Source organism: Hemiscyllium ocellatum, chromosome 2 (genome assembly GCF_020745735.1).
Source record: "Hemiscyllium ocellatum isolate sHemOce1 chromosome 2, sHemOce1.pat.X.cur, whole genome shotgun sequence".
In the NCBI taxonomy this organism is placed as follows: Eukaryota; Metazoa; Chordata; class Chondrichthyes; order Orectolobiformes; family Hemiscylliidae; genus Hemiscyllium; species Hemiscyllium ocellatum.
Window position 1 is genome coordinate 131,798,311 of NC_083402.1, and position 288,358 is coordinate 132,086,668.

Genomic DNA, 288,358 nt, shown 5'->3' on the forward strand with positions numbered 1-288,358 from the left:
GTCCATGTTGATGCCAAGTGGTTGGAGGGTCCCAAGGTGGAAGATGAGGCATTCCTCCTCCAGGCATCAGGTGGCTAGAGTTTGTCGGTGGAGGAGGACCAAGACTTGCATGTCCTTGCCAGAGTGGGAGGGGGAGTTAAAGTGTTCGACTCTGACCTCCAGCATCTGCAGTCCTCATTTTCTCCTCTAGATAGATTGGGCCAGAAGACCTCTTTCCATGTGAAAAACTCTGTGACAATAAATTGTAGTCTAATTGATAATGTGATTCTGATTTCAATAAGAGAAAAGACATCGCTTTAGCAACAGCATGTGAAGAAAATATTTGAGCTATATTAAATAACCTATTGGAGTATTGCAGTTCATGAGGAGTTGAAGAGCCTTAGACAGTGATAAGAAGCAAGTAACATCAGCAACAATGTATGTGCAGAAACTAACAGCTCAAAAGTTCTTCAGGCTAGACTCTCAGTTGACTGAAACCCAAATAAAATATAAGCTTTGTTGCTTGATTCAGGAGAAATCATAATTATAGTTGGATTCTCCCAGTGCTAGCCTTCATATCTGTCTATATGAGATCAGAGGTGTCCCTCAATTCGAAATCTCTTTGCTTCAGACAATATCCAACAAGTGGTTGAACTGATGGTATTGCTTAGGAGACAGGGAAGTCTGCAGATGCTGGAGATCAAAGTTGAGATTGTGTTGCTGGAAAAGCACGGCAGATCAGGTAGCATCTGAGGAGCTAGAAAATCAATGTTTTGGGTCAGAGCCCTTTATCAGGAATTCCTGCTGAAGGGGTCTGGCCTGAAACATCAATTTTCCTGCTCCTTGGATGCTGCCTGACCTGCTGTGCTTTTCCAGCAACACAATCTCAACTCTGATCGTATTGCTTCCTTACTGGTATCGATGTAAGACCCAATTCCAATAGTTCTCACAGTTGTTGGGCTAATTTGAACAAGCTGAAATATCCAATATGCGCCTAGATCTGAACAGAGCTTGATTGCAAGGTCTTCAAACTTCTGTGTTTTTGTGAATGTATCTTTGAAAATCGTTCGGAATTAGTTTACTTACTTACAGTGGGGAAACAGGCCCTTCAGCCCAACAGGTCCACATCGACCCGCTGAAGCCCACCCACCCAGACCCATTTCCCTACATTCTCCCCTTCACCTCATACTACGGGCAATTTAGCATGGCCGATTCACCTAACCTGCACATTTTTGGACTGTGGGAGGAAACCGGAGCACCCGGAGGAAACCCACGCAGACATGGGAAGAATGTGAAAACTCTACACAGTCAGTCGCCTGAGGCAGGAATTGAACCCGAGTCTCTGGCACTGTGAGGCAGCAGTGCTAACCAATGTGCCACCTTGCCGCCCACAGATTGTGAAACTTTTCTCAGGTCCAACTTTATCCCAACAAATAAATCAACAGCTGGCTGATATTTAGAGTTGTTTTCTTGACTTTTAAATAATTAACTGCTGGAATCGGAATATAGATTTTTACAATTATTTTATTCAAATGATGCAAGGAGAAATCTGTTTTAGTTACTAGACCAAAGTCAAAAGCTAAGGCATACAGCGAAGTTAACGGTCTTTATACTGTTCACATTCCATTACCCACATTCCAATCTTCCTTCTTACACAGTACATAAAACATGTCCCTTCTATGTCATAGGTTAATGTTTAAGAGCTCCTTAACTCAGCCATGGAGTAAACAATCAATTTAACCTTAGCTTGTAGTCTCTATCTTTATCAATGTTTATTCTAACTTTTTCTCCTCCTCAAGCCATGTTTGAAATGTTTTCATAAGCATTGTCTCCTGTTTGCACAGGTGCTTACAGATATTCTGGTGTTACTAGCCTTGAAGTTGCTTTTATTATGGGAACCTAAATTTCCTCTTTAAAGTCAGTTCCTAAGAGTCTGAGACAGGATTCTCTAAGAATTCACATGAAAAAGGGAAAGTAAACAATAACATAGGAGGGGCTAGAATTCAGAAAGGTTACTCATCAACAGATTGTAAAATAAAAATGCTTATTTTAATAATTCATTCTTGACAAATGGGTGAGCTGAGGAAGATATTGCTCAACCATTGTTGTTCTAACAACCAGGTGCTTTAACCACGAAGTTCATGTGGTAACAATATTCTCATAACAGCTTAATTCAGTTTTTGACCCATTGGTGACAAAGGAACAGTAACACAAGTCCAGATCAAGACAGTAGAGTGGAATTTCAATTTGTAGTGGAATTCAAAACTGATGGCTATGTGCCTGTTACCCTTTTTTTTAGATTAGACTTACAGTGTGGAAACAGGCCCTTCGGCCCAACAAGTCCACACTGACCCACTGAAGCGCAACCCACCCATACCCCTACATTTACCCCTTACCTAACACTACGGGCAATTTAGCTTGGCCAATTCACCTGACCCGCACATCTTTGGACTGTGGGAGGAAACCAGAGCACCCAGAGGAAACCCACGCAGACACAGGGAGAACGTGCAAACTCCACACAGTCAGTCGCCTGAGTCGGGAATTGAACCCAGGTCTACAGGCGCTGTGAGGCAGCAGTGCTAACCACTGTGCCACCGTGCCGCCCTTTCCATTTAGTTGGTTAAGGTTATGTGGTTTGGGACATATTGATGAATAAGCTTTAATAAATTGTTGCAATTTATCCTACAGATAGTATAAAGGGCATCTTTAAGAATGCGGATTATGCAATGTATTATCAGTAAGGATATTTTTGACAACATCCGTTGGACAAATAGATTTAACCACAGCATTTTCTGCCTTTTAATATCTTAAATCTGCTAATGGTCTGACCAAACATCCTCATTTGAGTTTTGTTCAGTGCTTTCACAAAGACAAATATGGTTCTCATCATTTAATTTGACACAAAAGGGAAAAAAAAATAATTTGTTATTAAAATGCTGTGACTTGACATCATCACTTTATCACATGCTGTGTTGTCCTAACAGTTATAGCTTTGTGATATGGAAATTAGTCATTGCTGCCAATAATGTTTTATCTCCTGCTGGGGACTGTCAGTAGCAACTGTGACAAACTTTACTGTGCAATATTGTGTTCACAACAAAAAATTCAAAACTTTTGTCTGTTCATTAACTGTGCAGCTCCTGAATTATTTGATGGACAAAATTAGCATATTATATTCCTCTGTAAGCATTTAAAAGTGAAATTTAACAATATAAAATTTATAAAAATATGAAATAGATTAAGGACATGCAAAGGTATTTGGAATAATCAGGCATTTTAAGTGCTAGTGTTTTAGTTCTAAGATGATGTGTGGACAATCCTTCAATAAGACTACATTAGGATTTTATCATGAAGTTATTCCTTGAGGATTATCAATTAACTGACTCTACCTGGGGGTTGCACAATTTAAAATATCATGAGTTTATGATTTTTAGGGACTTTGATTCTTAAACCCATTAGATCAGTTGAAAGGAAACAAAGGTAATTGCCATTATTCTGTACAAATGAGTAACACTATGCACAAGTACATCATATTCAAATGAAATACTATTGCACATCTTCTTAAGAATAAAAAAAATCCAGCTAGTCTACAGTACACAGCACATCACCTTGTAATTTCCTGTAAATCTGACTGCCTTAAAATTAGTCACTGATACTTAAAAATGTGCAATCTCATTTGTTGGTAAATTCTACACGCAACACTTCTCCTACTGTACTGTCTCTACTTACACAACATCAAATGATATAATAGTCACAACATTTTAATTGTCAAAAATTATGTATTCTGTATGGAGGGTAAGTGAAGGAGGAATTTAAGAATTAAAAGTAGAAACCTTATGTGGGACAGATTTAAGTGAAGTTCAGATTATATCTTTGCATTACTAGCCCTAACCATTATACTGCCCCCACCTGAAGAAATACACACACATACATGGGTGCGCACACACAGTAAATGAGCTGGGACTATTTCTTGGGACAGAAAAGAAGAGCTACATGGATGATTTTGTTACATCCCCTTTTTTGTTCAAATCCAAGTCTTTCTTGACAAATAGTGTTTCTCACTGCTGAAACTTGTATGAACTGTCAAAACCAAATTGTCAGTTCTTGTAGCTTTTTTTTATTCCACTTTTAATATTGGCTATTTTGTAAAACTTGAGAAATCAAACCTGCTGCTAGGATTTAGATCCAGCTGTTTTAGAAATGAAAATGTACTGCCTAATGCTTCTCTTATATTTAGCTGCTGAGTCCATCTGTTGGTTTGACTCTCCGTTGGAGGACTGGCAGAATATCTTCAATTTTAAGCTTTCACAGGGAAGAAGGGCTTATTGTAGGATGAGTCAATCTGCCTGTTCTTGCCTACACTTGGCAACCAATTGTTAACATAATTAGCAAATATGTGTGATATGGATCTCACCACAAGTGGAATCATAAGCCCTACTTGATATTCAACTATTTGACATGTGCAGTTTGTATACCATTTAAAAGTAGGGAAATCAGTTTTTTTTTCCTGAAATTAAGTATTCAAATTAATGTTGTTTTGTCATTCAATATGATAGATTTCACAAAAAAAAAGTTGTTTGAAACTAAAGGGAGCCACATAGGTATCAGTGGTGATGATTTTATGGAGGTATCATGGGTCTCACTTGCAGGTTGGAAAACCAGCAAGAGACCTGGGTTGCATCCTCTAGGAGAGTCTGCCAGTCTTAAATGCTAAAAATCACACAACACCAGTTTAAAGTCCAACAGGTTTAATTGGAAGCATTAGCTTTCAGAGCGCTGTTCCCATCCGCAACCACCTGATGAAGGAGCAGCATTATGAAAGCTAGTGCTTCCAATTAAAACTGTTGGACTATAAACTGGTGTTGTGTGATTTTTAATTTTGTACACCGCAGTCCAACACCGACGGTCTTAAATGTCTCTGCTATGTGCCTACCATTTGACCTTTCCTGGGTCAAGGAGCAGAGGTGCTGTCCACAGAGACAGGAAGCCACACAGCTGTTTTGCCCATCAGCAACTCCAGAGAGGCACTGGTTTTTACAAGTACCACAGACATCATAGATTTGGGAACACAGAACAAGTCGGGCCAGAGGGAAACCAGTGCAGGATGGGTTTTGCATTTTGGGAATTGCAGAGAAAGGAGAAAAGGCATGATTCTTAGGTGCTAACCTCACCCCACTCCCCCCACCCCACTTCATTGTGCCAGGTCCATCAATCATGCACTGAGTGCCTTTGAATAAGTACCTCCACAGATTTGAACCCAAAGGTTTTGAAAGAGCTGGGTACAGAGATGGTGATGGTGATGGGCCTGACTTAGTTTTGTTTGTCTCCTTATTCTCCAGGCACTAGCTTGAGCACATCACCTTGTACCACCCTTTCATGTCTTATTTAAAATCTCTCCCATCAGTTCAAGTGCAATTAAAATTTTTGCACAAAGATTTATTTACAGCTTTCCCTCTCCTTAATACTTGCTGAGTCTTCATTCTAACTGATTTTCACCTCTCAGTTCATTACACAAAGTCTCCTCTGAATACATTACCCTTCTACCCTCTGTAAATCGCTTGCTGCCTGTAAACGAACATAGAGGGCTGAATTTTATGTTTTTTTTGGCTAAATCTGAATTTTGTTCAGTTTTTTTATAGACAGCATTATTTTGCCGCAAGGCCTAGTGAGTTTTCTCACAATATCTTATTAAATATGTTGCTTTCTTACTGACTGTGTTTCTATGGTGTTTTTCACACATCCAATTTCTACCCACCATGTAGTGTTCCCACATTACCTACCATTTAGAGGACATCAACTGGCATTCCTTGCATCTGTGCTTGGGGACAAGTATTGGCAATTAGGTCTTGACCTCAACAGGAACACCATGGTCTGGTAGCCACAAAAAACATGCTGCTCATGCTGACATTCTGTTACACATATAACCCATTCTTTTCCCTCATTGCCATTTAAATGACATGAAATATCCTTTACCTGTCCCAAGCTACATGCTGTCGGAACACCCTCTTAGTCAGTGCACCAATGATCACTGTATACCAGTATCTAATAATCCATTAGGAGAATATCACACACAGGCATGCAATCAGACAAATATAAACTTGATTTCTACATCATGACCAAAGAGCCATTTACAGTCCATGATTGTCTGCTGCATCCAGCTCTCATCTTCTGGAAGCGTGCATCAATAATGTTTGGTCTGGCCTATCGTACCTGTTGTAGCTGAGGTCTGTCAAAGACAATGCCAGTTTCCTCCTCTGCACTGTCCTATCTTCCTTATGTTCAGAAGACTGCTCCTGTTCCCCTTGTCACAGTGCTTTGTTGCCTGCTCCAGTTGTATAGAGTGATGCAGGGTGATGCAGCACACTCTGTCCAGACTATATTGGAGGACCACCTCAGGCCTGTTCAAATAGTGCAACCTATCTCCATCATGACCCTGCAGGAGGCATGGGCAGCAGTGCTTTGTGTTCCACTAGAGTCAGGGAAGTGCACAATGATGTCACCAGCCATCGTCGCAATGGGTAACCTTTGGCACCCCAGTAACCAGCCAAGTAAGGCACTTGGGTGTGAGGCACCTGGATCCTCAAGAGCACTAGGTACACAATAGTGCTCCAGGATGTAGGAATCATGCCAGCTGCAAATGCAGAAGGCAAACACCTTCAGGAAGTATTAATGGTCATGACAGGTCATTTAATCATTAATGAAGTAGAACCCCTTTCTGTTGATAAATTCTGCAGCACTGAGGTACAGCCCTCTCAGTAGCGAATTTCCCTTGTCTCATGGGTCACTTTAGCATGCAAAACAGAGTGAGGGATGTCAGTGATTTTGTTGCACCATGACCTGCTATGTGTGCCAGAGCTGAACAGCATGAGGTATGCAGATATAACATGTGGTTGATGTGTAACAGTTATCAGTGAAAGATACACGAGGTTGTGAAAAAGTATCCAAGTGTTTAAACTGAGTCCTGAAGGTCAGAGACTGCTTCTGGAGAAGTGATGAAGTCTGAGGTACATTAAACAGGATGACAGGACGTGGTTGAGCTGTAATGTCACATGTAAATGCCTTCACAGACCTTGAACAATAAAATCAGTAAACTTCTTGTGAAACTATCACCAATTCCTCAGGACCACATTGAGGAATTTAGCTCATTTGTGATCTCTACCAATTTGATTTGGAAGGTCTGCCCTAAGAGATTTTTGACCTACTGGTACAAGTTTACATTAAATACTAAGCAAGCTTTAAGAAGTTATATAATCTGATGTATTCAGAGGAGTTTGACAATGTAATTTATACTAAAATTCAACGTGAAGCATACATAACAACAAAACTATTAAGATTTCATGCTGACATTTTATTAATTCTGAAAGATATTTCAAATGCAGATCCATACAAATGCACAAACTATCAAGCAATCAAGTCACAACAATATTAACTAACCTGCACTTTCGAAGAGAGAAGTTTTTCTAAATCTTTTTGTCACTAGGTAAAGAAAATTGCATTTATAAGCGAAAAGAACTTGCCTGATAAGATGCACAAAAGAGTCTGGTGATATATAAATGGCCCCTTTCAAAGGCAACACAAATACATGGAGATTCCCTGGGGTTAATCCATTAATTATGTCATTTATCCTACAAGTAATCAGAACCAAATAGCTCATCAACATTGTTGGCCCAAGTGAGTTGAGTCAACTACACCATCGAGTCTTGCAAGTTCACTGTTCAAAGCTTGATGGCTGATTATTCTGTTTGATACCAAAAGCTTAGCATAAGACATTAAATTGAAAGCAAAAGGTTAATGTTATTTTGGTCCTGGTGCTGTAATATTCTTTTTATCTTCATGTGAAGCAGTTTTCACAGATTTAATACAGAAGATTGGAGCTTTGCTTTTGCTCACTTTCAACTCTAATCTTATTTTCTTGTTATTTTCTCTATCCTTTCATATTCTACTTTTTCAACTACATGTCAAAGTCTATATTTTAAGTGATACGGCATTCTCCGTCTCAACTGCACTTATAGCAAAATGCTTCACATTTTATTAATCTTCTGTTGACAGAAAATACTTTTCTATTAAAAATCCTAAAATGGTGCCCACATATGTGAATGGGGAATGGCACAATATCCTAGCCTCCAGTGTGAGAGGCAGGAAATGTGCACACATTGCCTCCTGGCAATGCAGCATAGACAACTCAATATTGAACCACTCTAAAAACAGAATACTGTGGATACTGAAAACCTGAAACGCATCAGAAAATGCTGGAAACTCTGCTTCTCTCTCCATGGATGCTGTCTGATCTGCTGAATGTTTCCCGCATTTTCTATATTTATTTCATTATATTCACTGTAGCGACAGTCAGTTAATTTGGGTCTGGATCCCTTCATGCTCTGTGACAAGGTTAAAATCTAATTCCCCTCCACCCCATAGCCGGTGCATTTAGAGATGGTGGGGGGCTATTTAATTGGGTGGGACCAGAATAGGAGCCCTGGGCCTTCTCAGGTTCTACCTGATTAAATTTGGAGTGGGAATGCTTATGGATAGTCTTCCAACCTAAATGATATTATGGACATTAACACTTCACTATTGCATTCAATAAGCATTGAGTGAAGTTATTACAAACTGGAGTTAATGAAATAAGTTAAATATTGCATTAGGCCATTTGAAGTGGTTGTTAAGGATGGCAGAAAAAGTGATAAACTGAGGGTTGGGAACAATTTTGAGCCAAACTGAGGTATTGGCTGGGAACATAAGGACAGACTATACCTATATTTGAAAATGAATAAGTTATCTGGGAAATTCGAGCTACACAAAGCTACTTCACTGAAGATGACATATAAACTCCTTGGAATATTGGGCGAACAAGAGACTTGTGAAACTGAGGAATGAAAAGATATCAGTTGAATAAAGAGTCCTACTTGAAAATAAATTTAATTGAAATTCAATAAATCCCCTGTATCGGCTGAGTTTCATTTGAGTGCTAAAGGGGTTTAATACAGATCTAATGGATGTTCTAGTGGTATCTGACAAACTTCTATAGATTCCAGAAAGTAACAAATGTAACCTCATTATTGAAGATGAGAGGAAGAAGGGAGAGAATGAAGAGCTACAGACTTGTTCAGTTTGATGTCAGTGCTGGGAAAGTATGACAGCCTGTTTTAATGAATATGGTAACTGTACATTTAGGAAAGAATGATAAAATTGGCAGAGTCAACATGGATTTATGAAACAGCAATAATAATTGATAAACATGTTGGAGCTTTTAAGGATATTACTTACTGTATTGATAAAGGATAAACAAGATGGTTTATCTAATTTTTCAGTGTCTGAGCCTTAGAGGGATTCATATCTATTGAAGGTGCCCTTTAAAATACAAGCTATTAACCAAATCTTTTAGTATATTTTCCACCATAGCCATCTTGATCCTCATGCCTTCATAATTTTCTTTCTTCGGATTCAAGGTCCTAGATTTAAAATAAACTATACTACATTGAAATTTCATGTAAACTCTATCACTGACAATAGTAAAACATGTGGACATGGTATACTTGGAATTTCAGAAGGTTTTTAGGATGGTGCGATTGTCGTAGGAGAAAAGTTTGAGTAGACTGGCTCTGAATTCCCTGGAGTTTCCCTAGAGGTAATATTGTTGAAATGTAAAACTTGTTACAGGGCTCTACAGGATAATAGAATCCAGGAAGAGGTCATTCAATCCATCAAGTCTGCACCAACACTCTAATGAGCACCCCACCCAGATCCAGTTGCCCACCCTATCTCTGTAACCCCAGACTTACCAATGGCTAGCCCACTGAGCCTGCACATCCCTGGATAGTCCAGACAATTTATCATTGCCATCCCATCTAACCTGCACAACTTTGGACTAAGGGATGAAACAGAGCACCCAGAGGAAAACCATGCAGACACTGGGAAAATGTGGAAACTCCATGCAGATAGCCACTCAAGGATTGAATTGAACCTGGGTCTGTGGTGTAGTAATGCTGACCACTCTGCTATCATTCTGTCTGGGATTGATGTGATAAAATGTTTCCCCTTGTTAATGAGCCTAAATTCAAGGGTATAACGTTATAATGGATAGGCTTTTTAGGCTGAAATAGGGAGGAACCTTTTCACTCAGTTTGATGAATCTTTGGAATTCATTTTACAACAGAGAGCTGTTGAAGCTTAATCACAATATGTTCAAGACATGTTGGATTTCTGGAAATTAATATCATCAAAGGATATAGAGATAGAATGACAGAATGTGGTCGAGAGATAGATGATCAGCCATGATTTAATTGAATAGCAGAGAAGGCTCAAAGGACTGATTGGTCTACTCCTGTTCCAATGTGCCTCAGAGTCGCCATTACTTCATGCTACCCTTTGATGAAATTTTGCACACAGTCGTCAAGGTGGAGTTCTTTACTAACTTCAGTGTGAAGGATGGTTATTCGCAAGTAAAGCTGGATTAAAGCAAAAGATTTATAGCTACATTTGGGAGCCTTTTAGGAAATACGGATGGTTATGCAGGTTTTGACATTTCCACCACTCCAGAAGTGTGTCAATGTACACAGCACAAAGTAGCCAGGGATCATCCTGGATTGGAAGTTGTTGTTGATAATCTGTCAGTAAATGGATTTGAAGATGCAATAGAAGCAGCATTGTACACCAGAAACAGAATCCAGACCAAATATTGGAGGATTTAGGGCAGCACAGTGGCTCAGTGCTTAGCACTGCTGCCTCACAGCACCAGGGACCTGGGTTCAATTTCACACTCAGATAACTGTCATGTGAAGTCTGCATATTTTTCCTGTGTCTGAGTGGATTTCCCCAGGTGCTCTGGTTTCCTACCACAGTCCAAAAATGTAGAGGTTAGGTGGCTTGGCTAAGCTAGACTGCCCATAATGTCCAGGGATGTGCAGGCTAGATGTATTAGCCATGGAGAATGTAGGGCTACAGGTGGGGGTGTTTCTATGTAGGATGCTTTTCAGAAAGTCACTGTTGACTTGATGGGCCCAATGGCCTGCTCCCACACTGCAGGAATTCTGTGAAGCTGAATGAGTAAAAAGACAGCCATTGAATATGCTGGAGTTCATGTCCTGGTAGTTAAGGGACTTTGCCCAGCCCTGACAAGTTAACAGCTGTATCAAAGATGCAGTCATCAACAAATGCAAAATCAGTGTAATGAATTACTGAATTTGTGACCTATTTAAAAATGTTCTTGACTAATTTGTTATCAGAATATGAGCTGCATTCAAGCTCACTGCTAAGGATGTGCAATGCTTTTGAGACACAGAAAAAGAAGCAGCTTTCAGTCACATCCAAAATACAGCAACAACAGCTTGATATGCTCTGGAAGTCATGAACCAAGCAGAGACAGTAAATCTGAAAGTCAAGAGTCTTGTTCTGCTCAACCATGGGAAGACCTTCTCTGGGGGAGAGAACATAACACAGGGATATCAGAGGTAAACTAACAAACTCTCTCACATGACAGTGAAAGACCTAAATACTTTAGAGTTGATGGATGAAATATATGCGTGGAGATGGATGAAGTTGAGATGAAATAGAATTAGCATGCTGTTTTGCAATACATTATAATTTTCTTTACATAGCATAGATATTGAATAACTTGGGTAATTTGCAACTGCTAATGTTAATGTGTACATCATTTTGTTTTTTTTACCCCTGTGAAGAAGAATATTTGGTGAAATGCATTTGCCCCTTCGACTCCAATTGGCTTGCTGTAGTCATGTAATCTCCACCTCTGAACTTGCTTTCACTTTAGTTTGTGGCAGCTATTAAACATGTCCTATGAAACAGTTATGATGTTATAACTCTATAACTCATAAAACTGCAGATTCTGAAGAGTTAAATACATCACATCTGGGGGAAAAAATGGTGAGCTGTAATTTCTGTTCAGACACTGACATAAATCACAAAACACTACCGTGCCAATAAAGTGAAACTATGTAATGATAGTTAAAAATAGGACTGAGATTACATGGAGACTGTGAATCTGTTGTTGCAATGACCTTACTGCCCTATAAGCTATGATTGAAGCAAGGCTAGTGTCCTAAGTGTGCAGTTAGATCTAGGATTCCGAAAATAACATTCCACTGTGACTGAAATGATAAATCATTATTGTACTTGTGACCAATCAGGAATGTTATTTCAGGTCTCAGAAGGCACTCCTCTAAGCAGAGAGGTGGCTGCAACATATGCTTTTAACAATGTTACCATGGAGTCTGTATATTAACTTCACTGGCTGGCTTTACAAAAAAAATGCCATGTTGAAGTGTCCAAATACACTTTGAGAATCTGCATTTCTTTTCCTTTTTTTCCCTAGAAATGAAAACTACTCAGCAGAAGTATAATTATGAAGCATGAGTGGAATTCTCAAAGACACTATCACAGAGATTAAACCACTCTGAGAACCATTATTTTATTGCAACATTCATTCAAAGTAGGAATTGTTCTGGAGTTTAATGGAGGATTTTAATAATAAATTAAAGTTTAGTGTCTTAACAATATTTCCATGTCAGCAGTGAATGCTGAGTTAGTGATCAAAATCACAATCAACCCAATAGACAATATTTCCTTTGCTCATGATTGTTCCATTATATTGTTTTTGCTTTTTTACTATGTAATATTTTGAGCTGCTGCCACTTCTTAATCCAGCAATTATGTCACATAGCTGCTCTTTAAAATCATTTGCATTCCCTCCAATCACAAATCTCTCCAAAACAGTGACAAAGATTGATAGTGAAGGAGCACGCGGTCTCCACCAACACTTTGGAGTTGTTCAGGGAGAGGTGGGCGCCACAGAGAGTGGAGTGCATTATTTCCCCCTCCAATTCTATTTTGATTTAATCCCTGCCCTTCCCTTCACTCTCTGATCACGCAGCATTGCTCTTTGTTGTGAAGGGCACTGCTTCTCACTGGTCACTCAGACGTTTCCTTTCTTCCTGGTGGTGGAAACTGAATAAAGATTTGTGCACCTTGTGTCTTTCGCTGTGTCCCACACCTCACACACACAACATGGATGCTGGGGAAAAAATAAGCACTACCGCAGTTAGGCGGTAGTGTGGGGGAATGAGAAAAAAAAGAAAGAAAGAATAAAAGAAAAAAAAACAAAGATTGATAGTTCACCAGCTATCCCACAGTATACAACTAAAGAGAGAACCGTTGCTTAAAAAGGACTATCAGTTTACAAGTGAAGTTTGTGTTAATTTAGGTCCAGCCATTCTCCTGCCTACTACAAGCAGTTCAAGTTGTTAGTACATGTAAAGGCCTACTAACATCATAAGAGGAGCTTCACCCATCGGATTTAAAGGACTGCTCTAGGGAGCAGCTTACCCATGTGTGTGTTCTAAGATAAGTGATATAGCACCAATTATTCTCGTGCTAAGTCAATTTAGCTAAGGGTTACGTGCACTCACTCCGAAATTGAGTCTCTTGTCTCAGGAAAGGCTATTGTTTTCCAGATGTAATGTAACTAGCTATGAAGTATTATGTGATAACCCTTAACTGATTATCAAGAATAAACCTATCTTCCCCTGAAGGTTTTTAGTGGGTATCCTTTCCTACATGGTAGCAGTTAAGTTAAAACTAATATTAATATGAATGATTTGCTAGCATTGAATCTGCTCAAGGCTTCTCAGCCACATCATTATCGCATTGCTAGCATTCAATGTCATAGCAGTAGGCACCCCTGCTGCAGATAATACGCTAACAGTGGTGATCATCCAAAAAAAATCTTTACTTTTGCAAAAGCCATAGCCATCCAAGGAGAATAAAAAATGTCAGAAGATCTTTAAGTATTCAGCAGCTCAAAGGTTCCTTTTGGTGAATGCAGCAGCCAGCATTTTAAAAAAAACAGCAACGATTAAAACAGTACTAAGTTTGCCTTTAGAAGTGAAAGCAGTTAGTTTTCTTTATAGCAAAGAGAAATGGTTGTGAAACTGAACAAGCTACAAGGTGAAAAATCTGAATCATAAGTGGAACAGGTACCCAAAGTAACTTAAGCCCTTTAGAGGAGTAGTGAAAATTCTTATGATATGCTGAAAGATCTAAATCACTAAATTTAGTAAACAAACATCATTATGATCATCTAAAATTACCAGGATAAACTACAGAAAAAAATTGAGAACAAGATCATTGGTAAGGAACTCATTCAAATGGCGGTATAATTTACCTAATGAGTGATTTTATTAAAGATCAGCATTTTGAGAAAAAGTCTATTTTTTATTATCAAATCAAAGATTTTCTCAAACACGCAGCAACAGCATGGCTCCAATTTTATCACCTAAAATAGTATTAAGATCTTGAAGAGGCAGGAAGGACACAAATTATTCATGCTCATAAAATGGGCATAAACCATTTAAGAAGGGAAATATGGTGCAAATATCATTTTGAGGGGAAAGTGAATGGGTCTTGCATTTCAACAATCTTTAGATAACTAAAAATAACTTTTCAGCACAAACAGTGGTATAATTCTGAGATAGTTAGTTTTCCAATTAAATTTAACAGAAATTCAAGAAATTTTCTCAAAAGGGAAATAAAAGAGAAGTTAAAAGCATTCATCAAAACAGTGATGCTTCTTAATGATAAAACAATTAACAATTTCTCATCGTTGTTGAAGAAAAATAATATTTTTAAAGTTGCTAAATAAGGCAACATTTAATATAATCAAAGTGATTTTATGATTTGAAACTCTGATCAGTAAAATCAGATAAGTCAGTGAAAGTGTTAAAATTTCTGCAAGTGCTTTCAATGATTAAAATAAGAGCAGTTAAATCCACTAACAATGGGGAAAGGTATTAAATTTCCAAACAAGTTCAAAATCACAACTCTTTCAGCCAGAGAATCAAACTGGACTACAGGGAAGAGAAAAATCATGTTGTAAAGAAGTGCTTCAGAATTATGCAGGAAGCCCAGAGAGCAAGCGGATATACTTTGTTGTCCCATAAGTCATGTAGCAAATAATATTTTAAAATGACAGAACCAAATAGAAAAGGCTGTGGTAATGCTGTTAGAGCATTGAGAATTACTTTTCATCCAGGGCCAATTGTGTAACAGAAAGACCAAAATTTAGTAGAATTATACAGCTTCTCGGCAAACCTGCTGACAACATTGTCAGTATTTGGCATTTTACAATCAAAATTAATTCAACAATTAGTAGTTGCCAGAATTCCTGATACATCTTTTTCAGATACATTACAATCAAAGGAGGATCTCATATTGGAAACAAAGCAAGCTAGAACATTTAACAATAGATCGTTTTTACAAACATTTAAAGAAGGAAAAGAGTAACTAAAATGAGCTTTAGTCCCTTAGCAAGCGAGTCTAGGGAATCAGTAAGGCAACATTTAAAATGTTGAACAGGTAAATTGTCTCCGTTTTAATCGAAGAAGACTTTAAAAAAAAATTGAAGAAAAACTTGAAAATCAAGAGGTAAATGTGGGGGAGGAATATTTAAAAAAGCATAATGACTGTGAAAATGCAAAACTGTTAGAATTAAGAGTGAACAAATTCTGTGGACTTGGCGCTCTGGAGCTTGAAAGAGTGGCTAAAGAGATAATAGATGCATTGGTTGTCATCTTCCAAAATTCTGTAGCTTCTGGAAATGTCCTAGCAATTGATAAGTTGCTAAAATAATGGCTACTTAAGAAAGGAAATTACAGAAAGTAGGAAACATAAGCAAGTTAACCTAATGTCTGCTAAAAGGAATATAGAATCCATGAATGAGGAGGTAAAAACAATTCATTTGGAAAATCATAATGCAATCAGGCAAAATTAATATTGTTTTGTCAAAGCTAAATCATATTTGACGAATTAAGTCGAGCTTATTGAAAAAGTCAAAAGGTAGGTAATAATAAACTTGCAATGATGTAGTCATACTTTCAAAACCCTTCAACAAGGTGCCAAATAGAAACATAAGAAAGAACAGCCAGAGTAGACATACAGCCTGTTAAGGCCACAAAGCCTTTCAATTAGACCATTGTTGATCCTCTCTGTCTGTGCCACATTTCCACTCCCCATGCCCATTAATGGCTTTAGCATCTATAAATTTATCTATTTCTTCCGTAAATATATTCAGTGACTTGGTCTCCGCTGTCTTATGTAATAGGGAATTTCACAGGATCCCTCCCTTTATTTCAGACCAAAATGGTCAATGCCATTTCCTGAGTCAGTAACTATTTGCTCTAGATGCTGAGGCAGTAGTAATATTATTCCTGGATCCAAATTGTATGGCAATGTCAGAACATTATGTTTCGATCATTATACCAAAGAATACTACACAAAGAATTAGTATCATTAGTCGGGATAATGATGACGCATTAGAATGGATGAAGGATTGGTCAGCTAATAGGAAATAGAATGTACAGATAAATTGATTATTTTAAGATTGTCAATCTGTTACAAATGGATACCATATGGATAAGTACTGGAGCCTCAATTATTTCTAATTTATATCAATGACTTGATGAAAAGACAATGTGTAGCAGCAAAATTTGCTGGTTGCACAAAGGTAGGTAGCAAAGTAAATTGTGCAGAGGATATATGGAGTTCACAAGGGAATTTAGGTGGGGAACGAGTGTTCAAAAATTGGCAATGTGTATAATGTAGGAAAATGTGAACTTGCTGAATCTAGCAAGAACAGAAAAGCAGTACATCATTTAAAAGGAGATTATTGCAGAGATTGATGGATTGAAGACAGGTAGTGGGCTGCCTTATGTGGAGACTCTGACCACCCAAGTTGCTAACAGACTGATTTCAAGCTTCTGGACTAGTGTTGGAGGCTGCCCTTGACTTAACTGTGTCAAAAGCCTCTGAGCAAAAAACTATCTTACTTGATTTGACTGAGACCGGCTGACAATTATGATAAACTTCCTTCTTTTTTTGTCATGATTTGGAGATGCCGGTGTTGGACTGGGGTGTACAAAGTTAAAAGTCACACAACACCAAGTTATAGTCCAACAGGGTTAATTGGAAGCACACTAGCTTTCGGAGCACTGCTCCTTCATCAGGTGATTGGGGAGGACACAATTTTAAGGCACAGAATTTATAGCAAAAATTGACAGTGTGATGCAACTGAAATTATACATTGAAAAATACCTTGATTGTCTGTTGAGTCTTTCATCTGTTCGAATACCATGATAGTTTCACTTCTTTCATGTGTAAATCACAAAACATTTTTGTAAAAGTTGCATTCTCAGGTTAGCTGTAACAATGGGTGATAGCGAGACAATATGTTGAAGGTGTTAGCCCCCTGTGTTCTCTGTCTATGCCATGATGTTTAGATTGATTCTAATCTAAAAAGTGAGATAGCAGTTTTACATGAATTCATGCAGTTTTTGAGCAAAGTACAATGTAACTCTGCAAGTACAAATTCACCCTACAAAATATATGTGTGCATGTGGGTCTTTGTGTCTGTCCTTATGTGTGTGTCTGACTGGGTTGGGGGTTTTGAGTATGTGAGAGAGAGCATATATGTGTGTGTAGTGAGTGTAGAGTATCTTAAGTCTGTGAGGGGGTGCATGTGTGAGTTTGGGAGTGTGTATGCGTGTGTGGGGTGGGAGGGGTTGTGAGTGTCTGTGAGAGAGTGTGTATATGTGTGTGCATGAGTGTAGAGTGGTCTAAGAATCTGAGAGGATGCCTGTGTGGTTGTGGGAGTGTGTGTGTCTGTAAGGTTGTGTATGAGTGTGTACATGTGTGTCCGTGTGTATAGGAGTGTGTGTGTGTGTGTGTGTGTGCGCGTGTGTATGTAGGGGTGTCTGTGTGTGTATATAATGCAATGGTGGTCGCCTGTAATGTGACATGAACCCAAGATCCTGGTTGAGGCCCTCCCTATGGGTATGGAACTTGGCTATCAGCCTCTGCTCAGCCACTTTTCGCTGCTGCCTGTCCCAAAGTCTGCTTTGGAGGATGGTCACCTGAAAGTCTGAGGTTGAATGTCCTGGACTGCTGAAGTGTTCCCCCAACTGGGAGGGAACACTCCTGTCTGTTGATTGTTGTGCGGTGCCCATTCATCCGTTGTCGTAGCCTTTGCTCGGTTTCCACAATGTACCATGCCTCAGGGCATCCTTGCCTGCAACGTATAAGATAGAAAACATTGGCTGAGTCACATGAGTACCTGCCACGTACGGGGTGAGAGGTATCCCCATGTGTATCCATGTGAAAGGTATCCATGTCCACATTCTGATACGTCTTGCAGCGCCTACTGTGACAGGGTTGTATGGAGTTGTCCTGAGAGCCGGGCAGCTTGCTGCGAACAATGATCTGTTTGAGGTTTGGCGGTTGTTTAAAGGCAAGTAGTGGAGGTGTGGGGAAGGTCTTGGTGAGGTGCTTATCCTCATTGATAATGTATTGCAGGTCACGAAAAACATGGCGTAGTTTTTCAGCTCCTGGGAAGTACTGAAAATGAAGGGTATCCTGTTGGTTGCAGCACGTGTCTGTCTCTTGAGGAGGTCATTACAGTTCCTTGCTGTGGCACTTCGGAACTGGCGTTCAAAGAGTTGAGCATCGCATCCCGTTCTTGTGAGGGCATCCTTGAGTACTTCCAGGTTGCCCATCGCATTCCTCTTCATCTGAGCAGATCCGGTGTATATGTAGGGCTTGTCCATAGGGGATGGCTGTTTTAATATGTTTTGGGTGGAAGCTGGAGAAGTGTAGCATTGTGAGGTTGTCTGTGGGTTTGAGGTAGAGTGTGGTGCTGAGGTGTCCATCCTTGAAGGAGATGAACGTGTCCAAGAATGAGACAGATATCTAATGCTTCCAAGTAAACGTGTGGACTGTAATCTGATGTTGTGTGATTTTTAACTTTGTACACCCCAGTCCAAAACTGGCACCTCCAAATCATAACCTTATAGAGGTTTATAAAATCATGAGGCATGTGTATAGGATAAATAGACATGGTCTTTTCGATGGGATGGGGAAGTCCAGAACTAGAGGGCATAGGTTTATGTTGAGAAGGGTAAGATATAAAAGAGATCGAAAAGGTAACTTTTTCACACAGGGGGTGGTGCATGTGTGGGATGAGCTGTCAGAGGAAGTAGTGGTGGCTGGTACAATTCAAACATTTAAAAGGCATCTGAATGGGTATATGAACAGAAAGGGTTTAGAGCAATATGGGCCAAGGGCTGGAAAATGGGAATAGATTAGGTTGGGATATCTGGTCGGCAAGGACAAGTTGGACCCAAAGGTCTGTTTTCACGCTGTACATCTCTATGACTGTATTACCAGGATGTTGCCAGGGTTGGAGGGTTTGAGTTACAAGGAGTCACTAAATAAGCTGTGGCTGTTTTTCCTGGATTGTCGGAGGAGAGGTGTGACCTTATAGAGGTTTATAAAATCATGAGGAGCATGGATAGGGTAAATATACATGGTATTTTCCCTGGGTCACGGATTCCAGAACCAGAAGGCATAGGTTTAGGAAGAGAGGGGAAAGATTTAAAAGGAATCCAAAGGGCAACTTTTTCACGCAGAGCATAGTGCATGTATGGAATGAGCTGCCAGAGGAAGCGGTGGAGGTTAGTACAAATTCAACATTTAAAAGGCACATGGATGGGTATAAGAATGGGAAGGATTTAGAGGGATATGAGCCAAGTGCTGGCAAATGGGACTAAATTAAATTAGGATATCTGGTCGGCATTGATAATTTGGACCAAAGGGTCTGTTTCCATGCTGTACATCTCTGACTCTATGGCTGAGATAGGAGATTTTTTTTTCCAGAGGGTTAATCAGTAGAATTCCATTCCCCCAAGAACAGTGGACCCAGGGTCTTGGATATGGTCATTTTTCAGTTAAATAGCTTTATTTGATCGATAAAGGAGCAAAGGATAAAAGGAGGGTGATAAGAAAGTGAACTCAAAGTCGTATTACATGATTTTATTGAAAGGCAGAGTGGGCTCAGAAAGCCGAATAATTTTCTACTGCTTCTAATTCTTGTTGTTCTTATGACCTCAGATGGGTTGAGTCCATATAATTTTAATATTTCTCATGCACCATATGTGCAAGGTTAGCATCAAATAAAACAATTTTTCTTTTCACTCCTTATAACAGTATACATGAAACTTGGTGGGACAGCAAGACTTTTATATCAATTTGAAATGAATTCAGTTTTTATTACAATATTTTTTAAAAGGTGACAATCTTCCATTGCATGAAACAATAAATCAAACTAAAGAGGTAAAATACTCATTTTTTTTGTGTTAGTTACATGGATGAATTTTGAGATCTGCTAGCTTTGCCAAGCTTCTCACTTCCCACTATCAATGTCCTTTCCAGACATAACTGTGACTAAATCAACTGATGATATAATTTAAACAGCTGATTACTGTATTTTCTAAGCATTGATAGAATAATAGAAATTATAAAGGTTTTCAAAATCATTGGCATCAACTATAGCCAAGTCATTCTGCCTATTGTGGATCTTAAATATGTCCTTGACAGAATGAAGATATGCCTGATGTCAATGAAAAAAATCTGAACAATGAAGCACATTTTCATCTCAATAAAAAGTACCTCAATTAACAAGCTGTGATTAACAAAGGGATGTGAAAAGTAAGTAGTAATTATTTCAATAGTAAGAGTAATTTACAATACTGCTTTTTGTCTTTTGAATACAGAAGACAAATACCATCTTTAGGCTATGATTGCAGATTTCAGAAATCACAGCTCACTTGCTGTACACTTTGTTTATTTGATGAGCATGTGGTTTCTCATCAAATCATGCTTTTTTTTTATCTGATCTGGATCAGTGCCTAGAATAGCAATTCAGTTGTCATTGTTTGTGGGTGAGCTGTCAGTTTCGATTTTTGCACCTGTAAGATTCTCATAAATTTAATGAGTACTTTGCGAATTTCACATTGCAATTGATAACCATGTACATTCACTTTATTGAGAATTCATTTATTATAGAACCATGGCAAGTCTGTAAACTTTAGCTGTGTAACATGTAAATGCATGTTTTGTTTCATTGGGGGGAAGGGGGGAGGGATGGGGTGTGTGGAGAGTGCTAGTAACTCAGTTGGTTAAACAGTTTGTGTGCATTAACAGACCAATATTGCTCACATAGGATTCAACCCTATTTCAGCTAGGTAGGTTCAGGGACTGCTCATTCAATCTGTCTGCTAGAGACACTTGTGGCACACTCTTAGCGTCTCTGTCTCTGAGCTATGAGGCCAAGGTTCAAATTCTACTTGGTGCAGAGATGTGTAATAACATCTTCGAACAGGTCATCAGAAACTATCTTCACCCCACCTGTAACTAAAAAAAAATCAATAAAAATGTGTTCATTAAGGGAATAGTTGCCAAAGGTCTGCCTTCAGCCAGAGAACCAGAGAAGTATTTAATAATTGGCAGGTATGTATCACATGTACAGTATCCACAGGGTGAGTTTTAGTAAAAAAAAACATACTTGTTTTATAAATATAATATATTGATCTTTCCTGGCTTCAATACTGTCAATTTCAATATTATTCCACAGGAGCAAAAATCAAAATTAATGAGTCACTCAAAAAAATTATATTAATGTTGCCTTTTTTCGGACAAAATTAGAAAAGCTTGATCCATTTAGCTCAAATCAAGTTTATAGCAAGTGAAGTACTTTTGAAATGTGGAAAATTGCAGCCAATTTGAACATTGCAATCTTTCATAATAAGGCAGGAGGATGACCAATAACCTGTTCCTTTATTAATGCTAACTGAGAGACATATACTGACCAGGACACTTTGGCTAAATCACCCGTCTTTCTTTGAAATATTGATGTGGAATATTTTATGTCTACCTCAGATGACAACCAAGACCCAGGTTAAACATCTTATAAGAAAGATTACTCAGTATTTTACTGGATGTCTTTGAAAGTGTTCTCTCCTCAAGATGTCCTCTCCAGGAAATTCTAATTGAGATCTTTACTCTTTTGTACAAATAACCTTCCCAACATGTAAAAAGACAGCATTTGACTATTTTCAAATTATAGCAGAGTATAAAAGAAAGGTCATATCAATTTAATGCTCAATGAACTTCTGGAACTGCAAACTGGCAGGAACAATGTAGGATGGAACTAAATACGAAAAATGTTTATACAATGTGTGTTAACCCAAACAAAAATTACCACTTACAGATAGCTTTCAGTTTTGTCATCAAATTCTGCAACAGATACATGCATAACCATATCTAAGAGTTCATCATGAAATTAATCGTCAATGGAAATTCCACATTCAGCAGCTAATATTCAAGAGATTTCTTAGATTTCTGGTGTACGCTGTTTAGCATTGCAACAAAAATGTCAAAATTATAGTTTAGTAGCATTTGTTACTGGACTATGAAAGTTCTTTGTGAGATCAGTGATTAAAAAAAAAATGTTGAGTCTATTTGTGGTATGTACAACAGCAATTTGTATATTGAAATGCAGGATGATCTGGAACTTGTTTGATCCTGTTACCCAGAACAGTTAACTGTGTATGAACAGCATTTCAAAGATCAGCTGTACCCAAGCAAAGAAGGTGTCTGCCACACCTAAATGCTTCTTAATTCTGAAAAGCTAGGACTCATTGAATACCCAGCACCTATTTGGTGCGATTGAGAACTGGTGTTCAAGAAACCGCTAATGGAGTTAGGATTTACCGCTAATGGAGTTAGGTGTTACTAGGGGACATAGCTTTAAATTAAGGGGTGGTAGGTATAGGACAGATGTTAGGGGTAGATTCTTCACATAGCGGGTTGTGAGTTCATGGAATGCTCTGCCCGTATCAGTGGTGAACTCTCCTTCTTTATGGTCATTTAAGCGGGCATTGGATAGGCATTTGGAAGTTATTGGGCTAGTATAGGTTAGGTAGGATTCGGTCGGCGCAACATCGAGGGCCGAAGGGCCTGTACTGCGCTGTATCCTTCTATGTAAAGCCTACAAGCAGCATTTATAACTCAGTGCAGCTTGGAGACTGAAGCTCAGAGAAAGAGAGGGGCAGTACCAGTTTAGTGAAGTTAGCTGTCTACAAAAAAGAAATATTGAAATTATGCCATGAGTAAGTGCTGAGTTGGAGATTTGAGAATCCAGCGGAACATACCCCAAGGAAAAAAATGAATGAGCCACCAAGAGATGTTCAATCTTTGATATAGTCGAAATGAGAGTAACCTTTGAGGAAATTCAGGGCTAAATCATCAAAAGCAAAGCTTTGATATCCTTTGAGAAGGAGGCAAAGTTTTAGTGAGATTTGTTGACTCAGAGCCACTAACATTTGGATCATTTGCTGAGAAATTTATAGGATCTGTTTTGACCGCACTTAGATTTCATGTGGTCTCTGGTGTGTTTTGACCCACAGTTTGTCTGTGTATCTGTATTTATTTCATGTTAATTCTGAATGTTAGAGTGTTAACCATGTGAAGGAAAGTTGATTTTGTTCATTCAAAACCATGCGATCTTGTGGCTTGATTCGCTTAGTATGCCTGGGATCTCAAATATCACTTACTTTTTTTAAAAAATGTTCTCGGTCTAAACCAGATCTTAATACAAATTTAGTAGGCTCTTCTGGTAATATAACACGAATTTGGCAATCTCTTTTGAGATTGGAGCTCCATTCAAGGGATTATTCAGGATGACAAATCCACTGACAAAATGAATGTGAGGACGAGCTGAAGTTATTGCTAATAGGAGTTTCCTGATGAAATTAAGATGCTTACTGAAAAGCAGATGGCTTCGTTAATTGCTCAAACTATTCTGGAGAGGAAAGATTTATCCATGAGTAATTTTCAAAGAATAGAAGCGAGGAGAAGTTAATAGCATTAGCAGAAAATTTGGAGTTAAACAAAAGCATGGAAAAGAAATCTGATGTAATTGAGGTGCTGTCAGCATTTGAAATTGGAAGGAAGAAATTTTAAAGCAAAAAACAATTATTTTAAGTTTGTTGTTATTCTGTTTCAAATGAAACAGCTGGAAATGGGGGAAAAGGCAGTCAAATGCAAAAAGGAAATGATAAATACTTTAATAAGAAGGAGAAATGTGGAATTTTGAAGATGAACTTCAGAGAGAGAGTTTAGCAAGGGAAGAAAGAGATAATGATAGAGAACATCCAAAGAACAGAGCAGTATGAACTGGATAAAGGACTTCAGGTACGTGATGAGAAAAGGATATATCAGTTTAGACTATGTGTTTAGTCTTACTCTATGTTTTGATTTACTGAAGAATCTTTGCTTATTGCATAAATTTATTGAGGATGGAGATTTTTAAAAAAAAATCTTGTTTGAAATGTTGGCTCAAGTACTAAAGTGTCGAAATGACAATGAATGAATTTCACTTTGCAGAGCATTGATTGGGAACACTATGCATGTATATGTGAATCTTATAGCAGAATAATCTTCAGATTACAGAACAGGTAACCTTGCAAAATTTAATATTTATCAGCATGATTCTGAAGCATAACAGATAAAACTTGGATCTCAAAGAAAAATCCCAATGGAATATTTGCAGAATTTATTTGGGAGAAATAAATACTGTGAGTTTGGTGATATGAAATATTCAAACTTGAACAGAATTTTAACAATGTGAGAGAGCACTGGGAAATACGTCAGAGATGTATCAGTGATGAAAGATTTCAAATGGATATCACTACAGCAAAGGATGGAGAAAAATATACTGACCACGTTTGATAAAATATAGAATGAACTGGTGAGAATTATGATAAAATCTCTTCAGTGTGGAAGCAGGCCATTCAGCTGAGTTCGCACTGACCCTCTGAAGAACATCCCTGGTCTGTCACCTTACTTTTCCCATGGTTATTTCACCGAGGCAGCATGTCCCTGGGCACTACTGGACAATTTAGCACAGACAATCCAATTAACCTGCACATCTTTGGATTGTGGGAGTAAATCAGAGCACCCTGAGGAAACCCACACAGACACAGTGAGAATGCTCCAACTCCACGCAGACAGTTGCTTAAGAGTGAAATTGAACTTGGGTCCCTGGTGTTGTGAGACAGCCGTGCTAACCACTAAGCTACTGTGCTGCCCATTAACAAATACCTGTTGCCCTTCATTAATGACATAACACAAGACAGACAAATATTTTGAAAAAAAAATTCTTTTCAAGATAGTGTGTCAATGAAACTGATTCCCAAAGGCAATCTACAAGCTGCCAAAAAAAAATATTCACAGCCCCATGCCTTGAAATCTTTTGATTATTTCCATTTATAAGCTTTTATTTTGAGAGCTGCCCATTTCAGCAGCTCATGCCTGGTTCAGCTTGCCACCCTTGCACATGTTGCTAGAATACCCAACAGGTTTTGTAGCTGACACAAGTAAAATTGATGCAGATGAAGCAAAAATAGGATCTAGTGTCATCTCGATGTCGCTATGAAATATTTAAAACATACAACATTATTGAGTCTCCAGCCTATCTGTTACTTCCATGTAAATACCTTCAATAGCTCGCCATGTACATCAACATCCCAGTTAGAGGAAACCAAACAAACAGATTGTGGCTGGAAACTGTGGAATCATGTTGCTGTGTAATATACTGAAAAGAAAATTTTATCCAATATAAAAATCTATTACGCACCTCTCTACCTGAAAAGCATGTTCAGTATTTCAATGTCTTCAAGTCATTTTACTGCTGAAAGTACCAGTTCAGAAAATGTGACCTTTGTGAAATTCTTGCATTTATCTGGGAAAGAATGACATTAGTGACCAAATCTTTGCATACATGTGATCCAGACTTTCCAGTCAGCAATCAATGCAACGTGTGTTATATCATCAACAATTTCTATGGCCTGACCCTTTGTGATTTTTGCCAGATGTGACTTCTAATCCCGATCAATGAAGCCATCCCCGCGGAAGACAAATGGCCATAGGAAATGGCAAATGAAGATAGAACACAAAGAATGAGTGACTGGGTAAGTGAGCCAATGCTTGAGCTGGTAGATGAGTGAATGGATGACTGAGTGGGAGTCACTCAGTAGTTGGGTCAGGCCTATGATGAGGTAGTGGAAAATGGTTAGGTCAGTAGTAACATAGAGAAGTGGGTCAGGTTGGCAGAAAGGTGTGAATAGAATAGACCCCTACAGTTCAGCCCAACAAGTCCACACTGACTCTCCAAAGAGCATCCCACCCAAACCCACTCCCCTATACAATGGCTTTTTCCTGCCCTATTTCTCTGTGGCAATCCACATAACCTACATATCCCTGGACATAATTGGCAATTTAGCATGGCCAATCCATCTACTCTGCACAGGACTGTGGGAGGAAACCTGAAGCACCCAGACAAAATCCGCACAGACACGGGGAGAATGTGCAAACTCCATACAGACAGTTGCCCAGGGCTGGAATTGTACAAGGTCCCTAGTACTGTGAGGTAGCAGCGCTAACTACAGGGCCACCTGGTTTGGTTTTGAACGTTTGGGTTAGGGGTAGATAATTTTGTGCATTAAGAAAGAGGTGCTTATCATTAACTAGAATATTATTTTCTGGATTGACAAACAGCTAATTCCTACAGCTCTGACCAAAGGCACAGCGGTCTCAATTGGAAACTTCCTCAAAGACTCCCTCGTAGTGAAAAAGCCAACGAAAACTTTAAACTTTGCAGACAATGCCTGTGCACTTATGTGCCTCAGGACTTTCAGTGGCTGCTCTCTGAAGTTAAATTTCAATTTTGGAAGATTTGATCTAATATCTGCAAAGGTTATGAAATCAGAAGGAATCTGAATTCTCCAAAGCATATCGCAGGAAGTATGGGAGGAATTTTCCCAGTCTCTGAGCAACATGATCAATGGCAGGTCAGGTTTAAAAATATGGCTGGTTTGAAAAAATTAAAACTTGAATGGAGAGATGAGGATCTTGTTAGCGATCAATAGAAGGCTTATTTGCAAGGAATTGTATCTCATTAGTACCTAATCATGTCTAGTGCATAATCATTAGTACTTAATCTTTGTTTGCAGATTCCTATTCTTCTATGGGCTGGAGAGAAGCAAAATGGCACCAATTTGCAACATAAATGTCAGAATAGTACCTGGAGGCCCCAACTCATTACTTGCTCTGCTAGTCCTCCATCTTGGACAGCAGTAAACCTCAATGTAAACCTCAATGTCTTAGGTTTACATGCCAAGGGCAACAACCAACTTTACATGCCCATCCATGGCACTGGACAAGCACTAGCCTCACAAATGGTACACCTCTAATTTAGGTATACTGCACTTTGGTACACACAGCATCTTTCAATTTAATGCTGCTGCCAAGTCAGGCGTAAGGACAGACACTCATCTCAAGGATTCGACAGAGTTGAATCTCAGTTCTCTTTGCTTGACCTTTTAGTGCTCACTCACTTTGCACATATTTGGATGCTCACAATATCTCTGACACACTTTACCTTACCTTGACACCTTAAAGGCTTTCAGCCCTTCTTGCCCTTTAATGCAAACACAAAGCCAGGCAGCTTGTCATGAATGTCAGCAGCATTTAGTCAAGGAGGTAGACATGCTGCTGTACTGCACTGTGCTCCATCAATATCATGCCTGCAGCATTTTCCAGCAGCTTATGTGGCATGTGCTTCAACCAAACAGCCATATCTAAAAGGCTAAAGGGACTAGTCCTCAGTCAAATCTATGGGGACTGCCTTCAGTCAGGCAGCACCAACACAGTGTATCAAGAACATCATCCAACCTCAGTCCAGGGTCTTGGACAATGTCACTTGGCCACTTTGGGCTTCAGGGAAAAAATGTCTGTTTCTCTAAGGTGAGAAGTAAGTTACAGATTATGAAGTGCATTTCAACCAGATTGAGAATTCGCAGTAAATCAATCAGGGATAAGTCCATCAGGGGCCTGGTCCCTCATGAGTTTTTCTGAGGGGTGAGCTGCAGTCAGTCCAGGGTTACCATTCTCTGAAAATCAAGGGGTAGCTAACAAGGGTCAGTTTTTGTTTGGAATACTGTGAATGCTGGGGAAATTAATTGTATGGATTGGAGGCAGCAAGCTGGGATGCAAAGCAAATAATTGTGAAAGGGGGCAACTCGTAATATAAGGCTGGGAGACAACAGAACATACAAGGACAAGGGACGCTGCAGGGGGTTCATTAATAATCTTGGCTTCAGAGGGGGACAGTTCACAAATGTGTAAGGCATGACTGAGGTGTATGCTGGGGCCCCATGGGTAAAGTGGGGAGATAAGCCAGTTAAATGGACAGGTCAGGTAAGAACTTGGAGATGATCAAAGCGAATGGGAATTCACCTTCCTCGCCTTGAGCTCCAGTAGGCTCCAGCAGGCTAGGAGGAGGTGAAGAATCCTAGATTTAAATGGCATGAAGGCAGTCAGTTCTCGCATGCCGGAGACAGCATAATACAAATAACACTGATGCCGTCTTGCAACTTTTGTGTCAATTTGTTCAGTACTTCTGACAAACCTTTTGGCAAGTCTCGTGTCTATTTCTGTATTTCAATTAAATTCTTTCATCATTAATATCATAGAGTCCTCTCCTACTCATCACTCTCAGCAGGTGCCTAGTCTCTGGCAGTCTTCTGATTGCCACTGACCTGGGGTATTTCTTCCTCAGATAACCACAGAGACGAGGCAGTGATTACACATTAAACTGTGATCCTTACTCTAACCTGAGTAATGAAGGGCATTAGGTTTACACTCTATGGGCAACAACCAATTTCACATGCCCATCCATGGAGATAGGTACTAGACAAGCATTAGCCTCACCAAATGGTACATCTATGATTTACCTAAAATATACTTTGGCACACCCAACCCCTTTCAATATAATGCTGCTGCCAGCTCAGGCATAAGGACAGACACGCATCTTATGGATTTGGCAGAGCTGAATCTCAGAGCTCCTGGCTTGACCCCAAGTGCACGACACCAATTGACTGTGAATCTCATTTGTTTTTTGAAACAAGAAGGTCTCAGTGTGACTGTATGACCAGTCATGGCCCTCTCCTGCTAAGACAAGGATTGTCTTTCTGGAACAAATGGGGATACAGATGTTAAGCATCTTGCCATCTGGCTTGGCTTTCTTCTCCTAGTTGTAGGAAGTTTTTCAGAATTATGCCAGACTTACATTGCTCATATGCAAATAAGTTCCTTGATGACAATATTAGGATGGAGACTATTGGTGATGATGCATGTTGACCAAAATCTTTTGGGGTGGTTCAATGGTTAGTACTGCTATCGCACAATGCCAAGGACTAGGGTTCAATTCCACCCTTGAACAACTGTGCGTGTGGAGTTTGTACATTCTTTCAGTGTCTACACAGGTTTCCTCCAGATGCTTCGGCTTCCTCCCAAAATGTTCAAAAATGTGCAGGTTAGATGGATTGGCCATGCTAAGTTGGCCACAGTGTCCAGAGATGTGTAGGCTAGATGAGTTAGTCATTGGAAATGCAGAGTTACAAGAGTAGGGTAGGAGGGGAGTGTCTGGGTGGGATTCTCTTTGGAGGGTCAGTGTGAACTCAATGAGCTGAATGGCCTGCTTCCACACTATAAGGGTTCAATGATACTATAAAGTCAAAATTTGAACTCCCCCATGAGACTCACCAAAATTGACACTCAGCCAATTCTTGGAAAAATTCAGTCTCATATTTTCTGTGCAAATGGAAAATATTGGTCATGACCTGTAAGTATTTTCACATAAACTGCCATTTTCAAAAGGTTTATGACACTGCAAAATATATGTAAGGTTTTGTATCAGTGACTAATTGAAGGAATACATCCAGTGAGTCAATGGAACTTGACTGGTTTAACTTGATACAAGATCTATGATTGGGATCAAACTTCTTATTATACTGAATGCCCTTAATGTTAACAAGGGGTAGGTCTGACTTTTCACAATGATGGAAAGCTGCAGTTAAGAAATTAACAGTCTCTAACTTGTCCAATTGACTTTGATAGAGACTAACATCAATTTTCTTTTTAAAAGACATCTAGTCACATAATGATACATAATTTGAGTATTTTCTTAAAACTTCATACCTTTCACTCACCTGAATTCACAAGCATACCAATGTAAAAGAACTTGTTCATGTTGTATGTGAAAACAGGGATAGTTGTTTGACCATTAGCATAGTGAACCTCATTTTGATGTACATAGCACAAGCGATGTTGCACATCATTAGTAGATGATGAGGCCAGACATCTGAAACCTTGCCCATCCATCCCCAGCAGGTAGCATTGCATATAAGAACAGTGTAGTAAATATAGTGCTACCTGTGAGAAGATCAGTGTGTTCATACCTTGAATTAACTTCATGAATTGTGTCCTTTAGTTGTCAGTTTTAAAGTCATCCGTGATGACTTCTGCTTCACAGAGATCACTGTGCTCAATGACAATGACAAGGTGAAGATTGCTTTTCACCAAGATTTTTATCATACTTGATTGAGCACTGCACTTATTTCACTTGCAGGGTACTTTGATTACAGATGTATTAAACCTCTATTGTGAAAGTGCCTGATTAAAGTAACAGTCCCTTAATTGTATTGCTCATATGTATGCTCAGGCAGATTAAAACAAAAACTCACCCCACTCTTGCAGGTCACAGTCAATTTTCATTTCCATTGTATGTTTGCAATTCAGACAGGGACGAAAAACAACACAGGTCATGCCTCATAGACTGAGTGGTCTGGTATTCCAGGTAACCCCCAAATCTTCATGTGTATTTCCTCTTTGCAATCCCACCAGTACTGAGCTTCCAAATGTTCCCGCCAACTTCTTTCATGCCTTTCTTCATCTGGCAACATTACCACTCGAGCTCCTGGCCTGTAAATTAGACATGCTTGCACTACAATGCTTTATCATTCGAAGTCCCACGGCAAGAAATTAACCTTTCAACTGACATCCTCCTTTCTACTATTCTGCCAATCCTCTTATTTATTTAAAGTAAATGAGTTCCAATCTCCATAAGTGGTTGTAAATGAACATCTCTTTGAGGATTTTATAGATGTGGAAGTTGCAGGTCAACCATTTGGGGTCACTTGACTCTGATTCATGCTTTGTATCATGAAGATGTGCATGGGACATCATGTTATGTTGTAAAATATTAAGCATAAATAGAACAAAAAACTAAATTGAACGTATATTTCTGATTTATTTGGCAACAAAATAAAGCAAACAAAAATTCCTCCAAACTGATTCATTGTAATGACACCAAAAACTGCTTTGCTGTTTCAAATTAGGGAAAATGCAATCATTATTAAACACCGAATAGAACTATCAATCAATAACTTCCAAACCGGGACATAATTGGATTCTCTACAGCTGTAAAAGCTATAATGCCACATTTATGCTTTTAAATTATTCTGCACGTGGGAACTGCTGCAGCAACCCTCTCATGCTTGAAGTCTTGACGAGCTCCCTGCTGATGATTCTCACAGCATCCTGCCAAGGCAGATGATGGGTTAGTCCATGGGAGGCACTGCTATCTTGCTACAAAAGGATATGAGTGAGTAGACTCCCAGCCAGTGTTGTCAACTTAACACTGAAGAGATTTAAGCATCAAGAGCTACTTTAACAGGTAACAAACTCACCACATGCATGACTGCCAAGAAATTTGTTCTTTCATTGGGATTTCGACAGTTACAGAGATATGAGCTGAGATGATTGCAAAATGCAGTTTAGAAATGATTCTATTACACTTTCTACTAATTAGTCTTTTGAGTCAATCACTAGGGTTCAAGAAAAGTTTGTCAGGCTAGTGCTGGGATCGGAAGGTTTGAGTTAGAAAAGTAGACTCGATAGGTTGAGGCTTTTTTCACTGGTGTGTAGGAAGTTGAGGGATGACCTTACTGGGGTTCATAAAATCAGGAGGGGCATAAATAAGGTGAAAGGGAAAAGATTTAGAAAAGGACATGAAGGGGATTTTTTTTTAGATAGAGATGAGTTAGTGTGTGGAATGAACTGCCAGAGGAAGTGATGGATGCAGATACAGTTAGAATGTTTCAAAGACAGTTGGATACTATCATGAATATGGCAGGCAGATGGAACTAGTTTAGTTTGGAAACATGGTTGGCATGGACTGGTTCGATCGAGGGGTCTGTTTGCATGCTTTCTGACTCTATTACTCTGTGACTCTGTGATTGAAACAGAAAATAGTCAGGGCTGCAGTGTACAATTCATAGACATCATACTGCATTGGATGCATACTGGTGTTTCTCCCAGAAATCCTAGGAAAATACATCCTATATATTTTTTTAAAATTTAATCATGGGATGTGGGCTGGGCTAGCTTTATTGCTCATTCCTCATTGCCCCAAAGGGCAGTTTTGAGTCAACATATTGCTGTGGGGCTGGGGTCACATGTAGGACAGACTAAGTAAGGATAGCAAAAATGCAAAAGAATTGTGGGTGCTGGGTACCAAACCAAAAGCAAAAACAGAAATTGCTGGAAACAGTTTGCATGTCTGGCAGCACCTGTGGAGAGAGATTAGAGTTAACATTTCAGGTCCAGTGACCCTTATTCAGAACACGCCTTTAAAGGATATTAATGAACCAAGATGGGGAGGGTGTTGATATTTGATACCAAATAACGTTTGCCTAATCTAATTATAGTTCTTCTTCAGAACTGATGTGTAATAAACCAAATTCGATATGCAGAATTCTTAACCCTGACATGTGAATTGTACACTTTAAATATAAACAACTGGACATTCTACAGGTTTGATTCTTTCATGTGAAAAGATTCATTGTATTTTTAGTTGCAAGCTATTATCCTTCTGCTATGTGTCTACGTGTATGTGGATAGGATTGAAATGGAATTTATCAGCTCCCACTGTGAAAGTTGGGCAGCAAGTTAGGATTCCAGTTGTAATAGAAGTTTTATATGTCACAGCTTGACTCAGACATGGGATTAGTATCGGCTTCCAGTTTTCCTGATCAATCAAAATCTGCAGTCATGATGACAATTGTATCCATCAAATGATGGAAGAATTATCACTTAAATTCTTCCTGGATAGGGTTACAATGACTACATTGCAGATAGATTCACAAGGTCACAACAACTAGAAGAATGGATGCCCCTACTCTGAAACCCTTCCCACCCACTCCAGTTCTTTGCTATTTCACTGGAAGTCATTATGTAGAATGTGAAAGTTTGCAGAGAAACATTTTTTTTTCTCACCAGTGGGAGAAAATAACCATCCTTTTAAGCCAAGCCAGGTGACTGATGAAGTGAGGAACAGTGTGGACCCTTGAACCTGGACACAAAATCCCAAAGGTTTCAATGAGCACATGAGTAGAGGAAAGGTTATTGACATCCCAGTTTCAGGTGCCAGACCTACACACAGACTATTCTAGCATTCCCCCCCACAATATTCCCCAGATCTACACCTCTTGCAATTCTGTGTTTTTCAAAACACCATCTGAAATCTGCTTTCAAGCAGCCAACACTGTCAGTCATCCCCATCATTTCATACCTTTCCATTTTAGTCATATTTCACAAATGTTGTCAATCCATCCGTGATGCCTTGGGAGTGTGGAACTCCAGAGCAACAGAAAGCCAGAGGTATCTCTCTGTGACAGTCGTAACAACATCTGTCAAAGTGAAAGTCTCATTCATTCAGAAGTCGAGTAACAGCGGCGATGAAGCTGTTCTTGAACATGTTGGTACGTATGTTTAAGCTTTTGTATCTTATGCCTGAGGGAAGAAGTTGGAAGAGATTCTGACCATGCTGGGAGGGGTTCCCAAAGAGATTGGCTGCCTTTCCACAACAATGAGAAGTGTAGATGGACTCAAAGGATGGAAGGTTGGCTTTCGTGATAGTCTGGGCTGTGTTCACAACCCCTATGTCAGTTCCAATTCAAGTCTTTCACTCTCACAGCCTTTTAACTGCAGTGCAGGAATAATGCAAGTAAAGGCTCAGGAATCATTTGTGGCATACAAACTATGATTGCCTTATGTGCTGTCTCTAACTTCCTGTACTTGTGGGAATCCAATTACTACAGAAAAGGTAAGAGCCTCTTCGCTCTGTCTTCATCAGCAGCAAAGTGGATATAAACAACAGCTGGAGCAAAAGTGGCCGCCGTTAACTGGGAGATGCACCAGCATTTCTGCAGAAGGAATTAGAGGTGAAGACATCAAGATATGGTGATGTTCATATCATGCCTACCTGGTCCACAGGAAGAAAAGATCATGTTCCAGAAGACTGTGAAGTTTAGAAATGGCACACAATGAAAGTTTGGGGTCCCTGGTATCCAGATGCTCCATTATATTGAGAAAGTTGATCTTCTGCCTGTCTATCCCACTTCTTCGCATCCACCTTATCTGATCAAAATCATGTAACTCTGAAGATGGTGGCTGAGGCTCCTCTTGGTATTGCTCCTGCTTTTGCTGGTGCCCCTGGTATTGTTTGTACTCCTACTCATTTTCTCATCAGAAATCCAAGATAGAGCAGCATAAACTGTCCCCATGCTGCTAAGAAGGATGGCAGCTCTGAAAAGCTGTAAAATATGAAGAAAAGACTCTCAGAAAACTGCTGGAAAACATGTGTAAAGCAGTGAAAGCTCACTCACAGAACAAACCAGGACAGCAATAGCCTTTAATCTGGTTAGGGAGACAGTTGTTTCTTTTCAGCCTGTCAATTTTACAGAGCCATCTATCCCTGCTGTGGTCTTGCTTATCGATTCTGATGAATTTCACACAGCTCAGGAAACATTAACATCTGGCTGATAAAGCCAGAATTCTGGTTAAGTTTACAATTAATTGCCTCTCAACATATCGAAATGACAGGCGCATTCATCAGGCTTAGGGTGGTGGCTCTTGTACACCTCTAGCCACACACCAGTTAAATGACAGAGGCAAATAGTTTCATGTCAATTTTCCTACATTCCATTTCCTCTCATGCATCAGATCTTTTCCCCCTGGATGTTAAAATTCTGTCAAATGTCGTGTGTACATCCACGTGTTTCCACTTGCGTAGGTGTATGTCTGTATTTATATGGGTGTGTATATTCATATATGTGTATTTGCCTATATGTAGGTTTGTATTTCATGGTGCATAATTGTGCATGTGTTTGCTTAATTGTGTATTTGTCTGTCCAAATTTAATTGCTAAATCAATGGCTGCAGTTGAAATTTTTATAAGCCTACATTTTAACTGCTGATCACAGCTCTTGGCAAAGCATAAATCATTTGTCAAAGTGTATATTTAACAGCATTCGGCAGTTGATGCTTTTTGGTTAAATACAGTACTAATGTTGTGACAACTAATTATTTTACTCATTAATTAAAACAAAATCTCTCGAGGTTATTTGATTACAGAGCACAAGTCCTTTACTGATTTAACTCTCCACACTCATGTACTGGCGTTGCACTCAAACCAGATGTATTTCTACTAAAAGCTATAGGATATTTTTTTTTTACTTTTCTTACACTTGTTGCATTGGATTTCCAATAAATCAATGCCGTTATCCTATGTTTTGATCTAAAGTGTGAATATAAGGAATAGTTTTCATGTTATAGTCCATCGCTTCATTAAGTGGCATTTCTTATCTATGCTGCATTTATGGTAGGAGTTTAGTCTCCCAGCTGTCAAGCATATCAGAAAGAAAAACACATGAATATCAATCATATGCGGAATATGATGATGCAAGTAAGCAGATGGGATAGAGACAAGATCAAAAGAGACGCAGGAAATGTTTGAATCTTCAGAAGCTTTTATTTTCACATAAATAAATCAACAAAGTAATTTCCCCTGAGTTCTTCTGATCATTTGTCAGAACAGAGGTCAGAGATTATGTGATATCCCAGAGAAATGGCATCATTGATCATCATGTCTCTTTACTTTGCCACCAAAGTTGCACCTGATGGTTGGCAAATTCTGTGAAAATGCTGCTAAAAAGTATATAGCTGTCAAACAGGACTTAATTTCTTCCTTGCCCAGCATGTACAAATGTTGGTCAATGAATAAGAGTCAGATGTTTGTAGGATATTCTTCTCAGGCACTTTACTTAGGACTATTATCTGGGCCTGCTCTATCAGATGATAGGCATTGAAATCATTGATAAGTGTTCCAGGTTCCTGCAATTAGGTAAAAATGCCTCATCTTGAATACCTCAATTTGATCTCTCTCATTCTTCTAAATTCTTCATACGACAAACCTCTCAACTCTGGGATCAATTCATGAACCTCCTCTGAACTGCCTGCAATGCCAGTACATCTTTCCTCAAATAAGGGGATCAAAACTCTGCACAATGCTCCAGGTGCAGTCTCAACAATACCTTGTATAGTTGAAACAATACTTCCTAATCTTTATATTTTATTCCTTTAGCTATAAAAGTCAACATTTCATTTGTTCTTTTTATTATCTGCTGTACCTGCATGCTAGTTTTCTGTGACTCATGAATGAGTACACCTAGATCCCTCTGGACCAGAGCACCATGCAGTCTCTCCCCATTAAAATCATAGGTCACCTTCCTTTTTTTGAACCAAATGCATGACCTCTCACATTAAACTCCATCTGCCACATTTTGGCCCATTCTCCTAACTTACCTATATCTATTTGTAAGATTCTTATTTCCTCATTACAATTTACCATCCCGCCTGTTTCTGTGTCATCTACAAATTTGGGTATAAATTTTTCTATCCCTGTTTTCAAGTCTTTAATGTAGATTGTAAAAAGCTGGGGCCCAAGGGTCGAACGCTGTGACACCCCAATAGTTACATCTTGCCATCCAGAAAAAAAAATTATCCTGATTCTCTGCCTTCTGTCCTTCATTTATCCAGGCTAATAAATTATCCTTAAATCCATATGATCCATGCTTGTCAATTACCCTTTGGTGTGGCATCTTATCCAAATGCATTCCGGAAATCCAGATAAATTACATCTATAGCATCCCCATTATCCACTTTGCTTGTTATATCTTTGAAGAACTCTAGCAAATTATTCAAACATAATTCAGCCTTCACAAAACCATGCTGACTCTGATGGATAGTGTTTTGACTTTCCAAATGTCCTGATATTGCTTCCTTCATAATTGATTCTAAAACTTTCCCAACAATAGATGTTAAACTAACTGGTTTGTAAGTTCTCACATTTTGCCTCCCTCCCTTTTTGAGTAAGGGAATTATATTAGCTATTTTCCAATCCACTGGGACCTTTTCCATATCCAGAGAATTTTAGAATATTGTAACAAATGGATCTACTATCTCCACTGCCACTTCTTTTAATACCTTAGGATGTAGGATATAAGACCTAGGTGACTTGTCTGTTCTCAATCCTAATAGTTTGCTTAGTATTTTTTTCCCTATCGATGTTGATTGCTCTAAATTCTAACTTATCTACTGCCTCTGGTTTGCCTTTTTCAACAGGAGTGGTACTATTTGTCGCCCACTGTGAAAACTGAGGCAAAGTAATGTCTGTACTTCTGTACTACTGAGTGGAAGGCATCCCATCACAATTCCTGTGTATGTGAAAAACTGCCTATATCCACCTTGATCAAACCCCGGATAGTATTCAGGTATAAGCTGAAAAGTGGCAGCACACATATGCCAGACTGTGAAACCAGCCTTGAGAGAATCTAATAGCTTGTCTTGCCATTCAGTACCATTGCCCTCACTCAAACACAATTGTTATTTGTGGCATTTTAGTGTGGGGATAGGTGTCTCACCATTTACCAGAAAATTAACCTGTGTGCAACTTATTGCTGATGCAATGTCCAAGACTCAGAATTCTGTAACAAGAAACTTATCTCCTGACTTCTCAGTGCTGTCTCTCATCTACTAGTCACAAGCCACATTGTGAGGGAAAAGTCCCCTCTCACACGGACGAGTGCAGCTTCAAACCAATTGGGAAGCTTACGACCAAACAGGACAAAGCAGCCATTTGGCACACCATCTAAAATCTTCATTCTTCACTTTCTCTGTCATTGGCACATTATAAGAGTGTATTACCCACAAATAAGATTGAAGAAATTTGTCAAATGCCCCTCTGCAGTGCTTTCCAAAACCACAACCGCAACCACCCAGAAGAATAAGGGCAGCAGTGGCATGGGAATACCACCATCCACAAGTTTATCTTCAAGTCATGCATCATCCTAAGTTGGAACTCTTCCATTGTCACTGAGTCAAAGCGGTGCAACTACCTCCCTAAAACAACTGTAGATATACTGTAGTGATTGTAACAAAGTCAGCCAGGTGGATATCATAGATTATGAGTTCCCTGATTAGGGTTGTTAAGCAGGTTCAATCAAGGAGCCCTGGGTGACAGATATAAACAGGAGTGTCATAGGTTCTGTTCACTCTGATAGCTGGCTCTGGTGAAACAGGATCACTGTCAAGTGCTGTGCTCATGTAAATGAAAGATGATTTGGTGATGGAACATTGGCCTCAGTGGAGCTCTTTCAACACATGCACAAAATGGACTACAAAGATTCAAGTTCGGTTCATTATGAATGCATCCTGTTCCTGACATACACTGGTGTTAAACAAAACAGTGTGCCAGGAATGCTTAATCATAAATTCAAACTGCATAAATAGAGTGAAAAGTATGCATCAATGCTTTATAGAAAAAAAACATTATTTTTATCATGAGCAGAATACTTGATTTATACCTATGTCTCTAGTGCATAAATTAATCAGTGTCACTTGGTGACTCGTTTTCCATAAATCAGCAATCCTAAAGTGTACAAAATGTCTTTTTATTTAGATTGATGACTTTTAACTCTTAACTATTAGTGGAATATATCTCGATGCAGTATGAAATTTTCAACCAAAACAAAATAATGAGGATGCTGGGAATCTGAACTAAAAACAGAGGATGCAGGAAGTGCTCAGCAGATCAGGCTGAGAGAGAGAGAAACAGAATTAAAATTCCAAATTGTGACCTTTTATTCAAACTCCTCTGTGTATACATGTTGAGTATTTGCAGCAACCTTTTCTTTTTAAATTTTGATTTTGTTTTAGAATATTATTTGCCAAGTAATGTATTATGAACAAACAGTTAACAAGTGAAATATCAAGCTTCAAGCTACCCTCAAAAGGTCTAAATTGTTCATTCCAGTGGGAAGGTCATTATGGAGAGTTTAATTGTGGTTTACACTGATGATTTGCTGTGCTGCATGTATAACAACAAGGGTTAATTTTCTAACTTCACACATCCAATTGTGAGCCTTAATCAGAAGAATTACACATCTTGTGCACCGTAAATGATTTTCCATTCATTAATTCAAGGATGGTTTCGAGGTATATGCACACCCAGTAATGTGACTCTGCTGGATGAGGCCCAATAACTCCACCAAAGTTTATGGTAACTGAAGGAATCAAGCACAGTTTTTATTGTCAGAGATTCTGAGATATTTTATAGTGTTTACTTGTGTTTTGGAGGTTATAGTCTAAAATTTTAACCCTATTTTTCTGAAAACTGCAGTCAGGTGGCTATGATAACAAATAGTTCTTAATAGTTTGTCCTGGGATTGGGGACATGCTGAAAAGAAATCTTGTTCCCAAGTTGCAAGCTCTATAGATAAAGAGTAAAAAGCTATTCATGTGACATTTATATCCATATTTCTAAAATTAAAATTAGTACATGAAATCAAATTGAAAAATAAGCAATCCAAAACTAGTTGTGAACCAAATGCAACATTTTGATATAATTCAAACTAGGAATATCCTCCTGAACATTTTCTTATATTCATTTTGTTAACATTTCAGTGAAAAACAAATTCATTGAACATGCAAGGCAACTTTAATGAAATCATGCCATTTTAAATGATACATCATAAAAATTCCAAACCTAATTTAAAATTTGGCACTGAAGATTCAGATTAATGAAGGAAATCAGTTTTTTTCGAACAAATTATAGTTTTGCATTTCAATAGATTTGATGAATTAACACTCCTAATACTGGTAGACTACAGTAAGGAAAGCACTATTGGCAATTTGGATTTGGAGAATAGCATGCTAAGGTAATTTTACATCTGCTAATTATAATAGGCAGAAAATCACGTGATTGGTCAATAACGTCTGTACATAGGTTTCCCAATATTTTATTCCAAATGCAGGATTATGAGCTCAGCATGCTAACTTGGAAAATCCATCCTATAATTTTAAAATACAAGTATATTGTGAACTTTTGAACACATTATCAACAATAAGTTCTATGCACATATACAGTGTTCATAAATCAAAGACTGCAGCTTTTAATTGTAGATACTTTAGCAAAGGCTTTAAATCAATCAAACCCAGTTCTTTTTAAAAAGCTTGTTGATCAAGGTGGATTAAAAAGGACAAATAGGTCTAGGAATATGTTACTTACACACAGAAATTGGTTTCATTCTGGAAGGTGTTTGGTTTCACATAGAATTGTTAGCACCTGAAATGTATTGAAGTCATGGCCAGTGAGTAAAGATTCATTCAAGCATTCTCAAGACATTTGGTAGTGTTCCTGAGAGTGACAAACTTATCTATATTTAGAAACTGTGCAGATGGATGTACCACTATGTATCATGGTTAGCTAGAATTAGTTATATCATGATTACAAGTTGAAAAGGTACTTAGAATTGAAAATCATTTACTCAGCTAATTATTACAGTTTGGAAGGCCATTCTCTGAAGGAGCAGTACCTCCAGGTGCAATTTTCCCACCTTATCCCTATTGCCCTGCACATTCTTCCTTTTCAGACAGTAATCCATTTTACTCTGGATAACCTCAATTGAACCTCGTCCTAAGCAACTTTGTTAACTGATATCGCCATTGTTTCCTTTGCCAATTATGTTATATTTGTCTTCTCTTGTTCTCATTTGTTGTAACAATCAGAATCATTTCTACTTTACCTTGTCTACTCATGATTTTGAATGCATTCATTAATTCTGCTCACAGACTTTTCCTCTCCAAGGAGAACAATTTAAACTACTCCAAACTATCTAAATAAATAAAGCTCCTCAACCCTCGAAACCGTTCTAATGAATCTTTTCCACACACTCTCAAATACCTTCACAACTTCCAGATATGAGGAATCCAGAACCAGCTACAATACTCTAGCTTAGGTTGAATCAATATTTAATATTGAGTTAACATAACATCCTTGATTCCATACTCCATGCACCTATAAGTAAAATTTAGAGTACTGTAGAATATTGCATGCGTTCTTAACAGATCTTTCAACTTTGTCTTGCCATTGTCAGTTTGTCTTTACACTTAAATCCTTGGATCCCTCTGCTTTTGAAGCCTCTTTAGAATTGTAACATGTATATTTTGTTGTCTCCATGTTATTCCGAATAAAATGGATCACTTGACACTTTTCTGCAGTAAATTTCAGCATGTACTTGCATTTTTCTTCATCCTTTTAATATTCTATATTATGATCCGTGGAGTTCACTATATATTTAACTGTCTGCAGATTTTGAAATTTAACTCTACTCAATGAGAATTAAAGCAGAAGTAAGCTATTCAGCCCATCAAGTAATTTCCACCATTCAATGAGATTATGCCTGATCTGATAATCCTCATCTCGACTTTCTTGCCATAACTGATGCTTCCCAACCTTATTAAAGCTCTGTCTATCTCTGCCTTGAATATAATTAATGACTGGGTCACTACAACCTTCTCGAGTAAAGAATTCCAAAGATTCACTCAATTCTGAGAGAAGAAATGTTTCCTCATGCCACAAGGTGAAACAATATTTTCACCTATCAAGCTTCCTAAGAATCTGATATGTTTAAATAAGATCACCTCTTATTTTTATAAAATCCAATGAGTACAGACCCAACCTACTCAATGTCTCCTTACAACTGAGTCCCTTCATACATAGGATTAAATAAGTAAAAATTCTCTGAGCTGCGCCTAATACTAGTACTGTATATACTTCTTTAGATAAGGGGACAGAAACTGTTACTACAAGACATAAGGGCGGACCGAAGCCATTCAGCTTGTTGAATCTGCCATGCCATTCACTGATAACATGGGTAATTGGATAATCTTCAGTTGCAGTCTCCTACCTTTTCACCATAACTCTTGATTTCCCTTACTGATAAAAAGTCAGTCTGTCTCAGCCTTGAATAGACTTAACAGTTCAGCCTCAACAGTCCTTTGCAGTAAGAATTCCACAGATCAGTTACTCTCTGAGAGAAGAAATTCCTTTTCATCCCTGTTATAAACATGCAACCTCTTATTCTATGATCATGCCCTCTGTTCCTACACAAGGGGAAATAAACTTTTTGTATCTAATCTGCCAAGTCCCTCAGATTCCCATATGTTTCATGTAGAAAACATCGTGGTCTCTTTCACCCTTCTATATTCCACCAAGTCCAGACAAAGCTACTGAACCCTCCTGATAACACAGTCCTTCCTTACCTAATATCAGCCGAATGAACCTTTTCTGGACTTCCTCCAATACCAGTACATCCTTCCCTCAATGAAGGGTGAACATCTATTCACAGTGTTCCAACCGTGATCTGACTAGTGCCTCATACAGTTTTAGGAAAACTTCCCTATTTTTATCCTCTATTCTCTTTGAAATAATGGCCAACAAGTTGCCTTCCCTATTACTAGCTGAACTTGTATGCTAGTTTTCTGTGATTCATGGAAGAGGACTCCCAAATATCTCTGTTCCATACCTTTCTGCAGCCTTCCTTCATATAAATAATATCCAGCTCATCAATTCTCCTGCCAAAGTGCACAACCTCACATTTTCCCACATTAGATTCCATCTGCCAAATTTTGCCCACTCACTTAATCTGCCTGTATCCCTCTGCAGACGCTTTATGTCATCCCCACCACTTGCCTTCCCATCTATTTTTGTGTCATCGGAAAACTTGACTACTGTATATTCACTTTTATCATCCAGTTTGTTAATATATATTGTAAACAATTGTGGTGACAGCATTGATCCCTAAGTACAAACTATTCGCAGGTTGCAATCCTGAAATTGCCCACCTTTTCCCAACTTTCTGTCATCTGGTAATTAGCCAATCATCTATCCATGCTAATATACTACCTCCAACACCATAGGTTATTATCTCACTAAGTATCCTAACGTGTGATAAAGCATCAAACACCTTCAGAAAATCCAAATATATGAGATCTACTGTTTCCTCTTTATCTACTACCCCTAAAAGAATTCTAGCGAATTTTTCAGGCATGATTAATTTTCATGAATCCATGCTAACTCTACATGATCATATTACATAGCTTCAAATGCTCCACTATTGCATCCTTTGTAATAGATTCTATTTTCCCAGCAATAGATATTAAGCTAACTAGCCTATAGTTACTATTTTTCGACTTCTTGCCTTTTTTAAAATAAATGTTACTCTGAAGTAAATGGTATTAATGAATACATACATTAATCATACAACTTGCATCTCAACCTGTATTTTAGCTAATCATATTATTGCTGCTTAATTACACAGCTGTTAACAATAGTTGTGCCATGAATGAACCTTTTATCTGATTGAAAACATAAAGTTATGCTTCTGGTATTTGAGATCAGTATTAAGAGAATTTACATTCAAAATTGTATGAGTTTATAGTTGTGGACCACACTAAGGATATTCTCTGCATTTGGTCATCTCAGTGTGATAGAATATTGTTCATTTGAATGACTAAATAAGTCCAATTTTAACAATTATCATGAAGCTCAGCATCAGCCAGGATGAACAGCTGCTTGTAGGCACTTCATCTGCCATTTTAGACATCCAACCCTCCGTCATAGCAGGACTGTGCGAGTCATTGATCAGATGCACTGTTGTATCAATACATCAAGGTTTCTTAAACCTCCCCAATCCAGGATTTCTACAGCTTAGCAGCAAAAGAAAAAAATGGAAACATTACTACCTGCAATCTCCCTCCAATTCACATATCATTTAGTCTTGACAATATACCAATTTTGTCTCATCATTGTTGGGTCAAAATCCTGGAGCTTCTTCTCCAACGGCATACTGGCAGTATCTACACTATACAACTAACAGCAAATGAGAAAAGTGAGTCTCTATCGTCTTATCAAAGGCAATTCAGAATGGTCAATAATTGTTGGCTCTTACAGAATTGTCTGTATGTCACGAACACGTTTTAAAAAAATAAAATTTGATGAAGGAACTCATGTGATCATTGCCACAATCCCCATTAATATGGAAGAGGAAAAAACTGATGCTCAAAAACAATTCCAGATGGCATAGGACTTTGGATGGAATTCAACTTCTGTGCTGTCTTTTGAAGAGTGTTCCTTTTTGGATGAAGACAGTAAAATTAGACCTTGAATCCCGCAGAACTTAAGAATTGTTTTGAAAATCAAATCATAGAGCATTTGCTGCAAAATCCTGAACAGATTTCAGAGACTTAATTATATTAGCATATAGTATATAGTGATAAATGAAGTCAGTGCAATTAATTTAATTGTGTTTTCTGTCATAGGAATGGCTCATTAACTGACATTGTCATTGACAGTGCTTTTGTCTAGTGGGAGTTGACAATTTATCTCCAGCAAACTTCAGGTTCCTGACAAGAGACACTTCTATATTTCTATAAACTCTAATGAGGATGCTTGCCTAAACTTCCACAGGCAAATAAATGCATAACTTTAAAAAGTATATATGTACACATGCCATTCCCACTTTTTTGAGTTATCCCAACCCCATCTTTAATGAAGCTAAGAGTGAATATCTCCACATTTCTCCATGTCTCATATTGTCCTGACTTGGATATAATTTGCTATTTCCCTGTCTTCACAAGGCTAAAATCCAAGATCTCTCAGGTCATTTCAATATTGTAATTGCATCGCTTGGACAGCAGCATTTCAGAAGATAACTTGATTTACTATTTTTTTTCAGTTTTCACTTAGAAATTGTCTGAGAAGTAATTTTGATTTTGTGTGATCATGACAATAGAGCAACATTGGGTCCGCTACCTGTTATAACGCTCTACAGGAGCCCCTGCAAGTTGGAAGTTATGTATAACAGATGGATGATCACTCACATTATCATCCAAAATCAAAATTGACCCATCTACAGGAGCTGAAATCTAGGTGAATAAGGTTATAGATTTGATTAGATAGCGTGTCACACTGGGCACACATTGCAATAACAACTTTGCTAATTGCATGAGTACAGCTTTGTCATTAGTTATATGAGCCGCAGTTGTACAGTACACCATGCCAATGTTAATGCATGCAGAGGACACACACATGCACACACAGATACACAGTCCTCTTCTGAGTCTATTGTCCACCTATTAACCACGTGACTCAACTGCCATCCAAGCCTGACCTAAAAGCAACTAAGGATGGACGATAAATGCTGGCCCAACTAGTAATGCCTGCGTTCAATGTATGAATAAAAAAACAACCTGACTGACTTCCTGACTTAATGACTGCTTTACTATAACAATTTGAGTATTACCCCTTTAAGATCCTCAATATATAAGTGATCAGGCACCAGGATGTTGTCACATGAGCACAGTCTCTCTGTTCTTTAGCACTCTAAACATAGTTTGCATCTTGATATTACTTTGCACTTTATATATTAGTTTAGCTGCAAATAAACCTGCTAGAGATTTTTAAAGTAAATCGAATCCATGTACCTTTATTGTGTTACTTTTAGACTACACAAAGATAAAATTGCAATCCCAATACCTATGCAACTACCCATCCAGTCCAATCAAATCCCTGACATAAAGTCTCTCCCAATCCGAGAGGCAGTGCTGAGAATTTGCAAAGGTAGGGAAATGTATCCTAAAATGAATTGTGATGTAACAAGAAAGAAGGTAAACAGTTGATTGTTAGTGATTTGTCTTATTCTTTTATCCAATAGGGAATTTTAATTACAGTGTGTATAACTTTAATTGAAATAAATGCATACAAATATAATGAGCTGGAATGAGGCATTAATTAAAATTTAAATTACAAATTAAATTGGCTAATTAAAATACAATACAGATGGCAGTGCAGGTGAACATGTTGCAGTTTTATAATGTTGGAGCTAATGGATGCCAATGGCGTCACATTGGCAATCAGTCTCATCGACTTGAGGAACTCAAGCTCTGATTTTATAAGCTGGAAGCAAAGCTTCAAATATTGGAATGTGTCAGGGAGTTTACCTGGACATTTTTGTCTTGAGGCAAGATTAGAATAGTGTTGGAAAAATGCAGCAGGTCAGGCAGCATCCGAGGAGCAGAAAAATTGACGTTTTGGGCAGGAGCTCTTCATCAGAATTCCTGATGAAGGATTTATGATCAAAATGTAAATTTTCCTGCCCCTCATATGTTGCCTGAGCTGCCGTGCTTTTCCAGCACCACTCTAATTTTGACTCTAATTTCCAGCATCTGCAGTCCTCACTTCCGTTATTTTCATCTGGAAGCCAGTCATACACTTAGGCTTGGATCTTCTGTTTGGATCCATGCTGAGAGATAGGAAGATGTAATTCTGAGTGAGCCAGGTATGGGGATTGAGAAGGTAGAAGTGAAGGGGCCTCAGTCCTTGCAATCATCCAATAGGTTTAAGGTTATCTGTTTGGAACATCGATCATTGACGTCAATAATAATGTCAATAGGTAGGCTAATCATACCATCACTTACAAGGATTTGGACAGAAGTAGAAAAACTGATTTATTGTTCATTTTTAATCACTTTACAGTGTGTATACGTGGTGGCATATGGTATTAATGTGAATCTCAGGATACAGTGATTAAAAACTATCTTTTTATTCACTCATGGGCTATAGGTGTCACCAGCTGGGCCAGAATTTATTGCCTATCTCAAGTTGCTCTTGAGAAGGTGATGGTGAACTGCCTTCTTAACCGATGCAGTCTGTTTTGTGTAGGTAGACCAACAATGCCATTATGATAGAAGTTCCAGGATTCTGACCTGGTGACACTGAAGTAGCAGTGATGGTAGGTGACTTGGCAGGGAATTTGCAGGTGGTGAGGTTCTCAACTATCTTTGACCTTGTCCTTTGTAAATGCACGAGGTTGCAGATTTGCAAGGTATTGTCAAAAGAGCCTCATTGAATTTCTACAGTGTGCCTTTTAGATGGTACACATTTTTGCTGCTGAACATCAATGATGGAAACATTAAATATTTGAGAAAGTGGCGCCAGTCAAGTGGGCTGCTTTGTCTTGGATGGTTTCAAGTTTCTTGAGTGTTATTGGAGTTGCGCTCATTCAGGCAAGTGGGGAGTATTCCATCAAACATCTGCCTTGTGCTTTGTAGATGGTGGGCAGGCTCTGGAGAGTCAGGAGATGAGTTATGCACTGCAAGATTCCTAAGCTGATCTGCTCTTGTAGCTATTGTGTAGGCTGAGAGTGGGGTGCTGGCAAAGCACAGCAGGTCAGGCAGAATCTGAGAAGCAGAAGATTTAAGGTTCAGGCAAGAGCCCTTCATCAGGAATGAGGCTTGTCAGCCAAGGGGATGGAGAGTCAAATGGGAGGGGGGGTGGGGCTGGCGGAAAGGTAGCTGAGAGTGCGATAGCTTTGATGGTTTTATTTTTCATTATCAGAGTTTGCTTCAGTTTCTGAGGAGTCAGCAATGAAGCTGTGTATTGTGAAATCATCAGCAAGCATCCCTATTTCTGATCTAATTATGAAGAGAAGGTCATTGATGAAGCAGCTGAAGATGGTTAAGCTTAAGACTTTGGTTTGAGGGCGGCTGTCTGTTTGTCTTGAGGATACATGTAATCCTGGGTGGAGTTGAAACATGAGGGATGAAACGTCAATTGGAATCCATTGGGTAAGTCTAAGCCACTGAGGAATGAGTTGTGACTTTATTGAATACTGTTGAGTGAAATAGAAAACAATGGAAGTGAACAAGCTATAAGATTCAAGCAGTAATCCCATTGGAGAGAAAAACAGAATTTCTTAAAGGCATATTGGGAAGAGAAGAGACAATGAAGTAAAATGAAAGAAAGATATTGCAGAAACTGGACATCTGAAATAAAAGAGAACCTGAAGATAGCATGACGTGGGACATTTCAATTTCTGTCTCCAGATGCTGCCAGACCAGTTGAGTTCCTGCAGCTCTTTGTGGAATGTCTTTCTGGTGTTTAAATTCAAATCCATTAGGTATTGAACCAATCAAAGTGCACCCTTGGAAATGAGAACATGAAGTTTAAAGTTTTCCATTTATTTTACTCATCAACAACTGGAGTCATTAAATTCCATATGTGCATTTTTGAAGGTGGTTGAATTTAAAAGATTACATTGTAGGTCCCAATATACCTAACAGTGTTTGAAAAAGTTTGTCGTCAGTGCAAATTACAGCATCGTAACTAGGTGTCATTCAGTAAAATTAGATTGAAGTACTATTAATAGTATTTCATTGAATCAGGTTCAATGGACAAAGCTTATTAAGATAAGAAATTTAATTTATTTAAAATAAAACAGTCCAGTGAGACTCGGCAATATTCTCTGTGTGATCATTTAAGTGTCTCTAGTAACATAAATGAAATGGTAGTTTACACTGCTTTCAAATGTTCCAAACCACTTTGCCTGGAATTTAACTCCTTTAGCGCATGTTTGAAGTGTCTGGGCAATTGGAGCTGCCATCTGGAGATTGGCAAGAGCCCCAAATCTCCTTCCTTGCAGAAAGCCCACTGTTCTAAGTGCCAGAAACTTAACCGGTCACTGTGGGTCCTTCCTTGGGATTATGACCACAGAGGTTGAAATCCACCTGCGCACTCAGCCCCCAACCATTGAGCTGCTGGGTAATCACAAACCAGCACTCTCTGTCGTATGCAGAATTATTGGCAGTTGCCAGTAATTTACCCACCAGGGTTCAAAAGATCTGAGGCCAAATGATGACTGACCATAGTATGAGCATGAATGCTTGTATGGAAAGAAGGGCTAAGAGGGAAAAGCAGGATGACGCTGGTGGAAGGTTGATGGGGGTAGTTTTCAGCAACTGCACTGCTTCCCTTGATCAAAGACCAATGGCCCTCGAACAAAGACCTCCCCACCCTGGTTGGTTCGCAAGCCAATCCCATGGTCAAGCATCAGTGAAGATAGGATGATACGCTCAAAGACAATTTGATATCATTTGAGAACTTCAGTTAGCAACTGAGTGGGAATGCTGTACTGAGCCTTACAGCCCTGGGTTTAATAAGGTAAATGTGACACTTTAGCAAGGTCCCTACTTTGCATTCTCTCCTTGATATAATGCTGTCTGAATCCAAACTCACTCTGGACCAGAGTTAACTGAGGATTAGTGGATAACATTAAATTTCACTTTGCAATAAAGTCCACTTGGGCAGTGTTTATTAATAAGACAATAACAGATAATTAATTCTCCATCTAACTAAAATTAAAAAGTTGTTCCTACACTGTTACACCAACATATTTCAACCTAAAACCTATCATATTTTGATACCTCGTCAGTTTTGAATATCTCAAAGCTGATTCCATTTTTCTCTCCAACAATGCTGTCAGAACAGTTGAGGTTTGTTTTCCCAGTGCTTTCTGCTTTTTGGAGGACCAAAAAAAATCCACAGGTAACTATAGCCCAGTTAGTTTAACATATATTACTGTCAAACATTCAAGTCCATTATGACGGCTGTAATAGCTGAACATCTAGAATTGCATTATATAATTCAGCAGAAGCAGCATGGCTTCACAAAAGAGCAACCATGCTTGACAAATTTGTTAGAATTCTTTCAGGAGTTTGAATATTCGAAGTGGAAGCAGAAGCTATGATACCTTTGGATTTCTGGAAGGTGTTTCAGAAGGTACAGCACAGTAGGCTACAAAATAAAATGAAAACCCATGGTGTTGCATGTACTGTATTAGCTGAGTAGAAGATTAGCTAGCCAATAGATGACAAAAGTATAGGATAAGAAGGACATTTTCAGAATGCATCCTGCAGGTAGTCAAATGCTATAGGGTTAGTTGATGGAGCCACTGTTATTTATAATATATATTAATGTCTTGGATGAGGAATGTGAAGGTAGTGTAGCCAAGTTTGTGAATGAAAGTAAGTGGTGAGGATGCCACAGAGAGTATGCAGAAATATAGACTGGTTAAGTGAGTGGACAAAGATTTGGCAGATGGAATATATTGGCTGAAAACGTAAGGTATTTCTTCTCTGAGAGTAATGAATCTGTGGAATTATTTGCCACAATGGGCAGTCATAGCTGGGTTGTTAATTAGCTTCAAAACAGAGACTTACTGATTAAAAGTATTGAGGGTTCTAGGGGGAGAAAGCAAGAAAGTGAAGGTGAACATTATTAGGTCAACCATGGTTTCATTGAATGTCGGAGCAGACTTGGTGGGCTGAAAGATCTATCTGTGCTCCTGCATTGTATTTGGTTCACCATTATAAATCAGTTCCCTCCAGGTATTGACCTCATCTACAGTTTACAGTTACAGGAAACACTTTCTTCTTATTTTCTTCAGGATAATCAATTAACATGGACTCTGATTCACTAGATTCTCCAAATAACTGAAGTCCAATATTCTCTGTGCCACAACAATAAACATCTTCGACATTACTCTAAGATGTTGGTATTCTTTCAAAAGTGTGGTGTCCAGAATTGAAACAATTCCCTAACTAGAACTTAACATGTGATTTCTAAAGTTTGAAACATAATCTTAAGGGACTTGATGGGATAAAAGCTGAAATGGTCGTGAGTCGAAGAGCCGAAGGCATATTCCCAGAATAAAGGGGCAAAAATGTAAGACTGGAGAAATTTGTTCTTTCAGCGAGATGAGTCTTTGGAATGTCTTGCCACAGAGATCTGTAGGGCAAATTTCTTGTGTATATTTAAGGCTGAGACAGATAGATTCGTGATCAGTAGAAGAATCAAGGGTTTGATGTGAAATGCAGGAAAGTGGTCAAGAGGAGCGTCAGATCAACCGTGATCCAATTGAATGGTGGAGCAGGATCAAGGGCCAAACAATCTACATCTGTGTTTATTTCTTATGCTTCATCATAACTTCTGTGTTTTTTTCTCTAACCTTTAATTGAACTATATATGTCAAGAGTGACTAGCATTGAGATTCAATGTGGCATTTGTCAAAAGTTGTCCTTATGAAGCCCCAGAAAAATAAAGTCAATGGGAATAAAGGATAAAGGCATACCTTGCACAAAGGGTTGTAATTGTTGGGGTTCAGTCATTTCAGTCCCAGGACACCATTGCAGGAGTTTGTCAGGATAATTCCCGATGCCCAACCATCTTCACCTGCTTCATTAATGATCTTCCCTTCTTTCCCAAGTTCAGAAGTATTTATGACTCCCCAAATACTGAATCAATTGTAGGATTCTGGTCTGTGATTAGAAATTTGCTGATTTCAACTCACCCTCAGATCCTGGCTCTGACACTGGGCTTATTTAGGAATGTGAAATGAAGAAGGCAGTAATCAGGTGTTTCAGGGCATTTATTAAATATGAAAGGTAAGCATAGTTCAAGAAATAAAGACAAATATAGTAAACTGTAAAATTGACAGAACCAACTACACAGAGGCCAGTAATTAAATACACTATAAAATTGAAACCTTCTAATAGGTTAAACAGTGATAGAAGCTAAATACAGTTTTAATGTTGTGGTTCTGTTCGCCGAGCTGGAAGTTTTTGTTGCAAACGTTTCATCCTCTGGCTAGGCGACATCATCAGTGCTTCGTATGTGGCGCTTAGGCAGTTAGCGCAGGATTCCCATTTCCTGGCTTGTCTCAGCATCTCTCGCCCGTAAGGGTTCAAGGTTTGTGCGAAGATTTGTAGCTCGGGTGCTCGTTGTTGTGGTTCTGTTCGCCGAGCTGGAAGTTTTTGTTGCAAACGTTTCGTCCCCTGGCTAGGCGACATCATCGCCTGATGATGTCGCCTAGCCAGGGGACGAAACGTTTGCAACAAAAACTTCCAGCTCCGCGAACAGAACCACAACAACGAGCACCCGAGCTACAAATCTTCGCACAAACCTTGAATACAGTTTTAATCACGGAAACTTTCATCAGACTTCCTACTCTTGGGGTTCCTGCACTGTCACCAGCCGCCTTCCTGTCCCTGCTAGCTAGGTCAGATCTTTGGGGTCTCGGGAATTTTAGCTCACCACTGAGGAAAATACAGCTTAAAAGTGTGTCTGGTTGGTGAGGGTGTCTTGGTGCGGAACAGGTCAGTGTCTGGAAGCTCTTGTTTGGATAGCATTTGTCTGGCTTCCCCCCTCCCAGATGTCCCTTGTTGCAATAATGCCCTTGGTTTGATTTCCCAATGCAGCTTCTCAGTTCGGCCTCTGTGGTACTTGAAAACAAAGTTGTTTGTTGGGGCTGAAGTCTGTGGGGAAGCTTTTTGGGAAGAAGCTTGTTGTTGAAAACATTCTCTCTGGTGAGATGGGGTCTGGTGGTTATACTGACTGAGTGTTCCATTATCTCGTCTCAAATCCGTGAATGAATATTGATTGAAGTGGAAGGTCTGGTGGCTGAGTAACCAAGGTGTAAAAAAGGGTAGTTTCAGTCTAGAGTGGTTGGTGTGGTTGATTGTTCTTTTAGAGTCGAGGTGTGATTTGGATTTTTGGGCTGAACAATGATTCCAAGCAGCCATCTCTGTGTCTGTGTATTTTTCCCAGAGCCCAGTCCAGCTGCCTTTTCACTTTAAAAAGATCTTGAAAAGTCAAAAGTTTGGTTCACTATTTTAGATGATGGGGATTTTTGCTCCAATCTACACAGTCCATGTCCAAATTCAGCACACCAGGACAATATCCAGACTTGGACTGACAAGTGGCAACTAACATTCACACCATAAATGTCAGGCCATGATTATATCCAGCAAGAGGGAATCTATGATTCATTGATATTCAATGCAATCACCATTGCTGAATCCTCCATTATCAACATCCTGGTAGTTATCACTAACAAGAAACTGAACTAGGCTAGCCATGTAAATTGTTTGGCTCCAAGAGTAGATCAGGAACTTGGAATCCTACTGAGAATAGCTCATCTCCTAACTCACCAGTGGCTGTCTTTTTTGAAAAAAATGTTTCATGGGATATGGGTGTTGCTGGCAAGGCTACCATTTTGTTGTCTATCCCTAATTGTTCTTGAACTGACTTGACTGACTTGCTCAGCCATTTCACAGACAATTGAGAATCAAATACTTTGTTTTGAGTCTGGAGTCACATATAAGCCAGAATACATTAGAGAAGCAGATCTGCCATCCTTAAGATCAGTTGCGAAACAATTGTATTTGAACAACAATCAACGAAAGTGTCGTGATCACTAACAGAAAGATGTTGTGAAACTTGAAAGGGTTCAGAAAAGATTTACAAGGATGTTGCCAGGTTTGGAGGATTTGAGTTATAGAGAGAGGCTGACCAGGGTTTTTTTTTCCCCTGGAGCATCGGAGGCTGAGGAGTGACCTTACAGAGGTTTACAAAATTAAGAGGGACATGGATAGGATTATCCTGAAGTGACCACAACATGCTCATTTAGAGAGCTGGTGCAGACATAATGGTTGAATAACTTCAAGATCATTCTGAGATTCTGGGCAATGCATCCATTATATGTTTACATCTATCATAAATTATATTGTGATTTTAGCTTATTATCAAAATAAATTATTTATTTGGTAAGAAAACATTTTTTTTTACAGTCATATATATGGAAGCAGCACTTGGGGCATTTCACCACATTGTCCATGTGGGTGAGGTGTTCCAGCTTTTACCAAGCTGGATGGTATGTGAATTCCACAGTGCAGACACCATCTCTTTAACTTCGAAATATATATGCCTAAAAAAAAGGTAAATCACTAATCATGCTGCAACATGTTTCTTTTTGTTAATAGTTTGAGATTAATTTGAAAAGTTTTCTTTTCATTCTTTTGAGAGTGTGGGCATTGTTGGTTATCCCAAAATTTGTTTCCTATCCCCATTTTCTCTTGAGATGATGGTGGTGAGGCACCTTATTGAATTGGTATCGTCCTGGAGGTGCAGGAACACCTACAGTGTTATTCAGAAGGGAGTTCCAAGATTTTTACATAATACCAGTGAAGAATGTAAATATTATTTTAATCAAGATATTGTGTAACATGTAGGAGAACTTGTAGATTTTGTTTGTTAATGGCATTTTAATTGTACTGTTATTTGATTTTGATTTGATTTATTGTAGTCACACGTACCTAAGTACTGTGAAAAGCTTTGTTTTGTGAGCAGTACAGGCAGATCATAGCAAACAAGGACATACCGTTCAGAGGGCATTTCAGAGTCATACAAGGTTATGGCTGCACACAAGGTGCACAAAGCAAAATCAGAAATGAGCAAGGTCAACATTATTTGAAGTAACAGAAGTCCATTCAACAGTTTAATCACAGCAGGGAAGATACATAGGTGAATGGCACTGGTTAATTAAGTAACTTGACCACTTGAGGCTTTCGTGGTGCAATGGTAGTGGCCCTAGAAAACTGGGGTTCATGTCCCCCTTATAAATGTGTATCATTATATGTCTGAACAAGTTAAATAAAAAATTATACAAGAACACTTATAAAGAAACTTTGTGGGAACATTTGGTTGTTGCTGTGTAGGAAATAGACACATAATGCTGCAATGTCTGAATAAAATGATTATCAAAGAAAATATTAATGTCTGGTTTCATTTTTCACCAATTGTTTTGAAAATGGATTAACAGTAGTGATGCCAAGCATCAATTGCTCTTTTTCTAGGTATTAGAGGACAAGGGTTTGGAAGCTTCTGTTGAATGGGACTGGATCAGTTGCTGCTACAGCATATCTTGTAAATAGTATGCACTGCTGCACTGTGTGCAGTGTTGAAGAGAGTGAATGTGATGCCAATCAGTTGGGCTGTCTGACCTTAGATACTGTTGAGTTTCTTGAGTGTTGTTAGAGCTGCATTCATCCAAGCATGTGGATAGTACTCCATCACACATCTGACTTATGAATTATAGATACAGACACACATTGGGAGACAGGAGATGACTTTGTTACAGAATCACCAGGCTTTGATTTGATTTCATACCCACAATATTTATATGAATGATCCAATTTAATTTGGTCCTTCATCACATTAGGAGAAAGTGAGGACTGCAGATGCTGGAGATCAAAGTTGAAAAATGTGGTGCTGGAAAATCACAGCTGGTCAGGCAGCAGCCAAGAAGCAGGAGAATCGATGTTTTAGGTATAAGCCCTTCATCAGGAATGAGGCTTGTGAGTCAAGGATTCTGAGAGATAAATGGGAGATGAGTGAGCTGGGGGCAACATAGCAGGGAATGCGAAAATTAGATGAAGGGTGGGGGTGAAAGTGTAGTCCTACCTGTCCATCTTCCTTCCCACCTATCTGCTCCACCCTCATCTCCGACCTACCACTTTCATCCCCAACTTCATCTACCAATCACATTCCCAGCTACCTTCTGCCCCAGTCCCAACCCCGTCCCATTTAACTCTTAGCCCCCTTGGCCCACAAGCCTCATTCCTGATGAAGAGCTTATGCCTGAAATGTCGGTTCTCCTGCTTCCCGGATGCTGCCTGACTGGCTGTGCTTTTCCAGCGACACTCTTCAACTCCTGTATCACATTGAATGGCATGAACATTTGTTATGATGTCAGATTTGAGAGTCATAGAGATGTACAGCACAGAAACAGACCCTTTGGTCCAACCTATCCATGCCAACCAGATATCCCAACATAATCTAGTCCCACCTGCCAGCACGAGGCCCATATCTCTCCAAACCCTTCCTATTCATATACCCATCCAGTTGCCTTTTAAATGTTGCAATTGTACCAGCCTCCACCACTTCCTCTGGCAGCCCATTCCACACACGTACCACCCTCTGCATGAAAAGGTTGTCCCTTACGTCTCTTACATCTTACTATGGTCATGATATCCAATAAATACTTAAGGTTGTACTGGTGGTTATGAGAGTGGTACGCTCCCTGTGTGAGATGTGGGAGATCAGGGAGAAATCAAAGGTCAGTGACAACTCTGTCTACAGGAAGTGTGTCCACCTGTAGCTCCTCTCAGACCACATGGATCAGTTGGAACAGCAGTTGCACTCACTGAGGAGTGTACAGAACACAGACAGTTTCCTAGATGGGGGTTTCAGGGATGTGGTCATACCAAAGGTTGAGCCAAGTAGTTGGGTGACCATCAAGAGGGGCAGCAGCTAGAGCAGAAGTACCCTGTGGTTATTCCTTTCTCAAATAAGTATACCTTTTTGGATACTGCTGGATAGATGGCTTCTCATGGAAAGCAACAGGAGATTTGAGGAGAAGGTAAACATTTGGTAAATTAAGTCTAGCAGGAAAAACAAGCAGGGCAGATTATTGACCATAGCAGCACTGGTAATCTGAGTGTACTTATTTCAATGCAAGGTGTATAACAGGTAAGGCAGATGAGCTCAACGCCTGGATTAGGACATGGAACTATGATGTCGTAACCAGAAGCTTGACAGAGAGAAGGACTGGACTCGTGGCTCAATGTTCCATGATTTAGATGTTTGGAGCATCATAGAGAGGGTACATAAAATGGATTGGGGAGTTTCATTACTGATGAAGAAGAATGTCACAACTGCACTAATAGATAACATCTTGGAAGGTTTGTCTAGTGAAGCTATATGGGTAGAACTCAGGAATTGGGTTGATGTCATGAATTACCTGACTTCCACAATTTTCACTGGGATTCTCCTCGTGCCAGGGACCTGTAAGGGGCACAATTTGTTAATTGTATCCAGGCGGGTTATTTGAAATGTATGCAGGTAGCTAAACCAGGGAAGGGAGTGTACTACAATTTGTAAAGGGGAATGAGCATAGCCAAGGGATCAAAGATTCAATGGAGAGGGGGGAGCATTTTGGAAACTATGATCATAATTCCTTAAGTTTTAAGATACTTATGGAGAAGGATAAGACTGGTCCTCAGGTGGAAGTGCTAAATTGGGGGAAGGCTAACTACAAAAATATAGGAAGTAATTATTGGATTGAAATTGGATTTAATGGTGAATCCACATCTGACATGTAAGGCCTTTTTAAAGTCCAGCTAATCAGTGTTCAGGACCAGCATGTTCCTGTGAGGATGAAAGATGTGGATGGCTAAATACAGGAATCCTAGATGACAAGACATGTTGAAAGTTTAGTTAAAAAGACAAAGAAAACATATGTAAGATTTAGAAGACTGAAATCAGACAAGGCCCTTGAGGAATATAAACTTTAATATAACAGGAAAAAACTTAAATGAGATGTTGGGAGGGCATTAAGCGGCCATGAAATGTCGGGTAAATAGGATTAAGGAGCATCCCAAGGCATTTTATGTGTATATTAGGAATAAGAGGGTAGCTAGGGAAAGGATGCGTCCAGTCAAGGACAAAGGAGAAACTTATGCATTGAGCCAGAGGAAGTGGGCAAGGTCCTTGATGAATATATTATTTGTATTCACCAAGGAGAAAGACATCAATGATCGTGAGATTAGAGAGGGGTATGTTAATATTCTGGGGCATGTGCATATTAAGAAGGAAGAGGTATTGGGTGTCTTGAAAAACATTTAAGATAGATAAGTTCCAAGGACCTGATGGGATCTATCCCATGATACTGAGGGAGGCCCTCTATTCTGTGTGATCTAACCTTGATAACCAGTCTGCCATGAGGAACCTTGTCAAAAAACCTTACTGAAGTCCATAAAGATCACGTCCATCGCTCTGCCATCATCAATCCACTTTGTTACTTCTTCAAGATGGTTGAGGCCTTGACAGGGATCTTTGTATCCTCTTTAGCCATTGGCAAAATCGCAGAAGACTGGAGAATAAACAATATGGTCCTTTGTTTAAAAGGGCAACAAGGATAATTCAGGAAATCGCAGGCTGCTGGTAAGGAAATTATTGGAGAAGATTTTTAGGGCAAGGGTTTACTTATATTTGGGGAAAAAAGGCTTATTAGATTAGATTACTTACAGTGTGGAAACATGCCCTTTGGCCCAACAAGTCCACACTGACCCGCCGAAGCACAACCCACCCATACCCCTACATTTACCCCTTACCTAACACTACGGGCAATTTAGCATGGCCAATTCACCTGACCTGCACATCTTTGTACTGTGGGAGGAAACCGGAGCACCCAGAGGAAACCCACGCAGGCAAGGGGGGAACATGCAAACTCCACACAGTCAGTCGCCTGAGTCGGGAATTGAACCCGGGTCTCAGGCGCTGTGAGGCAGCAGTGCTAACCACTGTGTCACCATGCTGCCCACTATTAGAGATAGTTGGTCTGGCTTTGTGCAGGGGAAGTCTTGTCTCACAAGTTTGATTGGGTTTTTTGAGTAAATGATAAAGTTGATTGAATAAGGGTAAGACAATGGATGTTGCCTGCATGGATTTTAATAAAGCATTTTACAAGGTCCCTCTTGGGAGGATGAGCAGGAATTGCACTCGATCCACAGTAAGTTGGATATAAAGTTGGCTTGGTCAGAGAATACAAAGGGTAGTTGTAGAGAGCTTTTTTACGAGAGGTCTGTGACCAGTAGTGGACGCGGATCAATGCTGGGAACCTGTTAACATTTATATGGTCTGATTAGTGAATTTGAAAATGACACAAAAAGTGGTGGTATTTTAGATAGTTAGAAAGTTTGTCAAAGCATATATCACAAAATTAATCAGTTGGAAGGTTGGACAAAGAGGCTGATGAAGTTTAATCTGGACAAATGTAAAGTTATGCATTTTGGGAGGTCAAATGCTGAAGGAAAGTATATAACAAATGATAGGATCCTTCAGAGTATTATTAAACTGAGAGATCATGGTGTGTAAATTCATAGCTCCCTGAAAGTGGCAACACCAGTGGATAAATTGATAAAGTAGATATATGGCAAGCATGCCTTCATTGGTTGGAATACTGAGTTTAAAAGTTAGCAAATCCTGTTGCAGCTGGATTAAACTTTGGTTTGGCCACATTTGGAATGTTGTGTGCACTTCTGGTTACCACACTCTAGGACAATTGTGGAGGCTGTGCAGAGAATGCAGAAGAGGTCTTCCAGGATAAGAAAAGGTTGGACAAACTTGGATTGTATTTGCAAGACCGTCAGAGGTTGATGGACAACTGTTCTGGACCAGACCAGAAAACCTCCAAAAAATTTCAAAAAGGTAGCCCAGATACTAACTTTTCTAGTTCATTTTAAGCAGGTGTATAGTGGATAGTCCAGGAGTGATGCAGCTTGCCCAGCCACTCAGTTTTAAACAAAACCGCATTTAATTATACATGAACAAAAGAGAACAGAATATAGAATAACATTATCTGAAAACTCAATCGACTCTATAGCAACGTAATAATGCTGTTCCAAATATTTGTAACATCATCCTAAACAGCTTCTTGGCAAAAAAAAAGGTAAAATCAAACATAGGTTCTTACAGCAGAGATGTTAGAGAGAGAGAGAGAGAGAGAGGATCATTATGAAGCTGTTTCTTTGACCAGCTATATCTCTAGTTTCCCAGCTAAATGTTGACCAGCATCTCCAACCAAAAGCAGCTCGTTAAAACCAAAACAAACTCTGAACAGAAAGAACCAGCCACTCTTTTTTTCACTGTACAAGCATTTTGAAAAAACACTGAAAAGCTTCTTCAACTAGATAAACCCAGACATTTTGGAACCTCTGCCTGTATAATCCCTCTGAAAAAAAAACAAGGACAACATTGTCACACAACCTTACAGAAGTATATAAAATTACAAGAGGTGTGGATAGTCAGAGCCTTTTTCCCAGATTAGAACAGTCAAATTCTAGGGGACCTGGATTTAAGATGAGATGGGAAAGATTAATGGAGATGTGCCAGGCAAACTTTATTTTTTACACAGAGTGTGGTAGGTGCCTGGAATGCATTGCAAGGGCAGGTGGTAGAAACAGATATGGCAACATTTAAAAGGCATTTAGACCATATATAGGCCAATAGGATTAGATTAGATAATCCTACAGGCCCTTCGTCCCAACAAGTCCACACCAACCCTCCGAAGAATAACTCACCCAGACCCATTTCCCTTCATTTACCCCTGACTAATATACTTAACACTAGGAGCAATTTAGCATAGCCAATTCACCTGACCTCCACATCTTTGGATTGTTGGAGGAAACCGGAGCACCTGGGGGAAACCCACACAGACATGGGGAGAATGTGTAAACTCCAGATAGGCATTCACCCAAGGTGGTTATCACACCCGGGTCCCTGGTGCTGTGAGGCAGCAGTGCTAACCACTGAGCCACCATGCCACCCTGGGTTTAGGTTAGAATGGCATTGTGTTTGGCCTGAATGGCCTGTTCCGTCCTGTACTGTTCTATTTCTAAGTTCTTAGAAAATATAAAGAGCTGGTTCTGTAATGAAAGAATACGCTGACATTTATTACTTGTTATAGCTACAATTTACAAATATTTATGGTTTCAATTCTCAGCTGTGGAATGATGCAGATATTTAGATATCCTCCATTGCATTATAAAAATTCAAAAGTTATAAAGCCTGTTTGAATTGGTTGTTTTACTTCTGCTTATTTCTCTTAATCATATTGCACCAACTATTTGTACCGTTTAAACAAAGTTCTCAGTTTTATGAGCAGAATCCACAACTGATACGTTTACACAGAAAATGAGACAGAAAATTTTCTTCTAAAAAGTGCAATTCACTGCAGTTTGTGTTCCTTACTGACTTATGAAAAGTGACCTTTAAACTATGCAATTTATTCTAAATTGTTAATCTTTTTATCCTGCATCAGAATACTCAGGCAATCTAATCAAATCAAGCCAGCCATAACCTGGTAATGCCTTCCCGAGAAACTATTATAATGCAATCATAATTTTCCAAGAGACTTGTTACAGTTTCAGAAATGTTTTGTTGATGCTGGCACTGAGGTTCTGTGTAATTTCCTTTCCATGTGCCATATAAAAGCATAAATGGAAGTACTTATATTGAATGCAATGTTACAGATCGGCAGTTGATATTTTTCCTGCATTCATTTTTCACTGTATCTCCTACCACCGCACTGGAACAGGAAGTTGGTGTAGCTGATATCATTGATATGCACCTGTACAATCTGATGCCAACCATGACCAGCGGTGCATGCATGATGGAAATGATGGTTGCACACCCAAAGAACACTCTTATACAGTGCAACTTTCTGCTAGGATGCCCTGTCCTCCTCATTAATCTCGACGGCTCCATTCTCGATATCAGGCACTGTTTGTGTTCCAAAGTGGGCTGGGAGATAGTTGTGTGATCACGCGACCAGCAGTTTAATATGAAATTCTCACTCAAAATCAATCACAGCTTCTGCAAGTAAGGCCTGATGGAATGCAAAAAGGCCAAGGTTACTACAGGTCAAAAACAAGCTGCGATCAGCCCAGACCCGAATTGCGTATAGAACAGAATTGTTCAACCTTAACAATGGTAGAGTTGTTATGATCGGAAACTCATTAAGATGAACTCAGCCAGAACAACAGGGAGAAACACAATTATGATTTGATTTTGATTTTATTATTGTCATATGTACCGGGGTACAATGAAAAGTATTGTTTTGCATACTAACCAGACAAATCATATCTTGCCTAAATACATCAAGGTAGTAGAACAGATTGCAGAATATAGTATAACAGTTACAGAGAGGGTGCAGAGAAAGATAAACCCCAATATATGAGAGGTCTGTTCATTAGTCTGATAATAGTGGAGAAGAAGCTATTCAAGATTTGCCTAAAGATCTGTAGCTTGGTTGCCGTAGTTGTGGGGATGTTCGCTGAGCTGTCACCTAGACAGGGAAAGAAATGTCTACAAATCAACTCCTCAGCTCGGCAAATACACCCACAACTATGGTGGGAGAAATTATTCTTGAATCTGTTGGTACATGGTTTCAAACTTTTGCGTCTTTTGCCCAATGGAAGAGAGTGGAGGAGAGTGTAACTGGGATGGGAGGAGTCTTTGATTAGATGGAAAACAGAAGTTACTGGATAAGCTCAGCAGGTCTGGCAAGAATCAGCAAAGAGAAAACGGAGTTAATGTTGCTGATCCGGTGACCCTTCCACAGAACTGTTCTAAGGAAAGGTCACTTGACCCGAAACATGAACTCTGATTTCTCTTCACAGCTGCTGGCAGACTTATTGAGTTTGTCCAGCAACTTCTGTCTTTGTTTCTGATTTACAGCATGTGCAGTTCTTTTGGTGTCATTGACAATATTGGCTACTTTCCCGAGGCAGAGGCAAGTGTAGGTGGTGTCAATGGATGGAAGGCTGGTTTGTGTAATGGACTGAGCTGCTTGCTGTAGTTTCTTGTGGTCTTGGGCACAGCAGTTGCCATACCAAGCCATGATGTATCCAAGTAGTGTGCTTTCTATAGTGCATCTACAGGTATGAGTTGTTGTCAACATGCTAAATTTCCTTTGCCTTTGGTTTGTGTTTGTATGTTTGTGTATTCCTTCCACTCGACCAGACCCCTTGGTACCATTGAGTAATCAAAACCTGAAAAGGGGATGGGTACACATAGGATGACCTGGCCTAACCTCATTGGATGCTGTGACCCCAATGGCTTAAGCCCAAAGAACATTTCAGAAAGGGCTTAGAAAGAGGATATAAAGAAATGATATCCAGCCACCATTCTCCAAGCAAAGACACAGCCATTGAAGACCCTGTGTAAGACCCACTTTTATAACAAGAAGACTCTGGGGACATCCATAGATGGACTTGATTGAACTGAATCCAGACCCCAATCAAATTCACCAGAAAGCGTTATATATGTTTTTTTTCAGGCAGTCAGCCTAGTGTGGGACAAGTTAACGTAATTTGTTGTGTACTAATTATTTTTTAACTTGTGAGTACTTTAATAAAACTAAGTTTGAACCACAGCCCCTTGTTTGTCTCATACAGTAAGAGCACCTGGGTAAATACATTTTATGAGTAATTAACTGGCTCAAGTGTTTCAATGAAATATTTCACAGGCAACATTTGGGCACCTAGGGTATAGCAAATGGGACAGCCAGGTTTTAGCAATCTGTCTGAAAATTTTGTTCACAGTGTTGGAATTCAATTGAATTACAACTTTCAAAATAACCCCTTTCATTGGTTATCAGTGGTGTTGCTAGTACTGATGTTACAATCACTGCAGTTAGCCAGGTGGTGACTACTCCCCTGGAGTTGCAGGGGCAAACAGTGTAACCATTTTTATTCAGAGAAGTATCAAATACACAATTGAGTAATAATTTAATCAAATATGTGATTATTCTTATGCATTTTAATGTTCACCAAATTTATTTTTTCGCTTCTGTGGCGTTTACCTTTTAAACCAACTTCTGGAATTCAACTGGGCCTTGGAATCTAAGCTGGTACAACATGGAGACAGACAGACAAATCAAATCAGCGTCCTCATCGCTGCATTTTCAAAATGGTAAAACCAAAGTATTCAATGACACTCCCCGCACCCCAAACCAAAACTGTCCCAATGACTCTCAATCAAACTCACTGAACAACTGATAGCAGGCACCAGCTTGACAGTTCAAATGATAGAAACACCCATCTACTAACAATACAGTAGCTCTAGCAGAGCAAAGTCAAACAAGGCAATCCAACTAATACAGGAGAAAGTGTGGACTGCAGATGCTGGAGATCAGAGTGGAAGCTGTAGTGCTGGAAAAGCACAGCAGGTCAGGCAGCATCCGAGGAGCAGGAGAATCGACGTTTCAGGCATAAGCCCTTCATTGCTTGTACTTAAAAAGAAACTTGTTGGATTACAACCTGGTGTTGTGCGATTTCTAACAATGTGCCCAGCTGAACGTGCATTGAGCAGCAGGAAGGATACCCCAGCTCCTACTTAACCACTAACCAGTTTTATATTGTCTTGCTTAATGTTTTGTGTACTTTGCTCTGAATATAGAAACATAATCATGGATAGTGATTTTTTTTGTTTGAACTCTTAAAGTATGGTGGCATATGCTGAAAGATGTTCACACTGGTTCTGAGTGTGATTGTTTTTAATCAGCTTGAAATAGAAATGAAATAACTTTATCACAACATAACGAAGAATTAGCAAGGTGACACAGAAGAGGACAATCTGCTGAAAGGAGGAGGGGGGTGGGGTGCAAAAGAGCTCTCTGAAGGAGATGATGTTTGAACAGGGAGTTCACAGAACAGTTATGTAATCTGAAACTGAGTAATAACTGCAAGGTCAAAGTATGCTAAGTATTTGTTGCCCATGATCATACAGGAAAGAGACCACAACGTTCTTTTTATAATGGACAAAGAAACTTTAGGTAAATTAACTGCCACCATTTTTTCTTGCTGATATGCAAAGTTAGATTATTGTGTGAATGAGCATGCTGACAGAAATTCTTCAGAAGATGGGTCAATCTTGATTAACAGTAAATAGAATTATTAAAGTACACAAGGAGTTGAGCCTTAAATAGAGATAAGGTGCAAGCAGCTTCAGAGAGGGGATATGTACCACCACCCACACCCTGAGATTCTTCAGGCCAATAAATATACAGGCAGCAATATTGGTTTAGAACAGATGATAAAGTACAAATGATGTCATATTGCATATAAAATTCCTTTAGTGCTTGTCTTCCTGATATTTCTCCCTGTCTGGAGTTGCAGTTTTGTTGTAATATTAATATTTTAGTTTGAATAGTTTTGTGGAAGTTTGGCTGAAGCTGGATATGTGAAACATATGCTCCTCAGAGAGGGACAAAATGAAGATAAAGGTTATCTCAGTGTAAGGAGTTTAGTTTAAAAGTTCCAGTCCATAAGCCTTGAAGGTTTATGAGAAGTGAGAAATTCCAAATTCAGTTATTCAGAAAAATTAACGAAATGCTTGTCAAATTTTATATGAGAATTGAAGACATGGCTAAGTCAAACTTTAATGACAAATGGGAATTTATTTCTTGGGTTTGAGTACTTAATTGAATGCTATTGTAATTAATGAGATCAAGATTTTATTGTGAGATCAAAACACTTAAATATGTGTGATATGCAAGTAGTTTGATTTATTCCTTATTATCTTAATTTCTTTTGTGTAATAAACTTCTGTTTTATCAACACCAAATGTACAATGTTGTTTCTTTAGGTTTCAATTAAAGACCACCTCGTTAAAACCAAGGAAGCAAAATATGATCTACTAAGTATGATTTCAGTCTGTGATCTGACTTGTTAGATCATATAGATCTTAAGAGACCTGCTGGGGTTATAACACTGATCAGACGCCATGTAAATGTGAATAGCAATCCTTATGGGGCATTGGGCTTCAAAAATATAGCTGTTAATTATCACAGCAGAGAAGTTATGCTATACATTTTATAAAAGCTCTGGTTAGGACCCAACTAGAGCATTGTATTCAGTACTGGTCACTACACTTTAGACAGCTCATGGAGGTCCTTGAGAAAATGTATTAGAGAAATATCGAAATATTTTCAAGGTCAAATAATATTAATTCAGAGATTAAGGTGAAAAAGATGGATTGTACATCTTGAAGCAAATATTGTTGAGGGGAGATTTAATAGCATTGTAAAAGGTAGACAGGACAAACTTTCTGTTCCCATTAGCTGATTGTACATGGATGACAGAACACAGATTGAGGGTTTCTTCACAGAAAATTCAAAAGGAATGTAAGAAGTAACTTTTGAATGTGTTATGAAGTTGAAGGCATGTACTGTACCTTTTAAAAGAGAGTGAATGCTGTTTTGCACTGACAGCTTGCAAGCATCAGTCATTTGACAAGCTAGCAGTCCCAGAATGTAGTGGAAAATTGAAAATACTTGGCTGTGAAATAAATACCTGAATGGTTGCTGTTGTGACAAGAATTCAAATTTAACCAACAGTTTAAATTATGCCCCAGGATACTTAAACCCGATCGAGTTTGAATTTATTGTTTTTGCCAACGTTGAACCAATGAGTTGATCTGATGTTGGGGGAATAAAGAAAGCAGGCATTTTGAAAGTCAGAAAAGTAACTGCCATTGACAGAGTAACTGCATTTGAGAAAGACTGCCATTCAAAACACACTCTCTCTCAAAGGTACCTTTTTTATATGAAAGATATTCACAGGAGAAGAAAGAAGATGACCCAGGAAGATCTCAGCTGAAAGAAGACAGACACTGATGACAACAGCCACTGTATGGTTTTCAAATTACATTGATGTAACTTATTAAGTGTTCTTTATTGGAACAGTATATTGTTATAGAATTGGAGGCACATAATAAACAGTTATGAGAAAGGGGGGTTTAGAGTTGCCAGTAGTAGTTGTTTAATGTTCACTTTCAGAGTTGAGGAATAAATTGATATTATTTTCTTTAAGTAGTGGAATTTGGGAGCTCTCTCTCACTCATTTACTTTAACAGATTATGAGGCGAGGTGAGCTTTTCTGGGTCTTTGTTTTAATTAGCAGGAGCATTCACTGCCGTGTTGTAACAAATGCAACAAGTAGTACTGACCTGGAGCTCACAGCCCATAAGGGTGGTCATGGTAGATACAATCAATTAAATTTTAAATTTTAAAATCTTGGATGGGCGCATAAAGGAAAAAAGCCCTACAGGGCTATGGACATTTAATAAGTCAATGGAACTGATTGGATTGCTCTGTGGAGAGTGACAGGAACTTGATGAGATGAATGGTCTCCTGTGTCACAAAGAACACTATTGCCATATGACATTCATTAACCTTCACCATTCATTTGAGGCCACTGAATTTTCTCCCACACCACATTCATGTTCTGGAGTCCTCAGGACTGCAATTGATCATCACAACTGTCTGGCTCCGTCGTCTTCATGATCTTCGGATGGAGAACTTCCTCATCCCCTTGTGGATAGATCATTTCTCTTTTTTTCCTTCACACTACTTACAAAGCAGTGTTAGAGATCTTCCGTGATGCTCCACACTTTCACTATTCTTCCTGATTACATTCTCTTTCGCAGACAATTCCACTCCAGGTGAAATGCAACCTCACCTTTAAAACATGCAAATTGGATTTCACCTCACACCCCAAAGTGGACAATCTGCAGAAGCATGCAGTTACTCAGCAACATGTTTCTTGCTGACAGCATGGAAAAATTACATGAACTAATAGGAGCTATTACGGAGTCAGCTATTATGAGGGGGCATAGCTTTAAATTAAGGGGTGGTAGGTATAGGATAGATGTTAGGGGTAGATTCTTTACTGAGCGAGTCGTGAGTTCATGGAATGCCCTGCCAGTAGCAGTGGTGGACTCTCCCTCTTTATGGGCATTTAAACGGGCATTGGATAGACAAATGGAGGATAGTGGGCTAGTGTAGGTTAGGTGGCCTTGGATCAGCTCAACATCGAGGGCCAAAGGGCCTGTACTGCGCTGTATTTTTCTATGTTCTATGTTCTATGTTCTATGAGCACAATGTTGATATTCTGTGTGAATTGTAAGAAACAGGCATGATTTAATTATGTATTGTATTCCCTGCATTCTACTGAGTTTTTATTTTTATTAGAACATTAGAAAATGAAGTGTTGCTATAATTATTTCAAGAACATTTTGAACCTTAACATTCTAATGATTGTGTCTTTGTGGATAAGAGGGGAAAAGGTTAATATCTAATGATCTGCAGGTTTAAAAATGCAGGTTTGATATAATTGAATTGCTGTTTCCAAGTGCACTTGTCTTCTCTTCTACTATCTTTTTAACAGATAATAGGAATGCCTTTGGTCCTTCCCATTTTCAATAAAGGTTTCTCTTTATTAATCCCAAATACCCTAATTGGAATGTTATAAACAAATTGTCTCTTTAATGTATACACATCATTATATTAAGTGAAGATAACTTATCTGATGGTCAAAACAATTGACTAGCAACATGCATGGAAGAGGATCTACATCTTTCATTTATAACGTTTTGCCTGATCATGTTTTGTGAAATTTCATGAGCTGCATTCATGTTCCAATGGGATTTGCTTGGTTAATGAAAGGAAATTATACATGTAGTATAAATTATTTATGCAGCATAAAAATAATGAGGTTTCTGCATTGAATTGGTCTCCAGTCAACAAGATATAGTTAACACAGACAGGCTGATATCCTTATAGGCAATCACAGCACACTGTCAGCGAAAAAGAATCAAACTAGTGGATGGTGGAAAACAATTGAGAACTAACCTCCGGAAGTCGATTTTAACTCTCAATTCAATTGTCTAATGTTTAATTGACACTGGTAAAAAACAATACATTAGAGATTTATGCAATAGATTGCAAAGGACAATTCACAATAATGCTCAGAGTTAACAGCTAGGAAACTGAAGTTATCTTCCATCCAGCTCCCACAGTACAATGCCTCCCCCTCTTGGTTAAGATTAACAATGAGATTTTGGAAAATGTGAACCATTTTCTGCATCTTGGGAATTTCCTGTCAATGAAGACAGATATAGGCAACAAACTCTTCATACCTCCAACGTATCAGTTAGACACTTGATCAAATGAAGGGAAAAAAAGTATTTGAGGGCAAAGATCTTAAATCTGAGACTAAGGCATTGGTTTTCAGGGCAGCAGTGGTCCCTGTATGCTTCAGAGACTTGAACAATGTACAAGTGCTCTTAATTCAAACTTCTCACAAGATCCATAACATCCACTGTCAAGAAAGATGATCCAACAACAGCATACTCTTCTACATGGCATGCCAAGCAATTAGGTGTTAATCACACAAAATCATTTACATTGGACAGCACATGTAGTTTGTATTGAGAGTGTGGTGCTGGAAAAGTGCAGGAGATCGGGCAGCATCGGAGGAGCAGAAGAATCGATTTTCGGGCAAAAGCCCTTCATCAGGAATGAGTCTTGGAGTCTTGGGGATGGAGAGATGAATGGAAGGGGGAGTGGGGCTGGGGGTAAGGTAGCTGAGATTGCGACATGTGGATGGAGGTGGTGGCCATTGCCACTCCCTAATCACCTGACATACTGCAGCGATGTGGATTTCACCAGTTTCTTCATTTTCCCTCCCCCCACCTTATCCCAGTTCCAACCTTCCAACTCAACATTGTCCCCATCACCTGGTTTAGCTATCCATCTTCCTTTCCACCTATTTGTTCCACCCTCCCCTCTGAACTATCACTATTAGTCCCACCTTCATCGCACTCTCAACTATCATTCCCACCCCCCATTTATCTCTCCAACCTCTAGACTCCCTCATTCCTGATAAAGGGCTTTTGTCTGAAATGTTGATTCTCCTGTTCCCCGATGCTGCCTGACCTGCTGTGTTATTCCAGCACCACATTCTTGATTCTAAATCTCCAGCATCTGCAGTCCTCACTTTCACCATGTAGTTCACATGCCTGACACTAGAATCCCAAAGAGACTGTTCCACTCAGAATTCAGTGGCATGGAAATTAGAAAATCAAATGTGAAGGAGTGTGAGGATTGCGGACTAATGGTGTGGTTGATTGTTACCAGAAAACAAAAGAAAGAGATATAATGTGTGACTGTCATAATTGCACCAAGCAACCATGAAATTGTAGGGAAATTTAAGAACAAATTTAGATTAGATTACTTACAGTGTGGAAATAGGCCCTTCGGCCCATCAAGTCCACACTGACCCGCCAAAGCACAACCCACCCATACATTTACCCCTCACCTAACACTACGGGCAATTTAGCATGGCCAATTCACCTTACCCACACATCTTTGGACTGTGGGAGGAAACCGGAGCACCTGGAGGAAAACCACACAGACAATATGCAAACTCCACACAGTCAGTCGCCTGAAGCAGGAATTGAACCCGGGTCTCTGGCGCTGTGAGGCAGCAGTGCTCACCACTGTGCCACCGTGCCACTCACCATTTAGAGGAATTGTATCTTAATGCATGGAGCATTCAGAAAAAGGTAGATGAACTGATGGCCCAAATCAATGTAAATGAATATGATCTTATAACCATTCCAAAAACATGGCTACAAGGAGATCAAAGCTAGGGGCTTAACACTCATGGATATTTCACCTTCTGAGAGACAGGATGGATAGAAAGAGGGGTGAGGTAGCAGTGTTAATAAGAAACTAAATGAGAACAGTTTTGAGAGATGATTTAGATCAGATGATATAGCACCCATTTGGGTGAAGGCAAAAAAACAAAGAAGGAAGACATAGGGAGGAGTAAATGACAGACCACCAAACAGTAGCCAATCTGTAGGAAAGGCTATAAACCAATAAATAATATGAGAATGTAGAAAGAATAGAACAACAATTATGAGTCACTTTAATTTGTATGTTGATTGAGTTAATCAAATTGTAAATGGTAGCTATGACAACAAAATAATAGAGCACATTAGGGATAATTTCCTCGAGCAATATGTCATGGAGCCAACTCAGGACAGGCTATCTTGGATCCCTTAATGAGGCCGGCTTAATAAATAACTTTTGAGTGAAATATCCTCCTCGAAGTAGTGCCGTAACATGGTAGAATTTAATAATTGTGTTTAACTTAATGGGTATTTTAATGAAACAAGCATAGAATTAGCTAAAGTTAATTAAACAGATTAACAGAAATGATAGTGGTGGCAGACCTTTAAGGAGATAATTCATGATTCTCAGCAAAAATGTATTCCAGTATGGAGGAAAAATTCTAAGAGAGGTTAAATGAGTCATGGCTAACCACAGACATTAAGGGGATTATTAAACTGAAAGAAAAAGCATATAAGCAAGTCAGTGATTGCCCCAAAGACCGGGATAAACTCAGAATCCAGCAAAGGAAAACTAAAACGATACTGAAAAAAGAGAAAATAAACTGAGGGCAAACTGGTAAAGAATATTAAAAACTAAAAACGTAAAGAAAGAAAGAGGTCAGAATGTACACAAGCCCCTTAGAAAATTAATCTGGAGAGATGGATTTTTGGGTACAAGGAAATGGCAGAGGAGTTAAACAGATATTTTGCATCACTCGTTGTGGTAGAATGATTTGGTGGTACCAGTGGAATCGTGGCAACATCAACAACTGCTAATCTCTTAGCGCTGTCCTACAACTCATTCACTATGGTGGGTGGCCCGGTGGCACAGTGGTTAGCACTGCTGCCTCACAGCGCCAGTAGACCCATGTTCAATTCCTAACTCAGGCGACTGACTGTGTGGAGTTTGCACATTCTCCCCGTGTCTGCGTGGGTTTCCTCCAGGTACTCTGATTTCCTCCCATAGTCAAAAGATGTGCAGGTCAGGTGAATTGGCCATGCTAAATTTGGGATTCTAGTGTCAGGCATATGAACTACATGGTGAAAGTGAGGACTGCAGATGCTGGAGATTTATTGCCTGTAGTGTTAGATAAGGGGTATGGGTGGGTTGCGCTTCAGCGGGTCGATATGGACTTGTTGGGCCGAAGGGTCTGTTTCCACACTGTAAGTAATCTAATCACTTTATCCTCGACTACAACATTTTCACCTTTGGCAACCAGTTCTTCATCCAGACACACAGACCAAACTTGCACCCTAATATGCCACCATTTTCATGCACAGGGCCAAACAAGACTTCTTCTCAACTCAAGACCTGCAGCCAACAGTATGCACCAGATCTATTGATGAAATTGTCTTCCTCTGGACCATGGTGAGGAGTCAGTGAAACAATTACACAGTGATATCACTAAATTTCATCCCAACATCAAACTCACCATGGACTACTCTCTAGTATCTGTCTCATTCTTGGACACATACATCTCCATCGAGGATGGGCACCTCAGCACCACACTCCACTGCAAATCCACGGATAACCTCATGATGCTACACTTCTCCAGCTTCCACACGAAACGTATTAAAACAGCCATCCCCTATGGACAAGCCCTATGCATAAACAGGATCTGTTCTGATGAGGAGGAACGTAATGGGCACTTGGAAGTACTCAAGGATGCCCTCTTAAGAATGGGGTACGATACTTAACTCATCAATTGCCAGTTCTGATGTGCCACAGCAAGAAACCGTAATGACCTCCTCAGGAGACAGACACGTGCTGCAATCGACAGGGTACCCTTCGTTGTCCAGTATTTCCCAGGAACTGAAAAACTACGCCATGTTCTTCACAGCCTGTAACACATTATCAATTAGGATGATCACCTCGCCAAAACCTTCCCTATGCCTCCACTTCTCACCTTTAAACAATCACCAAACCTCAAATTGATCACCTCAAGACGTGTCAGAGTGTTGACACAGGTAGCAACATTACACATGGGACACCTCCCACCACTTACATGGCAGGTACTCATGAGACTCGGCCAACATTGTCTATCTCATACACTGCAAGCAAGGATGCCCTGAGGCATGGTACATTGGTGAGACTGAGCAGAAGCTACGGCAATGGATGAATAGACACTGCAAAACAATCAACAGACAGGAGAGTTCCCTTCCAGTCAAAGAACACTTCAGCGGTCCAGGACAGTCAACCTCAGACCTTTGGGTGACCAAGGCAGACTTCAGGAAAGGCAACAACACAAAGTGGCTGAGCAGAGGCTGATAGCCAAGTTCAGTTACCCATGGGGATGGCCTTAACCAGGACCTTGGGTTCATGTCACACCACAGGGGACCCCATTACACACATATACATATGCACAGACACACAGACACTCCTGCTGATACACACATGCACACACATGCACAAGCGCACACACACACATACTCCTACAGACCCATATACTCATGCAGACCCTCCCTCATACACAAACTGTCTCTCATACACTCCCACACATGCCCTCTCACAGACTTATACACCTTTAAACTCACACTCACACACTTACACATACACACACTCTCTCACAAATACTCATACCTCCCTGCACACACACAAACCCACATAAGTTTGTGGGGTGAATTTGCACTTGCAGAATTATATTTCATTTTGCTCGAAAACTGCATGAATCCATGTAAGCTTCTGTAAATTTTTTTTAAGAAGTTGAATCCGTCTGAACATTAGGGCACAGCCTCACACAGGGCACCTCACACCTTCAATGCATTATCTGGGTCAACATGGTACCTAGTGTTAAAGTTCACTTGAGAATGTAATTTTAAGAAAATTCTGGAATTTACTTATGGAAGAACTGAAACCAACATGGTCATTCTAAACAATGAGAGACTTAACAAACAATCCAAATCTTTTTAAATATATAATTTCAGTTACATCACACTGTAAACTTTTGCGATAAATTCTGTGTCCTATGATCTTATACTCCACAACCACCTGAGCAGCGCTGCAAAAGCTAGGCTTCCCAATAACCTGTTGGTCTATAGCCTGGTGTTGTGTTATTTTTAACTTTATGGTGAAAGATACTTTGAACATTCTATTAATGCTGAAGGATGCAAGAATGAATTTAAGTGCCATTACTGAAGAAGTACACCAGTCTGAAAAAGAAATACAGATTTCCCTTCTAAAATACTTCATGAACTTGATAGATATTTACAACTGACAATAGAAAACCATTAACCAACATTTTTATTTAAAATTCCTGATTTTATTTTTAATTGAAACTAAAATGTCATTATCTGCCATTGTGGGATTCAAACCCATTTTCTCATGTCAAATTAGTAATCCACAAATATCACTATTATGCCACCATCTCCCTGGACTCGAAAGTAGTTCTGTCATGGTTTCTGTACAAGTGTCTATTAAATTAAGTCAGATTATCACTATCAAATCAAGTTTTAAAAATCTCCAATCAGAAAGAAACAAAATAAGACCATAATCAGTATAATGACTAGAAAGTTGTCAGATTATTGTAAAATCAACAGTTCCCTAATATCCTTTTAGAAAAGCTAAGCTGTTCCTTAACCAATGCTACTCCAGTAGCACTAATGTGACTGACTATTCCCATAATAAATGGTAAAACCTTTCTCCCCACCCCCACCTTCCTCTAGCTTATCTCTTCACTCTGCAGGCACCCTGCCTCTATTCTTGATGAAGGGCTTTTGCCCGAAACGTCGATTTTACTGCTCCTCGGATGCTGCCTGAACTGCTGTGCTCTTCCAGCACCACTAATCCAGAACCATAATAAATGGTGTCTCAGCAAACCATTCAATAGAAGGGTAGAAAAATAGTTAAATTGGATAGATCACTGAGCTCTGCCCCAGACACTTGTGTCTGAAGCTCCATTCTTATTCTTTGCACTTTTCTCATCCCACTCTCCTTTTAAGATCAGTATTTACTATCTACTTCTTTGACCAAGCTTTTGTTTACTTGTCTTCTTATTTGGTTTGGTGTTAACCTTTGATTACATTTTTATGAAGGGCAAAGGAACAACTTGTGAGGTTAAAAGCAATGTAAATGTAAATTATTGTATTACAATTGAGACCATCGGGCTCCTGGCCTGTAAACTACCTCTCTTCATTCAACATTTACCAGTTTTATAGCAGTGATATTCAATACATTTTGATTTCCCATTTACTTAACCTAAATATTTCCTGTTAGTTAATTTTTAACTCTATACACCTGGTGGAAAATAAACAGGGAGGCAGTTAAAAATTCATAGGTTACTTCACTGGTTAGAAGTCAAGTTTGTCTCACCATTTCAATATTTATCTGTTGCATTCCACAGATGCATGACTCATCCAGCTAATTAAAAAGGTGCATCATTAATTTACACAAATCGAAATCCTATTTTGTGATCAGGGCCAGCATCAGGTTAAAATCCATCCCTTAGTTTATAGGTCATTTCGAGGATTAACGTTTCCCTCTTTGCCAAATGTGGGGTTTTGTCCACTGACAGAAAACAGAATTAATGTGGCAAGATGAGAAGAGATCATTTGATTCTCTCAAAAATGCATTGTGCTGAAGAGTTTACTTACAAGCAGTGAATTAATAATAATTGCTCAGTTCCACTGTTGAAGCTTGCACAAGAACATACTGAAAGATACCACTGCCTATGGAACTGCAAATAATCAATACCATACCCAGAGGAGCAGGAGCAAAGGAAGCACTTTTGCCCTTAAGAATTTGGGCTTAAAAGCACCGTAAGTGGTGACTTGTAAACTTTTCACTGTACTCATTTGAATATATGTGACAACAAAGCAAATTCTATGAATTCAATGTGTTGGCATAAAAGCAGAAAACAATTTGTTACCTACTGTGAACATTCATACACTGAATTCATGTACTCATGGTGGTGCTCTTTGTGATCTTCCAAGATACATTTATATTAGCACAATCATACTGGAGCATGAGAGACTGTGGAACAAATATGTTGAATGACTTAGTAAATCCCAAATGTCTTCTGAGGGAGAGCATCGAGTACTCAGTTTCTTCATATTTAGTGTTGATTTTAGTGCCAACATCCTGTTAAGTGTTTATAATGTTGTCTTGCTGAAGATGGAGGCCGCCATTCACATGGGACATGCTAGACTAAATAAATTTTTCATCTATGCCAGGCCTTCTCTTCATGATTACTGTGACTGTTCTCCAATATTATTTAAGGCTTTGTTCTTGGGTTGACTCATAGCCTGAACAGTAACAGGTGTGTCAATTTTCATTCCTTTATTGTTACATTGAAAGTCTGCTTTGTGTTGTAATGATGTAGATGATATTTCACTCGTTTTGGCATAGCAATTCTGTGGTTCAGCTCATCCAAGTTTGATTTAGAATTTTGTCCAAATTCTGGCTTTATTATACTGCAAAAGTGAACTCCTCTGAACAATATATCATGCCGTCATTTCAATATGCTCCATTGTGACATGCTATATGATCTCTGCACTCAATCACTTATTTGTACACCACTGAATTTTCTTTGGCTGCAGCAACTTCTTCAGTTCTTCCTGAGTTGGGAATGAGTCACAGATAAATGCTACTGATGTTTCGGTGACATTAAGAATGGACACTGATAATTAATGCAGTATTGGTATCCAGTGCTTCACATAGTTCAGGGACAAGTGTGAAGACAAACCCCTCAAAACTTGGTCAAAATAACAGGAAGTCATTATAAAGCAAACAAATAGTATTAAACCTCTAAGGAGTTCAAATCCTGATTTTTTTTGCCTTTTGTGTAAAACTTAAGAATTTTCTATAACATAACTGTCATTGAACAACGTGTGCAGCGATTAATTAAAAAATGACAAGGGTGATGAGGAAAACAAAGTTCAGTCTAGTAATTAACAGTGGAAGTACACTGCAAACGTATTGATAATTAAGGAACTGGAATTTACTGGCAATAGTACTGGACCTGCAATCTAGAGATTGCAGATCTTTTTTCTTCTCTTTATACGTGCTGCATTGGTCTGCTGAAGATTTTTGATATTTTCCGTTTATATTATTAATATAAGGACTAGACTAATGGTGCAAACAAGTGAATTCAATCCTAGTTCAACAAATTGGCTAGCAATTAAATAATAGTGGAAAAACAAATGCTAGACTCAGTAACCATGGCTGAGCTAAAAAGCTAGATTGTCGTAAATACCTGTTTGGTTCATAAATGTCCTATTGAGAAGCAAATCCGCCTTCCTTACCTGATCTGTCTTGTAAGTGATTCTCAACCACAGCAACATGGTTATCTCTTCAGTGTTCTCTGAAATGGCTTTGCAAGCCATTTGCTCATTTGAGTCAAACCGTTGCAAAATAAGAATTAAAATAAAAGATAGACCGTCCAGTATCAACTTAGCCATTGGACATGACAAAGGCACACAGTGCCAAGTGAACCATGCAAGGCCCATTTTATTAACGTGGATACTTTTGGCAAAATTGGGAGAGCTTTCCCACATACATATCAAGCAACAATCTTGAGATAAACATTCTCACAGAATAATACGTTACAGCCAATGGCTCAAATCTCCAAGAAACTAGTTGGCTGAAACTGGATCAATATTTTCTCTGTCTTCTACTGAAATGAGAAACTACAGATGTGACCCATGAACATAGAAAGTATAGTTCTGGGAAAGATGGGCATGCACATGCGAGGCAACAAACTATTCAAGGATTTTGAATGACAAAAAATGTTGGAGATGGAGCCAGTCATTGATGAGAACAGTGGGGTGAGGTACTAGTATATGTAGATTCAACAAGGTGAGGGACAACACCTAAAATAGGGAAGCTTCAACAATATTGGCTAACGTGGGGACAAGAAGTGGAAATTGGATGGTCAACAATTTAGTGGGAGTAGATTCAAGGGAAAAGCAGGTGAGTTCTCACGGGAAGATGTAGGACTTGAATTTTGGGATTCAAATCATCCAAAAAAGGGGCTTGAGGTCATAAGTATTCTTTAAAACTGTTTGTTAAATAGTTTAGTAAGAATCAACAGTTTAGATATGATGTATAAGCTAAAAGGATAGGAAAAGCAAATGATCCATGACTGGTGACAATCATTTACTGGTCCCAGGTGACAAATAGACAGATGGTGCAGAATCTGTACTTGAATTCTACAGCTAGATGCAGCAGCCTTCTGTCTCAAGCTGACCATAAAACCTTTCCCTGTCCATGACTTTGCCTGAAGCTCACCTTTCAGCTTATTTCATTCTTCGTACCGCTTATTCACTGATACTTATCTTGATAAGAGGATGCAATCATATTGAAAATAAATATCACCCTGGAAGCCAATGTCCGGGGATTTGAACACGTGAACCCCCTGAAAGTCTCCTTCTCCTTGGCTATTATGTTTGTTTATCTATGTCCCAGGCTGCTAAGGATTTGCTTGAAAGCAGGGAGAGAAATAATCTTCTGCCAGGAACTGCAATTCTGTGATTTTAAATAGGTGCCTCTTGTCCTAGAACTGGTCCCATTTACTCAAGAAGCTGAAGTCCATCTTGCCTCTCTCATTTCATCACAAGTTGATTAATCTAGAATTCAACTGCCATTGTGATCAAGGGTCTTCAATGAGATAGGTTTGACAGTGAATCATTCCAAGCATGTCACTTGCATACTTGCCAGAGCTATAGTAAGGGAACTGGTACTGCAGAATCAACAGTGCAACACAGGGACAGAAGGGAAGGTCACACTGGTGTGTGAGCTAAATGGAGGGGAAAGAAAATAGGAGTGGTTTACATCATAGTTCTGTTAGTCGGAAAAGTTAACAGTTCTTTGCATCATTTGCCAAGAGAGTACTTCTGAAAATTGTAGTGGCCTTCTGTATGCAGCATGCCTTTGGAGTGACATGTAACTGAGCTGACAAGATGTCAGAGGCTGTGAAAGCTGCCAAGCACAATGCCACCGGGGTTATTGGCAATGAACATTCCCTCACCCCCCTCGGGAGAAACCACAGTGACAGCAGGCAGTATGGTGAGAGACTTTCTGAACAGCAATGAAAGTAATAATGTGTCTTTGTCTCTCCTCCACAAGCATAATAAAGGACAGCACAACAAAAATAAGACAGGCAAGATTGAAAGTCAAAAGAAACTTTTATTGTAATACCTTAAAGAAAAATGAAGGCAATTAGTGCAGTAGTTTAAAAAAAAATTGAGGTATTTCATTACTTCCTCCTGTTGGCAGCAGTTGTAATATACAAACAAGTTGAAAACACTAACATTATTAAGAGTGATAACGGTAGAACAAAATCAAGATACCAGCTCCCTAATGGATTATGACTGCGGGGTAGATGCATATTTTGTACAAGGGTAGATGGCTTTTGGAGAGGTACAGATGTGTTTGGTGGAGATGCAGCTATGTCCTGTAAATGGCCAAGAGTGATCTGTAAAGGAGTGGGTGGATACTGCAAAGGACCTATTCTGTACTACATCCTCAGGAGAATTCATACTCTCAAAAAACAGTATTTCAATTCCATCTCAAACATCAAAAACTGTAAGTACAACAAACTTTTATCTACCCACCTCCATAACCAGCGCTCCTCAAACATTCCAGAAGATTCCCCTGGTCTCAGAAACTACTCAGACACCATTGGCCATGCTGCTGATGCAGCTGCCACCGCCATGCTGATTGATGATGTCACTTCTGCCCCCATCATGGCCACTCCCACAACTACTTCCACCCCTCACAATTCCTCATGCATCACACGTGACATCACTTCCAACAATCACATCATTGCTGATGCCACATGCTCAGTGACTTCCGCCACCCTACTGCCGTGGTCACCACCACTTCCGCCCCTACCAGCGCCACTGACTTGCATTCTGCTGACACGCCCCCTACAGACCCCACTGTCATTATCCCCACCCCCCAGAACCCCGAGGGGAACATCTACCCCTGCTCATTACTCCACCCCCATTCCCCCACCACCACACCCACTCCAGTTACAGGTTCTGGCCCCACTTCCAGCTTCACACCCACACCAGATCCCAGCTCCCAGCCCTGCCGTGTTTTCACCATCCCCCCAGACCTTCCCCTCAGTGAGGACGAACGATCAGTCCTCAGCAAAGGACTCACCTTCATCCCCCTCCATCCACGCATCAATGAATTTAATACACGCCGTGACGTCGAACAATTCTTCCGGCGCCTTCGCCTCTGAGCTTACTTTCACAATCATGATTCCTGCCCACCTTCCAAGGACCTCTTCGCCCACCTCCAACACACTGAATCCACCTGGACACCCCGCGCTGGCCTATTACCTGCCCTCGACCTCTTCATTTCCAACTGCTGCCAGGACATTAACCGCCACAATCTGTCTACCTCCCTTCCCCACTCCAACCTCTCACCCTCACAACGCGCAGCTCTCCAATCCCTCTGCTCCAATCCCAACCTCACCATCAAGCCAGCAGATAAAGGGGGTGCAGTGGTAGTCTGGTGCACTGACCTCTACACCGCTGAAGCCAAAGGCCAACCCAAGGGCACTTCTTCCTACTGCCCCCTCGACCATGACCCCACCCCCCATCACCAAACCATCATCTCCCAGACCATACAGAACCTCACCACCTCAGGAGATCTCCCACCTACAGCTTCCAACCTCATAGTCCGGGAATCCCGCACTGCCCGGTTCTGCCTCCTTCCCAAGATCCACAAGCCTGACCACCCTGGCCGACCCATTGTCTCAGCATGCTCCTGCCCCACTAAATTCATCTCTACCTACCTTGACACTGTCCTATCCCCTCTAATCCAGGAACTCCCCACATACGTTCGAGACACCACCCACGCCCTCCACCTCCTCCAAGACTTCCATTTCCCCGGACCCCAATGCCACATCTTCACCAATCCCTCTACACTTCCATCCGCCATGACCAGGGCCTCCAAGCCCTCCGTATTTTCCTCTCCAGACGCCCCAACAGGACCCTTCCACCAACACTCTCATTCGTTTGGCCGAACTGGTCCTCACCCTTAACAATTTCTCCTTTGAATCCTCCCACTTCCTCCAGACCAAAGGGGTAGCCATGGGCACATGTATGGGCCCCAGGTATGCCTGTCTCTTTGTTGGCTACGTACAACAGTTGATCTTCCGTAATTACACCGGCACCACTCCCCACCTCTTCCTCCGCTACATTGATGACTACATTGGCGCCACCTCATGCTCCTGTGAGGAGGTTGAGCAATTCATCAACTTCACCAACACATTCCACCCTGACCTTAAATTTACCTGGACCATCTCTGACACCTCCCTCCCCTTCCTGGACCTCTCCATCTCCATTAATGACAACCAACTTGACACTGACATTTTTTACAAACCCACCGACTCTCACAGCTACCTGGATTACACCTCTTCCCTCCCCTAACTCTTGCAAAAAGGCCATCCTGTATTCCCAATTCCTCCGCCTCCGCCGTATCTGCTCCCAGGAGGATCAGTTCCACCACAGAACACACCAGATGGCCTCCTTCTTTAGAGACCTCAATTTTCCTTCCCATGTGGTTAAAAATGCTCTCCAACGCATCTTGTCCACATCCCACACCTCCGCCCTCAGACCCCACTCCTCCAACCGTAACAAGGATAGAATGCCCCTGGTGCTCACCTTCCACCCTACCAACCTTCACATAAACCAAATCATCCGCTGACATTTCCGCCACCTGCAAAAAGACTCCACCACCAGGGATATATTTCCCTCCACACCCCTTTCTGCCTTCCGCAAAGACCGTTCCCTCCATGACTACCTAGTCAAGTCCACGCCTCCCCTACAACCCACCCTCCCATCCTGGCACCTTCCCCTGCCACCGCAGGAACTGTAAAACCTGCACCCACACCTCCTCCCTCACCTCTATCCAAGGCCCTAAAGGAGCCTTCCACATCCATCAAAGTTTTACCTGCACATCCACCAATATCATTTATTGTATCCGTTGCTCCCGATGCAGTCTCCTCTACATTGGGGAGACTGGACGCCTTCTAGCAGAGCGCTTTAGGGAACAACTCCAGGACACCCGCATCAATCAAAAATACTGCCCCGTGGCCCTACATTTCAACTCCCCCTCCCACTCTGCCGAGGACATGGAGGTCTTGGGCCTCCTTCACCGCTGCTCCCTCACCACCAGATGCCTGAAGAAAGAATGCCACATCTTCCGCCTAGGAACACTTTAACCCCAGGGCATCAATGTGGACTTCAACAGTTTCCTCATTTCCCCTTCCCCCACCACACCCTAGTTCCAAACTTCCAGCTCAGCACTGTCCCATGACTTGTCCGGACTTGTCCTACCTGCCTATCTCCTTTTCCACCTATCCACTCCACCCTCTCCTCCCTGACCTATCACCTTCATCCCCTCCCCACTCACCCATTGTACTCTATGTTACTTTCTCCCCACCCCCACCCTCCTCTAGCTTATCTCTCCACATTTCAGGCTCACTTCCTTTATTCCTGATGAAGGGCTTTTGCCCGAAACGTCGATTTCGCTGCTCCTTGGATGCTGCCTCAACTGCTGTGCTCTTCCAACACCACTAATCCAGAAACTGCAGAGGGTCAGCTGGTTTTACTGGCGGGGCAAGTATGTTTGGTAGAGGTCAACTCTCTTTTTCCGAAAGGTAGGTGTACCCTAAGGAGGAACATGTGATACCTATGAAGAGCAGGTGCACCCACTATTGATGTTTCTGATAAAGGGACAGCGTGCAAGTGGGAAAATAAATTCCTGTTCACAACTTGAAAGATAGGAATGTTTGCCTTTTTTGTCACCAAACAATATTTTTTAGTAAAAAAAGGAAATTTGGAATGACACCATACAATGATGAACAGTAAGTTCAAGGATAGTTTCCTTTGGAAATCATTCTTCAGATGAAGTAACTTGGTGCTAAAGGCTGTTTGTAAAGCTCAATAGTCACTTTTGTTCCCCCTAACCAGCAGCAAAAAGTAATGCCTGCACTGAAGCATCACTTTGCATTTGCGACCTTCTGGAAAAACACATTAAAACATTTGTAATAAAAACCGAAAGAACTGTGGATGCTGTAAATCAGAAACAAAAACAGAAATTGCTGGAAAACCTCAGCATGTCTGGCAGCATCTGTGGAGAGAAATCAAGAATTAATGCTTCAGATCAGAAAGGTTGCGGAAGGGTCTCTTTACCTGAAATGCTAACTCTTAACATCTCTCTATCGATGCTGCCAGGCCTGCTGAGCTTTTCCAGCAAGTTCTGTTTTTGTTAAATCATTCGTAGATTGTGAAGGAAGTAAAGATTCAATGGCTGTGGCCAATGGCTCTTTATTTAAAGACTTTAAGAATAAAGAATAAATATTAAGAAGAATTGAGAGCATGTCACTTGTTGCTTCCACATTAGCAAGGTAGGTGGAATTTTGTTCACAGATACCTTTCAGCAACAACAGCAGGACCTGAAGGACTTTGAATGCTTCTCACTGCAGCTCAATGAATCTACTGACATGATGATCACAGCCCAGCTGATTGTTTTTGTGTGCTTGGTTTTGAAGGATATAACAACAAAGAGTACGCTCACGTCCTTTTGTCTCTTAAGGAGAGAACAAAGAGTGAAGACATACACAGTGAATTCAAATGGTACGTATTTGAGAAAAACATGCCAATCAGTTGGATTTCATCACAACTGATGGTGTATCTACCATACTTGCTGCTAATGCATAGCCTTGTAGCTTTTGCAGAATGATCCTGTTTTCTTCTCTTTTGTTAATTACCACTACATGATCAACCAGCCAGCAGAAACAAATAAAGTTACCGAGTTTTTCCATGCAATGAAAGTTGTTAAGATTATAAACACCACAATTTGAGCAAGAGCCCTTCAACATCATTTGTTTAAATCCTGAGTCAACGAACTCAATGCTGACTACAATGAACTGATTTTTCATACTGCTGTGAGGTGGCTAGGTTGAAGGAGGTCCTGCAAAGATTTTTTTGATCTGATGCCTCATTTTAAATTTAGATTTAGTCCAACGAAGAAGCAGACCTTTCTTTTGGGTGGTTAGTTGATTTTCCTGTGGAGTGATAATGTCTCCTCTGAGGGGCAAGTTTGTGTCTTATGGATGGGTGGAGAGGAAGCTTAGTCCTGCTGAATATATACTCTAGAGGGGGAAGGTTAACCTGTGCAGGGTGAAGAGCAGGGAGGATGGAGTTGTGTAGTGGGTGCAAGGCAGTGTGTTTGGTGTCTTTGGCATCTGTTCCCTGTAAAGTACAGGAGCATGTGTGTGTGTGGGGGGTGGGGAGGGGGCATTGGCATGGGATGGTGGAGAAGGTGGTCAATGAAATTATTACTTTTTATGGCTCACTTGAAGGCAAAAACATGACTGAGTTGTTACATGAATAGTTTGCCTCATAACTAAAAGCAGATACAGATGCTACCCAAGTCATGATGACTAATCACTAGAAAGGTTTAAAATTGATAAGGGAGGAGATATTGGATAGGCTGTTGGTACTTAAAGTTGATAAAGCATCCAAGAATATCAAGAGAAGTGACTAATGACATTTGCAGAGGCACTGGGACTAATCTTTCAATCTTCCCTAGATTTAGAGTTGGTGTTGGATGATTTGGGAATTGCAAAAGCATGTTCAAAAAGACATTGTAAATGTCAACCCAGTTGGTTTAACTTTGTTAGTGGGAAAACTTTATGGAAATAATTATTTGGATAGAAGTAAAAGCCACAAGGCAAAATCTGGATAGATCCAGAAGAGTCTGCATGGATTTGTTGAGTGAACCCAAGTTCTCAGAGGTGTGGGCCAATACTCTGAGAATCTGGGTTCAAATCTGGAATTTAAATTTATTTGATAAAATCTACAATAAGAAGTAATCTCAATAATAATGACCATGAAACCATCATGAGTTTTGAGTTTTGAGTTTTGTAAATCTCACCTACCCACCTGCTTCAGTACTGAGTTTTAGGGGTGGAAATCTGCCACATTATCACGCTGTGTGACTTAGCCAGCCTTCAGTTCAAGGGAAATTTGGAAAAGACAATAATGTACACATCTCATGAAAAAATGACCTTCCAATTGGACACAGTGTTACTAAACTCACTCATTTCCACCTCTATAACAATGCCCAACTTTGCCCCACTGTTATTTCATGCCAATCTCATCTTTTCAGTTTGATAATTTTAATGTGTTTCTAGCTGAATTCCTGGATTCTGCCCACTACAAACTTTAGGTCATCCAAAATTCTGCAATTGAAGTTTTAACTTACAGTAGTTCCCATTCATCTATTAGTCCTATGATCACTATGTTTGCTCCAATCCAACAACACCTTAACTTTAAAATTCTCATCATTATTTTTAAAACCCTCCTCTGGCCTCACTATTCCTTACCTCTGTTATTTTCTCCAGCCCCACAACCCTTCAAGATATCCAAACTCCTTTAATTCTGGCCTGTGCTATCTAGATTTTATTTGCTCCACACTTTTGCCTTCAAAGATCGAGGACCCAAGCCCTCAATTTTATCCTGAATTTCCTTGCCTTTCTATATCTGCTTTTCCATTTAGTAAACACCTTTAAAACCTAGCTATTTGATCAAGCTTTAGTCCACTGACTGAACATGTTTGATTGTGACATTTTATGTCAAACATACAGTATAGAATATACATATGCGGCATTGTTGGTGTGATTGCTATTGTGAAGTGTATTTTTCCAAAGTTTATGGTTCAGCTTTCTCTATCTCTGATAGCTTGAAAGCACTGAGAAACATGCTTTGTCAATGAATAACACTCTGTTGACTATCTTCATATTTTAATATCTATAATAGATCAGTGTCTAAAATGATGGGCAGCTGGAGCAGAGCAATATGGATGGACAAAGAGAACATTGGGTTTGCTATTCCTCTGTAGTTAATGGATGTTATGAGCTGCCTGGTGTCCCCAGCAGACTGCATCCTGACAGTGCCCTCCAGCTCAGTCAACATCAGCCTGTTACATTAGTCTTTTCAAAGGAACTGGAATGTCTTTCTGTCTATTGATTTATGCATTTCAGCTTCTTGATGTACACCATCCTGTAGGTAGCTGAGATTTGACAGCTGTTTATGTGTGAAATTCTTCTGTAGCAATGGCATATTGGAAATTCTACAGTGTTCTAACACCATGTAGCTGTAAACTTGGAAAATAATACCCCCAACAAAACTTCTGACATTGGATGTTACTCATCCTGATGCACTTTAATAAGCACTTATACTTCCCTTAATGGATATTGAGGATTCATTTGTTTTAGTTGATGGTAAAATCCCTGAGAGAGATGTTCCCCAACATTTATTATTTCCCCATCATTGACATGGATTACTAAGACTTCTGTTTAATAAACAAATTGAAATAGCACTCAGTCAAGTAAATTTCAGCTTTACTATTATGACAGGTCTGTCATCCTAAGAGGATTACAACATTTTTTAATGCATGTTGACAGGCAAATAAAATGCTATACTGCATTGCTCCCATATGACATAACAAGATTCACTTGAGAGACCAAGATAGGATCCCTTCAGCGCAGGCAGAGGCTACCTGGTCCATTGAGTCAACACCAACCCTCCAAAGAGCATCCCACCCAAACCCAGCCCTCTATCCCACAGCTAAACCAAGTAGCATGCTCATCTTTGAACACTATGGAACAACTTTTAGTATGATCCGTCCACCTAACCTGAACTGTGGGAGATAACCAGAGCACCTGGAGGAAACCCACTCAGACATAGGGAGAACATGCAAACTCCATGCAATTATTCAAGGCTGTAATCAAACCCAGATTCCTGGTACTTTGAAGCAACAGTGCTAGCAACTGTTATAGACAACATATAGTCAAATTAGTGAATAGGTGCATCCTCACAGTTGAAGAGTGTGGTGCTGGAAAAGTGCAGCAGGTCAGTCAGTATCAGAGAATCAGGAAAATCTACGTTTCGGGCATAAGCCCTTCTTTCCTGAAACATTGATTTTCCTGGTCCTCGGATGCTGACTGATCTGCTGCACCTTTCCAGCACCACACTTTTCAACTCTGGTCTCTAGCATCTGCAGTCCTCACTTTCTCCTAGCATCCTCACAGTTAGTTAGTGCAAAGAAAGCAAAAGGTTATCACTTTATTTACCTTTCACAATAAACGGATCTGAATTCCTGTGAATAAGACTCAAATTAGGACCTGGCAAAAGTAACGACTGCAGATGCTGGAAACCAGAGTCTAGATTAGGTCAGGCAGCATCCGAAGAGCAGGAAAATCGATGTTTCGAACAAAACCCCTTCGCTGACCTGCTGTGCTTTTCCAGCACCACTCTGGTCTAGACTCTGGTTTCCAGCATCTGCAGTCCTTGTTTTTACCTAGTTGACTTTAACTCTACTGCGAATCCTCTTGTAAGAGTGCCTGCCTTGAAGAAGTTTCCCTCCTCTCTCTACGATCTCTCCACTCTGCATGCACCCTGCCTCTATTCCTGATGAAGGGCTTTTGCCCGAAACATCGATTTTCCTGCTCCTTGGATGCTGCCTGATCTGCTGTGCTTTTCCAGCACCACTCTAATCTAGACTCAAATTAGGACCAACCCGACCATTACAGAAATATCAGGTGGACATTTGGTGTAAATTGGTTCAGAAAAGCAACCAGAATCACCATGACAACTGGTTGTAAGACCATAAGACCATAAGACATAGGAGTGGAAGTAAGGCCATTCAGCCTATCGAGTCCACTCCGCCATTCAATCATGGCTGATGGGCATTTCAACTCCACTTACCAGCGTTCTCCCCATAGCCCTTAATTCCTTGAGACAACAAGAATCTATCAATCTCTGCCTTGAAGACATTTAGCGTCCCGGCCTCCACTGCACCCTGCGGCAATGAATTCCACAGGCCCACCACTCTCTGGCTGAAGAAATCTCTCCGCATTTCTGTTCTGAATTGACCCCCTCTAATTTTAAGGCTGTGTCCACGGGTCCTAGTCTCCTCGCCTAACGGAAACAATTTCCTAGCGTCCACCCTTTCCAAGCCATGTATTATCTTGTACATCTCTATTAAGTCTCCCCTTAATCTTCTAATCTCCAATGAATACAATCCCAGGATCCTCAGCGGTTCCTCATATGTTAGACCTACCATTCCGGGGATCATCCGTGTGAATCTCCGCTGGACACGTTCCAGTGTCAGTATGTCCTTCCTGAGGTGTGGGGACCAAAACTGGACACAGTACTCCAAATGGGGCCTAACCAGAGCTTTATAAAGTCTCAGTAGCACATCGCTGCTTTTATATTCCAACCCTCTTGAGATAAGTGACAACATTGCATTTGCTTTCTTAATCACGGACTCAACCTGCATGTTTACCTTTCGAGAATCCTCGACTAGCACTCCCAGATCCCTTTGTACTTTGGCTTTACTAATTTTCTCACCATTTAGAAAGTAGTCTGTGCTTTTATTCCTTTTGCCAAAGTACAAGACCTCGCATTTGCTCACATTGAATTCCATCAGCCATTTCCTGGACCACTCTCCCAAACTGTCGAGATCCTTCTGTAGCCTCCCCACTTCCTCAGTACAACCTGCCTGTCCACCTAACTTCGTATCATCTGTAAACTTCGCTAGAATGCCCCCAGTCCCTTCATCCAAATCATTAATATATAATGCGAACATCTGTGGCCCCAACACTGAACCCTGCGGGACGTCACTTGTCACCGACTGCTATTCCGAAAAAGAACCTTTTATCCCAACTCTCTGCCTTCTGTCAGACAGCCAATCCTCAATCCATCCCAGTAGCTCACCTCGAACACCATGGGCCCTCACCTTGCTCAACAGCCTCCCCTGTGGCACCTTATCAAATGCCTTTTGAAAGTCTAGATAGACCACATCCACTGGGTTTCCCAGGTCTAACCTACTTGTCACCTATTCAAAGAATTCCAGCAGGTTTGTCAGGCATGACCTCCCCTTACTAAATCCATGTTGACTTGTTCTAATCAGACTCTGCTCTTCTAAGAATTTAGAAACCTCATCCTTAATGATGGATTCTAGAATTTTACCAACAACCGAGGTTAGGCTAATTGGCCTTTAATTTTCCATCTTTTGTCTTGATCCTTTCTTAAACAAGGGGGTTACAACAGCAATCTTCCAATCATCCAGGACCTTCCCTGACTCCAGTGACTCTTGAAAGATCTCAACCAATGCCTCCGCTATTTCCTCAGCCACCTCTCTCAGAACTCTAGGGTGTATCCCATCGGGGCCAAGAGATTTATCAATTTTAAGACTTTTTAACTTTTCTAGCACTATCTCTTTTGTAATGGCAACCATACTCAACTCAGCCCCCTGACTCCCTTTAATTGTTGGGATATTACTCATGTCTTCCACTGTGAAAACTGACGCAAAGTACTTGTTAAGTTCTCCTGCTATTTCCTTATCTCCCATCACTAGGCTTCCTGCATCAGTTTGAAGTGGCCCAATGTCTACTTTTGCATGTCGTTTGTTTTTTATGTATTGAAAGAAACTTTTACTATCATTTCTAATATTACTGGCTAGCCTACCTTCATATTTGATCCTCTCCTTTCTTATTACTCTCTTTGTTATCCTCTGTTTGTTTTTGTAGTCTTCCCAATCTTCTGATTTCCCACTGTTCTTGGCCACTTTATAGGATCTCTCTTTTTCTTTAATACATTTCCTGACTTCCTTTGTCAGTCATGGTTGTCTAATCCCTCCCCGGATAATCTTTCTTTTCTTGGGGATGAACCTCTGTACAGTGTCCTCAATTATACCCACAAACTCCTGCCATTTTTGCTCTACTGTCTACCCGCTGGCCTCTGCTTCCATTCTATTTTTGTCAGTTCCTCTCTCATGCCCCCATAATTACCTTTATTTAACTTTAACACCATTATATCTGATTTTGCTTTCTCTCTTTCAAACTCCAGACTGAACTCTACCATATTATGATCGCTACTTCCTAAGGGTTCCCTTACTTTAAGATCTTTTATAGAGTCTGGTTCATTGCAAAGTACTAGGTCCAGAATAGCCTGCTTCCTTGTGGGCTCCATGACAAGCTGTTCCAAAAAGCCATCCTGTAAGCATTCCATGAATTCCCTTGTATGGAACAATTAGATCACTCAACCGTACTCAGGACCCTTTATTTGCATGAGTGAATGAGCTGAAAAGTTTAAAATGAAAACATTGCAGAAAAGGAATTAAACTTTTTAATTGCTTGCAACAGATTTTTCAAAGAAGTATTTCTCAAGTCTGGCAGCATGAAAAGTAGTATGAAATCTGTTACCAACAGTTATTTCATACTGTTAGATTTGTTTGTAGAGTGGGAAAATTATCTTCATGTTTTAATATCTATAATAGGTCAGCTGCTAAAATGATGGAAAGTTGAAGCAGAGGAATATGGATGGAGAAAGAGAACACTGGGTTCATTATTCCATTGTATTTAATGCATATCAGGAGCTGCCTGTTGTCCCAGCAGACTCCATCCTGAGTACCCTCCAGCTCAATCAATGCCATCTTGTTACCGTAGTCGTTTCAAAGGTTTAGAAATGATTTAGCTGCTGTATTTTTATTTATTATCACCAATATGCAAAAAAATTAATATTTCTCCTCCACCCTTACCACTTTTCCATTCCCCATTTTCTCTGCTTCTTATAAATATTACTTCTTCAAATTTTTTTTTCATTTTCTGCATGGTTTTTACTCTCTTCCATAGCTTCCACATTTTTTTTTTGTTTTCTTCACACAAATATCCATTTCTTCAACCTTCTTCTCTCACCTTTCAACTTTCTATTTTCCCAATCCTTTCCTGCTTTGCAAATCCAGTTACTTAGTACCATTTCTTCTCTTTACCCTTCCCTTAGCTCAAATAAAAACAAATACTGGGAATACTCGGCAGGTCAGGCATCTGTGAAGTGAGAGTTAGTGTGCAAGGTTAGATGTCATGGAATACAGAGAGAACTCGCCATTTGGATACAGAACTAGCTTAAAGGTAGAAGACAGAGGGTGGTGTTTTTCAGACTGGAGGCTGTGATGACTGGAGTGCCACAAGGATTGGGACTGGGTCCATTACTTTTTGTCATTTACATAAATGAATTGGATGTGAGCATAAAAGGCCCAGTTAGTAAGTTTGTTGATGACACCAAAATTGGAGGTGTAGTGGACAGCGAAGAAGGTTACCTCAGATTAAAATGGGATCTTGATCAGTTGTGCCAATGGGCTGAGAAGTGGTAGATGGAGTTTAATTTAGATAAATGTGAGGTGCTGTATTTTGGGAAAGCAAATCTTAGCAGGACTTATACACTTAATGGTAAGGTCCTAGGGGGTGTTGCTGAACAAAGACCTTGGAGTGCAGGTTCATAGCTCCTGAAAGTGGAGTTGCAGGTAAAAAGGATAGTGTAGAAGGCATTTGGTCCTTTATTGGTCAGAGTATTGAGTCCAGGAGTTGGGAGGTCATGTTGAGGCTGTACAGAGCATTGGTTAGGCCACTACTGGAATATTGTGTGCAATTCTGATCTCCATCCTATCGGAAAGATTTTGTGAAACTTGAAAGGGTTCAGAAAAGATTTACAAGGATGTTGCCAGGGTTGGAGGATTTGAGCTATAGGCTGAATAGGCTATGGCTGTTTGCCCTGGAGCATTGGAGACTGAGGGGTGACCTTGTAGAGGTTTATAAAATCATGAGGAGCATGAGTAGGATAAATAAAAAAAGTATTTTCCCTGGGATAGGGGAGGGAGGAGTCCAAAAGTAGAGGACATAGGCTTAGGGTGAGCGGGGGAGGGGTAGGGGGGTTGGGGGAGATAAAAGTGACCTGAGGGGCAACATTTTCACTCAGACGGTGGTACGTGTATGGAATGAGCTGCCACCGGAAGTGAAGGCTGGTACAATTACAGCTTTGAAAAAGATAAATGAATAGGAAGAGTTTGAAGGGACATGGGCCAGGTACTGGTAGGTGGAACTAGATTGGTTTGGGATATCGAGTCAGAATGGACGAGTTGGACCAAAGGGTCTGTTTCCGTACTGTATATCTCTATGACTCTATATCAAGGTACTCCAGTCTGGCATCTAAGTACATAAGTGGTAGTACAGGCTTAAATCACAGTTAAAGTAGTAGAATTCCCCTCATTCTCTCCTATTAACACCTATATTCCTTCAAAACAAAGTTGAAGCAGAGGACTATGGAATTGGAAATCTTGCACCATTGTAGAAAGGAATAATGGTAACTCCAGAATAGTCAGTCTAACCTCAGTGTGAAAGCTTTCAGAAAGGAGAATCATGAATAAGATTAGGAATCACTTAGACAAATGTAGATAAATTAATGAAAACCAATGTGGATTTGTTAAAGGCAAATCATATTTAGCTAACACACTGAGGTGATTAGTGAGGAAACTCAAACTTAATGAGCATAATGTAATTGACGTGTTGTAAATGAACATCTGAAGGGTTTTTGATAAAGTGCCATAGAGCAGGCTTGTCAAAACTAATGGAATAAAAGGGACAGTGGTAGCATGACAGAGCCAGCTGTAAGATGGGAAACAAAATGATGGTGGAAGTTTGTTTTTAGAACTGGGAGAATGTATACTCTAAAAGTCGATTCTAAGATCACTAATTTCCTTGATTATGAATTCACATCTGTCGACTTGAATGTGCAAAACTCAAGTTCAAAACATTTCTGTTAGTTTGTATCTACTAGTGCCTGTTAGTTTTCTTTTAAAAGAACACATGGTATTTACATTATTCTTGCTAATATGCATTGTTTGCTTTGTTCTATTTACAATGGGATAAACATGTGGTTGGGGGGAGGTGGGGTTGGGGTTGGGGGGAAGGTAGCTGAGAACACAATAGGCGGATGAAGGTGAGGGAGAAGGTGATAGGTCGGTGGGGAGGGAGTGATGGAGATGTTTGGAGGGGTGCCGAGTCGGAGCCTTGGGACAAGGATAATGTAGGGAGAGGGGAAGTGAGGAAGCAGTTGAAATCCACATTTATCCTTTGTGGTTACAGGGTTCCAAGGTGGAATAAGAAGCGTGCTTCCTCGAGGAGTCGGGTGGTAATGGTTTGGCGATGGAGGAGGCCCAGGCCTGCATGTCCTTGATGGAGTGGGAGGGGGAGTTGAAGTTTACAGCCACGGGGTGGTGGGGTTGGTGGGTGCAGGTGTCCCAGAGATGTTCTCTGAAGCGATCCACAAGATGGTGTCCTGTCTTTCCAATGCAGAGGAGACCGCACTGGGTGCAACAGATGTAGTAGATAACATTGGTAGAGGTACAGATACATAAATACAGGTAAAGTTGCTGATAGGGATAGGAAGGGAAATATATCTTTGGTGGTGGGGGATTGGGGTAGGGAGGGAAATATATCTTTTCCTCCCTGCCTCTATCAGCACTCCACCAGTAAAGATATATTTCCGTCCCACCCCTGTCAGCATTCCAGAGAGATCATTCCCTCTGCGACTCCCTTGTCAGGTCCACACCCCCTACCAGCCCACACCTCACTGCTGGCACCTTTCGCTGCCCCCGCAGGAAGTCCAAACCCCGTGCCCACACCACTTCCCTTAACTCCGTCCAAGGTCCTAAGGCATCCATCCACATCCATCAAAAATTCACCTGCACCTCTACCAATGTCATCTGCTGCATCCATTGCACCCGACACTTGGAAGAAGAATGCCTCGTATTCCACCTTAGGACCCTGCACCCACATAGGATCAATGTGGATTTCAACAGCTTCCTCATTTCCCTTCTCCCCACATTATCCAAGTCCCAAGCCTCCAACTTGGCATCATCCTCTGGACCTGTCCATCACTCCCCCCTCTGACCTATCACCTTTTCCCTCACCTTCATCCACTTATTGCTTTCTCAGCTACCTTCCCTCCAAACCCAATTCCACCCCCCCCCTCCCATTTTTCCCTCAGCCCCAGCCCACAAGCCTCATTCCTGATGAAGGGCTTATGCCCAAAACATTGATTCTTCTCCTCAGATGCTGCCTTCCTGACTTGTTCCTGATATTGATTCTTACACAGACTGAGACCTATATAATTGGTTATAGTCAAACTTGATTAAAGTTAAATTTGTTGCAACCAGTGAATGTGTGGAGAATGGGAAATGAAACAATGCACCTCTCCAATCTCAATCATAATTAAAGATGAATAACAAAACAGTTGTAAAAGGAGGGCAGGAACAGAAGGAGGTGCAAAACTCGGTGAAATTTCAAGCAAGTTGAAAACGTAGTTAATTAATCATATTCGATACTGGACTTTATAAATAGAGGTATGGTGTGCAAAAGCAAGGGCATTGAGATGAGCCTGTACAAAAATTGGTTTGACTTTAATGAGATTTTCCCAGATAACTGATTAATCATTATTACAGTGTCGGTGGGAGTTGAGTCTGGGGACTTTGCAGAATCCTCATTATTGTAAACTCTGGAGGAGTTGCTGGAAATTGAATTTTCTGTTGGGCACTTTTTCTACGCCCATAAGTCTCCAAAAGCCTATTTTAATTTGGTTCCAAATGTTGTTCCAATAAAATTAAGTAACTAATTACTCAGGCAAAGTTAGACTATTAAATATGTGGTTTAATTCCTGAGTAACTCTTTAACTGACCCCATACTTGCCCCCAGCACCACACCACTCCACACACACACACCTCTACCAACTACACCTTCCCAAACCACTTGTACCCTACACCTTGACCTGACATACCTCTCTCTCCCTCCCCATGACTTGTCTAACCTGCTTTGGTCCAGACGCACTCCTCTCCTCCCACACTCCACACTTGACGCCTTCCCCTTCTACCCTTTCTCTGCTTAATATTTTGGGCTCACATCTCCCTTCCCCTTTTTTTTTTTATTGAGGACATCACAGGCTGAACCAACACTTATTGCTCATCCCAGAGGCTAGTTGAGAGTCAACCACATTGTTGTTGGTCTAGAGTCACATATAGGTAAAAACAAAGACTGCAGATGCTGGAAACCAGAGTCTAGATCAGAGTGGTGCTGGTAAAGCACAGCAGTTCAGGCAGTATCCGAGGCGCAGGAAGATCGATGTTTTGGGCAAAAGCCCTTCATCAGGAATAGTGGCAGGGTGCTGACCTGCTGTGCTTTTCCAGCACTACTCTGGTCTAGACTCTGGTTTCCAGCATCTGCAGTCCTTGTTTTTACCTAGTTGATTTTAACCCTACTGCAAATCCTCTTGCAAGGAATGCTGCCTTGAAGAAGGTTTCCTCCTCTCACTATGGTCTCTCCACTCTGCAGGCACCCTGCCTCTATTCCTGATGAAGGGCTTTAGCCTGAAACGTCAATTCTCCTGCTCTTCAGATGCTATCTGACCTGCTGTGCTTTTCCAGCACCACTCTAATTTTGACTCTAGAGTCACATATAGTTCAGACTAGGTAAAGGTAGCTGTTTCCTTCCCTAAAGGATATTGGTGAACCAGATGGGTTTTTCTGACAATCACCAATGGTTTCATGGTCATCATCAGACTCTTAGTTTCAGATTTTTATTGAATTCAGATTTTATCATCTGCCATGGCAGGATTAGAATCCAGGTGCCAGACATTACCTGGGTTAACAAACTAATGATAATACCACTAGGCCACTGCTTCTCCTAATCTATACCTGAAAACCTTTCACTCCTTTCTTTTGCTCTGGATTCCAACTTCCTGCACTCCCCAGCAGCCAGTTAACCACAACACCCCTGCCCCTTCCAGGGTCAAACTGATCAACGCCTCCTTTAGCACACAGGACCACCACCCTTCCCCCACTGTGGACACTACATGAAGGAGTTGGATAATTACATGAAAAGGAGGGTTTCCGGGAAATGGCAGAAGACAGGGACTGATTCACTCTGCAGAGAACCATGACAGAAACTATGGGCAGAATGGCCTTCCACTGTTTTGTAATTTTTGTAATAGTATGAGTCAGAGTCAAGATGATTACTGATATCATATTCTGCTGTATCTCACTCACATTGCCTTTAACTTACAAAACTGGGGCTTTTCCAGTTTTCATTGAAACTCTGATTTGTAACCATTCAGTAGCGGATGATAAAAGGAAATTATGTTCAATATATGCAATGTCCAAGTGTTTCCAACCAGTAGCAGTACTATGATTTTATAAACCTCTATTAGGTCAGCCCTCAGCCTCCAATGCTCCAGAGCAAATAGCCACTGCCTACTCAGCCTTTCTCTCTAACTCAAAACCTCCAACCCAGGCAATGTTCTTCAAACTCTTTTCTGAACACTTTCACTTTTAAAAATATATTTCCTATTTTTGGTAGACCAGAATTGAATGGAGTATCCAAAAGTAGCCTAACCAATGTAGTGTATGGCCGCAACATGACCTCCCAACTCTTATACTCGACGCACTGACCAATAATGGCAAGCATACCAAACACCTTCTTCACACCCTGTCTACCTGTGTCCTCTGCTTTCAAGGAACTATGAACCTGCATTCCAAGGTCTCTTTGTTCAGTAACACTTGCCAGGACCTTGCGTATTCGACAGTCTAGACTTCCCATTTGCGTTTTTATTATGTGTGGGAACATTAGGATGCATGAATTTCAAATCTGTGATGAGTTTTGTGAAAGACTAGCTCCAAAATGGCTTTTATATTTATTTTTTGCAATAGACAGATTTTTGAAAGTTGTTTCAAAAGCAAAATTGATGTTTCTATTTATATAATTTACTAAGTAACAAAGGAGAATATCAAGTAGGAAATGGTAACATTTTGCAGAACAATTGTCCCACAAAGAGAACATCAATAAAAGGAGTTTTAAGTATACTGTCGAAAGTGCAAATTGAAGATGAGAATTTTAGAGTATAAAAACTTAATTGTGGAACATTCAGTTCCAGATAGTGGTGTCAATGTAGTGAGGGAAAAGGGGAAAAGAAATAATCTAGAATCTTTCAATTTGAGGATATTGACAGGGAGGAAAATTCCTAATTTAAGTTAGAAACCTAGAAGTATAGAAAGTGGAGCAAGAGTAAGCAGTTTTCACCCCATGCTTTGATCCCTTTTGACTCAAACCAATATCAATTTCCTTGTTGAAAATATTCAATGTTTTGGCCTCAAGAAATGAAAACTGGGAATAACTTGCACAGAACAAATTGTCCTGGGTCTTTCACCTTTCCAAATTTTCATTGAGCCTGTCACCATCACGACCATGAACAAAAGTACAAATAATGTATATTTGCAATTCTGCATTATAATAAACCTTAGAATCACGTCAGAACAGAAGTAGCCTTTTAGCCCATAGAGTCTGTACTATCAAAAATATAGTACTACCTACACTAGTGCCATTTTCCTCTACTAGGCCGATAGCCTTGAATGTTGTTGATACTTTATGTGCTCATCCAAATACTTTCGAAAGGTTGTGCAGTGTCCCACACCAGCTACCCTCTTAAGCACTGCGTTCCAGACCTCCACTACTCCCTGGGTGAAAAAGGTTTTCCTCAAATCTCCTCTGAAGCTCCTGCCATTCACTATAAAATTATACCCATTATTATTGACGCTTCGACTAAGATGAACAGCTACATCTTTTCATCCTGTCCATTATAATTTCATTATCTTCTATCAGTTTCCCTCTGAACCTTCTCAGCTCAGAGAAAACAACCTGAGTTCTCCAGCCTCTCTTCATTGCTGAAATGCTCCATCCCAGGCAACATCCCAGTAATTATTTTTTGCAATCCCTCCAGTGCAATCACAACCTACTATAGTATGGTGACCACAACTATACACAGTACTCCAGCTGTGGCCTCAGCAAGGTTCTATACAGCTCCAGCATAAACTCAACACTCTTATAATCTGCACCACAACTGACAAGGGCAAACATCCCTTATGCTTTCACAACCACGCTATTAACCTCCACACTGTGCGAGATCTGTGGACAAGCACCCAAGATCCCACTGTTCCTTTGAGCTTCCTAGCATCTTGTTATGCATTGTTCCTTCTTCCAAAGTGCATCACCTCACATTTATTAGGTTTATATTCAAAATCACACTCCTCTACCCATCTAACTAATTTGTTTATATCCTCCTGTATCCTAACTCATTCCTTGTCAACCACCAAGCTAATCTTTGTGTCATCTGCAAATTTATTCATTGTCTCTCGATATGCTCATCTACAGTATGTAATTTACAAATATCACAAACAATAATGTAATCAGCACTGATCCCTGTGATGCACCATTGCACACTGGACTCCAGTCACCCAAGCACCTTTTACCACACACTCTGCCTCCTATGATTCAGTTGATTTTGGATTTGATTTATCAAGTTACCCCGGACCCCATGGCTGTTACGTTTTTTATCAGTTTCCCAAATGGGACCTTGTCAAAGACATTGCTGAAATCTGTATCAACTACAAAACTGCCCGACACTCATCCAAATATTTGGTCACCTCCTCAAAAATTCTTTTGGATTTGTTAGGGATGACAAGACCATGCTGACTATCCCTGATTAATCTTTGCCTCTCTAAATGGAGATTAATTTTTTCGCTCATTATTTTCTCCAATATTTTGCCTATCTCTGATTTTAGACTCACTGGTCTATAATTCCTGGTTTACTTCTACCACTCTTCTTGCAAAATGGCACTACATCAACTGTCCTCCAGTCCTCTGGCACCTCCCCTGTGACCAGAGATGATTTGAAAAATTGGGTCAGGACCCCTGTAATTTCCTCCCCCACCTCCCATAGCAGCCTGAGATACAAACCATTTGGACCTAGGAATTTGTCCAATTTTAACCCCCCCCCCAGTACCCCTTTGCTTATGTGCTTAAGAACCTCACAGTCCGTCTTATCAACTTCAGTACGTGCATCCTTCTTCTCAGGAATACAGACGGATGTGAAAAATTCACTTAACAATATACCAACGTCCTCTGGCTTTATGCACAGATTGCCTGCTTGGTCTATAATAGGCCCCACACTTTCCCTGTTTATTTGCTTCCTCTTGATAGAGTTGGAGAATGTCTTGGGTTCTCCCTAATCTTGCCTGCCAAAATTTTCTTATGCCTCCTCTTTGCTGTCCTGCTTACTAGAGATCCCTTACATTTCGATACCTCTTGAGGGCCTCCATTGTTTTGTTTCCTTTGTTCCTGTTATACATTGTTTTTCTCTCTTGCATCCTGATCCAACAAAGCTAAGAAGTTTGAAATTCTCTTGAACTGTGCAAAAATAATGAAAATACCTCTTGAAAACCTTCTTCGACATGAAAGCTATCTATGGATCTGTTCAACTGTCGATCATCTATTCCTTGTCTGCGTTTTGCAATTTCAATAGAGCACCAGGTAAAGAGCCATGTAATCATTTAGAGTCTTAGAGTCCAACCCACCCAAGCCGACCAAATATCCCAACTCAGTCTAGTCTCACCTGCCAGTACCTGGCCCACATCCCTCCAAACCCTTCCTATTCATATACCCATCCAAATGCCTTTTAAATGTTGCAATTGTACCAGCCTCCACCACTTCCTCTGGCAGCTCATTCCACACTCACATCACCTTCTATGAGAAAAAGTTGGCCTGTAAGTCTCTTTTATATCTTTCCCCTCTTACCATAAACCTATGCCCTCTAGTTCTGGACTCCCTGACTCCAGGGAAAAGACTTTGCCTATTTACCCTATCCAGGCCCCTCATAATTTTGTAAACCTCTATAAGGTCACCCCTCAACCTCTGACACTCCAGGGAAAACAGCCCCAGACTGTTCAGCCTCTCCCTATAGCTCAAATCCTCCAACGCTGGCAACATCCCTGTAAACCTTTTCTGAACCCTTTCAAGTTTCAAAACATCTTTCTGATAGGAAAGAGACCAGAATTGCATGCAATATTCCAACAGTGGCCTAACCAATGCTCTGTACAGCCTCAACATGACCTCCCAACTCCTGGACTCAATACTCTGACCAATAAAGGAAAGCAGACCAAACGTCTTCTTCACTATCCTATCTACCTGTGACTTCACTTTCAAGGAGCTATGAACCTGGACTTTAATTGGATGTCCGATTCACTGAACTGGCCAATGTTGCACTGAGTTTCCTATACATTATTCAAAGAGAGTTTCCACACATGTTGCAGGACTCTAATTGCAACCTTTAAGGGGAAATGGGTCGAAAACTCCTCATGGGATGGGATAAGAGGACCCATAAAGCCTCTCCAAAAACTTAGATTTTTAAATTGTGATAGCATGAGAGGAATCCTGACTTATGGGGCATGTCTTTTGACCACCTCTTATCTTTGAAAATGTGTTGCTGGAAAAGTGCAGTAGGTCAGGCAGCATCCAAGGAGCAGGAGAAGTGGGGGGGGAGGGGGAAGAGAGTTTCTTCAAGAAAGGCATCCTTGCAAGAGGATTCGCTCCTGCTCCTTGGATGCTGCCTTACCTGCTGTGCTTTTCCAGCAACACATTTTCAGCTCTGATCTCCAGCATCTGCAGTCCTCACTTCCACCTCTTAGCTTTACCAATGACATCCATTCTGGCCTCTATTCCTGCCTCTGAAGGGATTTATCTGCTTGTCAGTGAGCTGTCACATCCAGATGGTTGTCAGCTGCTGGATAACAGCAGCAGTTTGCTGTGTGCGACTCACTGACTAAATGTCAATATGGCCCAAGCCATAAAGTGCATTTTTTACCCCAACAACACTTTTAACAGATCATTTGGTGATATGACACCTGTTTGCAACCCAGACTGAAACTCTTGATAAATCACAACATAAGGCTTTGAAACTTGGTTTCTTAACACTCTTTTATGGTGATTCAAATACTACTTTGCCTCAAGTTACATCCATGACAGTAGATACACTTAGTGTCTGGTGCAGCTAACATAATATATTAATGAGGGCACTAGATGGCACAAAGGGAACATCCACTGGAATTATGCAGAGTGGACAGATAACACCATTAGTCAATACTGATTTATTGCTAGCAGTACTGTTTGGAATTAAATGGCCCAGTCAATTATAGGGCAGTCTCGGGCTTCACAAAAATAATTGATTCAAAAGCTTGACCAAATTACAATTGCGCCTTGAGAGATTGAACATGGTTCAATAGACAAATTATTGGTTTCTGATTTTAAAATTGCTAGAAGAGTGACATTAAATTGAATGAGACCTTAGTGATCAGAGATTAATATATTTTAGTAATATTTGTTTACAAATTTTAAGAATAAATGAGCTTTGATCTCTTTGAAAATGCCATAAACTTGTTTGTAAGAATGCACATATGCTCAAGTCCAGCCAAATATCTGTGGGGAAAGAATCACACAAAACACCTTTCTTTAGCTATACGCCTATTTTCACATCTGATGAAACATTACTGAAGCAAGTTTAGAATAGATCAATAAAACTTTTGGCGTATAATTAGACATATTTGGCAGAAAACATATATTAATGGCACTTCAGGATCTTTCAATATAATGTCTTGTTCCTCTTGTGATGAAATCTTCTTGATATATCCATTCCTTTTATACAGAACAAAGCAGCATCCTTTGTGAAATATAACATTTGGTGCATCTTCATCTTTAAGACATTTTAGATGGCAACAAGTCAATTCAATAGGAGTGCGGCTTATTGCAAGGTTTCCAATTGATTGGTCAGGACAATAAAGGGTTCACTGAACAGAGTTCAAAGGAGATAGATAAGAGCCGAACTTCAATAGATATTGGCAGGAGAGAGATTTAGACTCCATCTGAAGAGAACAGTGGTTAGTTGTACTGCTGGTAAGGCGGCTATATAACAAAGGATTCTATGATAGAGCATTCACATTCATTGGGGATCTAAGAACAGCCTATTGGTTATTTCCAGTCAAATAAATTCAGGAAGACTTTCAAGAGACGAATGGGCAGCTAAATGTTCAAGTCAGGAGTCAGAAGATGCCTTGATGAGCTCAGAAAGCGGGAAGGTATCTGGCTTTCGGGGATTGAGGAAGAATGCTAGGTGAGATATAAGCCTGTATGCATTAATACTTTAGGGCAGCTGAGAGGATAAAAACTTTGAAAATGGGAGCAGGAAAAGGACTTTCAGCCCTTCACGTTTTCTCTGCCATTCATTATGATCATGAACGACTATCCAACTTAGCTGGTCCCTGACTTTTCTCTCCCATTTCCTTTGATCCCTTTAGCCCCAAGAGCTACTTTCTGTGATGGTGAATTCCACAGGCTTACCACTCTCTGGATCAAGAAATTTCTTCTCATCTAAGTTGTAAATAGTTTACCCTGTATACTTGGACTGCAACCCTTGGTTCTGAAACCCTGTCAAGAGTGTGGTACTGGTCAGGCAGCAGCTAAGGAGCAGGAGAATCAACGTTTCGGGAATAATTCTGGTCTTCTTCCTATCGGAAGGATGTTGTGAAACTTGAAAGGGTTCAGAAGAGATTTACTAGGATGTTACCAGGGTTGGAGAATTTGAGCTGTAGGGAGAGGCTGCAAAGTCTAGGGCTGTTTTTCCTGGGGTGTTAGTGGCTGAGGGGTGACCTTATAGAGGTTTATAAAATCATGAGAGGCATGGATAGGGTAAATAGACAAAGTCTCTTCCCTGGGGTGGGGAAGTCCAGACTAGAGGGCATAGGTTTAGGGTGAGAAGGAAAAGATATGAAAGAGACCTGAGGGGCAACTTCTTCATGCAGAGGGTGGTGCGTGTATGGAATGAGCTGCCAGAGGAAGTGGTGGAGGCTGGTACAATTGCAACATTTAAACGGCATGTGGATGGGTAGATGAATAGGAAAGGTTTGGAGGGATATGGACCGGGTGCTGGCAGATGAGACTAGATTGGTTTGGGCTATCTGGTTGGCATTAATGAATTGGACTGAAGGGTCTGTTTTCGTGCTGTACATCTCCATGATTCTATGACACTACGACAGTTTCATTAGCATCTCAAAGCTGTCACAACATTACCATAGGCTCAAGTGTTATGTATTTTTTGAACATTTTGGGAGAATGGTTATGGGGTTTGGTGAAGGGCTTTGGAGGTTGGTGAATTGGCATAACTGGGTTGAGGAAACAGGGTAGAGCATTGCAGCATGGCTGGGTAAGGGAGGTGTGAAGGAAGTATATAGGCATGGAGGGGTATGTGGCATAGCAAATAGAGCAAGATGGATAGTGGGTGAGACTTTAGGATCCTTATAAGCAGTCACTGGTCTGGGCTGATATCTCAATGACCTCTCTCCTCGAAGCCAGAAGCTTTGATTTTGAAACACATCCCAGAACTTGATGGCCATGGAAGAAGGCTGATTATCAAACTGTTAATCCTTCCTCTATAGCTATGACATGTGCAAGGGCTGGGGAATTTCTTGGTCAGCAAGAATCATTTGGCAGTGACAGCACAACAGCTTCCTTTTGCTAAAAAAAATACTGTCCACAGAAGCTATTGTTGCAGATTGTATTTACAACCAGACTCTTCCTCATTCTGGGTGACTGCTAGAAAGAGATTTAAATCATGCATAGAAGTAGGAATAAAAATTGGGAAGGGCAAGTAGGATTAGGGAAGGGAAAGATACAGGAGGAATTACTTTTATACCAGTTCTGTAATTCTCCAACTTTAATCAAATTCAGAAGAACCTTTTACTTGTAAAGTTAATTTTTCAAGACCAGGTGGGTGATTTATTTATAAGCAATTATCGATTAACATACAATTTAAAAAAAGATCCTAAATGCATAAGTTCCCATTTTTATAACTTCTTTTGTGGGAAACTTATGGAAATGGTAACTTAAGGTCAACTCCAGTTACAACTCTGTTGCAATTATTTCTGCATTTATTGATGAGGATTGTTGCAAAGCATCCTGAGGAGGAGTACGATATCTCTTGTGACTTGTGTACAGGCTGACATTTGCTGTCAATTTTCTCAGTATAAATTGATGAGTGTCGATAACATTATTCTCCACACAAAGTCTGTGTCATTGTATAAAGCATCTGGAGGAGTGCCAGATGGGGAACAGGAGGCTACTCCTGACCCAGCGGTGAGGTGGCTTCCAGCGATTCAGTGTGGCAGTTAGTCTTCTTTGGAGGCTTCTATCCCAGTATTCCAGCAACCCAGAGTGGCAGTCTCATCCCAGAATGTCGGTCCATCGTTCCTTGATCAGCATTCGCCGAGCCCCGGGCCGTTACCTGAACTGTGATTACCTTTGTCTTTACTTTACTTTCTCTTTAATGTATGACTTCTGTGGTGTGGTGACTAATGAAAATTTCCACTGTATTTTTCATGTAAAGTACACCTGTCAATAAATGTTCTATTCTATTCTAACCAGCAGTGTATGGTGAGGAAGAGCAGTGAATCTATAATTTCCTGGATTATTTCTTCTGCTCTATCACTAACTTGCTTTAAAAAAAAATTTTCATGAGTTTCATGAAGTTGCTCCATTTCTACAATTTAAACTGTCCCTGTTTCCTACGGTCTGTGGTCGTCCCTCTCTTGAATTCTTCCCCACTTTTATATTTCATTGAAGTCAATCAGGAGAGATGTAACATTGGTTATTCTTTCACAGTCATCTATTTTAACTATTGTGTAAAGTCCAGATTAAGACAACTGACTTTGGGAGATTACAGTATCAATGGAATCATTGCTGTTCTACAGCTGGGATAATTTTTAAAATCTTTCTGGTATTTGCAATGCTTCCTTTGAGCCCAGAAAATCAGCTGCAGAGATACCATGAGGGCAAAGACAGCAACTAAAAAGAAAAGAGAGGACATTATTGGTACATGTATGTCTTGTCTGCATGAAAATGGCTTTCAATTATTGCACTGCAAATGAAAAGTTTTGTGTTTTACCTGGAAGGGTTTGGGTCATAATGGTGAAGCTAATCCAGGTTCCCATCTGCACAAATGAGATGAAATGAATGAACATAAATCCTAAAGTTGATTTACAACCACCAATACTTCTCAATCTTTTTCTTAGATACCAGCACACAATGTTCCTTTCAAAAAGTATACAGTATTCAGCAATGGATTATATCACACTCCTGCCACTAAAGCATTTGCTTGTTAATATTTTGGCAATGCCTTTGTTGCGTACACTATGTTTTTCATATTTGTTCTCATTAAATAGTGAAACTGCTTTTTAATACCTAGAAAGTAGTATTTAAAACTGGTGGGAGGAAAGATGGGACTTTAGGGTGATAGGAGTGATCTGGGGCCAATAATTCTGCCCTGTCACTTTTTATGCTTCTATTAATTTTGAATGATAATTTGAAAGAAAAATTTTCTATTAATATATTTAATCATCTTTAATGTTGTGAAAGTGTGGGGTTTTGGCACAATTTTCTTTTCAAAATTTCAGACTATCAGCTAAATGATTTGATACAGCAAAATAACAAAATCTTTCATTACCTCATATGTGTAGTTGGGGCAGGAGACCAGTTTGAAAAGCCACGTAAAGGGATTATATGTGGGCCTTACAAAATGAGACCCTGTGCCTGAAAGAAAATAAAATAGTTATGTTAAATAGCTTGCATATTTAAAGAATGCATTTCCAATTTGAAAGCACTTCACCACAAATGAATCCCCCACGTTTTTGACTTGTAGTCACCACTGGAATCTAAAAACATGGCAATATGTCTACAGTAAGACCTCATGAACATACATGGATAGGCCAGGATATTCCGAGGAGTTGCAATCACAGTCAAATTGCCACTCTGCTCCTTTTTTGTTCTCTTAAGATTAAACTCCTCAGCTCTAACCAGTAATTCTAATCCCAGCTCCTTCAGACATGTGGAGCCTGGCTGAAACTAAATGGTTTCTTCATAGTGCAGGAGAGTCAGGGGAAGTCAAACCATGCCAGCTTTTTGCAGATGATGTACCCTGTTTTGAGATCTAAACGCCCAAAGGCACGGCTGACAATTTGACAGCTACTGTGAAATACTAAGCATGTTTGGTTAGAATGGCGATAACTATGGGATTCTGGATCAGTGGTGCTGGAAGAGCACAGCAGTTCAGGCAGCATCCAACGAGCAGCGAAATTGACGTTTCGGGCAAAAGCCAGGAATGAAGGATAAGAGTGCAAAGGGTCAAGTGTGTCATGTAAGTGATATTGTGCTTCGTGTAGGTCAGAGTTGAGAAGGGAGGGGTGACAGGTAGCTGGTGGGTTTGGTCATCCAGCAGGGGAGGGATGTCTGTTCCATGGAGAACGATGTGGGTGAGTCTACTGGGAGTTGCAGGGGACGGGGGAGTGAGTGGTTGCCTGCGTTAGCAACGAGCATGGGATTGTCATCAGTAGGGGAAAGGGATGTTGGGGTCAGCAGGTGGGGAATGTCTTTGAGATTGGAGGGGGACATTATGTGTGTGCTGTAAGATCCCTAGGGTTCACATTGGCAATGGAGGTGGAGTGGAGAGTGGGTTTCAGGTCCTGGCAGTTCAAGCAGGTGGTGATGGAATGGGTGTGAGGTCCCGGGGTGATGGGTGGAACTGTGTTGTGTTGTGGGGGTCTGTTTGGAAGTGGCATGGGGGAGATGTCAAGGCTTCAGGTGGTATTTCCCAATAGTTTTAAGGAGATTGTGGGAGGTGGTGAGTTGGACATTCAAATTTTCATCATCTAATATTTTCCAGGTAAATATTAACTTATCAGAAGCAGACTCCTCCATCTGTTTCATATATTCAGTTGGAGGATTCCAGATGTAGCTGAACTGCCAGTCAGACACTTTAATTTCTCATGGAATTCTGACAAAGTTGACTGCATCTGAGATTCTGCATGGTCGTGACAGACAACTTCAAGCTGCACTGTTCCGATGACTGTCAGTCCAAACTGCTTTAATCATATTGGTTGAAGAAATTATTGAGGACTTCTACAGGATTGCTGTTCTTCAAAATAAGATATGTATAATATGAAGGGAGATGGGACATCAGTTCAATGCAAAATGTGAAGCACAAAAGTTTTGGCAGGGCAGGCTCTCACAGTACTACACTGAAGTGTCAGCCTTCATTATGTGCTCAAATATTTGAAGTCAGGCTTCAACCTAAACCTTCTGGCCCAGTGGTCAGTGCTATTCGAACTGTCACCGAATCAGGACTGGCAAGTGTGCATGCCTTATCTTAAAAGTGAAGATCATTTCTAAATCTCTCCATTCCAAACAGAGAATGTTTCAGATTTTGCTAAATGAATGAAAAATCAAAATTTTTTGCAATTGTTAAACAAATAGAAGCTAATACATTATTACAGCAGACAGTAAATAACAATTGAATGAAAATTGCACTGACCTGTTTTATGCACCTGAACTAAGGCAACATTTGTAAAATAATTTCCAGCTCCACAGACCTAAAGGGAAAGATGCAATTGCTATTTGGTTTGAATAACTGATCCACTAGCAACTAATACCATGTAACGTTAAGCAGAATTAAGCATTTTCCAGTAGAAAAAGGTTCAATTGGGTTGTGCAATGAATTGAGAGGGCTGGGGAGTGATAAATAGCTGTGCTTGACATTTCTGGGATACATTTCTATGAGTTATGATCCATTTCAAAGGCAGGGATATTTATCATTCATTATCGTTGGCATTGGCCATACCTTTTTCTTTAAAACAAATAATAGGTTTAAGTAACTGGCCAAGCTGAGACTTTATGCACTCTGCATCATAAAAAAAAGCTTTGATTGAAACAAATGAATGATCGAACATGATATTTTTGACTCACCGACTTAGCGATGTCTCCTGAGCCATAAGCCTCGAGAATGTTGATTTGTTTTTCAACATGGCGTACATATTAAAGCCATACAAATGGATCATTTGGTGGCACAGATCACAATTTAATTTAAAACTACCTTCCATTTTTAATGCAAGAACAAAATAGCTCTGATTTTTTTTACAGTGATAGAGAAATCATTGTCACAACATTTAACTCTCTGGTGAAGTAATCTTGTAAAATTCATTTACTGAGATTCACAATATTTACATGGCAGGCAGGAAGACTAAAAAAGAAACATTATCTAATTGGGGAGAAATTACAGAGGAATCTGAGTATTCAAGTGCATTGATTGTGAAGGATATTATGGAGGTATAGCAAGTAATTGGGAAATCTAACAGAATGTTATAATTTATTATCAGGGAGGTTGATTATTAATACAGGGAGGTTTTGCTTCAGTTATACAGGGTATTGGGAACACAACATCTGAGTGTTATACGGACTTCTTATTTGAGGAAGGATGCAAATGTATTAGAATCAGTTCAAGGATTACCTGGAATAGAAAATTAACTTAGACGAGGAAAGATTGGACATGGTAGATTTGTATCCACTGTAGATTAAAAGAGCAAGAGACAACTTGATTGAAACATAAGTTCATGAGGTGCTTAGAGAGGATGACATGAGGTGGATGCTTTCTTTATTAGGAGAACCTAGAACTAGGGTCACTCTTTAAATATAAGGGGTCAATCATTTAAGACAAGGATGAGGAGACTTTTTTTCTCACAGAGTTGTGAGTCTCTTTGCTTCAAATGGCAGTGGAAGATAGATTAAACCAGGGAATGAAAGTTTATCAAGGTTAAGTGCAAATGTGGAAAAGATAATAATTCACAGTTCACAGCAAAGACATATTCTAGTGAGGAAGGAGGACTTTAGGAAGGGGATACATGAACTATGGGTAAGTTAAGGACTGCATCAGATCGAAAGAAAAAAAATACCACCTGGCAAAAAGTAGTGGTAAGCCAAAGCATTGGGAAAGATTTAAAAACTAACGATAGGTGACCAGAAAAACGAGAAAACAAATTTTGAGAATAAACTTGAAAGTAATACCAAGATGGACTGCATGAGATCCTTTAAGTGGAAAAAAGGAAGAGAAAAGCCTAAATTATTGTAAGTCCTTTGAAAAAGAGACTGGATGAATGACAATGATTAAGCAGGAAATGGCTGTGACATGAATAAATACTTCTGCTAATGGTAGAAGACACTAATCAAAATAACAAAATACTAAATATTCAGAAGGGGGAGAGGAGGAAAAATACTATAATTATCACTGGAGTGATAAGTGCAAGAGAAATTAATGGGGCTAAAGACTGTGATGGGGTGCATAATTAGATAGTAAAAGAGATAACTACAGAGATATTGGATAGCTTGGTAGTAATTTTCCAGGTATAAATTCCCAGAGTAAACACCTTTACTGAAAAAAGGAGACAAAAGAAAGCAACAAATAACTATTGACTAATAAGCTTATTTGGGAAAATAACAGTGTCCCTGGCACTGTGAGGTAGCAGTGCTAACCACTGAGCCACCGTGCGCCTGGCAAATGGTCAGAAGGCAAGTGGTGATGATGACACCAAGAATCTACAGAAGAATATAGACAGATTAAGTGAGCAGACAAAATCTAAGCAGATGAAATATAATGTGAGGTCATTCATTTTGGAAGGAAGAATGGAAAAGCTAAATATCATTAGCATGGAAAAAGACTACAGAAAGCCAGGGAACAAAGGGATTGGGGTCGTCACCAATAAACCACACCAATCTTCAAGTTCAGTAGATAATAGGGGAAGCAAATAGAATTTTAGCATTGTTTTCAAATGGAATAGAGTGTAAATAGAGGAAAGCTTGCTAAAACAATACAAAGCACTAGCAAATTATAGATAGTGTACAGTGAACAGTTTTGGGCTCCTTATCTAAGAAAACTGACATGGGAGGCTGTAGGAGCATAAGCACCTGACCGGGGACAATGACTGGTTAATGCAGAGTGAGGGCCAAAAGATCTTCCCTGAATCTAGCTTTGAAGTGAGAACCAAGTCATTCTCTTAATCTATAGCTCAGATCAGAAGAGAGATCAAACACACTGACTTTTACTGTGAAAAACAGTATTTTTGTACATGTTGTGTTATAATGATCACACACAGTGGTTCATGTGCCCTTCCCTTTTCTCTATACAACCAACTTGTGAAACACCTGATCAATGATGGACACTCCTATGTACAGCCCTAGGTTTTCATGCTGCCTAATAGTCATTGCAATCTCTAGGCTTTGGGATCTTTCTATGTTGTGTTCCAAAGTTACTGGGTATTCTCCTTTGGTCATATTCCTGACTTGATTAACTCAAAGGATTGCTTGAATTCTCTTGTTTATTGTATTCCGATTGTTATCTTTATCAAATTCTATCATTGCTCTTATATAAAAAAGTCAGTCACAGTATTAATTTATTATCAAGTTTTATAATTATGTTGAAACCTATCTCTGTGATTATTTGAAAAATCTTCAACTAGAACCTGTTGCTTAAAATTGTAAATAATTTTATAATAAATAATTGGTGTGATACAAACTTAGCTGCTGTTTTTATGGCTGAACACATTCTTTCCTTAATGAGACTGGAATTAATTACTTGCTGTAGTTTAGTGATCTTTCAAAGTTTTTTTACAAGTCACAATTCCGTCATTTCATCTGTGTTCATTAAAAATCTTTGAACTGTTCATCATTGAATATTTCCTTATCAAGTCTGTCTTATTCCTTGTAATGCTGTTCAGATAATGCTTCTTTTTGCTTCGGAATACACCTTCTCAAAGGCACTATTTGATTAGATCAGATCCCCTACAGTGTGGAAACAGGCCCTTCGGCCCAACCAGTCCACACCGACCCTCCAAAGAGTAACCCACCCAGACTCATTTCCCTCTGACTAATTGACCTCACACTATGGGGCAAATTGGCATCGCCAATTCACCTGGCCTGCTCATCTTTGGACTGTGGGAGGAACCCAGAGCACCCAGAGAAAACCCACGCAGACACAGGCAGAATGTGCAAATTTCACACAAGCAGTCACCTGAGGCTGGAATTGAACGTGGGACCCTGGTGCTGTTAGGCAGCAGTGCTAACCACTGAGCCACTGATTGTTTCAGTCATTGCTGAAGCAAGCTTTTTGAATCAGTTTTCTTCATATTGAATCTAAAAGAATTTTCCGGTGGAAAAGAATTGTTATGGCCATATATTAATAATCTGTGAGGGGCATATTGATCTATAACTTGATGACCTGCCCAACCCAGATAATTTCACAGTAATAGCCACTCTGGAAGGGTTGGCTTCCTCTTTCATTCACTCTGTCCTGTGATGTTAGAGATTCTATTCAAGTAAAAAATGAGGTCTGCAGATGCTGGAGATCACAGCTGCAAATGTGTTGCTGGTCAAAGCACAGCAGGTTAGGCAGCATCTCAGGAATAGAGAATTCGACGTTTCGAGCATAAGCCCTTCATCAGGAATGAGAGAGTGTAGCCAAGCAGGCTAAGATAAAAGGTAGGGAGGAGGGACTTGGGGGAGGGGCGATGGAGGTGGGATAGGTGGAAGGAGGTCAAGGTGAGGGTGATAGGCCAGAGTGGGGTGGGGGCGGAGAGGTCAGGAAGAGGATTGCAGGTTAGGAGGGCGGTGCTGAGTTGAGGGAACCGACTGAGACAAGGTGGGGGGAGGGGAAATGAGGAAACTGGAGAAATCTGAATTCATACCTTGTGGTTGGAGGGTTCCCAGGCGGAAGATGAGGCGCTCCTCCTCCAGCCGTCGTGTTGTTATGTTCTGCCGGTGGAGGAGTCCAAGGACCTGCATGTCCTCGGTGGAGTGGGAGGGAGAGTTAAAGTGTTGAGCCACGGGATGATTGGGTTGGTTGGTCCGGGCGGCCCGGAGGTGTTCTCTGAAGCGTTCCGCAAGTAAGCGGCCTGTCTCACCAATATAGAGGAGGCCACATCGGGTGCAGCGGATGCAATAGATGATGTGTGTGGAGGTACAGGTGAACTTGTGGCGGATATGGAAGGATCCCTTGGGGCCTTGGAGGGAAGTGAGTGTGGAGGTGTGGGCGCAAGTTTTACATTTCCTGTGGTTGCTGGGGAAGGTGCCGGGGGTGGAGGTTGGGTTGGTGGGGGGTGTGGATCTGACGAGGGAGTCACGAAGGGAGTGGTCCTTGCGGAACGCTGATAGGGGAGGGGAGGGAAATTGGGGAGACAGGCCGCTTACTTGCGGAACGCTTCAGAGAACACCTCCGGGCCGCCCGAACCAACCAACCCAATCACCCCGTGGCTCAACACTTTAACTCTCCCTCCCACTCCACCGAGGACATGCAGGTCCTTGGACTCCTCCACCGGCAGAACATAACAACACGACGGCTGGAGGAGGAGCGCCTCATCTTCCGCCTGGGAACCCTCCAACCACAAGGTATGAATTCAGATTTCTCCAGTTTCCTCATTTCCCCTCCCCCCACCTTGTCTCAGTCGGTTCCCTCAACTCAGCACCGCCCTCCTAACCTGCAATCCTCTTCCTGACCTCTCCGCCCCCACCCCACTCCGGCCTATCACCCTCACCTTGACCTCCTTCCACCTATCCCACCTCCATCGCCCCTCCCCCAAGTCCCTCCTCCCTACCTTTTATCTTAGCCTGCTTGGCTACACTCTCTCATTCCTGATGAAGGGCTTATGCTCGAAACGTCGAATTCTCTATTCCTGAGATGCTGCCTAACCTGCTGTGCTTTGACCAGCAACACATTTGCAGCTGTGATCTCCAGCATCTGCAGACCTCATTTTTTACTTGAATAGAATCTCTAACATCACAGGACAGAGTGAATGAAAGAGGAAGCCAACCCTTCCAGAGTGGCTATTACTGTGAAATTATCTGGGTTGGGCAGGTCATCAAGTTATAGATCAATATGCCCCTCACAGATTATTAATATATGGCCATAACAATTCTTTTCCACCAGAAAATTCTCTATTCTATTCAAGTAGCAGTGTGTCAGAAACCGGATGAGTCATCATCAGAGCAAAATTGTCAGCTTCCCTCCAGAGTGACTGAATTGGAATTTCATTGCAAATGGGCTCCAGATCCCAGGAACCCATTATAGCAGTGAATCAAATATCTTCAAAACTGCAAGTGGAAATGCTTTTTAAATTACATTAAGCCCTGGTTGATTTTTTAAGTTAGAGCGAAATTTATAACATAAACTAAGTTTCAAAGCACCACTCTGATTAAAATTCAAGGCAAAAGCTTTCCATCTCAAAGTGTTTTATTAAACTTAATATTCTGCAAATAATTATCTGTGTAATGAATTGAAATTGGGGTGTAGGATCTTGGCAACGAATGTGTGAATGCATTTGTATGCAAGCCTTTGTTCAGTATTTTAATAAAGAGGTTGACCATCAAAGTCTGACTTAAAATATCAGACAAGTGAAGTTTAGCTTACTAAATTAATGCAGTTATAAGTTACAATAGTAAAATGCAAAATTCTTCTCATTCTTTCTGAACTATACTTTCCTCCTCCCTTTAGTATTCCTTGTACCATGTCTCATTCCTCAGTTCAGAGGGGCAATGTGATATTACTGTTGCGTCACTCAGTGGGAAATGCACAAGTATAACCAAGAGAGATTGGCAAATCAGTGTTTTTATGATTCCATTTCATCTCTGATTGGCAGCTCCTTGGACTCAGTACCTATGTATGGAAAGTTCAATTATAAAAGTAACCAGGGCACACTTTCATTAACCATAATAACATATCAATTACGACAGTGACTTTCTAATTTCTTTCATCCCTATTCAAAGATATGTGGATTTTGTGCACTTCAAGGTAAAAAATGTTTTTCCTGAGGAATTGAAAAAATCTTAATTCTGGAGTTCAATCACTCTCAGATCAGGCATATTTTAGTTAGGTTTTTTTCCACTTGAGGAAGATTGTGTTCTCATTCATCCTTCATGATTAGGGTCTAAAATGTTTCTGTCTTAGTTAATATTATGAAGTAGGATAATGAAAATATGCTTTTAAAAGTATTTTGTTATCAACGTAAGGATAGCCTGTTCCACTCACTCACATCCTGAACTTTACACAATATTTGCAGTAAATGGGGGCCTGATACTTCACATTGTATTACGTTTTGAAACTAAGGGCCACTTTGATCTATTTTAATTCATTTTAAAGTTCAAGGCGTAAAAGTATTGAATGTCAGCTGAAAGTGTATTGGCAGTCCCTTGTTGAAATGGGGCAGAGAGTATAATGGACTGAAATATAAAACAGACTGAAATGTAAAATGGATTGAAATGTAAAATAGATTGATATGGAAAATATGGTGCTAATTAGCTTTGATCTCTGTGGTGTTTTTGCCATAGACCAATTTCACCCTGCAATTTTCTTTAAAAAGGGCAATGTAATAAACTCTGTACTTATTCAGAGAGGAATCAAACCAATATCAATGTATTTGATTTCTGAACGTAACACTTACTTGATATACTGTTGTGATATATAGTAGTAAGCTTTTTATTAATCTGCTTATCCTGTATAATCATTTTAAATAAATATGTTCCCCCTAAAATTGGTATTTCTCTGAGGTAATGAACCAATTTAACACAAGACTAAGAGGCAGCAACATCTGTCAACTAATAATTGCCTCTGGGACTGGTCCAAATGCTTAGTTCATAAAAGCAGCAAATCATATTTCCAGAACGTTAGAAATTAACCTCGTGCTTTCCATCATAAATTTGACCCTGCTTCTGTTAGCAACAGTTGATCGAAATTCAATTTAATTTCCCTTGACATTTTCACAACATCTTAAAGTCACCAGCATGTTGAATGTTACAACAGTGTAAATATAACAATCTGTTAAATTTGTGGAAAATTGGTATGAGAGATTTGAATCTGTTCATTTATATAAGCATTATAACTTGAATTACAACTTATTCTCATATTGACTTCTCAAAGGCGTATGATGAGGGCTGCCCTCAGTTTTCAGTTTGCTGAAGCAGTGAGTAGCTGACGCAAAAATCAGAAAGACTTTTGATCCTAACTGGATACAGAAAAGGTTTCCAAAGATTAGCATCATCACATTTGACTTACAGAAGGGAAACCTGCCACTCTGACATTTCTTTGGATTGTTTCGGAAAGTGTTCGCCTGTAAATTTAGACTTAGTTGTGATGCTTCGTAGAATTAAATGAAATCATTAACAAACTTATTGGAAGGCACCTCTGTAAAGAATGGTATGGTACCTAAAAAAGATTGACAACTCGCATTTGGGAGCAAAGGTCAATAGTCTTTATGGAATCATGGGTTGGATATTACATGTCTCCTGGCAATGTTTTTGGCAGGTAAGCACATAATATAGAAACTTTTAATCAACCTGTTCAGTGATGTTATTGCATACCTCTGGAGCAGGTGGGACCGGAAACCTCGGCCTCTTGGTTCAGAGGTAGGGACAATACCACAGTGCCATAAGAGAACCCCATGCATCTCATACAGGCTGGGTGGCTAGCCCATCAACTTCCTACCCATCTTCAGGCCCAGTGATATCGTATAAGAGTGGAGGGTGCTGAAATCGACAGTCTCTGACCATACATAAATAAATAATTCAGGGTTAGAACAAATTCAATTTGTTAACCACTCAACTGATGTCAATTTTAAACTGTCTACATAATGGTACAATGATATGGGTATCTGGGAAGGAGTGAGCAGACTGTTTTTTGAAGAAATTTATCTAGCAGTTTGAATGAAGGGAATAGTAATGCCATCAAGAAGTTCTGCTTGAGCATCAAAGGCATTGCCTTTGAATCCCTTTGTAGCCCCCACTTCTTATATTCCCTAGCTCATAACCCATCACCATATTCCTAAGTTAAACAGTTCCTTCTTGGTCCAATGCACCAGACTTATCTCAATCTGAACTGATGCTGTCTTCTTTGTTAGCCTATGTGTAATTCTGAAATGGCCTAGAACTGTGCGCATGGCACTGTCAGTATTACTGGAACTGGTAGTCAAATGCTTTTGTGAGGTGCATTGTTTAGAAATTTAGCCAAACTCAACACATTATGGCTGTGAGGTGGATGACTTTCTGATCTGCTCCTGGATGTAGAAGTGGGTTTGTTCCAAAAACTGCCACATCACCCCACCCTCCCCACTATTAACTTTCCATCTGGGCATATGGCAAGTGCCTTGTATAGATTTAGCAAAGCTGATATTATTCTCCATTCCCCTGGAAATAAAAGTCAACATTCTATCTGCCTTCCTATTATACTGATCTTGTATGTTCGCTTTTAGTGGCTTTCAGGAGCCGCATTTCATTTTGCGTTACACAATGAAATAAAAAAGCAGCACATGGATTCCATTTCCTTGAAAGTTTCTGGATGTTTAATTATATCTAACCCAATACACACTTGACAGAGTTATCTCTGGACCCAAACTATGTCATGTGATACCCTCTGGGTACTTGGCTTACTTGCATCCTGAGTAAAAAGTGAGGTCTGCAGATGCTGGAGATCACAGCTGAAAATGTGTTGCTGGTTAAAACACAGCAGGTTAGGCAGCATCCAAGGAACAGGAAATTCGATGTTTCGGGCCAGAGCCCTTCATCAGGAATGAGGAGAGGGTGCCAGGCAGGCTAAGATAAAAGGTAGGGAGGAGGGACTTGGGGGAGGGGCGATGGAGATGTGATAGGTGGAAGGACGTCAAGGTGAGGGTGATAGGCCGGAGTGGGGTGTGGGCGGAGAGGTCAGGAAGAGGATTGCAGGTTAGGAGGGCGGTGCTGAGTTCAAGGGAATCGACTGAGACAAGGTGGGGGGAGGGGAAATGAGGAAACTGGAGAAATCTGAGTTCATCCCTTGTGGCTGGAGGGTTCCCAGACGGAAGATGAGGCGCTCTTCCTCCAACCGTCGTGCCTCCTCTATATTGGGGAGACAGGCCGCCTACTTGCAGAACGCTTCAAGGAACACCTCTGGGATGCCCGAACCACCCAACCCAACCACCCCGTGGCTCAACACTTTAACTCTCCCTCCCACTCCACCGAAGACATGCAGGTCCTTGGACTCCTCAATCGCCAGAACATAACAACACGACGGTTGGAGGAAGAGCTCCTCATCTTCCGCCTGGGAACCCTCCAGCCACAAGGGATGAACTCAGAATTCTCCAGTTTCCTCATTTCCCCTCCCCCCACCTTGTCTCAGTCGATTCCCTTGAACTCAGCACCGCCCTCTTAACCTGCAATCCTCTTCCTGAGCTCTCCGCCCCCACCCCACTCCGGCTTATCACCCTCACCTTGACCTCCTTCCACCTATCACATCTCCATAGCCTCTCCCCCAAGTCCCTCCTCCCTACCTTTTATCTTAGCCTGCTTGGCACCCTCTCCTCATTCTTGATGAAGGGCTCTGGCCCGAAACGTCGAATTTCCTGTTCCTTGGATGCTGCCTAACCTGCTGTGCTTTAACCAGCAACACATTTTCAGCTCTTACTTGCATCCTGAGCCAATATAGAGGCATCACTTCAAAAATGATAATACAATAGATGTAAGGAGAGATAACTAAGAGAAGAGGGTAGTGGTGGTAAACTACAAATGGTGGCTAGGAATTCAGCTGAATTTTGTTTTTTTTTAAACTCTGTTCTTACTTAGATAGTCAAAAGAAATTACACAATGATGGGATATTTGCTTCTGAAAGTTTTATGACAAGATAGGCAATAATCTTGTAAAAGTACTAATGTCTACGCCTGATGATGATAGGTATTGTTATCAATGCTCGTCTGTTCAAGTGAAATCACCTCATGAGTTGATAAGAGAGTGAGAAGCATGAATAATAAGCATCACACTGTGACTTGCATATGAATGGAATGAAAAGATTCCATTACCAATTCACCTCATCTAACACCAACCAGAGGCACATTATCACTTCCAAAACAAATACAACCCATATATAGTGTTCTTAACACACGGCATTTTGCAGGAATGCTGTAAACAAAATTTAGCAACATTCCCTTTCTCCATCCCTTTATCCAAACTACTTGAAGTTAATGCATGATGTCTAAACTAACATGATCTGAAGTCCAAATGCAGTGGTCATGTATGTTTTCTGATGAATTTAATTAACAAACTACAAGCATAATAATGCACTCATTACATTATATTCAAAGTTTGCAGTTGTGGATTCTTGTGTGATCACTATTATTATATACATGCAATGTAACAATATCTATTGGTACAAAAATAAACGGATGCGATAGAACTCTTGCATGAAATATTATTGAAACAAATGCCAGTTAGGTCAAGATCCCAACTGGCCTTGTCACGACATGTGACTGTGGCAAATCCAACAGCATTCACTCTTTAATGCCTCTGTTTTTAATTGCATTACTGTCTTAAGTTCACCATCAAATATTTACCATTTTCTAGAAAATAACTTATTAAGGACAAATGAAGTATTAAACCTGGTTAATTTGCTGACAAACTGCACTGTCCAAAACTCAAAAGGGTCATTTAATTTTTGTGTGATCCCTACTGAGTTATGACTCAACTAAGTGTGTAAACTAAACACATCTTAATGAAAACATACTTTAAAATGAGCAGTCTCCCACCATCAGATCACCATCTCCCACCTCCCACCTCTCTGACTCAACTCACTCACTGCAAATTTGTAAAGCAGCAGACAATTTCTAAGTTATAACACCAAGAAAGAGAGAGGCTGAATGTTGTTTTGATTCTGAAATATATTTCAGATCTGTCCATAAATCATGAACAATTAATTTGTAAAAAGGAAATTATGAAATTGCTTTGCATAAGTTTTTGATAATAGAAGTCAAAAAGGGAAGTGCTTCAAGAAAACCCACAAAGAAAGGTTAATTTGGGTAACACCATTTCTTCATGAAATTCATGATCTTGGAAGATTGACATATTTCAGAGTGACAAAGAAAATCTCCAGAGTTATTAAGCACAGAACACAATTCTGGAGGCTACCATTCATGTGTTCAGTGAGGACTACTGGAGCATCATGGGCAAGGTTTTGTATCTAACCCATAACAATAAGTGTTTCAGTCGTCAGGTCCAGGGAGTTCTCAGCCACTTTGTGCCTCCAACCTTCCAACAAGCTGGTCTAGGATGCTGTGCTGAATCACAGAATAAACCAACTTTGCCATCTCCAGGTAAAAATTCAAACAACATAATTCCAGTAAGTAGATCAGCGCCCCAATGGGCCTACCCAATTCCTTCAAACTTTGACACTAATATATCCTAAGTGTTGAAAGTGACTGGAATCCACCTTGATTTGTGATAAAGTCACCAACCTGATCTCAATGTGCCGCTGCCTCCCTGACATTGCACCTTTACCCAGAGTTTGGGAGATGTAAAGTCAGCCATTTGATGTCAAGGGTTGAGTGGCTATTGTGACAAAATAAAAAACAACTTATCAGTTTGGACTTTCATTTCTTCAACACCTGTTCTCCTCTGATTCTTTTGCCCTTAGGCACTCATAGTTGCAAAGGTCAAATGGATGTTTCTGGGTATTTTCTTCTTGACCAAATTCCTTGGTAACTTCATAAAAATGGGCATACTTTGACAATCAATGATTGTAGATGTCCATCTTGACTACATATCTATTTGTAGTCTGTGCCACTTGGAGGAATTGTAATAACACCCGTGCCATTTTTAAACTTTGAGAGAATTCAGGCAGAAATAAAAAAGATAAAGGCCCAATTTCAGATTTGTGTCCTATTCCCATTCTTTGCATCTAGAAACTGAATATTACCTATGTACATTGAAGAGAAATATCACCAACAAAAGCTTCCATTTATACATTAGTTTTATCTTTTTTAATGGAATCTCCTTTGTGTCCAAAGCTTGTTAATCATGACATGTGCCATGGTGTAATTATGGGTCAAAACACAAGATGCAGGCACCAAGCACAATCTCAGATACTGTGGGGATTAAGGTTGTGTTGTTGCTCTGTGATGCAACATATTGAAGCAGCCAACTAACTAATTGATGCTGAAGTATCCGTGTAGCAGCTCTGTAGAGTGGTAAAGGAAGAAAGACAGATAGGATGCAACTTGCAGCCAATGAAGTACTTTTCAAATGTAACTTTGAGGGTCAGTGATAGTTGGCTGGAGGGCTGGTTTGTGAGACAGAGTAATATCAACAATGGGCATGAGTAGCATGGTGGCTCAGTGGTTAGCACTGCTACCTCATAGTGCCAGGAACCCGGGTTTGATTATTGCCTCGGATGACTGTCTGTGTGGAGTTTGCACATTCTCCCTGCATCTGTGTGGGTTTCTTTTGGGTGCTCTGGTTTCCTCCCACAGTCCAAAGATGTGCAAATTAAGTGAATGGGCCATGCTAAATAGCCATAGTGTTCAAGAATGTGTAGGTTAGGTACATTAGTCAGGGGTAAATGTAGAGGAATGGGTTTACGTGGGACACTCTTTGGAAGTTTGGTATGGACTTGTTGAGCTGAAGGGCATGTTTCCATGCTGTAGGGATTCTAAGATTTGATTCCCACATTGGCTAAGGTTACCTTGAAAGACTCTTCTTTTCAATTTCTCCCTTCATTTGGTGTGTGATCATCTCTCTCTCTCTCTGTCTTTCGAATTAGAGCAGTCCTGTGGTTTGGTAAAACTATGGTGAACTTACCTTTAATTTATCTTTATCTTGCTTTGTCATGTAGGATGTCAAGCCACATCGTGATTGCAAAGACAACGATCCAATAATGTTGATGTTCACCAAGGGATAAATATTGGACACTGAACCAAGAATAGAGTTGAGAGTGTGTTACTGGAAAAGCAAGGCAGGTCAGGCAGCATCTGAAGAGCAGGAGAATCGACATTTCCTTCATCTCCTGCTTCTCAGATGCTACCTGGCCTGTTGTACTTTTCAAGAAACACACTCTCAACTCTGATCTCCAGCATTTGCAGACCTCACTTTCTCCTACTGAACTAGGAGTAACCCACTGCTCTTGTATAATATATTGCTATGCAGACTTTTATGCATGTCAGAAAGGTAAGCTGGAGTGTCACTTTAATGCACTATCCAGAAAACTGCACATCTGACAAGCAGCCCTGCTTCGTTACTGCACTGGAGTATTAGTTCAGGTTTTTGTGCTCAAGTGAGGAGTGGAGCCTGAAGCAGAACCTCCCCATCTGACATGATTTGGAGGTTTACGGAGAGAATTCCAGAGCTTAGAGCCAACAGCAGATAGAATGGCTATCAATAGGTGACTGAAGGAAATTGGGGGTGGAACAAGAAGCTAACATTAGAGGAAACCTGATTTACCACAAAATTGTAGGACTGGTTGAGGTTATAGCTAGAGTGAGACAACGAGCAATTTGATGAAACCTAAAAAAGAGATGGAAGTATTTTTGACCAAAGTAACAGGAGTATAAGTCAATGTTCCTTGATAGTTGTCAAGACTTCGACTAGTACCAGGAGATAGCTCAGTCCTCACAGGATTGTATCAACATCTCTCTCACAGGCCCAAGGAACCAAATTAAAAATCAGAGGAAAAATCATTTATAGCACAGAATAAAACGTCTTTACATTTAAGTTTAAAGTTAGATTGAATCCAGTGAGAACCAAGGGCATGCGAGTCCATACTCTCTGGAAGCTGTGCTATCCCAAATATGAATTATCGCCTTTTTAGATTTCAGCAAAATAACTGAGCAAAAGTCATAGCATTGTAATACGAAATAGTTAAAACACAGGGCAATCATTTTGAGTAAAATTGGTATTATACATACCAGAAAACAGACCATGGCTGGAATGATTTGTCTATTGCCAAAGCCTGGAAAAAAGTAATAAAAATAATCTTTGGTATCCATCATTTAATTGTCAGATACACAATGTCAATATCAATTATATCAGTAAATGAGATTACTAATTCAAAACAAAACTTTCCTATTTCTAAACAAGAAAGCTCCTGTTTAAGTTATGGTGCAGGCTTTTAATGACATAAAAAAATGGTCCTGATATTTTCAAACAGGAAATACCTGACAAAAAGAAGAGGAGATTGTGGTGACTTTGAAAATGATAATACATTTGTGCAGATGATGAACAGCACTATAAAGGCATTGCTGTAATGTTGAATAAAGACACAGCAAGTTCAGACAAGTTGAAAATGCACAGTTCAAGGCTGATAGCTGAAATCTATTGGCTGGATTGAGTCACTCTAATGTTAGTGTCATAGAAACTTTGTTTAACAGCTTGGCTCTCTATTAATATGGATTAATTGCTGTGAAATTGCTTGGTAAGGGTGGTAGATACAGCAATGAAGTGTGGTATTGGAAACACTAAGGCAAACATGAACCTGCAAATGGAGTGAAATGAGGATTCATCCCACACCACTGGCAAGGGGCAACCTCAGGTATGGTTCATGTGGTGGACTTTGACTTTCCAGAATCAGCTTGTTCAATCATCAGATGCAATATAGCAGATGATCTCATCTGACCTCACCAATTGTTGAGGGTGCCTTCCAATCAATTCTTGCAGATAGAAAAATGCTGACTAAACCACATGGTCAATATGAACTAAACATACTGACCAGAGAAAATTAAATGCTGTCAGTTCAAGTTGAAGCACAATTTTAATGATATAATAAGTATAATTAATGCCAGTAAACTGCTTTGGCATTGAAAATTAACTTTTATAAGTGAGAAGTTGCATTTTTTCGGCTTTTAATTGTAGAAATTTTCTTTTTTAAAAAGAAATATTCCTTCTGATCTCATTTTTCTTTCTCTTCAAGAAAAATGTCTCCCTCTTTATTATTTCTTTTTGTATGTGGTTTTGCATGAGTTTATCCCACTGAAACTTAGATTTCCTTCTCAGGCCTCTCACTGTTCATATTATAATCTTTCAAAGTTAATTTGTTTTCTGATAGATTTAAAATAGTGATGGAAAAGGATACACCAGATCTAAAAGTTGAAGTTCTAAATTGAAGGCAGGCTAATTGTGACAGTATTGGGAAAAAAACTTTCAAAAGCTGATTGGGGGCAGATGTTCGTAGATAAAGGGATGGCTGAAAAATGGGAAGCCTTCAAAAATGAAATTTCAAGAGTCCAAAGACAGTAAATTCCTGTTAGGGTGAAATGAAAGGCTGGTAGGTGTATGGAACGCTGGGTGACTTCAGAAATTGAGGGCTTGGTTAAGAAAAGTAAGGAAGCATATGTCAGGTATAGACAGGATAGATTCAGTGAATCCTTAGAAGAGTATAAAGTCAGTAGGAGTATAGTTACGAGGGCAAAAAGGGAACATGAGATAACTTTAGCAAATAGTATTAAGGTGAATCCAACGGATTTTTACAAATACATTAAGGACAAAAGGGCAACTAGCGAGAAAATAAGGCCCTTGAAAGGTCAGCAAGGCGGCCTTTGCGTGGAGCCGCAGAAAATTGGGGAGATACTAAACAAGTATTTTGCATCAGTATTTACTGTCGAAAAGAATATGGAAGATATAGAATGTAACGAAATAGATGGTGGCAACTTGAAAAATGTCCATATTATAGAGGAGGAAGTGCTGGACATCTTGAATTGCATAAAAGTTGATAATATCACACGTGTACACCAGAACTCCTCGGGAAGTGAGGGAAGTAATGGCTGGGCTCCTTGCTGAGATATGAGCATCATCGATAGTCACAGGTGAGGAGACGGAAGACTGGAGGTTGGCTAACGTGGTGCCACTCTTTAAGAAAGGTGGTAAGGACAAGTCAGAGAATTATAGACCAATGAGCCTGATGTTGGTGGTGGGCAAGTTGTTGGAGGGAATCCTGAGGGACAGGATGTACATGTATTTGGAAAGGCAAGGACTGATTAGGGATAGTTAATATGTCTTTGTGCATGGGAAATCAAGTCTCACTAACTTGATTGAGTTTTTTGAAGAAGTAACAAAGAGGATTGATGAGGGCAGAGCAGTAGACATGATCTATATAGGCTTCAGTAAGGTGTTCGACAAGGTTCCCCATGGGAGACTGATTAGCAAGGTTAGATCTCACTGAATACAGGGAGAACTAGCCATTTGGATTCGGAACTGGCTCAAAGGTAGAAGACAGAGGGTGGTGGTGGAGGGTTGTTCTTCAGACTGGAGGCCTATGACCAGTAGAGTGCCATAAGGATTGGCGCTGGGTCCACTACTTTTCATCATTTAAATATATGATTTGGATGTGAGCATAAGAGGTATAGTTAGTAAGTTTGCAGATGACATCAAAATTGGAGGTATAGTGGACAGCAAAGAAGGTCATTCGCAGTAGGTTAAAATCTTTGGGTAAAAAATGAGGTCTGCAGATGCTGGAGATCACAGCTGAAAATGTGTTGCTGGTTAAAGCACAGCAGGTTAGGCAGCATCCAAGGAATAGGAAATTCGACGTTTCAGGCATAAGCCCTTCATCAGGAATGAGGAGAGTGTGCCAAGCAGGCTAAGATAAAAGGTAGGGAGGAGGGACTTGGGGGAGGGGCGATGGAGATGTGATAGGTGGAAGGAGGTCAAGGTGAACTCTTCAGCCACGTTCTCAAACAGACTCGTTACCACAGCCACATCTCCTTCCTCCGCCCCCACCCCACTCCGGCCTATCACCCTCACCTTGACCTCCTTCCACCTATCACATCTCCATCGCCCCTCCCCCAAGTCCCTCCTCCCTACCTTTTATCTTAGCCTGCTTGGCACACTCTCCTCATTCCTGATGAAGGGCTTATGCCTGAAACGTCGAATTTCCTATTCCTTGGATGCTGCCTAACCTGCTGTGCTTTAACCAGCAACACATTTTCAGCAAAGAAGGTCACCTTGGATTGCAATGGGATATTGATGAGATGGGTCAATGGGTTGAGAAGTGGCGGATACAGTTAATTTAGATCAATGCGATGTGCTGCATTTTGGAAAAGCAAATCTTAGCAAGACTTGATGGCAAGGTCCTAGGGAATGTTGCTGAACAAAGAAACCTTGGACTGCAGGTTCATAGCTCCTTGAAAGTGGAGTCACAGGTAGATAGGATAGTGAAGAAGGCGTTTGGTCTGCTTTCCTTTATTGGTCAGAGTATTGAGTACAGGAGTTGGGAGGTCATGTTGCAGTTGTACAGGACATTGGTTAGGTCTCATCCAATTCTGGTCTCCTTCCTATCAGAAGGATGTTGTGAAACTTGAAAGGGTTTAGATGAGATTTACAAGGAGGTTGCCAGGGTTGGAGGATTTGAGCTATAGCAAGACGCTGAATAGGTTGGCGCTTTTTTCTCTGAAGCATCGTAGGCTGAGGGGTGACCTTATAGAGGTATATAAAATCATGAGGGGCATAGATGGGATAAATAGACAAAGTCTTTTCCTTGGGGTGGGGGAGTCCAGAACTAGAGGGGAAAGATATAAAAGAGACCTAAGGGGCAACTTTTTCATGCAGAGGGTGGTACGTGTATGAAATGAGTTGCCAGAGGAAGTGGTGGATACTAGTACAATTGCAACATTTAAAAAGCATCCGGATGGGTATATGAATAGGAAGGGTTTCGAAGGATATGAGCCAGATGATGGCAGGTGGAACTAAATTGGGTTGGGATATCTGCTCAGCAAGGACTAGTTGGACCGAAGGGTTTATTTCCATGCTGTACATATCTATGACTCTATGTTAAAGGAATACTTTTTTGCCTGCCCTGTACGCAAATTCTAATTGTTTTGGGGGCAATTTCAACCCAACTTGGCAATGAAAACTGTTATGCCTATCCATTATTACTTGTTGATTTTTATGTCAAGTGATGTTGAATGGTTGGCAGATTACCATTGAGCAGAATAACTGGCAGCAGGAGTAGGCAATTCAGCATCTCAAGCTTGCTCTGCTATTCACGGTGGCACAGTGGCTATCACTGCTGCCTCACAGTGCCAGACAGGTTCAATTCCCGCCTCAGGTGACTGTGTGGCGTTTGCACATTCTCCCCGTGTCAGCGTGGGTTTCCTCCGAGTGCTCTAGTTTCCTCCCACAGTCCTAAAATGTGCAGGTTAGGTGAATTGGCCATGCTAAATTGCACGTAGTGTTAGATATAGGGGAATGGGTCTGGGTGGGTTGCTCTCCGGAGGTTCGGTGTGGACTTGTTTAGCCGAAGGGCCTGTTCCACACTGTAAGTAATCTAGTCTAAGATGACACTTGGCACCCATGCCTTCATCAGGCAAAAGTCTTCAGTCCAGAAGTTTAGATGTCATGTTATAGCTGTAAAATGATTTGGAAGTGCTGGTGTCGGACAAGGGTGGACAAAGTTGGAAGTCACGCGATGCCAGGTTATAATCCAAATGATTTATTTGAAATCATAAGCTTTCAGGGCAGAACTCCTTCATCAATCCAGCTTCACCTGATGAAGGAGCGGTGTTCTGAAAGCTTGTGATTTCAATTAAACCTGTTGGAGTATCGCTTGGTCACATGTGACTTCTGACTTTGCCCATTTAAAACAATCATGGCTGATCTTATCTTGATCTCAACTCCACTTTCCTGCTTGCTCCCCATAATCCTTTAACCCATTACTGAATAAAAAAATTGATCTCCTCCTTAAATGTATTCAGTGTCCCAACATAAGCTCCATGAATTCTGTAGATTCACAACCCTTTGAGAAAATTAATTCCTCCTTACCTATGTTCTAAATCTGCCACCCCTCAGACTAAAACTATGACCTTTTGTACTAGATTGACCAGCAAGGGGAAATATCCACTCTGTGTCTACTTTGTCAATCCCTTTAGTATCTTATCTCAATGAAATGTCCTCTAATCTTTCTAAACTCTAGTGAGAATAGACCCAAACTGCTTAATCTTTCCTCACATGACAAGAATTTCATCTCTGGAATTAAGCTAGTGAATCTTCTCTGGACTGTCTCTAATGCCATTACATTCTTCCAGCTGAGAGTAAAATCAGTGTCTTATGTAAAATTAAATCAAAGAACAATGGGTGTTAGAAATCTGAAACAAGAACAGAAGTCATTGGAGAAACTCAGTACGTCTGGCAGCATCTGTGGAGAGAAAGCAATGTCCTTTGTTCAGCACAGTTGCCCAGTCTGAAATGTTAAATCTGCTTTCTCTACACAAATGCTGCCAGATCTACAGAGTTTGCCCGGCAATTTTGTTTTTTATCCTACCTAATAGATTGGGTGTCCCACCCAGCAGTTGGTTCTTTTTTTAAATACAAGGGCAAGAACAGATCCCTTAAATTAGGTCAGCTGCTTCTTATCCCCTGCTTTCCTATTGCAACAATTGCTCCTATTAGAACAGTATCTGTCTATTTTTGTATTTTTAAAAAAATGTGGACTGAAATTAGAGAAAATGTTCTTTTTTTTAAATGTGTTTCAAAGTGTGTTTGCAATCTTGCAAGCAAGTAACCTGATAGCCATGACTGGCATTGTATTTGAAGTTCAGATTGCAGACAATGGGTGTGAGTGAGTGAGTGAGTGATAGAGAAGGAGATATCTCCTCCCAGTCCAGAAACTGCCTGCAATCTACAATCGAAAACACAGTATGAACCTGAAGAAAATCAGTTATGTTTCTGCAGCAGTCGCTGTAAGCTACGTCTGTTGAATTGATAAATCAGACATGTTTTCTGGGAGAATCAGCCCCTCTGCACTGCTTACAAACCAGGAGCATTCAGAACATGAAGAGGTCTGGCCAATTAAAGAACGATGATCTTAACCTCAGAATCAGGAAGCAAAGACCACTGAACTGACTTTCCACTTTTCCCACCGCTGTCAATAATCTATTTTCCCTATTTTCTTGCCTGTCTGTGTGTGCATGTGTGTAATGGGATTTTACAGGGGGGTTAAGACTTTTAGTTAGTAAATTATATGCCAATAATTTATATCTGTTTACTTGTAGGTATTGTCTATTTACTTGTAATATATGATAATTCCTGTGCAGTGCAGAAATCAGGTATGTGTTTTCTATCAACCTTGGTGTGAAAATCAGGTCAGTTGGGGTACCGTACACACCTTAGGGGGGGAAAGAAAACAACATTCGGTATAACTTTGGGAATAGCAGAGCTCAATTTGTTGGGCGAAATCCCAGTGAGTCGTAACATTACTAACTGGACAGCAAAGGTTGTTCGGGTGAGTTAATTCGCAATTAAATAGTAACATTTGTACGTTGTTGGTCTGGTGCGGTGTTGGAATTCCAGAAATTAAAGGTAGTATTCTGACCCTAGAATTGGAATCTTGACCATTGAGTGGATTCAAATTGTCTGCCCATTCTGCACCAGTAGCAATATTAACAACATTGATTATCATGTCAGTTCCTAAATGGAGAAAGGAAAAACTAATTTCATGTTCACTATCCTAATCTTGGTGGGATTTAAAAATAAATAAATTGGTACTAAATTACTTATACCAATTTAAGGAAATTGGATTCATAATGCTTGGCATTGGACAGATTTAGATTTAGAAACCTTATAGTGCAGAAAGAGACCATTCAGCCCATTGAATCGGCAAGGACTCTCCGAAGAGCATCCCACCCAGACACAGAGTCTCAGCCTATCCCCGTAACCCACATTTACCAAGCTGACTAACCTAACCTGCAATCTGTGGACACAGCAGGGGAAATTTTGCATGACTAATCCACCTAGCCCTGAACATCTTTGGACCGTGGGAGGAAATCCATGCAGACAAGGTGAGAAAGTGCAAACTCCATGCAGACAGTTGCCTGAGGCTGGAATCAAATCCAGGACCCTGTTGTTGTGAGGCAGCAGTGGTTAGCACTGAGTCACTGTGCCACCCTTAAAGTGAGATCACACAACTGCAGCTCATCGGGGATTAGAACTTGGGACCTCCCGCAAGCCAAATAACTACAAACTCCTAAGCAAGAATCATACCCTAGACCAAACAGCCAGTGATATTTTGACCAACCAGCCAGTGACATTTTACTTATAAATTCAGTGATAAATGCCACTTTTAACGTTCAGAAAATGAAAACTAATTGTTAATCCATCCAACGTATATCTCAGCAACAGTCCATTTTCCAGTTTCCAACCCAGGCAAGTGTGATGGCAAGAATCACTAATGGCTCATACCCAGGTGTCAACAATTGATTAGTAAGGCAAATCACAAGATCAGGCTCTACCTTAAAGCTAGAATTTGATAAACAGATTCACACCAGTCTATGGTTTATGTCCTAAACCAGAACTTCTGTTTCATTCTTTATCACTTTCTACCTTTCTCAATAACATATAACCCAACACATTTTGAACTTTATTCCTGATGAAGAGTCATGTTTGACTCAATGGCATCCTTGTTTGTCTTTCCACACATGCTGCTCGATATGCTGAGTATCTCCGGCAATTCCTATTCTGTACAACATTTTTGCTGTCTGCTGCTCCACTTCAACTTTAAATGTTAAATTTACTGATGTGGAGGTGCTGGTGTTGGACTACAGTGAACAAAGTCAGAAGTCACATGACATTAGGCTATAATCCCACAGGTTTATTTGAAATCACACAAGCTTTTCAAGGATAGTTCCTTCATCAGGTACAAATGAAGGAGCTGCGCTCCAAAAGCTTGTGTGATTTCAAATAAACATTTTGGACTATAACCTGGTGTCATGTGACTGCTGACTTTATTAGATTTTTTTAAACAGGATTGTTACTTCCATTAAACTAATAAATTGATCTCTATAAAACCTAAAAAATATATACTGCAGGAGGGAACCACATTGTGGACTGGGCTTTCTGTTCTATTTCTATTGTTACTTTAAACGCAGACGTCAATAAAAACAATCAACCACAGAATTAGATTTTTGTCTTTAACTAGCTCAGAGTTACACAATCTAATATAGTCAAAATAAACAACATGATCATTTGATTTTAGGAGTCTATTATTGAGTTCATAATTTACTTTACCGTTCCAGCTTGACTACAGCAAACGGTTATAACATGTCAATTTTACCTCATATCTTTACATTCTCTGCATACTAAAATTAAAGGACAAGACATTAAAATCCAGAAAAGCAGACTTTGAATAACATAGAACCAAGACATTTATCTCAGTCTTTCCCAATAATTTTGTGATAATGGTTATATGGTTCACTTTAGACTTCTAATTAGCTTATTCCCTTAAGTAGTGACATATCTCAGATCCTCAAGACATGCAGCCTTTCCCATTCATTAATCCCTCAATCTTGTCACAGTGTTTCTGTCTGTCAGAATTGAAATCTGTTTCAATTCATCCTGTGCTCATCCTATAAATAGTTCAAGACACTGGGATCCAGGGATTACTTTCTTCACATGCCCTCATCGCATAATAAGCAACCTTCATCATTGACAAACTGCCACTCATCTGATTTCATACAAAAGAATATCCTCTTATTTATTCATTTTACCTCTGATAATTTCATTTGTCTCCCACATTCTATTATGTGTATTACAGCAATTTCGATATTGGCACTTACATACCATCTTACTATTGATTTCCTATCTGCAGAGAACTGAAAAGAGAAACACTTATCACAAAATAAATTTAAATATCCAAAAACAAAATGTCTGTATAGATTTAAATTGCCTTCAGTGCTGGACAAAAAATGTACTCTGTACTAATCAGATTTAACTCTGTGTGGTCATTTTTAACCTTGCAGCTCCTGTATTGTTGGTAATTTATACATCTCCATCAAAGAAAGCTGGAGATTACCAGGCAAGCTGAAACTGTGAGCATTGAGTTGAGGGAGAGGGAAACAGGGAGGATAGGGGATTGGGGTTTGCTAATAAACCCAGTTTTTAATGCACATCCCTAGTTACTCCTCGAGAGTGTGGCTTTGAATCACTGCACTCCATGTGATGGAAACCCTCCAACAGATAAGGATTTTCAAGATTTTGACATAGTGATGATGAAAGACCGAAGCTGGGTAGTTGTGCCTGAACAGGGAGTTTGGAGGGAACAATATTCCCATGTATCACTTTCCCTTGTACTTCCAACTGGTGGAGATCATGGCTTTGGGCAGATGTGTTGAAGAAGTCTTAGTGAGTACATGGTACACATTATAGCCATTTGTGCCAGTGATAGGAACACTGAAAGTTCAAGTTTATTGGGACAATCAACTGGACTGCTTTGTCCAAGGCATTATCAAGTTTCATGAGTGTTATTTCTGCTACACCCAATGAGTTAAGTGAAGAAAATTTCATCATATATCTAGCTTGTGCCTTGTAGCTGGTTGAGATGGTTTGGGATATCAAGAGGTGAGGCATTTGCTACACAATTCCAAACAGTTGACTGAATCGAGCAGCAATGAAATTTATTGTCCAGTTGAGTTGATGCCATCTATACTATATACCTAGAAATGATATTTTTGCCAGGCTGTTTCAGGGAGAGCGGCATCTTCAGCACACCTCCATTTTCAACGCGTGTTTGATGGAGCCAATCCAAATAAAGGTTTTATTAATGATGGGGAAAATTCACTCTGCTTGCTACTGTTTTAAATTCATAGATGTCTTTCCCTAAAAACACAATGTCTTCACTTGTCCTTTGTTTCCTTTATTCTTCCTTGATTGAGCTTCCTCATTCACTTGACACTTCTGGCTGAAGATTATTGAAATTCTTTCAAACTTATCTTCTGTACTGATGTGTTGGGGTCTGTCATTATCCAGTGTGGTAATGTGCATGAATAATCTTTGTTTAATTATTCATCATCATTTATGTGTTCTTTTCTTCATTCTTGCAATGTGGACATCAATGGCCAGGCCAGCATTTACTGCCTATCCCTAATTGCCCAGAGGGAAGTTAAGGGTAATCACATTGCTGTGGGTCTAGAGTCACATATAGGTCAGACCAGGTAAAGTTAGCAGTTTCCTTCCCTAAAGGGCATTTGTGAACCAGATGGGTTTTTCCCAGCAGTTGGTAATGGATTCATGGTTATCATCATAAGGTTCTTAAATCCAAGTTTTACAGAATTCAAATTCCACCAGTTGACATGGCAGAATTTGAACCCAGGTCTCTGGATTAATAGTCCAGCAATAATACACTAGGCCATCACATCCTCTTAATGTAACAGGACAGCAGAGCTTTGATGTGATCTGTTGGCTGGAGGATCTCACTACTCTGTCTAAAGCATGCTGCTTACATTGTTCAATATGAATATAGTCCTGTGTTGCAGCTTAACCAGGTTGGCATTATTTTTCCTTTCAGCTTGGTGGTGCTCCTGGCATGTTCTCATACTCCTGGAGGAAGACATGCTCCTCAGGCACAAGTGTTGGTCTCTTGTTTTGATGGTAACGATAAAATAGACGATATGCTGGACTGTGAGATTACCAGGTGCAGTAACAAATCTGCTGCTGCTGCTGAATGTTTAAATGCTGAAGGAGGTCATTTGGCTTGTCATCTCTGTGCTGACTCCTTGGAAGAGAATCCCACCAAGCCAAACTCCCTGCCTTCTCACATATGTAAGCAACATTGTGAAACAACATTCTTCCCTAAAAGAACACTGGTAAGCCAGTTTTAAATGATAACTCAATAGTTTTATGGTCATCATATCTTTTTATTCCAAGTTGATCCTTGAGCTCAATTTGTTTATGACATTACCTTTGTTGAGTTGTGTCACCATTCTTTTGGATTTGTGGACTTGTATTCCAAAATCACTGAGCTCCATTTTAGATTTTTGCTTTCCAATTAATGTGTGACTTTTTCACACTTACATGTAAAACATCTTTCATTGGTTTGGCAATATTATGCCTCTTTGTGAATTTTATTTATATTTTCTTGTGATTTGTTTCAATCTTTCTCGGTATTGATTACAACATATCAGTTCAACTGCTGGACTGGGATCTGCGGAGGCATGTTGAGATGTTTGTCATTGACATACTTTAGGAGCAATAAGAAGCCCTGATATGTGTGGCAATTGCCTGGGAGGTTGGAATTTCTGATGGGCTGTAAAGGACACTGACAGAATATCTCTGACACTGATCTTGGGTAGGATGCTGGGAGTAGAGCTATGAGACTGACCCAGATTCTTGCCCCAGATTACTCCCCCTTTTTAATTTCAGATGTATTCGTAACCTCAGTCTCGGCCACCCTCAGAACCACCTACTCACTCACTCCTCAAACATTCAAGCATCTGCTCACCCATCTTTGCACATAGTTGATCCCCACTCACTCACACCTTTATCAAGTCACCCATCCACCCACAGACTTACTCACCAGCTGACCCACTCGCTCATCCACTGACTGACACTTAAAAAATGAACATGAGCATGATAGCTGATGTTGTTTCACTTTGTGATGTTCCACTTTGGGAGTGCTTGCAGGGGATGGCTGTGATGTAGCGTTGCTGATATTGGAAGACCTGACTGCAAGGACACAAAAAAGGAAGGGTCCTGGTTTTTTCAAAGTCAATGGTCATACCTCCAGCACTGGGAGACAGTGAGGTCTGCAGACGATGGAGATCAGAGTTGAGAGTGTGTTGCTGGAAAAGCACAGTAGGGCAGGCAGCATCCGAGGAACAAGAAAATCGAGCCTCATTCCTGATGAAGGGCTCAGGCCTGAAACATCGATTTTCCTGCTCCTTGGATGCTGCCTGACCTGCTGTGCTTTTCCAATAACACACTCTTAACTCATATCTCCAGCACTGTTGCTTCCCAGGCGAACTGCAACAATACCAATGTCTAAAACTTTCTTAGAAATTATGGACAACAGCACTTTCTAAACTGATGTCGTGACACCACACTTTTCATTTTTTGCTACTTTGAATAGCTACCATCTTGCCTCCTCTTTGCTTTGTGGCTTGTAACCAGCTAGCTACCAATTCTGTTACACGTCTCTTGCAATGATCTTCAGGTGACATGGTGGCTCAGTGGTTAGCACTACTGCCTCACAAGCACCAGTATCCAGGGTTCAATTCCAGCCTCAGGCCACTGTGTGGAGTTTGCATGTTCTTCCTCTGTCTGTGTGGGTTTCCTTCAGGTGCTCCAGTTTCCTCCCAGAATCCAAAGATGTGAAGGTTAGATGAATTGGCTATGGTAAATTGCCCATCATGTTCAGGGATGTGTAAGTTAGGGGGTAATGTAGAGTAATAGGGTGGGGGAATGGGTCTGAGAGGGTTACTCTTTGGGGGGTCAGTGTAGATGTGTTGGGCCAAATGACTTGTTTCCAGACTGTAGGGATTCTATTCGTTAGTCTCTCATGTGGAACTTTACAAAGGTCACTGGATAGCTAGATAAATTACATCTCCCATGATACTGTAAAACCATCTCTCTACTACCTCTTCAAAAATTCAATGAAGTTGATTAACAAAATTTTCCTTATTGACACCCATGCATACAATCCATTATTATATTTTTGATTTCTCTTTTACCCCTTTAGGAAAGATTTCATTATTTTTCATTCACTGATACTCTGCTGACTGATTTATAGCTCCCTTGTCATTTTCCATTTCTCTTCTTTAATACAGATGTAATAACAGCTGTAGTCTGGCACAGCACCTTTTTTTATAAATACATACATCTTGTGTGTTCTGGCATAGCACATTGAATGAGTTTGTGGTGTGCATTATTTGAATTTGCCCATGTTAAAATGAAATTTGAAGGCTGATGTCTGCAAATTAATTGCAGTGTGGACTCCATGGGCCAAATAGCCTGCTTCCATTCTGTAGTGATTCTATGATTCCATGATATCTGCATACTATTACAAACTTTCCCTTTTGTTCTTTCCTCCCCTCAGGTTTACATCCAGCTTTTTTTGCCTCTGTATTTTGATAAAATCTTAGATTCATATTTTATTTCAATTGTGATGAAAAGTCATTGACCTGAAATGTTAGCTCGTTTCTCTCTCCACAGATGCTATCTGACTTATCCTTCCCTTTGTTATTTCATCACTAATGAGGTCAACATTTCCCTTGAACTTAATGATATGTTGTGCCTTTTCAAAGAGCAGTTACTGTTTTTACTCGTGTAAAAGTCGAACTCACGTAAAGGTCGACCCCTTACTTTCAGCCAAAAAAATCTTATATTTTCCATATATCTTGTGAAAAAGTTAACCCTACTATATTACATTATAAAACTCTTACAGAAGAAACTGTATGTTCCAATTAACCCACCTAAATGAAATTGCATTCATTCATTCATACTGGTAACTCTAGTCATCACTCTTTGTTTACTACATTGCATCTCTATTTGTTCATTCATAACTCTACTTAGCCCACTTGGTTTACGAAGCACGTTTTGATTCACTCATTCATTCAGACCAGTGTTAAGTCTATCGGTACTTATTGCACATTGTTCAGTACATATCCAAAAGTTATTTTCATGAAAAAGTTAATCATTTTAATGGTGCCATTATATCTGAATAAAACTGAGATATATTAGCCCCATATATCTTTAATTCTTCAACAAATTTGTTAATGTTGCTGAGGATCATTACATACAAGAGTAAATGGGAGGGAAATGGAAGATTTTGGCGGGAAAGCTCAAGACATTTACGCATTCAGAACTTAATAAATGTTTCATTTTAGGTATGCTATTATAACAGGCCATGATAATGATGAACAATGTGATTTTACAGGATTTCAATGAATCTTTTACATATTAAATTTTTGTATCAGTATATATAAATAAAATTTCCTTCCAGTAATTCATTCTTGTTTCTCTTGCTTTTATCCAGTAATTATCTTTACTGTAATTCATTATGTTTTTCTTCTTTACCCAGGATTAGTTGAGCGATCAAATCAACTTCTGCTTATAATACAGTATTCCGAACTGCAACTTCAATTTCAGCCCCTCAACACTTGTGCCCACGTAATAGACGACCCTATAAATTGAACCTTTAAGAATAGCCTAAAAAATTTGATTTTTACACAAATATATATGGTAAGTGTCAACCATATTGCTGTGGCTTTCAGGTCACAAGCTGTTCAAGGCCCAGTAAAGGATGGTCAGTCTCTTTTTGTGAAGGACAGTAGAAAACCAGATGGGTATTTACGATACAAGTACTTCTTCTCTAATGTGATGGTTGTATTCTTGTGCAACTCTATAGAAAAATTGCACATTAGAAACAGCGCTTAAAGTGTTAGCGATACAATCGTGTTACAGCCAACACACGTTTTGTCAATCGTATTTCATCAAATTTGCATTACTGAAACGCACATTATGGCAGAATGAACTGTAATTTATAATAGTTGCATTGGATGGATTCCAATTTCGGATTTTGTTGTATGAAATAGAAGCTGGAGTGGCTGGAACTTCTTTCACTGGATCATTGGAGGTTGAGGGGTGATCTTATGGAGGTTTATAAAATCATGAGAGGATACAGATAAGGTGAATGGCAGGTGCCTTTTCCCAGGATGGGGGACTTCAACAGTGGGAGGTATATTTTTACGGTCAGAGAAGAAAGGTTTTAAAAAGACATGAGGGGCAATTTCTTTTGCACAGAGTGTGATTCACATGTAGAATGAATTTCCTGAAGAAGTGTTGGATGTGGGCTCAGTTACAATGTTTACAAGATATTTAAATAAGTACATGAATAGGAAAGGTTTGGGATTGTGGTTAGCATGGATTGGTTGGACAGAAGGGTCCATTTCCACGCTCTTTGACTGTGTGATTCTAACTGAAATTTCACCAGCATCCAGAGTGGCATTCCAACCCCTGTTCTGTCCCCCAGAGTGAAACAGGTATTTTATGAGTACTTCTGAATATTTTAATCACTTTCTGTTTGGTTTTAGAGGTTGCAATAAACAAATCCTATTTGAATAATGTTGATTATATCAAAGTAAATATTTTAGTCAAAATGTGTTAGGTGATTGGTGTCCAGTTACATTTCCCACTTCCCTACATTTGCCTAGACTTTCTGCAAGGCCAGATAGGTTTTCCTGCTGTATAGAGGGGAGTTACATGTCAAGCCCCTCTAGAATCCCATCAAAGCAGACTGAGGGAATTGCTTAGAAGTAGAAGAAAATATCCATTTAAATTGCAGATTTCAGAGGGTTCCTGTTAAGTTAATAGTTACACGAGATAAGTGAAAAGCTAAGAAACTAGTCTAACTCCTGACATCTAAATTACCACACACATCCCCAACTACACCTCCCTAAGATGCCTTAAAATTGCTGAACTCTGACCTACACCCCATTCTCCCAGACCCAATTGAGAATGGACTCTTGGCGCTGGAAGCAGCTAGAGTGAGAACTCCGGTCAGTGGTAGGCCTGAGACCTGGACTCTTAGTGGCGCACATTCTTTGGAGTGGGGACTACTAGGGGGCAGTAGGCTTGAAGCTTGGACTCTTAGCGGCAGAAGTGCCCAGAGCCTGGATTCTTGGTGGTGTCATACAGCAGCTGAGCCAGAATACCCTGGGCCATTAGTGTCATGGTGTCATCACTGCTGTTCTTGGAGCACAACTCCTTGAGAACTGGAACACTTTCCACAGACTTTGTCATAGACCTGGAGGTGTGTGTGAGACCCAATTTGCACAAAAGATAAACTCTGAATTAAATAATTTATTTTATTGTTTTTGGAGCTCAAAATGGTGCTGGATTGTGACAACAAAGCACTTACCACTGTATCTTCAAGGTATATGTGACAATAAAATTATTAATTAGTTAAGTAATTCATTCATTCATTCTCCTGTCTCTCAGCAACAGAAACCCCTCACACTTGCTGAGACCTGACATGCTGTCCTTTCCACTGGGACCAAACACTCCTGTACTACCATTGGCACCTCACACCTTGTCGTTGCCAGACTCAATACTGTAGCAACTTCCCACCAGAACTAATATACTGAAACCACCCCACTCAGCACTCAACCCTACATCTTTTACACAGCTTCCAAGCCACCTGCTACTCTATCAATTCTACCACACTCAGCATACGTACTTACCCTTGACCAGTAACCAACAAAGTGGCTGTTTGAGCTGCTGAACACTTAATTCACAAAACAGATCAATTATCACTATGAAAATGAGATATGATTTGACTACTCCCAAATATCCTGCACTGGGAACCTGTTGGATTTAAGTTAAGCTCCATATTTCAATAGGAGTTGTGATCAGAATCTCTTGCGCAAACTGCGTAGCTGTTTCTGAATGGAAAAATGTAAGAAAAGAGAGCTAATCTGACTGGGATTGCGACTCATCAGAAAAGCTAGCCTAACATATGTGCAGTTCTGGACTGCTGTGCATGTTGTGCCATTGGATTTAGCCTCACAATAATACTTCCGTGTTCAAAACCTGTCAAAAAACGGTTCCAGAAACTCAGCACCCACGGACCAGTTAAACTGGGAACTTTCCTCGTCACAGTGGACATTTCCGCACTCCACACCAGCATCCCCCACAATGATGGCATCGCGGCAACAACCTCAGTACTCAACACCAACAACTGCCAATCTCCAAACACCATCCTACAACTCGGTTTTATCCTTGATCACAATGTCTTCACCTTTGACAATCAGTTCTTCATCCAGACACATGGAACAGCCATGGGGACCAAATTTGCACCCCAATTTGCCAACATTTTTATGCACAGATTTAAACAAGACTTCTTCTCTCTGCAAGATCTTCAACCAACATGATACGCCAGGTACATTGACGACATTTTCTTCCTCTGGACCCATGGCAAGGAGTCACTGATAAAACTACACAGTGACATCAACATGTTTCATCCCAACATCAAACTCACCATGGACTACTCTCGACTATCTGTCTCATTCTTGGATACATGCATTTCCATCAAGGATGGACACCTCAGCACCACACTCTACCACAAACCCACAGACAACCTCACAATGCTACACTTCTCCAGCTTCCACCCAAAACATATTAAAACAGGCATCCCCTATGAACAAACCCTACGCGTACACCGGATCTGCTCAGATGAGGAGGAATGTGACGGACACCTGGAAGTACTCAGGGATGCCCTCACAAAAATGGGGTGCGATGCCCAACTCATCGACCACCAGTTGTGACGTGCCACAGCAAGGAACCGTAATGACCTCCTCAGGAGACAGACATGTGCTGTAACTGACAGGGTATCCTTCGTTGTTCAGTATTTCCCAGGAGCTGAAAAACTATGCCATGTTCTTCGTGACCTGCAATACATTATCAATGAGGATGAGCATCTCACCAAGACCGTCCCCACACCTTCACTACTTGCCTTTAAACCTGAGAATGTAACTTTTTAAAAAAGGTTTTGTGAATTACACATGAAAGAAGTGAAACTATCATGGTATTCAAACAGATGAAAGACTTAACAATCAATTTTTCAATGTATAATTTCAGTTACATCACACTGTAAATTTTTGCTATAAATTCTGTGTATTAGGATTGAGCCCTCCACTACCACCTGATGAAGGAGTGACGCTGCTAAAGCTAATGTGCTTCCGATTAAACCTGTTGGACTATAACCTGGTGTTGTGTGATTTTTAACTTTCAATGCGTAGTCACTGTTTAAGTTATCATTGCGATCCTTATTTAATAATCACAGGTTACTATCAAATTAGTACAACTGAAAGCATGAGGGGCATATATAAGAAACAAATCCCTTTGTTTACTACATTGATTCATGAATAAGCGTTGCAAGGTCTAAACTAAAATAATAAACTAGAAAACATTTTTTGACAGGTAAATTCTAAATCATGCAATATATGTGACCTACTGGGTGGTGTATATAAAGGATGATTGATATAATAAGCCATCCACATGGTGAATCCCCAATAAAAGACACATCCCTGGAAATAAAAAAAAACAATAAAGTTAAACAGCATTTATGGGTTTAAAATTGCTTTGAAAGAATGTGCCCTTTGAAAGAAGAAGTTTTGGAATTTAAATTGACAAAATTGGTAGTTTCTGGAAGCAGATTATTTTTCCATTTTTCCCTCAAATAACAGTACTTCAATATGACAAAATTATTGATCAATACATTTCATGAGAAAATTAAACTAAACTTTCATTTCTTCATTTTCTGACCTTTCATTCAGGAGTTCTAATTTAACAGTTTGTGTTTTAAAAAGTTTAAAGTCCAGTTATTATTCTTTGTGTAGATTCAATCTTGCTTTTTTTTCCCCAGAAATAAATTAAATATAGTTATATAACAATTTTTCAATAATACTTAGAACTCATAAAAAGAATAATATTCCATAACTTTCAAGCAGTGAAAGTGAGATATGAAACTTGGTTCATCCATCTAAGCATCACTATATCATTTTGGCTTTCACAATTCTATGTAGCTAGGGCCAAGGTTGGTTTGCTATTTTTCATTTAAATGTTCCCCCGTTTCTACTGAGCAGCCTCGTATGAATATATAGCCCGAAAACAAATTTGATTTTCCAACCTCTTCTTCATCTATCTACCACTGACACTGTCAATCACTTTCTATATGAATATTTCAATTTGCTAGTTATTAACACAAAATGTAGTCAATAAATTACCTCTTTTGTAGAGTCTTTCTTCCTATTTAAATAACATTTATTGTTAAGTATATAATTTTCTAGGGAAACCACGTGCTGAACACAAATATTGAAGTCTCCTGAAGAATGCTGGTATGTCATGTCATTTCTGATGCTAAGGCATTGGATTTTAGCAATCTAAACTTTGGGCAGTTTGTCCTGCCTGGTCAGTTTAGAGTTGTGAATCATGGTCAATCCTCAATGGAAGAGTAGCTCAAATGATCCAACTCCTGCTCCTATATCACATGTTCACAAAGAAATACTGGCTACTGGATAATGAATAATGTGTCCCACAGCTCATTAGTGGGACCACATCTGGAGTACAGTGTACAACACAAGGCTCCTTATTCAAGGAAGGATTTTCAAGATGGCGGCTATGTAGTAGTTCTACGTTAGGGTTCTTGGCCTGGGTTCATCTGCTTCTGTCTTTTTTCTTTGTTTCTTTTTTTTCTTAATTTATCTTTAAAGGCCTATGTGGCATCTTCAGCAGGGTGAGAGCAAGTTCAGCCTCCCAACCCTGGCAATAGAAGCAGCTGCTCCCAGTGAGCAGTGGTGGTCGCTAAGGCAATCGGTCTTCCCAGGTCTTTTTTTCCATAGGGGAATGTGTTGGTTGGGACCAGACCACAGATCCACGGCCAGCTCTGACTGTGGTGCTGATGTCACAGAGGCTTCAGTGTTGTTAGTGGAGGAGGCTGATGACTGGTGGCAACATCTGGAGGACAACCAGAGAGGGACCAGGAGGTCAGATACTAGGTCCATGGCTCCACCTCCAGCATGGGAGTGTCAGTGACAGCAGAAGTGGGCCCATAACTGAGACCCCGGAGCCCATTAGAGACTACCACAGATGTCAAGCAACAAAGGAGGAGAAGCAGAGGGTAACAAGATGAAGAGGGAATGATAACCTCTATTGCAGTAAACTCTTGCATTTGCACTCAGTGTTTCAAGATAGCACTGGAGCATTTCAAAACCTTGCAGTTTGCAACATCCAAACACTTTTCACTGTATTTTTATATACACGTGACAATAAATTTAAATCTAAATGCGACAGATGCATTTCAGAGAAAGTTGACCAGACTAATATCTGGAATGGGAGAAAGTGAGAACTGTAGATGCTGGAGATCAGAGTCAAAAAGTGTGGGGCTGGAAAAGCGCAGCAGGTCAGGCAGCATCCGAGGAGCAGGAGAGTTGACGTTTCAGACATAAGACCTTCATGAGGAAAGGTCCAGTTGTCTTATGAGGGATGTTTGGCCAGACCACATTGTTTTTCCATTAGTGTGTATAAGACTAAGAAATGACTGAATTGACATATATAAAATCCTGAGGGATCTTGATGGGGTAGATGTGGAGTGATATTACCCAGTGTGGGCAGATTGTGAACAAGTGTTCACTGTTTCAAAATAAGAACTTGCCTATTTAAGACAGAGATGAGGAATTTTCTTTTCTTTCTCCACTGTATCTTGAAACTCTCAGCAGAAGCAGAATTTTCTGTTTATTTTGAAAAGGCAAGGTAGATAGCTTCTGGATGAGCAAGGGAGTGAAAAGTTATCTTAATATGTAGGAATGTAGAGGAATCAGATCAGCCATTATTCTATCAAATCGCAGTGTGGGCTAAAAGAATTAAGCGGCCGACCCTTGATTTTCATTTGTATACTCTTTGAAAGCTTTTGAAAATATTTTAGCTATTGAACAGGGGTGGACAATAATCCAATTCACTCAATTTTTGAGATCTGCAAACTCTTAATAGAATCCTAGAATTATCATATGAAAGGAAGCATGGTTTGAATTCCACCAACTCCTGCACTAAGAGGGATCAGTTAGATTTCAGGTATACTCTGGGGTTGTAAGTTCAGGTCAGAAATAAGGGGTTCACTCCTCACACAAATTAAGTAGGAACAGAGTGGGAATCCAACAGTGACAATTGTTGGAAAATTTGGGCCAAAATGCTTTACCCAGCAAATTAATTGCAGTGCAACTGTGGATGTCACCCCAAGGCATATGCACACATTATGTTTAGTATCTCACTCATATGCATTGTATCACCCACAACTTAAGGCATGCCACAGCTGTATAAAGCTTTGGTTAGGGTGCAGATGAAGTACTCCAATGTGTTTTGGGCAGCACATTTCATAAATGATATATTTGGACTTGCCAGGACTAAAAGGGTTAACTTATCAATCCTGGTTACTTAGAGAGGGTTTGTAAACTTACCAGTATTTCAGTTGTATAAGTGAAAAAGCTATTAATTTGAGGATAGGGAGCAACTGTTTGCTATGTAAGGAGGGGCTCCAGCTCGAACAAACTAGCATAATCTTAAAGATAGAGCTAACTCTTCAGCATGATGTTGGAAAGCACAAAATGTGAAAACCTGTAAACCATTCCCTTGAAAATCTGTTGAAGCTCGAATAATTAAAAATTCCCAATAGACACTTGAATTCAAAAGGCTGATTGGTCTTTTTCTGGTCCTGTGCTTTTTCATGCTCCTGCATGTACTGACTCCTCTGGGCCTAGCACTTATCAAACCCTCCACAAGTTAAAATCCTTCTACTAATGACTATTAAATCCTCTCCTGGACTCAACAGATTTTACTCATCTGTTTAACTATGTATTCTCAACAATATAAAATATTTGGAAACGTCAAATAAAGTAGTGTAATATTTGGTTTAAAGATTTTCCTGAAAGTTTACCTAAATTCTGCATTCTAGTCATTCTGAAAGGGGAAGACCTAGGAAGGATTTTAACTATTTGTGCAATAGGTTAATGTTTGATGACTTTTTATCAACTCCAGCTCTCATCTCCACAGTGACATTACACCACAGATCACATTGTCTCTCACCCATATTTATTGCTTAGTTTTTACTGAATTAGCATAAATGCAGTTAAACCTGCAAACCTGAATTATTTGCAATATATATTTACATTTTATGACACCAATTTGGATTAAAAATATGCCGGACATTTATAAAAAAGAACTTTGAACAGGTTGACTTTCTTTATGAAAAATACTAACATATGTATCTAGTAAAACAAAATGGCTGTGGGAGGCAGTACACCTCTCATTTCTTTTGAGAATAAAGGAGATAAACCCTATGGGAAATAAAAGATAGATTACATGCCAGTCTAATATCTCTATTATCCATTGTTCAGCATCAGTGCTGTCCTGCATGACATTGTAACAGGTCTCTGAAAAACAAAAGTTAAAGCTCCACCACATACCATTCAGATAAAGATTTATTGAAGCTACCTCATGATAACATTTGATCTTAATCCAATCCACGAGCTAAAATATTGAAGAAATTAATAATGTTCGTAAACACTGTGACTGCACTATAAAATCACTATGGTGAGGAAAATGAAGGGCAATTTAGGAAATAAGGCTTGCTAATGGCTGTGTTAATGCTTACCTTCAGCATCTTCTTCAGAGCTGTGTTTCCATTTGTAAAGCTGTGCACAAAGAGAGTTTCAAGGATTTGCTTGATGTAGTGAAGGGAGTGGCAGATGCAAGCTAAGCTTAAAGGCAAGGTGGAGGAAGAAAATATACAGAAATAATTTAGAAAGGTAAATTTTTGTCAAAATTTTTGCATGTTGCTATCAATTAGGACTAAGTGTCCATTTCTTGTTGTTTGAGTTATTATTGATATCTGGGTTTCTGTTGTCCTGCTTACTACACGGGAATTTCGATGGTATATTTGATTCCAGAAATTGCTTCTAGTTGGCAGGCAGAAAAATTCTACAGAATCTTAAACTCCATTGGAACCAAAGGCATTAGTCATGAGGAACACAGATGGCAATATAATCTCCCAAGCTAAAGCAGAGATCTTTATCTGTCATAAAAGGATCCCACTGAAACTCTGGAGAAGTCTGATCATCCAATTTCTAACCTGCTCATTAGCACAGTTCATAACACACACATCTGTCTAACAAGCAGTCATTCTCTAAAGTGAATGCCAGCCTGTGGCTTAATCATTGTCGTCCTGCCTCTGACAAACACTGCAGTGTTAAAATCTGGCTCTGCACCATCAAATGGGGATCAAATGGGCTGGTGTCAAATGGGGATCAGGGTAGCTGGCGTGTATGGGAACTCTACCTCATCAGCTATGGTAGCCCAAAAACTTTCCTTTATATATGGTTTATTACCTCAAAGTGCTGATAAAACGATGGTTGTTCATGGAATGATAGTTTACTTCATAGGCTGTCAGATTGCTAAGCAACTTGTGAATTCTTTCACCACTTTATACTCTTCCGCACAGGAAGAGTGCAAAGATATGAAAATACATCATTTCCTCAAGTTAACTTGCAATATGCAAATGGTCTTCCAGTGGTGACTTCTGATCATTTCAATATATCTCGTTTCTGTCCAATTCTCATTCAGAAGTTCATGTACTTATTTTTCTTTGAGTCATATTCTGCTTTGCTGAAATTTCACAATTAGCTCTTGCAAGTTATATTGTTTCGTGGTATCAACTGATTTCAGGCAACCAAACTACATGCTGGGCCAGAGTGCTCAAGGTGAGAAATCAGAGCCATAGGATTCAATCGCATAATGCAAATCACTGATGAAAATATGGTTAGTGTCCTACTCGTGCCAATCCAATTCTTGTACACAGCATTCCCAAATGTTTCTTTAAAAAACAGGACACATATTAAAAAAAATTGGCTTGTAGTGACCCACGTGCAATTTGCTAGGAATGCAGATTGATTTCGTAAAAATATTTTATCGAAACTTGAAGGGTTAATGATTTGCCAGAATCAGTTTGCAATGTTTGAAAACACTCAACCTCAAAATGAATTAAGTTTCTTTTGAGGCACAGGATGATGGCTGGATCAGATTAGTGTTCTACCTCATTTGGATTATAAGATGAAAGCATCAAATTCTAATTTCTTATGGCAAAATTTCTTCAACTTGTCTTCACCAAACACTGAAGTTTCCAACCAAGTTGGAATGGAAGGTGAAGAATAAAAATTCACTGCTTTTGGCAGGGAATGCTGGGTGGAAGAATTGGCAGCCATGTTGAGCATCTGTCAGCTCCAAAAGCCTTGGGATTGTTTCTGTGTTTATGCTGTCAATGAGGAACATTGGCTGAAGAGCTTGATTTTTCAACAGTTAGCAGCGACATGAGACACCCATAGCTGGTGTGCTGGGCTCACTGCTGACAAATTGAACTAATGGAATTGTGGCTTCAGTGTGAAGGAAAAATTTCAGCGAATAAGCACAGGGATTTTTGACATAAAATCGATAAGTCTGATCTCAAATTGTCTCACAATATGACCAGCTTGTTGATAACTAACAAACCATGTTTGTCTTTCCATGATTTGGTGATTTTGTTTTCAGACAATGCTTAATCAACAGGGCCAATGCAATTGAGGCCTCTTCAGTTTCACTAATAAATTGCACTTGTGCAGATATGAACAAACAACGAGAAGTTAATTAATTCATAACCCTTGGGTAATTCCTGGCAGAAAGAGGATTATTGGGCATTGAAGAACATATTTTCCAAAAAGATGAGAGTTTTGAAAACATTATTGCATTTCTTGATCTCAGGGGATGACAGGGCAATGAAATTTACACAGAAAAATAAGTGGAAAAAGGATTGCAATGGAAAAAAATGACATAAATAGCAGGTGGTGCATTCTCCTTATATAATCATGCCAAAGAGCTACCAGAGACATCATATATATTTTTTAAAAATACTTTCCATCCAATATTTCAGAGTTACTTCCACACACTGTTTGATTAATGTTAATAAGTTGATCCTTAGCTTTCTTCAAGAGTTAAAGCCTTCTCAAACTTCGGGACAATGATCTCAAATTAACCTGTCTGTTACTTGCCAGATATGAGATGGAGAAGGAGTGAGTTAAAATAATATGAAACACTTTTTAATCCTGCTGCTTTTCAGCCATGTTCCAATACAAATCTGCGAGCTGGGATATCTGGGCAGCATGGACGAGTTGGACCAAAGGGTCTGTTTCTGTGCTGACATCTCTATGACTCTATGACTCTATTAATGGGAGAACTTTGGGCTGCCTTGAGAAAAGATCCTCTCCTACCACTCCTGATGGTTGGAGGAACATCTGTCAGAGTTGCCAGTCTCCAGTTGGGGCAAAGACAGTGCGTTGAAAGAGCATAGATGTAAAAGGCAAAGGGAAGTCAGAATACAAAACCATATGTGGAAGGGAGAGAAGACAGGAAAGATTTGAGGTATGTAGTCTTGTAATGAGAAATGAAACAAAGAATAACTGATCACATAGAAATGGACAGGAAAGTTGTGGCCTTCATGCAGAGCTGCTCCATTTGTCCTGGATGATCATTTATTAACTTCTCACGCTTACTACATTGTCATTCAACAGTGGATACCACAAATGAATACCAATCCCAATGTATGATTGCAACTGTCTCCTGTACTCTCTGACACCCCCAGTAAATTTGGATTGTGGGTACTGGAGCTGGGGACTGACTCATGAGAAGTGTGCCCAATTCCAGTTCCACCATCGGAACCTGAGTACATATTATGAAATTCTAACTGTGTCTGCAGACAGCACAAATATTCAAGGTCCTCTCATTGGAGCTCTGGACTCAAAGATTGTGATTGACCATTATTATTACAACACACTGTACAAAGATGCTGTTTAAAAAAAGAGAAGGTGCATTACATGCTGGCTTAGGCAACAATGAATACATTTTTAAAAAATCATTGCCTGATCCTTTGGTACTGAATCTTTTCAGTACATAGATCTTTTCAGAATACAGATGTGTGCTTTCAGGAATGAATCATTATATCTTCGATGAAGCCTTAAAGAATTTCCTGTGAAAGTCACAATTGTTGAGATGTTTGCCCTGTCATGACACCAGGTCATCTGTGCTTGCTCATTTTTTGGATAAGAGGCTGTGAACATGAGGATGTCTTTTGTTGATAAAGGGCAAACAAGGTGAGTGAATATTTCTCTTCCATCTCCCTAAAGCTTGAATGGAAACTTCTGTATTGACAGCAACGTATTGTATGGTCATGTTTACTGGTCCCATTTAAGATGCTGTGGGTAGATTCATTGTCACCAATCTTTCTTCTTGGCTGAGTTATTGATATCAAGTGAAGAAGAATATCCACACAAAGTCTTCTGTGGAAGAGAAGCACTGTCTCAGAAAGGAATAGGTTTATTAAATAGCACTAACTAGTAAATAAGATAGCCAATGGGCCAAGGAGTAGCAGATGGAGTTTAATTTAGATAAATATGAGGTTCATCATTTTGGAAATGCAGGACTTATACACTTAATGGTAAGATCCTGAGGAATGTTGCCAAACAAAGAGACCTTGGAGTGCAGTTTCATAATTCTATGAAAGTGGAATTGCAGATAGACAAGATAATGAAGAAGACATTTGGTATGCATGCCTTTATTGATCAGTGTATTGAATATAGGAGTTAGGAGGCGCTGTTGCAGCTGTAAAGGTCATTGGTTAGATCACTTTTGGAATATTTATGTGCAATTCTGGTCTCCCTGCTATAGGAAATAAATTGCGAAACTTGAAAGCATTCAAAAGAGATTTACAAGGATGTTGCCAGGGTTGGAGAATTTGAGCTATAGGGAAAGGATGAATAGGCTGGGCCTTTTTTTCCCTGGAGTATTGGTGACTATGGGGTGACCTTATATAAGTTATTAAAATCATGAAGATCATTGCTAGGGTGAACAGCCAAGATCTTTTCCTTCAGGCAGGGGGAGTCCAAATCTAGAGGGCATAAGTTTAGGGTGAGAGGGGAAAGATTTAAAAGGGACCTATGATGCAACTTTATCACAGAGAGGGTGGTGCATGCTTGGAATGAGTTGTCAGAAAAAGTCATGGCAGCTGGTACAATTACAGTATTTAACAGGGTCTGGATGGGTACATGAATAGAAAGGATTTAAAGGGGTATGGGCCAAATGCTAGCAATTGGAACTAAATTACTTTAGGATCTCTGGTTCGCATGAATGAGTTGACACGAAGGGTCTATTTCCATGCTGTACATCTCTATGACTATATGACTCTAAATAAGGTTACACCTGAGTTACATGAGAGTCTCTTGTGAGGCATTCAGTTAGACTGAAGAATTAAGACTAGACTTAAGTGCACGTTACTGTTTGGCTACATTGCGCTTAGTACTAAACTTAAGATTGGTATTAACCCTCAGGCCTGGAACTGGTTAGCTCTTCCTTGGAATAGTCCTTTATATCCTGAGGGTGGAGTTTATCTTGAGATAGGTAAAAACAATAACTGCAGATGCTGGAAACCAGTTTATGGATTAGTGGTGCTGGAAGAGCACAGCAGTTCAGACAGCATCCGAGGAGCAGCAAAATCGACGTTTCGGGCAAAAGCCCTTCATCAGGAATAAAGCTAGAGGAGGAAAACCTCTTAACCCTTTCAGGTGTTAACTGCCCCATAAAACATATAGAACCTATGTTGCTTCTGCACTGAAGTGTTTGAAAGTTTAACAACAAATATACCAGACTATATACATTTGGATTTTCCAAGAAAACTTTCTGCTGATGAACTGAATAATTTTCGAGTGAGAGATAGCAAGAGAATTCAGTGCCAGACACTTCACAAACTGATTAACTGACTCATAGATTTAAGTGTTTAAAAAAAAGTATAACAAAAACCTCTATGTGACAAAAGACCAGATAAGAAGTTACTTACTGCACTACTGGGTGACGGCTGGAATGGTTTATCTCTTCTGTTTCATACAGATTTAGTATGCGAAAATAGAACAGCAAATAGATTAAGAGTCGCCCAGTATATTCTGTTAGAAACACCTGAAAGGAGAGGTAATCTATTTCAGCTTTACTAGTGAAGTTTCACAGAAGATCTGCCTAGAAAAAAATAATAACATCAAATATTTCCTTACTAGGTAGGCAAAAGTGAACCTGAACAGCGAGTAGGACTGATCCAGTGCAATGCTTTTGAGTTACTCCCTAAATTATGTGATTCACAATTATTTTCCACTTAGTGTGTCCAAGAGGCAGCTTGTGAACCAAGCAGCCTGTGAACTATTTTTCTTTTGTATATTTACTTTATAGAAAGGTGATTTGATTTATTTCAGTCTCCCAGTTCTGGAGACCTGGAGCATGGGTTGCCATCTTACATACATACATGGATTTATCTGCAGATTAATCAGGGAAAGAATCAGATTTAGATCTATGACCCTGGACTCAATGGATTCAATGTTTACTGCCTTCATGGAAAAAGAAAGACTTAGATATTTTTGTTTCTGGGCAGTTAGTGTTCCTTATCTCTGGTAAAATACTGGCAGCAGTCTAGTCAAACTCATCTGCACCTTTCTAAAGCCCTTACATATGCCTGGAATTATCCATAATTCTGCACCTGAGTCCTAACCAGAGATTGATAATAATCTTGCATCATTTCTTCAAGTTGTCCAAATCTGTGTTTTTTTAAGCATCTTATCCTTTATGATCACCTTTAGAGTTTTGTGTACATAGACATCAAGGTTTCTCTGTAATTTACACTTTACAGAATGACCATACACTGTCTTTCTATATTTGTGTTTCTATGTGCACAAGTAGATTCTAAGTTGCCCACTTAGAAGTGGGCTCCCAAACTGAATGAATGCCCCTGCTATAGTTTCAGCAAATTACGGACAATCCTAAAATCACCATTAATTTATATGTTACAGTCTTTACTGAGTCTTCCTTATTTTTTTCATAACCCGGCAGCCCTGGGTTGATGGTTGAGCTTTCTTTACTGATTAACAATTCTCAGTACCATGTAATCCACCAGAAATGATCCTATTTTGAAAAATAGGCAAAAGTGAGGACCGCAGATCTGGAAACCAGAGTTTAGATCAGAGTTGTGCTGGAAAAGCACAGCTGATCAGGTAGCATTTGAGGAGCAGAATCTATTTTGAAAAATGTCTAGTGATGAGCAATTTATAGCTTTCCCCTCAAAGAGGTCATACTTCAGTCGAAAGGAGTCAAACAATAAGTGGACGATATGAGCCATTTCATCAGTTCTCTGTTGATTATAGTTATTAAAAGTCAAGGAAAAATAGTGAAATCTTCAACAATACCTGTTCTATCTTTCTACCAGCCATTCTTTAGTTAACTGATAAATAACATAACATGATGCTTAATAACCATTGGCAGTAACAGTTATTATATTAATGTTAAAGTCCCATGGTAACATTTGGACAAAGGTTCACAAAGTCTCTACGCTTGCAGCTCATATGGGAATTGACACGTTACCAATGGTCGGAATGTTATGTGTTTAGGGATGCACACAACTTTGCTATGACATCGAAGCCACACATGTGGACTAGGTCCATAACTACTTAAATTTTGCTAAGAAGAAAATTCATCACTTTGTCCCCCATTTTTCAGTTGAGTGAAATGTGGATAACCAAGAAAGATATTTCTATTACCCATGATGATCTACCATACCTGCTATTTCAATGCCCCGGGTGCAGGTGTGAGCAGGTGTGAGCTCTACATGACACAGGGGCGCTAAACATTGAGTGCTGAATATGGGGCAGAGAGACACTGGAAATGGCAGGTGAATGCTGAATATGGACCAAATGGTTGCTGGATAATAACTTGATGGATGCCATACAAGTGACTATGGTGGAGTGAGCAGCTGCAGGCCACGTGATTGAGACACCTTTCTATGAATCATCAATTCTGTCAAGAAGGTTAAACTTGAAGGGGACCATTAAGGCGTAATTCTGGCATTACAACTTGAGGAATTTCAGCAATAATATTTGTTCCTACTCCTGAACCTAAAATACTAATTTGTAATGGATGTTAATCTTTGATCAATTTTATTATTATCTGCTTGAATGTAGTGTTAATTAGAATTTAATTCCTACATTTTGTATATTTCTATAAACCAGGACAGATGTCGCAGCCCGGAAGGAGTCTGAGAGAGTTCTGGTTTCCAGAAGAGCAAGAAACATTGCCAAAAGGTAAAGTCTTTTGATAAATAGCATGCATGACATATTAAGTCTGTCAATGCTGAATAGTTCAGAAGAGCAGAAACAATCACTACAGCAGACAATGGCCCTGAAGGACTTGCATTGTAAGATGTCAACTTTAGGACTCTGGATTATATGACACCTTTGTGTTTTGGCTGAAGAACATGTAAGACCTTGTGAGTTCCTGTCGGCAACACACCTGGAAACACCAATATTCATGTTGCACTCTGCTCTTAACCTCCTTGCTACCGGCTGCTTCCAGGTACCAAAACGAAGCATCACGTGAATCAGGCAGTATAATGTTCAATCATGCATCATTGAGATGACAGATGGCCCATTCTGCTACTTGTCAGTATATATCAGGTTCATTTGCGGCATCAAACACCAGCTGGAGTGGCAAAGCTCATTATACCAGACACACAATATTGCGCAAACACAAGACTATATCAGAACACAGAATAGGACAGCACAGAGCAGAGCCTTCTGTCCACTGAGTCTGTGCTGACTGTGATGCTATTTTCAACAAATCTCAACTGACTGTGCATGGTCTGTATATGCCCTGTCTACTCATGTGTCTCTCATTCTGCCTCCTAAATGTTACTGTTGTATTCACATCTACCACCTCCTCTGGCAGTATATTCCAGGCTCGCAGCACCCTCTGCATTAAAAAAAAACTTGCCTTGCACACCTCCTTTAATTTTTTTCCCTTTCACCTGAAACCTATGCCTTCTATTATTTGACATTTCCACCCTGCGAAAAGATTTTGACCATCTACCCAACCCATTCCTCTCATAATTTTATATACGTCTATCAGACCACCCCTCAGCCTCTGGCATACTGGCAAAAACAATCCACGTTTGCCCAACTTCTCATGATAGCTAATGCAATCCAATCCAGGCAGCATCCTGATCAACCTCTTTGCTTCCTCTCCAAAGCCTCCACATCCTTCCTCTGGTGTGGCAACTAGAACTGCACACAACACTCCAAATGTGGCCTACCTAAAATATTCACTGCAATCACATTAATATTTGAACCAAAAATGCATTTTCAGTACAGTAACAATGAAAATAATTGAACATTTACCATTCAACTTGTGTACAAGTAGAAGATCCTTTATCAGAAATGCTCGGGACCAGCTGTTTTTCGGAATTCGGAATTTTTTGGGTTTCAGAGTAGTGACAGTTTAATGGTGAAATTTTTAAAAATCTTACTGGAGAAGCAGTCTTCCAACTAAGAACGTGTGTGTCACACCTCCCACACCGCAACTGAGTGACACACATCAAGTGGGTATCGGTTTGGGTTAACTGTTTGCTCGCCAAACAACCTTGTTAATGAGAAAAAAAACTTCACAAAACAACTTCATATTTTGGAACTTTTTGGGTTTTGGATGTTCGGATAAAGGATAAATCATCATCAAAAGACTATATGAAACTTCAGAATTCTATCTGCTAAGGGATATAGTTATGTGGTGATGTAGTAATATTGTCATTGGGAGATACACTGGCTAATGCTTCAGGATATGGATTTGAAAGCCATTATGGCAGATAGTGGAATTTGAATTTTAAAAAATTCCAAAACTGAAGAAAAGAAAGTCTAATGTTGACTATGAAACAATTATCATAAAAGCCCATTTCGTACACAAATGCATTTTAGGGAAGACGGGAAATCTGCCATTCTTCCCCAGTCTGGCCTATATGTAACTCCAATTCCATAGTAATGAGGTTGATTCATAACTGTCCTCTGAAATTACCTGGTTAGCCACTCAATTGAATTAACTTGGTACAAAGTCAAATAACAGGAATGAGATCAGACAGGTCACACAGCATTAAGCGAGTTACTGGAAATGGCAATGGCACACAGAGAACTGTCAACACTGTGAAGACTAAACATCGGGGAGGTTGTGGTCAAGTTGGGAGAGCTGGCACATGGGCTCCTCAAGCAACAAGCTGACACAGAATGGAATCATACTTTACAGATAATAGCCATGATAGCACTACTACCGGACCTGGGCAGGTCCTGACTTGCCAGCAGGATAGAATGGCACATTTGTATACAGTCAGAAGGAAGTTGCCTTGTGAGCATTTTGTGTTGACTTTGCATACCATGAATTCACATGGCATCAAGTCAAACATGGGCAAGCAAACCTCCTGCTGGTTACCATCTATTACTCACATTCAGTTGATAATTCAATATTTCTACATGTTGGATGATGCAATTAGGGAGACAGGGCATAGAATGTATACTGTACTGTGATGGGAGCTTCAATATCAATAAACAAGAGTGATTTGATTGTCCCACTGTTGATAAAACTGATGAATATTAAGGGACAGGATTGGACTTACGATAGGTGATGACGGAGCCAGCAACAGGATAAAATGTACCTGTTACAAATCTATCTTACAATGTCAATAGATCTGATAACTGCACAATTTTTGTGGAAACAAAATTCCCCCTTTGCATTGAGGATACCCTCAATCATGTTATGATGAATTAAATAGTTTTCCTAACGAATAGATATTATGTTGAATGAAATTGATTTCATAAACAATCAAATAACACAAGAATTGGCATCCATCTGTAGGTTACCATCAGCAGCAGAAGTGTACTCAGCTGCAATCTGTAAACTCATGGTCCACTTTACCATTAATGCTTGGCCAGGGGAACAATCCTGGTTTTTGGGAGAATGCAGGAGTTCATTCAGACATGACACTAGACAGACCTAAAAGTCAAGTGTCAACATGGTGAAGCTATAACACGAAATTAACCAGCAGCAAAAGCAGCATGTGACAGCAAAGCAATTATGCCTAATCTCTGCAGCACTGACACTGCTTAGGTGTGATGTAGTTAAACAATTCACTGGAGGATCACCTAACACACACCCCTCAATGATGAGGGAGCTCACAGTGCATTTGAAAGAACCTTCAACTTGAGTACTGAGCGGATGGTCCATTACAGCATCCTCCTGAGATTCTCAGCATCACAGATACCAGTCTTGAGCCAATTTGATTCACTCTACGTGATATCATGGAAAAGCTAAAGACAGTGGATTCTGCAAAGGCTAAGTGTCCTGATAACATTCAAGCAGTAGTTCTGAAGACTGCTGCTCCAGAATTAGCTGCACTCCATTAACTGAGACTTTCCAGTAAAGTTAAAACAGTGGCATCCATCTGACAAGATGGGAAATTGCCCAGGTGTATCCTGTCAAAAAAACCCCATTGACGTTCAGCTTGGATTCTACAATCTGATTCTAGTGAACCTATATATATATATATATATATATATTTCCCAAATGAGTTACCAGAGGAAGTGGTGGCTGCTAGTACAATTACAACATTTAAAAGTCATCTGTATGGGTACTTGAATAGGAAGGGTTTAGAGGGATATGGTTCAAAGTCAAAAAATGTGGCATTGGAAGACCACAGCTGGTCAGGCAGCATTTGAGGAACAGGAAAGTCGACGTTTCGAGCATAAGCTGTTCATCACAAATGTGACGCATTCCTGATGAAGAGCTTATGCTTGAAACACCTACTCTCCTGCTCCTCGGATGCTGCATGACCGGCTGTGCTTTTCCAGGCCACACTTTTTCACTCTGATCTCCAACATCTGCAGTACTCACTTTCTCCTGGACATGGGTCAAATGCTGACTAATGGGACTAGATTTATTTAAGATATCTGCTCGGCATGGGACAGAAGGGTTCTTTTCCATGCTGTACATCTCTATGACTTTGTGAGTCTAAATCTAACCAAAGCAATGTTTGCTTTTCAGGGGGTGTTTATCATGCATTCACATGAAGACAGAATACAAGATTAGCACTGGGAAGTAAGAATTAACTGCTGCAGATATATTGACTATACTTCTGTAGAACTCACAGAGGCCAGAACCATAGACCTGCATAGTGTCATGAGAATAGAATACATCAATGCAAATAACTAGCCTCCTGAGACATTGGGGACTTACCCCTCTCAACTCCGGAAAATTCATCAGATACAGCAGAAATCTTACAATATAATTTTTAAGGATTTCGTAGAATTTCTGTTATTTTTCTGGAGCTATTCCTGGAGAAACTAAAAATTAAGCCTGAAAATTCACCTCCAATGTTTCCAGCATTTGGCATTATTTGACGCTGCTCGAATAACAATTTGAAATGGGTTGCAGCATGTTGCACAGTGAAGTGTTTTGCCATGAAAGGAAATACACATGAACTTGTGGAAGAAAAGGAGTGACAAAAGTCCCACACGATGACTGAGGCGTATAACTTAGAAGTAAGTTACAAATATTTATTTCCCCTTATAGGCCAGAGAACTTTGATTTAGCTTTTCATCCCTCTCCAGACCATATATGGAACCTCATGGTGAATGGTATCTCAACCTGATGCAGAATACACCATAATTATATCGAACAGGCTACATGGGATAGGTAACCTTTTCCTATTGACTTTATCAGAGATATGGGCCAAGCACAGATGTGTGGGACTCATTTAGTTTGAGATTATGGTGGGCATGGACTCGTTGGACTGAAGGGTCTGTTTCTGTGCTGTTTGACTCTATGACTCTAGACTTGATGTGATACATAACCCCACGACTTGAACTCAATCTAAAGCAACACTGGTCGAGGTCAGACATGTGTACATACAGTCTCTCAATTAATTTTATGCATAATCTTCGGTACAAGTTTAAAAAGTCGACATTATTGATTTACCAATCCATTTTGCATAATTATGTCAAATTGATGGATTTAGAACGTATACATTTGGGATAAGAATGGCTATTTCTCGATGGATTTCTGGAGCATGTTATTCAAACATATTACCTGACCATCATGCAACCAGGCTAGGTGGGAAGGAAACATCACACTTATTAAAGCAAACATAAAATATACAATTCTAGAGTACTAGTTAGCACTGTCAGCAAGGGAAGATGTTCCACATTCTCCTTTCATGGTTCTGACCACTGTGTGCCATTATGTCTTACCGTAATCCAACTTATCTGGGTTCCCAGATCTCTGAAGTATAATGTAACGATGGAGGATGCTGCAAGGTTCTTAACAACTTTGGTATCATTCAGGAGAGGACCAGCTGCAAACAGGCAAGACAAGAATCAATATTAAGTTAATCTCAACACTTCAGGAAACACAGTGAGTGCTGTAGTTTCTGCATTACTGCAACAATTGAAATAATTCAATACTGGAAGAATACTAAACGAGAAAAAGAATTGTGGATGCTGAAAATCAGAAGCAAACGCAGAAATTGCTGGACAAGCTCAGCAGGGTTTGCAGTAATTGAGGAGAGAAAGCAGAAGTTAACATTTCAGATCCAGTGCTTCTTCTGAAGAAAAGCACAAAATGTTAACTTTGCTTTCTCTTCTCAAATAGAGGCAGACCTATTGAATATTGGAAGAATGCTGCTCATGTTATAGTTGTCTAATTATAAGATATAATTTATGTAAAAGGATAAATTAGCCTATTGAAAATAAAAGCTCTAACCAACCCTTTTAAAAATAGAACTCACCAGGAAGGTCTCTGAGATAAAATTAGAGTGAGAATTCTCAGCCCAAAACAGAAAGAGTGAAAATGACAGTGGGATAAAGGACAAAAGTCTCAAATGGGCAGAAGATGCTAGAGTCGGCCAAAGAGAGGCGACTCCCTGTGGGAATGAATTGAATTGAATTGAATTTAATGTCAGGTGTATCGAGGCACAGTGAAAAGCTTTGTCTTGTGAGCAATACAGGCAGATCACATACTTAAACAGCATAGATAGTAAATAATAGGTAAACAGTAGCAAAAAACCAAAACACAGGTACAGGTGAATGTTAAAAGTTTGTGAGTCCATTCAGTATTCTAACAACGGTAGGGTAGAAACTGTTACAAAACCAGCTGGTGCATGTGTTCAGGCTTCTGTACCTTCTCCTCAATGGCAGAGGTTATAGAAAAGCATTGCCAGGGTGGGATGGATCTTTAAGAATGCTGGCAGCCTTTCCTCGACAGTGGGCCTGGTAGATGGATTCTATAGATAGGAGGCTGGCCTTTGTAATTGTCCGGGCCAAGGTCACCACTCTCTGTAACCACCTCCGATCTTGAATGGTACAGTTGCCATGCCAGGTAGTGATACATCCAGACAGAATGCTCTCAATGGTGTACCTATAAAAGTTGGCAAGGGTATTCACTGTCATACCAAATTTCCTCAGCTGCCTCAGGAAGAAGAGATGTTGTTGGGCCTTTGTTATCAGTGTATCCACATGAAGAGTCCAAGAAAGCTTGTTGTGGATAACCACTTCCAGGAGCTTGACACTCTTCACTTGTTCCAACCTCTCTGCTCTTAATGTGTAACATCCCGCCGAAAGTCAATAATGAATTCCTTGGCTTTGCTGGCATTCAGAGCTAGGTTGTTCTCAGTGCATAATTTTTCCACATCTTTCACCTTCCATCTGTAGTCTGTTCCGTCACCATCTGAGATTCGACCGACTATGGTGGTGTCATCAGCGAACTTGTAAATGACATTAGTCTGTATTTAGTGACATATTCATGGGTATACAGTGAGTACATTAGGGGTCTGAGTACTCACCCCTGGGAGCTCCACTATTAAGTGTTAGTGATGATGAAATATTGTCCCCAATCTTCACTGATTGCGGCCTATGAGTCAGGAAACTGATGATCCATTTGAAGAGAGTGGGGCTTATTCTGAGATCACTAAGTTTAATAATCAGTCTCGAGGAGTTAATAATGTTGAAAGCTGAACTGTAGTCAATGAGTAGGATTCTTACGTAGCTATTCATGGTGTCAAGATATTCGAGGGAGTAGTGAAGGGCAAGTGATATGGCATTTGATGTGGATCTGTTGGTTCGATAGGCAAATTGGAGTGGATCAAGAGTAGTGGGGAGGCTGGAGTTGATTAATGCCATGACCAGCCTTTCAAAGTACTTCATGACCACCGAAGTGAGGGCCACTGGGCGGTAGTCATTGAGACATGCTGCATGAGCCTTCTTAGGCACAGGGATGATGTTGGCCCTCTTGAAACAGGCAGGCACAGTGGCCTGCTACAGATAGAGCTTGAAGACATCCGTTTAGACCTCTGCCAGTTCATCTGCTCATGCCCTGAGTGTACAGCCTGGTACTCTCTCTGGTCCCATCGCTTTCCTTGAATTCATGCAAAGGAAAACTGATCTGACCTTTGATGCAGTGACTGTTGGGATAAGTTCATCAGGACTTCTTGGAAGAGGTATTACCTCTCCGCTGAAATTCTGTTCAAAGTGAGCATAGAAGGCATTGAGACGATCTAGGAAGGATGTGTCATCATCTGTTACCTTGCACTGTCTCTTTTTAGAACCTGTGATGTCATTCAGTCCCTGCCATAGTCGCCAGGTGTCTGTCTGGATCCCTAGTTTGGATAGGTATTGATCTTTGGCTGCCTTAATGGCTCTGCAAAGGTCATACTTGGATTCTTTGCATTTGAGTGGGTCTCTTGATCCGAAGGCCTCACGCCTGGTTTTTAGCAGTTTCTGTATGTCCTGATTCATCCAGAGTTTTCTATTGGGGAATACAAGGATTGACTTCCTCGATTTACAGTCCTCCACACACTTTCTGGTAAAGTCTGTGACGGTGGTGGCGTCCAAGGTACGTGCGGCCTGTTTGAACATGATCCGATAAGCCAATTCCAGGCAGCACCAGAGTTGATCCTCTGCCACCTCTGACCAGCACTGGGCCTGAACACCTGAGGGAGTCTCCTGCTTGAGCTTTTGCATGTAAGCCAGGAGAGGAAACATGGCATTGTGGTCGGAGTTCCTGAAATGATGGAGCGGTAGGCATCATTGGTGTAGCAGTGGTCTAAAATATTTGGGCCCCTGGTGGAGCAGGTAATGTTCTTGTGGTACTTGGGCAACACCCTTCCTTAGATTGGTTTGGCTGGATGCAGGTACCTTCACAGACAACCAACACAGTGAATTTCATTGCACAGTCTTCCCTTTACCACCAAGGACATAATTATTTTCTTAAGGATGTGATTCTATGCTTGGCATCTTTGGATGATCCCTCCTTCAAGTATCTGCCCTTTACAAGTCAGCAATCAGCAAGAGTGGACACTAACATTAATTGACATGAAGGTAAGGCAGATTTTAAGTCAGCGTATGATATTTGAGTTTTAGTTTTGAAGAAGGGTCACTGGACTAAAAATGTTAATGCTACTTTTCTCCACAGGTGTTGCGAGACCCGTTAAGTTCCTCCAGCGATTTCTGCTTTTGTTTCATAATCTTGCAGTTCTTTGTATCTTACGATGTCTGAGTGTTGTGCAGTTAACTCTCTCATGACAGGTAGTAAGTTTGGGACACAATCCTAAAGTGTCTCTCTTTCAGCATTCTGTCAATGTTTGCGTAGACTGCTAAGTTGTCCTGACGTGCAACTTCCTATGGCACACATCCCAGCTTTGAAAGACAACACATTCCCTCGAAAAGTGATAGAACGAAACATCACCTCAAGAGATATGTAGAATCATCAGTGATTCTGTACTCCCACTGACCAGGCAGGAATAAGTTCAGATAATTTGAGTAGAGCAGGTCATATCCTATTCCCTGTACATTCCGTATAAAGTTGGTGTTGTCTGCATTCAAGTGCAATGCTCTGGCTGCAGTCAACAATAGCACAGTTCAGTCGCACAGTGTGATGCCACATGCTGCTGGCAGTCAAGGAGTCAATTGCTTTTGAGAGATGGACAGTGTTTGGCCCTTGAGATATCTGAAGAGGATATTTACCTGTCTAATGTGTGCAACTCAATAAAGTCCAGCAGCAAAAAAAAACTTTACAACAAATATTTTAACCGTGGAGGTGAGTATATATTTACAAAAGTGAAAGGTTATGTTTCACTCTGGTCATCAACATACAACCCCAGTAATTTTTTTTTCTTTCTCTGTTTCCTGCTTATTTAGGTCCAGTGCTGAAAATGTGTTGCTGGAAAAGCACAGCAGGTCAGGCAGCATCCAAGGAGCAGGAGAATCGACATTTCGGGCATGAGCCCTTCTTCAGGAATCCTGAAGAAGGGCCCATGCCCAAAACGTCAATTCTCCTGCTCCTTGGATGCTGCCTGACCTGCGGCACTTTTCCAGCAACACATTTTCAGCTCTGATCTCCAGCATCTGCAGTCCTCACTTTCTCCTATTTAAGTCCAGTTCCAACTTTGGCAACTGGGAAGGCAGGAGCCTGATTGGTCTTTGGACCTGCTGGATGGGAAGACATAGACTTTCATCTCTAGGTAGCTTGGGGCCTAAAGGGCTCACTTCAAACAATACATCAGTCTTGCAAAGCTTGCTGGTAAAGTTTGCCAGTTTCTGTCCAGCAAACATGGTATTAGATCATTTAATTTAATGAATAGATGATCCCAGGTTTAATTATCCATGGAATCTAAATCTTAAATTTCAATTAAAACAATATTATTGTTTCTTTCACAAGTGAGTGTTAATCTTTTCCTGGATCATTGTTTGTAAATGTTTTCCACTGCCAAGATTAAACTGACCACACTGTTATTCCTGAGTTTAGCCTTATTGTTTTCTTTGAAGAAAGATCTTATATTTACCATTCTCCAGTACTCATTGTCACTCCAATATACAGAGAGAACTTGAAGATTATAACTTATGCCACTCCAACTTTTATTGTCATTTCCTTCATAATGTTTTGCTTGTTCCTGGACTTATCAGCTATAAGTACATCCAGCCTATCGAATACCTCCTCTTAAATATTTTAGCTGATTGAGTGCTTCATTTATCTTCACCAGACTATGCCATTCATGGATTCTTCAGTTTGACAACGATAGGTGGAAAGTTCTCATCCCTTTCTTCTCTCTCTGATTGACCCCACTTTCACTTTCTCTGACAGAAAACTATAAATTCAGTTTTATGTTAACAGCCAATACCTTTTCATATTCATTTGTTGTCTTTCTTCCTTTTACATTACTCTCTGTAATTGCTGTGATCGTGATAATGATGAAAAAAAGAACAATTGACTGAATTCCATCATCTGACTTTAATACCTGAGACTCTCATGAATTGATTGGTCTTAAAAAGGAAAAACAAACACAGACTTAAAATAGCCATGGCACTCATCTGGTCAAACAGGCTGAGAACTGAAGATGGTTCACAGGACTTGAGACGTTAACTCTGTATTCTCTCCACAACTGATGTCAGACCAGCTGAATTTTTCCAGCAAGTTCTGTTTCAGTTTGTTTTAGATCGGTAATGTCCACAGTTATTTGCTTTATTTTAGTGGAATAAACAAAATCATCTGAACTGAAATTCAGAATTTTTATTAAAATACATTGGTGGAATTTACCCATTTGCAATTCATGGGGTTTGTTTGTTTGTTTATCTGGAGTGAGATTCATGGCATATAGTTCGCCATGGCTCAGAGCAGTCTTTCTCACACAATTTTCAGTGAAAGAAAATCTGATTCTGCAATCAAGTTTGATTCAGAAAATGGTCTAAGACAGATCAATAGTCTTGGACAGTTACAACTTAGTCAAGATTTTAATGAGGATAGTATTGTAACACCCATGCCCACTTCGGTAAGAAAATATATAAATATTGTAAGGATTGACTTGCCATTACAGGTATACAAATTCATCAGTTGCTAAAGAACACAATCTAAAGGAGGTGACTGTTCATTGGCTTTAACTTCTTCCATATTATGACTGAGTGTAACATATTTCAACTGGTGTTTCTATCTAATCTAAGAAAAGACTTTTGTGTATAATTTGGTTTTTGAGTAGTTAAAAATTATTTCTCATAATTCCCAGACCTGAATTGGAGTTTAAGCTATGAAGACCAAAAAGTTATGGCTCACACTTGAAAAACTGACGATTAGTTAAGAAAAGACAACAGATTTGTTAAGGAAAAAATGTGCTTAATTAACTTGTTTCAATTGTTTAATGAGGTGGCAGAAAGGCTTGTTGAATGACATGCTGTAAATATGGTACTTGAAAAGGATTCTGATAAAATTTCACTTAATAGCTTTTATAATGATGCTGAAACCCATTGCTATGAACTTGGCTGAGTGAGAGGAAACAGAGAACAGAAGTAAAAAATTGTGTTCTGGACTGGAGCAGGTTATTCTATGGGGCCTCCAGGGATTTTCTTTTGTACTGGAACCATTATTTCCTCTATCTATTTTAATGATTAGACTTTGACTCCTCCTTCATAATTTGCAGATGAAAGGAAAAAATGGAAGCATCTCAAATTGTGGATAGTGAGACTTTAAAAGAAAATATATAGGCTAGTGGAAGTGGTGTGGTAATAATGACCAGATGCAAGACAAGATAAAGGGCACAAGTCTAAAAGGGATGCAGTATCAGAGATACCAGCTTTTATTATGAATGGTTGCAGGATAGATTAGAAAAGTAGATGAAAAGTTAGTAGGATTTTGGAATTAAAATACTGTACAAAAGCAAGGAGGCTATGGCAAACATTATAACTCTGGTTTTGCCTCAAATCAATATTGCTTACAATTCAAGTGACAGCACTTTATTAAGCTTTGAAGGGGGATGGTGGCATGTAGAAAACAATTATAGTAATCGTTTCAGTGTTGCATGATTTCTGTTATGTGCATAAATTGGAGAAGTCAGAGTTGTTCTCCGTGGAGAAGAGAAGAGGAAGAAGTGAGTTCATTCAAGGTGTTCAAAATCATGAGGAACCTTAACACAACAGAAAGAGAATTGTCCTCATTAGGGAGGCATCAAGAAGTAGAGGAGATCAATTTAAGGTTAATTAAGGCAAAAGAAACAGTGATGACATGAGGAAAACAGTATTGTGCATTGAATAGCTGAGATCTAGAACGCATTGCCAGAGAGTGAGTTGGAGGCAGTTTCAATCAGAGTTTTTCAAAAGGTATTGAATAAGAAGATGAAAAGAAAAGTTTTGGAGGTCTAAGGAAAGATGTGAGGAAATTGGACTGGTTGGATAACATTTGCAGTGGGTTAGTTATGACATTATGGCCTGAATGGCTTCCTCCTGTAAGGATCTCTCTCTATTTTCTTTCTCTTTGTATGTGCATGAACCTCGAGATTATCTAAATCTACACCTATGCTAAAAGGCACTGAGCTGCAACCAGTATTTCAAAATGTACTCTCTGCCAATGCCAATTCAAATTCAATTTTACCTGGCATCCTACACATAATTCACAATTTGTTCTCAGGCATCAAACTAAGCACCGGCACTAGTGATTATCTACTTCACCACCTAAAAGACAGAGGCTAGACAGTGCAATATTTAATTACAGTAACTTCTCATAATTTAAATGTATAATTTATCAATGACTTACCAGAATGACGAGAGATAAAATAAAAACGTTAATGTACACAACTGGACATAGGACATCAAGGGACAGATTTAACAGAACTGAAATGTTCTTCAAACTAGCCATATTCTCTCTGTCTGGCACATTGCCAGGCATCAATCTAATGTGCTGCTTCCCAGTTAATTGCACAGGAGAAACAGCAGAACTGGAAGGAAAAAGCCTTTTAGGAATGAAAAGAGTTTGGCTTACTTTCAACACTTCCAGTGATGTATGAAATTACTGGAGCCAGGCTTCACGTCAGTGCTCAGTAACCACTGGAGCACAAAGTAAAGCAGCTTGTTCAAACAATTTTCCTTTCAGTCCACTTTGGTCTGACCAATGTGTTTCTCCTTTACAAGGGATTTTTGATGGATTAGTCCCTGTTATCGGTGCTACGATTATTTGAGTGATAAATGCAAGATAACACATTCAACTACACATTATTATCTGATGCTTTTCGTACCTTGTTTAAATTTTGAACAGGAAGTTGTCTTATAGAATGAGAGGTGATTGCTTGAATTAATAAAAGTGACAATATGTAATTTCATAAAAGCTTAGTGTAATCAGCATAGGTGAAAGTTGGAAGCAATTGTTATATCCTCCATTGTACAATTTCATATATTAAGTAAAATTGAGGTGAGTATTCAACATGTGCATTGGGATTAATTCCTCAATTGCTCCAGCTCCATACACTGACATAGCAACAGCCTCAATGTTAGGCCATAATGAATAGGAATACGTGTAGGCTATTTGGTCTCTTGAGCACATTCTGCTATTCAATACGTTCACGACTGATCTGATACTCCTCACGCTTCCTTGCATGCACTTTTTTCATAATCCTCAATTTTCTACTGATCAAGAATCTATCTATTTCAACCTTAAACACATATAAAGACTCTGCCCCCACAGCTGTCTATATGGTAAGAGGTTCCAAGACTAAAACCCTCTCAGACAAGAAATTCCTCCTCAACTTAGACTTAAATTGCTGCCCCCTTATTCTGAGACAATGTCCTCTGTTCCTAGACTCTCCCATGATGGAACATTCTCTCAGTATTTACTCTGTCAAACCCCTCAAGAATCCTGTGGGCTCCAATGAGATCACATCTCATTCTTCTAAATTCCAATATGTAGAGTCCCAAGCCGTTTAACTTTTGTTCACAAGACAATCCCTCCATAACGTAGATCATCCGAGTGAACCCACCCAGAGCTGCCTTAAATGAAATATTTTTTCCTAAATAGAAACTGCCCACAGCACTCCATATGTGGTTTCATCAATCTTTACAGTTGTGGTACCATTCCCCAATTGTATACTTCACAAGGAATAAAGAATTGAATTGAAGTTGCATGTCAGGATATTGAATTTCAAGTATTCAATTTCAAAGTGTTTCAAGTATTTATGCTGGCATAATATCTATAAGTAGTCCTGCTTAGAATATTTAGGGTTAGTATAAATTCACTGTATTCATTTACATACATGTACAATTGCACACCTTCTTCTAGATCACACACACACACATACGCAAACACACACACACACACACACACACACACACACACATCCAACTCAGCTTCCTTCTGTCATCTTTATCATCATAAATCCTGGTCTTCAGTAACAAGTGGTTTGTTGCGCAGGATAGAGCAAACAATGTGGCAGTATAGGACTTGATAACTGTGATGTTGTACATCCATGGTTCTGATTGTCCCTGTATACATTGTTCCTGTGCAGCTTCAGCACTCGTATGCACTTGAAAAAGTGAAAAATTGACCGGTACTTTTGTGTTTCCACAAAAAGTAGGGAAATTCCAATCTGCCAAAGTGGCATCTCATCAACCTACTCAAATCATTAAATGTGTCATTGACACTGTTATCAACAGTACTTATTCACAAGTAAAATAATCAATGATTTTCAGTTTGAATTCTGCCAGGACCACTCATTGTGATCTTGGCATATACATGAAAATATGGTTAAATTTAATATGTGAAATAAAAGTGACTGCTTTTGACATCGTGGGAGCATTTAACCAAGCACAGGGTATATTGTTTAAAAAGCTCCAGTTGCACTAAAGCCATGGAGAATGAGGTGAAAATGGTCATTACTTGCCACTTATCAGCCTGGACATGAATGCTGTGTACAAGCTCAAGCAACTACATATCTGAAAAATGGCAAATGGGTCTAAACACTGGGATTTGCAGTCAACAGCAAACAAGGCCATTTTATTAAACACCAATAAAGGTAAGGTCATTATGAAAGTAATGTTTCCTCTGGAGATGCTGGGTGCATCCAAAGCCGAGTCCCTTTACCTCAGGATGACTCAGCTGCAAGAATGACAGAAGGATGACTGAAAATCAATGTAGATATTGTGATTTTGCCTTGTTTCTAGTCTCACACTCTTTGCATCATAAGCTTTATAATAGACAGGCGCCTCAACACTCACAATGTACATCCAAGGTCAGAACCTGGTGTATCAAAGTCCTGGTCTATTTTCTGATTATTCTATTGCACTCCTGCTGTGCTATTGTGACATTATGACAGATCTGCTCAGGACATTCAGCACCATTATATGTTTTTAGCTTGCACATATATTGAAAGGGCACAGTTATTACCACACTAGTGTTCCCTTAAATATTCTGATTGTCGTTGGGTCCTTTGAAAGCCAGCTGAGGTAATATTTTGTTACAGTTTTTGATACATTGAATCATGGAACAGGCTTGAAAGGTGGAATGATCTACTCCTTTTCTTTATTTTTCCATGCTTCTATATTAATGTCAACTGATTCAGATGTTGAAAGTAATGAAATTCTTCATAAAGTCCAATAGGAAGCAATACATTTCACTACTGTATTTTTACTGCTTAAAATAAACCAACATTTCTATTCTTAAAGAATAAAATATATGCTATGATCTCTTGAGACATTGCTTACAGTGTTATGACCAAATACAGAGTAGAAAGTAAATCCCCCTCTTTCTTTCCTGAGGTTGCTATTACAGAGTTTGAACTCTTTAGAAGTGTGGTCGTTCTTGAAATAACTGCACAAAGACCAATATCCTGTCAACCTGTCACCCTTTATTTACACATACATGGCACTAACTCAGCTAGCTCAGAGTTGCCTCCTAAAGTGAACAGAATCTCTGAAACTCCTGTTTATATCTGTCAGCCAGGGCTCCTGGATTAGACCAGGTTGACGCCCTCAAACAGGAAGCTCATATTCTATGGTCCACATGGCTGCTCTCATTCCAATCACTACAGTTCCCACTTTCATATGCATTTGAATGCATATTAAAACAAGGAAAATGAAAATGCCACATGGATACCTTTGAGTTGATTAGAATGAAAGGAGTTAGCTTATTGAAACTCACTCAGGCATTGAATAAAATTATTTTAAAAGGTTTAAAAATTCCCAAATTCCACAGCATGTATTGACATTTAAGTAAACAGAATAACATGCAAGCTGACAGGAGTAGGAATTGAAATAAAAACATTCATGATCCTTTGATGAAAGAAATGTGTTGATTCTTCTGTGTTGTGTTTCAGATGCAATTCTTCTGGTGACAGTTGTGCAGCAGTTTTCCGTGTCTTCAAAGATGTTGATTCACAGATGGTATTCACCCAGGGCTGATCACCTTTTTCTTCCACAGAGAGAGAGAGAGAGAGAGAGAGAGATAGCCCTTTTATCCTTCCTGATATTACTGCACATTTCTGAATGCCTTTATTATATTTGTAGCAAATTGTCACAGCTTGTATCCTGGCTACTCGCAGGAGGTGGGACTGATATGTGAAAAACCTGATTATTGACCCGCAACAGGATCAATTCAATTTTACAGAAGGAGTATTGATGTTCCATTATCACAGTATCCCTGTTATGCTTTTTGATATAGTCATCAGTGGGAAGTGGAGTGGGGGAACCATTCTTCCTCTTTGCACACAGTATTTAAGTCTTTGTTCAAAATATCCCTCCTGTCGAGAAGTTGTGTCCCCACAGGCATTTAAATATTTCATTATGAGCTTTATATTTCAAATTATGAATTTGAATGTCCCCGTCATTACCCCTTGAATAGCCTTTTCTGGGGAGGGGGTGAAGTGGGGGTAGTCATGCCTAGCCATTACACATTCCCTTTGTGTATTCCTGAGAATTTGGCTATAAGGTCTAGTGATTTTGATGGTCACTTTTAACTGCTCCAGTCCATTTTTATCTCAACCCTAAAGACCAAGTATTTTAAGTTAGTCAATAAAGCTTTAAAGTTTATTGGTTCTTACCTTGCGCCATAATGATATATGACAGGATTAAATGTAATGTTTAGATAAAGTGTGGTTAAATAGAGGGAATAATTGGACAAAGGTTGATGGTTGTCAGTGTAAAGTTAAAAAAAAACAATTCTTGCCTTTGTATTAAAGTTAATTGTATTTCATTATTTTTAAATAAGTCACAAAATGGTGTGGGATGTGTTTGGCCATTTGAATGGATTAGATGTATCTGTGCATTACAACTGGAAGTTGGTGAGATTTAGGCTGTATTTAGAGTTTGATGGGTTTACAAAAGAAGTTTAAACGTGTCCTCATTTTTCTGGTGGGGGGGGGGGGGCATGATTTGTGAACTGTCTGCATCCCGTCCTATCTAGCAAACTTTTCCTGCTGCCTCATTTGTCTGATTGTCATTTTCAGTCAAGCGTGTTCCAGGTAGCTGGCTGGCTGAATGATGAGCAGTTTGTGTGCAATTCAATATTCTAGCTACCCTGCAGCTCTTAAAGGCAGGCTGACTGTCTTAAAGGAGGGATGTGCTGAATAGAGAGAAACTATTGCTGACTGCCAGGACTGCAATTGACTGCTAATATAAACACGTTAAAGAAACCACAGGGGAAAAAAAACTGACAACCCTGAAACTCATAATTGCGGCAACGGGTTATGTTTCTGCAAGGGTTCTTGAAGACTTCCAAAGGGAATGAGATTAATTGGCAAGGGAAATCATGTCCTTGTATCCGACTCCAAGGAAATGATAACAGTGCTGTAAGGATTTCAATTCCCTTACATGGGCGGACAAAATCAGTCAATGCTTTTTCCAAAGGCTATCTTCTACTCAGCACCGCACCAACTTCAGACACTTTCCAATGCACTGCTCTCTCATTGATCACCCTGCAGCAATCCTCAACAGTAAGGATTCTGGCAGAATATTCACACCCTTCACCTCATCCCCACAGATCTTTTTAAGCAGATGAATCTCACATCAATGTCTCACAATCTGCTCAGTCCTCCAGTTAATCAGTAATGCCATGCACACTGTGCAAATACTATGCAAATCAGTCATTGATATTGCTCCCTTACTCTTGCAAGACAAAGTCATGTAGCATTGTATCATGTAGAGTGGAACCGATGGGCTAAATACGTATATGTCACCTCAACTATATGGAAGACAGCATCTGCTGCCCATTCCATCAATCCCACTCTCACTTTCAATGTTCTCAATGTGTTATTGTGTATATACCTTCTGAACTCCTAACTTGCTTTCAGTGTTATGTCCATTTCATGAGTTACACCATCTCACTCTGCTATGAGATTGAAGGTCCTATTCAAACATTGTCCTGTGACCATCACCTTGGTGAATCTCCAGCATTTCAAGGCATTGTTCATGAATGAAGTGAAGTTTGGAGAAAAGTTTCCTGAAAGAACTTGGTGGACACAACCTTCCTCGGAAATCCCTATACGTCTTCCCCTGCAAAGAGAAGTTCATCTCTGCCGTCTCTGCTATGTGTTTCTGACAGGCTGATCACTGAGCAAGACACTTCAATTACCAGAGCAATTACAGTCCTGTGTGTGAGCAGACGACCAAAACCTCTGCCTTCCAAAAGTGGAAGAGCAGTCAGTTCCTACCTAATCTAGCAAATCACTTGAACACTTCCAAAGCAATCCATAGAGCTTTCTATTACTTTTTGCCAAAAGGAGAAAAGCAAAGAACACCTCCCCTGAAAGTTAAAGCCCACTGTTTTAAACAGAGCTGGTTCAAAAGTTCCTAATGCAGTTGAAACAGCTTGTGAGTGCTTCAGAATGGTGACCAGAAGGTTGTTGTGAAACTTGAAATGGTTCAGAAGAGATTTACAAAGTTGTTGCCAGGGTTGGAAGGTTTGAGCTACAGGGAGGAGCTGAACAGGCTAGGGCCGTTTTCCCTGGAGCATTGGAGGCTGAGTGCTGATCTTATAGAGGTTTATGAAATCATGAGGGGATGGATAGGGTAAACAAGGTCTTTTCCTTGGAGTAGGAGAGTCCAAAGGTGGAGGGCATAGGTTTAGGGTGAGAGGGGAAAAATTTTAAAAGGGACCTAAGGGGCAACATTTTCATGCAAAGGGAAGTGCATGAATGGAATGAGCTGCCAGAGGAATTGGTGAAGGCTGGAACAATTACAACATTTAAAAAGCATCTGGATGGGTATATGAATAGGAAGAATTTAGAGATATACGGCTGAGTGCTGGCTAATGGGATTGGTTTAATTTAGGATATTGTGTCAGCGTGGACGAGTTGGACCAAAGGGTCTGTTTCTGTACTGTATATCTCTTTGACTCAATGACCGGTGGACTCCTATGGTCCACGTTTCAAATTAATGCTTCTAAGCAGACAGGATGTTGTCCAGAAAGGGCATTAAGTGGACCAAGATGGAACAAAAGAAATTGGTGGAGAAACTAAATAGGTATTTGGCAGCTTCTGTGGGGAGAAAATGGAATTAGCATCAATAGTCTTAGCTATAGGGAGAGGTTGAACAAACTAGGACAATTTTCTTAAGAGCATAGGTGACATTTGGGAGGATTTTATAGAGGTGTACAAGATCATGAGAGGCTTGGATAGGATGAATGCACTCAATCTTTTTTCCAGGGTTTGGGAATCAAGGATTAGAGGACATTAGTTTAAGGTTAAAGTGGAAAGAATAAAAGGGAACCTGAGTGGCAATTTCTTTTACACAAAAGGTGGTACACGTATGGAATGAACTGCAAGTGGAAGTCATTGAGGCGGGTACATTAGCAACATTTAAAAGGCATTTGGGACAAATACATGGAAGGGAAAAGTTTAGAAGGATATGGCCAAGTGCAGAGAAATAGGGCTAGTGTGCAGGGACATTTTGGTTGGCATGGACTAGTTTGGACCAAAGGGCCTATGCTGTAGGACTCTGTGACTCTATTTCAAGTCTGGTGGCACTAGTTTTGAAAGGGGAGATTTATCAAATCCATTGATTTGTGCATATTATCCAGTTGTATTGTGTTTTCCTTTAATGTATGTAGCTAGTTCATAAAATCGAGTATACAGTTTTGAAAATAAAGAATATTAAAGCACCTCTGTGGTTAAAAGATTGTTATTGCCAGTCCCAGTAGGAGAATATATATGTTAGCTTCATGACCTACAGAGACAAAAGGAATTTAATTTGAACAGCACACATTCAGTGCACAAAACTATATGGTGATTTGTGGCTGGTCTCTAGTTAGTCCATTACAACTCATATTTATTGCTTCAGTTGAACATTTTGTGCTGATTCAGTAATAATTAATACATCACATTAATCTATAGTGAAATTCTGCAGCAAAAGATTATAAGACCAGCCAAAGTATATTTTTCACCCAAGGCATTATCTCCTCCTGACTACTGACAATGCTCAATGCCAATGGGTTTTTGAAATGTGAGCGCATTTCTCCAGGAGCTTCTGTGCCAGTATTTTTGAGGGGGTGTGCCATTCAAAGTTTGGCAGCATTTGTTGAGTGCGGCTGGCAGTTTGATAAGTGGAGATGGTGGAGGAATAGAGGGAGTGGACCTACAAACCTGTAGTATTCAATTCTCTTTTTTAATGGTACAACGTCAAGATAGTGAGATGGGTTAAAACCCCATGAAGAAAGTACAGGATTGATCCTGGTACCAATATCTATTGTCACTGTGTGTCCTATTAAATTACTTCTTGCATTGAGCAGGATTGTCTCTTATCTTTATTAACTGCACATACCAGCACCCAGTATTAGATTGGCTACCACCCTGATCTCATAAAAGGGAAATGTTTTGTGATTGTTAGAAGTGGGCAGAACCTTTTCAAAGTTATTTGCTCTCAGTTGCGAGACATTGAACAATGACAGAAGATCTGAGAGGCCAAGGACCTAAGTCTTCAGATAATGAACTTGGACTACTCTGCACATTTAAAAATATGACTCATGTGATGTAGGCATTACTAGCATGGTCAGTATATATTGGCCATCCGTAATTGCCTTTCAGGAAGTGATGATAAAAAAAATGTCAGAGGTCGCACAACACCAGCTTATAGTCTAACAGCTTTGTTTGAAATCACAAGTTTTCAGAGCACTGTCCCTTCGTCAGGTGAAATAAACCTTTCGGATTGTAATGTCAGATAATCCCGACAATGCAGAAAAGGCCATTTTGCCCAATAAGTCCACACCGACCCCCTGAAGAGTAAACCACCCAGACCCATTCCCCTACCCTATTACTCCAATATTTACCCCTGACTAATGCACCTAACCTACACATCCCTGAACACTTTTGACAATTTAGCATGGCCAATTCACCTAACCGGCACATCTTTAGATTGTGGGAGAAAACCCATGCAGACACAAAGAGAATATGTAAACTCCACACAGACTGTCAGCCAAGGTTGGAATCAAACCTGGGTCCCTGGGGATGCAGTGCTAACCACTGAGCCACCATGCCATCCCTGTGTGCTGTTTGACTTCTGACCTTGTTGCCTCCAGTCCAACACCGGCACCTCCACATCATATAAAAACAAAGCACTGCCAATGCTGAAGAACTGAAATAGGAGCACTTTCTGTTTTTATTTGCTGATGAGTCACCTTCTTGATATCTGAATGCCTTGCTTGGCAATTTCAGAGCGTTGTTGCAATCGATGTTATAGCTATGGAGTCCCATAAAAATCAGAATAGCTAATGACAGCATATTTATTTATTTCCCTGGAAGTCATTAGGGTATCCACTGCATTGTTGCAACAATCTGGTGGTGGTATAGTTGTTAATACTTTATTAGTACCAACTTTGTTACATATAAGACTTCAAGCTGCCATGGTGGGATTTGAACTGATGTCTTCAAATCATTAGTTGAAGGCTGAATTATCGTCCAATATCCCATAAAGATCATTAGGATGCATGCACACAGATCCCCTTTATCAAGACAGCACCCAGTCCAATACCTGTTATAAGGCAGTATTCACATCGCATTCCCTAATTTTTAATTGTTGGAAGATTCTGCAGCGGCTTTAAGGTAGGCAGAGCATTTTTTTTTTTCTGTGGACATACCTAAAAAGAAATGGATGTAGATTTACTCGCTTAACTGGAAGAATCATTGTTAGACGTTTCGTCACCATACCAGGTAATGTCATCAGAGAGCCTTTGGATGAAGCATTGGTGGTATAGCCCTCTTTCCATTTATGTGTTAATGTTTCCTTGGGTTGGCGATGTCATTTCCTGTGGTGACACCATTTCCTGTTCTTTTTCTCAGGGGGCAGTAAATAGGATCTAGGTCAATGTGTTTATTGATAGAGTTCCTGTTGGAATGCCATGCTTCTTGGAATTCTCGTGCATGTCTCTGTTTGGCTTGTCCTAGAATGGATGTATTGTTCCAGTCAAAGTGGTGTCCTTCCTCATCTGTATGTAAGGATAATAGTGAGAGTGGGCCACGTCTTTTGGTGGCTAGTTGATGTTCATGTATCCTGGTGGCTAGTTTTCTGCCTGTTTGTCCAATGTAGTGTTTGTTACAATCCTTGCAAGGTATTTTGTAAATGACATTAGTTTTGCTTGTTCTTTGTATAGGGTCTTTCAAGTTCATTAGCCACTGGTTTAGTGTATTTGTGGATTTGTGGACTACCGTGATGCTAAGACGCCTGAGTAGTCTGGCAGTCATTTCCAAGATGTCTTTGATTAAGGTGACTGTAGCTAGGGTTTCTGGACATGTTTGTCTGCTTGTTTGGGTTGTTGCTGAGAAATCTGTGGACTGTGTTCATTTGGTACCCATTCTTTTTGATTAGGTGATTTGCCTCTGCTCTTTGTAGTTCCTCTGTGCTGCAGTGTGTGGTGGCTCATTGAAATAATGTTCTAATGCAGCTTCATTTGTGCATTTCTGTGGTTCAGTTTTGGTCCATATATGTTGTTTTCCTGTAGACGCTGGTTTGAAGTTCCCATTGGCTGTTCGCTGTATTGTGACATCTAGGAATGGCAGTTTGTTGTTGTTTTCTCCTCTTTAGTGTCTTAAGGGTATTATTGATGGTCTTGAAGGTTTCCTCTAATTTGTTTCATTTAGTGATGACAAAGGTGTTATACATGTGGCGGACCCAAAGTTTGGGTTGCATGTTCAGAAGAGCTGTTTGTTTGTGTCTCTGCATTACTACCTCTGCTAAGAACCCTGATATCGGAGTTCCTATGGGTGTTCTGTTGGTTTGTCTGTAGGTTTTGTTGTTGATGTTGAAGTGGGTGGTAAGGCATAGGTCCAGTAGCTTGACAATACTGTCCTTGCTGATGAAGTTGGTGGTGTTTGGTGTATGAGTCTTTGGTTCTCCTAACAGTGTAGTCAGTGTTTCCATGGTCAGGTTGATGTTGATGGATGTGGACAGGGCTGTTACATCAAAGGTTACCATTATTTCATCCCCTTCGATCTTGGTGTCTTTGATGGTCTTCAGGAATTTTTGGGTGGAGTGGATGGAGTAACGTGAGTCTTCTACTAAGTGTTTTAGTCTTTGGTGTAGCTCCTTGACAAATCTGTAAGTTGGTGTTCCAGGTAGCGAGACTACGGGATTGAGGGGGGCTCCTGGTTTGTGAATTTTGGGTAATCTGCCTAAGTGTGGTGTGTTGGATCCATCTGGTTTCATTTTGTGGACATCAGTCTTATTTACTTCTACATACTTCTGAAGTTTTTTGAATAGGGCTATGATGCAGTTCTCTTGTTGTGTGATCAGGTCTATTGCCACTTGTTGGTAAGTGTTGGTATCTGCAAGTAGTGCATTCGCTTTCTCAATGCAGTCGCTGATTTAAAATGACTGCCAAGCATCCTTTGTCTTCAGGTAGAATAACAAGTTTTTTTAGTCTTTTTAGTGCTTTCCTTTCTTGTGTATTAAGTGTGTTTCCTTCCTTTTTCCTGCTTAATCTTTGTCTGATGGTTTGTTGTGTTTCTCCTGTGAGTTGCTTGTCTTTCAGTGTTGTTTCTAATGCTGCTAAGCAATCTTTCTTGTCTGCATTCTGCAAGTTGTAATTTAATCTTATTACTAAAATGGCTTTTTCAGTGTCTGTCAGATAAGTTTTTTTATTCATTCTTCTGTGTTGTCAGTGTTGTTATTTTGTGTAAGTTTGTCTCTTTTTTTCTGCTGGTGTGGATTTCTTTTATTTTCTGTATTTGTCAATGTCTAATGTCTATGGCTAGTTGTACTGTGTCTGTCCATTTATGGTCTGTTGCATTAGTGAGTAAAGATTTTTGACGTGAAATTTCCTGATTGTTCTGGCCATCATTTATCATTTCTTGAAGCATTCTGTGGCCATTTTGTTCTGCTATTCTTTTGACTAGTGGGGTGTTAAGGGGAGGTTTGTATTGAAGACATTACGTGGTACCTGTTTCTTTAGGCATTTGTGCAGGAAGTACAGCTGTTCACGAGTGGCACTCTGTCAGATGGCATTGCTTTCCCAATTCTGGCCAGTTTTAGTGTATTGTGCTCATAGGTATTAGTGAGTTTTGAGAAGATTTGTAGCTCAGGTTGAGGTTCTGGATGTAGGTTTGCTCATTGAGCTGGAAAGGTCCATTTTCAGACATTTCATCATCATTCCAGGTAACATCAGTGAGCCTCCAGATGAACCATTGATGACATGGTCTGTTTTATATGTTTAGGTTTCCTTGGGTTGGTGATGTCATTTCCTGCTGTGATGTCATTTCCTGTTCTTTTTCGCAGGGGATGGTAAATGGGATCCAAGTCAATGTGTTTGTTGATAGAGTTCCGGTTGGAATGCCACACTTCTGGGAATTCTCGTGAATGGCACTATTTGGCTTGTCCTAGGATAGACGTGTTGTCCCAGTTGAAGTGGTGTCCTTCCTCATCTATAGTAAGGATATTAGTGAGAGTGGATCATGTCTTTTTGTGGCTAGTTGATGTTCATGCGTCTTTGTAGCTACTTTTCTGCCTGTTTGTCCAATGTAGTGTTTGGGGTGCCACTGTCTTTACATACAGATGAGGAAGGACATCACTTCGAATGGGACAACACATCCATCCTCAGATAAGCCAAACAGAGACATGCATAGAATTCGTAGCAACATGGCATTCCAATCAGAACTCTATCAACTAACACATTGACTTGGATCCCATTTACCATCCCCTGAGAAAAAGAACAGGAAATGATGTCACCACAGGAAATAATGTCACCACTGGAAATAACATCACCAAAGAAACCTAAACACATAAATAGAAAGCGGGCCGTACCACCAATGCTTCATCCAGAGACTCAATGATGATGTTACCTAGTACCTGGTGACGATACACCTGAAATGAACCTTCTAGCTCAGTGAGCAAACCTACATCCAGCACGTCAACCCGAGCTACAAATCTTCTCAAAACTCGTTAAAAAGAAATCTTGAACAACCGTGTTTCAATTTTGCACTCATTTTTCTGTAATACAGCCAAATTGACTTGATAGGGCAACAGTGATCACCAATAAATCTATTTGTCTGCAGTGTCTCTGGCAGTTTGACAGGTAAATATATTAAAAGTTGACCCAATTTTGTTGTAGGCCTGAGTGACACTGTACTTTTAACACTCAGAAAATTCAATTGTTCACATAAAATTCTTCTCTCCCCAATCTTTGCAGTGATCATACTTCAGTTTTAATGTTATCATCGCAACCACATATCACCCCAATTTTGAAGCAACGTTAAAGAAGGCATTATAAGACCGAGGAATGTAAAACCAGAAGCAAAAATACAATTTATATATAGTACACTGTGCAGGTGAGAAAATAGGAGCTGGAAATTCAGGCAATAAATTAAGCAAAATTAATAGGCTTTCTTAATGAAGCCATGTGCTGAATTTAATGGGCTGAAAATGTGTTGCTGGAAAAGCGCAGCAGGTCAGGCAGCATACAAGGAACAGGAAATTCGATGTTTTGGGCATAAGCCCTTCATCAGGAAGGCTTATGCCCGAAACGTCGAATTTCCTGTTCCTTAGATGCTGCCTGACCTGCTGTGCTTTTCCAGCAACACATTTTCAGCTCTGATCTCCAGCATCTGCAGACCTCACTTTCTCCTCGCTGTATTTAATGGCCACTGTGTTCCCTAGTTGGCACAGACAGGCTGAACCATATGGTCTGTTTCTGTGCTGTTTGATTCTATGACTCGAATAGCTGAGAAACCAACACTTTCACAGCCATTTCCGCATGTCCCAATGAGATTGCATCTCGGTTAGGCACTTACTTGCCTGCAGTTGGCGTTCCTGCCTTTGAGGCACGGTTCTTTCCTTCAAGACTTGCCAAGCACAGGGCTGGTAGCGCTTCAGTCCAAGCTGCGCTACTAAGGACAGTGGGCCAGGCTGGGACTGCAGCGAACATATGATGAAGACAGCAGCACTGGAGATCCAGAATAGAGATATGTTGTGGGTAGATTCATTGGAGACAGCAAAGCAGACCTGAGAGAAAAGTGAGGCTCAATATGTAGGGGCGATGAGGGAGAGATAGGTAAAGATTTTCAGCCCACAGAGTATCCATGAGATACAGGTTTTCAATCAGGAAGACCACAGGCTCACAAATGCATGGACATAGGCCATGGACTATCTCCCACAAGTGCTAGAATATTAGTAGCAACATGTTCAAATCCAGAAATGGCCCTCAATTTATCAATTAACTGCTACAATTGGCTGAGGAATGGGGAGGCCAAACTCAAACTTCCCAGCCTTTACTTAAATCAGGGAAGTTAGCTAGAAAGAAGTTCTCCACCTTGAGCCTTCCCTCACAATTAAGCAGACTCCCAGACCACATTTAATTCCACTCCTAGTGAGTAAACCCCACCTTAAGTTTTAAATGCATATTTGTCCTTGATGGAACATGTTAGACAGAATGAAGTCAATTTTTTCAATGGAGGGCTCTCTATTGTGGGGGTCCTCCCCTTTTCTTTTGGGGATCTGGGGTGGAGGGTGCTGCACGCAGAGGTCCCCTGCAACCGCAGATTGCGATGGTTCACAAACTCCCAGCCCAACTGCTTGTTCTGTGGTGCTGTGGAATCCACGGAACATGTATATAAGGGGGTGAGGGTGCTTACAGTTGATTTTTGATTTTCTTGAAAACCTTCTCCTCTGTTTTTTGGTTACACTTCAGAATCACATTCCCGATCTTTGGGCATCCGGTGCGGATGAGGGAGGGCAGGTCAGAGGACCTCCTTGTGGGTCTGGTCCTGGGCTTGGCCAAACTGGCCATAAACAGGTCCAGACAGCGGGCCATGGAGGGCATCATTAGGGCGGTTATGTCAGAGCCTACTGTCTACTAAAACAGTAGGTGTCTACTAAAACCCTCAAGATTTGCAGGGAAAGATGTACACCGCAGGGAGTGGACTGCATTATTCTCCCCTCCAACTCTCTTTTGCTTTAATCCCTGTCCTCCCCTTCACTGTTTGAACATGCAGCATTGCCCTCTTAGAAGGCCACATCTTGTCACTGCCCACGTGGGTGTTTCCTTTCTTCCTGGGGGTGGATATTGGATAAAGTTTTGCACACCTGTTGTCTTTCACTGTGTCCCACACATGACATGGGGGCTGGGAAAAATATAAGCACTACCACAGTTAGACGGCAGTGTGGGGGTTAAGTGAAGTCGGTTTCTGAAAACAATAACATTTAATTTGAATGTTTCAAGTACAAATGTGTAAACCGAGAGATTATTCTGAATGCAGAAATGTAGCTAGTACATGCTCAGAAGTAGGCTGCGATATCAACCACAGAAATTGACAGGACACAGGTAGTGGCTGCAAAATGTTGCGGACCTGTACACAGTGCGGTCAGCACCCATTATAACAACAACAGGACATAGTGACTGAAGGTCAGTGGCTGGAGGCAAATTGGAGTTGATTTTCCTGCCTCACTGCCCCAGGATGTCATCAGTCACAGTGGATGGCAGTGTGCAGGTGCAGTGCAACTGCTGGACAGTTACTCAATTGTTGGATCCACCTCAGGTGCATTTTTCACTGGAGAGGAGAGCACGGCTGGATTGGGAGGCTCTGGAAATAATGTTGTTCAGGCTATAAACCCCTGAAAATGACCTAAATCAGAAAATAGAGATGAAGCCCCTGACAGTTTTGTCACTTTGCAAACCTGTGTTCATGCGGATGTGTGGGCAAAATAAATGCAGTCATTTGGAAAACTATTAGATTCAGGGATGTAGTCAGTGCCTTTAACTTCTCATTATCTACAGGTTAAATTGAAGTTCTTGAAATGAAGGGCTATCTATTTTTGTTGTTGAATATAAGATGCATGTTTTATACGTGACAACGGAATTTACTCGTAACATTTTTCACACAATATGTATATTAATTGGATTTTGTAAAAACATAGAGCATTGTCACTTCGATGTATTGTGTAACGGAGGGTTAACAAGATATTAATGCCCCCGCGCCACTCCAAAAGTCCTACCAAAGACAAAATTCTGATCTCAGCAATGCTGGCAGAGGTTTATGCTGAACACAAGACAAACAGCTGTTGTAACGATGACAACACTTGCTCATCCTGCTTTTAAAATACAATGCACATGGGACTCTTCAACTTAGATTTATTCATGTTTGAATTCCCCGTGTGAATCACAAGTATGAAGTAACTTCCATATATCGAGGGACTACTGAAGCGTTGGCAGCATTGTAGCTGATAATGTGAAAATGTTGAAAGATCATTCAATTCGAGTCACTTTTTGCGTAATTTTTATTCATAGTTTGAATTGGGAGTCAATGGCTGCACTTATTTTCTAAATCAAGTGATAACACCTACAAAAATAAGGAACATGTTATATCTTAAAACAATTTGGGAACTTTGATTAAAAACTGAGCTTAAAGCAGCCTCCTTTTAATAGTAATAGTACTTTATTATTACATGTATTTAAAAAAATGTAAGTTGGCATAAGCCAGCACCATTTTAATTGCATAAATTATAAAAACAAATAAATCACAAAGTTAGGACAAGTTTCAGTTTTTGTTCCATACATAGCTTCTTAACTGCCTAAGTGCCTACAGGATACTGTATTTCACCTTCATTTCTCAACATTGATAACAACATTCAACTTTTAATATTTCCAAAAAGTCTATTTGTATCCACCTTACCTAGAAATTATTAAATATCATTTTTATTTGAAGACATTTTCAGGGATAAGTCCCACTTATCCTATTTCAAAGGAGGCAAAGCATGAATCCAACAAGCACATTATTCACCAACTTTCAACAAAACATTCTCCTGTCCTTTTCTGTTCAGCATTTCTCAGGTTACTGGTTTGACATTCCGGATATAATCCGAGTCTCTAAAGATATATTTGAAGATTTGAATCAAAAAGAGTTCCACCTCTTTTAGTTATATCTCAGCAGCAGATGGTGCAGGAGCATTCCTAGATCAGCTAAAACCATCAAGCACCAGGAATATGTAAGACAGTAGAAACAGAAGTAAACCATTTACCAACCTGCCATTTCATTAAATCATGGCTGAATCAGATCTCATCTCCCATTTTCCTACCTTTCCTGCAAAGAATTTGATCCCTACTTGACAAAATATATTTCACTCATGACATTTTCTGGCATTAAAAACCATGAGAGGGAAAGGATTGTAATATCAAGAGTTCGATGTGAATGATAATGATACCGCAAATGCTGGAGATCAGAGTCAAAGAGCATGGTGCTAGAAAAGCACAGCCAGTCAGGCAGCATCCTAGGAGCAGGAGAATCAGGGTTTCGGGCATAAGCCCTTCTGGGTACTAGAATAAAGAGGTTATATTTCGATTGTGCAGAGCATTGGTGAGGCCACATCTGGAATATGGTTATGGAATAATGTAATGCATTGGAAGAAGGTCCAAGAATGCTTTCTAAACTAGTACCTGGAATCAGCAGCTTGCATTTTGAAATTACGCTGGACAGGCTAGGCCTATGCCCTTTGGAGTTGAAGAGTCGGAGGTGACTTACTTCAAACATAAAAGATTCTGAGGGGATTTGACAGCGTGGATATGGAAAGAGTGGTCTCTCTTATGGGAGAGTATAGAAGCAGGAGTCATAGTTTTTAAAAAGGGGGCACTCGTTTAAGACAGACTGAGAGAAAAAGAACATTTTCTCAGAGATGTGAGTGTCTGTGGAATTTTCTTCCTCAAAATGCAGTGAATACAAAACTTTTAAATATTTTTAATCTTGGTAATAGATTCTTGATTACCAAGGAAATGATTTGGGTAGGTGGGGATGTAGAGTTAAGGCATAGGGATCAAGAGATCAAGCCCAGCGCAGGAGAGAGATCGAGCCCTCCTGGGAAAAGCCCAGCATGGAGCAGCTTCAGGCCTACAGCTGAAGGAGGACTGTAATTTGGAAGTTCAGCCTTATTTCTTATTTACTATTTTATATTGGCCAGAGCTGAAATGTTGAACTTTTAACTTATTTCTTTATTTTTCTCCTTTTTCTTCTAAGATTTCGTACCTAGGTCCCTTGTACCTAAGATAATGGTGTGATTGTAAATGTTTCAATGAACTCCTGTATTTCTGCCCTTGAGTACATGTGACAATAAAACCTAATTCAGAGATTGATAGATTCTTGTTGTCTCGAGGAATTAAGGGCTACGGAGAGAACGCTGGTAAGTGGAGTTGAAATGCCCATCAGCCATGATTGAATGGCGGAGTGGACTCGATGGGCCGAATGGCCTTAGTTCCACTCCTATGTCTTATGGTCTTCTGGTCTAATTCTAATTCCAAATTCTATGATCTTACTGAATGGTGGAGCAGGCTAGAAAGGCTAAGAGAACTATTCTTGTTCTTTGTTCATACATTTGGGTATCCAATCTTCAGAAGACACAGGCCTTCAAGATAAATTGCTATTAAACCTTGTTGTCACAGAGGACAAAATATCAGAGAAACATTATATTTACTGATGAACAAGAATATCTCATTATTGAGCAGAAATCATAGAATCCCTACCGTGCGGAAAGAGGTCGTTCAGCCCATCAAGTCTGCACCGACCCTCCAAAGAGCATCTCACCCAGAACTACCCTATCCCTGTAACCCCACATGGGACTTTTGACCGTAGCTAACCCACCTAACTGGACAATTTAGCATGGCCAGTCCACCTAACATGCACACGATTGGACTATGGCAAGAAACTGGATCAACCAGAGGAATTCCACAAAGACATGGGGTAAAAAACATGCAAACTCCACACAGACAGTCACCCAAGAGTGGAATCAAACCCAGCAGTGCTAATCACTATGCCACCATGCTGCCATATGTATTTGTCTCGGTGTCTTAGAGGGGTGGGTTTCAATACGTCAGATTTAAGACCAATGTGAATTTTGGGAAGAGTTTCCTCAGATTGTTGGTTCAGGCAAGTTGAACCAGAAGTATTACATTACCCTAAGAAAATGCTGAGCCTATCTACTTGCAGGAAAATTCTTAATCCTTTGATGGAAAAAAATAACATTTTTGTTAAGCAGCATCGTTGAAAAGATGTCATATCAACAAGTGATAGAACTGAAAAGGGTGCACAACACTATTAATTATTCCAAAGACAAATGAGAACTAAGATTGTGTGTGGATCTCATTCTGTTAAATGAAGGAGTTGGAAGAGAAATCCACTCTATTTCATCCTTGAATTATTGCTTGGGAAAATTAGCAAAACACACTTTCTTCACAAAACTGGACATTGTCAGTGCTGACAGTGACCCTTAAAACAAGAGTCTGGATTACTGATTACATTTGGGACACCACTGGAGCAGTTTAACAAAATAAAGAACAGCATATACAGGAGATCTGAACCAAACAAAAACAGATGTAGTTGCAGAAACTCAGCAGGTCTGGAGAGAAAAACAAAGTCAATATTTTGAGTCCAGTGACCCTGGGTCAGTATTGCTTCTATTGTTTACCATTACACATTTCTCTACAGTAGAAAATTTTCCAGCAGGCATTACATGGAATCTTGAAGGAGAAACTAGGAACATTTGAAAATTTGGGTGATATGCTAGTGCAAGATAAAACAAAGAAGGAACATGACCAGAGGGGTCAGAAACATATTAAAGGCACTACAGAATGCAATACTTATTTTCAATGACAAATGCTAATCTCCTTAAATGGTGATTACATTTCTAAAACATTGAACAAGAACAAGGCATTACACTGGATCCAAACAGAACAGAGGACATGAATACATTTTCAGCACTGATGATGATGTACACTGCTTCTTAGGCATTGTGAATAAGTAGGAAAGTATATCGATAACTCTGCTGTCTTACTCAAACCGTAAGAGAACTATATGAAAGAAAAGAGGCTAGCAATGGTACTTGAGTCAGAAACAGACTGTAACTTTTGTAAAGATTGAATTCTACTGATGTTCTAACACACTGTAACCTGAGTTTATTCACGAGGGCAGCTGTGGGTGAATCAATTACAAAAATAACAGCCCTTATCTACGTGGAAACTGACAGGACATGAAAACCTGTTTATATCACAGTGCAGAATTTCACAGTGACAGAACGGAGCTGGCCAAGCATTGAAAAAAAACACTAGCAGATTAATGAGGATATCAAAGTTTCATAGACTACCTCATGAGATTAAAATTCAAAATCAAATTGAAGCACATGCTTAAGTTACTGCAATTTAGAGAAACCTTAAAAACTACTGGCCACATACAAAGTATCAGGCTTAAGCTGAAGAGATACACTTTTGATTTAGTTAGGGCCGGCTCAATGATATACATACACCAGGCAGTTGTTTGGGCTACCAGGTTTTGAAGGGTGCCAAATCTGACATTATTTCTTCAAGTAAAAAGAAGTAAAATGTCACTCATAAAATCCCTACAGTGTGGAAACAGGCCATTCAGCCCATCGAGTCCAAACAGTCCCTCTGAAGAGCATCACACCCTATCCCTGCATTTCCCACGGCCAGGCCTACTGTACAATGTAGAACCATACACTACTTATTAAAGAGGCATGTGATGACAAAGACTGCTAAACAGCTGCTTGATAACTTCATGTTTATTAATACTACTAAATTAAAGACAGAAGGGAGGACAATGAGACAGATGTATCTCATCTATACATTGGATGGATAATCTCAAACACAAGGGTTTTGGGCAGGAGTCAAACTTTCTGGAAGATCAACAGAAAACATATACAAATAAATGTTTTTGAGGACATCAACAGAGTAGTCTAAGCAGGATCCTGAGCTCTTAGTTCAAAAAAGAAGGATAGACCCAAGTGACTGACTGAAGCTTGGCCAGCTATCCAACACCAGTACAGGTAATATCCAAAGGTCAGTCATGGGTCTGAGGCAGCTCTGTTTGTAACCTGATACAACTTTATGCTGTAGTGTTAAACTGAATGAGGGATAAATAAAGAAGTAACAGTACGGACATTGTGTTCTCTGGCGCTGATTCACAAAGGGCAATGGAAAGCAGATGCACAGGGAAATTCTATAGACATTTCACGGTGGAAATCTGGGAATCACAAAGTATAGAGCAAGACGGCGATAATCAGCATGATGGACAAAATTTTGGAAGACTTAAAGGATTACATTTTGTCATGCCATCTGTGAGTTTTACATAAGCATCAAGATGTCCAGAGTAGACATGGGAAAGGCTAGCAACGTATATGTTTAATTTAAAGAGAAAATGTATTTTGTCTCAGTCAAGCTAGATTATTCAAGCTAGATTGAAGAGACAAGACTTCATTCAACTCAGTGATCACAACACTGAAAGTTATCTTTGCAACATAGATAGAAATCCTTTAGGATTGGGAGAATTAGTATTAGATAATGAGGACTTCAATACTTACACTTTGGAGACAAACATTAGCTAGTTAACAAGCTCCTCACTTCACCATCAGCTGAACAGAGAGGCAGAAACAGCAGTTAAGAAGAAAAGTTAAACCTGCATATGAGTCTAGATGAGGAATTAGCTCCACAGAGCAACATCTTTGAAGAATGGATACGCATCAGCTAAATTCTTAATGGGAAGACAATTAGAACAGTTGTACCTGTTTTAGATCACAATCTCAATACCTGATTCAATCAATAAATATTTCTTTCAGTGTGTGTTTCACTAATTTTGCCCAACCAAGTGCAATTATAACATTTCATTTCTAAACAGCAAGCAACAAACTGTTAATATGATATTAGCTCCCCATTTACTGTTTTCCTGTTTCCTTATATATTCTATATTTGTACTATTTAACTACAATACACAGAAAACAAAATTATTCATTCACTTGAACATTCCTTGTAGGGGCTGTTATCAGTAGATAACCTGTTACTGTTTGTTACAAAGAAAAACATAAGAGATTGATCTTGTGCTTATCCTGTGACCACAGTAATCTTAAATTGTTTGTCACTTCTCTAGTTGAAAAGCAAGACAGGAGAACCAGTATTTTAAACAACCAGATGGCAGTTTTGTAAATGTTACTCCTACCTACAGCGAGATAAGCAGACAAAAGATAACGAAAATATGACAAAAAATTACAGTTAATACAAAGCTGCAACAGCATGCATTGGTTAAAAAGTTTAAAAAAGGAAAATGAGAGAAAAGGTTTAAAAAAAAGGAAAAATGAGACAATGGGACAAAGGATTAAAAAGGAAATAACATTGGCCTGGATTTTCCAATGGCCAGGAAGATGTTTCTGCAGCATTGATGGGAATTGTGCATCAACACACTGCAGCATTCCCCAGATAGCTGACCCCAAGGGAAACATAAGAACACAAAAGTAAGAAAGCTATGCTGAAACTATACAAAGAACAGAATAGGTCTCAACTTGAATATTGTGTCCAAACTTACATGCTATAATTTATAGTGGATATCAAGAATGTGGAACACCTAAGATTTGTTGGAAAAGGATTGAGAGAATTCAGATATGACAGAAAAGGAGAAATTTAAAGAGGCACCCTATATCTTGAAGGGATATCACAGAGCATCGACAGAAAAAAGTTTCCTTGAAAAGATCCTGACAGACTTCATTCTAGCACGTTAAGAAAGGTGGCTGCTGAGATCGTAGATGTGTTAATTTTAATCTTCCAAAATATCCTAGTTTTTAGAACAATTCTATCAGATAGAAAAATAGCTAATGTGACTCCTTTATTCAAGAAAGAAGGGGAATAGAAACAAAAAAAAACAGGCTGGTTAGTCTAACATCTGTCATAAAATAAATGCTGGAAACCATTTTGAAGGATATTGTAACAGAGCACTTTGTAATCTTATAGAAACAACAATGGTTTTGTGAAAGTAAAATCATGTTTGACTCATTTATTAGAATTCTTTGAGAAAGTAACAAGAAGTGCAGATAAAGGGAACCAATGGTTATTCTACACTTCGTTTTCCAGAAGACATTTGACAAAGTGTCACATTAAAAGGCTAATACACAGAATAAGAGCTCCAAATAAGGGTAATGTCATTTTAGCATGGATACAGGATGTCTTGATAATTAGGAAGCAGAGGTTGGGATTAAATGTGTTCTTTTCTGTTTGACAATGGTGAATAATAGACAAAATATATTGATGTTGAGACACAATTATTTAGTCTGTAGAAATGACTTGGATAAATGGATCAGATGTATGTTTGCTAAATATGCTGATGTTATGAAGATAGGCAAGAAAGTCAGCTGAAAAGCTGACATAAAGAGAGTTTGGAAAGGCAGATAGATCATTTGAATGAGTGGACAATTATGTGGTCAGACAGCATCGGAGGAGCAGGAAAATTGACATTTCGGTCAAAAGCCCTTCATCTGAAATGAAGGCAGGGAGTCTCTGGGGTGGAGAGATAAATGGGAGGGGGGAGGGGGCGGGGCTGGGGAGAAGGAAGCCAAGAGTACAATAGGTGGATGGAGGTGGGGATGAAAGTGATAGGGCAGAGAGGCTGGTAGAGCTGATAGGTGGGAAGGAAGATTAGCAGGTAGGACAGGTCATGAGGATGGTGCTGAGCTGGGAGGTTGGAACTGGGGTAAGGTGGGGGGAGGGGAAATGAGGAAACTGGTGAAGTCCACATTGATGCCCTGGGGTTGAAGTGTTCCAAGGCATGTTCTCGGCAGAGTGGGAGGGGGAGTTGAAATGTTGGGCCACGGGGCAGTGGGGTTAATTGGCGCGGGTGTCCCAGAGATGTTCCCGAAAGTGCTCTACGGGAAGGCATCTGGTCTCCCCAACATAGAGGAGACCGCATTGGGAGCAACGGATACAATAAATGACATTGGTGAATGTGCAGGTGAAACTCAGATGGATGTGGAAGGCTCCTTTGGGGCCTCGGATAGAGGTGAGGGGGGAGCTATGGGTGTAGGTTTTGCAATTCCTGTGGTGGCGGAGGAAGGTGCCAGGAGGGGAGGGTGGGATGTTGGGGGACATGGACCTGACCAGGTCGTACAATTTCAGTATAATGTGGGAAAATGTGAACTGGTCTACTTTGGGAAGAAAATTGGATAAACAGTATATTATTTAAATAGAGAGAGATTGTAGAACTCTTAAGATACAAAGAGGCCTCATGTCAAGGCATGTAGTTCACAAGATGTTGGTAGGCAGATGCAGCTAGTGATTTGGAAGATTACATTGTTACCTTTATTGTAAGGGGATTGGTATATAAATATGGAGATAGTTTGCTATAGTTGAATAGGGTGTTGGTGAGGTCATGTCTCAAATACGGGGTATAGTTTTGGTCTTCTTATTGAAAAACAGATTGAATTCCAAAACAGTTGTTAACAGCAGGTTTATTCACCAGATACCTATGTTTTGAGTTAAAAATCATACAACACCAGGTTATAGTTCAACAGGTTTATTTGGAAGTATTAGCTTTCGGAGCACTGCTCTTTCACAGGTAGCTGTGGAGCAGGATCATAATACACAGAATTTATAGTAAAAGATCCCAGTGTCATGCAACTGAAACAAGATATTGAACAAACCTAGATTGCTGTTAAGTCTTTCATCTTTTAGAATCTAGGTTTGGTCAATAAATTGTTTCATTGCACGACACTGAGATCTTTCGCTATAAATGCTGTGTTATATGATCCTGCACCATTGCTACCTGGTGAAGGAGCAGTGCTCTGAAAGCTAGTGCTTCCAAATAAACTTGTTAGATTATAGCCTGGTGTTGTGTGATTTTTAACTTTGTCCACCCCAGTTCAACACCAGCACCTCCACATCGTGGCTACCTATGTATTGATGGGAGGTATTATGAGAAAAGGTTGGACAAGGGGAGCCTGCATCCATTGGACTTTAGGAAATTTTATTGAAACATGTAAGACCCTGAGATGACTTCTTGATGTGGATGCTGAAAGAATATTATTCCATGTGGAGGGGACCAGTACTGGGGGCACCCTTTAAAAACATGATATCTCCCATTTAAGACAGAAATGAGGAGAATTTTTATTTTCTCAGGGAGTTGAGAAAAGGAACTCTCCCCCATAGAGTGGTGAAGGCAGGTAATTGAATATTTTTAAGATGGAGGAAGATAGATTCTTGACTAATTAAGAAGTCAATTGTTATTAGGGGTGGGCTTATGCCCGAAACGTCGAATTTCCTATTCCTTGGATGCTGCCTGACCTGCTGTGCTTTAACCAGCAACACATTTTCAACAGTTATTAGGGGTGGGCAGGAATGTGAAGTTTGAGGCCACAGTCAGTTCAATCATGAATGGTGGGGCAGGCTAAAAAGGACCAAATGCCCTACTCCTGCTCTTACTTCATATGTTTGTACAAAAAAATAAAATAGTTGGCCAAACAAAGGAATGTATTTGGCACATAACTGCCATGTGAAACTGCTTTGCAAGCCACGGTGGTGTACCAAGTTAAGACAAATTGAATGAAACCAGTCTTGCTCTAAGGAACAGAAACAAGACTGGCACACCCACCCCTATTGATAAAGTCTTTTTAATTTATGTCGCGGCTTTTGTGCCAAAATTGGCTGCCCCACAGTCCAGTTAAACAAGAGCCTGATATTAATGTACATACATTATCTTACCTTCCAGTCAATATTCCAGATATATCTCAGTAGAAGTGGTCAAGCAATGGTACATAGTCAAGTGAACGATATCCCAGGAATGCTGAACATTGATTCAAATTTGGGCAGAGGAACTATGACTGCTGATCACTTAACACCTCCTGCTCACCCTCACCCTCAACTCCTCTATGTTGAGCAACACTTGGGAGAAAAATGAAGGGCAGCAAGGACAGTACTCTGGATTGGAGACATCACTAAGTGTGACTCTGACCGAGATAACAGAATCCTAAAGAACTCAGATGCTACAGTGGTTGAGTGGCAAGTGGTGAGGCATCTAAAAAGAGAAAAATTTACTTAACTTCATCCTTCCTGTTCATCTGTCCATAAAATGAAAAGTGCAAGGACCCATTACATACAGTCCAGTCATCACACTGAGCATGCACATCAATATGCTATGTGACACTATCACCGGGCATTCAGCAATTAATATCAATAATAATAATAATAACTCACTCTCTCATTAACATTCAATTTTATCTTTTCATTTTAAAAAATATTGGATGTGGGCATCATAGGCCAGCTCAGCATTTCTTGGCCATCTCTAATTGGCCAGAGGGGAGTTAAGAGCAAACTATATTGCTGTGGGTCACATATAGGCCAGGCTAAGGAAGAAGGAAAGATTTCCTTTCCCAAAGGACATTAGCAAATCAAATTTTTAAAACAATGGTCATATAGTCCCATCAAGATAGCTTTTTTTATTGTAGATTTTTATTGAATATGAACTTCATCATCTCCCTAGAAAGGATTGGAAGCCATTCCACAGAACATTAGCCTGGGTTTATGGATGATTAGCCCAGTAACATTACCTCTATGCCACAGCATCCCTTAAATCTGACAGTAGAATTTTGCTTCAGGAAAGATCCAGGTCAATATATTCTTAATAATGAATGATAGAGAAGTGGAGGACCACAGCGATCCACACTAATGTGTACAAATCATTAAAACATAGCATGTACATCCAAAAAGTAATAAAATAGCTAAGTGTGATGCCAAATGTATTGGAATGCAAAAAACTGAAGAATTGATTCTTCACCTGAAGACAATTATTACATTCCATTTTGGGACTCAAGTAAACTACATTAGCCTTAAAGAGATACAAATGTATTTTCTCCAGAAGTATACAATGCCTTCAAGGGTTAAAATATATTTACACATTTAATGGAACTGATTGGTATTCCCTTGCATTAACAACATTCATCTAACTGAAAAGTAATAGGATGGTTCTGGTCAGGGATTTTAACTTTCAACACATAGACTGGGACTGCTCTGGTGTTAAGGATTTAGATGGAAAGGAATTTGGTAAGTGTGTACAAAAAAATTTTCTCATTCAATATGTGGATGTAATTACTGGAGAAAGTGCAAAACTTGACCTACTCTTGGAAAATAAGGCAGGGCAGGTGACTGAGTTGGCAGTGGGAGACCACTTTGGGGCCAGTGACCATAATTCTATTAGATTTAAAATAGTGATGGAAAAGGATAGACCAGATCCAAAGGTTAAAGTTTTAAATTGGAGTAAGGCCAATTTTGAAGGCATTAGGGAAGAGCTTTCAAAAGCTGATTTAGGACTGATGGTCACAGGTAAAAGGACGGCTGGAAAATGGGAAGCCTTCAGAAATGAGATAACGAGAATCCAGAAACAGGATGAAAGGGAAGGTTAGTAAGGGTAGAGAATGATGGATGATTAAAGAAGTTGAAGGTTTGGTTAAGAAAGAAAAGGAAGCATATGTCAGTAATAGACAGGATGGATTGAGTGAATCCTTAGAAGAGTATAAAGGCAGAATGAGAATACTTAAGAGGGAAATCAAGAGGGCAAAAGTGGAACATGAGATAGCTTTAGCAAATAGAGTTAAGGAGAATCCAAAGAGTTTTTACAAATACATTAAGGACAGAACAGTAACCAGGGAGAGAATAGGATCCCTTAAAGATAAGCAAGGCGGCCTTTGTGTGGAGCCACAGGAGATTGGGAGATACTAAACAAGTATTTTGCGTCAGTGTTTACTTTGGAAAAGGACATGGAAGATATAGAATGTAGGGAAATAGATGGTGACATCGTGAAAAATGTTCATATTACAGAGGAGGAAGTGCTGAATGTCTTGAAACACGTAAAAGTGGATCAATTCCCAGGACCTGATCAGGTGTACTGGAGAACTTTATGGGAAGCTAGGGAAGTGATTGCTGGATCCCTCACTGAGATATTTGTATCATCGATAGTCACAAGTGAGGTGCCGGAAGACTGAAGTTTGGCTAACGTGGTGCAACTGTTTAAGACGTGCGGTAAGGGCAAGCCAGGGAACTATAAACTGGTGAGCCTGATACCGGTGGTGGGCAAGTTGTTGGAAGGGATCCTGAGGGATAGGATGTACATGCATTTGGAAAGGCAAGGACTGCTTAGAGATAGTCAACATGGCTTTGTGCATGGGAAATCATGTCTCACAACTTGATTGAGTTTTTTGAAGAAGTAACAAAGAGGATTGATGAATTATGAGTCGTAGACGTGATCTATATGGACTTCAGTCAGGTGTTTGTAAAGGTTCCCAATGGGAGACCGGTTAGAAGGATTCAATTTCATGGAATACAGGGAGAACTAGTCATTTGGATACACAAGACAGAGGGTGGTGGTGCAGGGTTGTTTTCCAGACTGTAGGCCTGTGATCAGTGGAATGCCACAAGGATCGGTGCTGGGTCCTCTACCTTTCATCATTTATGTGAATGATTTGGATATGACCATAAGAGGTACAGTTAGTAAATTTGCAGATGACACCAAAATTGGAGGTGTAGTGGACAGCGAAGAAGGTTACCTCAGATTACAATGGGATCTTGGACAAATGGTCCAATGGGCAGAGAAGTGGCAGATGGAGATTAATTTAGATAAATGGGAGGTGCTGCATTTTGGGAAAACAAATCTTAGCAGGACTTATACATTTAATGGTATGATCCAATGGAGTATTGCTGAACCAAGAGATCTTGGAGTGCAGGTTCATAGCTCCTTGCAAGTGGAGTCACAGGTAGATAAGATAGTGAAGTAGGCATTTGGTATGCTTTCCTTTATTGGTGAGAGTATTGAATACGGGAGTTGGGAGGTCATGTTGCAGCTGTATAGGATGTTCGTTAGGCTACTTTTGGAATATTGTGTGCAATTCTGTTCTTCTTCCTATTGGAAAGATGTTGTGAAACTTGAAGGGGTTCAGAAAAGATTTAAAAGGATGTTGCCAGGGTTGGAGGATTTGAGCTATAGGGAGAGATTGAATCGTCTGGGGATGTCTTCCCTGGAGCATCTGAGGCTGAGGGGTGACCTTATAGAGGTTTATAAAATCATGAAGGGCATGGATAGGATAAATAGACAAAGCCTCTTCCTTGGGGTGGGGGAGTCCGGAACTAGAGGGCATAGGTTTAGGATGAGAGGGGAAAGATATAGAAGAGACCTAAGGGGCATCTTTTTCACACAGAGGGTGGTACATGTATGGAATGATCTGCCAGAGGAAGTGGTGGAGGCTAGTACAATTGCAACATTTCAAAGGCATCTGGATGAGTATATGAATAGGAAGGGTTTGGAGGGATATGGGCTGAGTGCCGGCAGGTGGGACTAGATTAGGTTGGGTTATCTGGTCAGCATGGACAAGTTGGACCGAAGGGTCTGTTTCCATGCTATACATCTCTATGAGTCTATGATTCTATTTGGACTTAACAGATTAGATGCAAAGGATTTATTCTCCTGAGTATTATCAGACAGTTAAAACTAAGGCATTTTAGGAGCTAAATTAAGAAGTAAACCCAAATTTTCCAGAAAACCTGTAAACTTGCGTTCCTCCAAAAGAATGCGAATGCTTGGTCAATTGAAATTTTGAAGGCTGAGCTCAGTAGACTCATATTGGTAAGGGAATCAAAGAACAGAGATCAAATGGGAATAAATTGATTTAAATGTGGAATAACCTCCTGCCATCTTGGTTCCCCTTCACAAGGCTTTGTGTCTTGGGAATTCTCACCTACCAAATAAGGTCATGATTGGAATAGCTTGGGAAAGAGTCATTGTAATGGTTGTCATAGTCATGTAAATAAGGAATTGGAAAATTAACTAATGGAATGCTGCATGGATCATTCCTGGGCTGCAAATACTTTCAGTCTTTATCAATGATTTAAATAAAGCGAACAAATCGGTGGTAGTTAAATTTGCCAATGATACCTGGGGTAAGTGAGAAGGGAAGTTTTCGGTAGGAAGTAGAAGCTCTGCAAAAGGAGGGATATATTAAATGAGTGGCAAAAAATTGGAAAATGTCCATGGTGACAGAAAGAATAGAAAAGCTGAAAACAAATTAAGTTGAAAAGAAGTGTACTCTAGTGCAGAATGAAGTGTTTATAAGGCAAATGAATATTGGGGTTTAGAGTGAGGAAATAGAGTCTTGATGCAATGAATTGACAACGCTCTTCCTCCCATTTGTAGATTTCAATATAACCTATTTAGGAGCTAGTGGTATCTGCTGATAACATAAACTGATCAAATATAAAAAGCTGTTGCAGTAATTTATTAAGTAGTTCCCATAGTTAGTATGAATGACTTAAATGTTCATCGTCATAATTCTATCTTAAAATGCAAAGAAAACAATATATCAATACACAATAAAGCTTACTGCATTCCAGTTGAAGACCAACACGTGAAGGGTGCCACTGGGGACCTGTAAGAAATACAATGGTGACAAAAACAACATTTAGTGTCCTTTGTGTAAAGTAAACCATTTGACTGATTTCTGTGCCACAATGTTTTTAGATCATATTTTTTTCTCAGTCTATTCCCAACAAACGAAGTTGTCCATAGAATACAAAACATACCATTATAGTGATTTAAAATTACTAATCAGTCAAAAATCTAGACTATTTTTTTCCTGTTAAATGTTTACATAATGATTACAGAACCATGCATGTGCACAAGTTTTCTGTGACTAACTCCAATGACCATTTTTCTTTGCTATTAAAGTCATTGAGTGATAGCAGTTTATTATTCCATGAGTATAATGGGAAGGACATTCCGAAACTGACCTGACCTGACGGTGAAGTATTCTTACTTTCTAATAGGTGCTGAGTTGATGGTGTTTGTCATTTGATTGTCATGCAGAACTGAGATGCGAAAGACAATTGAAAAAATCTAGACTGCTCATTCAGTTCGTCTTCCAAAGGGAGACATTAGGACAATGGGAGAATGTGTAATTTGTCAAATAATAGTAGCTATGTTATGCTAGCATCTGAATGTTAAGATGTGCTTAACTATTTATTTTAACAATTTATGTTGATGCGTTCACTACAGAAATGGAAAAGGAATTTCAAATCAAGACTGAGTTGATATTCTGCAGGCTAATGTTAGGGAAAATGTTTTCCAGTATAAGAACAATCTATTCTATAACCTTCTACTTTTATCATTTAACAATGCGTTTTCTTCAAGGCAATTCTTGCCAAATTTCTTTTTTAAAAGTATTTATATTGAGGTTCAGCATGAAAGAAAAACAATTGAAAACAAACAAATGAATTGCATTTATAAAGCATCCTTTGTGATTCAGAATGTTTCAAAATTAATCAATAAAGTACATATGAAGATTAGTCACTGTTTTACTGCAGGAAATATGACATTAACTTTATACAGTGAAGATTCTACAAACAATGAAGTCATAATGATAGGACAGACAGTTTTAGTGATTCTGGTTGAAGGAAAAATATAAGCTAAGACATCATGAAGAACTCCTCTGCTCTACTGTTTATTTACAATAGTGTCACAGGATCTTATACATGCACCTGAGAGGGAAAAGTCCATTTAACATCTCACCCAAAAGATGATAAAACTGAGTACATCACTGAAGTGACAGTCACTGAGTTCTCTGGAGTGGGATGACAATCCATTATTTTCTGAGTCAGATGCGAGACAGCACTACCACTGAAATAGAGTTAATACTTTGCCTGAACATTGAGCTTGTCAATATGTAAATAACTTGATTTGTCAACACTTTCGAGGAGCATGTGAAGAAGGAGTTTTGTTTATAATTAAATCAAGACTTCTCAATCTGTTCAAACCATCACTTGCAATATACAAAGTGAAGGATGGAAGATCTCCTGAGTGCTGGTGCTGTTTAGTAATGATTGTCACACGTTAATTCAACACATTGACTATGGTAATGCGATGTACAAAGACAATGGGATGAGATAATCACACTCAGAAGTTCATGCTCATCAAACCAGTGCCTTGACTAAATTACATGGCCGAACTTTACACTGCTTTAATAAAGCATCATCAAAAACGTAAAACGAATTGATTCAAAGTCGCAATACATTGGTTCTGTACTTTAAATCACAAATAGAAAAGAAGTACAAAAATAAAGCCCAAATTCCTGGAGGGAATTTGAACAGGTCGAGTATAATTCTATAACTTACAAATTACTTCACGATGAGGGAATATTGAAACAATGTATTAAAAAAAGACAAATATTAATCTACCGCTGTTAACCAAAAAACATTATTGAATGGTCCATACCCTCCATTGTTGCAGAATATTTCAAATTTCATTTCATGAACGATAGAATTTAAAAAATCAAAAAGGTTGAAGGAATGGTGACTTTCATATTTAGGCATGATTTGGAGATGCCGGTGTTGGACTGGGGTGTACAAAGTTAAAAATCACACAACACCAGGTTATAGTCCAACAGGTTTAATCGGAAGCACACTAGCTTTCGGAGCGATGCTCCTTCATCAGGTTGGACTATAACCTGGTGTTGTGTGATTTTTAACTTTATATTTAGAGGACAAGCATAGGGGTGGAGGTCATGGTTAAGCTCTACAAAGGTCTGCTTAGATCACACATGAAGTAATGTGAGCAGTGCTGGTTGTTACTTCATCTTGTGTTTTAAGCCAATACAATTACCTATAAATTGTGATAATGGCGTGAAGCATATTAGGACTGTAAGTATCTGCCCATACGTTGTCCTTGAAGATGTTTGCTCTTTCTCTGGAAGGTTCTTCATTCTTATGTACTGGAAAACTGCTTTGTTTATATCTGTACATCATAGGCTATCAAATATAAATCTCTAGAGTATGTGTCTAAGACCTCCTTCATCATATGCTCATTTTAGACAAGTATCTACTCTGATTGGATGTCAGAGTCATGACTTACATGAAGGTCATTATACCACAGGCAGCTCAACTCAGGAAGGATTCATTGGCTCTTGAGAGTGTGCAGCATAGGTTTATCTGAATAACATTGGCAACTCAGGATTAAATCATACAGACTACACAAGCAATGGTTCTGGAATTTGATAGATTAAGGGAGAATTTAATTGAAGTTCTCAGTATACTAAAGGAACAGATGAGGCATAAAAAGAGAGAAACTGGAGAATCTTAGCAGACCCACAGAGGTGAATAGGGAGATGGAGGATTCAGGAAAAAAATGTATCATGTTGCTTCACAATGTGTTCCCACTTCCTCCTACTTTACACAGAAGTGAATAGTTGTCTTCAGAAAATAGAAGCAGAAAATGTGATACTCTGATAGCTGATTTATGGCCCAGTGAATGGTCACAACAAACAAAAGTATTCTATGTTCGAAAAATTTTGTTGGGTGGAGTATTTTGGATTTGGGAATACTGACTCAAATCTAGAGACATGTCTTTTAAGACTAAAATCTTGAAGCATTTCCCTACTCAAGAAGTGCTCAAAGTTGGAAACTCGCTTCTGCAAATACCAATTGATAGAGAATGAATTGAATATGTTAAAAATTAGAAATAAAGCTTATTTTCTTTTAATCCAAAGAATTTAATAATATAGGGCAAAGGGAGACAATAACTTATTGCAAACCATTTGTGTACTAGTGACTACAGAAAACATTTAGACAATCTGTTAATAACTCATTCTCCTGAATTTAACAATTGCTCAGCAAAGGTAATTCTAAGATAAAAGCTTAGAGTTTTTAACACTTTTCCCAGATTTGAATGGTTTGTGTGTGTACTATTTCTGAGGAAGAGTAATTGTGTATTGTTGCATAGTTTAAACCTTTTAAGCAATACTTTTTATACTTTGCAAGATTATGTTTTGTGTTATAAACTACTTTAGTTTTTATTTAAGAAATCTGGTTGACTTATTTGTAATATGAGCTACATATAAAACAACATCTCCCTTTTTAAATGTAAAAAAAAGGGCAGTGACCAGTGGAGGATTGCGTAAAGGAATGGAATCAGGTCATTGGCCTATATTGGTTGCAACATTTTAAGGAGCTAAATGACCCATTCCTCTTACTCTACATGATAACATAAAAATTAACGATAACTCCAGGGCAGACTCTCTGACTTGCAAATTCTGCTACAACATTTTGTGTGGCAATTTAATAAGTGGAAATTTGCTGTGTTGATTGCTCTACCAAAATTCCTTGAAAATATTTCCAAGAAATAATATTATGTACTTGTATCATTATTCACAGCAATGCCCATGTTCTGTCTGTTTTCCAAGTATGGGAAAATAATTTACCACCCACGAATGAAATCACAACGGATTGATGTCTATGCTTCTTGCAATTGCAATTTTGTTCACAGAAATGTTTTTTTTAAAAAAGGCAATTTACATAGAATATTGATCTTTTAACATTCTTCAAATAGCTAATTACTTACTTTGCCAGTAAACTGGATAGAAATAAGGGCAATAGAGTATGAGAGAATGCCATGTAAACCATGGCATAGCAAAATGCAAAAGATCAATTTCCAGATTCTGCTTATTCTTGTTACAACCATATGAGGAGGATTAGTTTGGAGTTCATTATTTTCCCACTCCTCATTTGGTTATATCAGTGGTTTTGAGTTTCAAAAAGATGTATTGCCAATCCAGTGTTTGCTTGACTGTTTGCAGATATGGAAAAAGAATTTGGCAGGCAAACTTTCTCAAATTAAACAGGTTAATTTTCTTGTGCGGAATCACGTCCAAGAAGAAAGTACTTCTTATTAAAAAAAAAGTCAAAATAAAACTTAACTTCTGCAAAATGCACAAGCACATCAAACCAATGGATTAGATCCAAGCACTATAGTCAAATTATGAATTATATCATGCATGGTAGTAGACAATTAAATGACTCATTGGACCTCGGAAGTTGGTTGAGGTGGATCATCTACTTTGCAGTTCTGACTAATCACGCTTGCAAATATTTCAGCCTTGCCTTTTGCACTGATGTGCTGAGGTTCCAGATTCAAGGGCTCTCTTATAATGTCAGCAACAATGTAACTGAGGGAGTGACCTGAAAGGTTAATTCTGATTTATCTCCACAGATGTTGCCAGACCTGCTGAGCTTTTCCAGCAATTTCTGGTTACAGCAATACAGATTTTTCAGTTTATAAGTTATACAGAGTTGTTTTCATACAATTAAATCCATCTTGTTTAAGATAACAGCCTCTTTTGTCCTCTATCACACTAGACCAACCGGAATTTGTAAAAGTGTACTGGGGGAGAGTATGGGGCAGTGATTCTATTGATGGATTTACTACATGATGATGATTGGGAAGGATTCTGCATCAAACAGCGAAAAGGATCAAGAGCTAGAAAAAAGTCAACGAGATCTCCCAATCCACAAAAATAAGTAGCGTGGTGACATTTCAGAAAGAAAGGTTGTCATAGAAGATTCAAGCTATATATGTGTGTGATGGAGAGGGAGGCAAATGCAAATTTGCGCTCTCAGCCTGAGCACTAGATGGTACATGACGCCTGAATGTGTGTGAGCCAGTTCATGCAGGCATATCTGTGCAAGTTCTAGACGAGTACCAGTGTGTAACAGAGTTGCATGTACATAAAGGGGTTAGTGGTCCAGTGCAATGATACTATAACTTCCCATCAGTCTGCAAGATAACACAAGGGATTAGGTAAAGACAGGTGGATGAGTCACTGAAATAATATTAGCCCATGCAGAAGAGGGGGGCAGTTGAACCCACTGAGGAGCAGGCTGGCAATACAGTTACAGACAGTAAGGGAGGGGCACCTGGGGTGCCTTGACTCTGCAATCACTAGATGCACGGGAGATATGGAATAGGGAATGTCTTCAATATTCATCTAGTTCTTACTAATCTCCACTGCAAGGCCAACCTTTCTGAATACATGTCCACCATAAATAACAGCAACCAGCAGTCCACCACTTCATGTGAGTTAAAAATCACACAACACCAGGTTATAGTCCAACAGGTTTAATTGGAAGCACACTAGGTTTCAGAGAAACGCTCCTTCATCAGGTGATAGTGGAGAGCTTGATCGTAACACAGAACTTATAGCAAAAATTTACAGTGTGATGTAACTGAAATTATACATTGAAAAATTGATTATCTGTTAAGCCTTTCATCTGTTAGAATACAGTGATAGTTTCACTTCTTTCATGTGTAAATCACAAAACCTTTTTTTAAAGTTGCTTTCTCGGGTTAGCTGTTAACAATGGTGATAGCTAGACAATATGTTGAAGGTGTTGGCCCCCTGTGTTCTCTGTCTATGTCATGATGTTTAGATTGATTCTAATCTAAAAAGTGAGAGAACCAAGTTTTACATAAATTCAATTGACAGGGTACCCTTCATTGTTCAGGAGCTGAAAAATTACGCCATGTTCTTCGTGACCTGCAACACATTATCAATGAGGATGAGCACCTCACCAAGACCCTCCCCACACCTCCACGGCCTTTAAACAACCGCCAAACCTCAAATAGATCATTGTTTGTAGCAAGCTGCCCGGCTCTCAGGGCAACTCCATACAACCCTGTCATGGTGGACGCTGCAAGGCGTGTCAGATTGTGGACATAGATTACCACTACTACGCATGGGAACACCTCCCACCTTGTACATGGCAGGTATTCATGTGACTCAACCAACGTTGTCTATCTTATCCGTTGCAGGCAAGGATGCCGGGAAGCATGGTACATTGGGGAAGCCGAGCAAAGGCTATGACAACAGATGAATGGGCACCGCACAACAATCAACAGACAGGAGTGTTCCCTCCCAGTTGGGGAACACTTCAGTGGTCCAGGACATTCAGCCTTGGACCTTCGGGTGACCATCCTCCAAGGTGGACTTCAGGACAGGCAGCAGAGAAAAGTTGCCGAGCAGAGGCATTAGCTAAGTTTGGTACCCATAGGGTGGGCCTCAACCGGGACCTTGGGTTCATGTCACATTACAGGCGATCACCATTGCACTGCACACACACACAGATATTCCTACACACACACACACACACTCTCCTACACACAGACATAGGTACACACAGACACCCATACACACCCTTATAGACACACTCCCACACTCACACATGCACCCCCTCACAGACTTAAGACACTCTGCACTCACTACACACACACACACACACACACACACACACACACACACACACACACACACACACACACACTCATAACTCCCACCCCAGACAGACACACACACACAGACAAAGACCCACATGCATACATACATTTTGTGGGGTGAATTTGTACTTGTAGCGTTACATTGTACTTTGCTCAAAAACTACACACATTCATGTAGAAGGCTGAGCTCAAAAACTGCATGAATTTATGTAAAAGTCCATTATCGCACTTTTTAGATTAGAATCAATCTAAACATCATGGCATAGACAGAGAACACAGGGGGCCAACACCTTCAAAATATTGTCAAGCTATCACAATTGTTAACCGCTAACCCGAGAATGCAACTTTTAAAAAAAGGTTTTGTGATTTACACATGAAAGGAGTGAAACTATCACTGTATTCTAACAGATGAAAGGCTTAACAGACAATCAATTTTTCAATGTATAATTTCATTTACATCACACTAAATTTTTGCTATAAATTCTGTTACGATCGAGCCCTCCACTATCACCTGATGAAGGAGCGTCACTCCGAAAGCTAATGTGCTTCCAATTAAACCTGTTGGACTATAACCTGGTGTTGTGTGATTTTTAACTTTGTACACCCCAGTCCAACACCAGCATCTCCAAATCATGACTTCGTGTGAGGACATTGATCTATCATCACATCTACCTATCGCCCCACGCTCTCTACCACTGAAGAGACAATCTTTCAGCTTGGTATTTGTGCCATCTTATGTACCTAAGGAAGAAACCCCTGAAAAGGATCCAATGCCAGTACAAAAGGTAATGTTATTTACGACATGACTGCATGAGTTAATAATGGAATTAAAGATAATGAGATAACCTCCTGAAAAGAAAGCTGCGGCCCCTATGAGAATCTCGAGAAGAGCCCTCAACGAACAAGTATTTTGACACACTTCCACAGATATCAGAACCACAACAATGATTTGGATTTTGCAATTTTGAGAAAAAGCTTAAACTTTTTTAATGGCAATAAACTTATAAGAGTAGCCATCAGTGAAGATGATATCAACTGAATGCAAAGAAACATAACTAAGCTTGTAAGATGGCAGTAAATTGGCAGATAAAATGCAATACAGAGCAATTTGAGGTAGTGTATTTTAGCAAAAGATACTGGGAAAAGCAGTATTTAGCACAACAGTATAGCACAGTTCTAATGAACAGAAGAAGGTTTATATGCATAGATCTCTGAGGATAGTGATACTATTGATAACAGCATGTGAGATCTTGCACATTGTAAGTAGAGGGATTCTATTCTAAAAGTAGGGAAGAAACTGTGCTGAACTTTTATAAAGTTCTGTTTGGCCCAAGTTCAGCAGTGCTTGTGGGTTCTACTCATCGAGCATTAAGCAGAATGTGAAAGCTTTTGAAAAGAAGCTACTGTAGATTAACCAGAATGGTTGGATGGAAGAAGAAATTTAATTCCAAGGCTAGGTTTTAAAATCTGGTGTTGTTCTTCTGTAGGTGCCAGGGTTATGTTAAAATACATCAAATCTGACAGAGAAAAGTCTCAAAGTCTGCCAACTGCGGCAGTTGACAAGATACTGTGGATTCAAGTGTCAAGCAACCATTGACTTGGTGATAAACAGGCACTGCACAGTAATGCAATTAGTAGCATCTCACATGGGCAGTCAACAGCGAAGACGTCAAGGATACAGGAGAGATAACATACAAAGCTTCATGGTTGACAGTGTAATCAAATGAAAAGAAGCAAAGAACCACACTCTAAAAGGGGGAACAAAACAAGCACAGGCAGTGATGAGGTAAAAACAATGACTGCAGATACTGGAAACCAGACTCTGAATTAGTGGTGCTGGAAAAGCACAGCAGTTCAGGCAGCATCTGAGGAGCAGTAAAATCGACATGATGACTCTAGAGAATAACCATCACAGAAGCAACTACCGTTGTGTCCATGACCTGATGATTAGAGATCCCTTCGGAGAACTTAGCCAGATTTACCATTCACAAGTAATATTAATCTAGGTTGTGAGTCCTCTGCTTTAATTTGCTTGCTTTGCATTAGTAGCTGAAGTTCTGTTTGTTAATCAATTGGAGATGGTATAAAGGATCATTCAATTTACTGCCTGACCTGTTTGAGTGATCTCTCTTGGTGTTAAGGTACAATACTTCTTGGAACAAAAGAAAATGAGTGGGGCTTGTGTAGCGGTGCCTAAAGTTTGATTATGACATACAGATTGCGTTCGGCCATATTTTCTAGAACTGACGTAATGGGTTGTCTACAAATTGCTGTAAATGAGAAAAACATATTTCTTTTTAAAGACGTAGCTGTTCTTGGATTTAACTAAGTGAGATAGGGCCAATATTATAAACTAATAAAAGTAATGGAAAGGAAGTAAAGTTAAACATCTCAGAATAGCTACAGGACTTTCTGAAAAGGAAGGTTCAAAACCGAGTGGTCATAGTGCGTAATGACACTAACAGCATCTATAAAAAGAGGTGAGGTTATTCATGCAGAATATAGGGGATTGGAAGGGCAGGATTTACTAGTGTTGTCACTAGAATGGCAAGGGTAATGGAAGTAGGGAGACAGAGAAAGGAAATGAGAATAGAAAGAAAAGACAGAGATGTAAGAAGCAAGAGCAGACAGCAGAAAAATTAAATATGAAAAATAAATAGGGCAGTGAAAAACAAATAAGGTTAAAAAGATTAAGTCAAAAAGCTTTGTGGCTTCAATGTGTGGAACATCCACAGTAAGGTAAGTGAATTAGCAGTTAGATGGATATAACTGGTAATGATATAATTGCAATTGCAGAAATATTGCTGCAGGGTGATTAAGCATCGGAAATGAACTCCACAAGCGTTCATTGTTTTGGAAAAAGACATGAAAAGAGAAAGGCGATGGGATAGCATTGTTAGTAAAGGTGTAAATAATTGCAATAAGGATTAGATTAGATTCCCTACAGTGTGGAAACAGGCCCTTCCAGTCCACACCGACCCTCTGAAGAGCCACCCAGACACATTCCCCTACATTACAGAGCACTAAAGGAAGTAGTTCTGAAAATAGTGGATGCAAAATTTTACACACTCTGAAGTACCACCTACTGGCTTAAGAGTGGCAAATGTAACCAGACTATTTCAAAAGGAGGGAGAGAAAACAGAGAATTAAAGACCAATTAGCCAATTGTGTGGAAAATCCTCAAGTCTTTATAAAAGAACATTTGCAAAAAAAAAAGTTGATAACAGAACTTTTGGAAAACATTAACTGGATTAGAAGAAACTAGCATGAGCTTATGAATGACAAATCACACTTAACTAATCTACTAGAATCTTTTGAGAATCTGACTCAGTGTAGATAAGGGAGAAGCTGTGGAGGTATGTATTTAGATTTTCAGAAGATTGCTAGAAGATATAAGTAGATAAAGTGAAAGCAGGAAAAATATTGGCATGAATTAAGAGTGGTAGGCAGTGACTAATGGGGTACTGCCAAGACCAGTGCCTGTGCCTCAGCTAGTCACATATATATTGGTTCCCTCATCCAGGTTTATATATATATATGGATGCAAGGAGGCTTTGAGGTGATTTAGCTGAAAATGTGTTGCTGGTCAAAGCACAGCAGGCCAGGCAGCATCTCAGGAATAGAGAATTTGACGTTTCGAGCATAAGCCCTTCATCAGGAATCAGGTGATTTAGGCAACTTGAGTGAGGGAGCAAACATATGGCATATTCGTACAACATGGCGAAATGTGAAGTTATATACTTCAGTGTGAAAAACAGAAAAATATTGTTTAAATGAGGATATATGGGGAAATCTAGAAGTGCAAAGGTTTCTGGGTGTTCTTGTACACCAGTCTTTGAAAGTAGAGAGACAGATACAAGTCGAAAATCAAATGGTCTTCGTCACATGATGATTTGAGTTCAGAAGTAGTCTTACTGCAGTTATACAGGACCTTAATGAGACAATACCTGGAGTATTGGTCTCCTCACCCAAGAAAGGGTATACTTGCCACAGAGAGAATGCAGCAGAGGTTCACTGGGCTGACGCTATGGGTGGCAGGACTGGGAGAAAATGTGAACTGCAGATGCAAGAGATCAGACTCAAAAAGTGTCACGTTGGAAAAGCACAGCTGGCCAGGCAGCATCTGAGGAGCAGGAGAGTCACCATTTCGAACATTAGCTCTTCATCAGGAATGTGGAGGGATGGTTGGGTGGGGTATGGGGGGTGACGGGGAGGGAAAGGAGGTTCAGAGATAAATAGGAGGGGAGTGATGCTGGGGGGGTAGGTAGCTGGGAAGGCGATAGTTAGATGAAGGTGGGAGGTGATGGTGATAGGTCAGAGTAGAGAATGGAGTGGATAGGTGGGAAGAAAGATGGGAAGGAAGATGGGCAGGTAGGACAGTTCAAGATGGCGGTGCCGAGTTGTCGGGTTGGATCTGGGATAAGGTGCGGGGGTAGGGACTGTCCTATGAGGAGAGATTGGTTTGGCTGGGCCTTTGTTCACTAATGTTTAAAATGATAAGAGGGGATCTGAATGAAACATAAAATTTTACCGGGGCCAAACACACTAAATTCAGGGGTGTTTCCACGAGAACCAGGGATGTCTCAGAAAATGGGGTAAATCATTTAAGACTGAGATGCGGAAGCTTTTTTTTAAATTCAAAATGTAGTCAACCTGCAGAATTCTGTATCTCACAAGACTGTTGAGACCGGGTCACTGAATGTATTCAAGACAGAGATAGATAATTTTTTAGACTTTAAATATATTGAAGGGTATGGAGAGAAAACATAAACATGAGGTAGAGGATCAGCCATGATCATGATTATACTGAATAACAGAACAGGCTGAAGTGCCAAATCATAGAGCTGCGAGGATGCAGAAAGAGACAATTCGGCCAATTGAGTCTACATTTACCCACCAAAGGCCATCCCATCCAGACTCACCCACCGCAAACCCCCCTCAAACCCAACTCTAACCTTTTAAGCCTACATTTGTTATAGCCAAGCTACATAACCTACACATCTTTGGACGTTGGAAGGAGACTGGAGCACCTGGTGCAAACCCACACAGACATGGGGAAATATGCACACTCCACACAGATAGGCACACATCTCCCTAGCACTGACAATTGAGCCATCGTGCCACCCTTCAAAAATGGTCTACCGCTGTTCCTGATTTCTATGTATTGACATTTACCAAATTTTCATAGTTACGTGGATATCCATTTCTAATTCTGCTATGAGACAGTTTTGTCACCTTCACTTAATTGTGTGATCCAACAAGCAAGGCCTTAACATGCACTTTTGTGCCTATCATGTCTATAGCAGCAAGATCTGTCTACACTTTTATTCCCTTTCACCAATATGAGACTGATATCTGATCCACCACCAGTACATGCACTGCACTTTCTTACTTTTCCTGCACATCCCTCCATTTGTTAGATTACTTTCAAAGTTAAGATTGGAGTGGTGCTGGAAAAGGACAGCAGGTCAGGCAGCATTAGAGGAGCAGGATGCTGCCTGACTTGCTGCACTTTTCCAGCACCAATCTAATCTTGACTCTGATCTCCAGCACCTGCAGTCCTCACTTTCACCTACTTTCAAAGTTAGATCATCTGAGGACCCACTCAGAATAAATGTACTGACTCCCTCCTTTTATAGCTCATATACCTTATCTTTTAGACTGACCATAAGGACATCTGGAACTTTGCTTGGCAGATGCTGAATTGGTTTTACACTCTCATCTATTTTGAGAGGACATTCACAAACAGAACATTCTAATGCTATAAGCTCATCATTGTACTCCTATCAGATCTATTTCACTCAATTATTTAATGTGCTCCAACATTTTTCAAACCTTTTTTGGTAATTTGAAGTTTTCAGTCTAAACTTTATACTTGCTTTGGCTAAGATTTTGCTTGCCATCTCCGATCTGGAACACCAGATATATTCCTGATAAAGGAAACACCAGATTCCTGATGAAGGGCTTTTGCCCGAAACATCGATTTCGCTGCACTTTGGATGTTGCCTGAACTGCTGTGCTCTTCCAGCACCACTAATCCAGAACACCAGATACATGTTCTGTTTGTGCACTGAGCTATCTGTACCTCCTTGTTCTGCTTCCTGATGCATATAATTGGATGCAATTGATCTGATTTCTTGTCACATTGACCAATGGATTCTTTCACTGTACTTGATCCTGTACCATTTTTAATTTATCTTCACTTGGTCTTCAACACATTCATTTAATGCTTTCAAAATTTCTGTTGTCTTTTTATTGCTCACCAGAGATTTAAGGTGACTTGCATGCTGAAACGACCTCTTTCCAACAGTGGTAAGAGATTAGCTATATGCTGCAGTTCTGGCTTGTTAAGTAGATATGTCATGATGTTGCAACTTTCCCATTGTGTATGCAAGTACTGCCAAATCTGCTTTATAACACCACTCATCTTGAACAGAGTTTCCAGAGAAAATAATGTTGCCACTTTGTCTAACCTAGTGTTTCAGCTGTAACCTGATTTTTATTCTTTTTCAGTTGCTTGTGGCATATTTTCGCACTTCTGAACATTCCTGTGACACTCAGTCAATATCTGTACTTTCTACAACTTTTCAATATTCAGTGTCAACTCCCTTTCTAACACTATGGTACATGCACTCAGGACTGCATTCTGAGCTGTACTACGACTTGCTTGAAACTGATTGCAAGATGGGAGCCTCGTGGTAAAGGCCATATGATTATGGCAAGCCAGGAGGCCCACTAGCATGGATCATATTTATTATCCAAAAACTGACCTGGCTTTGGAATCACAATATTTATACGGCTGGTCTAAATAATTTTCTTGTCAAAGTTAATCCCATGAATGCTAATGGTGGGATTATTGGTGGTGCAATAATGCCATTGAGTATCAAGGATCTATGCTGGCTGGAGATGTTCATTTTCTGGCATTTGTGTGATGTGAATGTTTTTTCCTAATTATTGGCCAAAGCCTGAAAGCTGAGTGCTTTTATGTGAGGATAGATGTGAGGATGCACCTCCTCTACGATAACACTCAACACTGGAGCCCCCCAGGATATGTTCTCAACCCCCTCCTATACTCCCTATACACCCACGATTGTGTTGCCAAATTCCGAACGATCACTATCAACAAGTTTGCTGATGATATCACGGTGGTAGGACAGATATCAAACAATGATGAGTCAGAATACAGAAAGAAGATAGAGGGCTTGGTGATGTGGTGCAATGATAACAACCTCTCCCTCAATGTCAGCAAAACAAAAGAACAGATAATTGACTTCAGAAAGAAATGAGGAGAAGACGTCCCCTTCTAAATCAAAGGAGCGGATGTTGAAAGGGTTGAGAGCGTCAAGTTCTGAGAAGTGATAATAACCAACAACCTGTCCTGGACTTCCTACATGGATGCAACAGTCAAGAAGGCACAACAATGCCTCTTCTTCCTCAAGTGGTTCAGGAACCTTGGCATATTCATAAGGACCCTCACCAACTTTTATAGATGTACCTCTGAGAGCACATTGTCTGGGTGCAAAACAGCCTGGAATGGCAGCTGCTCTACCTAGAACTGTAAGAAACTATAGAAACTAACGTTCAATCCACAGACTCCATTTATATGGCTCATTGCCACGAAAAGGCTGCCAACATCATCAAAGAACTATGATGTCCTGATAATGATCTCCTAGAATGATCTCTTCTGTCAGGCAAAAGATACAAAAGCTTGAACACATGCACCAGCAGATTTGGAACAGCTTTTTCTGTGCCATTATTAGACTGATGAATACTGTCTAACTTCAAATAACGCTGATCTTGCTAATATTGTTCTTGCCTAGTGCACACCCTGTGTGGTGTCCAAGTTTTATTTTTCACCCTATGATCTGCATGCTCTTGCTGACTATGATCTGGCTGTACTGCTCATAAGCAAAGCTTTTCATTGTATTTATCTACAAGTGACAATAAATCAAATCAAATGCAGACTACTTTAATACTAGAGAAGTTGCGATGTTACCAAGCAATATGACATCATGAGCAACTCTGTCCTCCCTGTTTCCTACATTACTGCAGTGTCTTAATTGGACATAAAATATATTGTCGTAATTGTTGAAAATACCTTCCAAATGCAATTTTTTCCTGTTCTTCTTCAATGACTGAAATCACATAAGTCAGCATAACCTTAGTATTGGATCAAAGGTTTAGGGTGATAGGGGAAAGATATAAAAGAGGTATAAAAGAGACCTATGGGGCAACTTTTTCACATAGAGGGTGGTACGTGTATGGAATGAGCTGCCAGAGGAAGTGGTGGAGGCTGGTACAATTGCAACATTTAAGAGACATTTGGATGCGTATATGAATAGAAAGGGTTTGGAGGGATATGGGCCGGGTGCTGGCAGGTGGGACTAGATTGGGTGCGATATCTGGTCGGCATGGATGGGTTGAACCGAAGGGTCCGTTTCCATCTTTAAATCAAACGCCTTATTTATCCACTACATCAGAATGAGACTCTTTTCGAAATGAATACAGTCTGACCACAGATTCGTTTTTTCCCTTTTTTATCATGCAATTAGCTTGCTGGCCTTCCCAGTAAAATGGCTTGAATGTAGGAGACCGAAAGTGATGGTAGAGGGGTTGCTTTTCAGACTGGAGGCCTCTGGCCAGTGATGTGCCAGAGGGATTGATGCTGGGTCCACTGCTTTTTGTTATTTACATAAATGATTTGGATGTGAATATAGGAGGCATGGTTAGTAATTTGCAGATGCCACCAAAATAGGTGGTGTGAGTGGAGAGTGAAGATTATCTCAGAATACAATGGAACCTTAATCAGATGGGCCAGTGGCCTGTGGAGTTTAATTGAGATAGATGTAAGGTATTGAATTTTGGTAAGGCAAATCAGGGCAGGGCTTATACAGTTAGTAATAAAGCCTTAGGGAGTGTTTCCAACCAAAGGTGCAAGTGCATCGTCCTTTGAAAGTGGAGTTGCAGGTAGACAAGATGGAGAAGAAAATGTTTGCCTTCATTGTTTTGACCTTTGACAATAGTAGTGGGGATGGTTACCTTGCAGCTGTACAGGATAATAATGAGGCCATTTTTAGAACACTACATACAATTTTGGCTGTCCTTCCACAGGAAGGATGTTGTTAAACTTGAGAGGGTGCAGAAATGATTTATAAAGATGTTGTCTGGACTGGAGAATTTGAGCTAATTGTATCTGCCTCCACTACCTCCTTTGGCAGCTCATTCCATTAATGAACCAACTTCTGTATGTAAAAGTTACTCCTCAGATCCTTACTAAATCTTTCCTCTTTCACTTTAAACCTTTGCCCTCTCGTTTAGGACTGCCCCACCCTAGGAACAGGAACATAGAACATAGAACATAACAGTGCAGTACAGGCCCTTCGGACCTCGATGTTGTGCCGACCATCATGGCTATGACCTTGGCTATGCACCCTATCTGTATCCCTCATGATTTTTTAAACCTCTATAATGTCATCCCAGAGCCTCCAACACTCCAGTGAAAAAAGCCCTGTAGCTCAAACCCTCCAGTCAACATCTTTGTAAAACATTTCTGTACCCTCTCAAGTTTAACAACATACTTCCTATAGAAGACAGGTACAATTACAACATTTCAAAAAACATTTGGATGGGTACATAAATAGGAAAGGATATGGGCAAAATGCTGGCAAGTGGGACTAGATCAGACTGGGTTGTCGGGTCAGCATGGATGAATTGGACTGAAGAGTCTGTTTCCAGGTCATGAGACCCTATGATTCTATAATTCATAGTTCATTGGCATCAAACTATTTTGCAATGTCTTGAGAATATCATTAAGAGTTCTCTTTTTGTGCTTCTGGAGTTTGAGGATCCAGTACATTAGTCACGTTGACAGTTGCACCTTATATGACGGTCAGATGATCTGCATTTTGCTTTCTGCATATTCTGCTTAGCAAATTGTTTGTAGAGTTACATATGTATGGCGCTGTTCGACTGTGCCAAATATTTTCAGTTATCACTTTCACTATCTCACCTCTGCTTTGAGTCTCTCTTAATGGCATGACATGATCTTTAATCATAATTTGTCTCGGCAATTAGAAGTATGAACTTGGAACTTTACAGTATGGCACATGAAAAAGAGGCCACTAATCATATGTACATCCTTCTGCATCAATTCTGTAATACCTTTAAGAATTTTGTAAGTAACTATGAGATGTCTTCTCATTCTTCTAGACTCCAGAGAATAGAGGCCTACTGTCCTCAGTCTGTCCTCACCAAACAGTTGAAAATGTGTTGCTGGTTAAAGCACAGCAGGTCAGGCAGCATCCAAGGAATAGGAAATTCGACGTTTCAGGCGTAAGCCCTTCATCAGGAAGGGCTTTAACCTACTGCGAATCCTCTTACAAGGATGCCTTCCTTGAAGAAGCTCTCTTCCTCCCTCTACAAGGATCTCCAGCATCTGCAGACCTTATTTTTTACCCTCACCAAACAGTCCCCACTTTCCCAGGAATCAGTCTGGTGAATCTCCTCTGCACTCCATCTGTCAAGTATATTCTTCTGTAGACTAGGAGATCAAAACTGCTCACAAAACTTCAAGTGGGGCCTCACCTATGTTCTATATTATTTAAGCAAGACCTCTTTGCTCCTGCATTCAATTTTTCTTGTGATAAAGGCTAAGGTTTTGTGCACCTGCATGCAAGCATTAGTGACTTCTGAATAAGGACTCCAGAACTCTAGTCTCTTTCGATATGAACACATTCCAATCTCTCATTTCATAAGAAATAGGCTACAACTATGTTCCTCCAACCAATATGGATAATCTCACACTTGTTCACATTATGTTCAATCTAAATTTAAAATGAAAGCCATATAGTTCCAGACTACCAGAGGTTGCTTTCTCATTTTCTAACATTTCCCCATTGTGTGTCCATTACATTGGTTTCAACATATTGAATGGACAATGCAGTGCAATGATAGTGTTGTCACAAGACTGGATCTTGCTGGAGCGTGAGAAAGAGCATATAGACATTCAATCTACAAGAACAGCCTTATGGAATAGTATACATTATGAACATGAGAGGGAAGCAATCTGTCACCAAAAACAAGAGGGGAGCTTGCATCAAATCATCTTAGGCAGAGAAGAGGAGCTCTTCACTTTGACTTTAGATTACATTTGTTTTCTGCAAGACTTTAACAAAACGTGCATCTATGTTAAAAAGTGAAACTTTCTTCACCTTCCATTGTCTCCAGTGAAGCAAGACTGAAATCTTTAGGCCTGAAACATTTTAACCAGCTTGTTAAGGAGTGTGTGAACAAGGGAGCATATTCCCGTTTCACTATTAGCAATTTAAGTTTGTGTTAACTTTGTGGATGCCATCTTTTATTGTGTGTCAGTATGTGTGTGTAGGTGGAATGGATGTTTGTAGCAATTCTTTTGGCTATTGTGAGAAATAATCTGTTATTGTTTCTGCTGATTCAAAATTACAAGAAAGCCTGTTCTTTTTTTCATTTTTGAAGTCATAGAACTCAAAAAAAGAAAAGAAAAATCTTTTTTTTCTAAAATACAGCTTGTTGCAGTTAGCTTAGAGGTCAAAGAGTCATAGAGATGTATGGCATGGAAACAGACCCTTCGGTCCAAATCGTCCATACTGACCAAATATCCTAATTAATCTAGTTCCATTTGTCAGCACTGGGCCCATATCCCTCTAAACCTTTCCTATTCATGTACCCATCTAGATGTCTTTTAAATGTTGTAATTGTACCAGCCTCCACTACTTCCTCTGGCAGATCATTCCTTACATGTACTACCCTCTGTGTGAAAAGGTTGCCCCTTAGGTCCCTTTTATCTTTCCCCTCTCACCCTAAACTTATGCCCTCTAGTTCTAGACACCCATAATCCAGGGAAAAGACCTTGCCTATTCAACTTATCCATGCCCCTCACGATGTTATGAATTTCTCTAAGGTCACCCCTCAGCCTCCGACACTCCAGGGAAAACAGCCCCAGCAAATTCAGCCTCTCCCAATAGTTCAAACTCTTCAACCCTGGCAATATCTTTGTAAATCTTGTCTCAACCCTTTCGAGTTTCACAATATCCTTCCTATAGGAGGGAGACCAGAAATGCATACAATGTTCCAAAGTGGCCTAACCAATGTCCTGAACAGTTGCAGCATGACATCCTAACTCTTGTACTCAATGCTCTGACCAATAAAGAAAAGCAATATAAAACACCTCCTTCATTATCATTTCTACCTGTTACTCCACTTTTAAGGAACAATTAACCTGCAATCCAAGGTTTTTTTGTTCAGCAACACTCCCCAGGACCTTACTTTTAAGTATATAAGCCCTGCCTTGATTTGTCTTTCCAAAATGCAGCACCTCACATTTAACTAAATTAGACTCCATCTGCCACTCCTCAGCCCATTGGTCCATTTGATCAAGATCCCATTGTACTCAGAGGTAACCTTCTTCGCTAAAAACTACACCTCCAATTTTGGTGTCATCTGCAAACTTACTAAAGTGTGAAAGGGGGAAAAATTCTTCCCCATATGTTTTATAATATATAATATATACAACATGTAATTTCCAATTTTACTTCTATAAACCTTGTTACATGCTCTCTTCTGTGTTTTACTACAATATGGCATCTCAAAAAGTTTACCAGGGGATTATCCTGCAGACCGTGAAAGTTTAATCAAACTGACAGGAGATAGTTCCTGAATCTACAGTGTCCCTTTATTAAAATCCTAGTGCAACATCTAAAAGCATTACTTACAAATTTTGTGGAACTTGTGCTTGACATCTGCAACTGTAAATGAAGGTAGAATCTGTAAAATATGAAGCAAGACATTAGTTTGTGGTCCAGTTTCCCCACAAAAGCTTTTCATTCATGCTTCATCAAACAATCTGACCTGGTTTCAGACTTACTTACCTGATACTTTTGGCAGATAACTGGGAATGTCAAACTCATGCTAAAACATTGAAAACATCTTGTTTTGCAGAGCCAGGCTATTAGCTGCTTTTGGTGAAGTGATGGCTTCATTCTGATTCTCATTTGTCACTTTGCTGGCAGTTTATTTGTTCGGAAAACCTTTTACTTTTAGTATGCTTCCAGGAGTTTCTACCTTGAGAAAATCCTTGATAATTTGGCCAGGTGTTTCTTGCAGGTTAATAATGAAGAAGTTGGCCATCATTATTGATTAGAGTATTAGGTAATGAGAAGATGGAGGACATGAAGATCCATGTCAAACAATTGTGCAAAACATGGCCTCCTCTGAATGTGATATTCAACGATAAAACTTTTAACGTCAACAGATACAATGTTGTTCATCATTTTAGCGTTTAATTTTATCATTGTTAAAGCATTCAGAAGGTTTGCAATAAAACAGATAACTGAATAACTGATAAAAAAATTGAACAACTCATGTTTTGAAATCATATTTTTGTCATTTGCCTAGTGCTTTATCTTGTGCTTTAAGTCAGCTACCTGCACGTTGAAATACAGTTCTGGTGTATCTCAGGCTTTGAATGTCTGTGCATATGCTGTGCCAGAGGCTTAGTACTGCTTATCATTATATGAAGCTTTTTGACTCCACATGCACTGTACATTGCTTACATCTGTGCATCTTGTTTTGTGCTCCCTTCTGTGCTTCACTGCAATACATGGTTAAAAAGAAAAGGCCCTCAATACAGCTTTCTAACGTCGTCTCTCAATCCTCACTTCACATGCTCATTCCACCCTGGTGTGCTTTTTCTGGCTGATTTCAGAGTCATGTGATTAGGCACATCATGAATTTCATAAGCCTCATTATACCACATAAAAACATTTTCATAAAAAGCTGCATTTATCACTCAAACATCAGCTCATCTGAAGTTTTGCTGCCTCTTTTGTACTTTATTATCAAGTCTCGGCCCTCCATGACTGCCAATTTCATCAATCTACATTGGCATTGCTCCCTTAATATTTCCAACTTAAACTTTTCATTTTGAGTTGAAATCATTTCATAGTCTCCCTATCGCTAAAATATCTCTCAGCACTGTACACTTCAACACTGCAACATTCCCCTGCATCAACTGGCCCTCACATGCTCTTTGTACATCAACAATTCATCTTTATGGTTGAGAATTTTTTCCTCCATTTCTCCTCTTTCTCCACTTTCTTGCCACATAAGAGCTTGCAAACATTTTTTCCACACTCCTAATACTTGTTTCTTCAAATCAGTGATTGATATCTTCCTCCATGAAAACACCTTGGATTTATTTTTCTATTAATACAAGTTGTTGTTTGGTTTAACCTTATTTTTAGCTGTATCTGTGCTCTTCACTTCAAAAAAGGAGGCCAAATGACTGAATGGAACACAAATATTATATGTTTTCCAATAATGTGAATATTTCACACTGCAAGATCAATGGACATTTCCAAATTATCTCGTGGCTTTGCAGCCACGATTATGAATTTTACTTGAAGCCAGATCAATCAAAGAAAATGTTAAGTCACAATTGGTCTTCAGCGTTGCAATCAGCCTACTTCATGTTCACACTAAATATTCTTATAAATAGTGATCTATGATATACCAGGCTCCAGTCTTATTGCTACATTCTTGAGAGACTTTTCTTTAAAGTCTATCTACTTTCCATCTTCTATCCATCTAGTGATTCTACCCACACTGTGTTATCTATGCTTATTGGGAATCATCTCCATGACATAATTGAAAGGCTTTTTACATATTGACCAAATTCCTAGAAAGGGTCCCCATTCATGGCCCTGATTTTAAGAGATTATTTTTACTGTTCAATTTAATGAATGTCAGTGACAAAAATTACAACCAGGAACAGCAAGTCAAACCAAAACAGAGTTACTATCACTGGGCTCACAATATCGTGAAATTACAATACTCAATGACCCTTAAAATTGCTTAATTATTTCTAACTGTAATTTTACAAAGAACAGATCTTGAGCACTGAGCTTATAATTTAAACAAAAGTTAAAAATTGTTAATACTGTAACTTCCATATGACCAAGCTAAACAACAAAGTAAAATTAAAATCCAGGACTTAAGCCCAATCTTCTTTGATCATATTCCCCCACTCATTTCCCACAGACACTATTAAAAGATAAATTTAAAATAATTGTAATTTGACTATTCAGATAAGCAATTTCCAGTAGTGGATGCAATGCCTTTATGCAATCCTCGGATAATGAGTTGTTTACAGACAAATAAATATATATCCAAATTCAAAGTGACTGATGAATGTGAACAGTTCTGTGTACTTCCAGAACTAATTACTTATTTCTTACAAACTGGAATTCTTTTCTCAAAATATTCAACAACTCTTTAACTGGATAGAAACTAGAGGGAGTAGAAATAGAGCAGTCAGTTGGAAAGCTTCTAAAATCACTGTGCACTTGCCAAAACCAGTCAGAACAGGTTTTCACTTATTTTTAAAATAAAACCTATGTGCTCTCTGATTGGCTGGTCAGTTCTGGTCCTCCCCTGGCCAACCAATCAACATCCAACCAACCACCAGCCCTGGGCATAGCGACACATGGCGCTGAATCATCCACAGTGTTCCTTACATTAGTAATTAAGTTGCATTCTGCTCTCGGTCAGTCACCAACAGCAAATATTCGCCTTAGCTTATTTTCTCTTTCAAAACACACAGTTGTTCTAAGTTCAACTAACCCTCCTCTCAACCTTAACTCCATCAAAGCAAAGAGAACAACTAGAAAAATAAAAGAAAAATGGTGAGGGTCTCTAGACACACCTACTTTTGAAAGTTACAACACAAAATAATTTCAATTCTTTTATGTTTCTTTAATAATTCATAACTCAATGTCCAACTGATGAACATTTCACAAGCTAGCCGGAAAAGTTTAGCAGCTTTTCTTCTTCATGATCAAATTAAAGCGGACTGCTCGTGAACTTTGATAAACAAACCACAAAGAGTCATGGGAATAATTTCTGATGACGCATCTTCACAGGGCACTATTTCAGGTTCATTTCACTGCGTAAAACTCCCAATGTTAGGGGAGAGCTTAACATTTAATTATGAAAAAAACACCTTACTCACCTTTAGAAATAAAGCACTTCAGGACCATTTTTGGGATTTGAGTTTTATTTTCACTTGTGATGTTTATGATAGCATTATCTCACTTGTGGGAATAAATGCATCAAAACACCGAGCTCTGTGAAGTATTAATCATGCATTATCCTACCTCAGTTCACCCAAAGCAATCTAAATTAATCATATTTATGAGTCATTCTTGTTCTGTCTGCACCATTAATTACTAATGCTCTGACTAATGATGCTTATGACCAGGTACGCATAGATGATTTTCTCCTTTGTTGATCTACGGTGATGCCATATGTATCATTTCAGTTATTCTAAAATTCTGGAAGTAATTATATGAGCATGAAAAATTATTTGTCACTTACTATTATGAACATTATACATACATAGTTTAAAAATGTGGATGCGCTTTTCAATGATATTAATTGTACCATGGTAGCTTTACATTTCAAGCTTTTGATTATTAGGAATAAGCATAATGATTCTTCATGAAAAATCACTGCCATTGATTCATTCACAGTTCTACATTTCAAGTAATAGCAGTCTTTATCTTATTTTAACAATTATCAACCATGTGAATGTGGGAAAGAAAAAGGAAACCCAATGATGCGCTCTTAATTTTTGATAAGAACAAAAACAAAAGCCAGATGTCAGTTCAACATTATTAGTGGGCGGCATGGTGGCACAGTGGTTAGCACTGCTGCCTCACAGCACCAGAGACCTGGGTTCAATTCCTGCCTCAGGCGACTGACTGTATGGAGTTTGCAGGTTCTCCCTGTGTCTGTGTGGGTTTCCTCCAGGTGCTCTGGTTTTCCACCCTCCCCCTCCCCCCCCACAGTCCAAAAGATGTGCGGGCCAGGTGAATTGCCCACAGTGTTAGGTTAGGGGTATGCGCTTCAATGGGTCGGTGTGGACTTGTTGGGCCGAAGGGCCGGTTTCCACACTGTAAGTAATCTAAAAAAAACAAATTATGCTGCCATTTTTTTGGAGTCAAGGTAAATTAATTTTGGATGTCGATCAACAAAATGTAACAAAATGACCCACAAAATGCTATAGATCAGGAAACAATTGGCCAGCTCAACTCTCCTTTTTAAAAGGAAAAGGCAGAGGAATAACCTAATAAAGGTCTTGAGAGTTATGAAACATTTTGACAGAGTGCATACAGAAAGAGTATGTCTAACCTTGGAAGAATATATCGTAGAATCCCTAAAATGTGGAAGCAGGTCATTTGGCCCTTCAAGTCCACACTGGCCCCTTCGAAGAGCATACCCCCGCCAAAACCCTATGTTTTTCCATGGCTAATCCACCTAGCCTACACATCCCTGGACACTCTGGGAAATTTAGCATGCCAATCCATCTACCCTGCATATCTTTAGACTGTGGGAAAAAAACTGGAGCCATGATGAAACCCATGCAGACATGGGGAGACTGTGCAAACTCTAAACAGTTGCCCAAAGGTGGAATCAAGCCTGGATCCTTGATGCCGTGAGGCAACAGGTGCTAACCACTGAGCCACCATGCCACCCTTATTTATAAAGAAGCCGTCAATATATTGCCAACATGGAAACCATTAGGGAATTCAGAAGTACGTTCTTTATCCAAAAAGACTGGTGAGATTGTGGAATTCATTACCACAGGAGGAGCAATAAGTGTTCTAGCATAGATACACATGAGGGGAAGCAAGTTAAAAATTGAGGGAGGATGGAATAGAAGTTTATGATGATGTAGTTAGATAAAGAAAAAATAGTAGGAGGATTGAAGGGAACATAAACACAGTGTGGACTAGTTAGCTCAACAGCTTGTTTCTGTGCTGTAAATTCTTTTTTACAAAGCACTAGCCCTACGTTCCTCAGTTTATGACAACATTAACTTGAACAGATGCAGACACGAAGATGGAAATATCACAGTTGAAGCTGAATCTGCCAATTTTCTAAGATTTTCCCTCACATTTAGAAACACTGATGGAGCTGAGGAGGGGGAAGGGGGCGTTATCAGTAAAGCTATGTCCATTGCCCTTCTCTTCTGATATTAACTAGGAGACTGGGACCAGCAGAAGAATGGCCTCTGCTAAAAATCTGCATAATTCCACCTTAATTCCCTCCATCCCACTGCAAATTTGGGGTGGGATCACATGAATCTGTTGTCTGGAGTTTCACTCTAACACTGAGGATATGTTTGAGAATTTGTTCAAGAACTTTTAGATTAGATTAGATTACTTACAGTGTGGAAACAGGCTCTTCGGCCCAACAAGTCCACACTGACCCGCTGAAGCGCAATCCACCCATACCCCTACATTTACACCTTACCTAACACTGCGGGCAATTTAGCATGGCCAATTCACCTGACCCGCACGTCTTTGGACTGTGAGGAAACCCACGCAGACACGGGGAGAACGTGCAAACTCCACACAGTCAGTCGCCTGAGTCGGGAATTGAACCTGGGTCTCAGGCGCTGTGAGGCACCTGTGCTAACCACTGTGCCACCGTGCCGCCCACAAACTTGTAAGGCCAAAAGCAACAGATACATGGGAGTGTCACTAGTTGCAATGTCCTCTCCAACCCACACACCATCCAGACTTTGTATTAAAAAAAAACATTCTTTCACAGTCACTGCATCAAAAACCTTTTCTAACTGTACAAGGAATGCAGCTGATGGACTGTAGCAATACAAGGAGGCAGCACACCACCACCTTCTTGAGGCCAAACAGATTTGTCAATAAATGCTGACCTACACCAATACCCACATGTCACAAAGGAATAACAATAAAGCCACTCATAAATAACATACTCATTGATCAGTTCGGTTTACTGAAAATGGCATAAACATTGATGCATTTGCTGACATATACAAATTGATCTCCTATAATGCTGTAGTTGCATTCCTATCTGATGCAGTGTTATAGAAAGTTGTGCAATAGAAATAATGTGGCCTATGGGAAAAACAGAGCTAGGAGACGAACCACCAAAACTACCAGTAAAAATCGTAAACTAAAATGATAGTTAGCCTAACACAAACAAAAGCACAAACTAAGTAAATTTTGACCTGCTGTATAGCACTGTATTACTCTCCATTGGCATCTATACCTGATGGCTGCATTGTATTCTAGCCAGTCTTCTGATCCCATCCAACAGTAACACTGTACAAGTCAGATCCCAGAATGAAACCTGCCTTCATAGATCAAGGGCTGAATCTTAATTTATTTTACTAAGTGTCAGTTTTACCAAGTTTTTCAGAGGGTTTCACATTGTGGTGCTTGGGGTCATCAATCACCTTATTTTACAAAACCCACTTGATTTATTACCTACCCTACCCTTTGGTACACGTCTCACACATTCTAGCACCATCATACCATGTGATATTGCCAAAACAACTCACCACTTCCTGGATATCCCATGGTACATCCGTGATGCAGCATCATATTTAAAAATATATTGTGCACCCTAACAAGAGCTGTCAGTCTGGAGCTGCCCTGCATGGTTCCTGGCATTGGCCCTGGACATGGCAGACAAGGTGCCTCTCTTTGTTGGCTGGGAGATGATGATGGGGATGCAGTGATGCAAAGGCAGGATGTCCTTTTCTCCCAGGCAAACAGAGAACATCATCCGACGCCAACCTACACCAGGGTTGCCATCCAGACCAATACAGTCTTGACCATCAGAAGGAATGTACAGAATGTGGGAAGAAGATCAATGACTTTCTCCACTCAGCCAGTGAAATGACACCATCTGCTCATTGATACCTCACACTCACTCTAGCTCTGCTACTGTACCCACCATTTCCTGTTACATCTTCCCCACTCACTCTCATTCTTGCTAACATCTGACCCTGACTATCCCTGAATCTCTTCTGCACAGCCTACTCACCCCCTCGGACATCTCCACACAAGCACCAAAAGATGCCACCCATCCAGCTCTCCCTCACCTACTGTGTGCAGAGTTTCCAGACTCTGACCACCCTGAGCAGCTGGCTGACCACATCCGATCCGCCCTACTCATATTTTTTGCAGTTGATTACCATAGTGATTAGCCACTGAACCAGATTCACATAAGTTTGCAGATATTCTTTAACATCCAAAGACTTTTTTTTAAACAAAGAGAAAGAGAGAAAAGAAGCTCTTAATATAAACAACAAAGCCAAGTTTCAAACTGCTCTTCATTATTGTCCTTTTACTGTTAGTCAATTCCAGTGAAATTTCACTCTCATCTCAACTGTTAAGTTTTTTAAGTTAACAGACTGCTCCCAGCCTCTTGTCCTCAGGCTGTAGAGACATTTTCATGATGGTTTTCCAAGTTCATTAGCACAAACAGTTCATGATGCCTTTTACGGACCTCCTCACAAGAAAGCGCATGGGTCAACTGATCATGAAATGCCGTCGCGGAATCTAGTCCTCCATGCACCGCGACACCTAGTGCCAGGGATGAGAATCGTGTAACAGCAAACAGGAGTTCAATTTATAAATAAAGGTCGCCAATTTGCAAATCACGTTACACACAAATTGTGTTTAATAAATGTGCATTATAGAAGAGCTACCACAGTTAGAAACAGGAGCATTGTAATGCTGGAACTAAGTTTTAAAGTTTAATGCAGTTTAAGGATGTTAATTGAAATAAAAACAAAGTCTGACAGCACTCATGGAGAGAAAAACAGAGTTAATTTTTTGACACAAATATGACTATTCCTCAGAACTAAAGAAATCTCAAAAAAGTCTTAAGTTGTTTAAATTAGGATTCCAGAATTCTGCAGATCAAAGCTAAATAACAGAATCATTTGCCTGTTTTGAAAATTATGGAAAAAAATGCATTAAAAGAAATTGCTAGTTTGGAGACAGCATGTCTGGACAGAGTGTGATGTTTATAACCTAAAAAAAGTCTTATATTTTATTAACAAGAAATAAATTGTCACCAACTTTCCAGTGAGAATGAAACATAGATGGTGAGACATTGCCACCTATTGATGATGTGATATTTGAAATATAAGGATCACAAGACAATAGGCTTACAATTCAGAAAAACTCATCTGGTAACATACATCAAGATTCAGTCATTAGTTGATAACTGCTGAGAACTGACTGAAATAGTAAATAATTCAGATATGGATTATAAATATAAATATAAATGTATAGATCTGCTTGTACGTTGTCTTAATTTCAATACAAATCTTAAGCTGATTTAGCTTTCATATGTAAGCTTATACCATTGAAAATAAGTGACTCAGCTCATCAAAACATTTTTTCTAATCCTCCTAATCATATACTGTAGTTCTGAATCCCAATTCTGAGACAACTTGCAATATTTTTCTTCATGAAGTAGGTTTTCCTTTCTTGAAGCTTGTACTTATACAGAGCTTTTTGTAATACAACCGCAAGCAGCGTCTTGGGTCTACCTACAGCAGATAGACTGCAGTGGTTCAAGATGGCAGCTTGTTCCTAACGTCTGAAGGCAATGAGGGTTAGCACTTAATGCTGGTCCAGCTAGCAAAACCCTCATCACATGAACGTATAAAAGTATTCTTATAAAGGTAAGGGCAAATATCAATCAGAAGTAGAAGAAAAAGACAAAGCAAGCCAAGGTATGGACAAAACTTAAAAATGTGTTGCTGGAAAAACGCAGCAGGTCAGGCAGCATCAAAGGAGCAGGAGAATCGACGTTTCGGGCATAAGCCCTTCTTCATAAGCTTTTGCAGCAACACATTTTTAAGCTCTGATCTCCAGCATCTGCTGTCCCCACTTTCTCAAAGTATGGTCAAAAGAATGGATGTGAGAAGTTGAAATTTATGTGATTGCAAAGATATTAGAGCACATCTTGGAACTTAGGAGTAGACAAGACCGCAAAGATGGTGTGAGGTGAGCCCTTGGTTAATTTGAAAACAGAGGCAAGAATTGTTTGGTTATTAGAAAAGGGCTGCAAAGGAAGAAAGACTTAAAAGAGGGCAGGAATTTGTAGAACTAGAGATGAAATACTTCATAATTATTGCTGCATGACTCAACAAACCAATAGGAGACTTGGGTATAAGTTAACACCATTTATTTTCAGATGTATGCAAGGAGGGTAAGTCTTATCAGCAGGTATTAAACCAAGTCTCCAGGGTTTCAGAGACCTCCAAGAATTAAAATAAAATCCAATATTGCGTATTGCAATTCCCATGGTATGCTGTCTAGGTGTTTGATGTCATGTACTCTTTTCTCAAAGTATGCAGAGGCATTGACTGTGCTATACTCAAGGCCTGCATAATCTTCCTCTTCATCTGACTAGGCTGAGCCAAAGATTATACGTCCAGCAGCGAACAAAATCAGTTCAAGACAAAATTACCAAAGCTATAAAAGAATATAAATTCAGAACTACATCTCTGGATTAATTCAAAACTTTCTGCAGGTTATTCTTGAGATGGAAGGTTGTCTGCAGAGTATTCAGCTTGGGATACAAGGAGTAGACTGTTAAGTCCAAAAATGTGCAGGTCAGGTGAATTGGACATGCTAAATTGTCCATAGTGTTAGGCGCATTAGTCAGGAGTGAATGTAGGGGAATGGGCCTGGGTGGGTTGCTCTTCGGAGGGGCGGTGTAGACTTGTCAGGCCGAAGGGCCTGTTTACACACTGTAGAGAATCTAATCTAAAAAAAATAGATAAATGGATAGCAGCTGGTTTCACTCTCACAACTCAAAAACTCTTAAATTACTATAAATTTTAACTGCTTTCATGTATCAGGTTCCCTACCCACATTCTTTGTTTTTGCATTAGCAGGGGTAATAAAACTCCACTGTCCTTCATACTGGCAACCCACAGAATTGACTTTCCTTTGTTTTGGATGTGGTTAAATTACATTTCATGGTGAATGTATTAGGTATGTGACAGAAAATAAAATAAAATTGTCATAACTGACCACAAGGAGCTTAAGAAAAGAGATGAGGTATGACCCTGGTCCTCACTTGGTCATCATGTAATTTGAACCCACGGCAAACAAAAATATTGAAATGAGGAAATAAACTCTTCCCAGACCAGCTCTGGCCTTTTGAAAAATACAGCTACCACAAGAAGGTTTTTTTTGAGACCTTGACGTCCATGTTTGATGTTAGTGCTTTCATTGGACAGGATGAAACAACTTACAGAAAACTAAAGGCCTTGTTCTTGGAAGAACTTAAAAGAATGACTGAACACTTAAAAATGGAGCTCTGCCTGAAGGCCAGAAAAACAGAAATTGCAAAACCAGTTAACTATTAACTGTCTCATACCTATGGTGTCCCTCACATCTAATTCTGACCCTCTTTTATGACACATATTCCCAGAACAACTTATCACTCAGAGGATATCCACAGAACAACTGGCACCCCATGAGTTCATGCCATCTTTGACCTGGACACTGTTGGTAATCTGCCATTGCCCAATGCCAGCATTGGAAGATGCAGAAGTAAAAAAAACTGTCCATCCCAACATATCTGCCTCACATAGCCTACCGTATCTTCTTACCCGAATCACAGTTTAAACACCTTGCCCTATGCTTTATAGGTCTGAAGCAACATCCTGCCTGAACACACTATTAGTCAATGCTACCCTAAGCTCAATGTCCACTGTAGATCAGCAGCTTGTCTCTGTCTAGGAGACAAGCAATTGGGCACAGAATAACAGGAGCTTCCATTTGCAGACACAAGAGCATATACAAATAAAACCACTGGAGGCTACAAACCAGATTTCTGTGTCATCACCAATGATTAATTCACAGTCTGTGATTGCTACACCCAGCTCTCAACCATTGGAAGTGGGTGTCAATGAGTTTCTGCCTGACATGAAGTGCCAATGCAGCTGAGCTCTATCATGGACAATGGACAGCTTTGTTCACCCCAGTGTCTTCATCTTCCTCCTGGGCAAACTGCTGCCAGTCCCCCAATTCCTCTCCATCCAACAAGTCTAGCTCAGTTGTGCAGAGCAGAGCACACCAGGATGGCGTGGCACACTTGCTCCAGATTATACTAAAGAGTCTTCCCTCCGGTTATCGAAGTACTGGTCACACACCTCAGAAAGTGACAAAGGTGGTCACAGGTCACCTAAACATTAAGGGAATGACTAACTGTTGATGAATTCTGCAGAGTTGGAATATGGCATCTCAGTGCCACGTATGTGCAGTTGATAATACTCTGCAACTGACAAAGTTGGATGTTTCCGAATCCGACTGCCCGGGTTACAGCACTGGCCTCAGCATGGGGGATTAGAATGTGCCCAGATGGCACCATTTACTGTTTTGATCCCCTGGAAGGAGCCAGTACCATTGAAAATCAGAGCGGCTGTTACCATCACAGCCACATGGATATGATGACTTCCCCCAGTTCTGCAGCCCTCAGGTCTTGCTTCAGCATTCAACATAGTTCTATCACAGCATGATTGGGAGTATGGACCCTGCATCAGCACTGTGCCTTGTTCATGCCCAGGAAATGGAGTTGAGGTGAAAATACTCTGGGCCTTCTGCGTACTCCACTCTTCCTATGAGGCCCAATAGAAGTGAGTTCTCCCCAGGCTTGGTGTTTCTCATCCTCTGCAGGGCCTTACCATTGCTCCTTATGCTTGTTATTGGTCCTGCTCCTCCTTCATCTGTTTTCACCTTCTTAGTTAGGCAGCTAACACAATAACCAACATCCCATGTGTGATAAGGTCCATTACACTCGGTGGAAAGTATCACTAATGGGCTCAGAAAAGGTGATTGCATTTCTTAAACCTCAGAACAGTCATCAGTGGTCTACCTTCCGGATGAGGGACGAGCTCAGTTCAACACACAATGAAACATGTTGCGCACAGATAACGAGGAGCATATCTTTAAATTCCCTTCACACTCAGGGTCAGTCCGTGCAGCAACTTGGTGAAAGTGTTGCCTCAGCTGAGGTGACCCCCACCCTCCACAATGTCATTGAGAAGGGAGTGCCTGCAACTCACCAATACTCCTCATTCCCAGACCGATATAAAGTTCTCAACTTCTCACTGCATTCAGCATCGACCAATGTTACATTTACATGGCAATAATGAAGCAAAGTTGTGAGCCTCACACAACATCCTTTCTGTATAATAAACAATGGCAGTCACAGAATAGAATCCCTACAGTGTGGAAACAGGGCATTCAGCCTAACAAGTCCATACCCACTCTCTGAAGGTTAACCCACCCAGACCCATTTCCCTGGAAAAAGTGAGGTCTGCAGATGCTGGAGATCAGAGCTGAAAATGTGTTGCTGGAAAAGCGCATCAGGTCAGGCAGCATCCAAGGAACAGGAGATTCGACGTTTCGGGCATAAGATTCCTGAAGAAGGGTTTATGCCCGAACCGTCGAATCTCCTGTTCCTTGGATGCTGCCTGACCTGCTGCACTTATCCAGACCCATTTCCCTACCCAATTAGTCTACATTTCCCCTGACTAATGCACCAAACCTACACATCCCTGAACACTATGGGCAATTTATCACAGCCAATTCACCTAACTTGTGTTATCTTTGAACTGTGGGAGGAAACCAGAGCATCCAAAGAAAACCCACACAGACACGGGAAAAATGTGTAAACTCCACACAGACAGTCACCCGAGGCTGAAACCTGGGTCTCTGACACTGTGAGGCAGCAGTGCTAACCACTGAACCACCAAGCCACCTGCATTGCTTCCTGAATGCAATGCCTGGGTATCAGAGGTTTCAGGATGGCTATGAGAGATTGGCAGGTGCCAGGTACCAATGTGCTTGGATGGGGGCTGGGCATTGGTCTGGTGCCCGTAGATCAAGCTGGGGGGCTGTGTCTTTATTGAACACAATATGGAGTCATTCGGTGTAAGTGGTGAGCTGAATTAGTCAGGTATCTGCTCTGATTTTCATGTTGGGTTTTTTCACCTCCTAGCTTATTTGACAAGGACAGTAAGGTGAGAAGCCAAATGGTAACGAGAGGCAAATTGGTGTTTGACAAGCAGTAACTCGTTAACTGATAATTTACTGCCAAGCGAAAAACTCACCACATTGCTTGTGAAAAGCTGACACTTGTTGCTCCCAACAGTGAGATGAGTCTCGCTGGACTTCTCATTCAATTGTGTCACACCTATAAGATTCAACCCATGACTCTAGTTCCATATTACTTCCGAGGTCAGTGCAGGAATGTGTCATTTTTGCTTCATCATTTATATCCAAGCAGTGGAGTAGCAGAAACCAAAATTGAGAGGGTGGTGATTATAATTTTGCTGAAACAAGGAACAACGTGCATGGTATTTTCAAGGCTCTTTCATGTTACATTATAAATGCAATGATTAAGCTCTAATTGTCTGAAACTAATTGTCTTTCCAATTTGCAATGGCAGCAGAAGCATCTTGCTATTAATTTAACCCAACATTCCTTAACTATCAAACATTCAAAGTCATCTTATTGTCCAATTATTGTTCAGATGTCATCGAACTGTTTTACAAGACTTATTTGTAGGAATACAAATGGAGTGCAAGATCACTGGATTGATATTAAATAAAAATAAAATGAAATGTGACTGGTCAAATGAGTTCTAGCTGTTTTGTTTTCGGCTAAAACAACTCATCTTTCAATTCAGTGCACATAAATATTATAGATAACGCAGTCAGCGATGTGATATGATTAGTGTCCCTCTTAGGTGGTTGAATACAGCCCACTCTATGTACCAATCATTTCTCCATATAATATTCTTCATAAAACAGCAACATTTTCTTTATTGCCTTACTTAATTTTCTGTGCTGTTACCACCAAATTTCTCATCTCATTTAAAAACAATGCATTTTTCATGATACTAGAGTTCTAAACATCTTCCTGTGTGAATGAGTGACCAGCTGTGAGAAACTTACTTCACATTATTGTGAATGTCATTTGTTTATTCTTTCCAGAGTTTTCTTTAGAATGTCAGCAGATTATTAAGAATAGTGAGCTATCATATTTGCATGGATTTGTCACGGCAGACACAGCAAACACCAAAATATGGACTTAAAAAAAATATCATTATGAGACCAAGGATCCACGAGCACATTCCTTTTACTTTAATGCAAATCTCACTTCTTCTTACCAATATTTAAAGAGATTGAGCAAAGGGTTTTTGAACAATTGATGTGAATGCTGGAAATCTGAGATTAAAACAACTAGTATCCAATGATCCTGAACCAAACCTATGAGAACCAAATTCAAGCAAAAATGTGCACTACATTTACAACATACTTTTCACTCCAGCATTACATTAAGATAGATCATGTTTGAGCACACAAACAGCTGATTTGGCCTAAATGATCTCTGCTGGTGCTTATATTCTATACAAGTTTTCTCATTCCTTTTCCATCAAGCCCAATCAGCATAATTTCAATGCTCTTTGTTCTCTCTTATGTAACAAACTAGTTTTGTCCTAACTGTATCCATTTTATTAATTTCAATCAATCCTTATGGTAGAGTATTACGCATTATTAGCCACATTGGTCTACCCTTATGTAGCTGAAAATGTGTTGCTGGTTAAAGCACAGCAGGTTAGGCAGCATCCAAGGAACAGGAAATTTGACGTTTCGGGCCAGAGCCCTTCATCAGGAATGAGGAGAGGGTGCCAGGCAGGCTAAGATAAAAGGTAGGCTACCCTTTTATGTAGCAATGCCCATATGCAACACAATTCAAGCAATTTAGGAAAACTTCAGTGACTACTATTTGAACCTCTATTTCTCAATGCCTTCTACATTTATTGATGACACTTTGAGGTATTGTTGCACAATATTGTTCCTCAATTTCCTTTTGAATGCTCAAGGTTCTCTGGATTTACTCTGAATTTTCATAGTAATTCTTAATCATAGTAATTCTACATCTTAGTTATATAGCAGAGTCTAGAAATGGCATTTGATTACTTGATCTAAGTTGTTTAGAGTTTTATTCTTTGAATCATGTCATGATTCAGTTTTGAAGCAGAAAATAAAGAAAATTGTCTGAGTACAAATAAGAGATTTCCAATAAAAAAAATGTCTACCTATCTTTTTCACTTCCATTAATTGAAAATACCAATATGCATTTTGGGCATTTTCTGTTTACACCTCAGATTCCAAACATTTGCAACCCTTCTATTCTAATAATTATTTCACATGCTCTTTACTCTTCATTTGGTAATCATAAAACAGATCATCATTCTACCAAACACAAAGGGTTAAATTTTCCCCATTTTTAGCGAATGTCGATTTGAGACAGAGATTAAAGGCATATGGTCTGCTGTAGCCCACGTCAACTTTTCTCACATAATTCTCAGTTCTCTGCTGTACTCCCTGTACATCTACGGCTGTGTTGCCAAATTCCGCATGAATGCCATCTTTCAGTTTGTCAACAACACCACATAGTAGGGTGAAAATTTAACAACAACAAGCCAAAATACAGAAGGGAGTTAGAAGGTTTGGTGACATGGTGCAATGAAAACAACTTCCCTCAGCAAACCTAAAGAATTGATCATTGACCTTAGCATAAAAGAAGGAGTGTACATACTCTCCCCTCAACCCCTTTCCATCTACATAAATGGAACTGAGGCCAAAAGGGTAGAGAGCATCAAGTTCCTCGGAGTGATGGTAACCAAGGACCTGTCCTGGTCTTCCTATGTAGTTGAGCTAGTCAAGAAGGCACAACAATGCCTCTTCTTTCTCAAGCGGCTTAGGAAATTTGGCATGTCCATAAGGACCTTCACAAACTTCTACAGATGTAACATTGAAAGCATACGGTCCAGGTACATAATGCCAACTGCTTTGCCCAGGATCACAGGAAACTACAGAGTGTGGTGTCCACAACCCAGGCCATCATGGGAGCAATCCATGGACTTCAATTATATGACTCGCTGCCATGGAACAACTGCCAACATCATCAAAGACCTATCACATCCCAGTAATGATCTTTAACAACCTCTTCTATCAGTTACAGAAGCCTGAACACACACACACCAGCAGGTTCAAGAATAGCTTCTTCCCAGCCATTATTAGACTGATGAATGAACTCTGTAGCCTCAAATAATGCTGACCTTGTTAACATTGATCTCTCATGTGCGCCCTGCACAATGTAACCTGTATGGCTCCATCTAAATCTTTTGTTATGCATATCCTTGCTTACTATGACCTGCCTGTGCTGCTTATGAACAAAGATTTTCACTGTAATTCGGTACAAGGGACAGTAAATCAATTAATCAATCAATAAAATAGAAAGTAGACTTCTTTGGGGCCTGTCTCATGGAATTATGAAGCAGGAAACTTGGAATTACTTTTTGCTATTCAACTTTACAACTTTCATGCCACTGGGTGACATATTTAAACCCCAACTGCTCACCTTTTCAGATGGTACGAGTCAAAAATACTTCATCTGAAATAACTTCACAGAATCTGGTATCCTGTCACCAAGTCCCCCTTTATGGAGAGCCTTGGCATTGATCCAGTTCCATCCAATCCAGTGACAGGATGTCTGACACTCTTGTCCTTATCTAACAGCCCGGGGTCCCTGAGTAGACGCGGTTAACAGCCCTAGTTAGGGAACTATTATTCCATGAGGTCCACCTGGATGACTTTGTTGCAATCATTACATCATCGTTATGCTGAAGTAAATGTCAAGAAATTCAAATTAGCTTCTCAGTTCACCAACAGAGGCCTGGAAGTGCTGGTGTATGGGGTTGTGGGGAGGAAGGAAGTGATTTTTCCTGTTAACTGAAAAGGATGGCATACCATCCAGTACAGACAGCCTTGACCCATTTGACAGCCTGGATCAGTGCAGTGTCACAGAAATAAATGCACTTCTCAAGGGTAAGTGTTACCTCAAACTCATAAAACTACCAATTACTCTAACTCTGCCACTGCACACACATCGCCTCAAGGCTACTGGGCTACAATTCTCACTATTGCATGCTTCATTCCACTTGACAGCTCTGATCCACCTCATCCTTGCAAACTGCAAACCATTCTGCTACCTACTCACTCACCTGGGTCACTTCACCCCTCTCCTGCTTCATCAGTAACTGCACTTCAACACAATTGCATTACCACAATGTGACATTGTCAGAGAAATTGGTCCACCCCTCTGGATGGACATCACACTGACTGACCTTGCTGTCATAGCTGACTGTTAGTGCTTGACCTGTAGGGCTAACCGTGACCCATCCTCATACTACAAAGTGACAGATTCCCAGGCTCTGGGAGAAACAAACATCTGACAGACTAAAGTCCACCTCACAGATTGAATGAGAATTTGTGAGATCCTTGAGTGGCTCTTATGGTATCTCCTAACTGATTATAGTTTCCTGTGACCCCATTAACATGCTTCCCCTTTCACATTCTCACCTGGCCATTAGCCTGAAGCAAATGCTGTGTCCTTGTGGCATAAGCTAATGGCACAAGCTGTAGATGTGATGTTGACATCACACAGCAACATACAACAACTCGTCCAACCCCATAACTGTTGTATAGCCTGAACTGTGACACGCTGTCATCTTTTCTTATGTAGCAAATGCAATGCAAGCCACAGAAGGGGATGAAGTGCAAGCAGCAGGTTGGTGCGAGGTAATTATTCTCATTTAATGAGCATTTAATGATGGGCTGAATGGTGTTATGACATTTATGTGATTCTGAGTGAATATGCTGCCACCAATACTTGTACTATCCATTTATGATACTTTCTGGTATTAAGCAGTTAAGGATTAACTACTAATAAGCTTTCTTTTGTCAGAAAAGGCCAATACTTCTGAAATAAGAAGTCACATATTACTCAGCATAAGAGGTCACAGTAAGATTAGTTAACTACGTTATACTTGGTAAAGATTTCGGTATCTTCAAAGCGATACCAAACTAAGTTGCTTACATTACATGGTTGATAGCTGTAGAGGTAAGACTAATAGATTAGAACTAAAACAGAGAGATAGAACTACTAGCTCAGCCCACGAGTAGAGAAAATTATCTATTTCTCAATAGGTGCAGCTGTGCAAAGGCTTCAGAGTTAAACATATTAGGCTGGCTACCTTATACAATATCTCCCCTCAGCCATTTATTATCCCTTACTAAACCTTTTATGCAGTTGGTTATAAAGACATAACAAGTTTATCACCAACACTTCTCCCTAGCCTCTGACTTGACAAATTCATTCTGACTTTGACAAGTAGATGATCTCCTGCTTGTGAAAGAATATTGAATATTAACATCTGGAAAAACTGCTGTGTCTTTTATTTCCTGCACATCGTCTGCTATAAAAAAGTATATAAATGCTGGCATTGGAATACCATTAAATCTTTGACTTGTTTAAACTGTGAGATGGAAGACACATATTGAGACATGAAAAGTAGTCATCTCTTTTCCAACTTGTTCAAAGAAAAACCTAAATGAGCACCTCTCAATCTATTGTGTCATCTTTATGTTGATAAATGTTCATTGTTTTTAATGAATTCAGAACTGAAGACACTCCTGTGGGCGAAGGATGAGAGTTCTTTCAATCTTTTGACATCAATGATGTCTTCATCAATAGGAATATTGAAGATTTGCCAAATATCACTGTAGCTGATTTCAGTTGGTGTATAAATGTGCATGTTTTCGGTGAATATTTTTATGAGACCTACAAAATTTTCTTCCAGCTGATATATGTCATGTTGAGTGATAGATGTTTGGTACAATGTACTGTCTTCTATTCTCATTGAACCAACATTGTTTCTGTTATTTAAAGGTTGTTTTGGGGTATTGCACATTATTTTGAAAAAGAAAGTAACATTCTTATGATAGAACTGGACATTGCTTTTATTTGTTTGCTTTAATAAAAGTTTAAAACTTTGTCAATGCTGTGTTTTCTTTTGTACTTTAAGTTGTCTATTTAAGTTTAATGTTAAAGGTTTTGTAAATCTTTAAATTAGAAAGTTTTCAATAGCATTTTAAAATTGTTTTCAATCCTATGAAGACTGGAAACTACTTAAATTGTTATATCTTCATTAGTTGAAGACTATGATATAAAGAAATGAGAAGGAGGACAGTTGTTAAGACTTTTCTATTTAGGGTCCTAAGATGAACATGTCAGGTGGATTGGTAGTGCTAAGTTGTCCATAGCTTCCAGAGATGTGCAAGCTGGGTGGATTTGCCATGGGAAATGCAGGGTTACAAAGATAGGGTAGTGGGTTATGCTTGGGTGGGATGCTCTTTGGAAGGTCAGTGTGTATTCGATATGTTGAATGGCATGCTTCCACACCCTAATGGATCCTATGTTTCTACGATTTGTAAGAATTTCTGATCCTTTTCAACAAGGTGGATAATTCTTATGATTTATGCTCCTTCCCCAACCAAGTCGTGCCCTTTATTAATGAAATACACGGTAGTGCACAATTTTTGAATCTTTAAGTAGCTTTGGTTGTACAATTAAAAAAAAATCCAAAATGATTAGTTTTAATAGATTCTTTCCCTGCTTTCAAAGTTTAGATTTTAATAAAATGAATTATATTGCTGTTTCCACAAATGTCCTCAAAGAATGACCGCATATTTGAAAGATTTTCATGCAGCTTAAATGACAATTTGAAATGGTTCAATAGATGGTTCTCCTTCAATAGATATAACAATTTAAGCATTCTTTCAGATTCACAGTCAAGAATGTTGTCTAGAATTTAACTATTTTCACTCTTCCTCTTAGGGTCTAAACTAATGATGTGGACGTGCCAGAATTGGACTGGAGTGGACAAAGTCAGAAGTCACATGACACCAGGTTATGGTCCAACAGGTTCATTTGAAATCACAAGCTTTTGAAGCGCTGCTCCTTCGTCAGCTTTGGCTATACTTTTTTCAGATTTCACAAGTTACTTTATTTTTTTTTCCTTTGCTCTTGCTGGACTAAGTTTGCTTTGGAGAAAAGGGGGCTTTGTGCTTCAGCTCTTGGTTCAGACTGTCTGACTGCTGCCAACAGACATTATAGAAGCTGACTGAATCTGTGCTCACTTTTACAAACTGTAGCATTCTTAAAGAGGCATTCACTTTTTGGTAACTTCTTTCCTCTCCTCCTGAGGTGGCTGTGGAGTCGTGAACTGCTGATGATTGCTTCAATGCAGAAGCAGTTTGCATCACATTTGTATTATGTTGTAAGAGGTTTCCTCAGCTCATAGCTGATTTGTTAGGATTTCCCTCTAATGCAAAGGGTGCCACCAATCCTTCTCATAATATTAGTCTGCTAGCCTTATTAGTATTAAATAGTGAATGATTAACCTTTAATAAGTTTTCAGTTAAAGAGATACATACTTGAGCACCTCAAAGTAGTTTGTTAAACACTCATAGAGCTAGTTAACCATAATTTGTAAAAGAAATTAATACCTGCTTATACATATCAGGCTAACATAAACTACAAGAGTGTTAACAGTTGACGAAGCATTAACAGGCTGGTACAAGCACAAACAGACAACTTGAATGGCTCCTCCAAGACAAAGTAGGTAGAGTTTTACTCGACTTCAGAGTTAAACCTCTGGAAACCTCACATCATTAAGCAGTAAAGCTCCCATTTGAAATGAGTTTCAATGTCAGACTCATGTTGTATGGATACAAGAACATAAGGGACAGAGACAGGGGCAGGGCACATAATCGCATAAATAAAAGTGAAATACTGAACATGTCAGAAATCTGAAAGAAGTCAAGAAAATGTGGGAGAAATGCAGGAGGTCTGGCAGTACTTGTGGAGACAGAAACAGAGTTAACATTGAATCCCTAATACCGCTCCTTCGGAGTGATTACTGAAGTAGAGTCATATCACACTTGAAACGTTAACAGAGTTTCTCTCTCCATAGATGCTGCCAGAACTACTGAATTTCTCCAGGATTTATCATGTTAATCTCTAACTCCACAAGTCTCTCTGCTCTTCAGTAAGATCATGGGTGATCTTTGACCACAATTCCAGATTCCTGCCTATTCCTCATCTCCCTTTTCTTTTTCCTAGAGCCCTAAACCTCTCTCATTCTTCATTATACTCAATGGCAGAAATCTACAGCTTTCTGTGGCAAAGAATTCCAAAGGTACACAACTCTCCGAATGAAGAAATTAGTCTTCTCAGCCTTAAATGCTGGCTTTTTCATCCCAGCATGAGGACCCCTGAGTTCCAAAAGCTTCAGTCGGGGAAACAATGAAAGTTTTTGCTTCAGCATTAAATTCTGTGGAAGCACTTCTTCATGGTTTCATTTCCCAACATTTTTTAAAAAGCAGGCAGATGTTATTTCTTTTTTTAAAAATCATTTAACTGCACAATATTTGCTCCATCCTACTTCCAGCACTATCCCTTTTGCGAAAGTTCAAAAGAACAATATGCTTGACAGATTCTATAACCAGCTTCACACTGTTGTGCAAACCAACCATCCAAGCTAAAGCAACCCTAGCATATAGTGCCAACTTATTTTACAAATTAACAATAAGATGATAACAAGACAGTATGCTTGACAGATTTAATAGCCATGAACCAAGAGAATCTTCTGTTGCATCAACAAAGCTAGGAGCTGGCCTAGGAGTGGGTTCCAATCAATACCTCCCAGTCAGATGCAAACAGGTACATATTTACCTTCGATTTTGTCTTCCACGTGTCACTTTTGTGATCTTTAGCTTGCAACCAATGCAATGTATACCACACCATCTTTTATCTTTGCCATGAGTAAAGTTTAATATACATCTTTCAAAGTCAAAAAACAGCCTTTGCGGGTCTGCAAACAACGCTGGGTCTTCGGTATCCAGTGTTGCACTTAAAGGTGTTTAATGCTAACATTTTCAACAACATGCAAGATGATTCTTTTATCAACCAGTGTCACATGAGCACACTAATTCATAGACAAGTCAGACTGAGCCCATGCAATTAACAAAGGAAGTCACTCACTTTTTCCAGGATGCAAATCTGCTTCTTTGTCTGAGCGTCAAGAATTTCCACTTCAACATAAGAAATTTTTGAATGCTTTTGCATTGCATATTGTCCAAAGTGGCCTGTTGTCAATACAAGCTGGGATAAAGAAAGAAATGATTTAATCTCGTTTTGTTTCTCAGGTACCATACTCTCCTTTATAGCAGCTCTTCCTTTACAAAGTGCATGCATCCTTCCTGCTTAACTTGCTTGAAGCAGAGCTGATTGTCATAATTGTCTAACATTTAAATACAGGCAGAGGCGAACAATGTACCAAAAGGTCATGCAACATTCCATTTCAAGTATATAATCTTATCTGACATGACTGAAAACAGTGGCCCTCTAATCCTCTTCTATATTTAGCTTGTCACAGTGTGATGTGTCAAAAGTTCCCTTTTTTTAAAAATGGCAGAATAGCTTTCACAGAGGCTGACTACTTCCTATCCTTATCATTATGACTTCAAAGTGACAGCGTGATGCTGCATTATTGAGATATTCAGGGTAGCCAGAATTCAGAGATGAGATTATCCAAAATTCCACTGGTATCGTTAGAATTGAAAGGGTTGAGAAAAAACCTTATACAGTAAAATATTCAAAAGATAAATAATTTGGATCCCTAAAATGTTAATTAAATATTATTATATATGGATATAAATAGATTGGACAAAATAACCTCCTTAATCATTTTGGCTGTACAAATAAACATGAGCTCTAATGGCTCAGTATTACTGAGTGGCTGAGCTATGTAGAAAAATAATTTTCACATTCTGTTCCAGTCTGCGCTAAGTAAGATGATATCATCTTTAGCAATTTTAGGGTCATTGCAGTTGACTTCAGTGCTCATGTTTGATTATAGAAAATTAGGCAGGCTCACATTCCTGATCACTATGCTGAGAGTTTTGCTGCAATTCTGTGTGGTAAGACACTAGCTGTGAACAGGTTTAACATTTGCTTTCTGTTTTTCTGCTCCATGGTAGAATCTTCTGTAAATGCTCCCTGACAACCATGAACAATGGATACTTCAGAGGAACAGGAAGTAGAAAACACAATGTGAGTTGTACTGTACTCAAGTAGGGAATCAGTACTTTCAGATCATGAGGAAACTCACAGAGATAGTTAAAAGAAAATATAAATTTCTAGTCAAGTATTTGAGCTTAATAATTACTTAATTCATATTATTTGCTGTTAGTCATTTAGTTTTACATTTATAGCATATGTATTTGAATTTACAAACTATGATTTGTTCCTTTTAGTTTTACAGCTGTATATTTGACCTGGCTTTTACAGTTCACTTGAATAATTCCAGTTATTCAATCTCAGCGAGGCTGGTAGCTTTGATTCAGTGCTGGCATGCTTGTAACAACATTAAACACCAATAGAAAGACTTGAGCCTATAGGCTGACAGTACTGTCCAATGCAGTACTGAGGGATTGTTACAGTATCAGATGTGTCATTTTTGAGATCACAGTTACATAAACCTACCATCTACCCTCTCAGGTGGATGTTAACTATCCCACCATTCACTGAAAAGCAAGGGAAAAATCCTGTTGCCCAGGCAAATATTTATCACTTAATAAACAACTAATAACAAAGTATTATACCATTTATTTCATTGCGGTTTAGGGAAACTTGCTGAGTGCAAACTGCATGTCACATTTGCTACAACAGTGACTGCATTTGAAAATGACTTAATTGTCTGTGAAGTGCCTTTACAGTGTTCTGAAAACATGAAAAAATGCTAGATAAATGCAAGCTGTGTCTTTCTTTCAGATAGTGAGGTAAAATAAGAATTTGTGATAAACCTAAATAACTGAAGAACTGTAGGCAAAGGAAATGAGGCAGCACAAAAGCTGCATAAAAGCAGCCAAGCGACAAAGTAAATCTAAATTCACTTTCGCACGTTCACTGTGAAAATAACGTATTTCAAATAAAGCAAAGGCCCACTGGAGATCTGCCAGCAGAAGTGTTGATTTTGACATCTAGATATGTGAGTAACATTAATTTCAAATTCAGACTGTCAGGATCAGTACTTCCTCAGGTAACAGACAATGAGCCTGTGCTGTCACTATAATTGAAAATATGTTTCTCATAGAATTGAAGGTAACTGCTGGAATAAAAAAAATAGGTGCACAAAACGATTAAATGAATGCGTTAACACTTCCGTTTAAGGAATAGTTGGAGGATTTCGATATGCATGCATTTTAAAGTAAACTGTGATTTCTGAATTTAAATTTCATGACCTGCACAAGCAAGGTTTTTATTTGCAGATTTTAATAAAGAAACTAAGTTTGCAATTTTCACACTTCATATTAAACTAAAATGGCAGCAAATGTTTTTCATGGTATCGTTTCCACTACAGCCTAGGGAGTTATTTCAGAAGCCAGATGTTTCTTACTTTATTATGTCAGCAGGAGAGGTGATGGACACATTACTCAGCGAATCACCGAATGACGGAGAATGAAATGTGCACCGCCTGAAGCACCTTTTGATTTCTGATGTTCTGGTATTACGTTTAGAGCCCAGCTGGATATCATTTCAGACACTGCAGTGATAACCTTTCACAACATGGTGTTGGATCATCAAGCCTCAACCTATGCTGCAGAGGAAAGAAATAAGCTGTCTCTCTGTTTCGTGGGGAAAAGTCTGGAGGTGGGTGGCATGTTAAAGGGAGGGTCAGAGCTGACCAGTCAAAAAGGCCACCCCAACCAGATCCAGAAAACCTTGGCAGAGATAGCAGCATCAAACAGTACTGTTTTGATTGTGAAACAGGATACCCTCACCAATCTTTACAGATGCACCACAGAAAGCATTCTATCGGGGTACATAATAGCTTGGTATTATACAAGCATGGACTACTTTCTAAACGGTGAGAAAATTCATAAAGCCAATGTACAAAGGGATCTGGGAGTGCTAGTCGAGGATTCTCTAAAGGTAAACATGCAGGTTGAGTCTGTGATTAAGAAAGCGAATGCAATGTTGTCATTTATCTCAAGATGGTTGGAATATAAAAGCACCGTTGTGCTACTGAGACTGTATAAAGCTCTGGTTAGGCCCCATTTGGAGTACTGTGTCCAGTTTAGGTCCCCGCACCTCAGGAAGGACATACTGGCACTGGAGCGTTTCCAGCGGAGATTCACATGAATGATCCCTGGAATGGTTGGTCTAACATACGAGGAACAGCTGAGGATCCTGGGATTGTATTCATTGTAGTTTAGAAGATTAAGGGGAGATCAAATAGAAGCTTACAAGATAATACATGGCTTGGAAAGGGTGAACACTAGGAAATTGCTTCCATTAGACGAGGAGACTAGGACCCGTGGACACAGCCTTAGAATTAGAGAGGGTAAATTCAGAATAGAAATGCGGAGACATTTCTTCAGCCAGAGACTGTTGGGCCTGTGGAATTCATTGCTGCAGAGTGCAGTGGAGGCCGGGATGCTAAATGTCTTCAAGGCAGAGATTGATAAATTCTTGATGTCATAAGGAATTAAGGGCTACAGGGCGAATGCGGGTAAGTGGAGATGAAATGCCCATCAGCCATGATTGAATGACAGAGTGGACTTGATGGGCAAAATGGCCTTACTTCCACTCCTATGTCTTATGGTCTTATGGTCTTATGATCTTATGACAAGTACTCTGCCCAGGACCATAAGGAACTACAGAAAGTTGTGAACACAGACCAGACCATCATAAAAGCCAACCTCCCATCCATTGACACCATGACCTTCTTGTTGCTACAGAAAGGCTGTCACCATCAAAGATTCCTCCAAGCCCGGTAATACTTTCTTCGGATGTCTTCCGTCAGGCAGAAGATACAGAAACTTAAACGTATGTACCAACTGATTGAAGAACAGCTTCTTCCCTGTTGTTATCAGACCACTGAATGGACTTCTCTAATTTCAAATCTAATGTTGATATTGTGTTTGTGCAGCTCCTGTGCAGCTGTAACCTTGTTCGTCTCGCTCTGTCTAAACAACCTATGACCTGCAGGTCCTTGTATATTATGATCTGCTTGTATTATACACAAAACAAAATGTTTCACTGTACTTAGGTACATGTGACAACACTAAATAATCAAATCAGAAACAAAGTCAATGATCCTATAGCTCTGCAGGGGTAAATTGTACCCTCTTCTTTGGTCCATAGGGTCAACAACACAAAAGGGAGCATAAAAAATAGGAGGAAATTCATGGATCACTGGTGAAATATGTGAGTCATTCACATAAGCAAAAAAATTAAACATTGCCTTATGGGTTTAAAAGTTAACTCTGCAGCAAGGCTGTGACTGCATCCAAAGTGGGATGCTCATTGGGTCTGAGGGGAATATAGTGCTGGAGATTAGTCTGTTGTTCATTAGGGGCAGCAGGAGTGATACTGTCAAAAAGGGTGCAGAAACCAAGGCTAGAGGGGAAGACAGAACCATTTGGTGAGAGACAAGCTGAGATCAGAATAAAGGCTACGGTGGGAGGCAAAGGAGTGTGAAATCTTTCATTATATGAGGAATATGTGGAAAAAGTTTGGACGATGCAGTAATCGATAAGGGAATGGAATGAGGGTGAATGACAGTGACCACCACTGTGATCTCCAAAGAGGGTGCATAAATGATCAGGGTGGACATTATTAAGGAGGAGAATGTGAGGACTGCAGATGCTGGAGATCAGAGTCGAGAGTGTGATGCTAGAAAAGCACAGCAAGCCAGGCAGCATCTGAGGAGCAGGAGAATTGACGCTTTAGACACAAGCCCTTCATCAGGAATGAGGCTTGTGGGCCGGGGTGAGGGGGTGGAGGTGGGGGGTGAAAGATAAATGGGAGAGGATGGGGCTGGGGGGATGATAGCTGAAAATGCGATAGGTAAATGAAGGTGAGGGAGAAGGTGATAGGTTGGAGAGGAGGGTGGAGCAGATAGATGGGAAAGGTGATGCACAAGTCAAGAGGATGGTGCTGAGGTGAAGCTTGGGACTGGGATAATGAGGGGGGAGGGGAAATGAGAAAATTGGTGAAACCCACATTGATCCAGTGTGGTTGTAGGATCCAAGGTAGAATATGAGGCATTCTTCCTCTAGACGTCAGGTGGTAAGGGTTTGACAATGGAGGGGGCTCAAGATCTGCATATCGTTGGTGGAGTGGGAGGGGGAGTTGAAGTGTTTAGCCAATGGGCAGTGGGGTTGGTTGATGCAGATGTCCCGAGATATTCTCTGAAACAATCCGCAAGTTGGCGTCCTGTCTCCCCAGTGTAGAGGAGGCCACATTGTGTGCAAAGGACACAGTAGATAATATTGGTGGAGGTACAGGTAAATTTCTGACGGATGTGGAAGGATCCCTTGGGGCCTTGGACGGAGGTGAGGGAGGAGGTATAGGTGCAGGGAAAGGTCTTGGGAGTATGGTGTGGGCTGGTGGGAACGTGTGGATCTGACGAGGGAGTCGCAGAGGGAATGGTCTTTCTGGAACGTTGATAGAGATGGGGAAGGAAATATATCGCTGGTGGTGGGGTCCATTTGTAGATGGTGGAAGTGGCGGAGGATAATGCAGTGTATGCGGAGGTTGGTGGGTTGGAAATGAGGACCGGGGGTGGGGGCTTCTGTCCTTGTTGTGTTGGGAGGGGTGGGCTTTAAGGGTGGAGGAGTGGGAAGTGGAGGAGATGTGCTGGAGGGCATTGTCAACCACTTGGGTGGCAAAATTGTAATCTTTGAAGAAGGATTCCACCTGGGATTTTCTCAGATGGAATTAGTCATCCTGAGAACAGACATGGAGGAGGCGGAGGACTTGGGAATAAAGGATGGCGTTTTTAAAGGAGGTAGGGTGGGAGAAGGTGTAGTCTCGGTAACTGTGGGAGTCAGTGGGCTTGTGGTAGATGTCCAAGGTGAGTCAGTCACCGGAGATGGAAATGGGGAGGTCCAGGAAAGGAAGGGAGGTGTCCAAGATGGTCTACGTCAATTTGAGGTCATGGTCAAAGGTGTTAATGAAGTTGATGAACTGTTCAACCTCCATGTGGGAGCACAAAGTGGCACTGATACAGTCATTGATGTAGCAGGTGGGGAATGTTGCCGGTGTAGCTACGAAAGATGTACTGTTCCATGTACCCGACAACGAGGCCGGTATAGCTGGGTCCCATGCGGGTGCCCATGGCTACCCCATTGGTTTGGAGAACGTGGGATGATTGGAAGGAGAAGTTGTGAACGGTGAGGATTAGTTCAGCCAGGTGGATTAGGTTGTCAGTTGAATGGTACTGATTGGGACAGCGTGAGAGAAAGAAACAAAGGGCTGAGAGGCCTTCGTTGTGGGAATGGATGTGCACTGGGATCGCATATCCATGGTGAAGATGAGGCATTGGGGGCCAGGGAAACAAAAGTCATGGAGGAGATGGAGGGTATGGGTGGTATCCTGAACATAGGTGGGGAGCTCCTGGACTAAGGGGGACAGGATGGTGTCAAGGCATACAGGGATAAATTCAGTGGGGAGCAGGCTGAGACAATGGGTTGAGTGGGGCAGTCGGGTTTGTGAATCTTCGGTAGGAGATAGAATCGCGCGGTGCGGGGTTCACAGCCAATGAGGTTGGAGGCTGTGGTTGGGAGGTCCCCAGAGGTGATGAGTTGTGGATGGTCTGGGAGATGATGGTTTGGTGATGGGAGGTGAGGTCGTGGTTGAGGGGGCTGTAGGAGGAGGTTATTATTAAATTGCCATTTCATGGCTCTAGAGGCAAGGAGGACAGTCAGACAAAGTTTGTGTGGTGGGTCTCTGCATTGGGTGTGGGGTTGGGAAGTTGGTGGGAATGTGCTGTCATGGTTAAAAATATGTGTTGCAAGTTAAAAGTATGGGGTACATGGACATTTTATCGTAGGGGGTATACCTGGTAACCAGGTAGGGCACAATGTTTACCATGAGCTACATTCCCTGCCATCATCTGCTACACAACGCAACTATAAAATGGCTGGGAACCAGCTTCACTTCAATAGGACAAAAGCAGGGGATCCAAATCTGATGGATGTTGAGACATTTAGGGGGAATATGAATCATAAGTTCAACAACTCCAGTTATATTAAATTGCAAATGTACCTTTGACAGCGTGCAATGCATACAGAGTGCACACACTGATATTTCAAAAGTTGAGAATAGAGGTGAAGTCTGAAAGAATACAAAATTTTTAGTCTAGGCTGTATAATACTGAATAAGTGTCTGGTTCTCAGAGAACTGAGAAAGATCTTTTAATAACTCTGCCTCGAAATGTGGCAACCTGCAAACTGCACCCTGGGAATGCAAGGTCTGAATCTATTTCACAAACAGTCCACAGAATGAAAAGTGGATCATCCAAGCTGTTTCCTCCTGATGCTGATGCACCTAGATGGGAAATTTCCTGACTCAAGCTATCTGGCCCTTCAATGAAAATCCAGCCCTTGGTCCTTTTACATTGCCAATAGACTTGTCTTCTGGAAATGAGATATACAGTATCTTTATGTTAACTCTCAGGTTTTGCTTATATTTTAACTGAAGGGACTAGTTAACCTTTCAGCTAATTATCATCACATCTGCCTGCTCTCAATTATCTGCAAAGCAATTAAAGAGGTTATTGATAATCGGGTACTTATATATCAATAGTTTGTTTAACCAAGTCTCAGTTTGGTTCCTGTCAGGTTTTATGAGTTGCAGTAGACAATAGACAATAGACAATAGGTGCAGGAGTAGGCCATTCAGCCCTTCGAGCCTGCACTGCCATTCAATATGATCATGGCTGATCATTCCTAATCAGTATCTGCTCCCTGTTTTATCTCCATAACCCTTGATTCCACTATCTTTGAGAGCTCTATCCAACTCTTTCTTAAATTAATTTAGAGACTGGGCCTCCACTGTCTTCTGGGGCAGAGCATTCCACACAGCCACCACTCTCTGGGTGAAGAAGTTTCTCCTCATCTCTGTCCTAAATGGTCTACCCTGTATTTTTAAGCGGTGTCCTCTGGTTCGGCACTCCCCCATCAGCAGAAACATGTTTCCTGCTGCCAGAGTGTCCAATCCTTTCATAATCTTATACGTCTCAATCATATCCCCTCTCAGTCTTCTAAATTCAGTCTTCTAAAGTGATTTGTTTTTGGAATGATTCTTGCCATGAGTCCATATATTACCAAATGCACCTTACCTCCACCATTCCTAAGGTATTCTAATCCCATCTGACCTCTTTCCATTCCCAGACAACCCTGTATTGCCAGCATGTCCAATACTGCCCTTTGCGCCCATGCAATTTTTAAGAGGCATCTACGCACATGGACAAACATTTGCTTTGCCACTCATTGGTAGCATAATTACAGAGCAGCCGCAAAATCATGATGGCTATGGCATGGTCTTCCTTTGCACATGCACCTGACACTCTGTTTAACCACCATGCAAGTCATTTTACTTCTCCTTAGATAAATTTCATTGAAATACCTTTTCTGGGTCTCTACCACTCTTGCCCGGTGTCCACTGGTCATCTGCATCTTGTCATTGTTCAGTAAGGGAACATCACATACATCACATGCATAAGCATTCAGGCAAGTCCAAACTTAAGCTTTTATTGACAACCAACAAAAGGGAAGAGAAAGGAAATGAATACAGGCTGCAGTTCGCCCTCACAATGCAAATCAGGTCACTGACCTTGAAAGTTCATGATGGTCTTCTGCACTCATCTACCTACAACTCAATATCTTTCCCGTCTCCTCAGATAACTGTTCCCATTCCCCCCATCCTCAGATTCTATCTGGACGTTATATTGTAGGATGTTGCTGCGTCCTACAATGGTATAGATGCAGTATACTCTGCCTGGTCTATACTAGAGAGATCTCCCCCCAACTCCACACTGCTCCAAGCTGTGAAACTGGACCTTCAGCTGCCCTATTGTTTACTCCACCACCGCTCTAGTGGCAGCACATGAATTGATTTGGAGAATATACCACACCAACTGAGTGACCAACACATTATATCAAAATGTGCTCCAGCCTCTCCTTCTCATCCAATATCCACATCAATCACTTTCCATTACATTTGTTAGAGTTCATTGCTGTACTAACATGACATATGAGACAGAGATGTTATCATCATCAGTGGTGGTCCCTCACAGACAAGATGACTCTTTTCCACTTTCAGGGTGAGTCCATAGGAGGCTGTACAGACCGATGCAGCCACCACAGGCTCTGTTACACTTGGTGGTGGTCATGGGAGGAGGTGAAGGGGCATTGGTATGGCAGCATGCTCCTTTCACTGTTTTCACCTGGCTTCCAATTTTTTTCACGATGGCAAGTCTCAATATGCTTCTCTTCTACTTTGGACCACCTTGGGCCAGCGACTGTACCACTTAATACGACACAAATGGAGATTCCCCATTTAATAGGGCAGTTTTCTCCAGTACACATCTCTTATTACCGTTGCTGACTCCTTATCAATGAGATCACAATGTTAATTTGGCAAGCACCAATAGAATAGTACACCACCATGTTAATTCATGCCTCACACGAAGCATCAATAATCCCACATTGCCCTCCATGCCAACCAATGACCACCCACTCATGAGTTCATGGCACCTAATAGCCACATACCACCTTAACCCCAACTTGTGCCAACCCATGCCTCCCATTCGCCACCCTTCACTTTTAACTCTCTATCCAACATACCCATTATTCAACATGGTAGACCTAAGAAGCAACATTCCCTCTCAGTCACTCCTAGGTTCAATGCATGGTGATTGGCATGGCATCGGCATGCTAACTATCACATTGACTTCCAATTTCAGAAGTCATCACACACGGACCTCCGAGATCCATATATCCAGAAGGAAAATTAGACGGAACATTGTTATGAAGCATTGTTCAAATGAAACAAAATGAAGTTCTAAGGACAAGATTTGAAATTCTGTGATGTTGCAATTGCTATCTTTGCAAAAGATCATTTAATTGAAGTTTTTTTGTTACTAATCCTTCCTCATTAAACATGACTAGAGATTTAAAATAGCCTGTACCTAGGTAGGTTGTACAACATACCGCTGTAAGAAATGATTCCGAATGCACTCTCTAAATTCATCTTCTGTACACAGATCTCTGAAAGTTGCCACCCAGGTAAATAGTGCTGTGAAGAAGGCTTATGGCGTACTGGGCTTTATTGGTAGAGGAATTGAGTTCCGGAATCCTGAGGTCATGTTGCAGTTGTATAAGACTCTGGTGCGGCCTCATCTGGAGTATTGTGTGCAGTTTTGGTCGCCATACTATAGGAAGGATGCGGAGGCATTGGAACGGGTGCAGAGGAGGTTCACCAGGATGTTGCCTGGTATGTTAGGAAGATCGTATGAGGAAAGGCTGAGGCACTTGGGGCTGTTCTCATTGAAGAAAAGAAGGTTTAGGGGAGATTTGATAGAGGTGTACAAGATGATTAGGGGTTTAGATAGGGTTGACAGTGAGAACCTTTTTCCGCGTATGGAGTCAGCTGTTACTAGGGGACACAGCTTTAAATTAAGGGGAGGTTGGTATAGGACAGATGTTAGGGGTAGATTCTTTACTCAGCGGGTTGTGAGTTCATGGAATGCCCTGCCAGTAGCAGTGGTGGACTCTCCCTCTTTATGGTCATTTAAGCGGGCATTGGATAAGCATATGGACGTTATTGGGCTAGTGTAGGTTAGGTAGGCTTCGGTCAGCGCAACATCGAGGGCCGAAGGGCCTGTACTGCGCTGTATTTTTCTATGTTCTATGTTCTATATCACCTTGCCCATCTAATATGTCCAGTCATTATGCAGATAAAATCACCCATGACAATTTTTGCCGTGCCCTTCTTCCAACCTCCATTATTTCTTGATTCACTCACATTGTGGCACCCCATTAAGAGTTGTGGATGATTCCCATCCATAACTTCTTTCCTTTGCATTTCCTTATTTGCATCCAAATTGATTCCTCACAATGATTTTTTGAACTTACATCATTACTCCCCACCATACTGATACATTCCTTTATTAACAACGTTACCCAAATTATTTTGCCTTTCTGCCTATTTTTACAGAACGTTGAATATCCTTGAATATTGTGTTCCCAGTTTTCATCACCTTGTAACCAAATCTCTGTAGTAGCTGTCATATTCATAGATTTCTATTTTTGCTGTTAGTTCATCTATCTTGTTACAGCTACTCTGCGCACAATTGAGTGTTAAGCTTTGAACTTTTACGACAATTACTTCTTACTTCTAATTAGCTCTTCTGCTGTCATACTTTGAACATTCACCACTTCACTACCTTGAACCTCTGCTGTCTTGTTTCTTTATTTTGTTTTTTCTTAAAACTTCCCTTCAGTTAGATCTTCAACATTCCCCCCCAGCCCCCGATTAATTTAAACCCCACTGCACAACTTCATTTACGTGATTCATCAGGATGCTAACCTCAAGCTTGTAAGAATGAAATCCCTTAAAGATTCTGCTATATCAGAACACCTTTTGCATCTAAATACAAAAATGGGCATCCTTTGCAGTAGATCCCATGATTTTATGTTGCCTGTTCATGGTTTTCCCAATAGAAATCCATGAAGACACAAGGAGAATGCTTGTGTGGAGTTTGCACTCACCCAAAGCTGGAATCAAACCCAGGTCCCTGATGCTGTAACCACCAATGCCAACCTCTGAGCCACTATGCTGCCCTAATACTCATTTATTTAATCTGAATTGCACAATGTCAATTTGTATGTTACTCAAACGATACTCTAGAGATGAATTTGTGCTTAACTCTTCATACTGACTATGCTGAAGATCTTTCCTTATCCTGGTTATGTCATTGGTATCTAGATGGACCATGACAGCAGGTTCTTCCCCTTTCCACTATAAGTTCTTCTCTAACCCTAATGTCCTGAGTGCAGGCAGGCAATAGAGTTATCTGCACCTTTTCTTTTGGCTGTAGGGAGTAGCATCAATCCTGCTTAGTATACTGTTTCTCACTAACAATGTGTTGTTTTTTTGTTCCCATCGATTGAATGGAACTCTGTATCACTGTGTGATGGTCAGTTAATCCATCCACTCTGAGACGCATGATATGAAGGCATTAGAGAGTGTGCAGAAGAAGCTTATAAGAATGTTTGCAGGGAAAAGTAATTTCAGATATAAAGAGGGATTAGAAAAGTTGAACAATGTTCTTTGGAGAACAGAAAGCTGACAGGAGATCTGATTGAAATAATCAGAGGATTGGAAAGACAAAATAGGTCAAAAATTCCCCACATGAAAGGACCAAGAATGAGAAAGTATATAATTAATGTAATTTGTAAAAGAAACAAAAGTGATATGAGGAAATAGTTTCTCATACAGAGAACTGTTACAATACAAGGTAAACCTTTCTGCTAAATTTAAAACTAGCAACACAGAAAATATTTATCTCGTTCAGCCATCCATAAAAAAATTGAGCGGCCAAGAACTATTTAAATTAAAAATTAACAACTTTATTTCTTAAAGTATTACAGAGAATAATTAACAAACAACTATTTACAACTCCTTCCTCTAACCTATCTGTTACCTTCCCTTCTTTAGGACCAGTCAGATAAAACTCTCAATTAAGATTTACAAAGCAAGACTTCTTATCTCAAAACCAGGCATCTGTAGGTTCTTATCTTTAAAACTTCCTGTGTCTTCTTTTCTCCTTGTTAGAATATTCCACATTACGGGTTACTGATTGAAAAGGTACTTTTAAGAAAAATGTTTTTTCAAGCTGTCTGGTACATGCTAAGATTGGCAGTTCTCCTCTTAACTGTTCAATTTTTCCCAATCTTATACCTCAGAGGATAGGATTGTGTCATTGGCTTTTAAGAGTGTCAATATACTCAATTCAAACTTATTTGGACATTGGTATTTTTTTCAGGGCATAATTTAAACTGATTGGCCAAATTCAAATTTGTTTTTGTCTCCGGGCAACTCAGTGAGTACTGTTTGTTTTTAATCAAAATGATATTTTGTAAATTCTTCAGCATCCGGTGTACTTTCCACACCCTTCATTCTCTTAAAGATACACCCACATCTTCATAACAGAATGCACCTGAAAGCATTACTGCTAATCATGGCTATTTGAAAACTAGTGTAAGTGCAAAAGGGCAGAATTGGACGGACACCAAAATCTTGGAGAACTGGATGAGTTTAAAGAGAAAGAAAAAGAAAGACAATCAAGAGTTTTGAAAGTAAAGATGAGCATTTTAAAATCAGAGATTTGCCAGAGCAAGAACTGATTTCATTTAATTTAACTCCCACTTATGACTCAATTATTATTTCTAGTAAACCAGTTTGCACATTATAGCATACCTCTAGAGCAGGTAGTCCTTGACTTTCTGACCCTGAGGTAGGAACACCATAAGACCATGTTAAGACCATGTTGACCATGTGCCATAAGACCTGTTAAGCTTACAACACTGAATGCTTACACTAACAGTCAGAACATATTGTCAATCCATGATGACATTACATTGGTGAATTAGTGCCCATTCAATAACAGGTGGAAATCCAATGATTTACAATATTCAGCTGATTAATGAAAAATAATTCTTGTTGCATGTCACACAATGATTTTCTGGTTTTTGTTAAGCATGTGTTAATGTTTAAAATAAGAAAGGGAAAATTTACTTTTACTTGAGGTATTTGTGATATTACATAGGGAGGAAGGATGGTTTAATCCACTTCTGTCATGTTACCTATGATAAATCACACAGATCTTAACTTGTCATTGAGCCACAAAGCAGAAGAGACATTTTGGAATGATTAATGAGGCACAGGTGCTGATATCTTGCTGTTTGGTAAGTGTGTTTATTGCCTGCAGTGGCTTTCTCTAATCCAATGCCAATTGCTTTATTATTGCAATGCATTCATTGCTCATTGCACACTGGGTCTCAGTGATATGGAACATCCATTTTAGAAACAGATATCTCATTGGGATGTTTATTGTATTGGATACTGCCAGCAGCTGCAAGCTTTAAATAAATCATACAATTCAGCCTGAACTGAAGATAAAGTATGGTTACTGGCAAACACACTGCAGATTCTATCACCAAGCAGACATAGCAGTTGGTCCAAGGTTAAATATTTCAAATATTTCAACAGTTTATACAAAATTAAAGCAGTGAGCACTGTTCCATGCTATGATAATAGCTGCAGCGCATTTGTCATTAAGGAAATTTTAATCAGAATTTATCCTACGCAAAGTCTTCCAAAATTTAATAGCATTCCTTAAACATCTGCGGAAAGTCCTGCAGCAACCCTTATAGGGATGCTGTAAAACACATCAGATTGTTTTGGCTAGAGTGTTTCTGATAAAATTGTTGAACAACTGCAAATGCAAATTTCTCTCAACATCGTGCTGCTGACATGGTGACACCTGTGAGAGATTAGTCATTCTCAAATAGCACCTATGAAAATATAAAGGAATTGAACATTGGACAATCATGAACAAGTTCTCTGAAGCTACAGCATCGCATTAGCCATTGAACTACATCAATTATAATAGTCATTTTAGAATAAAGATGACTGCTAGTCATATCCAAAGAACCAACCAACATTTTCTTCTAAACTTGCATGAGGTTGAAGACAATTGTTTCACTAAAAATATAATTGTCTTTATCCATTTTGACTTGCCTGTAATTCAATTTCCTTGCAGTGTTGATTTGCAAGGAGTCCATGTGTAAATACATTGTTCAAAAAAATGCAATTTGGTAACTAAACGATAGTGTGAATACACTGGGAGATGTTAGCAGCTTAGTGAAAAGGGTTCCTGCAGGAATACCCACTAAATGGAAAACAGTTCTGAACTTCTCTTACCCCAGCAAAAATTCCACATACCCTTCCATGCCAAGCAATGCACTGTTAAAATAACAGATTCTGAGTCTTTCATTCTGCCGGAATTGGATATGTCAAATTCAGTGAGAGATGACCAGTCTTTGTGAACACCCCTAGGTTTGAAGAAGTTATAATAGGCAAATACTACACATTCTTCAGAAGTAACTACTCCTTGACGGCAGCTAGCATCAGAGTACATGGATAGTTGAACTATAATGTTGATGACTACAGACAATGTGTTGCACTTTAATGGGGATAACACAGACCGAAAACAATGTGCAGGCATTTGGGGTGTGCCTGACCTGCACACCTATATCCACGTTGTGAGGAAAAGTACACAGTTAATCATGATTCCATGCCTTTTGGAAGGCAAATATTGATTCTATCTATGAGCTTTTCAAGAGAGTAATTGTCATTAAAGGCCTAAACAGAAGTAAGAGTATGGGTAGGCTATTCAGATCTGAATGACTGCCCCACCATTCTACAAGATCATGGCTGATTCACTCCAGGCCTCAACACCTCTTACATGCCAGGTCTTCACAACCTTCAACACCCCAATATTTCAAAAATATACCTACTTGCTCTCCAAATATTTTCTGTGATCTAGCTTGCACAATTTTCTGGAATAGAGAGTTCCAAACATTTACTATTCCTTGGAGGAAAAGATTCCTTCTCACCTCAGTTTGAAATATGTGCTCCTAACTTTGTAACCACGTCCCCTAATTTTGAGATTCCTAATTAGTTAAATCCCTGGGAAAATGTTTCAGGAAAATAATTCTTCTACAGTCTCATGAATAAAAACTTAACCTGTTTCGCAACTCTTGATAAGTTAACCCTTTCTACCCAGGGATTGGCCTTTGGATTTCTTTTGAACTGCCCCCAACACCAATGCACCCTTTCTTAAATTCAGAGACCAAAACTGTACAAAATACTGTAAGTGCAGTCTCATCAACACCTTGTGCAGTGAGAACAAGGATTCACAATTTTTAAATTCCAAACTCCTAGCATTACAGTCAAAAATTCCATTTGCCACCTTAATGACACACGATACCTGCATGCTAACTATCTTGTGTTTCATGCACAGGAACATCCACATCCCTCTGTGGGGCACTTTTTTTTTAAGAGACTCTCTCCCTTTAATAGTCTGCCTTTTGATTCTTCCAACAAAAGAACATGACCTCACACTTTGCTACATTAAACTCCATCTGCCGAGTTTTTGCAGACTTACTCAACCTATCTACATTCCCTTGCAGATCTTCACAACCTCATTACAATATGCCCTCCACCTCTTTTTGTATCATCAGCAAATTGGGATATATTACTCTCTATCCCCTTATTCTATTCATTAATATAGATGGATGAATAGTTGAGCCCTCAGATTGATCTTTGTCACTTTCAACTAATCGCATCTTTCAAATCTGAAAAAGACCCATTAATCTTGGCTCTATCTCTTGTATTCATCTGTAATAACCTTTTATATAGCATCTTATTGAATGCCTTCTTACCTTTTAGATAGTAGCAGTGGTTTAGGTTTCTCCAAATACTGGATCCTAATATTTGTCTCATTCACAGTTACATCCATCTATCCCTGATCATGGACAAATTTGATTTACTCAATCTAAGGGATGTGACTGTCTCCTGAAACATAGTGTCTGGGTTCTTCTCCCCTTGCTGACATGTCACAGTGTTTGCGGTTTGGACTGCAGCTCATCAAATCTGAAACAGAATTCATTGAGTAGTCAACACTGGTTGCTGATGTGAATGCCATAGTTTGCACCAGCATCCAATAGCTCACACATACTATAACTGCAATTCATTGTCTGCAATATTTTTTAGTTAATTAATTTGGATATTAAATATTTTAAAGGTGAATTTCTTAACTGTTCTCTTCGGCTTTAATATCATGTCATGGTTGAAACCATTTTAACAATAGACAGAGATGCTAAGAAATATCTACCATTCATCTACACCTTTTCCTTTGATATCATACAAGGAGAAAGAGGTTCAAGGGACTCTATGCCACCAGTTAAACTCTCCCGCCCTTGCTGCCTTTCCACATCCTCAGTAAGATTCACAGTGAAGTTGACTTATTGTCATAGACTGATAGAGATGTACAGCATGGAAACAGACCCTTCGGTCCAAGTCGTCAATGCCAACCAGATATTCCAACCCAATCTCATCCCACCTGCCAGCAAGCTGACTTGCTGGATACACCTCCTAGTCCTCCAAGATGTACAATGAGGAGTTTACATCTCCGATCTCCATATTTTGTGGCAGTCTTGGTGAAAGAAGTTGCAATAAAATGCTACTTCTCTCAGATAAAACACTGTTCTAACAGGATGCTCAAGCACTCCCAATTCTATGTGAACTCTCTAACAACAAACAATAATTGAAGGGTGAAAAGAACATGCCTCAGCATTCCCTCAAGTTGCTATCTATGAGAATCTTCACTCAAATCATTTAAATATTATATGCTGAATGGAGCCTCAAATGCTGCCAGCCCTCTTGGGTTTCTCCAACAATTTCCGTTCTTACTTAAGATTTCTATCATCTGCAGTTCTTTATTTTAGTCTAATGTTAGTGCCCACTGACTGCTACTTCTTGCCCCTTGTGATCAGTAGAATATATATAGATACTTGAAAGTAGGATCAGACAAAAATATCCAGTGTAAAACCATACAGATATAGAAAGGTTTATGAAGCAACAGAAAAAGTCAACAAAGGCAAAGAAAAAGTCAACCAGGTTCACAGAGCAACATAGGGATTAGGAGCAGGAGTAGGTGACTTCAAATCTATTCCACCATTCAAAATGATCATAGTTGTATATCCAACTCAATAATCTGTTCCCACTTTCTCCCAATAACCTTTGACCCTTTTAGACCTGAGAACAATATCTTACCTCTTCTTAAAAGCATTCAATGTTCTGGCCTCAACTGCTTTCTGTGGAAGAGAATTCCACAGGCTCACCAATCTTTACATTAAAAAAATTATCTTCATCTCAGTCTAAATAACCTACTCCATATTCCTAAACTGTGATCCCTGGTCTTGGACATCCTGGTTATTGGGAACATCCTTCCTGTATTTGTCCTGAATGGCTTGTTTGACATTTATAGATTTCTAATGAGATTCCCCTCATTCTTCTAAACTCCAGTGAGAATAGTCTTAACCACATTTACTTTGCATTAAGAAGGGGCTACTTGCTATATAACCAACAGAAAGCCAAGCATAGCTCAGTCTTCCTGCAATCTGGTTTCAATCAGGTTCTTTCATACTTCTCACAGTCATTGATGCATTGCTCTATCATACTGTTTTGAATGTTCTTTCTGGTCAATATCCCAATCCTTATCCTTGTCTTTATCCTCAGAAAGTTGCCATTGATCTCCAATTTTGTCAGCTTTAATGGCTTCAGCTGTGAAGGGCACAACATTTTACAATAATGTGACCCATCCTTTCTAGGCTATACTGCAAGGTTTTGCTTGAGTGCTTTGAAATCTCATCTCATTCTAAGGAGACTAATAACAAATTCTGTTAGTGGCCCTGTATGTTCTGCATCAGTCTGAAGCTTTCCATAAAGGTGTCATGAACCTTGTTTGAGGGGATAGCTCTCTTCACTGTACTGAGTCCCTTAGACTTCAGGTATCAGCAAATGCATGCAGTGTCTAAATCATTAATTTAAAACTAAGTTAAACTGCAATTTGTAGTTGGTATCCAAATAAAATCAAAACTTTAAAATTATTTGGTAGTGAACTTTAAGAAGTTCGTTTGAAAGGGGTGCACTGAAAGAGCAGTCGAATTAAGAACTGGCTGAAATTGGATCCTCTTTACCTGAGTGAACTAGGCCCTTTGGTTTGGGGGCATGTGAAGAGCAGAGATACAAGAATGATTTAATTTATAACTTCAATAAAATGTGCCAGCATTGGAAGGTGGGTGATGTGTTGTAGCTGCAACATGTGGCAAATGCTGGAATCCAAGGTGATCCATAGTCAATACATCTGGAGCATGTGTTTATAAGTCAAGCAAGATTGGATCACAGTTGGGGAGTTGGAGTTTGAGCTGACATTATGGCATATCAGAGAGGAGAAAGTTACTTGTACACTTTTTCTTGGGAAGTGGCAATCCAAACTTGGTATGTGATCAAAGACAGGATCACATGAAACAGGCATTACAATTTGGTGAAGCTGGTGGTTTGTCAATATTGACTTGAATCAACTAAAGGTTCAGGAGGATACTGTCTGTGGAGCATACAGGGACATTGTGATGGACAGAACCTGGGTTAGCACCATCAGCAAGCTGCTGCTATCGGGTTACTGTTCTTACTTTCATATTGGAAATGGGCATCAAAAAGAGGGGTGAATTGAACCCTATGTAGAAGCAAGATGATTTTGGCTGTTAATGAGATGCAAATGTTTGGAAAGTATATGGTCATCATGGCATCCCTACAGGGCAAAAAAGAGTCAATTTAACCTATTGAGCCTGCACCTGTCCTCTGAAGAACATTCCACCCAGACCCAGGCCTCCCATCTCAACCCCATAACTCTGCATTTACCATGGATAACCTGCCTAACCTACACATCCTTAAGCACTATGGGAAATTTATCATAGACAATTCACCTAACCAGCACATCTTTGGACTGTTGGAAGGAAATTAAGCCCCCGAGTGAATACCCACTCTGACACAAGGAGAACATACAAACTCCACAGTCACTCAAGGCTAGAATTGAACCCAGGTCCATGGTACTATGAGGCAATAGCAGTAACCACTATGCCATCCTCATTATGTACTTGCCATTTGAACCTTAATGTGTCAAATTTGGAAACCATTTCCTTTCCATTATATTCTGTATTTTCCCCACATTTCTTGTCATTGCCTACAATGCTCAAGGGATCAAAAAGTTCCATCCATTGTTGTGTTAATCTGAATGAACATAGAATTTATTTCTGTACATTAAGTCAGATTTACAAAATCTCCATTACACCACCTCTGAAGAGGAAAATTCAGCCCAATTGAAATATTCCTCTTGACAATTCTATCTGCAAACAACAACCTTGAAACTACAACTACTTGTTAGAATTCCGTCCGTAAAATTGTATGTGGAAAATGTAGCATAGAAAATCAAAAGAGTGTGAAGGAGCTATAACAAGGAAAAACAATTTAAATATAATCTTCAAATAATATCAGTCTGGATATTATTCTGATAAAAGTATCAGTCTCGAGAACTGACAAGACCATTAATAATTTGAAAACACATAATCAGATACCTTGCATCCTTCAACTATGTAAATGAATCATTGAGCAATTTTTGTGATTTTCAAGGGATTGAAATGTAACTGTTGGCGTGATCAGTCTCAAAGACAGAACACAGTACATTGCCTCAAAACCAATTGACAGCTATACTATTCATAAATACCATCCCCGTCCGGTAGAGTCATAAAGCACGAAAACAGACTCTTCAGTTCAACCAGTCTGTGCTGAATATAATCCCAAACTAAACTAATTCCATTTGCCCCTCCTCCTGGCTCATATCCTTCTAAACCTTTCCAATCCATGTACTTCGCCAAATGTCTTTTCAATATTGTAATTGTACCCATATCCATCACTTCCTCAAGAGGTTTATTCTACATGTGAACCATCCTCGGTGTAAAACATTCTGCCCCTTATGTCTATTTTAAACCTTTCTCCTCTCTCTGTGTCCTCTAGTTATTAAATCCCCTTTCCTAGGGAAAATACAACTACCATTAACTCTATCATTACTTTATAAATGTCTATAAAGTTGCCTCTCAATCTCCCACGCTCCAGTGAAAAATGGCCCAGTCTATCCAGCCTTTCTTTATAATTCAAACCTTCCATACCCAGCAACTTCTTGGTATATTTCTTCTGAACCCTCTCCAGCTTAATAATATCCTTCCTGTAGAACAGATATAGCAGAAAATGCCCACCTGACCTAACCTACTATTGAGCACAATAATTCAAGAAATGGATACTTGAACAGATGGTTGTTAAAAAAACTGATTTCAACCCCTCCCAACATAAAGAAGCTGAAATCATATTCAGTTTATTGTCAAAGAATAGAACCTGCTTATAGAAATTATTTTCATTGCTAATTTTGGAGCTTCAAATTGAGTTGGAAAAGAAAATATGTCCTTGAAATGTTTTACAGCATCTCTACTTATTGAGTAATTAAATGTGGCTTACAGTGGGTTTTTAAATTATAAGCTGCTTGTCAGCGTTATGTTCTGAAACCACTAAAGCTTATTTTAATGGAGCACAATTAGCATGTAAGGGAGGTTTAAGATAGACTCAGATTAAATAACAACCGGGAAAAGGGATCTTCTGTTGACAGGGTGACATTATATTCGATTCTGTTGTTGCCTCAGTGTGATATTTTCAATGCTGTTTACTTTGCTTCAAAAAATAAATTGGTGCTTTATGTTTTGCTTATCAAGACAAGGATATCTTATGCTCAGAAACTCATGCATTGCTAGCATTTAGTGTCAGCAGCCAAGCATTATTAGGTTAAATGTAACATGGGCCAGATATAAAATTCTATTCCAATTGTATGCTTCACTCCCAGTCTCATAACAACTTCCGCCCCATCAATGTGAGATTTTGTAATGTTGTCACATGTATAAGTCTTTTGGTAAGCACTAGTTAGAGGTAATTAACAATAAATTAGAACAGATTTAATACTGTGTGTCTAAGCCTATGAATCAGGTTGAGAATCCTGAGAGAAAAAAAAACAAAGAATTACCAATACTGGAAATCAGAAACAAAAACAGAAATTGTTGCAAATACTCAACACCTCTGGCAGCATCTGTGGAGAGAAAGCCGAGTTACTATTTTGGGTGCACTGGGCCTTCTTCAGTTCTGCAATGTGTTCAGCAGGTTACTGGACCTGAAACATTAATAGATGCTGCCAGACCTACTGAGTTTTTCCAGCAATTTCTCTATTTGTTTTGAGAATACCTGGGCTCATTTAACATTGGGTTTCCTTTTCAAGATTCAGAATCACAGGTGTTGCATCTCATACATGCATCACACAAGGTGAAGTTCTCCTTAATGCATTAGGTGGAACAAATCATAGACGTCTGAAATTAGTTCATGAGACATGGGTGTCACTGGCTGGGCCAGCATTTATTGCCCTTCTGTATTTATCCAGAAGGCAGTTCAGAGTCAACCACATTGCTGAGTGTTTGGAGATGCACATATAGCAGATTTCCCTCCCTTAAAGACAATGGTAAACTGGATGGATTTTTATGACAATTGTCAGTGATTACATGTTGCCATTAGGCTAGCTTGTTTCAATTCCAGATTTGTATTGAATTCAAATTTGACCATCTGCCATTGTCAAATATCAAAATACTGTGGATACGGGAAATCCGACATTTAAAAAAAAAGTACTGGAGAAACTCAGCAAATAAGGCAACACCTGTGGACAGAGAAGCAGTAAAGTTTCAAGTCTGATGTGATTCTTCATCTGAAAAGTCATATTGGATTTGAGACATTGATTCTGCTCCTCCCTCCGCAGAAGCTGTTAGACTTTCTGAGTTTCTCCTGCACTTTGCTTTTCTTGCAAGAATATCAGCCTGAGTTCAGGATTATTTCTAGTGACCTTACCAATACACCATGGCCTCCCATTATTTTCTCTGCACATTTCCTATATTTTCAATGTGCAAATGAAATGTTCCTCCATTACATCTCACAGTGTGATGTGGGCTGGATATACACAAATCTGATCTTGATTGCTTGTGTCAGCTGATCTCAGCCAGGAGGTTGTCACCTGCACAGTAGTTGATTGAAATCTTAGTAAATTAAGCAGGGAAAATAATCAACTCAGCATTCTGCTCCCCATCAGTATGGGTTGATCCCTCCTCACAAGTGCACGTGTGTGGGCATTGGGATCATGCTTGATTATGGCACTTAATGATATGAAAGCAGCACACTGTGATATAATGCAAATTATTGTGTAAAAACAGAATTTCAATTTCTTTCTTCACCCTCTTTTTCAATTTCTTCAAACTATTTTGTTCAAATCTACAGGGAATTCCCAACAATCGCTTTGGGATTATCATTCAGTCTAATAGCTTGTATGTGTGTTTGTGATTAAGATAATTATAGGAATTTTAAAAGGCTTAAAATCACTTCAGAAATAAACAACATAATTATACTGTAGCAAGAACTGTAATTGTTAGTCCCAGCACAAGCTGAATGTGAATTATCATTTTACTTCTCCTTTTCTTTCTGCCAGATCAATTATTTTCCTCATTTATTTGTGCAAGAAACCTAAATACATTCATGAGGTAACACTCTGTACATACTTTGGGAAGATGCAGCTGAAGAGATTTTGAATGATTCCAGTTCACTTAAGTAATAACTTGATAAATGGGCAGATACTTGATATGAATATAATAGTAAAGTTAAAGAAAGCAATAAGAAAACCCATTGTTTTGATATATTTCTGTTGGTGTGGAAAAACATTCCATAGAAATACATTACTCATAAATTAACACTAAGCCAGTTAATAAAATATACTAGGAGAGATAAACAAAAGCTTAGGCACAGGTTTAAAGGAGGCAGATGGGAAGGCAGAGGTAGGAAGAGAAAGGATGCATTTTATATAACACCTTTCATGACTTCAAGATATCATACAGTGTTATCATACACTTAAAGTACAGTTGAAATATAGTGATGGTTTTAATGTAGGAAATATGGCAACCAATTTGTGTGTAGTCAGCTCTTACAAACAACAAGGTGATGGTGGCCAAAAAATCATTTTTACAATGTTAGTTGAAGGCTAAATACTGACCAAGAAAGCAGGAATAATTCTCCTGCTATTCTCTGAAGTAGTACCCATGAGATAATTTGTGACAATTAAAGAGTGAAGATGATTTAGTATCTCAATTAAAATAACACTTTGGACAGTGCAGCACTCCTTCATGACTATAGTGAAATGTCAGCCAAGCTTTTAAGAATCTGGTCTCTGGAGTGAGAGAAAGGAGGGATGACAAGGAAGGATATTTATCCAATGTCAAGTGGTTTCATAAAATGGTTAAGAGGCAAAATGTAACACTGAGATACGTAAGGAGACATTCAGAATAATGACAGAAGTTTAGATCAGAAAGGCATACTTTAAGGCACTTATTAAAGAAGGTAACAGAATTATAGCACAGATATTTTAGCAGAGAATTCCAAAACGTAAAGACGCAGAGGTTGAAAGCTGTGCCCTCATGAAGACTATAATAAACTTCTCATTATCAACTACTTGGTCAAGTTTCAAATCATCCACTAAATTTTTAGTGCACTGCTCTGTAGGTTGCTTCTAACAAATTAATTCCTTCAAATCTTCATACACCCTAGTCAATTGAACTTCAACTTGGTAGGGTTTTTGGAATTTTCTTAAGTTAAGGCTGAATTTTAGTTATTTTTGGTTAAGTCCCAATTGTATCATGTTTTGTAGAGGGATTCGGACAGAAAGGCCCAGCAATATTTCTCACCACACCTTGCTACACATACATCATCAACTATTTAACTCAACTGCATGGCTTCTCTCACATCCAGTTCTAGCTTACCACATGCCATTTCCAGAATAATTCCACCCTCAGCAAAAATCTACCAAAATACTTGCATCCCTTCCCCCACAACATCCAACTCATGCTGGATGAGGTGGTACAGAGGTGGGACTTTCTCTTCTGCTAGGACCAGCAATGGAGGTCTTGATGTGAGGCCATGGTCTTAGATTGGTTGGTCTGAAGCAGTCTCAGTCATCAGGAGGAATGTCCAGTACTCTAGCAAGAAGATCAATGTCAATGCCAATCTTCAGTCTTCCAGCACTGGTACCACCATCCTCTCTCCAATATCCGATCCTTACAGTATCTCTGCTACCTCCCACAATGCTCAACCAGTCTCACCATTGCATGTAATGTTTCGCTCACTCACTATGGCCCACCCCAACTCCTGACACCACTAACCCTTCATGATCTTTGTGGGCGGCACGGTGGCACAGTGGTTAGCACTGCTGCCTCACAGCGCCTGTAGACCCGGGTTCAATTCCCGACTCAGGCGACTGACTGTGTGGAGTTTGCACGTTCTCCCCGTGTCTGATTGGGTTTCCTCCGGGTGCTCCGGTTTCCTCCCACAGTCCAAAGATGTGCGGGTCAGGTGAATTGGCCAAGCTAAATTGCCTGTAGTGTTAGGTAAGGGGTAAATGTAGGGGTATGGGTGGGTTGCGCTTCGGCGGGTCGGTGTGGACTTGTTGGGCCGAAGGGCCTGTTTCCACACTGTAAGTCTAATCTAATCTAATCTGTCTGCTTCCTATCTGTTTGCTTGGGTCATCTATCCACCTACACTGTTAAAGCTGTGCCATCCACTTTCATCTCCCGTGGTACCTGTTATCTCTGACTCCAGGAGGAAAATATGGCAGAAAAATTCCAGATGCTTGGTGAGCTGCCTGACATTCAGCTCTTTGCCCTTTTGAAGAACTTCCTGACTGTGACATTATTAGTGGCTGACAAGTCATTTCCAAGACTCTGGACTGGTGTTGGAGGCTACCCTTAACCTATTATGTCAGAACTCTCTATACAAAGGCTATGCCTTTGACCTGTCTGATGCCTGTCAAGCTTGCTTCCTTTGTTTCTGTACTAAACAACAGTGGATGGCACAGTGGCACAGTGGTTAGCACTGTTGCCTCACAGCGCCTGAGACCCGGGTTCAATTCCCGACTCAGGTGACTGACTGTGTGGAGTTTGCACATTCTCCCCGTGTCTGCGTGGGTTTCCTCTGGGTGCTCCGGTTTCCTCCTACAGTCCAAAGATGTGTGGGTCAGGTGAATTGGCCATGCTAAATTGCCCATAGTGTTAGGTAAGGGGTAAATGTAGGGGTATTGGTGGGTTGCGCTTCGGCGGGTCAGTGTGGACTTGTTGGGCCGAAGGGCCTGTTTCCACACTGTAAGTAATCTAATCTAATCTAATCCAGATATAGAAGTAATATGTGCCAATATCTCTGGCTGACAGAGCAAATCCCACAAAGAGTAGAATAGTTACAGTGCGGAAGCAGGTCATCGACTTCACACTGACCTTCCAAAGAGCATCCCCCTCAGACCCACGCTCTTACCTGATAACCCTGCATTTTCCATGGTTAATCCAGCTAGTCTACACATCCCTGGACACTATGGGCAATGTAGCATGGCCAATCCACCTAACTTGCACATCTTTGGACAATGGGAGGAAACCGGAGCACCGGAGGAAACCCACACAGAATTGAGGAGAAAGTGCAAACTCCACACAGGCAATCACCCAAAGCTAGAATCAAACGAGGTCCCTGGCAATGTGAGGCAGCAGTGCTACCAACTGAGCTACCATGCTGGCCTGATACAAGGCAGGGACTATCTAGTTAGGCTTGGAGAGAATGATGACAGAAGGTGAGGAACACGGAGATGCACTGGACCAGTCCCTGAGCTGGGTAGGTGTCCCTAAAGGCACAGTGTCCTTATTGCAGCATTACCATGATTGATGATCATGCAACATCAAAGTGCAGAGCATCCTGCAAGTGAATCAGAAATTTGCCATGAAGGTTCTCAGAGACTAACATATTTTGTATGCCAATGTCTATGGAAATGGGTTGTGTATGGTCAGTGCCAATGAGATGTTGGTGGCTAGTATCCAGCATGGTGGTCCTTTGGAGCAAGTGCTTAGCTGAAGATATCAGATGCCCACCCTGTCTTCCATGTTGAAAATTCATAACATTGAGCTTGGATGATGTGTTTCATTGGAGGAAACTGAGTTGTGTTGGGCTATTAGTAAGGTGTTTAACAGGCTATAATCCCATTAATTGGCAATTCACAGCTGCTTCCATTGTCTAACAAGAAAACTGCTACACTGGTCATCAAAAGCATAAAAGGTGGGGCGAGATGCTCCTGATATCAAAATAGGCCTTCAATGTCTTCTTGGTGGTAAAAACAATGACTGCAGATGCTGGAAACCAGATTCTGGATTAGTGGTGCTGGAAGAGCACAGCAGTTCAGGCAGCATCCAAGGAGCAGCGAAATCGATGTTTCGGGCAAAAGCCCTTCATCAGGAATAAAGGCAGTGAGGCTGAAGAGTGAAGAGATAAGCTAGAGGAGGGTGGGTGTGGGGAGAAAGTAGCATAGAGTACAATAGGTGAGTGGGGGAGGGGATGAAGGTGATAGGTCAGGGAGGAGAGGGTGGAGTGGATAGGTGGAAAAGGAGATAGGCAAGTAAGACAAGTCCAGACAAGTCATGGGGACAGTGCTGAGCTGGAAGTTTGAAACTAGGGTGAGGTTGGGGAAGGGGAAATGCGGAAACTGTTGAAGTCCACATTGATGCCCTGGGGTTGGAGTGTTCCGAGGTGGAAGATGAGGCGTTCTTCCTCTAGGCGTCTGGTGGTGAGGGAGTGGCAGTGAAGGAGGCCCAGGACCTCCATGTCCTCGGCAGAGTGGGAGGGGGAGTTGAAATATTGGGCCACGGGGCGGTGTGGTTGATTGGTGCAGGTGTCCCGGATATGTTCCCTAAAGCGTTCTGCTAGGAGGTGCCCTGTCTCCCCAATGTAGAGGAGACAGCAACGGGAGCAACAGATACAATAAATGATATTAGTGGATGTGCAGGTAAAACTTTGATGGATGTGGAAGGCTCCTTTAGGGCCTTGGATAGAGGTGAGGGAGGAGGTGTGGGCGCAGGTTTTACAGTTCCTGCGGTGGCAGGGGAAAGTGCCAGGATGGGATGGTGAGTTGTAGGGGGGTGTGGAACTGACCAGGTAGTCACGTAGGGAATGGTCTTTGCAGAAAGTGAAAAGAGGTGTGGAGGGGAATATATCCCTGGTGGTGGGGTCTTTTTGGAGGTGGCAGAAATGTCGGTGGATGATTTGGTTTATGCGAAGGTTTGTAGGGTGGAAGGTGAGCACCAGGGGCGTTCTGTCCTTGTTATGGTTGGAGGGGTGGGGTCTGAGGGCGGAGGTGCAGGATGTGGACGAGATGTGTTGGAAGGCATCTTTAGCCACGTGGGAAGGGAAATTGTGGTCTCTAAAGAAGGAGGCCATCTGGTGTGTTCTGTGGTGGAACTGGTCCTCCTGGGAGCAGATACGGTGGAGACGGAGGAATTCGGAATACAGGATGGCATTTTTGCAAGAGGTCGGGTGGGAAGAGGTGTAATCCAGGTAGCTGTGGGAGTCGGTGGGTTTGTAAAAAATGTCAGTGTCAAGTCGATCGTCATTAATGGAGATGGAGAAGTCCAGGAAGGGGAGGGAAGTGTCAGAGATGGTCCAGGTAAATTTAAGCTCCGGGCGGAATGAGTTGAAGTTGATGAATTGCTCAACCTCCTTGCAGAAGCACAAGGTGGCGCCAATGCAGTCATCAATGTAGCGGAGGAAGAGGTGGGGAGTGGTGCCGGTGTAATTATGGAATATCAACTGTTCTACGTAGCCAACAAAGTGACAGGCATAGCTGGGGCCCATACGTGTGCCCATGGCTACCCCTTTGGTCTGGAGGAAGTGGGAGGATTCAAAGGAGAAATTGTTAAGGGTGAGGACCAGTTCGGCCAAATGAATGAGTGTCGGTGGAAGGGTACTGTTGGGGATGTCTGGAGAGGAAAAAACAGAGGGCTTGGAGGCCGTGGTCATGGCGGATAGAGGTGTAGAGGGATTGGATATCCATGGTGAAGATGAGGCATTATGGGCTGGGGAAACGGAAGTCTTGGAGGAGGTGGAGGGTGTGGGTGGTGCCTCGAACGTATATGGGGAGTTCTGGGACTGGGGTGATAGGACAGTGTCGAGGTAGGTGGAGATGAGTTCAGTGGGGCAGGAGCATGCTGAAACAATGGGTCAGCCAGGATGGTCAAGCTTACGGATCTTGGGAAGGAGGTAGAACCAGGCAGTGGGGGGTTCCCGGACTATGAAGTTGGAAGCTGTGGGTGGGAGATCTCCTGAGGTGATGAGGTTCTGTATGCTCAGAGAGATGATGGTTTGGGGTCATGGTCGAGGGGGCAGTAGGAAGAGGTGTCCTCGAGTTGGCATTTGGCTTCAGCGGTGTAGAGGTCAGTGCCCCCTTTATCTGCTGGCTTGATGGTGAGGTTGGGATTGGAACAGAGGGATTGGAGGGCTGCGCATTGTGAGGGAGAGAGGTTGGAGAGGGAGAGGCGGGTAGACAGGTTGAGACGGTTAATGTCCCGGCGGCAGTTGGAAATGAAGAGGTCGAGGGCAGGTGATAGGCTAGCGTGGGGTATCCAGGTGGATGCAGTGTGTTGGAGGTGCGCGAAGGGGTCCCCGGAAGGTGGGCGGGAATCCTGATTGTGAAAATAAGCTCGGAGGCGGAGGCGACAGTAGGATTGCTTGGAGTCACAGCGTGTATTGAATTCATTGATGCATGGACGGAGGGGGATGAAGTTGAATCCTTTGCTGAGGACTGATCATTCATCCTCAGTGAGGGGAAAGTCTGGAGGGATGGTGAAAACTCAGCAGGGCTGGGAGCTGGGATCTGGTGTGGGTGTGGAGCTGGGAGTCGGGGCAGAACCTGTAACTGGGTGTGGTGGTGGGGGGAATGGGGGGTGGAGTCATGAGCAGGGGTGGTGCTCCCCTCCTTCAATGTCTTCTTGTCATATTCTACCACAAATACCACCACAGCCCATGTCATTCAGATCTATATCAGCATCTGCCCAAAGTAATCATATCGCTGTTCTGCTACTTCTCTCCTCCCCATTATTAGTCTCCTAAAATCTTTGAGCTAAATGTTTCTTTTTTATGTAATAAAAATGCAAATTACCAGAGAAACATTGCAGTATATGCAGACAGAAAAACACAGCTAAATTTTAGAGTCAAGTGTAACTCACCTCTGGAGCTGAAAGTAGCTGGGAATTATATTTTGTGTTGTCAATACAGAAGAGAAATGCGTGGAATAGATTGTGTGGGTTCCCAGAACCAAAGACAAAGGCAGTGATTAAAGATGGAATGGAGAGAGATAGGTATGTGAACTGGATGTATATGAAGATGCGAAAAGGAGAAAATGGGTCCACTCTCCTGAGGGCAAAGTGAAACAATACAAATGAGATACAAGCGTGTGGAAGATGTAGGATGTAAGAGAAATGGAGGACTGTTAGCAGAAGACAGGATCAACCTGATCTTGTGCTTCACACCCATCGTTACTAAATACCTCACTTACATAGATCATAGGACAGTACAGCACAGAACAGGCCTTTCGGCCTATGATGTTGTGCCGAGGATTAATCCTTATGTAAAATAAAATAAGGTTATCTATGCACCCCTCAATTCAGGGCTGTCCATGTGCATGTCCAGCAGGCGGTTAAATATCCCTGCTGAACATTTCCTGCTTTGGTTTCTATAGTGGCATTAACTGAGCTTCAGGGTGGTGAAAGAGCCAAACATGGGGGAGGGCGTGGCAGCATGCATAGGTGTCATCTTGCTCTCATAAGCTTCAAATGAGTCTTGGTTTTAACTGTTAATCTTCATTCAATTGACTCCTTGAAACCTGCCAAAAGCTAGAGGTTGACTGGTGAGAGAGGAAAGTTTCATAGCTGCAGGCAATCAGTGAGAACCCACAGAAATAATCCCCTGTAGTCAAGCTAAAGAGAGAAGGGCTTGCATTTATATAGAACTTCTCATAGCCAGCGCACACTGTGGCAAATCCATTTGCTTTCATTTGAAATTGTAACATGGGATCCTTCCCAATCACCTGAACAGACAAAGGAGCCTGAGTTTAATCTCTTGTTGAAGAGATAACATCTTCAATGCCATACTCTCTCAGTATGCCACTGAAGTATCAGAATAGAGTTTTGTTCTTAAACCCTGATTTAAGACTAGAATTGAGAACAAACAGAGCCACAAAAAAAAACTTCATGGCAGTTTTTTTTTGGTATCCTACAGATTGCTTACAATGTGGAAACAGGCCCTTCAGCCCAACAAGTCCACACCGACCCGCCAAAAAGCAATCTGCCCAGACCCCATTCCCCTACACCTAACACTACAGGCAATTTAGCATGGCCAGTTCATCTAACCTGCACATTTTTGAACTGTGGGAGGAAACCCATGCAGTCACAGGGAGAATGTGCAAACTCCACACAGACAGTTGCCGGAGGCAGGAATTGAACCCAGGTCTCTAGTGCTGTGAGGCAGCAGTGCTAACCACTGTGCCACCTTCTTAGGATAATGACACATGGCATTGGCTGTGTTTAGTGAGGCAAGAATCAGGTACTGAATACATAGCCACATGTTAAAATCTAGTCAAGATCCAGTTGATCTTATTAAACTCTAATTTTATAAATATTTGTGAGGGCCTTAGCTCCCTATGATAAGGGCCACTCATGCCTCCTGAAACTCCATGGTTAAATCTAAACCAGTCAAAGGGGAATATTGTGTAATGGGGCCAGATGCTGTCCCTCGTTTAATCTTTTACACATTTCTATACTCATGGGTCACAGTTTGAAAAATAACTGCAGTGATTTAGATCTGGAGAAATATTAGTGCATCTGACTGTATCCTAGCAACATCTGGAGATGTGCTATGAATTAAATAAATCTGTTGCAGTGGTTAGTCAGTCAGAGACGATGATTATGTTATTCTCTTATGTTGTTTATACATGGCAGCAGCACTTTCTTGCACTGCTTCTGAAACAACTCCACAGAGGCCGGTATCCCATCATCAAGTCACTCTTTATTTACATGTACTTGACTCTGGTCTGACTTCCTCAGAGCCAGCTCTCAGAGCGAACAGAAACTCTGAAACTCTTGTTTCTATTTTTTCTTTTTTTTTAACAGTGAAGGGGAGGGCAGGGACTAAATCAAAATAGAGTTGGAGGGACTCTCCTGGTTTTATTTATTTATTTGTTTATTTATTTGTTTGTTTATTCTCCCCCACACTACCACCTAACTGCAGTACTTGTATTTTTCCCCAGTACCCATGGTGTGTGTGTGTGCAGGTGTGAAACACAGTGAGAGACACAAAGTACACAAATCTTTATTTAATTTCCACCACCAGGAAGAAAGGAAAACACCCGAGTGGCCTGTGACAAGCAATGCCCTTCACATCAAAGGGCAATGCTGTGTGATCAAAACAGTGAAGGGGAGGGCAGGGACTAAATCAAAATAGAGTTGGAGGGGGAAATGATGCACTCCACACCCTGCGGCGCCCACCTCTCCCTGAACAACTCCAGGGTGTTGGTGGACACCGTGTGCTCCTTCTCCAAGGACACCCGTGCCCTAATGTAACCACGGAAGAGGGGCAGGCAGTCGGCCCTAACGACCCCCTCCACGGCCCGCTGCCTGGACCTGAAATTCTTGTTTCTATTTGTCAGCCAGGGCTCCTGGATTGGACCAGCCCCAATCAGGAATCATATGTTCTAAGGTTCACCTAGCTGACCTTGTTACAATCACTACAGCTTCTCCAACTGAAAACGTTTAGGATTGTGTAACTAATTTAGATTTTCCAATTGCAGAGCAATGAAGAAATGATAGCCCATAGATGTGTCTGAAGTATGTTGCAGTAAAACATTGATTACTTCTGTTTCATTAAATGCAAGGCAACTAAAGATCTTGCTGTTTTAAAAAAAACACAGAATGATACAGATTTCTTCGGGAAATAGTCTCAAGAATTTTAGGATAGGTAGCCTCCTAATTTGATGCTTACAGGCCAGCTGTCCAATTAAGAATGTTGACAAGTTCCAGATACTGTTGGCTAATCAGGTGGCCAACAGCTCACACTGCTAAAATTTATGACACCTAAAGGGAATGCATCTGGCCCTTGGCCCACAAGCCATGCTGTAAATGTCCAAATCAACAGACTCACCTCCAAGCTTCTCAAGGCAAGTAAGAGTTAGTTAACAAAAGCAGAAGTTGCTGGAAAAGCTCAGCAGGTCTGGCAGCATCTGTGAAGAGAAAGGATTTGTTCTGAGGAAGGATTACCGAACTCAAAAGGGTAACTTTGATTTCTCTTCACAGATGCTGCCAGACCCACTGAGCTTTTCCATCAACGTCTCCTTTTGTTTCTAATTTGCAGCATCTGCAGTTCTTTCAGTATTTATTTAAGGTCTAGTTAACATTAGTTCATAATAAAATCATTAGACAAATACATGATGAACTAATTTCGAGGTAGCTGCTTGGTTGCTTGTTTTCTTCCCACATCTGTGAAAGATACAAAAGTTGAAGCAAGTCAGTATCCCATTTCAAATTTTGAATGGTTTACCCTCCAAGCCCAAACAAAGACATTTATTTTGCTGAGTTAACTGTTGTTAGTAAGCAAGAATTGTTGTTGGCATAAGTAAATTTAAGTAAAATCTGGATAATTGGGAAGGAATAAATTACTCCTACTTACCAGTCAATTCTTTCCTCCCACTTTATTTAGTTGAGCAAGTAAATGTGGTGAATATCATTTTGCACCTTAAGTTACACAGTTCCATTCCCTTCACACATATATCTGCATAATCACGCATGCAAGTGTCATCTTCTTAATCAATCCTGTTCTTTAGACCAGTGCATTGAACAAAGCTACCTCATCTTATCGCTAAGTAACTACTTGGTTTACAAAGGTTGTCACAAAGTGTTGTGTGGTAACTAATTCGTCTCATTGGTCTCAGACGTAAGTTATTAAGAACGTATTGAATTATCTCTCTACCTTTTTTGTTCTGACTGATAATGACTTAAAGATTCCAAGAACAGATTATCTCCCTTCAAATATCTAGCTGAGATATTTTCTCAGATAGTTTCAGGTTCCAAAGAGGCTTTGAGTTGGCATTAGAGGCTCTGAATTGTCTCTAAGATTAATTTTAGATCTATCGCAAGTCACTATCTTGGTAAAAGAAATTGAAGTTTAAGCTGGAAGTAAATTGACCCAAAGATCTCTAAGGGGGGATTTCTACTTCAATTATCTGCTAGAACTTAGGAAGTAGGAGGAGTGAAAGTTTTGTGACCAACGTTTGACTTAATGTCCTCTCATAAACAACTGGGATTAAACAAGTTACTGGGGATTCCAAGCACTACTGAAAAAAGGGCATCAAATTTTGCCATCCATGTTCTGCTGGAGATTTGAAGAAACTTTTTGAAAAACATAAGGTGATTTTTCTGGGACAATTTGACAATATGTCATCGACAGTCTGTCAACAATTGTCATGAGCTATCAATGATCAACTATTAAAAATGACCATCATTGATTGCTTTTCAAAAGATAATGGTGAGTTGGCTTCTTGAACTGCCAATATATCCTTAATATATTTGTAAAAACCCTTTGGATTCTCCTTAATTCTATTTGCCAAAGCTATCTCATGTCCCCATTTTGCTCTCCTGATTTCCCTCTTAAGTATACTTCTACTTTCTTTATACTCTTCTCAGGATTCACTGAATCTATCCTGTCTATACTTGACATATGCTTCCTTCTTTTTCTTAACCAAACTCTCAATTTCTTTAGTCATCCAGCACTCTCTATACCTACCAGCCTTCCCTTTCACCCTGACAGGAATATCATTCTCCGGATTCTTGTTATCTCATTTCTGAAGGCTTCCCATTTTCCAACCATCCCTTTACCTGCGAACATCTGCCTCCAATCAGTTTTCAAAAGTTCTTGCCTAATACAATAGACAATAGGTGCAGGAGTAGGCCATTCTTCCCTTTGAACCTGCACCTCCATTCAATATGATCATGGCTGATCATCCTTAATCAGTATCCTGTTCCTGCCTTATCTCCATAACCCTTGATGCAAGACTAGCCAAGTAAGCTGTTAGGGTGAGAGTTTCAAGATTTTGACTCAACAACAACAAAGAAATAACAATTATATTTCCATGGATCAGTGACCTAAATGGTATTTGTAAGTGGGAAAGTTGCTGCATGAATGCATCTGGAACCCTGTCTTTGTAGATTGCAGAAATTACAGTTTGCTGTTGAAGAAGTCTAATTATTGCCATCCATGTTACATATGTCAGGATACAGCCAACATTGGAATGGAACCAGATCTCAGGTAAGTTAGGATATACAATCAATGTGTTCTCCACAACATAAAAAAAATTTACAGAGGTGTTTGGGACAATTTAACTTGTACAGCCATATTGCCTGAACATTTCTGAAAAAAACATCATTACTCAAGAATGTTTTTTGAAAAGGATACCATTTTTGGAGCAGGAATATCAACAATGTGTTTGATTCATTAGAATAATTACTTCCCGCTGATGCATTCATATAATATTCTGGCCCATAGAAAGAGACTGCCTTTAATATAGTTGCTTTGCAAAAGGATGTTGAAGTATATCTATTGCAATGTTAACCAATTATAATCACTGTTAAAAGTTTGAGATCAGTTTCAGTGTATTATTGAAAAAAATGACATTAGCGTTTGGTATCACTAGATTCCATGCATATCATTTGGTAAATGCTTTATTGTCGAGATTGATCATGAACTACTGGAAGCAACTTGGCAGACACCATTCAATAGCCTTCTGTCTCAATTGCAAATAATGCTAATCAACATATGGTTAAAAGGTTCACTGCAAAGGTAGAAAAGCCCCAATGGTTTGAACAGGGTACCGACTCAAGAATTTATACAGTTGCGTATCCAAGGGGATAAAGTTGATATGGAATTTAAAATGTGCACAATATTGACATAATGTGATTTGTACAGAAAAATAAAATGCCGAGTCCAAGAGAAAGATTTCCAGTTTTGGCATACAATCGTTAGTGGATGGCCAGAAACAATGCAAGAGATTGCTACAGACTTCAGAATTTTTTGGCCATACAGTTAAAAAGAAGTCACAAGCAGAGCCATTTTCAAAAGGCTTTAAAATCAAAAATATTCAATCAAGATATCCTGATCCAATTACATCATGATCATGTGGACATTGAAAGACAGACAATTTGCACAAGCAGCAATTTACTGATCAGGGATCAACACAACATAGAACAAGTTGTGAGGATGTGTAATGTATCATAAGTATCAGCTAAGTTCATAATATCATCAGAATATGTGACCTGGAGGTATAAACATCACTGCATACTAACTGTGAGACATGACACAACAAACTCTCTTTCATGATCATTCTTCACCTTTTCCCAAAATGATGCACATCCTCTTTAGGGGGTGAAGATTATCTCTAAGAAAAATTACTTATGATAATAGGCAACCTATTGGCGCACTGTTCACTTGCAGCATGAAAAGAGGTGACTGCATACAGAACTTCTTATTAATTAGCAGCCAGTATGACGTTGCCTTTATCACATTCCCAACATCCATTTTTAGGGGCTAACTAATTTATAGTCTCAGCTGATAATGGCAAAAAAAATGTGCTCTGTGTGGAGTGAAGTAATTTAAATAACTTGTATCCTTTATAACATTTTGATCATATCATGGTGACAATTTTAAAGAGGTTTATTTAAAAACATCAAGTTTATGGCAGTATTTGTTTTTTGCAGCAAATTAAAACTTTAACTTTGTGCACCAAAGGCAATACAACACAACTACAATTTTGCAGTGTTGGTCATCTGCACAGTTGCCGAGTATTTTTTGATGATAAATATTCTTGCAGATTCAGAACCACCATTTTTTTTTGCATGAGGAATGAAACTTCCAAGCTTTGGACTATTTGCAAAAACGAAGTTCCAATAATTGGTGAATGGAAAGCAGAATGCAGCACATTTAAGACAGTACATATATCTGAGCTGTAAAAGGAATGTTATAACTTAAGGAGCCTGAAAGAGATACTGTCTGCTCAACTACATTGATGAGAAACTGGCTACATAAATTTGTCAGAAAAATGCTTGCACGTTTTAGAATCTTGTATAGCTTTGTGATGACAGCTGAGGAAGTGCTTGTCTCAATTAACTGAGGGTGCTTGAGCATGTAATCAATTGTAGTGCAAGGCTTGCCAAGCACCATGATCAATCCTGGTCTAATCATAGGAGTTAAAAATAAGTCAATTACTTGCATGCCTTCAATATGATGTTATGTGTCTTCTGTTTCTCCAGTATTTTTTTTGTTTCAAGTGAAAGGAGATAATTCATTTTGAATTAAAATACATCCTAACCTTATTGGGAAAATTTAGACCACACACTGCCCTCCTAAATTGTGAAGCTGTTACAGTAAGATGGCCGTATGAGGCTCCCTGGAGCAATGCATGGTAAGGAACAAGAATTCCAGATTCAAAATAGCTTGGGCATATTATCCCTTAGAAATCATATCAGCGGAATCAAGCTTTCCCAGTATTTATGAAAAGTGGGATGGTTCTCAGTCCAGTTGGAAGCATGACCTAGCTTCTTTACATAGCAATACTTCCAACTGAAAAGGGAGACCTGAGCAGTAAACAAATCACTGACTGTCTCAAAAAGATTTTAACATTCTATCTTTCCTGTCCCTGTGCAAAGGCTACCAGTCCCATAATAAAACCCTCTGTAACATACAACATGGGATGCAGCTTTAAATATTGAGTATCTAATGGTCCCAACAATATTTTTTGTTGTTGCGTTTAATATGTTATACATCCTCTTGAGGTTTCCCAGATTTTAGCAAGTACAAAAAAAATGTAATCGGACTGAGTTTAAGCTATACACTAGACAGCAGGTTTATTTTTAAAAAAGCAATTAAAGGAATAAAGAAATTTACAGGACATCTTTACATCTCAGCATACACTACCATAATAATAAAGTCATACCTCTCTCCTCATTCTGTAATTCGACCTGTCGTGAATATGAATATTTAAAAATTGTTACATTTTCAAACTTGTCAAAATAAAATGGAGTAGTGAAGGAAATTGTGTGAACTGCTCAGAATCCTGACTGACAGGATGAGCATCGAATAGATCATGATTATTAGGATTTTAATGAGCTGGATAATTTGCTCAGCTTTTGCTGGAGGGAGATATCTCCCAAGGTAACCGCTACTGAGAAAGTCAGTTTGGGAACTAGATATCATTTGGCTGGAAGAGGGAAAAGAAGAGGCAAGCTGTCAGGAGTTTTGGACTGGATCCTGGAAAATTAAATATCTGCTCAAGGGACAGGATAAAGTAGAACTATGGAGGAGAAATTTCAATTATTTTGTAAGTTAAACAGGAAAAGTTTTCTATGATTAGGAGAATAGGTTTCCTCTTCAATAATCCTTAGACAATATTACTTTTAATTTGTTTATTACAGTGAAAGTCTCAAAACAGTTCTGACCAGTTAATCATTAGAACTCAAATATATTTCTAAATATCACAGTACCCTATTGGGATTGTAACAGAATAGAAACAACTTGAAAAAGTGTGGCCAGTGACTCTGACCTGCTTTCTCATTCAACTGAATCATGGCTGCTCGATCACAATTTTCTCATTTTAATTCCAAAACTTTTAATGCCTTTATTTAACTAAAATGAATCAGTCTGAGTCTTGATATCTGAATTATACCAGTATCCACAGTGTTCTGGGGAGAGAATGTTAGATTTCTACTTCTTTTTGTAAGAACAAAGAGGTGCTTTAAGATGTTGTCCCTGAACAGTTGAACTATATGGTTAATTATAATCCTTGCCCTTGACTGACTTAGAGCTGAAAATGCATTGCTGGAAAAGTGCAGCAGGTCAGGCAGCATCCAAAGAGCAGGAGAGTCGACGTTTCGGGCATAAACCCTTCTTCAGGATTCCTGAAGAAGGGCTCATGCCCGAAAAGTCGATTCTCCTGCTCTTTGGATGCTGCCTGACCTGCTGCGCTTTCCCAGCAACATATTTTCAGCTCCGATCTCCAGCATCTGCAGTCCTCACTTTCTCCTTGACTGACTTACCAGAAGAAAATAAAATGCCCTTTACCTGTGCTTCCTTTAACATTTTAAACTTCTTTTCAAACCTCTATACTCAAACGCTTGTAAATCAAATTATGCAATGTATGCTTAAAATTTAGTATTCAGATTGTCTGGCAACATTCTGGTGAATTGTACTGCACACCCTCTGAGTTAGGTCAATTTATTCTTTCTGAGGTACAATGCACAAAGCATCACAATAATGCACATTGGCCAAGATTTGCTACAAACTGAAGCATTAATGTGACTCTTCGTGACTTTTTAAAGTAATCCCTGAAGAATCTCTTGCTTTTTTGTTGAATTCTTAAGCAAGTCTTTTGAACTATAAATGCACTTTTTGAGTTATACCCTTGACATATTTTGAAGTTCAACGATAGAAAATCAAAGATATGTCTCAAAATCTGACCCTATTAACCAAATATATTTTTTAAGACACAGGCCACAGCTGCAGTTCAGACAGTTCATCTATTAGTTATTAAGACCAACTCCATTTGTCTTCTGTCTACAACCACCTTTCACATGAATTGCCTATTCACAAAATTAAATCAATAGCTTTTAGGAAGTGGTTTTACAATTAATAATTACTGATATATAAAAAGAACATGGTCACATTTTAGCCATCTTTCTTCTTCCAAATTAAATGCTAAGCTTCCAAAGAGGAATGTATATCTCAGTCTGGATTATTAATTCATCCTTTTGAATAAGATATCAATCCAAAATCTGCACCAGTACACGATCCACTGGCACCACATGAAATACATCTAAGGAATTCTCGCTAACTAATGTCAATATGATTTTAAAAAGGTGTGATTGGTCATATAGTTCAGTGTTATTTGTGGGAACCTACTACCCATAAATTGGTTGTGGATTTTCTCCACATTGTAGCATTCTAAGCATAGCTCAATGGCTGGGAAGCAATTCGAAATGTCTGGAGATCGTAAACTATGATAAGGGACAAATAATATTTTTAGTGACAAAGGTTGAAGGATAAATGTTGATCAGGTCAAATCTGGCTTCCCATCAAACAGTTTCAAAGGAATTTATCTGAAAGTTAGCTGTCTAAAACTGTAGTACTCTCACAGTATGACACGGAATCATCCAACGAGTTTTGAGAAGATTTGTAGCTCAGGTTGAGGTTCTGGATGTAGGTTTGCTCGCTGAGCTGCAAGGTTTATTTTCAGATGTTTCATCACCATACTAGGTAAGATCATCAGTGAGCCTCTGGATGAAGCACTAGTGGTATGGCCCACTTTCTATTTATGTTTTTAGGTTTCTTTTTAGTTGGTGATATCATTTCCTATGTTGATGTCATGTCCTGTTCTTTTTCTTGGGGGTGATAAATGAGATTCAAGTTAATGTGTTTGCTGATAGAGTTCCTGTTGGAATGCCATGCTTCTAGGAATTCTTGAGCACATGTCTGTTTGGTTTGTCCTAAGATGGATGTGCTGTCCCAGTCAATGTGGTGCCCTTCCTCATCTGTGTGTAGCCATACTAGTGAGAGTGCATCATATCTTTTTGTGGCTAGTTCATTTTCTTGGTGGCTAGTTTTCTGCCTGTTTGTCCAACGTAGTATTTGTTGGAGTTCTTGCAAGGTATTTTGTAAATGACATTAGTTTTGCTTGTTGTCTGTATAGGGTATTTCAAGTTCATTGGCTGTTGTTTTAGTGTATTGGTGGGTTTGTGGGCTACCATGATGCCAAGGGGTCTCAGTAATCTGGCAGTCATTTCTGAGATGTCTTTGATGTAGGGGAGAGTGACTAGGGTTTCTGAACATGTCTTGTCTGCTTGTTTGGGTTTGTTGCCGAGAAATTGGCGGACTGTGTTCATTTGGTACTCATTCTTTTTAATACGCTGTATTAAAAAGATTTTCCTCCGCTCTTCATAGTTCCTCTGTGCTGCAGTGTGTGGTGGGTCATTGAAATAATGTTCTAATGAAGCTTCGTTTGTGGATTTTGGGGTGATTACTTCTGTAGTTCAGTATTTGGTCCGTATGTGTTGTTTTCCTGTAGACGCCAGTTTGAAATTCCCCATTGGCTGTTCGCTCTACTGCGACATCTAGGAATGGCAGTTTGTTGTTGCTTTCCTCCTCTTCAGTGAATTTTATGCCAGTAAGGGTGTTATTGATGGTCTTGAAGGTTTCCTCTAATTTGTTTCATTTAGTGATGACAAAGGTGTCATCCACGTAGTGGACCCAAAGTTTGGGTTGGATGGTTGGCAGAGCTGTTTGTTCGGGTCTCTGCATTACTGCCTCTGCGAAGAATCTTGAAATTGGAGATCACGTGGGTGCTCTGTTGGTTTGACTGTAGGTTTTTCTGTTGAAGGTGAAGTGGATGGTAAGGCATAGATCCACTAGCTTGACGATATTGTCCTTGCTGATGAAGTTGGTGTTTGGTATATGTATCTTTGGTTCTTCTAATAGTGTAGTCAGTGTTTCTTGACTTACTAAGATGGAATCATCTGTCAAGGTTATCTGCTCAAGTATGTGAGTGGGAATTGAACACACAATCTTCTGATTCTGAGGCAAGAATACTATCATGGTATCTAGTTTTGACTTTGTGTGTTAAACCACTGAATGATTTCTTGCTGATTACAACTAAATCAGGGCTGATTTGGAGATGCTGGTGTTGGATTGGTATGTACAAAGTTAAAAATCACACAACACCAGGCTATAGTCCAACAGGTTTAATTGGAAGCATTAGCTTTTGGAGCGCTGCTCCTTCATCAGGTGGTTGTGGAGTATAAGATCGTAAGACACAGAATTTATATCAAAAGTTTACAGTGTGATGCAACGGAAATTATATCTTGAAAAAGACATGGATTGTTTGTTAAGTCTCTCATCTTTTAGAATGACCAATGTTGGTTTTACAGTGTGATGTAACTGAAATTATATGTTGAAAAACCAAGCAGAGAAGACCAACATTAGTATAACTACAGCTATATGGGTATGTAGAATATTGTGGAGCATTGACGTTTGGAGCAATAGGAGGAATAACGTGCTGACCACAGGTCATGGGCAAAGTAAAAATGGAGGGAAAATAAACGGTGAAGGAAATGGTGGTGGTTGTGGTGGTGGTCAGATGATGCTGAAAGATTTTTGGAATAGGGTGGAGGTGAGTGCTAATCTAAATTACCTTCCTTGAACCTGATTAGACTATTTAAATACATTGTAGAACAAAACCAGAAGCATAACATAGTCCTCCCAGTACTACCTCCTCAGGCACAGCCATGTGCACCTTTTTGGCTGTTTCTTGCCCCTTCAGTGACAAAGAATTTTCTCCTTCAATGGAAAACTCCTCAATGCCCCAGTAGTCCATCAAGGAAGACTTCGATAAAGTAGAGTACATATTTGGAGATTCCTGTGTCCATACTGTGTCTGCACCAATAATCCCATTGTCTCCAAAAGGGCGAGTCATAAGTTGGAATGTAATAGTTGAGCTGAAAACACATCGTTTAATCCTGGTAACACTTACTGCTGCACCATCAATGTCAAATCTGAATATTTTAGAATGAAATTGTAGCATCAAAATGCCTCAAACACTCTGAAATTACTTCTGAAATTAAAATCAACGGGCTGAATCTGATTTTTCTGCTACTGTACAGATCCCACGTCAAGACTCAATTGTATTACTGTCACTATTCCCTGCAACATTTTCCCTCACTCAATGTCAGCCAATCCAACCCCCAACATAACTCACCCTGCATTGCCTTCTGCCTATACTTACACCTTCAGGACACTTCCCCAGGACACTACACCAAATTTAACAGCCGTGCCACTCACTTTCATCTCCTTTAATGCTTACCTCTCTCTCATTCCAGAAGGAAAACAGCACGCACTAGATCAGAAAGAATCAACACAGATGCTGTGCTGCCTGACTTTCAGTTACTCACTCGTCATGTCAAGAGACACTTCTGACTCTGACTGTCCTAAGTGGCTGACTGACCAGATCCAAGCCTCTGGACTAGTATTGGCAGCTGTCCTTGACTTATTGCGCTGGGATCGCCTGAGCAAAGATTATCTGTACTGATTTAACAAGGACTGCTGACAACCATGATGTACTTCCCAGCTTTGAGTTTTGAACACCTGTTATTGTTTGGAAAGACATTGCTTAGAAGCTTGGAAGAGATAGCTTATGCCATACTTCAAAAGGATAACTGCAATAAGATTGGGTAGGTGTCAGAGGAATAGTGCTTTAAAAAAAAGGGACTGAATGATCAAATCTTTCAGTCATTGTACCTCAGTCATTTGTCTCGCTGTGCTGTAACATTCTATGTCATGGAGTCATATAGCATGGAAACAGACCCTTTGGATCAACTAATGGACACCTACCGTGTTCCCAAACTAAACTAATCCCACCTGGCCCATATCCCTCTAAGTCAAGAGTGTGGTGCTGGAAAAGCACAGCAGGTCAGGCAGCATCCAAGGAGCAGGAGAATTGAAGTTTCGGGCAAAAGCCCTTCAGCATTCCTGATGAAAGCCCGAAACGTCAATTGTCCTGCCCCGCTGTGCTTTTTCTACCACCACAGTCTCGACTCTGATCTCCAGCATCTGCACTCCTCACTTTCTCCATATCCTTCTAAACCTTTCCTATTCATAAACTTATCCAAATATATTTTTAAACAATGTAACTGCACCTGCACCTATCACTTTCCCGAGCAGTTGTCCCTATCCAAAGATATCTAGGTTAGATGGATTGACCATAGGAAATGTAGGGTTACAGGGGAGTTGGTCTGGGTGGGATGCTCTTTGAAGAGTTGGTGTGGACTTGATGAGCCAAATGGTCTGCTTCCACACAGTGGATATTCTATGATTCTTATGCTCTTATCAAATCTTTTTCCCCTCACCTTAAAAATATACCCCCAGTTGTGAAGTCCCCCACCCCTAACAAAATACTCTGATCTTTCACCTTATCCACGTCCTCCATGATGTTATAAACTTTAATAAGGTCACCCCTCAACTTCCCACCCTCTAGTGAAAAAGGTTCCAGTCTTTCTAGCGTATTTTCATTTCTCAAACCCTCCATTCCAGGCAACATTATGGTAAATCTTTTCTGAACCCTCTCCAATTTAATAATATGTTTCCTATAACAGGACAATCAGAACTGCACACAGTACTCCAGGAGAGGCATCACCAATGTCCTGTACAACCTCAATATGACGACTCAATTATTATCTTCAAAGGAGGAAGCAATGAAGGATTATAATCAAACTGTCCAACCCTTTTGTATTTGGCTGGATCACATTGTGATTCATGAGAGTGGCTTTGCAGAAGGCCTACCATTATTATGGCCCAGAACAAAGCATGTGGATCAGAGCAATTTTCTCATCTCATATTTTTCTGGTGAAGAATGCACAGGCTAAATGTCTTTCTGCATTTGAAGTCAATCAAGTTGCATTTTGCATTTTTCCAACAACTTTACAGATAATTGAACACTCAATCCCTGAAATGGAGCTCTTGGATATTTCCAGCCTTAACCTTCCAGCTACATTCAAGGAAGGGCCAGCCTGACCTTTGAATTCCCTATCAACCGCCTGCCACAATTACCTTGTTTAAACAGAGAGATGCCTGATTCTCCAACAGTGACATGAGAGAGGCCCCTCCACCCACTGACTCTTGTGTTGATCGCAAGTGCCAGCAGTCAAATATGCGTTACTGCCACCAGTTGGGTAGTCAGTCAATCTAGCCAGCTATCAGGTGAGTCTCCATCATGATTTATCTTAAAGTGACCCTGTCATTATCAATAGCATAACCTCCATGTCCCTCCCCTTATGGATTCGTCTCCCTCTAGTCCCATAAGCTTTGTTTACCTCGGCTGAGAAAACTGAGACCACTCTGTTTCTGTAAGTTAAGCAGCTGTTGTGACTTTGAAACATCCTAAATAAACTCAGAGATCTTGCCAGGTCACATTAACATGTGCTGAAAGACAGCAGTTGTTCATATATTAAGCACAGGCTTTCCTGATGTGTATACTAGCAGATTCTGTATTTTTCACTCTATTTTGTCACTACTTCTTTTTCACAAAAATCAAATAATGTGAAGATCATGAGGAGTTTGTATGTCAAGAAGTTTCAAATGAAATTGAAACAAAGCCAGAAATTTCACTGTCTCCTGACTTTACGTGCTTGCACTGAAATTCAAATCAATGTTTGGCTTGTATTGAAAAGGAAAGATGGTGATTCAGTAGTTAACACTGTTACCTCACAGTGCCAGGGACCCGGGTTCAATTGCAGCCAGAGGCAACTATCTGTGTGGAGTTTGCACATTCTCCCCGTATCTGTGTGGGGTTCCTCTTGGTGCTATGGTTTCCTCCCATTGTCCAAAGATATGCAGGTTAGGTGGATTGGCTATGTTAAATTGCCTGTAGTGTTCACAGATGTGCAGGCTAGGTGGTAACCATGGGGATAGGGTGGGATGCTCTTTGTAGGGTTGGTGCAGACTCAATGGGTCAAATGATCTCTATCTGCACTGCAGGGATTTTAGGAACTGCTGTGCTCCAATTTTGCCAACAAATTGGTGTGAGAAAGGTGCGCAACAATGTGATTTCCAGTTCAGTTACAATTGATTGTTTAACTTATTGCACATCTTTTTGCGATGGGACATCTTTATGTATGCAATAGGGTACATCTCGTTACATTCTTGTACATTTAATCTGAATCTTGTACTACCAAAGCTCTTCTCCTAATCATCTCTGAATGTAGCAAATGCAAGATCTCATAACCAATACTCAGGATCCTTTCTCATTATTAAATATAGTGGACCAAGTTACATTTAATCTGATCAATGATTATGCACTTTATTTCACAAAGTGTGATTTTATACAATGTTATAAACAAATTGAATCCTTGGAGGACATGTCCAGAGCTTCAGCCATGTTTCTGTTAAGGCCAGCAGCTCTCTGATTTCAATAAGGCAATATATACTAGTGTTTCTTTCAATGCTAAAACCTTTGATATTGATGTAGAAACATTAAAAGAAAACTCTTCAGACAACTTGATACTGTTTTTTTTCTTCTGGTAAAAGCTATCAGCAGAGGCTGTAATTATAGAAGTCAAGTTCAAATCTCTACATCTTAAAAAAAACACTCTTGGCTTCGATTCTATGGGATGTGCCTTTTATTTTCCTCCAATTAAACAGTGACTTGTTTGACATCTTTATTATTTGGATTAAACGCTTCCTTGTTAATTCAGCCTAGCTGGTTTACAAACTGACTCCAATTGTCAATGTACTGCAGCCTTTTCATGCCTAGCGATGTAACCACATGATGAAATTTGTAATTCTGCTGCTCCAGTCATCAGTTCCTTTCACAGCCAGCTGTTGTCTTTCAAACTTAACTTCATTTCTTTGAGAATAGAACAGTAGGAGAAGTATTTGCAGGCTAATAAATAGTTAACTAATTAAATTAGCTGATCTTGCAGTTGGGAAGAAAGGTCAGCCTATCTTTCCTGGATGTGCCACTGCATCAGGACATTATTTGCCTCAAGTGGAATAAAATTCATTGACCAGAGAATAATGGCTCTTCCATTAATGTTGATGGATACCCTTCTGCAATTAAGGAAATTCAGCTGGGAATGTCTGAGTGATGGGCCTGTTAAATGCACCTATGCAAGAGCACATCAACCATTTGCTAGTTCTGTTTTTATCTGGTAGCTGTTTTTGATTGCTGGAACTTTGATTTTCTAGTCTGACTTTAAGATAATACGCTGTTCTGTTGGATTATTGCTGGGAATCTGTAGCTTAAATTGAAAGTATCCATTTGCCTTTCTCCAGTCATGCTTCCGACCTCAACATGACACTGCTCTCCATTGTTCCTACTCTTCTATTGCCACATGGGCTTCAAAGCACATTAAGTCAACCAACAAATGCCATGTTCCCTACAGCATCCAATGACAGACATGCAGGTGAATTTTACAGTCCACAAAAGTCAGTGTGTCAGGCAGGCGAGAGAGTCAAAAATCTCTCACTATGCTTGCAGCTTTATTCCCGGTGCCTACCCTGTCTAACCCATCCTTATTCATTTCATATTAGGAAAGTTATGAAAGGTCAGCTCACCTATGAGCCAAATGAGGCCCTTAAGGACTTAATAATGGCTGCTTGACGGCCTCTTCCCAGTGTTACTGAAATTTTAGTTATGTCAAGTGTCCTGCCCACCCAGTGAGACAGGCAAACTGATTATAGGAAACTTGGCCTCACCAGGAGCCAATTATCAGGCCTCTCGTGCCAATTATTGTACCTTCTCCACCAAATTATTTCTCCTACCCATAGTGCCTCTTTTCTCATCCTTTCAATTCCACCACTCATGCACTCTGGTGGACTATAGATTACCTTCAGGTCAGTCTTTATTGTACCATGCTTTTCTCTGGGACTGCTGCAGTCCAACAGTAGCTATTGCCTCTAATAGTACTACTGTGAGCAGACAAAAGCTGGTCATTTGATTTGCTGGCAGCTTTCAGAGATAGAATTTTCTCCTGTGACAGAGACAGACACTTCACCTCGATCCACGAAATGGTCTGACCATGGTAGGGCACAGCTGGACTTGCCAGGTTTGGACTCCCCCTGATTTCTACACAGGGGTGAGAGGTGAAACACTCACTCCCAGAATAAAATTCAACCTATGGTGTGTCACCTGTCACTCCTCTTTCATTTTAACCCTCACTGCTGCATCCTCCTATTCAACGAAGCATTTAAACTGAACTCAAATTGCCTCCCTATTATCTCAACGTAACTGTTTTCTACTAGCTTTGACTCCCCTCAAGGTCACAACTCCACCAGCTTACCTTATCGGTGACATTCACTTTCTGCTCCCTTCACCCCAAAACTATTGAACACCATTCTTTTCTTCTTCAATTTCAAGCTGACTGTCACTACCCACCTTCCTTTCAAACTAATTGTCACTCTTAAAAATAAAGCCACTGATGACTGTGCCAGTGCAGTTACTATCTAATCTCTTTTCTCTTTACTCCACAAGACTCTAACCTTATTGTTTGTCATAACTATGACCAAAACTTCAGACAGCACAGAACATAGATCAGTACAGCACATGAACAGGCCCTTTGGCCCATTATGTTTATGTTGACTATGTTGCCATTCTAAACTAGTCACATTTGCTTGCACATGATCTAATCTCTACCTATTCATGTGTCTGTCTAAATGCCTCTTAAACATTGCTATGTTTTCTGCTTCTTCCACCTTGTTCCTCTGCACAAAATAACTTACCTCAGCCTTCTGTTTTAAGTGTTTCCCCTCAGTTTAAAAATACATTCCCTGGTATTTGATATTTCAACTATCCACCTTAAACATGACTCAAATTTTATATACTGCTATCAGGTCACTCCTCTGCCTCCAACATTTCTGAAAACAATCTCTCTTTACAGCCGATGCACTTTATCCCAGTAACCTTCTTTTGTGTCTACCTCAAATGGTTCTCTCTGTTGTGAGGCAACCAGAACTGCACACAATATTCCAACTAACCAAAGGTTAATACAACTGCAATGTTTATGTTCAATGTCCCAGTTGATGAATGCAAGCATGCCCTGCACCTCCTTTACCACCTTATCTACTTGTGTTGTACCTTTTGGGCACTACAGACTTGCAGCCCAACCTCCCTTTGTTTATCAGTGCTCCGAAGGATCCTGCCATTTACTGCATACTTTCCTCTTGCATTTAGAGTCATAGAGATGTGCAGCATGTGAAACAGATCCTCTAGTCCAACTCATCCATGCAGTCCTAATATCCTAAATTAATCTAGACCCATTTGCCAGCACTTAGCACATATCCCTCTATACCCTTCCTATTCATATATCCATCCACATGCCTTTTAAATGTTGTGATTGTACCAGCCTCCATCACTTCCTCTGGCAACTCATTCCATACGTGCACCACCCATTGCGTGAAACATTTGCCCCTTAGGTCCCTTTAAAATCTTTCCCTTCTCATTCTAAATCTATGCCCTCTAATTCTGGACTTGTCCAACCCAGGGAAAAAACCTTGTCAATTTACCATTTCCATGCCCCTCATGATTTTATAAACCTCTATAAGTTCACCCTTCAGCCTCCAATGCTCCTGAGAAAACAGCCCCAGCCTATTCAGACCCTCCTTCTACCTCAAACTCTTCAACCCTGACAACATCCTTGTAAATCTTTTCTGAACCCTTTCAAGTTTCACAATATAAAAAAGAGATCATAATTGCACACAAATATTCCAAAAGTGGCCGAACCAATTTCCTGTATAGCAGCAACATGACCTCCCACTTGTATGCTCAATGTTCTGACCAATTAAGGAAAGCATACTAACTGCCTTCTTCACTATCCTATCTGCATGAGACTCCACTTTCAAGGAACTATGAATCTGTACTCCAAACTCTTTGTTCAGTAACACTCCCCAGGATGTTACTATTAATTCTATAAGTCCTGTTCTGATTTGCCTTTGCAAAATTCAGCACCTCGCATTAATCTAAATTAAACTCCATCTGCCACCCTTCAGCTCATTGGCCCATCTGATCAAGAAATTGTAGTACTCGGAGGTAACCTTCTTCACTGTTCATTACACCTCCAATTTTGATGTCATCTGCAAACTTACTAAATATACCGCCCATGTTCACATCCAAATTATCTATATAAATAAGAAGAAGCAGTGGACCCAGCACTGAACCTTGTGGCACTCCACCGGTCACAGACCTCCAATCTGAAAAACAACCCTCCACCACTACCCTCTGTCTTCTATCTTCGAGCCAGTTCTGCATCCAAATGGCTAGTTCTCCCTGTATTCCATGAGTTCTAACCTTGCTAACTAGTCTCCCAAGAGGAACTTTGATGAACACCTTAGAGAAGTTCATCCAGATTTTGTCCACCACTCTGCCCTCATCAATTCTCTGTTACTTCTTCAGAAACTCAATCAAGTTAGTGAGACATGATTTCCCAAGCACAAAGCCATTTTGACTATTCCTAATCAATCCTTGCCTATCCAAATACATGTAAATCCTGTCCCTCAGGATCCCCTCCAACAATGTTTCCAACCACTATACAGTGTCCAACCACTATGAAGTGCCCTGCTTTTCCTTACCACCTTTCTTAAATTGTAGTACCATGTTAGCCAGCCTCCAGTCTTCCAGAACCTCACCTGTGACTATCAATGATACCAATATCTCATCAAGTGGCCCAGCATTCACTCCCCCAGCTTTCCACAAAGTTCTAGGGTACACCTCATCAGGTCCTGGGGATTTATCCGCGTGTATGTATTTTAAGATATCCAGCACCTCCTCCTCTATAATATGGACATTTTTCAAGATGTCATTATCTATTTTCCCACATTCTGTATTTTCCAGATCCTTCTTCATAATAAACACTGATGCAAAATACTCATTTAGCATCTCCCCCATCTCCTGCGGTTCCACACAAAGATCAGCAAGGCAGCCTGACATGTTCTTTTCTCTCCCTAGTTATCCTTTTGTCCTTAATGTATTTATAAAATCATTTTAGGATTCTCTTTAAGTCTATTTGCCAAAGCCAAGCCATGTCCCCTTTTTGCCATCCTGATTTCCCTGTTAAGTATACTCCTATTGCCTTTTTACTCTAAGGATTCACTTGATCTCTGCTGTCTATACCTGACAAATGTTTCCTTGTTTTTCTTAACCAAAACCTCAATTTCTCTCGTCATCAAGCATTTCCTATACGTACCTGCCTTGCCTTTCACTCAAAAAAGAATATGCCATCTCTAGACTCATGTTACCTCATCTTTGAAAGCTTCCAATTTCCAGCCACCCCATACCCGCAAACATCTGCCCCCAATCAACTTTTGAAAGTTCTTGCCTAATCCCATCAAAATTGACCTTCTCTCAATTTAGAACTTTAACTTTTAGATCCTGTCTATCCTTTTTCATTACTATTTTAAAACTAATAGAATTATGGTCGCTGGCCCCAAAGTGCTGCCCCACTGACACCTCAGTCACTTGTCCTACCTTATTTCCCAAGAATAGGTCAAGTTTTGCACCTTCTCTACTAGGTTGACCCACACACTGAATCACAAAATTTTCTTGTATACATTTAAGGATTTAGGTGGAGAGAAATTTGTTAACACTATGGCATTCCCTGTCTATGTAGGGAAAGTTAAAATTCCCTTCTATAACCACATTATTCTTATAGATAACGGAGATCTCCTTACAAATTTGTTTCACAATTTCATGCTGACTATTGGGGGTTCTATAGTACAATCCCAATAAGATGATCATCTTCTTCTTGTTTCTCAGTTCCACCCAAATAACTTCCCTGGATGTATTCCTAGAAATATCCTCCTTAAGTGTAGCTGTAATGTTATCCCTTATCAAAAGCACCCCTCCCATCTTGCCCCCTTTTCTACCCTTTCTTCAGCATTTGTATCCTGGAAGATTAAATGACCAGTCCTGTCCATCTCTGAGCCACATCTCTTCAATTGCTATGATATCCCAGTCCCATGTTCCTAACCATGCCCTGAGTTAATCTGCCTTCCCTGTTAGGCCTCTGCATTGGGATAAGTGCAGTTTAATTTAATCAATCCTACCTCATTCTCTGCTTTGTTCTGCCTCTCCTGTTTTACATCTCTCTCTGCCTCTGACTAAAGAGTCCCCTAAAATAATCAACATTTAGAACCTGACATACCCCTCATTACATTAGAGCCAGTTTCGGTACCAGAAACTTGGCTGCTTGAGCTACATTCCCTGAGTCCATCATCCCCTACATTTACCAAAACAGCATACTTGTTTGAGATAGGGAGAACCACAGGAAACTCCCAAACTATCTGTCTACCCCTCCTATCTTTCTTGGCAGTAACCCATGTACCTATCTGTATCTATGATTTTTCTCCCTTCATCTAACTGCCATCCATCACACCCCATAGCTGTTGTAAATTCCTCATCGTCTCTAACTGCCATTCCAAACAATCCATGCAATCTGATAGGAATCACAACCAAACACACTTCCAGCAGACATAATCATCAGCAACATGGAAATTGTCTATAATCTCCCACATCCGACAGGAAGAACACACCACTCTAATGAAGGCATCTTTATGCTTTAACAATCTACAGACCCAGAAAATAGCACAGACTTACTGTTCTAAAATTACTGATCCAGGATAACTTTGTACCTATGTTTTATATTTTCAAATTTTAATCAAGACAGATTTTGATAAAACATAATCAAAAAGAATCCACTCTACTCACTATTAAAAATGGCAGCAAGCTTACATTTAAAAACCATGCACTTATCTGCTCCTGTGCTGTGAGCTCTCCCACACATATTCTTCCAAGGTCAGCTGTGAATTTCATTGTTGGTTAATTTTTCTTAGATGCACTCCAATGTTCAGAAATACTTGAACTCAAATAGCAAAGGAAGTAGATGTGCAGATTCATTGCTATAGAGATAGCAATGTAGGGTTCTCTTTCTTTCTCTCTCTCTTTCTCACTGACCATATCATCATTGCCTTTTGTCCCTCTTCTTTTTTTTAAAAAGTGCTGTTGTTTTGATCTTTTCTCCTTAAAGTTCCAAAACGATGCAACAGTATATAAAACAGTAATTACTGCTCCTGGAATTTAAGGAAATCAGCCCCAACACCTCAAGAAAGGAGCAGCCCTTACAACCACAAATTTCTCCCATCCCCATCTTGGAATACCCAAAATGCATCACATCACACTCTCTGGATTAAACTCCATCTGCTATTTCTCTGCCCAATTATCCAGTAGATCTCTCTCCTCCCTCACTATCCACAACTACATCAATTTTCATGTTGTCGGCAAATGTACTCATCAGACCACCAACATTTTCATCCAAATCATTTATATTAATTAAAATCAATTGCAGAACATCACTAGCCACAGACCTCCAGTCAGAAAAATACCCCTCCACAGCTACCCTCTGTCTTCCATGACCAAGCCAATTTTGTAAGCAACTTACCAATTCACCATGGATCCCATTCATGAGGCTATCATGAGGGACCTTGTCAAGTGCTTTAATGAAGTCTATGTAAGACTGTCCTACCCTTATCAATCATCTTCACCACTTCCTCAAACAACTCAATCAAATTTGTGAGACAAGACCTCCCTCACAAAAAGCCAGACTGATTATCCTTAATAAGTGCATTCTTTTCCAAATACAAGTAAATTCTGTCTTGAAGGATCTTCAATCTGGTTTCAGACATTTTCCTTAATAGTGGAATAATCCAAAAATATTATAATTTTTTATGATTTGTTTGTTAACCCTCCTTGCAGAAGTTAGCCTGTCTATATCTCTACAGATATATTTAAAAAAAGAACCTTTTATATGAGACTCCAGTAGCAAAACAAGCTATCGTTACACATCTGTAAAATCCAACATGTGGATTGTGATTGGTCAACCGCAGAGTCTCTGCCAGTTGATCTCACCACCCAATTGTTCCCTTGTTGCATGCACAAAAGCTGTGTGGCAATAAAAATGCACGAGCTCCTCACAGACTCTGCCAGCTTGTTACATTGTGTTTCAGTTTGGTCCAGATAGACCATCATTGCAGAATGTAAATAAATACATTTTGTTGTGGGAATGAGGACAAAGGAACTGATGTGTGAAGCCAGGGTATTGCAATATTAGAAACATTGTCGGGGTCTGGTTTGCAATCTGTCATTTTGATTTTTAGGTGGTTCGCATCACCCCCAGGTTCCTGGTTCTGACACTGGACCTATTTAGGGAATGTGAAATGATGAAGGCAGGAGATAGGTGTTTCAGGGCAAAAGACCCTGTTTATTGACAATACAAAAGGTAAGGATAACACGAGAATAAAGGTAAATGCAATAAACAATGAAATTAACACTATCAACAATATAGAGGATAGTAATGAAATGCACTATTAAATGAAACACAGATTAAACACAATTTAAACCTAAAACAACAGTTTTAATCACAGGAACTTTAATTAGACTTCTTATCTTGGGGTCCCATGCACTGTCACCACCCGCCTTCCCATCCCTGCTCACTAAGATGGTAAATTTAGGTCTTGGGAGTTTAGCTCAGTACTGAGGAACACGAGATTTTACAGTGCACCTGGTTACTGAGGTTCTTGTTGTCGGTTCAGAATAGGCCTGTGTCTGGAAGCTTGTGTTCGGATAGTGTTTCGTTTGCTTCCCCTGCTCAGATGTCCTTCGTTCCAACGATGCGCTTGATTCAGCCTTTCAACTCAGCTTCTCCGTTTGGCCTCTGTGGTTCTTGATTCCGAAACTGCTTGTTGGTGGTGGAAGCCTGTGGAGATGCTGTTTGTACAGAAACTTGATGTTGGAAAGGCTCTCCCTGCTGAAATCAGGGCTAACAGTTATACAGACTATATACCCTGGATCAGTGGTGCTGGAAGAGCACAGCAGTTCAGGCAGCATCCAACGAGTCTACCAGACTGTATACCCTATTACCTCCCCTCAAATCTGTGTTGTCCATTGCATTTCTGGTATTTCCTTCTGAAGTCCATTAGCTTCCCAACAGTTAAGAGTATGTGTAAATGGATTTTGGTTGAAGTTGAATGTTCAGTAAAGCTCAGCAGATCTGGCAGCAGCTGTGAAGAGAAATCAAAGTTAATGTTTCGGGTCTGGTGACCCTTCCTTAGAAATGATGAAGGGTCACCAGACCTGAAACGTTAACTTTGATTTCTCTGCATAGATGCTGCCAGACCTGCTGAGCTTTTCCAGCAATTTTTATCTTTTTTCTAATTTACAGCATCCACAGTTCTTTCAGTTTTTGTGGAATGCTCAGTATCTGTGTAGGCTGTGCTGGGTAGCTGGAGATGTCAAAGTTACTTTCAATCAAAAGTGTTAAGTTTGGTTGAGTGTTTTTGTAGAGTGGAGGTGTACGTTGTAATTCCAGACTGGTTTGTGTATTTTTCTCAGAGCTCAGCCCAGCTGTCCCCTTGACTTTTAAAAGTTTTGAAAAGCCCAGGATCTTGTCCAGTATTTAGGCGCTGGGGATTTTTGCTCAATCCTGCCACATAGGGAGACTGTTCAGCTCATACCCATGAATACACTCTGAAACAGCAGCTCAGCTAATCCCACATCTCTGCCTGATCTCTACAGACCTGCTGATAATTATCTGCTTATCTGATAGGTCCGTGCAGATGAAGTAAAATGACTGGAAATGCTTCTGTGTTGTACATCCTATATCCCAAGCAATGCAAGAAAATCAGGGGCTTCAGAAATAATTCATCACCACTGTGAACTCTGCAGAGAAAGAACAGTGACTCTGCATACATTGAGTCATACAGTCATAGAGATGTACAGCATGGAAAAAGGCCCTTCGTCCAACTTGTCCATGCTGACCAGATGTCCCAACCCAATCTAGTT

General features: G+C 40.0%; 1 protein-coding gene across 1 annotated transcript; it reads right to left on the bottom strand.

Annotated features, from left to right (window-relative positions):
* Positions 1-104,131: 104,131 nt before the first annotated feature.
* On the bottom strand, positions 104,132-233,682 carry LOC132826184 (trans-2,3-enoyl-CoA reductase-like). The gene is made up of 10 exons (XM_060841832.1): positions 233,470-233,682; positions 211,360-211,411; positions 191,895-191,939; positions 154,752-154,855; positions 147,494-147,609; positions 142,232-142,337; positions 138,041-138,113; positions 120,237-120,280; positions 106,037-106,094; positions 104,132-104,259 (listed from the first exon to the last, which is right to left on the bottom strand). The coding sequence occupies exons 1-10, from the start codon at positions 233,680-233,682 to the stop codon at positions 104,132-104,134; spliced, it is 939 nt and encodes a 312-aa protein (XP_060697815.1).
* Between the last annotated feature and the right edge of the window lie 54,676 nt (positions 233,683-288,358).

Excerpts from the sequence above, each read along its gene's own strand:
- LOC132826184 (XM_060841832.1), bottom strand. The coding sequence starts at position 233,682 with ATGCATGCACTTTGTAAAGGAAGAGCTGCTATAAAGGAGAGTATGGTA. Across the intron at positions 120,281-138,040 it reads TCCTTTATATACACCACCCA|GCTTTGGCAATAGACAAATC; the intron begins GTAGGTCACATA and ends ACTTTTTTCCAG. Across the intron at positions 104,260-106,036 it reads AGTTCAGGTGCATAAAACAG|GCACAGGGTCTCATTTTGTA; the intron begins GTCAGTGCAATT and ends ATTTTCTTTCAG.